The sequence below is a fragment of the Patiria miniata genome, unplaced genomic scaffold (assembly GCF_015706575.1).
Source record: "Patiria miniata isolate m_02_andy unplaced genomic scaffold, ASM1570657v1 HiC_scaffold_16, whole genome shotgun sequence".
Classification (NCBI taxonomy): Eukaryota; Metazoa; Echinodermata; class Asteroidea; order Valvatida; family Asterinidae; genus Patiria; species Patiria miniata.
Genome location: NW_024037054.1, coordinates 11,874,671 through 12,112,550, shown reverse-complemented (window position 1 = coordinate 12,112,550; position 237,880 = coordinate 11,874,671). Strand labels below are relative to the sequence as shown.

Below are 237,880 nucleotides of genomic sequence, written 5' to 3'. Positions count from 1 at the left end.
CACATGTACCTATGTCTGGGGCTCACTCCCAAAAGTTTTCAAGTCTGAAGCCATTAAACGATTTGTCAGCTTGTTGGCCTATTCATCCGCATCCAACAAGTTTATAGTTTGCAAAATCATACATGCGAAGGTACCTTTAGACCGCGACTCATGAGAGCCATGTTGGCTGGCGCTGACAGCCTTGCTATGGGACTTACTGCACAAAAACGAAACTGGGGGCATCATGTACCTAGTCTGGGGCTCACTCCAAAAGTTTCAAGTCTGAAGCCTTGCCGATTTGTCAGCTGTTGGCATATTCATCCGCCATCCAACAAGTGTATAGTTTGTCAAAATCCATCCATGTTAAGTTACCTTTAGACCGCCATCATGAGAGCCATGTTGGCTGGCGCCGACAGCCCTTTGTGGGACTTACTGCACCAAAACACGAAAAAACTGGGGGCATCATGCTACCTATGTCTGGGGCTCACTCCAAAAAGTTTCAAGTCTGAAGCCTTGCCGATTTGTCAGCTTGTTGGCCTATTCATCCGCCATCCAACAAGTCTATAGTTTGTCCAAAATCCATCCATGTTAAGGTACCTTTAGACCGCGACTCATGAGAGCCATGTTGGCTGGCGCCGACAGCCCTTTGCTATGGGACTTACTGCACAAAAACGAAACTGGGGGCATCATGTACCTATGTGTCTGGGGCTCACTCCAAAAGTTTCAAGTCTGAAGCCTTGCCGATTTGTCAGCTTGTTGGCCTATTTATCCGCCATCCAACAAGTATAGTTTGTCAAAATCCATCCATGTTAAGGTACCTTTAGACCGCGACTCATGAGAGCCATGTTGGCTGGCGCCGACAGCCCTTGCTATGGGACTTACTGCACAAAAACGAAACTGGGGGCATCATGTACCTATGTCTGGGGCTCACTCCAAAAGTTTCAAGTCTGAAGCCTTGCCGATTTGTCAGCTTGTTGGCCTATTCATCCGCCATCCAACAAGTTATAGTTTGTCAAAATCCATCCATGTTAAGGTACCTTTAGACCGCGACTCATGAGAGCCATGTTGGCTGGCGCCGACAGCCCTTGCTATTGGGACTTACTGCACAAAAACGAAACTGGGGGCATCATGTACCTATGTCTGGGGCTCACTCCAAAAGTTTCAAGTCTGAAGCCTTGCCGATTTGTCAGCTTGTTGGCCTATTCATCCGCCATCCAACAAGTTATAGTTTGTCAAAATCCATCCATGTTAAGGTACCTTTAGACCGCGACTCATGAGAGCCATGTTGGCTGCGCCGACAGCCCTTGCTATGGGACTTACTGCACAAAAACGAAACTGGGGGCTCATCATGTACCTATGTCTGGGGCTCACTCCAAAAGTTTCAAGTCTGAAGCCTTGCCGATTTGTCAGCTTGTTGGCCTATTCATCCGCCATCCAACAAGTTATAGTTTGTCAAAATCCATCCATGTTAAGGTACCTTAGACCGCGACTCATGAGAGCCATGTTGGCTGGCGCTGACAGCCCTTGCTATGGACTTACTGCACAAAAACGAAACTGGGGCATCATGTACCTATGTCTGGGGCTCACTCCAAAAGTTTCAAGTCTGAAGCCTTGCCGATTTGTCAGCTGTTGGCTATTCATCCGCCATCCAACAAGTTATAGTTTGTCAAAATCCATCCATGTTAAGGTACCTTTAGACCGCGACTCATGAGAGCCATGTTGGCTGGCGCTGACAGCCCTTGCTATGGGACTTACTGCACAAAAACGAAACTGGGGGCATCATGTACCTATGTCTGGGGCTCACTCCAAAAGTTTCAAGTCTGAAGCCTTGCCGATTTGTCAGCTTGTTGGCCTATTCATCCGCCATCCAACAAGTTATAGTTTGTCAAAATCCATCCATGTTAAGGTACCTTTAGACCGCGACTCATGAGAGCCATGTTGGCTGGCGCTGACAGCCCTTGCTATGGGACTTACTGCACAAAAACGAAACTGGGGGCATCATGTACCTATGTCTGGGGCTCACTAAAAGTTTCAAGTCTGAAGCCTTGCCGATTTGTCAGTTGTTGGCCTATTCATCCGCCATCCAACAAGTTATAGTTTGTCAAAATCCATCCATGTTAAGGTACCTTTAGACCGCGACTCATGAGCCATGTTGGCTGGCGCTGACAGCCCTTGCTATGGGACTTACTGCACAAAAACGAAACTGGGGGCATCATGTACCTATGTCTGGGGCTCACTCCAAAAGTTTCAAGTCTGAAGCCTTGCCGATTTGTCAGCTTGTTGGCCTATTCATCCGCCATCCAACAAGTTATAGTTTGTCAAAATCATCCATGTTAAGGTACCTTTAGACCGCGACTCATGAGAGCCATGTTGGCTGGCGCTGACAGCCCTTGCTATGGGACTTACTGCACAAAAACGAAACTGGGGGCATCATGTACCTATGTCTGGGGCTCACTCCAAAAGTTTCAAGTCTGAAGCCTTGCCGATTTGTCAGCTCTTGTTGGCATATTCATCCGCCATCCAACAAGTTATAGTTTGTCAAAATCCATCCATGTTAAGGTACCTTTAGACCGCGACTCATGAGAGCCATTGGCTGGCGCTGACAGCCCTTGCTATGGGACTTACTGCACAAAAAACGAAACTGGGGGCATCATGTACCTATGTCTGGGCTCACTCCAAAAGTTTCAAGTCTGAAGCCTTGCCGATTTGTCAGCTTGTTGGCCTATTCATCCGCCATCCAACAAGTTATAGTTTGTCAAAATCCATCCATGTTAAGGTACCTTTAGACCGCGACTCATGAGAGCCATGTTGGCTGGCGCTGACAGCCCTTGCTATGGGACTTACTGCACAAAAACGAAACTGGGGGCATCATGTACCTATGTCTGGGGCTCACTCCAAAAGTTTCAAGTCTGAAGCCTTGCCGATTTGTCAGCTTGTTGGCCTATTCATCCGCCATCCAACAAGTTATAGTTTGTCAAAATCCATCCATGTTAAGGTACCTTTAGACCGCGACTCATGAGAGCCATGTTGGCTGGCGCTGACAGCCCTTGCTATGGGACTTACTGCACAAAAACGAAACTGGGGGCATCATGTACCTATGTCTGGGGCTCACTCCAAAAGTTTCAAGTCTGAAGCCTTGCCGATTTGTCAGCTTGTTGGCCTATTCATCCGCCATCCAACAAGTTATAGTTTGTCAAAATCCATCCATGTTAAGGTACCTTTAGACCGCGACTCATGAGAGCCATGTTGGCTGGCGCTGACAGCCCTTGCTATGGGACTTACTGCACAAAAACGAAACTGGGGGCATCATGTACCTATGTCTGGGGCTCACTCCAAAAGTTTCAAGTCTGAAGCCTTGCCGATTTGTCAGCTTGTTGGCCTATTCATCCGCCATCCAACAAGTTATAGTTTGTCAAAATCCATCCATGTTAAGGTACCTTTAGACCGCGACTCATGAGAGCCATGTTGGCTGGCGCTGACAGCCCTTGCTATGGGACTTACTGCACAAAAACGAAACTGGGGGCATCATGTACCTATGTCTGGGGCTCACTCCAAAAGTTTCAAGTCTGAAGCCTTGCCGATTTGTCAGCTTGTTGGCCTATTCATCCGCCATCCAACAAGTTATAGTTTGTCAAAATCCATCCATGTTAAGGTACCTTTAGACCGCGACTCATGAGAGCCATGTTGGCTGGCGCTGACAGCCCTGCTATGGGACTTACTGCAAAAAAACGAAACTGGGGGCATCATGTACCTATGTCTGGGGCTCACTCCAAAAGTTTCAAGTCTGAAGCCTTGCCGATTTGTCAGCTTGTTGGCCTATTCATCCGCCATCCAACAAGTTATAGTTTGTCAAAATCCATCCATGTTAAGGTACCTTTAGACCGCGACTCATGAGAGCCATGTTGGCTGGCGCTGACAGCCCTTGCTATGGGACTTACTGCACAAAAACGAAACTGGGGGCATCATGTACCTATGTCTGGGGCTCACTCCAAAAGTTTCAAGTCTGAAGCCTTGCCGATTTGTCAGCTTGTTGGCCTATTCATCCGCCATCCAACAAGTTATAGTTTGTCAAAATCCATCCATGTTAAGGTACCTTTAGACCGCGACTCATGAGAGCCATGTTGGCTGGCGCTGACAGCCCTTGCTATGGGACTTACTGCACAAAAAACGAAACTGGGGGCATCATGTACCTATGTCTGGGCTCACTCCAAAAGTTTCAAGTCTGAAGCCTTGCCGATTTGTCAGCTTGTTGGCCTATTCATCCGCCATCCAACAAGTTATAGTTTGTCAAAATCCATCCATGTTAAGGTAACTTTAGACCGCGACTCATGAGAGCCATGTTGGCTGGCGCTGACAGCCCTTGCTATGGGACTTACTGCACAAAAACGAAACTGGGGGCATCATGTACCTATGTCTGGGGCTCACTCCAAAAGTTTCAAGTCTGAAGCCTTGCCGATTTGTCAGCTTGTTGGCCTATTCATCCGCCATCCAACAAGTTATAGTTTGTCAAAATCCATCCATGTTAAGGTACCTTTAGACCGCGACTCATGAGAGCCATGTTGGCTGGCGCTGACAGCCCTTGCTATGGGTACTGCACAAAAACGAAACTGGGGGCATCATGTACCTATGTCTGGGGCTCACTCCAAAAGTTTCAAGTCTGAAGCCTTGCCGATTTGTCAGCTTGTTGGCCTATTCATCCGCCATCCAACAAGTTATAGTTTGTCAAAATCCATCCATGTTAAGGTACCTTTAGACCGCGACTCATGAGAGCCATGTTGGCTGGCGCTGACAGCCTTGCTATGGGACTTACTGCACAAAAACGAAACTGGGGGCATCATGTACCTATGTCTGGGGCTCACTCCAAAAGTTTCAAGTCTGAAGCCTTGCCGATTTGTCAGCTTGTTGGCCTATTCATCCGCCATCCAACAAGTTATAGTTTGTCAAAATCCATCCATGTTAAGGTACCTTTAGACCGCGACTCATGAGAGCCATGTTGGCTGGCGCTGACAGCCCTTGCTATGGGACTTACTGCACAAAAACGAAACTGGGGGATCATGTACCTATGTCTGGGGCTCACTCCAAAAGTTTCAAGTCTGAAGCCTTGCCGATTTGTCAGCTTGTTGGCCTATTCATCCGCCATCCAACAAGTTATAGTTTGTCAAAATCCATCCATGTTAAGGTACCTTTAGACCGCGACTCATGAGAGCCATGTTGCTGGCGCTGACAGCCCTTGCTATGGGACTTACTGCACAAAAACGAAACTGGGGGCATCATGTACCTATGTCTGGGGCTCACTCCAAAAGTTTCAAGTCTGAAGCCTTGCCGATTTGTCAGCTTGTGGCCTATTCATCCGCCATCCAACAAGTTATAGTTTGTCAAAATCCATCCATGTTAAGGTACCTTTAGACCGCGACTCATGAGAGCCATGTTGGCTGGCGCTGACAGCCCTTGCTATGGGACTTACTGCACAAAAACGAAACTGGGGGCATCATGTACCTATGTCTGGGGCTCACTCCAAAAGTTTCAAGTCTGAAGCCTTGCCGATTTGTCAGCTTGTTGGCCTATTCATCCGCCATCCAACAAGTTATAGTTTGTCAAAATCCATCCATGTTAAGGTACCTTTAGACCGCGACTCATGAGAGCCATGTTGGCTGGCGCTGACAGCCCTTGCTATGGGACTTACTGCACAAAAACGAAACTGGGGGCATCATGTACCTATGTCTGGGGCTCACTCCAAAAGTTTCAAGTCTGAAGCCTTGCCGATTTGTCAGCTTGTTGGCCTATTCATCCGCCATCCAACAAGTTATAGTTTGTCAAAATCCATCCATGTTAAGGTACCTTTAGACCGCGACTCATGAGAGCCATGTTGGCTGGCGCTGACAGCCCTTGCTATGGGACTTACTGCACAAAAACGAAACTGGGGGCATCATGTACCTATGTCTGGGGCTCACTCCAAAAGTTTCAAGTCTGAAGCCTTGCCGATTTGTCAGCTTGTTGGCCTATTCATCCGCCATCCAACAAGTTATAGTTTGTCAAAATCCATCCATGTTAAGGTACCTTTAGACCGCGACTCATGAGAGCCATGTTGGCTGGCGCTGACAGCCCTTGCTATGGGACTTACTGCACAAAAACGAAACTGGGGGCATCATGTACCTATGTCTGGGGCTCACTCCAAAAGTTTCAAGTCTGAAGCCTTGCCGATTTGTCAGCTTGTTGGCCTATTCATCCGCCATCCAACAAGTTATAGTTTGTCAAAATCCATCCATGTTAAGGTACCTTTAGACCGCGACTCATGAGAGCCATGTTGGCTGGCGCTGACAGCCCTTGCTATGGGACTTACTGCACAAAAACGAAACTGGGGGCATCATGTACCTATGTCTGGGGCTCACTCCAAAAGTTTCAAGTCTGAAGCCTTGCCGATTTGTCAGCTTGTTGGCCTATTCATCCGCCATCCAACAAGTTATAGTTTGTCAAAATCCATCCATGTTAAGGTACCTTTAGACCGCGACTCATGAGAGCCATGTTGGCTGGCGCTGACAGCCCTTGCTATGGGACTTACTGCACAAAAACGAAACTGGGGGCATCATGTACCTATGTCTGGGGCTCACTCCAAAAGTTTCAAGTCTGAAGCCTTGCCGATTTGTCAGCTTGTTGGCCTATTCATCCGCCATCCAACAAGTTATAGTTTGTCAAAATCCATCCATGTTAAGGTACCTTTAGACCGCGACTCATGAGAGCCATGTTGGCTGGCGCTGACAGCCCTTGCTATGGGACTTACTGCACAAAAACGAAACTGGGGGCATCATGTACCTATGTCTGGGGCTCACTCCAAAGTTTCAAGTCTGAAGCCTTGCCGATTTGTCAGCTTGTTGGCCTATTCATCCGCCATCCAACAAGTTATAGTTTGTCAAAATCCATCCATGTTAAGGTACCTTTAGACCGCGACTCATGAGAGCCATGTTGGCTGGCGCTGACAGCCCTTGCTATGGACTTACTGCACAAAAACGAAACTGGGGGCATCATGTACCTATGTCTGGGGCTCACTCCAAAAGTTTCAAGTCTGAAGCCTTGCCGATTTGTCAGCTTGTTGGCCTATTCATCCGCCATCCAACAAGTTATAGTTTGTCAAAATCCATCCATGTTAAGGTACCTTTAGACCGCGACTCATGAGAGCCATGTTGGCTGGCGCTGACAGCCCTTGCTATGGGACTTACTGCACAAAAACGAAACTGGGGGCATCATGTACCTATGTCTGGGGCTCACTCCAAAAGTTTCAAGTCTGAAGCCTTGCCGATTTGTCAGCTTGTTGGCCTATTCATCCGCCATCCAACAAGTTATAGTTTGTCAAAATCCATCCATGTTAAGGTACCTTTAGACCGCGACTCATGAGAGCCATGTTGGCTGGCGCTGACAGCCCTTGCTATGGGACTTACTGCACAAAAACGAAACTGGGGGCATCATGTACCTATGTCTGGGGCTCACTCCAAAAGTTTCAAGTCTGAAGCCTTGCCGATTTGTCAGCTTGTTGGCCTATTCATCCGCCATCCAACAAGTTATAGTTTGTCAAAATCCATCCATGTTAAGGTACCTTTAGACCGCGACTCATGAGAGCCATGTTGGCTGGCGCTGACAGCCCTTGCTATGGGACTTACTGCACAAAAACGAAACTGGGGGCATCATGTACCTATGTCTGGGGCTCACTCCAAAAGTTTCAAGTCTGAAGCCTTGCCGATTTGTCAGCTTGTTGGCCTATTCATCCGCCATCCAACAAGTTATAGTTTGTCAAAATCCATCCATGTTAAGGTACCTTTAGACCGCGACTCATGAGAGCCATGTTGGCTGGCGCTGACAGCCCTTGCTATGGGACTTACTGCACAAAAACGAAACTGGGGGCATCATGTACCTATGTCTGGGGCTCACTCCAAAAGTTTCAAGTCTGAAGCCTTGCCGATTTGTCAGCTTGTTGGCCTATTCATCCGCCATCCAACAAGTTATAGTTTGTCAAAATCCATCCATGTTAAGGTACCTTTAGACCGCGACTCATGAGAGCCATGTTGGCTGGCGCTGACAGCCCTTGCTATGGGACTTACTGCACAAAAACGAAACTGGGGGCATCATGTACCTATGTCTGGGGCTCACTCCAAAAGTTTCAAGTCTGAAGCCTTGCCGATTTGTCAGCTTGTTGGCCTATTCATCCGCCATCCAACAAGTTATAGTTTGTCAAAATCCATCCATGTTAAGGTACCTTTAGACCGCGACTCATGAGAGCCATGTTGGCTGGCGCTGACAGCCCTTGCTATGGGACTTACTGCACAAAAACGAAACTGGGGGCATCATGTACCTATGTCTGGGGCTCACTCCAAAAGTTTCAAGTCTGAAGCCTTGCCGATTTGTCAGCTTGTTGGCCTATTCATCCGCCATCCAACAAGTTATAGTTTGTCAAAATCCATCCATGTTAAGGTACCTTTAGACCGCGACTCATGAGAGCCATGTTGGCTGGCGCTGACAGCCCTTGCTATGGGACTTACTGCACAAAAACGAAACTGGGGGCATCATGTACCTATGTCTGGGGCTCACTCCAAAAGTTTCAAGTCTGAAGCCTTGCCGATTTGTCAGCTTGTTGGCCTATTCATCCGCCATCCAACAAGTTATAGTTTGTCAAAATCCATCCATGTTAAGGTACCTTTAGACCGCGACTCATGAGAGCCATGTTGGCTGGCGCTGACAGCCCTTGCTATGGGACTTACTGCACAAAAACGAAACTGGGGGCATCATGTACCTATGTCTGGGGCTCACTCCAAAAGTTTCAAGTCTGAAGCCTTGCCGATTTGTCAGCTTGTTGGCCTATTCATCCGCCATCCAACAAGTTATAGTTTGTCAAAATCCATCCATGTTAAGGTACCTTTAGACCGCGACTCATGAGAGCCATGTTGGCTGGCGCTGACAGCCCTTGCTATGGGACTTACTGCACAAAAACGAAACTGGGGGCATCATGTACCTATGTCTGGGGCTCACTCCAAAAGTTTCAAGTCTGAAGCCTTGCCGATTTGTCAGCTTGTTGGCCTATTCATCCGCCATCCAACAAGTTATAGTTTGTCAAAATCCATCCATGTTAAGGTACCTTTAGACCGCGACTCATGAGAGCCATGTTGGCTGGCGCTGACAGCCCTTGCTATGGGACTTACTGCACAAAAACGAAACTGGGGGCATCATGTACCTATGTCTGGGGCTCACTCCAAAAGTTTCAAGTCTGAAGCCTTGCCGATTTGTCAGCTTGTTGGCCTATTCATCCGCCATCCAACAAGTTATAGTTTGTCAAAATCCATCCATGTTAAGGTACCTTTAGACCGCGACTCATGAGAGCCATGTTGGCTGGCGCTGACAGCCCTTGCTATGGGACTTACTGCACAAAAACGAAACTGGGGGCATCATGTACCTATGTCTGGGGCTCACTCCAAAAGTTTCAAGTCTGAAGCCTTGCCGATTTGTCAGCTTGTTGGCCTATTCATCCGCCATCCAACAAGTTATAGTTTGTCAAAATCCATCCATGTTAAGGTACCTTTAGACCGCGACTCATGAGAGCCATGTTGGCTGGCGCTGACAGCCCTTGCTATGGGACTTACTGCACAAAAACGAAACTGGGGGCATCATGTACCTATGTCTGGGGCTCACTCCAAAAGTTTCAAGTCTGAAGCCTTGCCGATTTGTCAGCTTGTTGGCCTATTCATCCGCCATCCAACAAGTTATAGTTTGTCAAAATCCATCCATGTTAAGGTACCTTTAGACCGCGACTCATGAGAGCCATGTTGGCTGGCGCTGACAGCCCTTGCTATGGGACTTACTGCACAAAAACGAAACTGGGGGCATCATGTACCTATGTCTGGGGCTCACTCCAAAAGTTTCAAGTCTGAAGCCTTGCCGATTTGTCAGCTTGTTGGCCTATTCATCCGCCATCCAACAAGTTATAGTTTGTCAAAATCCATCCATGTTAAGGTACCTTTAGACCGCGACTCATGAGAGCCATGTTGGCTGGCGCTGACAGCCCTTGCTATGGGACTTACTGCACAAAAACGAAACTGGGGGCATCATGTACCTATGTCTGGGGCTCACTCCAAAAGTTTCAAGTCTGAAGCCTTGCCGATTTGTCAGCTTGTTGGCCTATTCATCCGCCATCCAACAAGTTATAGTTTGTCAAAATCCATCCATGTTAAGGTACCTTTAGACCGCGACTCATGAGAGCCATGTTGGCTGGCGCTGACAGCCCTTGCTATGGGACTTACTGCACAAAAACGAAACTGGGGGCATCATGTACCTATGTCTGGGGCTCACTCCAAAAGTTTCAAGTCTGAAGCCTTGCCGATTTGTCAGCTTGTTGGCCTATTCATCCGCCATCCAACAAGTTATAGTTTGTCAAAATCCATCCATGTTAAGGTACCTTTAGACCGCGACTCATGAGAGCCATGTTGGCTGGCGCTGACAGCCCTTGCTATGGGACTTACTGCACAAAAACGAAACTGGGGGCATCATGTACCTATGTCTGGGGCTCACTCCAAAAGTTTCAAGTCTGAAGCCTTGCCGATTTGTCAGCTTGTTGGCCTATTCATCCGCCATCCAACAAGTTATAGTTTGTCAAAATCCATCCATGTTAAGGTACCTTTAGACCGCGACTAATGAGAGCCATGTTGGCTGGCGCTGACAGCCCTTGCTATGGGACTTACTGCACAAAAACGAAACTGGGGGCATCATGTACCTATGTCTGGGGCTCACTCCAAAAGTTTCAAGTCTGAAGCCTTGCCGATTTGTCAGCTTGTTGGCCTATTCATCCTCCATCCAACAAGTTATAGTTTGTCAAAATCCATCCATGTTAAGGTACCTTTAGACCGCGACTCATGAGAGCCATGTTGGCTGGCGCGACAGCCCTTGCTATGGGACTTACTGCACAAAAACGAAACTGGGGGCATCATGTACCTATGTCTGGGGCTCACTCCAAAAGTTTCAAGTCTGAAGCCTTGCCGATTTGTCAGCTTGTTGGCCTATTCATCCGCCATCCAACAAGTTATAGTTTGTCAAAATCCATCCATGTTAAGGTACCTTTAGACCGCGACTCATGAGAGCCATGTTGGCTGGCGCTGACAGCCCTTGCTATGGGACTTACTGCACAAAAACGAAACTGGGGGCATCATGTACCTATGTCTGGGGCTCACTCCAAAAGTTTCAAGTCTGAAGCCTTGCCGATTTGTCAGCTTGTTGGCCTATTCATCCGCCATCCAACAAGTTATAGTTTGTCAAAATCCATTTATGTTAAGGTACCTTTAGACCGCGACTCATGAGAGCCATGTTGGCTGGCGCTGACAGCCCTTGCTATGGGACTTACTGCACAAAAACGAAACTGGGGGCATCATGTACCTATGTCTGGGGCTCACTCCAAAAGTTTCAAGTCTGAAGCCTTGCCGATTTGTCAGCTTGTTGGCCTATTCATCCGCCATCCAACAAGTTATAGTTTGTCAAAATCCATCCATGTTAAGGTACCTTTAGACCGCGACTCATGAGAGCCATGTTGGCTGGCGCAGACAGCCCTTGCTATGGGACTTACTGCACAAAACGAAACTGGGGGCATCATGTACCTATGTCTGGGGCTCACTCCAAAAGTTTCAAGTCTGAAGCCTTGCCGATTTGTCAGCTTGTTGGCCTATTTATCCGCCATCCAACAAGTTATAGTTTGTCAAAATCCATTTATGTTAAGGTACCTTTAGACCGCGACTCATGAGAGCCATGTTGGCTGGCGCCGACAGCCCTTGCTTTGGGACTTACTGCACAAAAACGAAACTGGGGGCATCATGTACCTATGTCTGGGGCTCACTCCAAAAGTTTCAAGTCTGAAGCCTTGCCGATTTGTCAGCTTGTTGGCCTATTCATCCGCCATCCAACAAGTTATAGTTTGTCAAAATCCATCCATGTTAAGGTAACTTTAGACCGCGACTCATGAGAGCCATGTAGGCTGGCGCCGACAGCCCTTGCTATTGGACTTACTGCACAAAAACGAAACTGGGGGCATTATGTACCTATGTCTGGGGCTCACTCCAAAAGTTTCAAGTCTGAAGCCTTGCCGATTTGTCAGATTGTTTGCCTATTCATCTGCCATCCAACAAGTTATAGTTTGTCAAAATCCATCCATGTTAAGGTACCTTTAGACCGCGACTCATGAGAGCCATGTTGGCTGGCGCCGACAGCCCTTGCTATGGGACTTACTGCACAAAAACGAAACTGGGGGCATCATGTACCTATGTCTGGAACTCACTCCAAAAGTTTCAAGTCTGAAGCCTTGCCGATTTGTCAGCTTGTTGGCCTATTCATCCGCCATCCAACAAGTTATAGTTTGTCAAAATCCATCCATGTTAAGGTACCTTTAGACCGCGACTCATGAGAGCCATGTTGGTTGGCGCTGACAGCCCTTGCTATGGGACTTACTGCACAAAAACGAAACTGGGGGCATCATGTACCTATGTCTGGGGCTCACTCCAAAAGTTTCAAGTCTGAAGCCTTGCCGATTTGTCAGCTTGTTGGCCTATTCATCCTCCATCCAACAAGTTATAGTTTGTCAAAATCCATCCATGTTAAGGTACCTTTAGACCGCGACTCATGAGAGCCATGTTGGCTGGCGCCGACAGCCCTTGCTATGAGACTTACTGCACAAAAACGAAACTGGGGGCATCATGTACCTATGTCTGGGGCTCACTCCAAAAGTTTCAAGTCTGAAGCCTTGCCGATTTGTCAGCTTGTTGGCCTATTCATCCGCCATCCAACAAGTTATAGTTTGTCAAAATCCATCCATGTTAAGGTACCTTTAGACCGCGACTCATGAGAGCCATGTTGGCTGGCGCTGACAGCCCTTGCTATGGGACTTACTGCACAAAAACGAAACTGGGGGCATCATGTACCTATGTCTGGGGCTCACTCCAAAAGTTTCAAGTCTGCAGCCTTTCCGATTCGTCAGCTTGTTGGCCTATTCATCCGCCATCCAACAAGTTATAGTTTGTCAAAATCCATCCATGTTAAGGTACCTTTAGACCGCGACTCATGAGAGCCATGTTGGCTGGCGCTGACAGCCCTTGCTATGGGACTTACTGCACAAAAACGAAACTGGGGGCATCATGTACCTATGTCTGGGGCTCACTCCAAAAGTTTCAAGTCTGAAGCCTTGCCGATTTGTCAGCTTGTTGGCCTATTCATCCGCCATCCAACAAGTTATAGTTTGTCAAAATCCATCCATGTTAAGGTACCTTTAGACCGCGACTCATGAGAGCCATGTTGGCTGGCGCTGACAGCCCTTGCTATGGGACTTACTGCACAAAACGAAACTGGGGGTATCATGTACCTATGTCTGGGGCTCACTCCAAAAGTTTCAAGTCTGAAGCCTTGCCGATTTGTCAGCTTGTTGGCCTATTTATCTGCCATCCAACAAGTTATAGTTTGTCAAAATCCATTTATGTTAAGGTACCTTTAGACCGCGACTCATGAGAGCCATGTTGGCTGGCGCCGACAGCCCTTGCTTTGGGACTTACTGCACAAAAACGAAACTGGGGGCATCATGTACCTATGTCTGGGGCTCACTCCAAAAGTTTCAAGTCTGAAGCCTTGCCGATTTGTCAGCTTGTTGGCCTATTCATCCGCCATCCAACAAGTTATAGTTTGTCAAAATCCATCCATGTTAAGGTAACTTTAGACCGCGACTCATGAGAGCCATGTAGGCTGGCGCCGACAGCCCTTGCTATTGGACTTACTGCACAAAAACGAAACTGGGGGCATTATGTACATATGTCTGGGGCTCACTCCAAAAGTTTCAAGTCTGAAGCCTTGCCGATTTGTCAGATTGTTTGCCTATTCATCCGCCATCCAACAAGTTATAGTTTGTCAAAATCCATCTATGTTAAGGTACCTTTAGACCGCGACTCATGAGAGCCATGTTGGCTGGCGCCGACAGCCCTTGCTATGGGACTTACTGCACAAAAACGAAACTGGGGGCATCATGTACCTATGTCTGGGGCTCACTCCAAAAGTTTCAAGTCTGAAGCCTTGCCGATTTGTCAGCTTGTTGGCCTATTCATCTGCCATCCAACAAGTTATAGTTTGTCAAAATCCATCCATGTTAAGGTACCTTTAGACCGCGACTCATGAGAGCCATGTTGGCTGGCGCCGACAGCCCTTGCTATGGGACTTACTGCACAAAAACGAAACTGGGGGCATCATGTACCTATGTCTGGAACTCACTCCAAAAGTTTCAAGTCTGAAGCCTTGCCGATTTGTCAGCTTGTTGGCCTATTCATCCGCCATCCAACAAGTTATAGTTTGTCAAAATCCATCCATGTTAAGGTACCTTTAGACCGCGACTCATGAGAGCCATGTTGGCTGGCGCCGACAGCCCTTGCTATCGGACTTACTGCACAAAAACGAAACTGGGGGCATCATGTACCTATGTCTGGGGCTCACTCCAAAAGTTTCAAGTCTGAAGCCTTGCCGATTTGTCAGCTTGTTGGCCTATTCATCCGCCATCCAACAAGTTATAGTTTGTCAAAATCCATCCATGTTAAGGTACCTTTAGACCGCGACTCATGAGAGCCATGTTGGCTGGCGCCGACAGCCCTTGCTATGGGACTTACTGCACAAAAACGAAACTGGGGGCATCATGTACCTATGTCTGGGGCTCACTCCGAAAGTTTCAAGTCTGAAGCCTTGCCGATTTGTCAGCTTGTTGGCCTATTCATCCGCCATCCAACAAGTTATAGTTTGTCAAAATCCATCTATGTTAAGGTACCTTTAGACCGCGACTCATGAGAGCCATGTTGGCTGGCGCCGACAGCCCTTGCTATGGGACTTACTGCACAAAAACGAAACTGGGGGCATCATGTACCTATGTCTGGGGCTCACTCCGAAAGTTTCAAGTCTGAAGCCTTGCCGATTTGTCAGCTTGTTGGCCTATTCATCCGCCATCCAAGAGGTTATAGTTTGTCAAAATCCATCCATGTTAAGGTACCTTTAGACCGCGACTCATGAGAGCCATGTTGGCTGGCGCCGACAGCCCTTGCTATGGGACTAACTGCACAAAAACGAAACTGGGGGCATCATGTACCTATGTCTGGGGCTCACTCCCAAAGTTTCAAGTCTGAAGCCTTGCTGATTTGTCAGCTTGTTGGCCTATTCATCCGCCATCCAACAAGTTAGAGTTTGTCAAAATCCATTTATGTTAAGGTACCTTTAGACCGCGACTCATGAGAGCCATGTTGGCTGGCGCTGACAGCCCTTGCTATGGGACTTACTGCACAAAAACGAAACTGGGGGCATCATGTACCTATGTCTGGAGCTCACTCCAAAAGTTTCAAGTCTGAAGCCTTGCCGATTTGTCAGCTTGTTGGCCTATTCATCCGCCATCCAACAAGTTATAGTTTGTCAAAATCCATCCATGTTAAGGTACCTTTAGACCGCGACTCATCAGAGCCATGTTGGCTGGCGCCGACAGCCCTTGCTATGGGACTTACTGCACAAAAACGAAACTGGGGGCATCATGTACCTATGTCTGGGGCTCACTCCAAAAGTTTCAAGTCTGAAGCCTTGCCGATTTGTCAGCTTGTTGGCCTATTCATCCGCCATCCAACAAGTTATAGTTTGTCAAAATCCATCCATGTTACGTTACCTTTAGACCGCGACACATGAGAGCCATGTCGGCAGGCGCTGACAGCCCTCTCTATGGAACTTACTGCACAAAAACGAAACTGACGGCATCATGTACCTATGTCTGGGGCTATTCAAAAGTTTCAAGTCTGAAGCCTTGCCGATTTGTCAGCTTGTTGGCCTATTCATCCGCCATCCAACAAGTTATAGTTTGTCAAAATCCATCCATGTTAAGGTACCTTTAGACCGCGACACATGGGAGCCATGTGGGCTGGCGCTGACAGCCCTTGTTATGGGACTTACTGCACAAAAACGAAACTGGGGGCATCATGTACCTATGTCTGGGGCTCACTCCAAAAGTTTCAAGTCTGAAGCTTTGCCGATTTGTCAGCTTGTTGGCATATTCATCCGCCATCCAACAAATTATAGTTTGTCAAAATCCATCCATGTTAAGGTACCTTTAGACCGCGACACATGAGAGCCATGTGGGCTGGCGCTGACAGCCCTTGCTATGGGACTTACTGCACAAAAACGAAGCTGGGGGCATCATGTACCTATATCTAAGGCTCACTCCAAAAGTTTCAAGTCTGAAGCCTTGCCGATTTGTCAGCTTGTTGGCCTATTCATCCGCCATCCAACAAGTTATAATATGTCAAAATCCATCCATGTTAAGGTACCTTTAGACCGCGACACATCGGAGCCATATGGGCTGGCGCTGACAGCCCTTGCTATGGGACTTACTGCACAAAAACGAAACTGGGGGCATCATGTACCTATGTCTGGGGCTCACTCCAAAAGTTTCAAGTCTGAAGCCTTGCCGATTTGTCAGCTTGTTGGCCTATTCATCCGCCATCCAACAAGTTATAGTTTGTCAAAATCCATCCATGTTAAGGTACCTTTAGACCGCGACACATTAGAGCCATGTGGGCTGGCGCTGACAGCCCTTGCTATGGGACTTACTGCACAAAAAGGAAACTGGGGGCATCATGTACCTATGTCTGGGGCTCACTCCAAAAGTTTCAAGTCTGAAGCCTTGCCGATTTGTCAGCTTGTTGGCCTGTTCATCCGCCATCCAACAAGTTATAGTTTGTCAAAATCCATCCATGTTAAGGTACCTTTAGACCGCGACACATGAGAGCCATGTGGGCTGGCGCTGACAGCCCTTGTTATGGGACTTACTGCACAGAAACGAAACTGGGGCCATCATGTACCTATGTCTGGGGCTCACTCCAAAAGTTTCAAGACTGAAGCCTTGCCGATATGTCAGCTTGTAGGCCTATTCATTCGCTTTCAAACAAGCTATAGTTTGTCCAAATCATGTTTGTCCAAATCCTATAGTTTGTCCTTAATCATGTTAGATACCTTTAGACTGCGATACATGAGAGCCATATCGGCTGGCGCTGGCAGGCCTTTCTATGGGACTTACTGCACAAAAACGAAACTGGGGGCATCATGTACCTACATCTGACGCTCACTCCAAAAGTTTCAGGTCTGATGCCTTGCCGATTTGTCAGCTTGTTGGCCTATTCATTTGCTTTCCAACAGGTTATAGTTTGTCCAAATCCATTTATGTTAAGGTACCTTTAGACCGCGACACATGAGAGCCATGTCGGCTGGCGCTGACAGGCCTCGTCATGGGACTTACTGCACAAAAACGAAACGGGAGGCATCATGTACCTACATCTGACGCTCACTCCAAAAGTTTCAAGTCTGAAGCCTTGCCGATTTGTAAGCTTGTTGGCGTATTCATCCGCTATCCAACAAGCTATAGTTTGTTCAAATCCATCCATGTCAAGGTACCTGACCGCGATACATGAGAGCCATGTCGGCTGGCGCTGACAGGCCTCGCTATGGGACCTACTGCACAAAAACGAAACTGACCACTGCTGACTCCAAACTTATAAGAGAATGTAGCCACGCTAACTAGCTCCACATCCGTGTCAAAATAGTTGGATGATGAAGTTTTTGATGAAGAGGGCACTTAAAGTCGAGATATAGTAAGTCACGTCATAGCTGATTGAGCGCCAAAGTTAGGCAGTCAAATGGAAAACTGCAAAGAAATAAACTTGGCCAAAACATAATTGCGTCAACTCCAAACTTGTGGGAGAATGTAGCCACTCTTACTAGCTCCATATTCAAATTTCAAAATATTCTGAGATTTCTGAAGAAGGGCACTAAATGTCAAGATATAGCAAGTCATGTCATAGCTGATGGAGCGCCAACTCATAGGCAGTCAAAATGCAAAACCGCACAGAAATAACCTCAGCCAAAACATAGTTGCATATCCCTAATTTTCTTCAGTTATATTTGGTCAGCCAACTCCATACTTGTGGGAGAATGTAGCCACATTACCTAGCTCCACATCCATGTCAAAATATTTCGAGATTTCTGATGACAACGCCACTTCCATATTCATGTCATAGCTGGCAGACGGCCAACAGACTGATCGGCAGGCAAATGGCGAATACTGCTCAGAAATATAGTCGGCCGAAACATCGATACGTATCTCTAATTGTCTACAGGTATCTGCTGAATTCAAACGTGTTGTATAATGTGGTCACACTAGCAAGGTCCCTATCCATGTCAAAATATTCCAGAATTACTGATGGCAAGGGCACTAAAAAATGAGATATTGCTAGTCACATCTTAGCTGGCAGAGCACCAACTGATAGGCAGTCAAATGGAATATATTGTACATATATATCCTTGGACAAAACATGGATGCGCATGTCAAACTATCTTCAACTTTGTATTTGATCTGCGGACTTTAAATCTGTTGGGAACTGTAGCCACAATATCCAGCTCCCTATCCATGTCAAAAATCCGAGAAATTCTTTCTAAAAAGGGACTCATACTCGAGATTTAGCATAAGTAATATCATAGCTGTCCCAGGGTTCGCTGACAGGCAGTCAAATAGTGCACAGAATGTCTCAAACTAAACGCATATGGATATGTCAAATTATCTCAACAAAAGCAAATCATCCTATTGCCTTTATTGTCGTATGGCTTGGAATATACATTGAGGTAAGAGCCGTTATACAGGGTGAGTCAGAAAAAGCGGAACCCAAATCCCATAAAATATATTTCATATTTAAAAGAATATTTAGCACCGACAACAATAATGACTGAAAAGCCAATTTCATAAGCTACTTTTTTATTTAAAAAAAATATACAAATTGCTCAATCCGTTCAAAGAACATCACCATTTAAACACAATGACCCTAAAACCCATCTCATCCAAAAAAGCCATTCATTGTGTGTTTTGACTGTTGGAACAACAAAGAAAATGACACAGAATACATATATCAACAACTACTACCAACTGTAGCATATCTTTATTAACAAACCTGGCAAACAATTTAATTAATAAAATATACTTTTTTAAAGGACGGGCCTTCGAAGGGATTCTGTTGAATATGTCTTATCGTTTATACTGAGATTTAATCGCTGGTGATGTTTGAAGAAAGATGCGACGACGATTCTTGAAATCGCATTTGGGGGGGGGCGAGACAGGTTTAAGGGTTATTGTGTGTAAATGATGATAGTTTCTAAACGGATTGACTAATTTCAGTAATTTTTTTTCATCAAACAGTACCTTGTGAAATTGGCTTTCCAGTCATTATTATTTTGGGTGCTGCATATTTGTTTAAATATGAAATATAATGTTTTGGGGTTTGGTTCCGAATTTCTTTTACTCACCCTGTAACATTATTAAAAACAATAATTCAGTAACATAAGAAGTGCAAACACTTACCAGACTCAGCAGTGTTGAAGAATTCCTTGAGTAGCTGCGACGTTGAACCACATCAGCTTTATCAGCCTGCCATGCATAATAGCGTCCGAGGGTTACAGGAAAATTGATGAGCGGATGCCCGTGAAAACCCTATAGCTAGCAAAGGCAAAATGATCAAACGGTCTTTTTAAAAGGTGTTGTTTAAACAATTTTTAACAATGTTCATTGCTTCCTTATTCAAGGCCACTATCCTATATCACTTCTCCAATAAAGGGCCATACCGAAGGTTAACAGCTTGAGGCCATTTCTTTTTACAATTAGCATGTTGTTTACAAGGAAGAAAGTGAGCATTATCATGTCTAAAAAAACATCGGAAATTCGAAAGACGCCAGTATAAAAAATATAACAATTAACATGTTTAATTTGAGGATGGACGGTCGATATTAGCTCCAACAAGTTTTGGAAGTTGATAAAATAGTTCCTAAGGCGAAATTAAAGGGGCACTGCGTCCTGAAAACCACGAAATGTGCATGTTTCTGGTTCTGGTTGAGTCAGTAAATTTTACTCAGGAATATCACACTAACTTCTGACCTTATGTGTAGATGACCTTAGTAAATAGCCTTACATGTAATTGTCCATGTAGTGCTTGGATGCCCTATCCTTGAATGCAAGTAGTGTCCTAGAGTTGACGACGTTTGCTGGCAACTTCTTCCATCCTGTAATTGTTGAAGAAAGAGTTCCAGTAGGCTTCCTTGGTTGTTTTGTTGGTGCCCCCTGGTATTTCTTGTGTTTCAGTTGAGGTGATCTGCTCGTGAGATGTAAACCAGCTCATGATTGATTTTGTAGAGCACTGATAGCCTTTGTATCTTCCTTTGCTCTTCCATGTCTCCCCACTTGATGTGCTCCAGGATTCCAGTGACTGTTCCTTCTTCCTATACTGTAATTTTTTGTGCAGAATCTTGTTGCATATTTTTTTACTCTGTCTAGTGTTACGGTATATTACACTCAGTGTGTGTCCCACACAATCACTGCATACTCCAAAGATAGGGTATGCTATGGATTTCACTTCTTCTGGGCAGCTCCACATATTCCGCCTGATAACTCCGAGAAATTTCTGGGTTTTGGCTGCAGCAAGCTGTGTTCGATGTGAGTTGCTCCCCACAAAAGGTGTAGGATCTCTTTGGAGGATTCCGGTAAGCAAATGTGATAGTACAGCACTTCGATGGATTAAAGTTCATGAGCCATTCATTCTGCCATGATTCGAGCAACTTGAAATTGTTTTGTAGAGTTGAGGTGTCCTTGTCAGGTGATATTTGTTGATATACTAGGCTATCGTCAGCAAATAGTCTCACTTGTGAAGTCAACTTGCTCGGCAGGTAAAGTCAGCAGTATAGTGGTCCGAGCACTGCTCCTTGCGGAACTTTTGATGTGGCAGAAGTCCGAGAGCCCATTGAGGTTTAATTAGAATATCGTGCACAAAAGGTTTGATGGTGGCAGCGAGTAGGTGGGGTGTCCAACCGTCAAAACCGTCACTCTTAAGTGACACACCCCGTGCGTTTTGGAGAAGGCACCACCTAAAGACCCCCCCCCCCCCCAAAAAAAATGACTTTTAATTAGAATATTGCGCACAAGCACGGTTCCAAAGCGAAAAGATAGTTTTCGAATAATTTATCAATAACCAATAACTTAAGGATGAGAAATCCCGTGTGCATCCATGTTTAAGAATGGCCTAATTAGCACTAATTATTTACTGTTAATTAAACTTTTGAGCACAAGAGCGAAACCTTCACTATAAGCTGCTTGTGACTATAATGCAAGATCCACAACATTATAAGAATAGCTTTTCCCGTGCATTTTGTGCTTAAGAACGAGTTAAAGTTCAATAATTGGCCGCCTTCTAACATGTCTAAGGTGCTTTTTGTTTTATGTGTTTAAACATTGAGCACAATGATCATTCCAACACCAAACGGTAGTGTACGAGTCAGCGTTTGCAGAATGTCAAGTTAAGAATAAAAAAAAACTCGTGCAAAATCTGCGAACGGCTTTATTTACCGCTAAATAACGCAAAACCGTAAAGCCCGGTTCATACTTCACGCGAAAGCGAATGCGAAGCGAATTCGACGTCATAAAACATTCGCTGCAAAATTCGCCGAGTTGAAATATGTTCAACTTTTACGAACTCGCAGCGCGAATACTTGCCACGACGTCACAAGTCGCGTTCGCTTTCGCTTTCGCGCAGAGTATGAACCGGGCTTAACTCTTTTTTTGTGAAATGACGTAATAGCATTGAGGCATACGCAAAACAGCCCCCAAGAGTCGCGAAATACCATGACAGTAATTTTAAAAATAAACACGTACCGTACACATGTACTGTAAAATAACAGAGTGTTACACAGTTTTGGAATTACAACGCAATATTTGTGAATTATTCATTCTTCTTCAAAAACTTCTAAACCCCCAGAAACACTCCCACTTCCTGATCTCACGGTATTGTAGAGGTTCCGATTCATGCATAATTATGTATAGGCCTCATTAGTACTTTTTTGGTATCAATCATTTAATTCATAAACAAATAATTATGCATCATGTTTTCCCCTTCCTCCACTTAAAAGTACACATTCATAACAGTCCCATGGTCTATTTCGATCAAAATCAAAGAATGTCTTGAATCAAGAATCACTCTATAGGCCCTATATGAACCATTATACACATGAATGTATTGATCTGATAATATATGAAATATTGCAGTGGTTTTTTTTTACTTTCTTTTTTAAGAAACTGTGCGCCTTTGGTTGGAAAAGTTTAATACTCCATGGACAGCTGTAAAAAATGTGTTACTTTAATTAAACATGCGTATGACTTCCGTTAGTTGGGATCTATGTTTTCCGGATGAGTGGAAAAACATGCCCGTTTAGAACAGCGCTTCTTTGGTGTGTCCAATTCAATAGCAGTTTTTAAAGTGGAAATTCATCGATCCCGGCCATTTTGTATCAATTTTTTTTTATGCCGAAAGGGACTCGCATCAAACTGGGGAGAAAATCCAAATGGCCCTTAGGATCCCCGGCATACTAACGTGTTCGCCATATCATACATCCTAAACCTTTTGCTTGCTTTCAGGCCTTCTTCGTAATGTATCTCTCTTTAATAATTCAGGCTCCGCCATGAGTGAGTCTGCTTTACAGTCCATTCATGTATCAGGAAGGCTTTGATACATCGTCAAAAAATCTAAATACCATGAGAATTGACTAACTGGGCCATATTAACGCGGACATTTATTTCTTAATAACGTGATAGGTTGCATTATGGCGTAATTCGCAAACTCATGACTATCTCGAATATTTGGGCCGGCATAATATTAATGCATAATATCGTATATTACACTATGTTACATTGCAGTGGTTTTGCAATGCAGTACGTGGGTAGCGATGCTTTGGTGTGCATTGCGTAATACTTTTTAAGCCGTGCAGAAATCGGCAATTAACTTGCCGTTCTTAAGTGAATTTTGCACCGGATTTTTTATTCGTAAGTTGAAATTCTGCAAAAGCAGACTCATTCATGACTGTTTGGTGTTGGAATGATCGTTCTAATGAACTTAGACATAAAAAAAAAATTTAGGCGGTGTCCCCTCCCAGACGCACGGGTATGACACCTAAGAATTGCGGTTTTGAAGGTTGGACCGCCCCACCTACTCGCTGCTGCCATTAAACCTTTTGTGAGAGACCTCAATGGGCTCTCGGATTATATTGGTAAAATACGAACAAGGAAATATTTGAGAGGATTCCGACCAAGAGGATAACACAGAAACGGCCACTATTAAGAGCAGGAATTTGAAATCCCCTAACAGACACAAAATGCTTTGAATGTTGTAGTTCCAGGCCATTATAGCAAAAGGGATTTGATTTCGCATCAACGCTGTTTCTTTCAACGGCCTCATAATGTACAATCTCCGTAAAAGTGGGATGCAGAACAATGACTGAAATGTATAATGCCAACCTTTGGAAATTGCCCAATTATAGGCTTATTGGATTGAAAAAAAACTATTGCCTGTTGCAGCCGATTTTTTGTTTGTTTACGCCATTTGCCCCTTACTGTTTAAAAATATGGCCAACTCTCAGCAATGGCGAAATTCTTGAATTGTTTTATTTTCACTTGGGTGAGCAGCTCTATGGGTGAGCTGGCCAAATGCAGAAAAGAAAAGAAAGGGTGAAATTATCGGAATCGTTCTTTTGCCAGCGCAGCCCCCCACTTTTTAGCGTCATGACCCGCCCCTAAAAGGGTCAGACAAAATGGCATTAAATGGTTTTGAACTTGTTGAAGTACCGCCTAGGCTATATGTGTTGGGAGAGAGTGTACCCAAAAATGCATATAGAGTCCACCCCACTAGAGCACATAGGAAAGGGCGCGCAGTGACGGTTGTTGCAACTATAGGCTTAGTACTAGTACTTTTTTTCCCGGTCGTCAGAGAGCATTGCCATAAAAAAAATGTTGATATTTACCCAACTGCATGAAGACCATGATTTTGGAAATTTCGGAGTTGTGTAGTGAAGCTTGAGGAAACTGAAGATCGGAAGCCTGCGTCTCCATCTTGTCTCTGAACATTTCTGACATCTTCATGATTTCCTTCCGACGCGGATACAGCCAAAGGTGTTGTATTTACACCGAAGCGGCGGGTAAGAAATTTGAGAGCGCCTGCCACGTGCTTCTGTAAAAGATGTAAACGAGCCGACCGTCGCATCAGCAGGGCTGCACCACCATTCCTTGCAATTTGCATAAAATAATCATATGGCCATTGCAAATTGACATGAATTGGATATTTGTACATTCCACACGCACAAAGATGGAAATGTGGTCCACGTTGTAATGTTTTGTAAAAGTGGATACACACAACAAAACGTATGAACCGCGGCCCGCTGGTCCTATCAAAAGCGCCTTTGAAAACTTAAATAACTTGGGCGCCTCACGCGGATAGAGCGCCCCCAAGAGTCTACCGGCATTCAAGAGTTTTTTTGTAAGGACCAAATGGTGTTGTTATGACTAGTGCCCTCTACATTGGGAATCGGACGATACGAAGGAACACAACTTTTTGCTGCTGGGGACAGTCGCATCAAACTACGGGGGGGGGGGGGAAGGCACCAGCGGAGGTATAAATGTACGTAATTTTTTTGGGGGGGGCCGAAAATAATTCGAAATTTGTGAAGCTAAAGTTTACAATTTCATGAAATGACATCACAGCAACAGCGCCCTCAGTTGTCCAGAAAAGCTAAATGTTTTTGTTAAAGAAATGCACTTTTCAATAAATTTACCAAAACGGGACGTCAAATAGTTTTCATACATTTAATTAAGAGGAGTAGCAAGTTGCACACAATATGTTCTTTAAAAAAAATCACTTCATGAGCGTTTTAAAACAAAATGATTTCATTGGGCGTAAAATTCAAAAAAAAGGAGAGTAACCACATATTTGTCGAGCAATGTTGAGAAAGCACTACCAATATTTTTTTTAATGGTGCTGTTTTTCTGGACAGCTTATCTCTTTCACGAAACAGTTATGTAACAATTGGAAAACATTCAGCTAATGCGCATATAGTGTTATTCGTGTAAAAACAATATTTGGATTGAGCTAATTACCACAAAATTAAAGACTAATTAATTCAGCTTGCGAGAGCCGTAAAATTAATGCAACTGCCTTTTGTGGCAAGATTATTATTTTTTTGCATTTTAAAGACACATACCTCGTGCTTTAAAAAAAAACAGGTAAAGACTTCTTTTCTCCTAACAACTTTTCAATTTGTACGTTTTAAAAAACTGTTTCCGATGCGTTTTTAACACTCTGAAAAGAGTTCTCATAGTAGGCCTCACGGCTTTACACAAAGAGTGGTCACCTATGCACCGTAAATAATTTTGGTCAACACGGAGAAAGACCTGCCCAATCGGAGTCAATGGTTTGCTTAAAATCTATAGTACAATTATTGACCAAAGCCACGGACGATAACTTGAGATCTGTTGCATTTTGTAAATGTTTGTTTGAATGTATACAGTGTTGTTAAGTACAAAAAGGTTCGACCCCCCCCCCCCCACTAAAAAAAAAACAACTCTGGATCCGCGCCTGCATGTCAATGACAGTTAATTAAGCCCAATATAATGGCATTTAAGAATTCAATCCTTAATGTACATTCTTGTGTTCCACTTGACTTTGTTTTTCAATTTTGTATTTCCACTTTTAAAAGATGAGGTTTTTTTTCTTCCTATTTTGCGAATTACTATATTTTTTAGTGTTCACAATATTAAAGAAACGTTATTTGAAAGATGTATATTGTATAGGCCTATGGCGTTTCTTACGTCAATTGGAAATTGCGCCTTTAAAAATATTAGTCATACTGATCGGACGAAACTTAATTTTGATTATAGTCAACTATTAAATATTCATTAATTAATGACATAGATTTTTGTTTCGTTTTTAATACTACCGGAGACCTGCCGAGCAGATGTAAATATCAAACAAAGTAAAAAATTAAATAGAGGCTAAAAAAAATCTCAAAAAGTTATGTGCTGGCCAAGCATTCAGGGATCGGTCTGAGCCACAACAATGCCCCAGCCCATCCCTTAGGGCTCTTCCGGGTCTCGGCGTTCCCGGCCAATACACACTTCCTTCCCTGTCCATCCATGTAACCCGAGGGCCAAGAACCATGTTAAAGCAATCTTATAAGGACTGAATGCGTGCGTTGAAAAGCAAAAAGACACCGACGGGATTCGAACCCGGGCTCCCCGATACGTATACGACGAATCCAACCACTAGGCCCGGTTCGATCGGCTTCCTTAGAATTCTGCTTCAAAAACGATTTGTCTGAATAGGCGGAGAAACATTTGTCATTGTTGAGTGCATCTGTTTTATTTAGCTCCATGGACGAACAGAAGTTTATACTTCGGGCAGCAATGAGCCAACTGTTTTCATTTGTTATGTTTGGAAAAAATATATACGGCAGCTTCGTTAGTCGTAGTCTTATACGTGTGCTAAACCTACTTATCGTTACGCAACAATGAACACCGTGATTATGTAGGCTTTTTGGAAAAGGCATCATATGTTCGTTCATCAGGGTGGACCCTGAATTTTTGTGGGGGGATGTCCAGCCCCGTCAGATGTTCATATCCGATTGTTGTGGACAGGCGGACCGTGTCATTATTTAAATAATTATAATTTTTTTGCGTGTTTTTAATAGGGGGGGGGGGGGTTGACCCCGTCTGTACCCGCAATGGACTTTTTCTCTTTTCTCAACTCCTTCACAACTATTTCAACATTATAATGAGTGTCTTTAGAAAAGGAAATATTTTTTCGGCTCTGTTCCGTTCGCCATTTCCAACAGTTTTTCATTAACCTTTAATCAAACATTAATTTCCTGAAAAAATAATGTGAGCAGTACGTTCTCATCCTTTTAATTCTATATAAAAAAAAAATTAAAACGTAGGGCGCTGTTCATGATGTGCATCAAAGAACTTCGCTGGTACACCCCACCCCAGCCCTGCAAACAGGGCCTAGGGCGCTGGGCCGGGAAGGGCTGATGACCTTCACAGAATCTTGTGTGTGGTGTGGGGATGTCTTTCTGAGTGACTTATCAATGACCTATTAATAAAGAAATATTTTTTATAGCTGCAGCGTTTAAAAGAATACAGGGCAGTAAATTGGTGCAAAATTGGCTACGCCGGCCAAATCACGATTTGCATGCCCTCAAATTCTTCGTTATTTGAGCACATTGTGGGCCATGAACTTGAGGGTTTGTAAATAATAGGGGTGGAAGCCTTGCACAGGACTGTGAGATTGTAGTTCTGTGCAATTTGAATAAAATTTGGAACCTAAAAGCGCTTTATTTTGCAATGGAGTGTAGGCATCGTTTTTCAAAATGGCGCGGGCTTAAGGACTACTTCAAGAGGTGATCATCTTCGGATGGAAATTTCTCCTAAAAGTCATCGGTTGACCCCCAAAAATTGGTAAGAAAATTAAAGATGAAGAAATACGTTTTAAATTTGATGTGCGTCTTGAACGCTTTGGAGAGTTGAGAGTATTTTTCCTGAATTACGGAAGTGGGGGCATTTATCATTTATCACTGTGATATTGTGTTAAGAATCGTCGGATTTGAACAGCGCTCCCATTGAAAATATGGTACACAATGTCTACAGAAAACCTGCCTAACTATTTAAAAAAAAAAAAACACACACACACACTCGTTTTCTGAACGATAAGAAATGCAATTTGTATAGAATGAAAACTTCTCCCGTGATTGGTGAACAAAGTATCTACAACAAGTCTGTTTGAATACGGAAAGAAATCCTCAAACAATAAAAATAATATAACCAAAACAATGTAGTGTGTTAAGCGCGAAAGATGCAATTCTAAAAAAAAAATGTCAACTTTCATGGAATAAAAACAACACACCGTCATTTTCAAGACGATAACTCACGAAAAGCCGGTTGTATTAAATTAACACTTCTTTTAGTGATTGGTAATATTATATAAAACACGTCTGTTGAATATGGGGAGAAATTTTCGAACAATACAAATAATTTAACCGAAACAACGTAATGTGTTAAGCACGAAGAATTCAATCCTAATAAATGCCAACTTTCACGGACACACTCATTTTCTGGACGATAACTCACGAAATGCCCGTTGTTCTGTTTTGGTATAACTTCTCGTGAATGATAGTGACATAAAAGACAAGTCTGCTGACTTTGGATGGAAATCGTCAAGCAATAAAAACGATATAACCAAAACAATGTAGTGTTTTAAGCGCGAAACTACAAGCAAATTGAAAGTCAACTACAATTTTCTTTCAAAAGAGGGCGCTCTACAAAAATAGTGGTGACCGTATGAACACGGAGAAAACTTTAGCTAAAGTCAAAGTCTGCAGAACACCTGCCTAACTACTAACTAGTAACTATTCAACAAAAACTGTTGTATTGAATTGAAACTTCTCCTAGTGATTAGTCATATTACATTACACAAGTCTGTTGAATATGGAGAGAAATCATAAAACAATAAAAATAATATAACCAAAACAATATACTGTGTTAAGCGCGAAGAATTCAATACGGGCGATTCCCAATAGTGCGCCTCCAAGAGTTTGCAACGCGTTGGCCAATCACAATGCGCGAAATCAGTCGACCTTTTCCAAACGCGCATTGGGTCGACAGATTTTGCGCATTGTGATTGGCCAACGCGTTGCAAACTCTTGGAGGCGCACTATTGGGAATCGCCCGTATTCTAATAGGCCTAAATGTTAACTTTCATGGAACAAAACAAACACGCCCGTTTCCGGACGGAAACTTACGAAATACATGTTATATTGAATTAAAATGCCGTCTCGTGATTGGTAGTGATATTAAAAACAAATCTGTTGAATATGGAGAGAAGTCGTCAAACATCAAAAAGAATAACTAACTAAATTTTCTTTCAAAAGAGGGCGCTCTACACGTCACCACCGTAAAGAAGTCAACACGGAGAAAACGCACTAAACTCAAGAAATACGTTTTGTAATGAATTGAAATTTCGTCTATTGATTAAACATAATAAATGATACATGTCTCTTAAATATCGAGATAAATAATTTTATAATAAAAAAAAAATGCAATGTAATGTGTTGTAGGTGCGAAAAATGCAATTCTAATAATTTTCTACTTTCCTGGAACAACTTGAAACAGCACACTAATTTTCCGGATGATAATTCACGAAATACTGTGAATAAAACTTCTTCTTGAAACCGAGAGAACAATACAAATAATATAACCAAAACAATGTAGTGTGTAAGCGCGAACAATGCAATCCGAACGAAATAAACGTTCGAAACAGGGCGCGACAGGGGTGTATACCCAGCTTTCAGGAATCGGGGTTGGGTGGGGTGGGGGTTGGTTGCTTGAGTGAATAATATCCCCCAGAAAATTTTGAGAAATCTAAGATGCTTTCTCTTGCTTTCTTAGGCAATTTGAGAATGAATTTAGGAGCTTAAGCATTCGATTTATTATTGTTTGCCCCACTTTACTAATATAACATTATTGAGCCAAATATACGCCAACTAAACGTCGTTTTTTTGGGGGTTCGATGTCTCATTCAAAAAGTGAATCACTTTTATATTGCTAGGAACACAGAAATTAATGTGGAAATCAATTTGGCTTTTTTCGGGGGCGAAACTCGAAATCGCTTTAGTTTAATTTCTGGAACTGGTGATTTAGTTGTTTTACAATGGGTGAGAGTGCAAGCCATGCACGTCTTGCCGTGCATATGCGGATAGATTATCGAACATTGTTTAGATGAGGATAATGCAAATAATCGATTTGTGTTACTTTCGGTGCAAATACTCGGTTAAGCATAAAATCGATAATGTCATAAGAGAAGATGTTGGTCTTTGGTTGTTGTCTGAACCCTTCCCGTCTTCAATTGGACAGCATTAACAAACAAAAAAAGGTGACACTTTGCATCGATGCGTTTAGAATGATTGGCGGTACTTAAGATTGTCAGCTGACGGGGTTCCACTACCGAACAATATTTCAACAAAAATTAATGCAAACCTAAACTACCTCGATCAGTCTGGAATATTTTTTTCCCATAGATCAAGACAAATTTTCGTGTGACTTTTGTGGAATTCCCTTTCTAGTTAGTATGCTTCACGACAAGCACCCCCCCCCCCCAAATGCCCATGCAATTATATTAATAACGTTTTCTGTTCATTATTATAAATTATAATAACCATAACTTATTAGCGGTGTTCGCAAAATATTTTGTAAATTATAAACTACGATCTATTTCTACCTCATTTATTGAATTAAGTGTCACTCTATTTAAATATAAAAAAATAAACACTAAAACATTAAAATCGATCAATAAAAACACCTGCCTCAGGTCAATAAAAATAAACAAAGAATCGTCTATGCTAGTTTCTTTGTGGTTTGTTTGTTCTAGCCTGAACATATGTTCCAAATTGGTTTGGATCAATATTGATTATCGATCACAGTCATTGCGGTTTGATGGGAGTGGCACCCCCGGGCCCAAATAAAAACCTGTTGTTGACTTCCTCTTCGCAACTGTCTTGCCCGCCCGAAGCGAGAGGGCGCTATATTTCGCCATCTTGTTTTCCGCTAGTAGAGAAACTCGTAGCAAAATCACTCTGAACTGGCTGTCCCTGTGTCAAAGCTGTTGCCTTTTCTCCTGATTCTTTCGTTCTCTTCTTCTTTCTGACTGCTCCATGGACGGGTACGTAAGGTATTTATCGTCTTCCATTTTCCTCCTCGTTTCTTGTGATTGTGAATTAGTTCGGCGGTGTCTGTGATTCTGTGGTGCCGTGCATGTGTGTGAAAATGGATGACGCTTCCATAATATGAGTCATGGTGTTGTATGGCACAAGTTTGTGTTGTGATTACGAACTGAGTGTGGCTGCGCGCGTCCTTATTTATGCTGTGTGTACCATCTCCATGCCATTACAATGTACATGTAATTTCTCTAGTGTTGCAGCTGCTCCTTTTTACTCGGTTTGAGTAAATATTTTTAAGCAATTTTAAGCAGGCGTAACTTGCAACTAGGCCTAATTAATTTAGAAAGAATGTAGCACCTGGAATCATGCCACTTCTACTTTGTGTGCAAAGTTTATGGAGAGTCAAGTGCATTTTCAAAGTATTTTCTCACAAGATTGGAAATGTTTCTCACTGAGAAACATTTACAATTTTGTTAGAAAATACTTTGAAAATGCACTTGACTCTCAAGTCTCAGATTCATGTCTTTTCAACAATTTTGCAGTGACTGACCTTCATTGAGATAATAATATACGATGTATCTTTGAAAAACGTGGTGTCGGGATGCAACATTCTTTCCACTAATTTTGTAAGCGTGACAATTATCTTGATTTATATTGTACAAAATAAACACCAACACTGACCAAAACAAAAAGAAGCAACAAAAACAATTTAGTTGAACATGCCATGTGCACGAACTAACAAGTAGGGCCTAACATCCTAGGCCTGATGTTTGTTTTTAAAAAACAAAAAGACCTCATAAAGGCCTACATGTATAAATGTCAATAAAATAAGCTATATTATATTTAATTATACTGATCCTGATGCAAAGTTAAACCCTCTGAAATGCTGTCTGTGAATAAAACAAGATGGAATTGTCAGTTGAACAAAATTGAACTTTGAAAAGATTTTCAGAGATTTTAGAAACAGGTGTCGATGTTGTATTTAGACAATTGTATTAAGCCTTACCACGTTGAATCCATCAAAATCCATATCCCTGTTTTGGAGTATTTTGGCAGATTCAGGATACCTCCATATTGAAAACGGGGATTTTGATGGATTCACGATTGTAAGCCTAGCAGTACTGCAGGATTTTGATGGATTCAGGATGCTTCCACATACTGAGCAGCCACCAACACCAACATTTTTGTGCATGACGCAATAGGTGGATTTTGGTGGATTCAGGATACTTTCTAGTAAAGTGCTCAAGGGGTTGGGTTAAAGAATACATGTACAGTCGAGTGCAGGATGCAAGAAGAGCTAAGGGTTGTTAATGCTTAACTGTGCATACATTTAGGCCTAGGTTATACTTGAAAGCCTCCCCACTGCTCCAGGATTTCACTGGCTCTTCCTCAACGTATTGACAGTGATTGCTGAAGGATTTTGCAGGATTGAGGCAGTGGTCACAATATCAAGCACCACGTTCAAGAAATAACGGAGGATTTTGCAGGATTCAGGCTATGCCATTTTCACATGGAGGCAGTTTGAGGATATTGCAGGATTGAGGTTGCATCCTAGGAAAGAGGCCTAGGGAGTTAGGGTTAAGGATGTGACGTTTACACGTTTAAACAAGAAAAAAGGTCTTAATTTAATCCGTTTACACAGGGCCCACCCTTGAGTGAGTTTGCCCTGAGGTCCTGTCTGGAGGATCAAGATTCTAGTGGATATTTTGCATGTGAAAGAAGCAGGATTGTACAGCCAGCACTGTCAATTGATTTCAAGCTTGATGTCAAATTAAATGAAATAAACCCCCTTTCTAATAAATGTCGGCCTGCATCCTGTGTCTGTGGAGCTTCTGATGATGAGGATGTGCATGTATGATATCTTAGTGACTTAGACCTATGTTGTATAGCTCATTCTGTTTGGCCAATATGGGTGAAGCACATTGGTTAAAATACATGTAGACTAATTCATTTTCTGAGGAGGCACCAGGGTTGTGCGAGTCGCGCTTACGTAGTATGCACACGCTCTGGGCTCCTTCAACCAGTACTAGGGTTAGCGAAATGCGCCTGCGCCGCCCGCGCCTCGTCATTAGCCCTGACTTCCTAGGCATTTTTGCTAGGATGCAACCTCAGCCCTGCAAAATCCTGCAACTGCCTCCATGTAAAAATTCCATACAACCTCAATCTTCCAAAATCCTCTGTTATTTCTTGAATGTGGTTCTTGGAGGGGTGACCACTGCCTCAATCGTGCCAAACCCTCCAGCAATCACTGTCAATACGTTGAGGCAGTGCCAGTGACATCCTGGAGCAGTGGGGAGGATTTCAGGTATAACACAGGCCTAAATTTATGTATGGCTGAGTATAAACAACACAAGGTCTGGCCCAAGACCTTGATGCAGTACATCCTCCAAAATCAGCCATACACTTTTGCCATATAGCCTCAATCCTGCAAAATCCTAAATTTTGCAGAGAGGAGTTTGGAGGATTTGGGAAACTTACATGTACATGTACCATGGAGGAATAAGAACACATGTGTTCTTATTCCTCCATGCATGTACATGTAGGGTTAAGAATGCATACATGCCCGTGGACGTGATGTCACCTCAAAAAGGCTTCTTAGTTTGTTCGGCAAATTATTATGTGGTTCCTTGCCCAACTTTCATTTTGGTAAGGAATGTTTTGGTATTTTAATCAAAAAAATCCTTGCAAAAATTATAAATTTTATGTAAAAGACGTTTCAGAAATTTCTCCTCTGCACGAATCCATAACTATACTAACATTATTTGCGCCCTTACAAATCTCTCACAAACATGTCGCCAGAAATAAAACCCATTCAACGCTGTAACTTCTTTTGCTAGACCTGGTAAGAGTTTGACCTCAAAATGTGACCTTTTTGCATGATTGATCGATTGTGCAAAATACTCGTTATACATACATGTAAGCTTCTCTTGTGCAGATCGCCTTTGATCATTACAATGGAAAGGGTGCATTTTTTAAAAATTGTTAATTCTTTTTTTTTTATTTGAAAGCATCTCATTGAGTTCTAGTTCACAAAAGAAAGTGATGCATTAGTAACTGTTAACTGTTGTTTACTAAAAAAGAAATCCACACACAACATTTTTTCCTTTTTTAAATAAAAAAAACAAACACCCCACCTTGACACTGTCAGAATAGTGTGGGTTTCTTTTGGTTCTGTTAGATTATTTTCTCGTACAGCATGTACAGACTATATTCATATTTATTGCCATGCGCTGTTTCCTGCTTGCACCATTTGTGTTATTTACAATGGAAGGAAATCATTCCCTCGTACTTCCTCTTTCAGATAACTTGAAACTTGTGACTAAAACAAAATAACAAAGTTAGTGTTTTGTCTGGGGAGTAGGCCTACGTTGGACTTGGCTTGAAATTTTACATGTTTCAATCATCAATATGTGCCTTACATGTACGTATGCTGCACTTCTGTTTATTAATTGTTTGCTCTACCTTTGCAATCAGCAAACCCCCCCCCCCCAAAAAAAAAGTAGGTAGGCTTTTGGTTAAAAAAAATCAGGTAATTATTTTTAAAAACTAGGCTTGGGTACATCTGTGCCATTACATACATGTACCTACATGTATGCCACCTGTAGTTGTGCAACCAAGCATCACAATTTGCTGAACAGTTTCGTTTTTTCAAAATAAGGGCTACACATGTGTATCCATAGATGTATTTGTTTTGTGCTTTGCCTTATTTTATTTTTCTCGGTACTCTATCTCCTTAACCCTAACTTCCCCAATTCATCCAAGATCCTCTTTAATGGGAGATTGTGCACGTCCCCAGCCTTTGGAAATCAATGCACCGGAGTATTGTGCAGGATTGAGGGCATAACAGGATTTTGTCTTTGGAGGATAATAGAGGATCCAGTTTAGCAGGCTGCAACTGAAGCTAGATGAAATTGGAAGATTGTGATTCTGGCTGGTTTTGCAAAAAAGAGAGAAGATTTTGCAGGATTCAAACCAGGTTGTTAAGTTGCATCCCACATATTCTTGGGCAGGCATCCATCCATCACAAACCATTGTTTATGGAACAGTCTCTTTACTCCAGTTATTTAGGGCCTTGGCATTGCCAATCCACAATACAGGATAAGAATGGAGGATTTCAGTAAGTTTACCGGCTAATGGAGTCCGAATCTTTGAAATCTGATAATGTAATAACATGCCAGCAAACCCAGTGGAGGATTTAAAAAAATCCAGACAGAGGCCTCCAGTGACAAAAAAATAAATGATTTTGAAGGATTCAGGTGCTTAGAGGGTGAGAGTGTTTACCTCTTTGCCATTGGAGGATTTTGGAGGAATCGGGCTGCTTCTGGACAAGTTACTGGTAGGGAGTTAGGTTCATGTGTCCACAGGCATAAATTTGCTGAACAAGCTTCCAAGATTTGACATGAACTCTTTGATTTTTCGGGCTTGGGCCATAACACAGCCAGGCCACTCCCTGTAGGAAACAAAACCTTGTAGAAGACTTCATCCTTGGCCGGCCATCCAGCGCGTAGTTCGCGTTGGTTCATCAGCGAGAATATTACACTGCGCCATCTGCTTTATAAATTGCCAGATCCAGGTCCCCCCTGTTTTAATTTCCTGTGTTAAGTCCACCGTCAGTGTTCCGGGAGTGAGGAAGGGGGGGGGGGGCATGTAATTGATGTCTTGGTTTTTTGCCATTGCTCTTCCAGATGTCTTAAATCGTGTCGGTTCAGTTTTAGCGTATTTTTCTGTTGGGCTTGCCTGCCACTTTTCTTCAGTCTTACATGTACTTAAGATCATGCATACATACGTGTACACATTGAATCCGAAAGACTGTCACAATATTCTGTACCTGTATTCTAATAAATATTTTGTTTTATTGGTCGTTCCATAAATTTAGGAAACATTTTTTATTGTGTCGCTGTATTACATCTGATATAAGATTTTGTAATTTTAGGACACAAACAAATATGCCTTCTAAATGGATCATATGCCCAGCAAAGCCAAAAAAGTTTTTAAAAATTTGAAGTAAATTTTAGCGATACTTGCATGTCATACATTACACAGGTCAGGTATAACAGGGACACAGAAAAAGTCACTATTTTGAACCCCAAATTTATGGAATGAAAATATGCATTTATTATAATTTTAATAAGCGAGAATTTCCAAATACGAGAAATAACAACACAAGATCAGAAATTTCATTGCAATATTTTCCGAAGAAGGCTTGTCAGTTTGATTTTCTACTTTAAAAGACTAATTCTGGTAGCTACCGGTAATTGTTGTGACCCTTTATGGAATGACCCATAATTTATTTTAATAAGCGAGAATTTACAAATACGAGAAATAACAACACAAGATCAGAAATTTCATGGCAACATTTTCCGAAGAAGGCTTGTCAGTTTGATTTGCTACTTCAAAAAACTAATTCTGGTAGCTAATTGTTGTGACTGTTTATGGAATGACTTATGTACCGTATTTAATGTAATTTTGATAAGCGAGAATTTCCAACTGCGAGAAATATCAACGCAAGACCAGAAATTTCATGGCAATATTTTCCAAAGAAGGCTTGTCAGTTTGATTTTCTACTTCAAAAGACTAATTCTGGTAGCTTATTGTTGTGAGCATTTCATTTTCATGTAACACTTATTCCCACAAAAACAAACTCGGGGCACCACCAAAAAAGAGAGAGAGAGAGCTATTTCTGATGTGATTGCCTCATCCCTTAGTAATGTAAACCGCATGACCAGCATCATTTATTCCCCCAGGCAAGTTGAGATGATCCCCGATAGTTAATTTGGTTTTTTTTGTTTCGGCTATAACGACCATCTGTTACACAGCAAAATTAAATCTTGCACGCAGAAGGAGAAAAAAAAATATGACTGTCACTGATGTGTTTGCGCAGTTGTAGTCACGACCCCAAAGCTCGCAGTGAGTTACATATTAAAATTTACATTATTGAAAAGTGAACGGGGTTCTTGAAATTGTGACACATATTTGGTTACAGGTAGTAAGCGTTTCTGTATTGTGATTATTTTTAGTTTTGTGACTAAAAGTTATTTTTTCCCCATGTCTTCTGATCCTGTCATTGACACTACTTGCAGTCTATATGCAAAATGGTTTTTAAGCATAAAATCCACTCAGTTATGTTGATATAGTGAGGAGATACTTCAATTTCTGAAAAAAATCCTTCCGCATCTGACAAGCCGGCCCTTGACAAGCGCAGTGAAGACGCCGCGGCTTGTTAGAGTTTTCCATCAGCAAGATGATTCAAATCTCGGGAACATTGGCAGTACTACCCATGAACTCCTGAGCATATGCAAAATGGTTTTGTAAGCTTAAAATCCACTCAGTTATGTTGATGAAGTAGAGTGGAGTGCCGTGGCCTCGTGGTCTGGAGCATTGAATTCGTGGTCTGCGGGTAATTCTGCAGGTTGTGGGTTTGAGTCCAGCCTGGAATTATGGTGTGTGTGCCCATGGGCAAGGCACTTTGTCACTCATTGCTTGTCTCCACCCAGGAGTAAACGGGTACCTGTGAGGGCAGAGATGGTAATTGTGGTTGATTGTAGCTGCTTTGCACCGAAATGGCAGCATCAAGCTCCCGAGGGAGCTGAGATGGTATTTGGAACGTTTGATTGGCCCAATGAGCAGGGTAATAGTGATGTAGCGCCTTGAGCTACCACCAGTAATGGTGGATACGTGCACTTTACGCATTATTTGTTATAATGAACCTCTGTCCTCATCATGCGTACTAGCTCGTACCGGTATATTACGTACCCGAGGTATGCCAAGTTTTGTCCTGGGTAGCATTGCCGAAGTTCCCAAGAATACATTTGATTCATCTTTCTGAATAGCGATTTGTGCCACCGTGGTGGTATTACAATACTTGCCAAAGACCAGCTGTGTTACGGGAATAAAAATCCAAACTCAGTCTGTATCAAAATTCTATGAAAGCTAAAGAAAGATGCATTATAATATATTACCATAGTACGGTATATCTGTGTCTAAATCTATTAAAACAGTAGAATTTGGAAGGTTTATGCGTCCACGTACATTCATGAACAGACATCCCGATTTATACATAAACATTTCCATACACTTCATCTATAAAATCTTGTGTACATAACCATCTGCTCATCCACCATTATGTGCATGTATTTTAAATACCAATTCAAGGTCCCGCTATGCAACGAGTCCTGTGTGACACCAGACGTACAGGTACATGTACCCTCACCTGCACATTTTTAAAAGGTTTCTTGCTGTAATTTACATGCCTCATTAATTAATATTCCATCTAAAAGTTGCAGCTGAATTATTAAGGTTTCAGAAGGCGACTGTCCTTTAGTGACATTTACTGTACTGTACATGCACAGCACCATATCAGCATGTAAGGTTTCTTACTGTCATTAACGTGCATGGCAATTTTGTTTAACCCTAACCCCTTGGGCTCTTTTACTAGAAAGTATCCTGAATCCACCAAAATCCATCAATTTTGCCATGTGAATTTTTTTTTTTGTGGCCAGTGAGTCCATCAGAATCCACCAGTTAGCCGGGAGTAAATCTGTTGAGATCCTGAATCCATCAAAGTTCCCCAACTGCTCAATATGGAGGTCTCCTGAATCCATCAAAACCCTGCAGTTCCGCTAGGCTTACAATCCTGAATCCATCAAAATCCCCCAGTTTGTGCAATATGGAGGTATCCTGAATCCACCAAAATCCTCTGAAACAGGTGTGTGGGTTTTGTTGGATTCAGGTACGTTAGGGTTCATGTGCGTGAATATATACCTGTGAATTAAAAAGATATTTTTGTTTCTCTTCTGAATACAGGATAGCCGCAGAAATGAACGGGACCGGTACCAAGGTACGTAACAAGCCAATCAATATATTTTCCCCCAACACCACTCTTTTATTTTGTTTAATACACGCAGACTATCCACAAGGCTCCCTTGTGTTGCAGCTTTTTTCCCCATTGATCCTTTGCCACGTCATGTATTGTCAGAGCACCCAACAGGCTGATCTAGAGAACAATACACTTATTGACCGGCGGCTGTTGTTGGCATTGTCTAAGAGGATATCATCAGGTGATGCGAAACAAATCGGTAGACATGTTGTACTGCATTTTACACAGGCAACCTTGGTTGTGTAGGGATCGGTTTTTATGTTAGAGGAATTTTTTTTTTGAGGGCGGGGAAAATGTGGAGGCCAATTTTTTTGCTGCATATGTGTACCTACATGTAGAGAACAAGCGTTATTGTGATCCGAAAGCAGTTGTTTGTGTTTTTGTTTGTTTGTTTTTTCCCCACAGCAGACCAGAGAACCTGAAATGTTAATTTGTTGCGGTAAAATATTACTTGTTTGTCACGGGAGGGGAAAATGTGGAGGCCATTTTTTTTTGCTGCATATGTGTACCTAGACAACAAGTGTTATTGGGATCAGAAAGCAGTTGTTTGTATTTTGTTTGTTTTGTTTTTTCCCCACAGCAGACTAGAGAACCTAAAATTTTAATTTATTGCGGTAAAATATAACTTGTTTGTCACAGACATGGTTCAGTTTATGTTTCTGCTTACATGTACGTATGAGGTGCTACGCCAATGTTGTTATAAAACTAGGTATTGTGCAGTCGTGTCCTGTTGAAAGTGTTTTTCAATATTTCCATGGTAATAATTGATTAAAAAAAAAAACCAGAGTGCAAAAACAAGTGGTTACTCTCATGGTTTAACGAGATTGCAACATCTTGAGCGAGTTTGTGTAATTATCGAATTTGCTAAACTGTAATTATGAGTTTAAAACTTGCTGGCTCTCTACAGTACACAGATGTGTATATGATTATGAACTGCGGGAAATAGTATTCTTCACTGGTGCTCCAAACTCGGGTACCGGTCAGTTTGGCGGGTATTTTTTTGTTCTCTGTAAGACAGGCCACAAGGATTGCCATTTTTCATTAAGTACACGGCAACGTGCAGCAGCGGTATTAGATCTCGTCGCTTAGTAACCGGAGAACCTGAACTTGGTTCCAGTGAATTGGATTCCCGTGTCTGGGCCTGAGAGGTTTTGCCTTACCTCCGCGGGACGGACCTCTCATTGTTCAGGAGAAATCAAGTGAGAAGTCGGTGTATTTTGCAAGACACAAACACCCCTCTCAGGTTTTGGTAAACAGTTGTGCCCGATTTCGCAGGCACACAATAGGATCAAGCAATTTTGGTAACCCAAGAAAACTTCGCCGAAGTATACCCGAAGGCTTCTTATTAATGATAGTACTGGGACACCTCAATTTTGAGTTGTGCTGAGAATAATATACAAGTGAGTATTGGTAGTGTATGTGGGTATGTTCTCACAGAAATGAAAGGTTCAAATATGGAATTTGAGTATTTTTCACTATTGAACAAAAAATAGTTTACAAAAAAAAATGTATGTACCGGAATGTACATGTAGATTAGTACACGTACATGTACATGTACGCAAACTGCATGTAATAATTTTTGGTGAAGTTACAGTGTAGGCCCCCCTACTTATTGTATGTACGTACATGTATGTACACATCTATTGGTACTCCAGACATCTGGAATTTTTATTTAAAGAAAAATTGGCCTAAATCCAAATGTTGGCCTTCCCTGCACAATAGGCTTTGAATTCCTACAATGGGTGATCGAGGAGATTTTTTTTTTGTGGCAGGGATTTTCCCTACCAGCAACCAATGCTTATCAGTTGCAGCCCAGACTTGGTTGGGAAAAGAAACAACCCAATGCTTTGGAAAACTCCTGTGTGTATTGGCACACTGAAAGTTCAGTTCCAAATGTATTCACAGTCTGGTTTCTAGAAAATACGTGGGCGTACACGTACTGTTAATGCCTGTACTTTGGCTTGCGGAATGGCTGTAGCCTAATAAATGCAATATTTGCTAAGCCATAAAATTTCTGGTGATTGAAATTTGGCCTTATGGTTTGTACCTCCCGATGTCGTTAACGTTCCTCCATTATTGTATTTATACCCCTACCGTAGATGGCATAGCATGTAGTGCACTAGTAATGTGCTTGCACAACTTAGTAACCGCATTTTCAGGTACATGTACCGGTATGTAAAACCCCTGCACAACCAGGTCTTGAAATCATGCATCATTTCTCGCAATGTATACACCGAACAGAGGAATCGGGGTACGGTTGGGTGCTTCCAAAGTGGCCTCCTCTGGGCTGCTCTATTGTGTGGGTTCCTGCCTTGCTAAAAACCCAGTCAGTCCCTGTTTTAACGACAATCGCAGTGCCTGTGGAGCCTGTGTGTAAGTTTGGTCACCCGTACCGCGTTTGTTTGCTTTCCCCCTGGAGAGCCACTTGTTGCCTAAGTGTGTGTGTGTGCGTGCGTGTTCGTGCATGCATACACGGGCAGGTCCGGGAATGGCTTTTCAGCCATTGTTGGGTTTTATGTTCCCTGTTGCCATGCCATTGCATTGTCCGTCCCTGAAAAATGTAGGCTTGCTCTGTTTGCCTGACATGAATTCACATACATGTAGTGCCTTTTCATTCTGTTTTTACAATGAATATTATTTCTTTTCACGGTTGCATTCATTTCCCCCTGTTTTTATAAATGAATTGATACCAACAAATACATTACAGCCACAACATTGCCAGAGTTTCTCTCTGTTACAGTGTAACCCTAACCCCCTAAGGGTTCCTGGGGACTCCCCTGCTAAATCCAACAGAGTCCAACGGTACAATCCAACAGAATCTCACAGTGCCTAATTCTCAGTTGTCTGCTACATGCACGTGTAGATCCAACAGAATCCAACTTGGCGTCATTTATCAATACCCAACAGAATCCAACTCTGTACAATGTATGTGTACATTTGTACAAGGGGTTTACTGCTCAATCCAGCAGGCTCCAACTGGTTTACAATGTATGATATAGGAGGATCCTGTTGGATTCAGCAGGGTTAGGGTGCCCTTGATGCCAACGCTAATAAACAAAGTGAATCTGTTGTCACAAATGTTTTACTGTGAAAAACGAAATGAAATGAATTGGATTTGCGTTCAACTTTTTGCAAATTCGCTCTGCGAATACTATCTGTGACATCACTAGTACGCATTTTGTAATTCATTTTCACACTGAGTATGAACTGGCTTTATAGTCCCTCAAATTGGATAACATCTTGTTTTCTGTTTTTTTTTTCAACCATTTGTTAAAGTTTCGATGCAATTTAAATTTCCCTGTGAAAAGCTTTAGGCCATCATCCTAGGGGTTCGTCTTTGTCTTGTCATCAATACACGCTGGAAAATCAGGGCAGCTGCTGCATTCTAATGGGCCATAGTCAATAGCAGAGAGTGTATCATAATTGATTGTTGGCGAACAGGTTGTTTCGAGGATTCCTTTTTTTGTGTGTGTTTGGTAAAAGAGACAGTGAATGCAACCGAAGCAGATGTTGCATAGAAAACAAAAGTGGCGCAAAGTGCCACGTGTCTGTCTTGATCAGTTGTTTCAGACATTTTGTGTGTTTGTGTTTTTTTTCTCGTTTTGTTATAACATGATGCTGTCTGTTACTTTCATCATCATGCATGGTAGAATGTTCCAGGGCTCCAGTTTTTGTGTGTACTCGTACATTTGTATGTATACAATGAACATAGTGTGTAGTGTTCGAAAGGTAGGCCTACTGTGAGTACCATAGAGCTACATGTACATGTACATGTACGTAGTGGCAGTACAAATGGTGCATACATGTACCTTAGACCAAAAAAAAAAAGGTTCCGGTTTCTGGTCTGCGTGCGCGTCGCCGTAGCCATGCACGTCGGCAAAATTAAAAAGGTTTTTTTTCAATACATGTCTCAAAACCACCAAACTCACTGGTTTGACTGGAATCCTGCTGCTGCACAATTTTAACGTGTTTTTAGATGGGGTTACAATCGAGTATAAGCTTTATGTGGCCTCTCTGTGCTCCCGTACATTTTGCACTAAATTTAGTCGGGCACCATTTGCAGTCATCAGGCAAAATTTGAAGGAAAAAAGTAGGAAAACAAATTTAAAAGCCGCGTCGCCGCACCACTTTTGGGGCAAGCTCCATACCAAAAACTGGAGACTTCTTTTTTTTTGGCTTGACGTGTATGTTTTACCAGGCAGTTTGCATACTGTGTACATGTACAGTATGTAAAGCCTGTACTGGTCCCAGTTGCTGCCCATATGCAACAACTGGAAATAATTATTTCACAGCTCGCACAATGAAAAGAGTGAGGTCAACCACATATGTTTGCATTTGTGCCATCTCATAAAAAGATTCCCTGGGAACCTTGATAAACAACAGTCATACACGTATACACGTATTCGTTGGCAAAGGGCAAAACAAAATGCGTGTATAAAATTTATTAGGGCTTTCCATTTTTGACTAATTTAGTATTTGATTATTTTAAATTGCGTTTGACAAAATATTCAAATCGTGGAAACGTGATTATTAAGTTTTACAGGCACCATTTGTAGTTCTGCGTGCCACGTCAGTCAAAAGTATAACTGTCAAAAGGTTTAATTAATTTTGCTAAAAGGATTGGACCAATGATCTGACCAAAAAGTTACCATCAAACAAAAAGTGGCATTAAACAATAAAGCGCCACAACTTAACGATTGAAATAACATCACTTTGTGTGAATGCATAGCTTTTTCCCCTCTAATATTCAAATTGGCTAAACTCAAGCTCTTGGAATATTTTGTTGAGGATCGAATATTCAAATATTCAGTATATTTGGGACGACCCTAAACTTGTTGCAACACACATTCAATCTATGTTTGGTTGCAGTACTCGCAGCGTTGCAACAGCAGACTCGAACCAGCAAGGTCCCTGGTAAGGTCGATGGTCGAGTGGTAAGAGGTCTGCACCAGCAAGCCAGAGGTCATGGGTTCAAGTCCCACCCGAGTAAACTTAATGACTTTTTTTCTCGCAGGCCCTCGGACAACACTGAGTATGCAGTGTTTATTACAATACGTTGGTGAAGGGCAAAACCCATTATAGAAAACTTCAAATTTCTAAATTCTTGCGTTCCATTGTCATTGTAAATTTACGGTGTTTACTACAGTTTTTAAGGAAACAACATTTTAAAAAATGCAAATTCCATGCTGGTTTTGTAATGTACCGTTGCCACTTGTCAAAAGTATCCAAATTACGTTGGCTACAGCTTTCCCGACAATCACCCTGTTAGACAATACCCGCTTTAATTAAAACTGAAAATGACAGACCAATAGACATGATAGATGATTGCCGTCACAATGAGAATTAGCCACAGTGTCTCTAAGGTCTGACCTCAACCAAGAAGACTCGGTGTTGCAATATTATTAATGGCAGGAAGCAGCAGTTGTCGCTGCCAATCATTTAATTCATTTCACCTCATAACTGGTCATGAAAAAAACCCAAATTTGACTCGGAAGGTTCAAGGAAGTAAGGTTTTGTACGCTGCTATAAAAGCAGTCAAAATTGTTGGGGCTAATAATAATAATAAATGTGTATTTATAAAGTGCAAGTATCCTCCAGTATTGGTTGCTCAAGGCGCTACATCATTACCCTGCTCATTGGGCCAATGAAAACATTTCAAAGACAATCTCTGGGGAGTATACAGCTCGATGCTGCCATTTTGGTGCAAAGCAGCTAGAATCAACCACATTAGCCATCCCTGCCCTTACAGGTACCCATTCACTCCTGGGAGGGGAGAAGCAAAGAGTGACAAAGTGCCTTGCCCAAGGACACACGCACCATGACCCCAGGCTAGACTCGAACCCACAACCTGCAGAATTACCCGCAGAATTCAGTTCTACAGTCCACGAGGCCACGGCTGTGTCAATATTTTTAATGTTCAATCACCGAGTCCGAATAGCAATTTTCCGATTCGAAAATGTGAGCAGTTTCGCGAAGATAAAGAAAAATAGTTATGATGGAGTTATAAAATCTTGCAATACGTATCTTTAAATTCTTTCAAATATCAGCTACCGGTACAGGTACATGTAGCCAGCTGTCTCAGTATGTTGTACATACCTAGACAAAAAAAATATTGTGATACACACATGATGTTTTAAATACATTGTATTTAATCCAATTGGAGCAAGCAAATTTCAACTAGCACGTGCACATGCCCTTCCTGACCGATACGTGTAATTCCAAACCGATGCATTCAATTTTGGCTGGCGCATAAAAATCTTGATGGGCTCACTTCGATTATTTGAATATTCAATCAAATCCAAGTTAATAATCGACTGCTAAATTATTTTTAAAAATGCACTGCCCTGAAAATTATCAAAATTTGCTTGTAACATTCAACCAAAGAGTTTTGTTTTCGGTTGCTTACTGTCAATGTTTCACACACTTCCCGATAGTTGCAGATCACAAATGATATAAAATGCATGTGATTTCAAAGAGTGGCAATGTCACATACTGCATGGTTTAAAGGTAAACTAGATAACATGTACGGTAATTTGCAGCTATCCAAAAAGAACAGGTCTGACAAAATTATTGTTGAAAAGCTTACTTGGTTTAAAGATAGTAATGGCACTAAACTCCCTGTGAAATTGTTCTTTCTGGCATGCTATCATTTTGAAGAAAACAATAAAAGAAGGCCATTTTCAAAGATGCGTCAAGACCTGCATTTTTGGAAATTTCTGTTAGTAGTGGTTTGCAATTTGGTGAATCCATAAATGGGTGCGCAATGTTGACATGATGCACGTGCGCGCACGGTTGCTGTTATTCGTCAGTTCAGTGCGTTACATCGCGTAGGTGCAATCGGCTGAATAAGAACGTGTCCCGGATGCTGATTTCGGGTGCAATTCATAACATGACTCGGGCAACTTTTGAATTGAATTCGAGATCCTAGAATTTAGTGTTTTCTCAAGAATTACAGCATTCACACAGCTAAAACTTCACCAGGTTAGTTGTTAAACACCCATCTTAAGATTTTGAACCAAAAAAGTGCACAAACTGAATGACAGATGATCTACATGTACATGTACTCGATTTTTTTTTTTAAATGGATTCTCTCATTTATCGCATCTCTTTAAAAAAAATGCAGTGAAAATTGCACTTTTAAGAGAGAATTAGAAAACTTGAGTATATCAATATGTTACTACATGTATGTCAGCTAGTTGTGGATATTTGTAATTTGCCTTCAAAGTACAATGTACCGGTACATATGTGTGCAGCTGCAAGAACCATGACAACAGATCACGCTTGACCTAACTGATCCACAGCCATTCGCACCAAGTGACCGTCTTCCCAATACTTGCTGGTGCATATCAAGTTGCTATAGCAACACCTCAATTCAAAAGTGAAGAAATGATAGGCTGTGGTAGTAACTTAAGTATTATTGTCGAAAAGGAAGTAAAAATGAATTTGTCTTTTGTACTGTTTGTGATCCAGGATAAGGATTGTTGACATATGAACACTTATGGAGAATAGATTATTTTGGTTAGTTCCTCTTCCTCATGCAGTTATTCTTCCGTCATAAAACTGGATTCAATAATAATTTATTAAAGTATATTCAGAGTCCTATAAAAGACTTTGAATATGTACATGACACAAAAGTACCGTACATGTTCACTTTGTGAACAGTACAGTGTACATGTACATGTAATTACTCATTAAATATTCATTTTTTCATTTCATTTATTCATTCAATATCCATTTGTCATCTTTACCTGCAATTTAAGTCCGTCAAACTGAACTCGTTCTCGTAAAAATGTCAATCGCTGGTCACGACCTCGCTCAATGTAATTACCGCGGCCCCTGGGCTTATTTATAATTTGCTGCAATTTACAAACGTTTTTTTTAAAAGCCATTGTCTTCTGACAAGCGCTCACAAAGTCAGGCAAAACTGGCCTTGTTGCACAAACACATGACACACACACACGGACCTCCGTGTAATTGAAAATCAACAAGATCTCTTGTTGTACATGTGAAATGATTGTGTTCCATTGTTTGCCGTCCTCAGAGCTATTTCGGGAGACCTTGACTAAGAAAAATTAAAAACATATTTGTGATGCAATCAAGCTGATGAGTCGGTTGTCGACCCTGGTCAGTTTTTATTTACAGATTTGAAAAGAGCACATTCTCAGCATTACTGCTGCGACAACCGCATGCTAGTACCATCTTTAGTTCCAAAATTATGGAAGTCCGAACACCAACAGATGTGATGAAGTGGCCCCATTTTGACCTGAATCTCCAAATGAAAGTTCCCGACAAACGACTCATTTAGCTGGATTGCATCACATTTGTGATTTTCACAAATCATCTGGGATCCAATTTTGCCTTCAGTCGATACTCCTGAAGTCCCGGGTGGTACTGTAGATATTTGTACAATAAAGACGAAAGTAATGAGTTTTTTTTTAATTACATCGTTATCCAATGAAACTCATTTCATTGATCGAATCTACCTGGTTTTTGTTCCGTTGGTTTGCCCCACTTGGGTTTACTAAAGGAAGACGACTGTAGGCCTATTACTGCCTTTTGTTGGGTTGAGTTGACTGTAGCCTTCCACACAAAAGGGAAGTTGATTGCTATTACGCAGTCGCTGTTTGTTTTATCTTGGATGGCAGTCCCGCTAAGGTGTTGCTTGATTGGAAAGCTGTCATCGCTCATTGCTCATCCCAAATGAAAGCTCGGAGAAGTCTGAGGAATAAGCAAACAAAAGGAAAGAAGTTTAAAAATTATAGTTTAAGCTGGGGCCAAAGGTCGACAGCTTGGAACAATATTTAGACTCAGTAACTCAGTCAGTCAGTCAATCAGTCAGTGACTCGATCAGGCAGGGGATACTCGTAGGTTGGCCCATCGTGTCAAGCAAAAAGTAAAAGTATACCGGTACATTTGTACCATGTTCCGCAATCCTGTTTCTTTGTTCATGAGTTTGTTTCTGCATGCAGTGGGGGACGTTGAACGAAAGAGGACAATAGAGGACAATACATGTAGGTTCCCAATTCCAGAAGGTCCCCAGTTTACTTTCATGTATAAAACATATTTGGGAGGTCTTCCTAAAAGTTACAAAGTACAAACAAAAGAGGGACAATAGGGGGTCCCTGATTGCTGGCAAATACGTGTACACACTTGTGTGTACAGGTTCGTGCATTAAAATATCTGTATGTCTACAATGAGATTTGGGCACCTTCAAAGAAATCAGAGCAAAAATTGCGAGTCACTGTACGGGCAATGGAAAGGATATGATTGGGGTCACAAAGAGAGACAGAATAAGGAACGAAGATCTTAGAAGAAAGACAGGGGTGCAAGACATAATAGTTGAGATCAAAAAGAAAAAGTGGAGTTGGGCAGGACATGTCATGAGAAGAGACAACCACAGATGGACCCTGAAAGTAACGGATTGGACGCCATTATCATTGAAGAGGCGAAGAGGAAGACAGCCTAAGAGATGGCGAGATGAAATCTCTGATTTCATAGGGAAGAAATGGAAACAACTGGCAAGGGACCGAAAAGCATGGAAAGTTAGTGGAGAGGCCTTCATCCAGCAGTGGATTGAATTAGGCTAATGATGATGATGTCTACAATTCTCAGTAAAACATATATATAGGAAAGATAAAATCTCAACTTGTTTTAATATTTACTGGTGCAATGTACCGGTATGTTTAACATAATTTTTTTTTAAAAACTATCAACTTAAAAAGATGACATTTACAACATACAGGTCAGAATTTATGAGAGAAAAAAATGTAGGCCCCGAAATACACGACACTCACAGGTATTTTGTAATCGGGTTAAATATTAGTCGAACGTGTTCAACAATAGCGGTTGAAATTCCAAACCCGTCCAAACCCGTGCGGCAGCTGTGAGGGTAGGTTTGAAGGGGGGGGGGGGGAGATGGGGAAAAGTGGAAACAGATTGACATACTGGCACCCACTTCTGCTTGGTAAACAGCCTGTGGCCACTGTGTGGCCTGATTTTTAGCTTTTGCTAGTGTTTTTGCAAAATGTACCAGTACCTGTACTTTACACAAAATAATAATTTTTTGGAAAAAAGCTACAAATGTCAAAAGTGGTCTGAAGTTTTACGTAAAGAAGGTGTTTTTTTCTTAGACTGATTGTCTACTTTATTAATTGAGCATTGAATGGCAAGAATAATATTTTGAAATTTGAAAACATTATCAATGTCATGTTTGAAGGTATTGTAGGAAATTACTTGAAATATAAACAAAATATTGCTTTTCTTGTACATTTTTGCTTTGGAATTTGTGCTCATCAGTGTTTGCTTTCCCCCCTGTCTGCTTTTATTGGCCTTTTTTTCCCTTCTAAACCTGAAGACTGCGACTGAACACCTGTGCTGTATTTGCGTTCCTGTCAATGATCAAACTTTGCCCGGTCGGCCCCCCCCCCCGTCATTCAAACCGCCAGTCAAACCGCCCGATCCTTGTCCCCAAAAATTGTTGACTTTGATTATTTCGCTCCCACTCCTCTTATCGGCGTTTTTGTTGACATTTGTCTGACAAGACGTGTTCGTTATTGCTGCACGGGCATTCAGACATTGTCGTTCCAATAGCGTAATACTCGTGAATTATCACAGACTGGGTTACAAAAAGGTTATCGGGCACGGGCTGACGATAACTGGATTGTCGGGCAGACAATTTGCATTGCGCGGTAACGCAGTACCAGTATATATTTAATCTGTGCCGTCGCGAGGTGCTTATACGTGTACACTTGCCCTTTTGATCACCCAGGACTTTTTCTTTCTAATTACCGTACAGTGTACCGGTAGGTTTACAGTGTGTAATCTCACACATACATGTACCATTTGGTCTTTTTTTTTCTGTTGAAATGCTACACTTGTTACTTTGTTTATTGGTTTCAAATTAGCCGTGCCAGTTTTTATTTACTAATTTTTTTGAGCAAGGAATCTAGATAGTACAATATTTAACCTTTAACCCTTACCCTACTAGACCCTCCAACGCATGCCAATATGTGCCTCAAGAAAATCTCCTATGTTTTTTGCATGGCCCTCCAATATCTGCCATGTCATTTCAAGGGTAACTGGACAGGCACTCCAATACATGCCACAGAGAACAATGAGAGTCCTCTGATAACAAAGTGAGTGCCCCCAGCTGGTCAGTATCAGGCACCCTCCAGGGCCTCCAACTCCTGCCAATTGGAGCCTTCACTGTTAAGACCATCTATCTGCCAATAAACTGCAGCTGGAGGGCATTGGCATAACCAACTGACATGCAGTAAACTACCCTCAGAGAGTAAGGGTTAATGCGTGAAGTATAGTAGTTCCCTTCAAATATTTTTCCACGTTCCCACCAAATAGTTTTCCACCCCCCCCCCAAAAAAAGTTTTAAAATGTTAATGCCTTAAAACCTACAATTACATGCCTCCCATCTATTTGCTGCTCCTCGTTCACGTACCTGGTACCTTGTACATTGGCCCCTTCAATACCCCCCCCCCAACAAAAAAAATCTGTAAAAACCCCAGGGTAGGTCCCCAGGAGTTTTCTGCTCAATCTTACACACATCCAACATGCCAAGTTGCTGGGTATAACTGGAATATGACTGGACTGCTCAATCCAACAGAAATCAAACCATACGTGCCTTATATTTCTGTTGCCTGCTGAATCCAACAGAATGTAACACAATCCAACTGTCCATATTATTGGTTAGCTGCTGAATCTAACAGAGTCCAACTTGGTGTTATTTATCAGGACCCAACAGAATCCTACTATGAATGTTTTCAGTTGCCTGTTGAATCCAACAGAATCCAACTACCGGTACATGTACCCGGTATATGGTACATTTGTACTTGCTGAATCCAACAGATTTCAACAGGGAGTTTGTACTCAAGATCTTTTGCGCTGCTCAATCCAACAGGATCCAACGGAGTCACGGAGATTTATAGTTGGATCCTGTAGTATTGAGTAGGGTTGGGGTTAAAGGGAATGTACATCATTGGCTTTTGCTGTAAGTTTCAGAAATGAACTATTTGAGGGGTTAGTATAATAGATCAAATATTGTTACACTGACATGTTTGAAGTTTTGTGTTCCAAAATGCTGGAAAAATCAAGTAAAACAAAAATGTTCAAATAGTCTGGTTCCCTGACTCCACTGAAGATGAAATGGATATATTTATAGATGCCAGAAAATTGTAAGGTAAGGGAACCAGCGTAGCTGGCCTGCACCCGATCATGAACATGTTACCAATAGCAAACAAAATTTGGACTGAAAAAAAGGTAAATTCGGAGCAGTAGTTGAATAATAGTTAGGAATTTCCAACGGTGGTCGGCCGACCATCGTTGGAAATTTGTACAAAAATACCACTTTTCTCGAAAATGACTTCACACCAGGTGCCATAATTTTATAGGACGCTTAAGACTGTCATTTACCAACATCCTACCGGTAGTAAGGTATTTTGTAGAAATTTGGTAGTTCTGTTTTTCGATGTTTGCAAATGTTGTATATTCCCTTTAATGTTAGTTTTAGTAGGCCTATATCATGGATAATGCACACTAAAATTTGGTGTACATGTGTACGTGGTATTGTATGTTTTGGTTGTACCAGTACATGTACATGTACATGTATGTAGTTACAATTTCAATGAAGTTCTTCAACAGACAGGTGGCTGGTTGATTGTGAGTTTCAATGACCTTTGACTTCCCCAGTTCTGGCAAAGTTCAATTTCATGGAAGGTTCCATTGTTTGCTTAAGTTGGGTATTGTTACGCACTGTTTGCATTGAAGATATCATTCTTAAAATTGTGTTGGTTACATGTGGTTAATTGTCTGATCACATAATTTGACCAGTGTTATGAGACTACACATACATGTACAATGTACATGTATGTACATGTACATGTATACATGTACATGTAGGTTGTTGTCGATGTTGTAACTTGAGTAAACATTTCTCATTTTGATAACTATATTCTTCAACAGCATGTAATTGTAAAAGAGACTGGACTCTGGATTTTTCCCTATAAATTTTCTGAGCGTTAGGCCAAGGGGGAAAATGTGTTTATGGTATTAAAGGCCCTAGAATTATCCAGGTACATGTACAGTATGATGTACCGGTAGGTGGGTGGAAAAATAAGATTATTTTGTAAACTATTTTCCTACTGGTACATGTACATGTACCGTGTATACGGTACCTACCTGGAAAATGTTGAGGTTATTACTGTAAATAAACCATTTTTATTTCTTGGCCAGCCTAATGTGAACATTAGTGCATATGTCACAGTTTATCCTTCATAGGATGGAATTGTAAAAAAAATCAGGTAAAAAACAATATAATTTTTTTGAACTAATTTATTAAAGGAGATGCATGTTTAAATCATTTATTGTCTGCTATCAAATCTTTGTACAATCAGGATTATTCCCAAGTTTGCTAGCACAGCTGATATTCTTTCAATTCACACCAACAAAAAACTTGGCCTCCGTAATTCCGCAGGTGCCGTCTTCCTAACGATTTACTGTCCCATTTTCACTGACGTGCACTTAGCCAAAGTGCTGCTCCATGTTTCCAAACCCTCTTGCTTCCTTCCCCCCCCCCCCCCCCAGAAGAAATCGGAGGCCCCTGCCATTTCTTCTTGAATATGACCCGACATCCTTCCAAGAATTTTTCAGTTGCTCACTCAACTGACTGGAGACCACCCTAAAAAAGTGAGAACTCGGTCTGGCAAAATAAAAGGTCCTTCTAATGTTGCGCCACAATTCTTCTTTTTTTTTAAGGGGAATTTATTACCCACAAGCCTGCTTGGCCAAGGGGGAGTAGTAGGACGGGCGGAAATAGTAAACCGATTTCTCCAGGGAATTTGGAAATTTGATCATTGATATTCCCCTGTAGTCCATAAAGCTGTGTCATATTGGGGTCCCCTTACCCACAACAGTTGTGTGTATGTACATGTACATGTACATGTATACTGCTCAAGCTCCCCTGTAGTAAATATAATTTATATTTTACACCAAGCACCTGTGATATTTCCGGCCCACACATTGGGAGGGGGGGGGGGGGGGGGTGGGGATTTGGGTGGGGGGGGGGGGATGTTTTCAGATCGAATGTTTTTAAAGCTTGTCTCAAATCTTTTGGCTCAACCTTGAAGGTTTTACATTCGAAGACAAATATGTACAAAGTATGAGTTTCAGTCAAACAGATTTGGGAACAAGAAAATGGATGATTGTCTTGAATCATCATACATGTATCTTCCTGCAAGGTTAATATACCAGGATTAAGTCATCTCAATCACAAGTCCTCCAGTCCCAATACAAATCTAAGAGTACTGAAATGAGCTTTGACAAAGGCATTCCTTTGTTATTGTTCATCCACTGTTACTTGTGACTGGACTTGTGACTGGACTTGTGTTTCACTTGTGACTGGACTTGTGATTGGACTTGTGTTTCACTTGTGACTGGACTTGTGATGGACTCAACTTACATCCTTAAAGTTGCAAGACTGGCAGATGCGTTCCCGACACAAGAAGCAACGTTGACATGTAAAGCAAAAGTGCATTGTGGACACGGCTGTTAGTCATTTGTGCATAGTTTTAGAACAGGAAGTAACATTTCCTATAATAGAATTGACATACAGGAAATTGTGTTACTTTGTATAGCTTATTGTATTACTTTGTATTGTAGTTACTTGTGGTTTTGAGGTTTGTTTTGATTCAGTATTATTACATACAATGGGCGTGCACATGTACCGTACCCTGGGGTGAAATAAAACATATCATCTTTGAGTGATTCGGCTTGCTATTTCCCAGGTTTGCAGCAATGCTAATGTTGCTAGCAGCGTGACTTTGGATGTGATCCCTGGCTATATTGCATTTGCAGTGTATATGGCTTCTGACTAGCACCCCTTGAACAAAGATATTGACAACATGGGGAACCGCCAACATTTAAGGCTTCATACATGAAGTTCAGTTTGTAGAACGACGGAATTGTGAAATGGAGGTTCAAACCCCACCCCAGTTAATTTCTTCGTTATGCCCCATTGGTGAAGCGAAGCCGAAGGGGGATTCAGTTTCTGCCTTGTTCAACCTTAAATGATATGAAGCGTTGTTAAAAATCTCCTCCATGGCTCAGTACTAGTTACTCATGTATGCTGTTGGAACTTTGTCATCGACCGATTAATCAGTGTCTTGCATACTGGTGCATGTACAATAACTTTCTGAAGTTCAACATGTAGCAATATCTGATGGAATAATTCAAATGCCCGCTCTGTTCGATGTCGGCCAAACATACATGTACTCCAGACATTCAGAAACAAAAACAAAGAGGTTGTTCTCATAGGAACGCCCTGTTCTAAGTCGGTAAGAACCTGGAGAAACCATTTGCTAAATTCCACGGCCCTACTTCTTTAATGACTTCTGAAGCAATCAGGGATTCTTGTGATAACATCTCCAATTTGATGCGGCGGGTCGCTGCCTCCGCTAGCCATGTGCCAGGCGCGCTGACGCATCCTGCCCCACCGATTGAGCAGTCTGTCGTCGCTTTTTCATTTGCGGGGAATTAGCAAGTCCGTCAGCCGGAGCAATAAAAATAACATTGACAGGTATTTATCGTACGGTCGTGTATATGAGCAAACCTTGTCATCCATCAAAGGGGGGGGGGGGGGGGGGGATGGCGGAGGGTGGCAGAGAGGGTAGGGATTATGTCCTGTTGGAGTCACACAGTGGGAGGAAGAATCGCTTGAAGTCATTCAAGTCTGGTGTTTTGAGTTGCTGGGTTGGTTGATTCTTTCGGCCGGGATTGGTTGGGATGAAGTTGTTCTGAGGGGTTTCTTGCTGGCGTAGAGTCAGCTGGCAGGTTGGATGATTGGTTGAGTGGTAGCTTGCCTGTCTGCTCGCTTGCTTGCTAACTGCTCACTTGCTTTTTCGTGCACTTGCTCGCTTGCTCTCACACTCTCTCACTGTTTTCCTGCTTGTTTGCAGACCGCTTGCGTATTTGCATACATGTGTATTTCTCACCAGCTCACTCACTTGTTCACTTGTCTGCTCGCAAGCTTGCTTACATGTACTTGCTTCCTTGCTTGCTTGCTCGCTTGCTCGCTTACTCCCCCTCCACTTGCTCCCTTGCTCCAACTTTCTCTCACTTGTTTGCCTGCTTGCTTGAAGATTGCTTGCTTGGTACTTACTTTCTAACTACATGTACCGGTAGTTCGCCTGCTTGCTTGCACACTTGCTCGCTAATACATACCGTATTTGCTTGCTTGCTTACTCATGCACTTGGTCAGAATTGTTCTCTGTTTCTCCTCTGTAAATTCTCTCATTTCTTTCTCCGTTTCTTTCTTCTGTTACACAGCCATGTGCTGTCCTTAAAAATTACATACACGATGTAACACCGATGTAACACCGATAGTCTGTAGTATCCACTGGGAAATTCGGACCGGAGATTTGACAATCAGCCCCAGTCCTACGAGGCCTATCCAGAGACGGCTTGGCCCATAAATATAAACCATCCGCAGAGTGTAAAACTGAAGCATCAACATTCAACAGTGTCATATTTTATTCCCAAATGTGTTTTACGAGTTTCACAGAAGAGGCCGTCAAGATACTGTACGCCAAATCATCCGACCGTTGTCAGTGTTTACTGCACGAGTTTTTTTGTTTTCATCTTCCCGAGCGTTGACCTCTTATGGAGTTGGCCTTTCTGCCGAGAGGAGGATGTGAAACCTAAACCAGAGTCGGTTTTGGATATTCCGTCATAGAGGGCCCAGCAGGAAGTAATACCGGGCTTAGCATGGCGCCCCCGACCACAGGCTATAATTGTTGCACTGTCATAACACAAAACTGTTGATAGCATTTTGATTTCATTGGGTTTAAGGTTACGTGTACATGTACATGCCAGCTGCAGGGGTAGGGGGAAATTAAAATTTCAGAGGGATGCTTTGAGTTTTGAAGTAAAGGGAGATTATAAATTATTTTAAATTGTTGATCGAGTCTGGAACTGTGAAGCCGAAGGCTCAATATGAACACTACTATAAAAAAAATAATAATAGAGAGAGGATTTACACTGAAACAGAGAGAAAGAAGAAACAACACTAAATATTATACATAAACTTAAAGTATTGAAAGGTCATTGAAACTTCGTGTGCAAACTTTCGTAAGACCGGTGTTGATGTTGAGCACTTAAAGGTGGAATGGACCATTTGTCGTTTGTGCATTTTCCACCGTTTGAAGCAATAAAAGTGCTCAAAATCTAAACGCGGGTGCTTAACAACTAACCCGATGCAGTTTTATTAGCTCTGTGAATGCTGTATATTTTCTGGATCTGGATTTCAATTCAACAGTTGCCGAGTTGTATTTTGAATTGCGCCCTCTCGTGACACAATCCCGAAATCAGCATTCGGGACATGATTCTCATTCAGCCAATTTTACACGTAACGAATACACGTGGTTACTGTCAACTCTTGTACCCATTCACAGATTTGCCCAACTACAGAATGGAAATTTCCCAAAATGTGTCACTTGACACATCTTTGGACATGAGCTTAATTAATTTTTTGCTTCGAAATGACAGCTTGCCAGAAGGAATAATATCACAGGGAGTTTAGTGTCAGTAGTATCTTTAAACCAAGTAAGCTATTTTAACAATAACTTGGTCGGTTATTTTTTTGATAGCTCTGCACATGGTTCACTTTACCTTTAAATTCATAAATTTCATAGAAAAATTACTTGTGTTGTCGTTGCATGTGAATCACTGTAGCAACTGGCCTATAATTCTAAGCCAGGAATTAAGGGTCAGGGCAGGGAAGGGGGCACCAATGACTAAGATGATATGATTTGAATTACAGCAAGTCTTGGTCAAGGTCACTGTTACCGGTAACTGGTTCGGTATTCTTTCTATCTGCTCTGTCCTGTGCATTTTAAGTTTGGAAGAGTTCAGTTGGGGAGTAAAACAGCAGATACACATGTACAGAAACTATAAGTTGGGGGTAGGGGCGGGTTAGGAGGGGGGGGGGGAGATGGGGGGGGGGGGGCAATGACAACCAAATCTGCAATCTGCAATATTTCTTGTTTTAAAAAATGATGGAAATATGCTTTGTATAGCAGGGGAAGTGAAAGTGAACTTGACTGTCGTTGACTGTTTAAATAAGTTATTCTTGTGCAGGTTCTAAACCAGTGGAAATTTTTGTTTACTGAACAGTTCTTTCGCGTGCTCTAGCAGGTTTCAGATCAATTAAATCGTCTGTTTTTCTGAAGCGGTCTTCCGCACTCCTGCCGAAGGAACTCAAATATCCACAAATCATTCACATTTTTTCCACTTTCCTGCATCAACCCTCTCAGCCGAGCTGATTCTTCTTGATTGCCGCACGGTCCACGCCAAAAGGACAGGAGCTTCTTGCTCAGAGAGGGAGAGTTCATCATGTCCTTTGTCGAGTTCTTATCCCCGGCCCTTGACGTGCGAGGTAACTCCGTCCCGTCGTGAGTGTCACTTGTCTCTGCGTTAGCGCCCGCAGGCCAGTTCAGGCTGTCACCTAGCACTATAGTGAGATGTTTGTGGCTTGTGATCTTGGGACTGCACTCCCTCTGCTTGCTACTAGGAAATGTCATGGTTCAAATCCAGGATCGTTGAAGGCTGGGCAATTTGCAGTTAGGAAGTGTTGCAGGCTTTTGTTTCAGTGAAAAACACTTTGAATCCAACAGATCTTCTGCAAGTTATAATATTTCAGATTTGATATGGAGCAAGTTTAATACATGTTAACCCACGGTGTCTACATAATGTTTAAACTCCAACATTTGGGATCATTCTTGCGGCCTGCATGCACACATGTTTAACACACATGTAACCCTAACTTGATCGAGGGGAGTAACCCACTACAGCTGCAACAATTAAGAAAATTGGGTTGTCACATCTACATTGGCTTGCTTTCTCAACATTTTTCGTGTTATCACATTTTTTTGCATGGGCTACAACCAAACTGAATTTTAATCTGATGTGGACCGTTTCAGAGAAGGCCGGTTTATACTTCTCGACGCAAATTTCCGTAAGAAGAGAATTTGTCAGGGTACGTAATAGTGCTGGGGGAAATCAGAGATTACTAAATCCGCTTATCGAAATTTTGTTTTTCAAACCCAATGACGGTTATCTGATTTCACTGGAACAGAAGTTCCCATCCAGCTCACAGTCAGTCTTTCAAATAGTGAAATTCAAACCGAATGTTACAAAATTCTGATTCAATTCTCGCCACTTCAGGGTAACGGTGAATGTCACAATCAAACTTCAATTGTTGACATCTTGAAGTTTGTCTTCGCTATCGTGTGAAATATAAACTGGCATTAACGGAAGCCGTGTGTGTGGACATTTACCAGTGTGCAGTATCCCACCTGTAGCTGCTACCACTAGGCATTGGATTTTCAGCCTGCCGACCTTTTGACCTCCATAATGCTGGATTTGTCCGTAGCAAGGATTAGATGTACTGCTGCTCTTTAGTATCCATGGAAACCATTTTGAACAAAGAATTTGGACGGTCCACCAAATAAAAGAATATAAATTTTCATCCCAGTTACTATAATAATTTTGAAAGTACATGTACCCCTAAATGCCAAACACTTGTTAGATGGTTCTATAGGCCTATATTTTAACCATTAAACCCCTCCCTGTCTGGCTGAAAAATGCAGTTACACCATCACAGCCGTCAAAATCAAACAAGTGACTGTTTTCAACAGTTACATTTAAGAATTCCCCTGTGAATTTCATATTGCCATGCTTTGACTGGAGGTGATTGATATGCCAGCTGTACCTACCAGGTACCTCTTTTGTCTGTTGCTGAAATTTGACGAGTCACAGTGTTTACACGAACGTGATCCGACTGTTTTTTTTACCATCTGTATACAAATGCTTGGCAGGGGAAGTGGAAGACATTTTTTGACTGTCTGTGACTGAGCAAACGTTTTGAGGGTTAACTGAAGCCTGAGAGAAAGTAAAAACATGTCTACACGATGTGGGATTCTGAGTTTTTGTCTCGTGCGAAATGTTACAGTATTAATAATCACAGTAATAAAGTGAACGGTTCCAATGTTTACAGTGAATTTGTTAATGTTTTCAAATAAACTGCCTGGGTATGGCACAGTGCGCATAGGCGGGGATTTACTGCGCAGCAGTCGGCCAGGCTGGAATGCACGTAATAAGGGCCGATTTGTGTACAGTGTAACTGTCCCTGGGTGATATACAACGTGAAGTGTGGGTACGGTAATGAACGAGCTTAATTGCCCCAGCTGCTGGGGGGAGTTGACGCTACCGTGCGCCCAGCCCAACTGGCTGAGGCAAAAATGTTTTTGCTATGGTTTGGGGCCTTGGGCTTAATGGTAATTAGTAATGAGATCCTGCATGTGTATACTCACACTGCACATTTTGCATGGTGTACCAGGTCTGGATGTACAGTGCACTTTGGCTATATATTCAGGCAGCTTTTAGCTTTAAAATAAAAAGGATATTTTTCAGACTTTTTTTCTGAAATCAGACCTTTTGAATCTGACAATATAGAAAGAAATGCATCTTTCAGACTTTTCGTCCAATTTTCAGACCTTTTTTTAAAAGTTAACATTCTCATCCCTAAAAATGGTAGCTTTCAAAACGGTAACTTAAGGGGGGGGGAGGAAGTGTGCAGAGAGACAAAATGTGAAAGTCGTAAAATGAAATCGTAGTGCGTTTTCTCTTTTTTGTAACGGGAATTGAATTGTCAAAAGGCGTAGTGCGTTTTCTCTTTGCTGTAACGGGAATTGAATTGTTGAAAGAGCCCTGTTCAAAATAATGTTTGTGGTCACTTTGGGCCTTTTACAAAACTGAAAAGGAAGGGATTTTTTTGGGGGGCGGGGTTGTTTAAAAATTGAAAAATGTTCAAAATTTAAATTGAACATTTCCTTGTATATTGTTTAACACAATGTCATTCAAAATCAAATTTTAACAGATATCAAAAATACATCAATTGCGATTGATAATTCAAACCTTAAAAAAATGCCATCAAATAATTGACTGCGTAATTGTTTATAATCTGTTGAAATTGACATCGTAAAGTCAACAGCTAAATCCCCAAACAAAACAGTTTAATCGTTAAAAAAACCCTTTGATTTATGTAATACAAGCTGATTTACCCGATCATAGATCGGGTAGGGCGTAGTGTTGGGGATGAAAATGTGGGGAGTTAAATGTAAATGGGGGATTTAGTAGTTGAGTAGACATGCAGTTATAGAAAAGCAATTTCTGTGGTGCGATCTGAGGCAATTTCTGACTACTAAAACCAATATATACCGGTAGATAGTCATATCCATCCTGTTCTGGCGCTTGCGCTATTGGTTGTTGTCGAAATAAATACAAAACAAATCAATATACATGTACATGTATCTAGTGAAAATTTATTCTAGTGCCAGTCTGCTGTTATTGCATCGGGCTTTCATTAATTTTTTGTTATACATGTACATGAAATTCAGTAATAAGAATAATCCATATATTTTTTTCAGTGTGCGACTGTCGGGCTGTTACCAATATCTGGGCCTGTTCGGTAGCGCTCTCTAAATTGTTCTCTAGATTTTGGCATTCAATTTCCTTGGAGAGTGGAGGGAACCCTAGCTTTTTATGGCAGCTCATTGCTGTTGCATTTGGAAGACCTGTACTTTTTGACTTGTGCCATTTTTCGCATCGTGGATTATGTTAACGATAATGACTCACAGATTGCAACGGTGCCGTGGGGAGAGCGGCCGATCTGTCGCGTTCAGAAGCTCTGTTTTCCTGCAAAGTGTTAAGATCAGTCAAGCTTTGTGTCGGTTCCATTTCATCCATCGGAACAAAAAGGAATGACAATCGGGAATTGGGTCTCCACACTTTTCTCTCCGTCTGCCCCCCCCCCCCCCTATTTTCAGTTTATGTCCCAAGTGGCATTTTTTAGTTTTGCCCAGAAAAATAGATCTTGTTTTCATATTTGCTAATTTTCTAGTAATATAAAAGTGTTCCACTTTTGAATGAGGCATCAATCAGAGAAAATCAATCCAAATTTTGTTATGGAACGTTTATTTCATTTGCGACCTGTCAATTACTTTTGTGCGTAATGGACGCAACAACATCCGAAAGTAAAAGCATATTTTCAGAGGGTTTAAAACGTCCAAACCTAGATTGAACAAAATGTTGCACCAAGACAAATTAGGCAAACTTAACAATAATCATGAATGAAACGCTTACCGCTAATGACACACCTTTTGAATGAACAAAATTGGCTTAAAAGGGGGAAATGAAAAAGGCAAACAGTGAGCTTCACAAGAAATTAAAATAAACAAATAAAACCCAAACTCAAAAAAACACCACTTAATTTAAGAACCATAGCAAAATGCCATTAATACCATCACCAGCAGGTACCGGTACACGTTTCTCCCCAATGCTTTTAAGTAATTAAGGACATAATTTGTGTCATTGAAAGAAATTGTACCGTACAGGTACAATAAACCAAGAAATATTTTTAACCATCTGCAAGAGATTTTCTGGTTTGTTTGAAGTACATGTACAAGTAGCTGCTTCCTTCACTGTAGCCTTATCATTATCCATCCCTGAGGGACCCGCACAGCCCGCGACGTGCCCCCGCAAGTCGTGCCATACCCTGGACTTTTTTTTCCACGCGACTGATCCGGATCCAGACCGTCATTTATAGCCGGATTATAGACCCGCGATGTTGAGATTAATTAAATGAGGTGATACGAAAAGGCTTGTTCCACTTTAAAAAAAATAATAATATCAATTGCCTTTTGGAAAAATGTGTGAAAATATGTCACTGTATGTTTGTGGTTTCTCATCTTCCCGGATGTGATTGCAATGTATTAGTTTTGTTATCTCATGGGGAAAAAATGTAAGAAATAGGACAAGTATTGATTATGAAATAATGTACAGCAATAACTTGTGGCATTTCTCACATGTATCAAATATTGGTCAACTGGCACTCTACATGTATGTGGTAGTCAAAAAGAGTCAAATCTGTCAAAAAGTACAGATTTGAGTTGTTTTTTTGAAGACTTGCCAAAAAAATTAATTTCTATTTTATGCCAATGGGAGGGCACCGCAAATTTCCATATGAAACACAATCATTTGGAAGGTTGAATCAACAATCATTATGACTTGGTGTGATTTGCGTTGGCTACATGTATGTGGATGAATGACAACAATAAATAAGTAAATGGAAAGAACCCCTATTAAAAATATGGTATCAAATGGCTCTGTGCTTGAACAAACTGTTCCATGTCATTGTTGCTTTGATTTGCCATGATTATGCAAGGGCCTACGACATTCCGGGGATACTCTCTGGCACACAAATGTCACGCTTAATTAGAAGAGTGGAGATTGCTTTTTAATTGGGCCAAATTGGTAGCGGTACCTGACAGGTTTTTTTTAACAGAGCCGTCGATCTCCTACCGCACATGTGCATGTACATGTACAAATACATGTACCGGTACCTGTCTGTACAGTATAACTATAAGCAATGGATCGTCAAGTTTCCATCCGAAATGTGGATTAGATCTGTTTGGTTCATAAAACAGTGTCCCAGGTGTTTTGGGGGTCTCTTAATGAGTTATTTACAGATTCCGCTTGACGAATGAGGTTTGCACAGCGTGACGTTGACGATAAACTTGTCCAAGATGAAAAATTGCATAGGTATGATGGTACAATGTCAGACGGCATCTTCAGTGCCTTTCAACTGTGTCGGTATTTGTTTTATTTATCGGTGACAAGATGAATGGCATCATTATGACGGACCATGAACACACATGTACGTACCGGTACGTATTCATATTTGATGCTTTATACCAGTATCTGTGTGTATATTTACAAAGCATTACAAATACTGGTACATGTCTACTGGGCCGCGCTTTGGCGGCCCTTGAACATGTTTCTGACGTCACAGCCATGACGTGAAACTTGTTTCCAGTGCACCGCAAAAACGCCTGCCGACCAATTTTGTGTTTTTTTTGTGACATCACTTTGTAAACAAACATGGCGGTGAGCAGACCATGATGACCACCATGGGAAGACGAATGTTTTGGTCAATTTTACACGATTTACAAGCGAGAGTCGGGCAGTCACATTTCCAGTATTTTCCCTGGCAGAGTAATTAACTTTGCCCAACCGACTGTACAAGCATGTTGAAATACCTTTTGTGGTAACAAAGTAACGACGTCTGTTACAATTTTTCGCCATCTTGAAATGTAAGTGAACCGATCGCAAGTCTCGGTTCAACTTTGGTGTGAACAATGACGTCATTTCAGTGTAATCGAAGCGCCCAAACGGTCCCAAACCAGAAACATGGTTACGGTCACAGCGCCAAAACGCGGCCCAGGTATTTGGTGCGTTTTTCCTTTGTTCAGTTTGAAATCATTGCCATGACAATCGGGAGAGATTTGTTACTCTTGACATCCAAAAAATGTGTAGTAGAAAAATAAGGTCAATTTTAAAACTTTTTTTGGTTAGAAGGGGGGAGTTTGGGATGGTGATCATATACAGTACATGTACATGTATTTTTGGTTTAATGCAATTTTTATTTCCAAATAAATGTAATGTATCTTTTCTGTTTGTAATTCCAAATTTCATTTTCCAGATATATACGGAAAAAAAAAAAGTTCACGTTTGTATTCAAGTATACATGTATGTGTGTACGCTTTCCTCTGTAAAAAAGTAATTAAATTGCTTTTGCTGATACCCACGCCTTTTTCATTCCTTTTTTTTTTAAGAGCAAGCGGATAGAGTCTGAACTCCTGACAGGTCTGCTTACCCTCCTAATCTGCTTATCTACCCTTTTGCGTTTATCCTCTTACCGGTGGCACGTCCACGCCCGCAGCCTAAGTCTTGCCGTTTCTCTCTGATCTTTTCCCCCAGACACGGCAGTAGCTCTCACCCACCCCCCCCCCACCCCACCCCCACCACCGTATCTCTAGCCAAAAAAAAAAAAAAAAACGCTAATGAAAATTTTATTAGACATTCAAGGCCTGGCCGTTGGGCAGAGTTGCCAAGTGTCTGTTCCCGCAAACCCAACCGGCCAATAAAAGAACGCAGAGTTAATGGTTCCCTGTCTGGTTAACAAAGTTAATTACATTACCCAGGCCTCACGAGCAATCATAAAAATGGGGGAGAAAAAAATAAAATAGCAAGAATCATCAATTTATGATGGAGTTTCAACATCGTTACAGCCGACGCAGACTCGGCGAGAATTCAATTACGCGCGATTAGTTATTGCGATGAAACGTGCATGGCGATCCATTACACTTACTGTAGGTGCGGGTCTTGGACCGGTCTCTCTCAGTGTTCACCTGGACGAATGTTTGCTTTTCATTTCCATTAGCGGGGAAGAAAAATATTGTTCATCTTTTCGCTTTTACATACATGTAAGACATCTACATGTACATGTAATTGAAGGACAAATATTGCAGTGTTTTTAAACAATTATTAAAAAAAATTGCGTGTGTTAACAGAGTCAGCATTTCCGTATGAATTGTTTCACATCTTCAATTTTTTCTTTAATCAACCCTCCTAGGAAGGTTAACGAGCCATTCATAAATATACCTAAGAAAGTTTACCCATTTCTATTCCACGAAAGCCTGTCAAGTGGCCGGTTTTTACAGGTTGATAAAGACCGGCTGGCGGGTCTTTAAGCACTTTTCTAGTGAGACATGAAATTTGAACTCCTATGAAATCACGAGCCAGCACCATTTTATTGGTTGAATATTCACAATCCTCACATACCGGTAGGCATGGGCAATACTACCAGTCAGTCAGTATTTCATTCACACTTCACCGGCAAAGCTGCGTTCTACGCCACATCAATCACCTGTGCGCTAAGGAGTTGTTTACGACTACTTGCAAGAGGGCCACACAATTGCATAAAAGTAAAATTGTTGAACAAACTTTGTTGGAAATCTATAATTTTTGACTTGTTTTTACTTTTAGACTGAACATTTTTGATTTTTTTCTCACCAAAAATGTATGAATTTCAGTGATGGTCATTATATCAGCATCCAGACTCCAACTGGTCTTAAACATAATGTTTTACGTCACATCAATCACCTGTGCGCTAAGGAGTTGTTTACGACTACTTGCAAGAGGGCCACACAATTGCATAAAAGTAAAATTGTTGAACAAACTTTGTTGGAAATCTATAATTTTTGACTTGTTTTTACTTTGAAAAACTTGATTTTTTTTTTTACCAAAAATGTGTGAATTTCAGCGATGGTCATTATATCAGCATCCAGACTCCAACTGGTCTTAAACATAATGTTTAAAACTGGCCAAACACACTTTATTCCCTTATTGAAATACACATTTCTTTGAAAGTTACGTTCATTTAATCCTTTCATTCATCTCTACTTTTTCTATTTAGAAAAAAAAAAATTTACGTGTGGAAATCAGAAAATCTTTTTCAGATGTACACGTATGTATACTACTGAAAGTGAACATTCATCATCACTTGAGCATTTTGGGTATGGCGCACCATAAGGAGTTCATTACCAAGTGGGGAAAAATTCATCAATTTGCAATGAGCTGTTGGAGGCCCTCAGAGCTCACGCCAGGCAATATGATATACATTGGAGTAACGAAGCCTGGCTTAAGATCCTTATGAAATGTGTTCAGTGGAGCGTGTTATGGATGTCTGTGCACAACCTCTGAAGCCGTCCCTAGGGGCGTCATCCTACTTTAGGATCTCAGTGCTTGAAACTCATTGGTTAAAGGAGCACATGCTCTTCAGTTTAACAAATTCAACTTCTTTTCTCCTAACAAATTTTGACAGTGTGGAGTAGTTTATTTTCATGAAAAAAATTGCTCTAATCTCTTTTGGTGCCGGCAAATCTCTGGAAAAAAAGCATTTATTTTGGGTTGGTGTTGCCCACAACATATCCACCCTAGTCAGAGTAGACTGGTTTCCGGTCCCCACATTATTGATTCTAAACGGGGGCGGGAGCCAGTCTGCCCGGCGAGAACTGAATTACATGTTGTCGGACTGGAGATACATGTAGTTTGACATTTGTTAAGAAATAAGTCCACAGCTAAACATTGGACAATTTTTATGGTCGATGTCTGGTGAATAATTTGTGTATCGCTAGAAAATTGCAATTTAAAAACCAATCAATTTTTCAGAATGACAATCAAAAGTACAGCATGGAAAGTACATATCTTTAAAGGGCCACGTGCATTAAACCTACCGTAACTCCCGAGGCATTTTTGCTAGGATACAACCTCAATCCTGCAAAATCCTCCAACTGCCTCCATGTAAAAAATGCATACATGGCATACAGCCTCAATCCTCCAAAATCATCCATTATTTCTTGCATGGTCCTTGGAGGGGTGACCACTGCCTCAATCCTGCAAAAATCTCCAGCAATCACTGTCAATATGTTGGGCAGAGCATAGAGAAAAGACACATAGGGCAGAGCCAGTAACATCCTGGAGCAGTGTGGAAGAATATAATCTACACATGTATGCCTAAATTTATACACGGCTGAGCATAACACAAGTTCTGGCCCAAGACCTTGACACAGTGCATCCTCCGAAATCAGCCACACATTTTGCCATACAGCCTCAATCCTGCAAAATCCTCCATTTTGCAAAGAGGATTTGGGAGGACTTGGGAAGGATAGGGTTAAAATGCAAATCTAATTTTGGACCAAGACTGGTGAAATCCGAGAAGAGGATTGGGGGTTTGAATCCATCAAGTTCGGGCGAGGACCATTAGTCGACTAGTGACGTAACTTACGCCTGCGCACTAATGGCAACATGCGAACGCCTTTAGTCAATTCGCTGGTCAAAACGTCATCACGAAACTTCTTAAACCTGGCTCCCTGCTGTGTATAATGATGCGCGAGACTATTTGGTAACCAGCGATAATGCAACCGTGCCCTGTGAGCCGGTTCCAAATTGAGGGACTAGAGTACCGTAGTTCAACAATTCTGCGTTCCAGCGAAGTTAGTCAAATTATGGTAAGCCATAGTCCTGGCCTGAACTTGCTCCCAGCTGCTCGGGGTTGTGTTTGATGTCCTTCAGCAAGGCACTTAACCTCAATCCACCTCTCTCCACCCAAGAGCATTAACAGTTGATTTGGCAGTAGCTGTGATTATGAGGGAACCTACTAGTATACATCTCCATCCATGGGGAATAGAAATACCAGTTGTCTGAGTTCCTTCATGCCAAGGAAATCGCTAGCCCAATGAACCATGTATGCGCTAGTGGTAGTACTGCTGGTAAAGTCTGTCATGAGCCAATGTGGCCCATCAGGCCAACATTTACTGGTTCATGTACATATGTGTATCTCTGGTTTCAGTAGCATTAAACAACTGAGAATATTTCTACTCCCCCCTGGATGGAATGCTAGTCCATCACAGGTTACTCCCCAGCTAATGCCGGTACCCATTTGTACTCCTGGGTGAAGAGAGGCAAGTGGGGGTGAAGTGGCTTGCCCAAGGACACAACATATGACCAGCAACTGGATTCGAACCCCTGACCCTTTGGGCTAGTGGTAGACTTGACTTAGTTTGTACTGTGACACTATTCTACATAATTAGTAATGGGCCTGATTGGTGGATAATTTGTGCTAATTGCTCAATTTGCACAAATGCTCGATTGCAGGTCTGCGGAGATGCGTTTGCGGGACCGGTCAATTCCGTACAAAATCTGATCTCAGACTTCACTTTACTTCTCTTTTTTTTTTTTAACGATCTTCCAGAGCCATGAATAAGAAAGAAAAGGTGATTGTTTGACCAACAGTGCAGCGTGATCAACCAGTCACGCAAACGCATTTCTGCACGATCAAGTGATGTACACAGATGTACATGTACTGTACAAGAAAACTATGTTATGTTCAGTGTAGTACATGTACCGGTATTTACTACACGTGTATGTACATGTACCTGTTTGTTTGTTTTATTGCATGTTTGTTTATCTTATGAAATTAAAAACTCTCACAAATCATACAGTAGTAACTGCCTTGATTTCATCTCTTCAGCCTTTGAAAAACATGGACTCTTTACAAAGAAATCCTCATCTTAGTGCATTTTACGAAATACCAGGTTATGATTGAGAAGGGGGAAAAAAAAAATCAGAAATTGATGTTTGGATAAGTATGCCCTGGAGACCAAATCTGTCTTAAAAAGAGATGAGTGTATTTGTTTTATCTCCACCAAGGGATAACTTCCTTCCCAGTTTGTTTACCTCCAGAAGCGACTAAAATTGGGGGATAGTTTTTTAGCTGGCAGTTTCCGAAGATTGGATTTCTGTGGATGGGGGAGTGAGGTTTAAGAGATGGAAATCTCTCTGGCAGAAAATGCAAAACTTGTTTTCTCCGAAGAGAGCCTTTTCCGTCTTTGCAATTTTTGCCTGTGCGTGTCGAAAGAAAAGCCCCTCCAATTGACTTGAGATTTGGATGGATTTATAAAGCAGGATTAAATTTTATCTTTGATCTAAAAGAAAATTGAGGCAATACCCTCGTTCGCGTCTTCTTTTTTTTCCCTTCCCTGTTTGAAATGTTGAATTCTGCCGTTGTTCAAAACGATGGTGTGCTACTGCTAGGCCCACATTCTAAGGTTACATGTACATTCTGGGTTAGGTGCGTACTTTTTGGGGGGGGGGGGGGGTTGTCATTGCCCCCTCTCCCATCCCCTCCTGTAAGTGGAAAGGAAATAAAGAATGGGACAATTTATAAAGAAAAAGCGAAAATCACTTACAAATGAGAGATGCCTTTCTCTGACTTCACCCCCTCCCCACCCCGAGTGGTCTAGTCTAGATCCGCCATTTTCCTGTTTCAATTTCATAGAGATATTATATTACAAATGTACAGTGTATGTATGTGCTCAGCATGGATTATATTTGCCTTGAAAAAAAAAGGGTTACCAGCTAAAATGTCAAACAAATGTATACCATTTGTGACTGGTCCTCCGCTCAATTTTGTTAATTCACATACAGCTGTACATTTGATAAGCTGTATAGTTTTTTTATGAAACAGCTCTGTGGCACTGGGCGCTGGATCTTACCCAAAGTTTGGGGAGAACGTGCAGCTTCAGGTTTCCCCCAAGGTTTTCAAATACTGTAAAAAAAAAATCAAAATTGTGTGTAAACACACTCAAGGTCATTGAAGATTAAAAGTTGGGTACTTGATCTGAATTCTTGTACTTGGCAAGTCATTGTGATTGTCAAGATATCCTCGGGATCCACCTGTGTCACAAACGTGGGTTGGCTGAGGAGGGTAACACATGTATCGCAACTGTTCATGTGTGCACCAACTACATGTACCCTGACCTCACATCCATAGATATTCCAAGAAGCTGCCGTGTCCGCTTGCCAGCATCTCTCTTCTCCCGAGAGTCAAGGTCCCTGGAGATTTCTCAAATTAGTTTGCCATCGTGTGGGGAGGACTCGTGGAATTCCAACACTGTGTCTAGAGAATTTCTTGCACTTGCGCTGTGTAGGCCGGTGAAGCCGAAGCGTGTGACGTTGAACTCTGTCACCTTCATGTTTTTCACCCTCAGGGTTGGTGGTTAGGAAAATTGGGTCAATGCCCTCAGAGAGACCTGTGCATATGAACTGTACATATCTTCTGTATGTATCATCCGTATGTGAGTCGTAGAAAGTTGTAGCACGGGGAAGGGGAGAACTTGCAATTGACGAAATTGAAGAAAAAAAAGGTGCAACAAAGCTTGCGGGCATTCTAGCAATTTTTGAAAATCGATTTGAATTCTGACCAGGAGTCCTCACATTTCTGTTCCAGAATCAACTCCAAATTTGCCCTGTATTAATAAAACAAAAGGGAAAAACACCGCGATTCATTTCTGAACTGTAGCCATACCCCTTCCCCCTCCCCTTAAAAAGAACAACTGTTGTTGTATTACAAAAACACTGCATTCGAATTGACCAATCACAAACTTAGTCCAGATTTTGGAATAAAGTGACGATTTATAGTAAAGTCGATCTTGGCTGGCGCACGGGGTAGCATATAACTGGTACCGGTACATGTAAATCTGCATGCTTAGATATCAGACGTTGGACCGGAGTACCGGTAGGGCTCCATGGACAATGGATGGTACTCAGACTAACCCCCCCCCCCCCCCCAACCTAAAATACCAGACCAGCGTTCCATCGATTGAGCTTCATGTAGCCTCAATTCATTTTGGCTAGAACTCCGTACTAAAAAGAAGGACACCCTCTGTCTGGCCGTTATTGTCCAACAGAATCCTGCATTGTGCTTGTTATTCACCCCATTCCCTGCTTCGTTGCGCTGTTGTCAGACAGGGTGGGTACTTTTTGGCGGGAATCCAGCTAGCCGTATTGTTGCGAAAGCTATTGATCTGTTGGTACTGACAGACAATGCCACAGTGATGACACTACTGGTGGCGATGCATGCATTGACCCGGGCAGTGTCAGTCTGTTCTAGTTGAATTGCAAAGCCTAGACAGAATGGAGAATTCCAAAAAGTCGAAAAAGAAATCTATAAAGGCTTTGTGAAAGGACTGGAAAGTAACATAAGGACAGTGAACTTTCATGCATTGTCCTGTTTTTGTGTGGTACATGTACCGGTACATGTAACTGTTAGCAAAGCGTTATGAAATTCATCATGGACTTAAATGCAGGAAAATGCTTTTCGGGCTAAAGAGTTTATCCATGGATGCTTGGCTAGAATATTTTCCGGTGTGAATTCGAGTCGATAACCTGTGACATACCGATACTGTATCACTTCCAAACAATGGCCCAGAATTTTGCTAGACAATTTTTGAATTGTGGTTCTGAAAGTACAGTGTATATATTGCATACCCAGTGACAGTCGGCTTAATTTTGCCATGTAAACATGAATTCATCTTACATGCATGTACCTGATTAAGTTGTTGTAAAAGATCATGCAAGTTTTTAATTACCGGTACAGTTATTTCACAGGATCAAGGACTTTCAATTGTATTGTTTAAACTCATAACAAATTATTCAAGTGAAAAGTTCAGTTTGGCTTGTGTACATGTACGGTACTTCGGAGTATTACGGTACGGAGAATTCGCACAATACGTAAAAATACTATTATTAAATACGGGTACATGTAGCTACAAACTATGTCCATTGCTTTCAAATTGCTAAAAAAAATCTTTACATGACATGTCTCCAAAAATATAAATAAATAATTACATAAGAGTTTTATACCTCTGGTTCTTTTCAGAACCATTCTCTTAGTTGAGAAATTATTCGCACATGGTGTTTCCGCAAACCTTTCATTATTTAGTATCTCCACCATGCAAAGCCTAAAATCTTACTTAATTACATGTAAGCAAAAAAATAAATAACTTCAGGGATTCCAGTTTTCAGGCTATTAAAGCCTGAATTCAGGCTTTTTTATGTTTTGAAAAAAGAACAAAAAAATCAGGCATTCCATCCCTTCGCAGGCCAGAAAAATCATGCGGTAGCACGCACAGAGAAAAAAATGGCACATGCGATACTCCATGGCAATCCCCATGCTAGCTATGAATGTACATGTACCGTACCGTACTGTATGAATTGTACCGTTAAGTTCAATGTCTACAGAGTGTAGTATTGCAATGTGTTTACGATGTATTGCGATCGTTTTGTGCATGCGTGCCGTCTTTCGGATGTCAAATTTTTAGGCCCTGGAGCAAAAGCCCACTGGCATCCCTGGGTCTGTTTGCTTCTTGTCTTAATAACTGACCACTGAGAATGAAATATGTACTTGACACAATTTATGTATATTTTATAGAAACAAGCTGGGCAATTCCACGGTTACTCACGTTACATTTTCGTAACGTGAGTAACTGATTTTGTGCACCTTGTTTATCATACATAACACATTTTTCTGGATGTCATCTTTGGTGCTTAGGTAGGTCTAGGTCTACTCTATCTACCATGGGGATAACAGTTATTAAACCTTTCCAGTGAGGTCATTACAGCCCAAGGAAACTCAAAAGTACATCAAAAATGTAACATGAGTAACCGTGGAATTGCTCTGCTACATTTTTTACAACTACCGGTAGTGTTTCAATATGTACCTCTTCATGACCAAAGTTTAACAATTTTGGTGTTCTTCCTGTAAGAAATTAGAAGTAGTTGACAAAAAAAAGGCAAATGGTTCAGTGAAAGCGCTGTAGTAACAGACTGATCACTCAGTGATTCCTGACCTTGATGTTTGACCTTTGCAAAGTGTAACAGGTGAGGATGCAAACAGGCCGAGCTAGAGATCATGGAGGGCTGCCTGCTGAAACATCCACAGCCCTTCTGTGGTCTGTTTGCCTTGGGCATAGCTAATTGATCGTGAGGTCAATGTGGTGGGCCGGATCACCGTTTATTCCACCTGGCAAATCTGCGCCCGATCTGTAGAAGTTTCCGGAATCCTGTCCGGAGTTCTAGTATTAGTCATATGTCTCTCAGTTTTGTTTGAATTACGGGGACAGTATGTAAACACCATTTTGTCTGTGTGTGTGTGTGTGGGAGGGATGGATTTCATTTTGGTGTTGCATAAAAACTATAAAAATGCATGTAAATATGACATCATCAGAGTGTCTCTTCAGATTTCACGTACTAGTAAACCAATGCAACCACCAAGTTTTGTGTCCCTTGTGTTTTTAAATAATCACATTTTGATGACGTCACAGCACAATAGGGATAGATGTATTTTCGAATAATCATTAATAATAATAATCGTAAATTAATAATAATAATCGTATTTTCGAATGAAATTGTTCCGACGTCGACGTGATTGAATATTATAAATGTGTTGATCAAGTTAACGTACACCAGCTTGAACTGGCCGCCAGTCAGGGGTTTGCGTGCTCAGATGCGGCTATCAAAAGTTGACAGATATCTTATTATTAAAAGTAATGTACATGTATGTAAAGAAGAGGCAGTGACATGTAACTGATACTTGTCTGATTTTTGAAAGAAGAAATTTAATCCAATAGGCCTATTCCTCTTGAAAGCTGTGAAAAGTTGACTTTGACAAAATCTGGTGAAAATGACAAGCAATAGAAATGCAACTTAAATGCAATTAAAAGAACAGCGTTGATGTTTTTCATCCTTCCCTGAAGACTCGCATATTTAAAAAAAAAAAATTTGAATTGAAGAAATACAATTTGTTTGAATATATTTGGTGTATTTGGCACAGCGCTACAGCGCTACAGAACATTCGATTACTTTATGTACACAATACAATGTACATGTACCGGTACACATGTACCAGTACATGTATGGTATTTGTTGCATCTATCCACTAAATTGTAATTTTATCAAAAATAATTTATTCCTTATATTTAGGTGTACATACAAGGAAATCATATTCTTCAAAATCTGAAATCATACATTTGTACTCTTCATAAACTAAGTTCAACTGCTTCCTTTCCACCGCTTTGATAAAATTACTTGTAGCACCTAGAGGCTTACATACGCAGTGTACTGCTCCTTAACCCAAGAAATCCTGTACCATCTTTCTAGAGCCACCATGACCCCCCCCCCCCCCGGCCCCCGTAAGGAAGTCTCTATAATACACGCTGCAACCTGTTTGTCAATATTGCGCCATTATGTATTCCCCGATCAATAGTGCACTTCATTCCGCCCGTTTGTTGGGACGTCGTTCCGTATTTGCTCGAAATCAACGCATCAATAATTTAATAACCCGAGCCCCATTTTGCCTGTTTTTTTTCCCCCTCCCTTTCTCCCTTCTGTCATTAATATACCAACAGTATTGACACACGTGTCGGGCACACATTTGCTCACTTGTGGTGGGTCAGTTTCAGCACAAGAGTTAACAGCAATGATATTTATTTTTCTGTGAACTTTGCGAGTTGTTTGTGCACACAGAAATGAAGCTATTTTTTGCTGCTTAGAATTTCTTTGAGACATCATCTTTCAGGCCTAATACATGTATGTTCCATCTGAAAAAAATTCAAAATCTACCCTGCTTCTCGAAATTAAAATTTTGAATAAATCCTGACTTACACTGTACATTTTTCTTAGAAACCTTCCCCCTGTATCCTCCAAAATCCTCCACTGTGAAGGTCTGCAGGAAAGAAACCAATGCCAAATTCTTCATATGTTATGGTACTTTTCCAAATGAAGTTAAAGGCATATAGGATCATTTATACCAAAAGTAACCTACCAAATTATTATTAAAAACCTTACTTTGATTAAAGATCGTACTGGTACTAAACACCCGGTGAAATTACTCCGCCTGGCTTGCTGTTATTGAGAAGAAATCAAGTGATGTGCATATGTACATGTACAGTGTAGGTGATTTCCAACATTCAGTGAATTGACTGATTTTTTGAATAACCCTAACCCCCTAGTAATTCCTCAGGACTACCCTGCTAAATCCAACAGAGTCCAACCGGACTTTCCTGTTCAATCCACTGTGCCTTATTTTCAGTTGTCTGCTGAATCCAACGGAGTCCAACATGGCGTTATAATGCGGTTTAGTTGCCTGCTGAATCCAACATTTTGCATCAGAAATGTACACAAGGGATTTACTGCTCAATCCAACAGGTTCCAACGGGTATATGACATAGTTGGATCCTGTTGGATTCAGCAGGGTTAGGGTTTTTAAGATTGCTTTTGACAAAAACGTGTCACTTGATCAAGAGGTTGTGCATGGTTTTCACTGTTTTCTCTAACAGTACCGGTATAATATCCACTTAGCCTAATTACTTAAAAAGCCCCCAACGTGCACAGTACCTAAAAAAAAATGTTTACACTTTCATTGCACGCGACCGGGTCGTTGCTGCTGTTGGGATGTATCATTCTTCCTGTCTTGGAAAATCTTGGGAATTTACCAGCGGTCATCACGAGTTGGATTTTTAAGTTTGGTGAGTGTACACACTGAACAGTGTGAGTAGAGCAGGTGACCAGTCTAAGCAGTAAGCAGTGAGAGTTTTCCTTAGCAAATTTCCAAGGCAATCACGAAATTTGATCCAGTTGAAATGGTTACACTCAACGCGATGTTCATCAACACGACCCATTCACCACATATATCAAGTGACTCCCTCTCCCCCCCCCCCCCCCCACACTGCGGTCTGCAGTAACCATACGAGCCAGAAGATGGCGCCCCTTCCCCGCTACCTTAATGGATCCGCGGCGCTCGTAATTTAAGACAGAAGGGAGGGAGGAGGCAAATGCGCGGTGGTTGTACAAGTACGATCAATAATAGTCGTGCGTCTCGATTCCGACCCCGTTGTCGCTTGGCCGTCGAGACTTTTTGTGAGGGCGGAAGGAGTCGCATGTCTCCTGCAGCTATAGCAATTAAAGTGACACTACGCCGGGTGTGTGTGTGTTGGGGGGATATTGGCAAAGTCTATTTTTAGATGATTTTTCAGCTTTAAAGGGGCAGTGCTCGTTTATACCGTAATTATGTGACTTTATTGCTACATTGTAATGAAAATATTTGGGGGGAGCAGGGTTCAATTTTACTTTATCAAAAAAAATTGAATTATTATTTTTCAATATCTTTATGGTCCTGAATGATATGATGTTAATCATTTGATACACTGTAACATGTACATGTGTACCTTTAAATTTGTTTTAAATGCTACGATATATTTGGGTTTGTTTGTTTGTTTGGGGCAAATTTTTCCGCCAACACGGAATTTTTTGGTTCTATTTGCGTGACGATGAAATCAGAAAAATTTGGCTTTAAATGTTGTTATGAACTCTGTCTGCTGCCCTCACTTGACTCTGAAAATCAATTGGTCCAGATTTTTCCACATATTTTCCCTTTTATTTTGGGGGGGGGGGGGGGGGGGGGCTGGTGGAAGCAGGGGAATAAACCTCCTTTCTGCGCATCCTCTTTTGATTAGATTATATTCCTTCGCCCGCCGAACAGAAGACGACCAGAGGTGATGTTTGTTTGTCAGACGCAAAGAGAAAATCGGTCTCAGCTTTCGAGATTGGTTGCTGGGGCAGACTCCCGTTGCCATTAGGGCATCTGTGTGACACACTCTGCGCTGCCACCGTTCGGGTAAACGCACTTTAGAATGTGTAACCTTGCGACGATGGGTACGGCATACCGGCGTTTTCTATCCCTGCGCTTCGGTTCAATTTGTAATCTACCGCGGCGGACAGACAGACGTACACATACACTGTGTTATGGTGCTGCAGTATTGCCTACGGGTATATGATCAATTTGGGAGTAATTTTATGCCACTGCCAATTTGTCAGAGCCGGCAATAAAAAGTGGTGAGCCCTTCGTAGAAATGCAACGTTGGACGTGCCAGCAAATGTTTCTCTGTGTGTTCTGAGTTACTGTGTGTATTTTATGGCATTCAATTTAAAGGGGCATGTATGTAATTAATTTTTCTTAGGAACATATTCTGTGCAACTTTCTCCTTCTCTATATGACATCCCTTTTTGGTAATAATGTTATCGAAAAATGGACTTCTTTAAACTTTCAACATTAAACAAGTCAGTGTAATAATATTTTAAATGTTTTAATAATTGACAATTTACTTTCATTTGATAAATTTAGAAGGAAAGTCTCTTGCTGAAAAGTTGGATATGGATACGGCATGCATCATATTTTGAAACATGTCTTTGTACCGGTAATTACAGTAGGCATCAAAGTTTTAAAGTACATGTACATCCACGTATAAATTTGAGAAAAATTAATGTACACATGTCCATTTTGCAAGCAAGAAAAATCTCCCGATAAACCTCGTGTAAGTGCCCACTTAGTTTAGCATTCTCACCTATTTTGACTTGATGAGTACAAAAGAAAGTGTGTTTTTTTTTACAAATTAATGTGACAGTTTGAAAATACCATATGACATTGATGTACCTGAGAAGCAATACGAAAAAAGAAAATTGTACAAAAAAATAACGTGTACATTTTATGTCGCCATGTCACAACAAATACTGACTTCTCATTAGTACTCTGTTTTCTCAATATGGGCCCTCTTTTTGTCCCCGTGTATAAAATACCGGCTTTAATAATATCCCATCTCCTTTTAATTTCCTCCCTAATTGCTTCTTTTGTGCGACAAGCCTGGCTGCTTTCAATCATATTGAAATGCAATTTTGCAGGGTCTCAAGCTGGCATGCAGTGAGTTATTGATGACACTTCTCATAATTTGCTTCGAAAAATTAGGGTCCCCCCCCCCTTTTCACTGTTTTTTTTTAATGCTATTTCATGTGCACTTCCCTTTTGTTGATGGATGTCATCTTTTGTAACAAGTCTGAAAAATGAATGAATACATGGACCTCGATTTTTTTTTATTACAATTTCTTTGACTGCTTTTATACCAGTATTTAGCCTGAAAATTGCATTCTCGCTAGCCACGACAGTCTACTCACGGACGTCGTACAACAGTACCCTGGCAAATTGAGTCCATACTTTCTATTTTGACCTCATGAGATTAAAATTCATGAGCACAGCCAAATATGGGCCGACATAATTTCTGGCCAATCAAACTGCTCTTTACAAAAGCTGACATAACGGCAGTGCACTGTGCTGCCCTGAAAAGTGCTCTCCTATTGGCCAATGAAATTGACTGTTATTCCGGCCCTGAATATTCAGTGTGTAAAAAAAAGTCATAAAGTCAATGCAGAGAATCTGATTGGCTGATGAATGTCAGAATATAGGTTACTGAATATTCAGTGTGTAAAAAATGTCATGAGATTAATTATTCATGAGCACAGCCAAATATGGGCCGACATAATTTCTGGCCAATCAAACTGCTCTTTACAAAAGCTGACATAACGGCAAAATTGACTGTTATTCCGGCCCTGAATATTCAGTGTGTAAAAAAAAGTCATAAAGTCAGTGCAGAGAATCCGATTGGCTGATGAATGTCAATGAATGTCAAAATATGCTGAATATTCAGTGTGTTTTTAAAAAAAATGTCATTAGGTCAATTCAGAGAATCTGATTGGCTGATTAATGTCAAAATAGTAAGATTCAGACAAGTTTGCCAGCGACATTTTACATGGGTACTGGTAATTGTTTTTGTTACAAGCAAATTTTGGTCATGTATGTATGTTTAACATCAAAAGTACATTTATGTATCCATGTTTTTTATGCTGCTTTCCAAGTCCAGTCAATGCTACAATGTCAAAATGTCAAAAATCCAGTGAAAAAAACCACCCCAAAATGAGTTTTATGTCATGTGCCGTTTTTGTAATTTTTTTGTCCTTTGATTTAGGAGATTGGGATAACATTTTGTAAAAACAAAAAGAGGACTCTTTGAAACAAGCGTGGTCCTACCTTTTACGCAACAATTGGAGTTTTGATGGTTAGATAATCAGTCAGTCAAAAAAAATATCAATCAGAGCACTCTTGGACAATGTATTATAGAGGGCGCTATTTCAGTTTTACAGTCTCCCTGTGGTCTTTTTTAATTAAAGATGTTTTGTATGATGCGTTAAATGTGCTTGGCTCAAAAACGATTGATGTTCATACATGTACCGGTACATTGTACATGTAACTGAATTAAACTAATTAGAAAACTAAAAGTTAGCATTTTATGGGGATTTAATAGGTGTAGCAAAGGTGGATTAGTGAACAGTTTTTGAGGGGAAAATGCTTTTTAAATATTCTGAGTGTTTTATCATGAATAAAAACTACAAGGGCATGTACAATGCACGCACAGTATGTAAATGTGTACATGGGGTCTATTAAGTTACGGTTACATGTTCATGTACTTTTAATGAAATTGTTTCCAGAATTGTAACGGTGTTGAATGTTCATGAAACTGTGCTTGATATCTGTTTTCTAAGGACATTTGAGCACCTTGGGTAGTCCATAATGTGTTAAGCTGGCCGGCACTAATTGTGTCTGATATTTAGATTATTTCCCTTTGTACGTGATTGGCCTTGCGGCTCAGGCAGTGCTTTGTGGACAAGCCCCTGCTGTTGAAAGGCCGAGGGGAGAAAAAAAGGAAAAATATGAGCCCAGGCTGGGTGTTATGCAAAACCTGAGGAGATTAGAAAAGAGTTGAGAGTGGAGCTGAATGTGCACACTAGCAGTGAATGAGTTGACTGGGGATAGGCCTACAGTGCATGCAGGGCAAACATTGAAGTGACCCTGGGTGGATGTTAAGTCCATTCAGATGAATGGCATTTGGTTTGCTGCGACTGCAGGGTAAAACACACACACACTCCTCATCCGTGTTTGCCGGAGAGATTTCCCGGAGAGAGCTGCCAGGGTGAGGACGACTCGATGAATGGGAATAATACTTTCTCAAAAGAGGCTTGTATGTTCCTGTTACGCAACCGGGTTTGGGAGAGATTTGTTTTTGATCGAGAGTCGCATCGGCAGGGAGAGTTTGCTCATGTGCTCAACGAAAAACCTGGAGACTTAGTGCCCAGAGTTCCACTCCAGTGATTCCTTTATGAGATCGTGGTGGGGTTGACCCTCGACTGAATAGCGACGCGGTTTGGTGAGCAAACAGCGAGGCCGGTTTCAGCATCAAGCCACTCGCAGCCAGCCAGCTCAGCCTAGCCAGCCTAGCCAGCCTTGTGTGTATTCATTCCATTTCATTCATGGCTGGAGGTGCAGTATAGACGTGGTCTGGTAGAACTCTTTTCATCTTCCTCTTCTAGGCTTTCTCTTCTGGGTTGTTTTGTTATCTCTCTTTGGTCGCAACGGCTTCGCAGACAAGAACTACCGGTACTACTGTATATTCAGCAGTTGCATGTAAAGTCGCATGCACGCTCATTCACAACCAATTTGTTAGTGTGTGCATACATGCGTCGTGAGCTGTGACACAGCGAGTTCGGGATTCCCAACTCTCCCCTGGATTTTTTTGGTTCGTGTGCGTGCCAAGCGACCGAGAGACAATCCCCATCTTGGCATCGAGTGATCGTAGTAGCACACCCTCATCGCTGAACCCACCTGTCGTATTATTAAGTCTCTGCAACTGGGGGTGACTCCACGAAAAACGCTGCACCTATGTACTTCGTCGATCCGTACGCGGGTGGCGAGATGATTCTAGCACCCAGTGGGGCTCCATATGGGACTGTGCCAGTGATGGCGGTACCCCAGAGCCACCCCACGGCTAGTTATGTCTACAGCTCATCCACTAGGAAACGAGGCTTGGTAAGGAAAGACATGTGTACATTGTATGACTTTGTAAATTTAGCAGCATTACATGTGTTTAGTCAATAACCATGATAACACAACGTGCATGAAACCATACCGTACCGTATATAACCTTTCAAACCCACCAGCACTGTTTTCTTCATGTACACGTGTACCTGCATATATACAAAGTATTCATTTTTTTACCTTAGAATCAGGACATGTTTTAGATTTTTTTATAGTCTTTTTCCTGAATTTTTTATTTTAACCTATTACCACAAAATGTTACTTCTGTAAATATCGTGCACAAATACATTTATTTTCTCTGCCACATGGTTATTGCAATCTGAAGACTGCTGCTGTTTATAAAAATGTGTTTAGCGTAGAATTCTTAGCAGTTTGATTCTGGGTACCAGACCAATTCACATCCAAATTTATTTCAGTTTCCTTTTTTTTTATCTTCATTATTTTCTCCAATACTTGTAGGTCAGGTCTACTAGTAATTTATTTTTATTTAGTGATTTATTCTTTTTATTGCTTTGTTTATTATCAGACTCACTTTAAGTTATTCTTTGTGGGTAAACTAAAAAAAGAATCTGCTGTCCACAGAACATTACTTCTTCTGTGGTTTGGTTTCCGGATAACTCAACAGAGATCTTTTTGCATGAATGCTGCTCGCGTATTTGGACGGTTATTGGTTGTGCGTGGGCCTGCTGTAGATGTTACGGCCTACGCCTCTCTTTCCTTAAAGGGAAAATACAACATTTGCAAACATCAAAAAATAAAACTACCAAATCATTTTGAAATACCTTGCTGGACTGTTAGTGAATGACAGTGTAAAGCATCCTGTAAAATCATGGCACCTGGTATACTGTCATTTTCAAGAAAAGTGATATTTTTGTATCAATTTCCAACGCTGATCGGCCGATCAGCGTTGGAAAAAAACTGGCTTTTTTTTTCAAATACTGGCCCCAATTGACCATCGCACTTGTTTGCAATCGATTACAGACCTATGAACGGGTACGAGCCAGCTAGACTGGTTCCCTGACCTTACAATTCCCCAATGTATGTAAACTGCTCTGTTTCTTCTTATATGGAGTCAGGGAACCAGACTACAGGAAAATGATTGTTTTTCTTGGTTTTTATAGCATTTTCGAACCCAAAACCTCAAAAAAGTCAGTGTAATTATATTTGATATATATTTCCAACCCCCCAATTCCATCCATTTCTGAAAATTACAGTAAAAGCAAATGATGTATATTCCCTTTAAGTGACATTTAACTGACAATTTGGCCTTTGGTGTCTTGGAAACACTTCCTCTTTCGCTAAGTGGAAAACCACACTAATAAACAGAGGAAGGAATCAGTAATCTTATCAAATAAGCAGGGGGGCACATGTCAAGTATGTTTCTGAGGTGAGCTTTTGGAATTAGAAGTGAGTTGATTTACGATCGGTGCGGTAACATTTTCACGTTTGATAGTTTGCCAATATGTCATACATGTACCTGTACACATTTGTTTGGGTAAAATATTCCAAGTGGTTGAATTATGAGTATGCAGAAAACAGCTGGCACTGGTTTGGGAAGTTGTATAACATTTCCCCTTGTAGCTTTGCTATTTCTGAGCTTTAGGAGAATCAGAAAACCTTGGACACAATTATTGCCAGCTGTGTGAGCTGTCGGCCTGTATCCTGCCTGTATTGAGCAGGGTAGGATTGGAGATTTTGTGGTTGGCAGGTTCGTGAATTGAGGAAGAGAAAAGTTGGCTAACAGAGTGAGCGTTTATGCCCTGAGGATTGTAAATTGTTTTTTTTCAAAGCCTAAATCATATTCTGCTCATTGAAACAGAAATTGAATGATCGATACCGGTAGCTTTACATGTACCGGTCGGTACATGTACATTGTATAGCTTTTTGCCTTTAGAATAGCAATATGGCTGTTGTTTGTGTTCTATAGGTTGAGTTTGGGGTTTCAGGGGAAAACCAGTGACATACCGGTATGTGCACATTACAATTTGTTCAGCTAATTTTATCGATAATTTTGACAATGTACAAATGTACATGTTGTACACGTACATGTACATGTACATGTACGTACGTGTACATGTATAGCATCGTCTGTTTCAACTCGTTCAGAACTGTTGAGGACCAGTTTTTCCTAACCAAGTTTTTTGTTTTGTTTGGGTGTTTAGAATGGTTTTTGGTACAAAGTTTTGATTTATCCATGTGGTGTTGGATCAAGTTGATTTTTCAATGCAGTTTGAGATATGTACAATGTACTAGTCACTCTTAACCCTACACTGATTCCTTGATAACTGATCAGGTTACTTCATTTTCGCTGTGTTTTCATTCCCGCCCAGAACCCTGGCACCTTTGTTTTGGCTTTGAGAACTTCTGGGGTCAAACCTCCGAGCGCCAAACTAAAATAGAAACACTCCCTCCAAATGTAGCGTGTGTTTTGGGTTTCACATGTGTTATTTAGTTGGAGCCTGCAAAATTGCTAATAAACCTAATGTATAGGATTTCCCTGGCAAGATTACTATTTACAGAAAATGAGTATTCCGTGGCATGCCCCCCCCCCCCTTGTAACTTGAGCACCACTCTGCTCTGGACTTCATGACTTGTATCCAGGGCGATATAAGAGGGCTGGGCCGACAATTTCACCGGCGCCCATTGTGCTGGGAACCGGGTTAAGCTCGTATTAGGTTCACCTGGCGGAACATCAATGTTGTTCTAGCGGCCAACCCAGGTTTGGGTACGGAAATAAAAATATGCTTGTTTAGCACAATTGCTGTTTACCTGGAAGAGGTTGCCTGAAAACATGTTTACATAAGACACCTATAAACCCCTGAATATGGTAACTCCCTGCCCTTAAAAAAAAGCAATTCAATACACAATCAAAAGTTTATTATCTCAGTGATGGAAAATTCTGTCGGCCTTTTTAAACATGTACGAGATTAAAAAAGTTGGCATAGAAGACGCGAGTTAGTAAAATGGAATAAGTTATATTGTAAAAAAAAAATGGTTTCGAAATTGGCTCATAAAATGATATTACACAAGTGAAAAAAACATGTAAACTCAGTTTCAGTTTACGCTAAATCAAGTTTTGGGAATTCACTTCTAGTACAGTGAATAAGCCAAACTATTTAGCGCAGCTTCAATCCACAAAAACTAAGATCAGCCTCTACATTTAAAAGTACATACATTGTACATGTAAAACATTTCCTTTTTCTGTAATTTTCAGAAATGGATGGATTTGGGGTGTATTATTTTATAGCAAATATTGTTACACTGACCTGTTTAAAGTTTTGTGTTCATAGATGCTGGAAAACCAAGAAAAAAAAATGTTGTTCTTGTAGTCTGGTTCCCTGACCCTACTTCAGACGAAATGGAGCAATTTATAGATGTCAGGGAATTGTCAGGTCAGGGAACCAGACTAGCTTGCTTGCACCTGTTCATGGATGTGTAATCGATTACAAACATAACATGGACTAACTAAATTTGGTAAATTGGGGGCAGATTTGAAAAAAAAAACCATTTTTTTCCAACGATGGTTGGCCCATCATTGTTAGAAATTGATACAACACATCCACTTTTCTTGAAAATGAGAGCGCACTAGGTGCCATGATTTCACTGGATGCTTGAGACTATTACTCACTTAATAATTTCCTAAGTTTGTTTTTTGATGATTGCAAATGTTATACAATGTACAGTAAATTAATGTTTTAACTTTAAATCACAATAACATGTACAGTTGTACATATGATCATTATCTAGTCACTCGTTGGCCTTTAGAATTATAACAATTTCTAAAATGTATATTTTGAAGCGATAAAAAAAAAATGAATAAAAACATTTCTCAAATCTGACACTAGTCACAAAGGGCATGATTGCATAAAGGCACAATTTGGTACAATACACAAAGTCCCCACTGTCCTGGTTCACTGGTTCCCTGCGGCATAAAGAGGTTTTCACAGCGCTAGGATTGTTATCGATTTGCCATTCAGAGTTTTTTTTTCCCCCTTTCGCCAACCCCTATTGAGAGTCATTCGGCCCGATAATGATTCTGTTTTGGATTCACCTTGAACTTGTGTTGGCCACTTCGCTAGGTCTGTTGTTGTGCACGTGTGCAAGGCGACCGACAATGGCGAGGGATGGAAGTATCCGTGGAACAAAACATCGATAAAATGTCTGCACCGGATAATTTTTTTTTTTTAATATGACATTTATGAAAGGTTTGTGGGAAAAATCTATTGAATGCAGAGGTCAATGTTTCATGTACATGTTTGTGTGGACTTGTTCGCAGACAATGTACAATGTGTGATCACTTTCAAATGAACCTGCAATGACCTGTTTTTGAAACGTAATGTACAACATTTGCAGACATGGAAAAAAAAACTACCCTATTTTTATGAAATATCTTAGTTGCTTGTACAGTGAGTAGTCTCAAGCATCCTGTAAAATTGTGGCACCCAGTGTGCTGTCATTCAAGAAAAACAGAATTTTTGTATCGATTTCCAACGATGGTCGGCCGTCTGTCGTTGGAAAAAAATGATTTTTTCCCCCAAATACTGCCCCAATTTACAGTATTTAGGTACATGTCGTTTACAGTTTGTTTGCAATTGGTTGCACATCCCTGAACTGTTTGCAAGCCAGCTAGTCTGGTTTCCTGACCTGATAATTCCCAGACGTAAATAAATTGCTCTGTTTCGTCTGAAATAGCATCAGGGAACCAGTATGTACAAGAACAGCACTTTTTTCCTAGATTTTTTCCAGCATCTACATGTATGCACACAAAACTTACAGGTCAGTGTAACAATATTTGCTGTAAAATCCTAACCCCCAAATCCATCCATTTCTGAAAATTACAGCAAAAATATATGTATTACCTTTCAGCTTGTAATTTCAACATTGAGTGTCATTTTTATTTCTTCATAAATTTAAAATCAAAAGTGTTTACAAATAATTCTTTTCAGTCTTCTTTGATGTGAAGGGGCTGTGTTTTGTACAGACTAGTGCTTGCCACCATTATCTTCCTTTTGTTTGCTCTCAAGAGAGTTTTTTTTTTTTGGTGTGTGTTTGTTTGATGTAAAGCTTATAATTTGTTTGGATATTACGGCAGCGTTTTTGCATTTTAAAAGCCTTCAGCGCATGCATTAGCGGTAGGAATCCCAGGACGACAAAGGCAAATAGACCATACTAATGGCAGACCAAAGTGAAAGGCGGTTTATAGGGGAAGGGCTTTATTCACCCAGACGTGGCATTTTGTATGCTAAGTTTGATTGTTAAATAAAAAAATACATGTTGTGCTATATTGAGCTTTGAAGACAGTATACTTGTGGTAAATTCATGCTATAAAATATCGTTCCCACTGAGTTTTGGGCGAGTATCCGGAGTACTCGAGTACTCACGAGTAGTGTTTGCTACTCGACTACTCGTGGTTTTTCATTTACTGTACTCAAGAACTTGTGCTTGCGCGAGTAGTAGGTACTGCGAGTAGCAATTTTTCTTTCCCAAGTGATGACTTAGACGAAAGTTACCGCTTGGCAGTTTCTGCGCCAAACTTGTATTTTGTCTTATTACACCTGTACATGTACGTCCTCCGCAATAAAAGAATCACTACCTCCATCTGTTTTCTTGGAATTCCACTAGCACTCTCAACAAATAAATGTACATGTACAAGTAAAATGAGCCAAAAGTTTGCATAGTAAGGACATCTCAGTGCTAAAGAATGCGGTGTGCCTTCCACGCTTTTTATTCGTAGTAACTTCCTTCTTTGTAATGTTTATATGCCATTTTTTTGTTTTTATGGGGATTTAGTAAACTTCTCGCGAGTACTCGACTGCTCACGAGTAATTTCTCTGCGAGTACTCGAGTAGGAAAATCCACTACTTGCCTAGGCCTACCGTACTCCCACTTATGCAAATGCCTCTAAAGGTGTAAGCCTGCTGTTCCTGTCCTAAAAAGCATTATCCATCTTCACTTGTCTCCGCTAAAATCTGTTTCATGCCCAGCATTCTGTGCTATCAAAAGCACGCTATATGCACAGCAATTTGAAGGGATTTCAGCCTGAAGAATGGCAGCATAAGTGGGGGCATCATCCCTCAGTATTAAGGAAACCACAACAAAAGGATGGTAGTACAAACTGGAGCTGTTGCTCTGAAAACGTCTGTAGTCGATTGTTGTAATAGCTGGTTTGTGATGTCGGCTGGCTCAACAGTACAATGCAGGATGACACGTTTGCCTAAATATGACGCACTCAGTTTTTGTTGTACAAAATTTATGAACATGAGCTTTGTCTATGAATCAAACAGGGATGACCAACTGGAGCGTGTGATTGCATCAGAACTGGGATAAATTGTGTTGACATTTGTACATGCAAATTACCGTCATGAAAAGGCAACAGTGTTTGGTATGCATGCACATACGAATCTGTGCTGTGGCAAAAAACGTGGTTTAAATGTTTTGTACGTGCAGTTTATAGTGTGGAGTCTATAAAATAAAAATGTGCTCTTAATAAACTGTGCAGTTTTGAAATTTATCACGGCTGTGTTTTATTCCAAGTTTTTTTAATTCTATGTTTTGCTTTGCATCTTGATATTCCTTAATTGTGTATTTGGTTCCTTTTTTATTGCGAAGAGAATCACTGAGGCCATACACAGCTTAACTGAAAAGCTCAGTTAGTTTTTAAGAGCCTGTAAAGTCTGCAAATTTAAATTTGAATAGAAGACCGTGATGTCTGAGAAACCTTTTTAGAAAACAAAAAATTGTTTAGAAGAAGACCTTGGTGTCTTAGATACAGTTCCTACTACGTGTGTATTCAATCCCTTTTTTCCCCCTGAAATCCGTGCTTGAAAATCTCCGGATGTGAAGGTCTTCCCGAACCGAACATCACTCTGCCTCTAATCAGCGACTTGAGAGACGTTGCGGTGTGTTTCCCCCGGAGTTATCCAAATCAAATTAAAAATCCCTCGGAGTCTTTTCAACCGGTCGGGCCCGAGAGTGGTGGCTTAAATGTTTGCCCAGCTCTCCAGTCTGAGGTACGTCCCTACGGTAGCTATAGGGATCCGCAAATATATGGAGCGTTGCCATAACTCAAGGAGACCCTTTCAAAGGCAATTTGAAGAGGGGGATGGGATTTGTTTTCTTTCTTTTTTTTCTTGGGAGATTTTGGCGGGAAGAATGTAGGGATTTTACCAAAGGGATTTGGGTGAGGCTTGAGTTGAATACACTTGTGTATGTCCTTCATACTTGTATTTAGTCTTGATTGTGCGAGCAGGATTATACTAGGCCTGTGTGAACTGAAAGGGATTTGATTTATGCGCTGTCCTGTAACTGTAGCCTAGCTGATTGTAGTATTATAACAAATCCTTAAGTGTAGCATCTTTGTGAAAGATTGGGAGGAATAAGAAAACTTGTTTCTGTTTTTGAGAACGTTTGATTCAACCTTAACTGCCTTGGCATTTTTACAAGTGAGCTTCTTGAATCTTTCAAACTCCATGACTGATCCATATGTACAGTGAAATCTCGATAAGTCAAACCTCAGGGCAATGGGCTCAAATTTTGAGTTAATCAGAGTTTTGAGTTAAGCAGAGTTTTGAGTTAGCAAATGGATTTCCTTTGCAACAACAATTGACGGGAATAAGTTCTTACATGTACTTTGAGTTAGAACGGTTTTCGAGTTGGCAGGTTTCGATTTATCGAGATTTCACTGTACTCAAGGGTACACATGCCAGGTACCGGAACATATGTACCGGTATGTACCGGTGGCATGTACCGGTACTTGTCCTTTGTCATAATGTTTCACATAATGTATTGTATGTACATGTATTATGAATCTACATAAGGGCCTTTCACACGATCCAAAACCTCTTGTGGTGGACCCTGGTTCCAACGTGGAGATTTCAGGAATCCCTTTCACACTAGCAATAATCCAACACGGTTTCTACACGGGTCTAGCTCTCTCCATGGGTAAAATTCAACCCTGGCCAGGACCAGGTGGAGATGCTGTATACCCAGATAGAAATGTACTTCCGACTCATGAACAAAGTGGTAAAAGTGTTAACGGTATGCCTTACCGTACCGGTACCTGCCCGAGTGTGTTGGGACCCAGTTCTACTCACGACGTACTCATGTCGACTTCAACATGTGTAGGTGAAACAATAGACCATTATCATAGACCATTATCATGTTGCAGCCATTTGATTTGTTCACATTCAGATCAATGTAACCAAAGAGAGGCTGGAAGGAAAAATAGTCTGGTTCCTTTTTGCACAAAAACATTATCATTCAGTACTGTTATTAGATACAGGGAACATGACTACAATGGTGGAAGCATGATAAAGGTCTGTAGTGCGAAAAGGCCTAGTTTGATGTTAACTATAAAGTGTTGCATAATAGTGGTGTTGAATAAAAATCTTTTAAAAATAATCAGCATCAAGACAGTGAAACTATCAGCAGGGTGGCAAAACGTAAGTGTGGTGGCATAAAATTACCAGAACTACCTCCCAAAACCCTGGGAAGACACTGTAACACTGTGTGTTCAGTACAGTACCCGTATTTGTACATAATTGGTACAATATCCAAGCATAGACCAAGGAAAGCTATGCAGTATCACCGTAAAGAGCAAACTTGACTCCGGCTCGCCGGGCAGGCCATTTACACAATTGAATTACGTCCTGGTAGGCGTAATAGAACTCGTTGTCTCTATTGAATCAGCTGGCAGTATAACCAGAGCGCCACACTGCGCTGCATCTGTTGCCCCGGACGGCTGCCAGGTTCGGTTGTCGCAAAACAGTCCAAACGTGTGCCGTCGACGATTTCGTGACAAAACCTCATGTTTGACAAGTTGCCCAACATGCTTGCAAGTTGCAACCAACCTCTGTGGTTGTTGACATTACGGTCTAATGAAATCACTACATCTGCTCATCAGTTATGCGCAAATGACACAATGCAGGTAGTCATCATCGTCTATACACTGTACATGTCTTGTGTTACATTACGTACATCTTATCACAGCAATAAACCCCCAGAACCTTCGAAATCCTGTTTGCATTTTGGAGGATTTTGCAGGATTGAGGAGAGCTAAAGCTTAGCTACATGTATGGACAAACTAGTACATGTACATGTATGTATAATGAACACAGCCATACAAGTGTATATTTGTCTGCAATCGGGGACCCCCTATTGTCCCTCTTTTGTACTTAAAACTTTTTAGGAAGACCTCCCATATGTTTTGTACACAAATCCAAATTGGGGACATCTTGGGAATTCGGAACCCTATTGTCCTCTATTGTTTAATGCACCCCTATTGAATGCAGAAACAAACTCAAACATTCAACTATTGCATACATGTATGTCTGTGTGCATGTGTATGAACATCTTGTCCAATTTTTTATGTACAATTCTTTTGCTGAAATGAATGCTCACTTAAATTTATTTTGGAACCCACTTTGTTGGTTACATTTTTTTTTCACCATACCCGGTAGGCCAATGTTTTCACTTTGGAACAGTGCCTGCAACCGCTCAATAACAAGTTGTTATTAATTATCCCCATTCGTTGCTCACCATCTGATGCTGTATTGGCATTTGTTGTCGATTCCGTTGTTATAAATGTATCTGTTTTTCCCCATGAGCTTCTGCCCATTGCCCATTACACATCGACCCGATACATGTAGAGTGCGTACCTGGGCCCAATTTCATAGCACTGCTTAGCAGTAAGCAGAAAAGTTGTGCTTACTATAGCAGACAATCATGCTGCTGCTTAAGCACTATTTCATGCTAACAGTTGTGCACGTATGGAGATTTCTATTGTTACGTCACTGATTTAAGCAAATTTTTCTTCAGGGGTTAAGCGTGTTTTTGATGTGCTTACTGCTTAACGGTCCCTATGAAATAGATGATGGCTTGGTAAGCACAAAGTCGGCTGTTAAGCAGCGCTATGAAATTGGGCCCTGACTGACTGCTGGTACCATTAAAGTGTTCTCTTGGCTGGGGAGAGACAGCGGTGAAGTGGCTTGCCCAAGGACACAGCATAAGGCCAGCAGCTGGATTCAAACCCCTGACCCTCTGATAATCAGCCACGAATCCTAACCACTTGGCCACACTCCGCCTCAAAGTGGAATACAGTCTCTAAATCAATTTGGCCAATCATTTTTTTTTACATTGCTGAGTCCTCCAGTTGTTGCTTATCTTGTAGGTGTACATACATGTACAAGTATGGTGTATATAATTTACACAGTGTATAATATAATACATGTAGTTATAAATTTAAGAGACATTGTATTTAAAACCACTTGCCTATCGTGTAGTAAACAGTGCATACATGTACATGTACATGTGCAGCACATTGTACGTGTGGCTTTGTTACTATCATTTTGTCCCAAAAAAGTTAATGAGTAGACTCGAGATGTTTCTAAAACATGCCTGAATATTGTCTACTCTACTATAAACCGTGGTTAAAGAAGAAGTGGTTCTTAAAACTTTTTTTTTTGAGGGAAAAGGTGTTTTAAAGTTAACGATGAAAGTACATGTAAGCCCCCTATGTACAGTACATGTATTTTCCACCCAACTATCTGTCTGAATAACATCACTCATTGCACGATTTATAGAGGCTGCTTTTTTACTTTGCATGTTTTGTTTGTCTGAATCAATTACGAATGGTCAATTCTGTTCATCACTGTAAAATCTCCCTTGCCTTTTTTTTTTTTTACTATTACATTAAATACGTGTGTGCGTGTACATCTGTTTGTGTTTAATACTCACACACCCCTGCTGGTTGCACATTTTCGCTTCCCCCTCCCATAGGAAATCATGCTTTGGCTGGGACATTTCATTGCTTCTAGAGGGGTGCTTGTGTGGGAGAATGATAATACTTGTAACATCTTGTTAGAAATAATCATTTATTATGCCCTCTTTTTAATTTTTTTTTAAAAGAATGTTTGCATTATTACAGTACATGTAGTTTGATACACAGTTGGTTCTTACTTGTAGGTTGTATTTATATACTTTTTTTTCATTAGAATTGGTTATGGTACCCTGAATTCAAACTATTATCCAACTGTTTTCTTTTGCTTATAATATTCTTACATTTAAAATGGACCTTTCCCAAATGTTAACCAAATAGAGAGGAAAAGAAATACAAAAAACAAAAAAATAAATATAGCACCCAACAAAAATCATGCATCTACTCTGAATTTTTGGTCGACATTCTTTGAAATGTCAGTAATTTGTACTACATTTGTACTATTTTTGCGCATTTGTGGAGCCCTTTTGGATTGATTTAAATGTGCCGACAGTGATGATCAGTGCCATTTACATACCGGTCCAATGAATTGAGAGTCATGCAAGTGCTTTTAAAAAAAATTGTTAATTTACATAATTTATAACAAGAAAAACAGTTCAGCAAGAAAAAAGGTTTATGGCATTTTCTTTCTGGAAACATGAATGCACAGGTTTTTATATTGTACTTTTTGAAAGTAAGTATATTTATTATATGGTGTACATTTAATTAATACAGGCTTTTCCAAAATTATAACGGGAATGAGATTTTGTTTACCGATTAACATGTTGCCATGTTTCACCTGTGTTGCTTTGAACCCCCCAAAAAACCCGAATAAATTAATGTTTGGGAGAGGTCCATTTGCATGTCCGTTTTTAACCATCTTCTTATCACCATCTGTACTTCCCTTTTTTCTGACTTGCCGCATTTTTTTTTTCTCTCCACTTTTTGTTTCTTTTTTGATTTCTCTTCTCGGTTCCTTCTTCACCTTGGTCTGTACGTGCGTACGCTCGTTCGTTACACACTCGCTCGTTCATTCCTTCGTCCACCATCAGCGGGGCTCTGACGAGTTGTTCACAGCCAACGGCACAGCCACTAATCCCCTTGTCGCCTCCAACTTCGGCGGAGGCGATTCACCTATTAACGATGCCAAAAAGGTAATCTGGGATTTTCCTCTTTTTTCCACCCCACCCCGGCCCCTCCAACTCTTATAGACCCTGTCTGTATATTAGGGTCTCATTTGCTATGTAGACCCTCCCTGCCCCTCCCTCCCACCAACCCCTTTTTCGCCTTGCCAAAATTGCTCTACTTGTAAATGAAACTCATCCGATGTGACTGATATTTATAATTTTTGCTTGTTTCATGTTCCATGGCCGTATTATCCATAGTTGCTGTATTTATTACCACTGGCATGCAAAGATTTCATGTGTGTTCTCAACAACAACAAAAAACCCCACATTTTGTTCTGTTTGCCCATGTCATAATGATTTTTAATATCACATGCTAACAATTTTGTTGTTGTCGTCGTTTTTGTCAAGTTTTTGTTTTTCTTTCCACAGCACTCCTTCTAATGAGGTGTCCTTATGGGGGAACATATAACAAACTGCAGGCATTTCATTTATTGGCTCATAGAAATAATGTCAAACTTTCTTATTATCGAATTGCCTCTCCTAAATGTTTGAACCGTTCACCTCTGCTACATGGTGGGGGCATACTGTACGGTAATAAGCTAATTGAGAGCCTCTAGTGAAGTACAGTATTACTATTAGACTGTTTTCAACCCAATTTTCCGTATCTGAAATGTTTGTGTTAAGATCAAGAGTTAAAACTTCATTTGCCATTTGGCCGTTGTAGGCAGGTGACCACTCATTTACAGGTGGCCTCTGTGAGTTGGTGGCCATTTATTTAAATTGGCCACTATGAGCTGCTGGCCACTTATTTCAATTGGCCACTGGGATTTTGGCCGATAATTTGAATTGGCCATTGTGGGCTGGTGAGCACTAATTTCAGTTGGCCACTGTGGGATGGTGGTCATTAATTTCAGTTGGCGAATGTGGACTTGTGGCCTCTGAATTCAGTTGGCCACTGTGAGCTGGTGGCCACTTATTTCAATTAGCCACTGGGGGATGTTGGCCACTAATTTCAATTAGCCAATGTGGGCTGGTAGCCACTAATTTCAGTTGGCCAATGTGGGCTGGTGGCCACACATTTCAATTGACCAATGTGGGCTGGTGGCCACTAATTTCAGTTGACCAATGTGGACTGGTGGCCACCAAATTCAGTTGGCCAATGTGGGCTGGTGACCACTAACTTCAGTTGGCCAATGTGCACTTGTGGCCACTAAATTCCGTTGGCCAATGTGGACTGGTGACCACTAGTTTCGGTTGGCCATTATGGGCTGGTGGCCACTAAATCCAGTTGGCCATTATGGACTAGTGGCCACTAATTTACATGTACATCTTAAGTTGGCCACTGTGGGCTAATTTCAGATACAAAAGATATCAATGGTCAGAACACCTTTTTTTCTTGAACACAAAAGTTTCAAGAAATGTTCACGTAGTGCTCATGAAAGACTGTGGAAAGAATGAAGTATCCAGACGCCACTTCAGCGGTTGTGTACAAAGTCTATGGAGAGTCAAGAACATTTTCAAAGTATTTCCTGACAACATTGGAAATGTTTCTCAGTCCCAGATTCATGTCTTTCCAAAACATTTGCAAGGATTGACCTTCATTGAAATAAATAATATACATGTACATGTATGATGAAACAAAGTGGCGTCGGGATGCAACATCCTTTCCAAGACTTTTCCAAGTTTCCTTTAAAAGCTAGATGACCCCCAAGATGACCCCCAATGTACCGGTAAACCAGGAAACATTTTTAACATGATCCGGGTTGCACTGTTATGAATGGTCCTGAAGAAATAACTTTGGGGAAAATATCAGTTCTATCAATTTACGGAAAAAGGAAGAGACGTCCAACAAATGACAACACTCGCGTCGCCTTTGTCTTCCCGACGGACGTGTATCAATGTTGATTCTCACTCAGCAATTTCCTTAATGTTCGGCCAATATAAACATTGGCACATCGTCTGTTTTATAGATATCCCTTTTGTGGAACAACATTAACATTTTACATAAATAAAAATTAGGATAATACAGTTTTCCTTTCTCTCTCGACACTGTCAAAACATCTGCTATTTAAACCATTTTCCTGTAATAGAAACAAATAATATAAACATTTGAATGAATACAATTGAATAAATATTCCCCTTTTGTGTGAACAAGTCAGTTGCTAAAGCAGTACAAAAAAATCTTATTCAATTTTCCTTCATTTTCAACAAGTTATAACCATTTGCAAACACTGTTTTTCTCTTTTTTTTTAAATAAAGCAATTATAATATTTAATAAAACCTTATTCTCTTCAAATTTACTATTCCCTGGACCATTTATTACACGGTGCTTACAGGTTGACCTGCATACAAAACCCGTTTCATTTCCCTCAACTTATTTCCAGGTCTCCTAATAAAAAAAAATTACTTCTCTAATTAGTCGATGCATCATTGGACCTTTCCCTAACCATATTAGTACGGCAGATAGGTGATGGGATTGTGCCTTTGATGATGCAATCATGGCATTTGGCACACAGTCAGAGTATGTCATGAGAAAGATATTTGGCTATAGGGCCATCGCAGATTTGTCCTTTGAAAAAAATATAGGTAGAATAACAAGCAATGGCAGCCATTTTGAAAATTTAGAAAATTGCTTGTTAGGCCCAAAAAAAAATACCTCGGTCTCTAGTTAGCGCGCGCGTCGATTTTTATCATGCGCGTCAACCTTTTTTTCTTCTTCAAATTAACACGGAAGCTACAACAGCGCCCTCTATTGCCGCACCTCCTCAATTTTTTTTACCAAAGAGCAAAGAGCACCAAGGAATGGGAAATTGCACCACGGCAAATGATCGAGAGCACCAAGGCAAATTATGAAGGACACCAATGTACATGAGGACACCAAAAAAGCAAAATAGTACCCCACCTTGTCTGTACAATCAAAGCTTGAAGAAAAAAAAAAACAGAAAAAAAAAAAAAACAAAGCCGCGTCGCCGCGTCAATTCCGGAACTTTGGTCTGACCAGAGACCGAATATTTTTTTGGGGGGGCCTTATCCTACCTATATTTTTTTCAGAGAACAAATCTGCGATGGCCCTATAGCCAAATATCTTTCTTATACTCTGACTGTGTGCCAAATGCCATGCTTGTATCGTCAAAGGCACAATTCCCCCAAATATTTCCCCTATCTGCCCCACAATATGCTTTCCCTGGCCCTTCCCAGACCTACATGTCAATCCTAAACCATCTTCACCTTATGAACATGTACATGTACATGTATACACTACACGTGTATCAGTTCCTCGGATTTCAAATCTGGATTTCAAAGATGATCACAACCGTCACCCGAGTGTGAAGTTTTGACGCAGACTCGCTCCTTTGCCTCTTTGCACTCCAGTGCTTTTCCTCCCCTTAATCTACCACGCCCGAGCGCTCGGCTGTCTCTCCTAATGAGTATCTCTCCTTCAAGCTCAAGGCCCCTTGTTAGCTTTTTGCCGTCACTGAGCCCCTTTGACTTCAGAAGACATGGAAGTGGGGATTTTTTTTGCGGCAGTCTCCGTGTTCGCTACAGTGAATCTGGTCACGGTGGCTTGTTGTGTAAGGTGACTGCGAACCATGACAAAAACTTTGAATTATTGCGACGACTGAGAGAATGCGCGTGTACTGTATTGTCCAAGATTACAATTTGCATAAGTACATGTAGACTTTAGTGTGCTCACATGTACATGTACATGTATACAGCGTGGTGCAAAAAAGAAGGAAACCCACTTTTGACAGGAATTTTTAGCTACTTAACTTATTTGAACTGTTTTATTTGATAATTTTATGAAGTATAGCTCTTCAACCATACGTGGTGAAAAAATCTTTAAACAAAATCGCAAGAGTAGTGTTATTATTCTAATTTGAAAACAAGTCACCAAAATTACTGTTGTCCACATGCCACGTGTAAGTCTCGTGTAGTGTTTTTTGCCTTCAAATCAAGCTCCGGAGCTCAGTCAAGCGGTTAGAATAAAGCTGTCCGTTGACAAACAGGATTTGCACATGAACTTTTTAAACTACCATATCTCAGAGACAAAATATGCATTTGCAAGCATTTTTTCCGTCACTTATATGTATGTTTAAAAGATCAAATTTTAATGACTTTTTAAAAAAAAGTTGGTTTCCTTCTAATGCACCACCCTGTATAAGTGTTAAACCATATGCAGTAAATTTTATCCGGATCTTTTGAAACTGCACAGAAAATGATATGCGTAAGTTCCTTGACCTAAAAGTAGTAATAAATTGCCCACTAAAAAGAATTCATTTGAAACTAATTCATATTTCAAATATAGTTTGTGTGGTTGACAGATAATTACCGTACATATTTATTTAATGTTTTTGCTGGTAGGCTGAGAAATTCCCCCGCTCGCCCTACTTATCAAACGTTAGCTCTTATCCATGGATGAAATATGTACATGTACGATTCATGAATCCATTTAACAACAATGAAAGAATTGGACCAGGAACCAATGAGGAATAAAATACAGGATATATCCTCATTTTGAGCACGTGGGTACATACAATGTACACAACATTCGTAACACAACTTAGAAAAGTTCCATAGTGCAAGCGTTGAAGATTTAAAGCTAAAGCATAATTCAAACCTACATGTACATGTACATGTAGACCAATCTGGGCGCGCAGTCAATTCTATCACGAAGGCCCCCTTCAATGGCCAACACATTGTGCTAGCTATTGTTCAGATCATCCATCACGGGCATTGGTAGCATGCGCAAGGTTTCTCCATTGAAAGGGCCTTTCAGCAAAATTAAAGCTATGTATGCAAGAATCTGTTTTAAGGCTTTGCGGATCATTTTGAGATTAAAGTATCAGTAAAAAGTCAAGACAATGGGAACAATCTATCTTGGAAAATCTACCATCTTGAAAAAAAAAGGGGGGGGCCTCCTCCCTTATTCAGAAATCCCAGACAAGAATCTTTTTTTTTTCTTTGTGGTGTAATATAGAGATTTTTTGGAGTCCGTACTATTTTTGGAGTTGATACACTTTACTCAGTCTCAAAACATTGCAGAATGAATGGCTGCTGTCTCTGCAACGGTTGCAGCATGTACGCACCTGGCTCATCCAACCAAGAAATTATAAAAACACCCGCCGGGCTGATTACGAAGTCCACGTTATTGCCTGCATGGCCCACCGCTCACATTATTACTGCCGGCTCGGCTGGATGCCACCAACGAGCTTTTTTTTTCTTCTTTTTAATTGAAGTCGTCGGGAGTAATTTACAAAAAGAAAAATGAGAAATGGATATTCCAGGCATCCTTCTTTTTTTTGGACAGCAGATACTGAGAGAATAAGTAACGTATAGGTGAAGGATGCTGGGCTGTGCATTGCGTCAAGGTTTTTTGATGAGTTTATTATTAAAAATGATTGCAAAGAAATGAAAGATGGAGGGAGGGTAAATGAATTGACAGGGAGTTATTCCCAAGGGGTTGGTCGGAGATAACTAGCCAGGGATGAAGACAAACTAATCGGAGAAAGTGTAGCATACAGGGTGAGTAAAAAAAAAACGAAACCTACAAATGTAAATGTCAGGACCGTTGTTTTAGTGAAGTTCTGCATGTAGCACTTTCAAAATCTAAGATATGAAAGTCCAATTCATAAGCTTTCTTTTAGTACAAGTATCATTCAAATCACTTATGTACTTTTCAAGTTACGGAATTTTAAACACAACCACCGTTTTAAGGTTCTGTCCACGGATCACAAAAAAGTTCAGTGTTCTTTCAGCAAAACGAAAACAAATCACATAGGGAAGTGTATGAATTGTTTTCGTTTTGCTGAAAGAACGCACCCTTTTTTTTGATCCGTGGACAGAAATTTAAACGGTGATTTTGTTTAAAATTCCGTAACATGAAAAGTACATGAGTGATTTGAATAATTCTTGTACTAAAAGAAAGCTTATGAGTTGGGCTTTCATATTCTAGATTTTGAAAGTGCTACACGTGCAGAACTTCAATAAAACAATAGTCCCGACATTTGGGTTTCGTTTCTTTTTTACTCACCCTGTATATGCGATGGAACATTTACTTTAACTGTTTGAGAGTGTTGAATTTCTTCTCCCTTTTTGGGGGGCAGGGGTGAGTTGGGGATGGGGGTGGGGCAGGAAATACAAAAAGTAAGCTCAGTACTCAGTTCAACCTCACTTCATTACCATTGGGTGTTGACCATATTTCTAGGAGAAAAGACGAACAATCTCAAAATCTTGTTCTTTGAATGGGCAGATCTAGAGTTGTTCAGACGACACTAATAGACACATCACATTATTAAATAGTTCTTGAAATGCTAAAACTTTTTATTGAACTTCTAAGTAGGTACAAAGAAATGGCAATTGTGTAAAGAAAGCCACTTCGTCCACATGCAAGTCTATGAGATAATGGGCAACACAATAGCATTGCATGCACAAATGTAATGACTGCCATAAACTTACGTGTTTACTAACTACTTTTTGACCATTTTTATGTAAATGGCCAGTATTTCCTAGCTTGAGTTTTATTTTCAATGGCGTTTTCACCGTATACAACCAAGATCTTGTAGTTTAGGAATATCTTAAAACAATTTCAACATGTCTCCCCAATTTTGAGACATCTGCCTCTGAAAAAATGTCAACTCTTTTGGGACCACTCTGTACTGGCACTTGCATGCAATGTTTCGAGTCGTTTAATTTCAAACAATACGTTCTCCATGTATACATTTTCCAACTGTAATTTCAAAGCATGCTGACCAAAGCACCATGCTGAAATTCTTCCAGACATTTGCACTCCTCAAAGGCATTTTTTTTTTTCAGATCGCATTAGCAACCATTAGCAATGACGTGACATCATTATATTGTGCACTTATATCACAACGTGCACGAGGCGCGTGCATATCTTGACTGCTCATCTCACAATTTTTGATGCGCAAGATGCACATTGCTGATAGTGTGCACAGTGAAATAACCGCACAGAATAACGGTGCAATCAGCTAATTTTTTTTCCCGATCTGGATGTATCATCATGTTCATACAATCGCACCTTTTCTGATGGTTCCTCTCGCTGAGCACCTCAGGCTGGCCGGCAAATCTTTTTTTCCAAAACAACATCCGTTTCCCATCTTCTGATTGGTCCATTACATCTAATGCCTTGTTCTCCACAACACAAATCCAAGATTGGCTTTACGTCTTGAGAAAAGTGCCTTCCTCACTTCAGTTATTTAAAAGGTAAAAGGAGAAGAAGTGGAAAACGCTCACTGAGATTCGAACTCGGATCACCTGATTAGAAGTCAGGACAACTTCCAACCAGTCCACTAATCAGCTGCCAATCGTTGGTGATTTAAACACCATTATTCCTTGTTATATAACTTATTCTCTAAAGCCCTGGACATTATGAATACCCCGGTATGCATAACGCAGAGAGAACGCCCTCTTCTGATATTGTCCGATGTCGTTTGGGGAAAAGAAATTCGCAGGCTGCCCACACTGCAAAATTTGACTGCCAAAATTGGAACTTTAAAACTACTGAAGCAAACTTGACACAGCAGTTTGACCCCCACCCCAAAATATTGCATCAAAAAGTGCACCTGCTCTAGGCAAACTCCTCCTCTCCGCCGCAAGCAGACGCTTTGACCTTCCATTGTTGCCTTGATGATGCTGACTACCGCTGATTCATTGCTCTACCAATGACTAATTAATGTGATCACTCGTTCGTAAATGGTAAATGTCTAATTATACTTGCATCTTCATCCATCAAGCCATTAAGTTAATGGGTCGCTACTCCCCCGCGCACTTGCCCCCCCCCCCCCCCCCCCCCCCCCCCCCCCCCGCTCCCCTTCCAATAACCACCACAGAGCCTCTTCTTTCGACGAGGACCGCTTGAAATGTCAGAGAGACAAGGTATTAAGTACTTGCATAAGCAGTGTGACAATTGGGTTGCCATGGCGTGCAGCCATGGCAACAGTGAAACAATGCAGGCAGCTTCTTGTGTGGTACCCCAACTCATGCTTGTGTCAAATCAATGGGAAACTGGAGGTGACATGACCGAAACTGTTTAGAAGCTTCTTTGATATAACTTGGTTTAAGGTAAATAGGTTTAGTCAACCTCGTCCCCGGAGCTCAATTTATTTTTAACCTCGTTTCCAATAGGAAGCCCTGGATGGGGGACTTTCTTCCTGTATCCTGATTCGATACCGCAATTAGCAAGTAATGGATTTATATCGTAAAGTGCTTGGTGTTGTTATTTCCAACGTGCATTACGTGTTTTCACGTTCATTATAATTATTACATCCACCCCTTTCTTAAAAATTTTCCTTTCTTTTCCAATTTGCTCATATTAATATGAAATGTGATACTGCATATTGGCTGGATAAGATTGTAACCTTTTAGTTTTAACTTTGAAAAAAATTGTGTTTTCGTAACTCGCGCTGCGACAAATTGATTCTGTTTTTACCCCAGACACAACATACAAAAACGTAAAGCGCAGGCAGGCACCAGACTATTCTTAATTTGCAAACATATCCAAACATTTTGAATATATGATCCAATACCAGGGTGTGAGAGCGGGTAGTTGTGGGAGCATATTGCTTGACACCATGGGAATGAGGTTGAGGTTTAGTTAACCCACAGAGCTACATACCGTATGGTTAACTCTTTTTCTTAGTTTTTTCCCTAGTGTGACATGGTGTTGGGAAATGGAAGACCTTTATTTCTCAAAAGAAAATGTCAAAGAAATAACTAAAAATAATCGAATAAGCTTTCCTACATGATTCACTCTTTGTAAAATGACTGGAGTTGTGAAAAATCCACCATTTTGGAGAAAAAAAACACCCCAAAACCACCTGTACTTTAAAAAAAATTCCTACTTTTTTTTTAAAAGTTTGCGTGCAAGCTGCTTTAAAAGTTTATTGCACAATCCATCTGCACATATGGCAAACGTGTTGCCAACTGCACTCAGGAAATTTACATTTCAATAAAGAGAAGAAAAAAAACGTTCATAATGTATGAAACAGACTCTCCAATTGTCACGTTTGAACTCATGAAAGATTTACACTTGTACTGAAAAGAGTCTGGTGTTTTTGTTCTTTGTCGTCCTTTTTGTTATGGAAGGGGAAGCGGTTTGTCGCTTTTCTTTTTTCCTTTTTTTTTTGGAGGGAGGTAGAGTTTCAAATTTATCTGCAAGACAACCTCTTTGTTCAGACGAAAAATGCTTTCGCCGTGAGTGGATTAGGCCATTCATCATCCCCCATCAACTGTGTCCATTACAACCGTCAATAGCCTGCAATTGCACAAAGCAATCTTTTCTTTATTAATGATAAATTATCTGCCATCTCTCTTACCCCCCCCCCCCCCTTTCTACGGCCATGAAATTTTTAGTCCGCTGCCATCCTTTGCAGGCCTGGCGCAGTGCAACGAACCGTGACTTCACTGTAGCCACTCCATATGTCACAGTTTTTTAGCAATTGCACGCCGGGCAATAATATGCATATTATATTGTGTATGCATGCATAAATAATGCCATTGCTTTGGCAGCTGCATGTAGGACACAACTATCTCTTGTATTGTTACACACTTAAAACTGCATGTAGCTTATCTTTTTTTAAACCAAAAATTTTCTGAATTTGCAATTTTCTGAAATTTGTTATTTTTTTTTAAATAAATTTCTTTGTTACAAAGCAACGATCAAATTATCGTGAAATACTGGTTAGGGATGACAGTCTAAAGCATCCTGTAAATTCCTAAAGCATCCTGTAAATTCATGACTCCTGGTGTGCTGACATTTTCAAGAATACTTGTATTTTTTCAACGGTGGTTGGCCGACCAGCGTTGGAGAAAACTGGCTTTTTTTTCTCTAAAACTGCTCCTTATTGTTCATATTTAGTTACTCTGCATTGTCTTTGCAATTGATTTCACACCTGTGAAGTGGTACAAGCCTGCTAGACTGATTCAGTGACTTTACAGTTCCCCAAAGTCGATCAATTGCTCTGTTCATCTCAAGTGGGGTCAGGGAACCAGACTATGATTGGTTTTCTTGGTTTTTCCAGCATATACCCTGTACAAGCTCAAAACATGAAACAAGTCAGTTTTAACAATATTTGCTATAACATACTAATCCTTTAAATCCATTTATTTCTGAAAATTGCAGCAAGAGCAAATGTTGTACATTCCCTTAAAATCTACCAGTAATGATGTATCGCTTTGATCTAGGTAGGCCTACCGTATGTACAACTGTTTCTTTGCTGCTTTGGTTATTTAATTCAACACAACGACATCGTCTATAGGTTTTAAAGCTTTTTTGTGTGTGGAGAAAGCCCTATTTTTATCGAGGTATATTTCAATGGTAAATTGTTTATCTCGGTCACGTACAGGTTGAAATTTCCTCCGTGTGACGTGCCGAGGCCATCAGGGCCCAATTTCATGGCTCTGCTAGCCACAGAATTCCACGATCGCTGATCACCATTCTGTGCCAACAGCATTGGCAAAATATTTTGATGCTAACCCTGTAAGCATGCATATAGATAGTTATTGGATATACATGTACCATGGCGGTAGAAATCTCGCCAACTTGTGATATTGCTATAACCTCGCTAACCTGTGATATACATACACAATGTATGGTAACCCTAAACACAGAATTTTCTGGTGCAGAAAGCGGGGATTTCTTGGTAATGGTAAAGCGGAGCCGTGAAATTGGGCCCAGAACTGCTTAACACGTTGAGCAGAAACGGTTCACCGGCCAAAAAATTCTGCGTGGATTATACAGCTTTTAGCTGGTTCCCAACTAATTCTAGCTATTATCCCCCACCTTATGCTCAGCGCGGTATTTTCTGCATTCATGACAATTAATTCTGTGAAACCGGTTAATTTCCCGAACCTGGGTGATTCAGCCAGGGCTCCAATAACAACAGGTGTTATGGACATGGGACTAGCCTGTTGTTGCACCTTGTACTTAGATCAATTAATTTGTATGAACAGATCTGACAGCTTGGCAGTATGAGTATACATCTACACTGTACAAGGACAAATCTCTCCATATTAATCCGCCCTACTTGTAATACATGTACCGGTACATGTAAAGCCTTTCCTAACAAAAGTACATGTACATGAACATGAAGCTGAATGAAAGGATCACATGGTACATGTACACATTCACACAAGCGCGTTCACACCGTCGATCATGGACGTCCCTCTTTTGTTTGTACTCTTTAACTTTTTAGGAAGACTCCCATAGGTTTTGTACACGACCCCAATCGGCGACGTATTCTGGCAATCGTGGACAATATTGTTTTCTAAAATTGTTCTCTGGCATTTTTCGTCCAGTCGGTTTAAATATATGAACACGCCCATGTATACATGAACATCTACATGTACCCCCGGTACGTGAACGTTAAGTGCACTGTGCATCTATGATTGAAGAATCGAGTTAATTTGCGTGAAGTCAGGTCAAGTAAAGAAAATTGCCTCATTGGGTTACACGCTACATGTACATGTACCTGTACCTCCTGGAACTGTTTGTACAGTGCATGGTATACATGTAAATGTACATGTACATGTAGGGCTGTCCATTCTCGAATTATTTAGTATTCAATTTCTCGAAACTGCGTTTGACCGAATATTCGGATATTCGAAACTGCCAGCTGCAACTGCGTGCGGCGCTGGTCAAAAGCTGCAAGCAGACAGTGCCAGCTAAAAATTGCGTGCGGCGATTGATATGGGCAGCTGGAATGTTTTGCAGTAGGAACTTACATGTACATGTTTTAAATTTTATGGCTTTAAGTTTAACTTGCCAGCTGAAAGGATGGGAACAATGAATCGCCATCGACAAAAGTTCCCGTCAACAGAAACGTGGCACCTGACAATGAAGCGCCGCGACTTTACGATAATATATGTGTCACAGTCATGTGTGTACGCGCATAATTTTTTTCCCCTCAAATTTTCAAACCGACAAAAAAATGTACAAAATGTTTGGTTGATGATCAAATATTCAAGAATATGGTATATTCGGATCAGCCCTATATGTACCGTTATACGTAAATCTGTTACTGTTTTTTGGTGTTTATTTTTTTCAAATCAGTCAAATTTAGTTTTGTTCAGACATTTAATCTAATTTTGCAGTCACTGGTGCATGTATCAAACAAGTGGAAAAGATTGACACAAAGCACACTGCCGAGCAAAATGAAAAACCATAAAATATTCAGAAAAAAAGAATGAAACTAATCATCAATTTTGGGTATACATTTCAATAGGCAGTCTACCTTTTCAATTTATGCTACATGTGCACAGACCAGTTTTTTTGCACAAGTAATAATAGGATTCACCAGTGGGCCATGTACTTTCCAGTACTCAACACTAATCATCTATTGCCTTGCTTTTTTTTTTCCATCCCCAATAACCACCTGTTGCTGTTTTGCATATAAATATAAACTCAAGGCTGGAGCTCTTTTTGTAACATTCACACACTGCCTGCTAATAACGGCTCCAATTAAGTGCACATATGGAAATGCTTCGTGTACAGGGCGAGTCCAAAAAAAGCGGGACCCAAAAACAAAGAAATATATTTCCTATTAAAAAAAAATGTGTGGCACCAAAATTGATTATGACTTGGAAGCCCATTTATTAAACTGCTTTTAAGTGAGACAATTATTTCAATTGCTCTACACGTTAAACTGCTATCACTATTTAAACGAAGTAACCCGACAAACAGTTTCGTCCAAAAAAGCAATTTATTGTGTGTTCTGATAATTTGGAACAACAAAGAAAATGACACAGAATACTTGTTTTAACAACTGTAGTACACAATATCTAAACAACCCTGCTTTGGCTAACAATAGGATTTACAAATGTATGAAATCCACTTTTCTTAAAAGACGGGCCTTCAAAAGGACTTTGTTTAATACTTTTTAACTGGTAAACTGAGGTTTTATCGCTGTTGATGTTTGAAGATTGTAACAACAATTCTTGAAATTGCATTTTTGGACAAAACAGATTAGGGTCATTTCAAATGTTTAAAATGTGATATTTGTAATTTCAACGGATTAATTGAGCAATTGAAGTAATTTTGTCATCTAAAAGTAGTTTATTAAATCTGCTTACCAGTCATGATTATTTTTGGTGCTACTATATTTTTAAATATTAAATATATTTCTTTGGGTTTGGGTTCCGCGGTTTTTTTTTAACTCACCCTGCACATGTACTTGAAATTTTACGTGAATTTTTGTGGTTGATGCCCCCCCCCCACACCATTTAGGACTCCTTACAGAAAACAATCAGGCATTATTGCCACAGCATTACGGAATTATTACTTTGTCGTGAATTACGTGTATATTGCCTTCTTAAGAACAACCAATTAACAAACAAATTTGCACGGTCGGTTTGTTCCTAGATGAAGGAAGGACAATGGACGCTCATTATGAGACATTACTTACTCTGTACAGTGTAATTAGATGATGACAAATACTCTGTACAGTGCATTGTCATTTGCAAGGCCAGCCTTCAATTTTTGGCTTTTCCGCATTGTTGCGGAAAAGTCTTTCTTTTTGTTCTGATTTTTTTTCTTTCTTCTTCTTCTTCTTCTTCTTCTTCTTCTTCTTCTTCTTCTTCCTCTTCTTCTTTTTTTCCCAAAACCCCATAGACTTTGTACACGTTTATTCTACACGCCACTTTTGGCATTAATGTTTGTCATACATCATTCAAAGTTAGCATAAGCATAGCCCCTATAGCAAAGATGTGTCCCGAAGATTGACGTCATGGTGACGTCATCGACTAATTTATTATAGATTTTTGAATATTTAATTTTTCCCATAGACTTTGTACACAGAAATTAAAAAAATAATTGTCGATTTTCAAAGGGCATTTTTGACTCTTTGCCAGTAATTCATTAACACCAATCTTTGTCCAAGCAAAGACCCTAATTCAAAAAACAGTGTGGAATGATGACGTCATGATGACGTCATCCTGTGTTTATTTATAGGCAATTAAATTGTGACACTTTTAATATTTAAAAATGCATAAGAAATCAACCGTACGCGTCCGCAGCATTCTGTTGCCGGCAAGTGGTAGAGCAGGTTAAGGTCTTCATTTCATTCAGTGTGCGTGCAATAGCGTGACCCTTGCTTCCGGTCGAAAAAGGCCCAAACCGGAAGTGGCTTATTATTTGAAAGTGGTAATAGATATGAACTTGCTTTTAACAGTGTTAGTCTCTTGGCCGATAGAATTCTTCAAATCATCTACCGATGACGTCATGCAATCTTCGAGCGCCCTCTACCGACAGGTTGAAAATTAGCAAAAATGTATTTTCAATAGATGTCTGTGGCGAAGTTTGTCGGAATCGCCTAAATATTGGTGTATATAATAACCTTGACCCACTTAAGACGTGTGGGAAGTTTTAGGCAAATGACGTCATCAGACCAGAAGTTATAATAAAAAGACCCTTTTTCATTTGAAAATTCCTGAAAAATCAACCATGGCAGTTTTTATATTTGTTTTTACTTTAATTGTCGATTGAAGGGTAGGTCTAAAACATTTCAAAGTTTCGAGGCGATAAGCGAACTCGAACATACCCTGCGCACGCCTAAAACTTCACGTTGACAATACCTCTGCTTCAAAAGATGCACAGGACAGGACGTCCACAATGTACATGTACATGTACATGCACGTACGTTGTACATAGGCACATACATCGTATGTCAGTCAGCCTGCAGCGCACGTGTTGCTGAGGTCAAATCCTGTCCACAGTGACCGTTTTAGCCGATTTTCGGCTAACTTTGACAGATTTTCTGAACTTCGGCTGAGAATTACTATGAGAAGGAAAAAGAAATCGTATTTTTTTACGCCTGTCATTTGATTGACAATATTCCCAAGAGTTAGAATAGCAAGTAATATTTTATAAGAATGTTTCAGTTTAAAGGAAAATCACTAATTTAAAGGTGCAGTTTTTCTGCTGTGGGATTTTTAACCTATTAACGTTTTCAAGCCACCATTTTCATAACTTGGCGATCTGGAATCGTCATCAAAGTTACAGCCAAGAAAGACCCTCATACAAAAATTATGCCAAGACTAAGACATCATGATGACGTCATCATCAAATGATTTATTATGGATTCATGAATAATTAATTTTTCTCATAGACTTTGTACACAGCTTTCTCCACAAGTCTTTCCCTATACAACACTGATATATCTTACTGAGTAGTTCTGAACTTCGGCTGAGAATTACTATGAGAAGGAAAAAGAAATCGTATTTTTTTTCGCCTGTCATTTGATTGAAAATATTCCCAAGAGTCAGAATATCAAGTAATATTTGATAAAAAAGTTTCAGTTTAAAGGCAAATCACGTATTTAAAGGTGCAGTTTTTCTGCTGTTGGATTTTTAACCCATTGACTTTTATGTGTACACGTTTTCAAGCCACCATTTTTATAACTTGGCGATCTGGAATCGTCATCAAAGTTACAGCCAAGGAAGACCCTCATACAAAAATTATGCCTTCTGACGTCATCACCTAATTTTTTTATTGATTTTTGAAAATTTACGTACATATTGTGAAGTCTTATATCTACAGAAATGTAAGTCCGATTGGGTTGAAACTTGGTATGTGGCTATACCAGGATGTGTTATAGATTAAAAATGAGGTGACGTCATGATGTCGTCATCCTGAGATTTTATATGAATATTTATTTGTTTGGACCTTTTAGCCATATCTCCCGAACGCAACATGCAAAATGCAAAATTCTTTTGACAGATTTTATGTTCATGAATATTCAGGGCATATTATTGATTAAAAAAAATCATAATGCGGAAAAGCCCTATGTTCTGTTGCAAACAGACATTGAGCTCTAGTTTTCTTTCTTTCTAGGACCATTTCTTTATTGATGGCTGTACAATGTTTGTGTTGAGTTTTACACAAAAAAGACAAGCCTGTTATTTGTATTTGTACATATTGGATAGTGAAAAATCATTTTGATATACTGTAGTTGGTATTTTGATTGCAATGATTGGACCTTCAAAGTACTTCAAATATTTTTCAGTCTGGAATTTTGTTTTTGTTGGGGTTTGTTGTTGTTGTTTGTTTTGTTTTATGGTGCGTTCTTTTTAATCAAGGGTGCCAGTTTTTAGGCTATAGCCAGAATTCTTGCTTTTTCGTGTTTTGGGAAAAAAACTTTGGCATTCCATCCCTTCGCAGGCCAGAAAATTAATCTTTATATTGTGTGCAAGGAGAAAAAGGTTTTAATTCGGCTGCGTGTCTTCATTCAGCCAATAGGAAAATTTGTTGTGTCTCGTTCATGAGCCAATAAGAAAACCGTTTACATGTTAAGTATAAATGCATGTTTTGGCAATATGAGCTGCTTCACAGACATTGTGTTTTACATAACAAACACGATACACGTAAATTTATACATGAAATTAGTATTTGCCCCTTCCCTGGTATGATTTGGTCTTTAGAGTCATTTTTAAAAATTCTTTGGAAGTCTTTCACTTGAAACTATTCTATTTGAGAACTTCACACAGTTTGCAAAATATAAAAATATAGTACGTACTTGTACATGTATATTTATGGTGCTATCCAAAAATGTTGTCAATGTTTCTGCAAGCCTGTGGCTTTCGTTCATACTTGGCAGAAATATTGCACCGCAAAGGTTTTGCGACGTCACATTCACTCTGAATTTGCATTCAAGTGAGGTATGATTTGGCCCAGAGGTTTAGAAATCTCCTTCGTGGAGCGCTGTGGTCCAGTGGCTGTGGTGTTCAACTCGATGTGCCGTGGTAAGTGGGTTCAAACCCTGACGGGGAACATGGTGCTTGTGGTCTTGGGCAAGACACTTTACTACAATTGCCTCTCTCCACCCAGGTGTATAAATGGGTACCTGTGAAGGTAGAGACTAGAATGCGCTGATCTCGAACTGCTGCAAAAACTGGTCTCATGACCTAATGAACAGGGGTAATAATTGTAAAGTGCTTTGAGACCAGTGGTAAAGCGCTATAGCACATCATTATAATTATTATTACATCCTTTTGTCAGACTAAGTTTAATTTGCCATTGTTCGTCTCTCGTTGACCCGTTTCAGGTGAAGAGGGAGGCGGCGCCCCCATCTCGCGTGGTCCACATCCGCAACCTAGCTCCCGACGTGAACGAGGCCGAGGTGGTCAGCTTAGGCGCGCCGTTTGGCAACATCAGCAAAGTCCTGTGCATCAGAAACAAAGGCCAGGTACGTGGGGAGCAAGAGGGATATTTACAAGGGGCTGCAGAAATCTACTAAGCACGGACGATATCTGATTAAGCAAATATGGGTTTATATCAACCAAAATGTCACGTTTCAAATTTTCCATTGTTGGAAAATGCTAGCCTCGCCAGAATACATGTACATGTATGATTATTTTTAGCTGCGGGATAGCAGCTCAACAAATTCATCATATCTCTCAATTAGTCAGTTAGTTACATGTAGTAACAAATGTTGACATTGTCTACATGGCTCCCACATATTTTGACTGATTTCAACCAAACTTTGTTAAACGTATCAGAAGCCCAGCCCCAACATGTCACATGACCAAACTGGGGTCACTGGGGTCAAAAATCTGATTTTCCTTTACTCAAAACACTACTCCTTTCAGAAATTACATGGCACAATCACGTGACTCATGCATGAACACGAATTTGTTGGCCTGCAGCTTCCGAGATATTTCCGATTGAGCTTGTTATAGAATGCACCTAGTCAGTTTCCCTTTTTGGTTTATTTGAAACTTTCGTAATAAAAAGCCATGTCCTCTTTGAATGATCCCCGTTTGCTACCGGTATTTCCCAGGTTTGCAGCGTGGCAAATGTTGCTAGCATCTTGAGCTCGAGTGTGATCCCTGGCTACATGGCATATACGGGTGTATTGCTTCTGGCACCCCTGAACAAAAATATTGACAAAATGGGGAACCGCCATCGTAGGGTTGGGATAGCTCAGTTGGTAGAGCACCAGAATGGCAATCCAGAGGTCGCAGGTTCATACCTAGTCTATGGAATATCCCCTTGCATAGCAAGGGTCTATAACATGCGAGCAGATGTGGCGATTAATTATGCAAAACAAGACTACGTCTTGACCTTGAAATTCAGACCATTCTGCGGGCGCCTTCTATCGGGTCTTCGGTACCTGTTGTTGTACTAAAAAATCAATCAACAGCTTAGTCCACACTTCTTATCGAAATGACGTCACAATTTCTAAAGTCGACTCCGACTCGAGGCAGTGAGGATGATGTCCAGAGCAGTGCGGATGATATTCAGTATGATATGGGCCTCAATTACGCATGGCTGAACATAAACAATGCAGGACACGGCCAACAAATTCAAAACAATGCATCCTCCAAACTCAACTGACACTTTCTGCCATTTAGCCTTAATCCTCCAAAATCCAATTCTTGATTTTGGAGGATTGAGAAAGTTTAGGGTTAATTATTCTTCATTACTGTGATGTTGTTTTGTTCTTTTCTTTTCTTTTCAGGCCTTCATAGAGCTAGCGGACGTCAGCCAATCAACCAAGATGATTGCCTACTACAACCAGGTCCAGACAAACCTTCACGGCAAGCCGGTCTTTGTCCAGTTCTCTGACCACCAGGAACTGAAGACAGATAACTCCCCAGCACATCAGGTGGGTCAAAAGGGTCAGAGGTCAGCATCAAGGGTCAGAGGGTACACCATTTGGAGTACCCAACCTGGCTAGAAAACTTTAGAGGGGGCCACCTTTTAAAGAATAAGTACATGTAGGAATTCCGTCAGCCTAACGTCCTTTGATAAGTCATGTACGTGTTTCGCCGAACCCTTGACATGCACAAATGTAGGTCATCTCTGCTGCCCTTGTATGCCTCACTTACTAAAAAAAAATATAGCTTGGCTTACATTGTTTATGGAAAAAAATTAGGTTGAAATTCGGCGAAGAACAACACATCACCTCATGTAAATGTCCATGTATGTGAAACTTGTCGGCATTGAACATTGGATGATTGCCTTATTGAGCTTTTGTTTCCCAAGAGTTTGAGATACATCCATTGTGTTCGTACAGTTGACTAAGTTGGCAGAATTGCAAGTTGGCATTTGACATGGAAATGGACATGAATTGTGGGATACCTCCCATTGCACAATCCCCAAAACTCTTTCCCCATTCCCTTCCCTTGACCCTACCCCACCCCCATCCCAAACCAACCCAATCCTCCCAAAAATCAAAAAAACAAACAAACAAACAAACAAACAAACAAACATGAACAGACAGACCAACCAACAAACTAAAATTTAAAAACCTGGGTTACAGTGGATGCTGCACATGTCTGAGACACCTAAATGGATGTTGACCCTTCTTCCCCCCAAAAAACTCAGGAATTATAATTTTTGCATGGGCTCGCAAACAGGTTTTAAGTCTTAATGTCATTTTGGCAGCAACCGAGTGTGGTGCTTATTCCCCTCGGAAAAGACCGCACAGTGTAACGGTAAGGCCGTGTTTATCTTCCCTGAACGGTAGTGTCACTAGCTCATAATTGATTCACACCCCTTAGAAGGAAGATACGAGAGTGCAGAACGGAGTGGTCGTTGACGCGGCAAATGGCCAGGAGAATCATAGCTAAGTCTTCTTAAAGGCGGCGGCTGTAAATGTGCTTTCGAGCCCACTCCTTTGAAAAAGCTCCATTATTGGATAATATATTGGAAGAAAATTACATTATTTCAACAAATTGAAGAATAAATTGATTGTGCAACAAGATTAAGTGATTACAGGCATGTACAGTTATAAAAAAGGTTGGGGGCTATAGCCTTCCAAAAATTTTTCAAGACCAACTAGCCAACCGCTCCCCGCTGTGCAATATTTCCATCTGATAAATAGTTTTGTTACGGTAACCACTGCTGTAATAGTTTTAAACCAGCTCAGAGGTTGAGTGGTTAGACGTCTGGACTAGTAATCAGGAGGTTGTGGGTTCGAGTCCCACCCGAGTGAGCTTCCGATTTTTTTCTTGCGAGTCCTTGGACAACACTGTATTTATTTTTTATAAAATACGGTACACGTACATTGGTGAAGGGCAAATGCCAACATTGAATTTACATCTCCCCAACGCAAAGTCAATCTAATCAATCTAATCCAATTGCTTCCATATTTTGTTAGAAATCTCACAGACATTTAGTTTTCCCATCCAAACATATTGCTAAAAAGTACATTTTTTGTAATCTGTAATGCTTCAGCCTCACCCCTGCTTTCTGAAATGATATCTTTTTGTAATATCTAACCAAAAAAAAAAAAGCAGTTTCATTCAATACTTCATGCAAATGTTAATACCAAGTTAATTTGATGTCACAGAGCATTTGCGGCAAACTTCATAACATATCCCCTTTCTCAAATGAATACGCATGGACCTTAAAGCCGTGATGTATTACATGTAATATATCAGCCCCCGTAGCGGCTTTTTTTGTTTAACTCCCCGTGAGCAGCTACGTACCTGTCTCTAGGGGTTGATATTTGAGCTCCCCAAGTGGCTTTCCCCTGAAAGTTGCGATTGAATAACACTCAGCCCGCGAGTCTGGTCGATTTGTAAAAGATGCACTCATGCAAATACATCGAGGGGCTCAAAATTATTGGACCATTATGCTTTACGCTCTATATGTACATGTACGTGTATGCACCGGGTTATTCAATCGAATGATTTTTGCTCTTTTTGCGGTACTTACATGTCCATTTTGAGGTCATTTTTCAATGGGTTAAATGAAGTTGAATTAAGAAAAAAAACGTTGTTGGGAATTTTTTTGTTGAGTTTCTCAGAATCTAGTGAACTGGAAATCCAATTCAGGGCAGTTACTTTCTGTCTGTGAATTCTTTTTGTTCAACACAGCGGGTTCGGTATAAACTAGTGCCTAATCAAAGTTCATGGTCATCAGGAGTGCCTTCTTTTATAAACTCGTTCGGCTAGCCACGATAATTTTAGATGAATCGAACCGGAAAATTTACTTTCTTTTACGAACTTTCAGAGTATGCAAGACATGTTCACATTCATTGTGAACTCCCAAAGAGATTGACTTGAAAAGAAACTTTGACCTAATCCCCCTAAACTTTAAAGACCTACACTCCCCCCCCCCTCCCCCCATTCAAAATCAAACACTTTGAATTCCAAATGCGCTGGTTATTGGCCAAGTTGCATCGGTAATTTGAGCTGTTTTTGAAATGAAGGCTGGGAACTATACATGTAAATGTACAGTTCAGGTTAGTTTCCATTCTCGGAGAAGCAAGTTAATGTTCCAAATGAGATTCAGCATTGCCTTAAGGCTCTTGGGGCAGGCCCCAATGTCAAGTGTACCAAGTGGTGTGCTCTTATTACAGAGCTCTGCATGTGCTTGAATAATGTCAAGTGGGTTTAAGACGGCGTTAGCACTTGACGCACGACCACAACAGCAAATACACTTAAGATTTTGGATAGAGACAAAGTTGGGATCGATTTTCTTTTTTTCATGAATGGATGGCGTGAAAAATTGCCTCTATGGTAGCCATGGTGACCAGACAAAATGTCCGGGAAAATTAGAGTCAGTGTTTCGAAGAACTTGGGTAATATAAAGCACACTGACGACATGGATACGCAGATCTTTAGAATGCAGTAAGATTGTAAGGGAAAACTGCTTGAATTTTGTCAGTGAACTGAAATATATCGCCGTTCTTGATAGATTCCTGAACAATTTTGATTAATCTTAAAGGCATGTAGGGACATTTGCCACAATAAAATCCTTGCTCAAAGTGAAGATAGGACTTGGTACTAAATACCCTGTTCAATTATTCCAAAAAGTATCCACTGAGTTGAAATTTTAACAAGTTACATGTAGTTGTTATGCACCCTACTTACGATTTTGAGCAATTTTGTTGCTTCAAATGAAAAAAAAAATGTGCACAAAAATTAAATGATCCTACACTTGAGGAGATCAACTACTGATAAATCTATCTGATCTTGAGCTCTTTTCAGACATTTAACAAAAAAAGGTCAAATTTCCATCTGTCAGTCCATTTGCTGCCTTAGTAGTAGGGCAGATAGGGCAAATATTTGGAAGAATTGTGCCTTTACATGTATGTAATTGATACAAGCATGGCATTTGGCACACAGAGTATGTCTAAAGAAATACAGATGTAGTTGGCTATAGGGCCAGATTTGTCCTTACAAAAAAAACATGGTACAGTGTACAATAACAAGCAATTTTCAAAATTTTCAAAAAGGCAGCCTTATTTGCTTGTTATTCTACCTACATGTATATTTTTTCCAAAGGACAAATCTGCGATGGCCCTATAGCCAAATATCTTTCTCATGACATACTCTGACTGTGTGCCAAATGCCATGCTTGCATCATCAAAGGCACAATCCCATCACCTGTCTGCTGTACTATAGTTATTGGTCATGCATACACGTCACTATTTTCCACAAATGAAGAGTCATCAAGTCTCTTTTAAGTGCGGTCTTTAAAAAAAATGTACATGTACCAGTAGACCTTGAAGCAGGAAACTAGTGAAACCCTTTAAGCACCGTTTAAAATATTTATGCACGGAAGTGGATCTCTAATGGACTTCACTGATGGGTAGATGTGCCCTCCATCAATATATATCAGAAAGAGAAGAAGGGTCTGGGGGGGGGGGGAGGGGTGAAGAGTCTGAAAGTGATCCATCACATTGGTTAAGAAGACGGTCATTTGTTGCTGCAGCCCCTGGATTGCTGCATTTGTTCATTCTTCGGCTTCATAATTAGCGGTCCATGTACAGACTTGAGCCACTTTATTTTGGCTGTACGCCTATTGTGGGTGCAATTAAACACAAGTGATCTGAAAGATTTCATCCTGTAGTAAGCATAATTGATAGAAGCATCCAGAACTGGAATGCCCATACACTGTAGCAGCCACAAATCTACGCTTTATTCACGAACCAGCCATATTAAACTGAAAGCGAGGTAAAAATCTTCATTTTTGGAACTTGCATCTAGAAACAAAAGCAATGAAATAATGTTAATTACAAATTAATGCCAGTCTGCTCTGATAAATAATTTACAATTTGTGATGAAACATATCCTATAATGTTTAAAGCCACATTTAAAAATAATGTTGCACACCCCGGAGTGTTGACAAATGTGAGGTTTCGGTAAGAAATATCGTACAAATACTGTTGAAATGACTCTTGCGATATTTTGCCATTTTCAAAAATCGTAATTTTCGTAAAAAAATAATCCCGGCGCTTACTGGTATTATAAAACATCCCTGCCTTTGTAAATTACAAATGTACATACATTATACATACAAAGTACATTAGGTCTGGCAGTACTCAGAATGGGGTCGTGTAGCATCTAACAAAAGGTGTTGTCATTAAAGGGACAAGAAGTAGGCAAGGAATTATCATCTCACGCATTTATTAAGCGTGGTTGTATTGAAATGCTTGGTTAACAACATATTTTCCCCTTTAAAGGGAGGATACAACATTTGCAAACAACACAAAACGAAATGATAAAATTATCGCTAAATACCTTACTGGATTGTTAGGGAATGACAGTCTAAAGCATCCTGTAAAATCGTGGCTCCTGGTGTGCTGACATTTCAAGAAAAATGGTATTTTTCGAACGCTGGTCGGCCGACCAGCCGACCAGCGTTGGAGAAAACTGGCTTTTTTTTTCAAAAACTGCTCCTAATATTTCATAATTAGTTATTCCGCATTTTCTTTGCAATTGATCACACACCTATGAGGGGGTACAAGCCTGCCCGACTGATTCTCTGACCTTCCAATTACCAAAGTCAATAAATTGCTCCGTGTTAATTTTTAGGTGGGGTCAGGGAACCAGACTACAAAAATTAGATTGGTTTTCTTAGTTTTTCCAGCATCTACAATGTACAAGCCCAAAACGTGAAACAAGTCATTTTAACAATATTTGCTATAACATACTAATCCTCCAAATCCATTTATTTCTGAAAATTGCAGCAAAAGCAAATGTTGTACATTCCCTTTAACCTCGTCTCCACAAAAATAATCTTTAGAAGTTGTCAAAGCAGGAGAGTTTAAGACAGCTCATTGCCAGACAGTCCCTGAGCACATTAAGCATGTATGACGTGTCCCCCGCGAGAGTAGGTGTCGTGTTGACTTGGCGCGACTACCAGCCGTGAAAATGTAACGCTCGGGTGGTACATAAATAGGAGTGGTTGCTGGGACAACAGGGCAAAATTGTCACCCGAAGTCCCCACCAAACCCGGTACGAAATACCCTGCAGTCTTTGGTGCTGCTTTTTTAATCACATCGGTCCAACAGGGGGAAAGATTAAGACTCATATTGGGAGGGGCACGTGTGATTGTCCTACTGGGGGTGTGAGAACTCTTGATTTTACACAAATGTGGAGGGGGGATGTTCCAAAGCGAAATCTCACCTACACTATGTTTGTGTTTGCACATGAATGCATTCATGTCATTATGTGTGTGTACTATGTAAATTGCACTGTAATTACGGTGGATCCTGTGATACAATGTACATTGAACTTTGCTTGACAAGTTCATTACCCTTTCATGTATTGAATGCACACACAAAAATTATGACTTGTTAGGCCATTTTCACAAGTTGTGACTGTTATGAAAGTCATTTGTAAAGATTGGTTTATACAAAATGTATATGTACATTGTATGTACTGCAGCAAAGGGGAAGCGAATTTCACATCAGTAAACATTCACAGAGAGTTGAAACGTGTTCAACTGCATACATTGTACGTTGTGTGAATTTGCAATGCCATTCAATGTACTTTGTCATGTAGATCCCAAAAATGTACTTTCACGTTCACAATCATGTTGAAAATCAACTTTACTCCAACATGCACGTTACATTTATACACTCACATGTCCTGCCATATATTGGGTCCATTTTCCATCTTCAAGAATAGAAAATGTTGAGGTTTCATGGCTTTCAAGAAACGTACATGTATCTCATTATATTTTGGCATAGTTTTTTCGCTTTTTTATCCTTCTACTAACAATTGTGCTATAAACTGTGCAAGCAAAGCTGTCTCACTCAACAGAGTTTTGCCCTGATGAGGCCTTTTTACTCACACCATGCATAATTTGAGGATGCCCCCCCCCCCCAGTGCCCCTATACGCTACATGGTCTACACCCACTCGGGACTGTTGTTACCTATCACGTCCCCCTATATATATCTCAAAAAAATTCCTGAGATTCTGTGAATACAATGACAAACAGGAGGGAGGGGGGGGGGGTCCCCCTCCGTCGCAAATGTTGCTTCGTATGTTTGTCGAACTTTGGTCCTTGGATACCCCATGCGACAAGCCCACCAGAATACCCTCAGACTAATTATTCCTCCCGCAACCAGACCCTGTGGTCCCGACCCAGACAGACAGTCAAAACAACTTATCCTGGCCCCCAAACTGAACTGTACACAAATCGCGCACACAAAACCTCTTGAGAGGCGTAACACAATGGCCGGCTAGTACCATTGTTTGCGTTTTTCGGCAGTCGCGGACTTGTAAAGGGTAAGAAAAACACCTGTTTGAAAGGTGAAATTGGGTGCAGCTAGCAGTTCTTGCAGTGCACGGGGGGTTTGATTGATGGTCTTGGTCTCGGATTTACACGTACATGTACATGTACCGGGACATGTAGGGTTTCTTTGGACACAACGCAAATTGTAACCAGGGGCGTCGCTGTTGATTACCGTTGCGCTCAATGGGTCTACTGTTCCAAGGTTTTCGTGAACAAAACACCACAATTACAGGATTCTTGAAATGTACACTCTAGTTTTCGTACACAAGGTCTCTGTGTTGTTGAGTCAGTCAGGAATGTCTGTGCATGGTAGTCCAGCAAGTCCAGCATTACGGTTACTAGGAACTGGACCAAGTCCATCAAAATCCATCAATCACTGTGCGTCCGATACAAAACTGTGCATGACATAATGGAATCCACCACTGACGCACTGGTTGACATTCATGGACTTGCTGCACGCGGCTTTTATCACAATAGCAGTACAGGAAGCTAGGCAAAATCAATCGGATACCCCTAGCACTGCTTCAGGCCATTAGGCCCAAGTCCATCATACTCCATCAATATTTAGTCATGCCAGGCCTTCTGGACCAAGTCCCCCAAAATCCACCAAAATGGGGGGATGGATTTTGATGGAGTTGGGGTGGTTAGGGTTAACCTGCCAAACAGTTGATGTAAACCATCCTCACTAAATCGATTTTTTTTTGGGTTGCATGTTATTGTGATGATGTAATGTTTTGCATTAATCATGCTCTTTCCTTCCGTTCTTCTAAACTTGTAGTTGATTTTTCTGTTTCCTTCCTTTATCTTCATCTTGAAATTCTCTAACTTGATGGTAAAATCTTCCAAAAACATTCCAATACTTTTTCTTTTGGTCGGAGTACATGCAAGGGAAGTCTGGCTATTTTTTAATATTCGTTTCAATTATTATGGGGCCGTATATTGACCGTTTCGAAATAATGAAAGGCAAATTTCTTGCAGTTGTTGGCATTAATACTGGATTAAATATATTACGTTATTCATTTTAAGATGTTTTAGATACCCAGTCCTTTGTTTCTAAATGAACATGAAAATCTCATTTCATATTTAAAAAAAAAAGATTTTAAGTGGAAAGTGAACCATATAAAACTCAAGGGAAAGTACATGTAAGGGTACCATCAAACGTGAACAACATAAATTAAAAACTAAATTAAAAACTAAAGTATGCATCATGTTGCTTGTGAAAAAATCTGTGGTATCATTTGTAATGCTTTTGAGTGCTAACATCTCTTTTTTATTCCTTCCGTCTTGTTCCTATCCCCTCCTTTCGTCTTTCCCCATTCCTTGTCCTCGTTTCCATATTTTTTTTTCTCATTTACACAAATACCACTTCCTAATCATCGAAAACCTTCAAAATCCTGTTTGCAATTTTTTTGTTCTCATCAATGCCCAATTCTCGCTTAACTTCCGTTCATTTGATATAAACCCCTACACTACCCCATCTTAATTATCCCAAATCCTGCATTATTATTATTTAACTCTACATTTACCTTTCACTTCAACCATGCCATTCCCCCTTTCCACCGCCCCTCCCAAACTCTCACAAATACATAAACTCTGCCCCTATCTCACATTCTTCACAACTTCATAACATTTGTCCATTTTCCATTTCCCCAATAAAATTGTGTGTATAATGTTTTTACTTCATTCTTATCTGAATTTCACAAATTTGTGTGTATTGCACTAAACTTGGGTCATACTTTAAATTTTACAATTGAAAACCAATTTCTGATTCGTTACCTTTTAACACCTGCACCTTCAATCCCCAAACCCCGTCGCGTGGCATTGTTCCTGTAGGATACCGGTGTGGGAAGTTATAAGTCGCAATATCACGCCACGGTACTAGCTATTAACCATCCCACTTGTAGCGAAATATTATAAGTTATCCCGCGAGCACGAGTGGAACACGGAATAATGTAGTGCGTCTGTGTCCCACATACCACGAGGCCGCAGGCCGAGTGGTATGTGGGACACAGACGCACTACATTTTCCGTGTTCCACGAACGCGAGCGTGATAACGAATTTATCTTCAAGCAAACTTAACGCGAAGTAAAGTTGGACCATCGCTTTACACGAACCTTTCAGCGGTTAAGCGCATGCAGCTGGAATGTCGCTCGCATCTTGGAATGGTGCAATACGCAGGGAACGATATGGACCGTGCAATACAGCCTCATATCACACTGTTGTTGCCATGGATCGACCAATCAGGATCGAGGATACAAGTTTGCTTGAAGATAAAAAATAATATACGCACTGCATCTTTGGAACTTACGGTACATGTAATAATGGAAATTACAAAAAGAAAAGAGATTTCAACATACAATGCTTTGATTTACATGTCATTCAATAGGTTGCGTTGAAAACTCATTTAAGAAAACCTTTAGAGTCAATGCTTGTTGATGGTTTTAGTTTACTCTTCAATTACAGTTAAATTATTTGAATTAAAAATTGGGTCGGAGTTTTATAACTATTAGGGTTTTATGCATGTATTTACGTGTATTAAAGTAAACTTTGAAACTTTATCTTTGACTTTACTCCATCTGTGGCACTTAACAGTTTCTTAATATCTGAAATATTTTGTTTCTTTTCTTCTTTGTCTTCTTTCCCCTTTTTCCCTCTCTATTTCTGATGTATTTCCTTCAAAATGTTCCATCTCATCTGCCTAATGATGTGCCCCTTTCATCGTGTCTACAATACACATATTTGTCATGAATTACCATCCGCCATTCCATTCCATCGTCATTTTGTTTTCTTCTTGTCATGGACCCAATCCATTTGGTTTGCCTTCATTTCTTTTAATCTCAACATTTTCTATCTGATACTTCTGATGCTGTCATCTCATTGCATGTCTTCCATCCCATCAATGCCCCTCCCCCCTTCATGATCATGTCTTGTCTCCGTGTCTGACCCAACCCTCTTTGGGCGTCTTTGCATTGTTTTGATCCTCATAATTCTCACTCCTGCATCCATATCCCATCTTATTTTTGACTCCTCCTTCCCTGACACCAACCCCTTTTGACTTCTCTGTTTCAACCCAATTTTCCCCTTGACTCCTCCCCTCAAACCGCACCCTCTTTCTGACCCCACCCCTTTAACTCCACCCCCTTGTTGACTCCTTCTTGCTAATCCCACCTTCTCTTTGACTCTGTCATTTCAATCCAACCTTAACTCCCTTCTTACCCGCCCACTTCCTCTGCCCCTCTAACCCCACCCACTTTCCATCTCCTACCTCCTACCTTCTTGTGACGCCTTCCTTCAAACCACGCCGTCATCCAACCTGCTTATCAACCATGCCCACCTCCTCTGTACCGCCATTGTTTCCTTTAACCAAACTCTTGCACTTCTAATGGCATCCTCATTGCTCCGCCCACATTTGCTTCAACCCCCACCCCTTTCACTTTACCCAACCCATATTTTGTTTGCTTCCAATGCCACCTTCCACTCCCTAACAATGCCTTCTAACCTCATCCCTGTCATTTCACGCAACCACACCCTCCACTCTAAAACAAAACCCTTCATGCGCTCCCAAACCACACCCTCTACTCCCAAACCACACCCTCTACCGGTACTTCCAAACCACACCCTTCCATAACCACACCCTCCACTCCCAAACCATACCTTCCACTCCCAAACCACACCCTCCACTCCCAAACCACGCCTTCCACTCCCAAACCATACCTTCTTTTCCTCCAACCCCGCCCTCTCTTTTTTTCTCTGACTCCTCCCACTTTGTAGACGGTGGCGGTACAGGCTGCCCTGGCTGCTGTCAACGCTGTGCTAAACAGCCCCTCCTCTGCCGGGGGTCTTCTTTCTGATAGCGACTCCTCTCCTGGCTCTCTGGACAAGAACACTGTCTCTGTTGGTGTCACTTTGTATTTTTCTGTTTTTCAATTTTTTCATCTTTTATGTACAGTATTTTCATCTTTAATTTCTGAGTGTAACTATTGTGTGGCTTGGAATCTCACTATTCTGTCCAAAGCAACTTCAGATTTCAACTTTTTTGGGTTGTACATGTAAGTTGGTAAAGAACAAGATGACAAAGCAGTTCAAACAAACTTTTTGCATTAAAAAAAGAGTTCAGGTAGTGTTATTTGTTTTACATGTCATATTGTCGAATCTTAATATCAACAGCTACATGTAGATTCAAAACCCTCATTTTCCACTTTTATACTTTCTGCTGCTCTAGTATCTGCTGGTCCCCATTGGAAAAAAAATTATAATTAGTTTTGTCAATTCGTTGGGTGCACCACCAAGTGATGAATATGATACTTTTGCTGTGCCACAGTGTGACGGACCATCTATGGACTTTGTGCACATGATACATCACTTTGTGGTGCGGCAACTATCCACGATGCGTCACTTCGTGTGACGACCGATGATTTTTCATGTTTTTTAGTATATGAAGCTACCTTTCCATAAGTGCATTTTCTCAATCTGTTTTGGAGTTGATTCTGTTGTAAATACAAAGGGCGAAATACATGTAGTCATAAAAACTGCGAAGACAAAATTACCCTAGCACAATCACGTTTGAACTGTCACTTGCGAAGTGTCAAAACCTCTAATGCTCTCACAGTAAAAAATGTGACTGAGCTGATTGGGGTCACATACATGTATTGTATGTTAAACAGTTGGAAATTGGCTGATGTCCTACTGAAATTTCACCATGTGTATTTTGGACTTCATTCAGTTGACCTCAACAGGAAGCCATTAACCCTTACTCCCTACAGTCCTTAAGTAGAGAACCATGTCCACCAAAATCCAGCACTCACTGTGCTTCATATGACATAATGACATCCTCCACTGAAGTGCTGGTGGATTTTGATGGACTTAGTACACATGGCTTATATGACAACAGCAGTACTGTATGCGGGACAAAATCAATCAGATTTCCCCCCCCCCCTCCCACCGAAGTGCTTCAGGCCTCCCCAGCGCATTATACCCAAGTCCCAAGTCCATCATACTCCATCACAATTTAGTCAAACCAGGCCAGCAGGACCAAGTCCCCCAAAATCCACCAAAGTGGAGGGAATGGATTTTGATGGAGTTGGTAAGGTTAGGGTCAATGAGGTGGTACCATGCTGCACACTCGCTGTTCCTTTGACCAACAGGGTTGCAAGAGTGTGCTTGTTTATCAACTTTAAGAAGCATGTGAACTGTGAACATGGTGCCATTTCAATGGAGTCTGTGCACAAGTACCCCCTCAACATTTCAAAGGGGAGAGTTGGGGGAGACCACTGGGAGGGACATTCGAATGCATTGCAGATGGCGCCCGACGTAAAGACAGCTTGGGTGTGTTCAGAGTCACAATAAAATCAGTTGCGCATACTTGGCGGGCCATACACGTGCGTACCGGTACGCACACACACAAACGTGTGTTCACCGTAGATCATGAACGTCCTATTTTCCCTCTTTTGTTTGTACTCTAACTTTTAAGAAAGACTCCCATAGGTTTTGTACACGACCCTTTTTTTCGTCCACGGTTTGAAAAGATGAACACGTACGCTCATACCGGTGGGCGTGTTCATCTATTCAAACCGTGGACAAAAAATTCCAGAGAACAAAATAGAACAATATCGCCCACGATTCCCAGAATGCGTCCGCGATTGGGGTCGTGTACAAAACCTATGGGAGTCTTCCTAAAAATTTAGAGTACAAACAAAAGAGGGACAATAGGACGTCCACGATCGACGGTGTGAACACGTTTGGGTGCGCACACCCTGTGTGTCCCTCCCACTGGGGTTTGCGAAAGTGTCACAAAGCGCGTCATCTACTGTTGGTGCACGGAGCCCACAATGGCTTCTTATTGCATTTGCTGCATTAGTCCGCAGGTCTAGATTTGCAGTGTACACAAAACAGACTGACATGGCACTTAAGGAAAGGCAGCTTCACCGTTGCAGGCCAGCAGTGTTTCATATTTTATCTTAATCTTGAGCATCCCTTCTCCGTTGTGACCCACAGTGCGTAGCGGCCCAGGCGGCGTTGCAGGCCACCCATGCCCTCCTGCCCCAACACCAGCTCTCAAGCAGCCACCTGCATAAGGTAGCCGACAGCCCCGGTGGACCCCAGCACGTCCTGCGGGCCGTCATCGAGCACATGATCTACCCGGTCAACGTGGACACATTACACCAAATCTTCTCCAAGTACGGCACGGTGCTCAAGATCGTCACCTTCACCAAAAACAGTGAGTTGGCGCAAAAATTACTTGCCGAAAGTCTAGAAAATGTTTGTGCTGTTTGAAACTTGACGGAGTACTGGCCAACACCAATATACATGACATGAGATATTGGCTGGTGACATGGTTTTATTGAGCAATTCTCTTCTGAGCTAAGCACAAAAATATGTTAAGCATGGAAATTATTCGTTTAATCCCTGAGGAATAGTACATGTACCGGTAGCTCAAATTTCTTCTTTAAAATTGGTCAAATATCAGCCTTTCTGCTACCTGTACTCTATGTTATTTAGTAAGCTCTTCTCTCAATTTTCGACAAGTGTAGGCACACGCAAAACCAGATCAGTGGCCAGTTTCGGCTGGCACATGTTTAACTTGATTAGTGCATTTCAAACATATAGTATGTGATTATTCGATCATGTCTAAGTTGGAATAATCAAGTACTAAATTATTTGATATCGTATAATTACTAAATTATTTGATACATGTACGGTATGTTATAAATTTTACGAAATTATTTGATATTTTTGTGTACTGAAGTAAAAACATCAAAAAATAATATTGATTTCCATTGTGCAAGAGCTTGTATTACATGTAAAGTCTAGACTAATTCGAACTCTTCTTCAATTTTTTTCTTAATGCTTAGATGTTTTCCAGGCCCTTATTCAGTTCAGCAACAGCAGTGAAGCAACACAGGCCAAAAGTGTAAGTATTTGTCAAGAAATGGAATGTTCGTGGTTATTTTGGTCCTTGATTTCCAATCTGAATTGCCTTTCTATATTTGTCATTTTTGTCATAGATGTCATTTTGTCCAAATGAGAGGGAAATTGTCACCTACATGTAATTGTAATCTTTGATATGTCTACTTCACAGAGTTTAAAGAAATGGTGTTAATTTTTTTTTTTAAATCAAAGTGTTTTTGTAAGGAAAAAACAATTGGCATCTCGACAAAACTTGAAAATGTAACCCTAACTCCCTACTTACATGTAGTTTTACTAAGTAGAAGACCATGTCCATCAAAATCTCATCACTCACTCGGCTTCACGTAATGCTTCAGGACCAAATCTGTTGAAATCCACCACAGGCATGATTGGTGCTGGTGGATTTTGATGGACTTGGTAGACATGGCTTATCTGCCAAAATCCCCCAAAAATGGTGGGATGGATTTTGATGAAGTAGGTAGGGGTAGGGTTGAAGTATGTAATTGACATGTTGATAAATGTGAACTTTAAACAACCAAGAGAATGTCCAAGTGAAGTGCAACAGTATTGTAAGGAGAATTTTATTCTCTTTCCTAATACCTGCAAACCCTCATTTTGTCCTCTGCCCAGTTCTGCCAGACACCTCACATAGGTTTTTTTTTGCGATGTGGGTTGCCACATTTTGGGTACCAACATTTAAGAAAAATCCCTGGAAAAAATCCCATTTTAGTAAAGTTAAAAATCAAAAATTGTAGAAAGGTCATTTTTGAGCTGATGCAGTGTGTCAGCTTACAAAGTACATATGTACATTGTACATCAATAACCTCTGATTCACGTCTCTTTATAACCCCCAAATAACTTTGTTTCAGCGGCCCTCGTCTGCTCAAGAATAAGACCCATTGTTTGGAATAGTTGTCATCTTGCTCAATGCTTCTGTCATTGCTTGGGTGTCCGTGAGTTTTATCTTGATTAGGTAGCAAGTTTCTGTACCTAAGCACCTCTATGTAATTTGCCTCTGTTGTCACTACATCATCTGTAAACCAGAGAGAGAAAATAAGTAGGCCCTAATCAATGTTTTTTTGGTTTTTTTTCTTTAGGCCTTAGATGGACAGAATATCTACAATGCCTGTTGTACCCTGCACATTGAGTTCTCCAAGCTGCCTGCCTTGGTGGTCAAGTACAATAACGAAAAGAGCCGGGACTACACCCGAGATCTGCCAACAGGGGACAGTATCGGTGCCCAGGATGGGTTGGCAGGATTAGGGGGTAAGGCAGAAATCATGACCACCCTAACCCTAACCCTACCCAACCCCACCCAACCCCCACTCCACTCCACCCCACCCTACCCCACCAATCAACCCCAGCCAGCCCCCACCCCAACCCCCATACCTCAACCCCCTCCCAGTGTTGTAGTACTCGGTACTCAAAGTACTACTCATGTATTTTTTTTTAGAGCACTCGTACTCGAAATGACAAAGTACGCATACTCGAAATGACGGTACTCGTACTCGGGCAGCAAAGTACTCGTACTGGACATGTCAAAATTGTACTCGATCATCAAGGCACTCGTACTCAAATAGCAGTACTCCACAAAAAATTTCAAATGGTATAGCTTGACTTACCCCGGCCTTATTTTATTATCGATACTTTCAGTTGGAAATGGTTGATTGGCTTGCAGAGAAATCAAAATTTCCTGATTTTTCTCTGTGCACGACCAGACAAACACATTGAACAGCTAGCCGGAGTGGGTCTGTATATCGGTCTGACTTGGCCTGGGCCAATTACGCACAATGAACCATTTGCTGTGGCCGTATTCGGAAATAGAAGTACTAATACTCGTACTCAGAATACAGGTACTCGTACTCGGAGACCTGAACTTGTACTCGGAAGTACAAGTACTCATACTCCTACTCTGTAACCTAAGTATTCGGCAGTACTCGGTACTCAGAAAAAAGTACTCAACTACAACACTGCCTCTTCCTCACATCAGCCCCATTCCAACCCCCACCCTACCCCACCCCACCCCACCCCGAAAAATGTACTCGCTTGGCAAAAAATATCAGCTGCAATATCTCTATGCACTAGTTTCATTCTGCAGAAGAAAAAAAAACTGCACAAAATATTGAGTTGCTCTCATCCCCCACCAAAAAAAGTGGTACACATTACTTCAGACTGGCTGCCATTTCTGCTAAACGTAAATTCTGGGTGCTCAGCAATCCTTTTGTTCCTCTAGACCCATTCAGTCGTACCTTAAAAATGAGTGAGTTGCAAAAAAAGGGGGAAAAATAAGTCATTCATTCCTTGATGCCTAGGTTTTTACAAAACCCTTTGAACCAGTCCAAACCAGTCAATTGAACAGTCAGGTCACATGCATGTTTTTGCATGTTGAATGTGCCTTCTGATTTCTCGTTAACTTCCACTTCAGAAAAGTGCTACATTAATAATAATAGGTTTTCGGGTACAATGCATTTCTTCCAATTTTTCATTGTAAGGGAGTTATATGCAGCTTTCCAATCTGGAACTGCCTAATATTGTCACTTGTTGCAATTGTTCTCTTTATTGGTCCTGTTGTTTAGACATGCATTCTATAGTTACATTTTGCTATGGTGGTGTTTATTGAATTTTAAGAAGCTTGCTAACCATAAGCTGTACATGTGAGTTAAACTTGAATGATGCCTTTACAAACAAATCTTGTGACTGCGTTACTTGACTGTGGCTAGCAGTAGTGTACATCTAAGGAAGATAGATTCAGGCAAGCCGTAGTCGCAGCCTAAAAGTTTATTATACTCAACTACTCATATTTGAATTCCCCAGAATACTTCAATGCATTCTGTTGCTACATCAGGAATTGGCTTAAAGGGCTCATGACATAAATTTTACTTGAGAGCATTTTTTGTGTGTAACTTTCTACTCCTCTTAAATGTATGAAAACTATTTGACATTCCTTTTTGATTTATTTCATTGAAAAGTGCTCTCATTTAAACTTTTTTTTTTTTAAATGCCGTGCTTTTCCGGACAACTGAGAGCGCTGTTGCTGTGATGTCATTTCAGGACGACACTGTTCAGCTTGGGGGTTTTCTGATCAAATTGTGAACCCAAAACTTTGCTCATTGAAAACACCTGTGAGAAAAGTTTGCTCATTGGCTTACTGCCATGTATTTAAAACAACAAGGAATCGCCAAAGAAAAGACAATTTACAACCGCAAAATATCCAAAATTCTGGCAACTTTTGGCGCTGAAATAACTGTAACATTGAGGTGTCTGCCCGAAATGACATCACACTTTTGCTCATGAATACGAAAATTGGCATTAGCATAACAATGAAAAAAGGCACCAAAATACCCTTGAATAAAAATTGAACAATAAGGTTAAATGGGGCAGAAAGGTTCATTTTCAAGGATTGTATTGAAACATTTTACATTGCATTGGGCCCTTTTAATGCCTTATGTCAGCAACTTCTAAATCTGGAAAAGTCTGATGTCTGTGTGTCTGGTGTCCATTTCATTATCCAGAGACTAGAGACTTCATGCTCTGACTAAGAATTGACATGTTAAATTGTAACAAGTCATGGTACCAGATTTCATTCAAATTTAACTCACATAGTGCATGGGTGAGTCGCGAAAGGTGCCTTGCAGCTAGCATGCTTCATTTCATCATTTAGTTTATTTTATTCCTCACCCTAATATGTTTCACTTCATTCTCACCAGTTTTGTTTTATTATTTTTCATAAGAACTCACAATCCATTTTTGTCTGGCACTGGAAACTTTGGAATTCTTTTAAAAAAACTTTTTTTATCAACTTTCAGGTTTTGGTTCCAAATGTTTTCCTTCGTCATACTATTTTGTTTTATGATTTGTCCTCGGTATATTTCTAAAAAAATGCATGGAATTAATTCTAAACAATTTTTGAAAATTCAAAAAGTTGTTCTTTCCGTAGATTTCTGTCTGCCATGGTAAACTTATTTTCCATATGCCATTTTGCATGGAAAACATTAATTGATAAAAAATGAATTGTTTAAAATAACATTTGATGATTGTGCTGATAAATCTAGCTTTCAAAAAAGCCCATTTTACAAAACCCACCCAAATTAAATTTCTTCATAATTACCCCCTTTCCTCAAACTTCAGCCGTAAATTTAAGTTAAAAAAATCACTCCATACCAAAAAAATATGAAAATCTGAGCAGAATAACCCTTTTTTTTGGCACTCTGGTTCTTGTTTCCAATTGTTTTATTATTTTTTTCCTTATAAAATGCGGATGAATTTTTCTCTCTGGTTAACTTCTCGATTAACTCCAATGATAATCTTCGGGGTGGTTCGCGTATTTTTTTCTCCCTCCTAACTTAGGACATGGGATGATGCCTAATGCATTGACACAGATGGCCACGCTGGGCACGTCGCCGTTTAGTCCGACAGCGGCCACGCTAGCGGGCTTTCCAACGGCAGCAGGTATAAACGAAAGAAAGAACAAAAAAACAAGAAAAAACACCAAATTTTTCAGAAGCTGTATTTTCTCTCTCTCCTTCCTGGCTTTGTTCTCAAACTTTTCTCGGCTTCTGATTCTGTCCCTATCGTGGCGATTCTGGCAAAAAAACTTCAAATCTTGGATTTCTGGTTCTCTCCTCGGAATTTTGTTTTTCTTAGTGTCCTCACCCCTATCTCTAAGCTGTGGAATGACCCTCTGCTTTTCTTTATGTGTCCTTTAGACGGTACCACTGTACTTCACGGGGTTTCTCACTTTTTAAGTCGGCGGCGATGTTTTTTCTTTTTTTCTTTTTTATCATCCCCCTATTTTTTTTATTTTTGAGTCCAACAAGTATCGGTGAAATACAACAAACGTTAGACTTTTTGTATTTAAAACAAAAAGGTGTGAAATCTATATTTTAAACAATAATTTAAGTACATTGTATCAAATGATTTCATGAAATTCTGTGGGATATAGTTGATTGAAACCAAACTCAATTTGCCTTTTGTGGCATAAACAAATGCCATAAGAGTGTGGTCATATTTGATTAACACATCATGGCCTTTAGTAAATGCTGCATTGTTCCACTTACTACTTGCATGTTCCTATTAACAAACTGACAATATAAATATTGATAATTTTAAATAAAAAGAAATCAGTCAAAAAAATTGTTTGTGTTATAATGTTTACATCACCTGCTATATCATAGGTGTTAAACCACAAATCAATTTTGCTTTATGGTCCATGTGTTTGCGTTTTTGCTCACACCATTTTGTCACACCACACCATCTCGTGTGAACCAAAGATTGACTGGAGTGTCGCATCCACCATCTGTTACTGGCAAAGATGCTCACCGACTGCATTTAAAAAAAGGAAAAGTGTTGCGTTTTGACCATTTTCCTATAAAAACGTTTAGTCAGTGGAAATTAAAAACACAAGCTTTAATCCTCGAAATTTGAGTGACGCCAAACACCAAGTTTTACCCTGCACTCACTTAATGCCAAAAGCATAGTACATACGTGCAGGGCTTTCTAAGGACCTCTTCCTGAAAATTTGCAAACTTTGCTCAGGTAGGACTCGAACCCATGATCTCCTGCTCACAAGTACAGATGACTTTGCCTCCTAGCTATTGGGTTTCCATCATTTGAGATACACACATGTACAATCAAATTTGAATCTGGCAAGAAGTATTTCAAAAATCAAGTTTTAAAATTGTCGTTTTCAATTGAAAAAGAAGAAAAAAAAGGAAATTTCATAGGCATAGAAACATGAAAATTTATTGGTAATTCTAAAATTGGCTAGAGTGGGATGCGAACCTGCTGGCTGCAAAATATTACATTGTTGGTCTTCATTGTTGGTCTTCCAGTTCGTTGGAAGTGACGACCAATAAAAACCCTCTTTTCCCCCCCAGATTTTTGGGGAAATAGGTCACAGTTTGTTGAGATATGTAATTCTGAATAATACCCCCACAAAGCCAATGCACAGAGCACCACTCAATTATTTTGTTGCTTAATCAGCGATCCCTTTTCATGACCGCAGCACCTTTCACAATCCATTCACCTCACCATTCAAAAAAAAGTTCCCCCTAAAACTATAACTTTTTGACAAGCTTGACCCAAAAAGCAATTGGTGCTGATTGGTGGTTTTTTTTCGGAATAACTTCACTGCTTTCTTTTCACTATTGTATCAGACAATGTGCTTCGGGGAGTACGTCTCTTCTCTTGTTTTCTTCAGCTTCATCTCTGCCGCTTTGTGTATCTTCTTTTTTGGGGGTGGTGGTGGATCGAGGAGCTGTTTCAGTATTTAGACATGGAATACTCACCTGTTTTTGTTTGTTTAGAAAATGCATTCTGAAAACGTCGAAGAAAACTGCAGTGGGTGGGCGCTGAAGGTTCTGTCCACTCACAAGTCTATCACAAGTCTATCACAAGTCCTCCAGTCCCAATTCAAGTCACAAGTTATACAAATGAACCGTGACACAGGCAATCCTTTGTCATTGTTCATCCCCTGTTTATACTAAGTTATGACTGGACTTGTGAACGTACTTGTGACCGGACTGGGATTGACTTGTGATGGACCAGTAACGGACTTGTCGGCAGTAGTTTCTGGCTGAAGCGCACTTAGATCCACCTCGACTGATCCGCCTAGATCCAGAATTGCCAGTTTCATTTCAAAACCTTTACTCACATCATTGTTGCCATTCTATGTTTGATTTTGTTTTCTTTTTTTTCTTTTCTTTCTGTTGTGTTTTTAAGAATCTCACTCTTTGCTTTTTCCTTTTCTTAGAGTCTGGAATGTGAGCCTAGCATAAGGAATCTCCTTATTTATTAAAAGTGTGTCACCATGAATTTGAATTTACTCGATAAGTAACTATGGCAGGAACTGTGACTTAAGTCACTCACTCAGTTATTGTAGTGCCGGTGTCACCTTTGTTAATCAGTAGAGGTGGAAGTTTTCATTATTAAAGGGAAGATACAACATTTGCAAACATAAAAAAAAGAAATGATCGATTTATCACGAAAGACCATTCTGGATTGTTAGGGAATGACAGTCTAAAGCATCCTGTACAATCGTGGCTCCTGGTGTGCTGACATTTCCAAGAAAATTTGCATTTTTCCAACACTGGTCGGCTGACCAGTGTTGGAGAAAACTGGCTTTTTTTCAAAAACTGCTCCGCATTTTTCATATTTAGGTGTTCCGCATTTTCTTTGCTATTGATTACACACCTGTGAAGGGGTACAAGCCTGCCAGACTGATTCTCTGACCTTACAATTTCCAAAGTCTATAAATTGCTCCGTTTCATCTTAAGTGGGGTCAGGGAACCAGACTACAAGAACATGATTGGTTTTCTTGGTTTTTCCAGCATCTACAAGCCCAAAATGTGAAATAAGCCTAGTTTAAAAACATTTGCTACAACATACTAATCCTCTAAAATCCATTTATTTCTGAAAATTGCAGCAAAAGCAAATGTTGTACATTCCCTTTAATAATTGAATTCATATTTTGAAAAAAAACCCAGTAACTAAACACCATTATGTTTAACAATTGTCAAAGGACAAACCAAGACGTGTGAAGAAATTTACATGTAAAATTCAACAGGACAAGATTTATTTTCAGAGATTTCAGCAGGAATTGGTTCACTGATTCATCCTGAATTGTACTCTTTCCCCTCCCTCCATGGTCTCATTTCTCCATCAGTCCCAGGTCTTGGCAGTGCCTTCATCGGCGGCAACTTGCAGCACAACGCTGCGGCTGCGGCCTTCCGTTTCCAGAACACCCTCGCAATGCAAGGCTTACACGGCATGCACGGCATGCAGGGCATGCAAGGCATGCAGGGCATGCAGGGAATGCAGGGAATGCAGAACATGCAAGGAACGCCAGTACTCTTGGTCAGCAACCTCAACACGGAAGTAAGTTGATCGTCCTTCCCAAACCCAGTTGGCTGGCCTTCCCGACTCAGTTGATGGCCTTCTGCAGTGGGTCAGGCCAGACTGAGGCATACATGTACATGTACTCCTTTAATATAACTAAAGGGTCCCTAGAGAAGATTCTTGGACAGAAAATAAGTCACTTTCTGAAAATATGCGTCCAAACACTTTTTTAAATTAGAATTTGATGTCAATTGCCACTTCAAAATGCTTGAAAAGAAAGTTTCGTTTAAAAAAGAAAATAAAATATTTGAAATGCCAAAATAGAAAAAAGTTGTTGTGGAATAGTACGTATTTGATGGCAATATACTTTATTCACGAGTCGGCCATATTCAGTTGAAAGTGAGGTAAACTCATTTTTTGGAACTTGCGAGTAGAAATGAAAGCAATGAAATAAAATTTCATTATAAATTAATACCAATCTGCTCTGATGAATAATCTTAACTTTGAGATTAAATAAACCCTAATGTTTTAAGCTACAAAAAATGAAAGTGAGGCTTCGAATACACTCCAATCACCAAATAGTCTGGCACCATCCCATTCAACAGTTTACAATTTATAAAATAGATTCAGGGAACACAATTCTAAAATGGCTTCCTCTTGAATCAGGCCTACCGTATTCCACCATTACCATGTCTTTTTGCCTTTTTTCCTGAAGATGATCAGAGCATACTGATCGGAACGTCGAGTTTCACAACCAACCGGTTCTTTTCCGAACCACACCTCATCTTCTCAAAAGAGATTCTTCTATGTGGTGTTAACCGTAGACCCTCGCTAGTTTACACTACCGCCATGCCGAGTTTCAAATCTTAAGTTAATTACCATGTCCCTGTATTGGTTGATGTAGTTTTCAGATTTTTCAGAATATGTTGAAAAGCTTCACCAACTATTAAATACAGAACAATCATAATATAAAAAAAAAAGTCCCAGAATAAAACCAGACATTCTTCTTTGTACCGTAACCTGTTTTTTTTTTTTTTTGTAGAATTTTAAATTCCAGAGTCGGGTTTTCTTGTTTGATATTTTTTCCCATTCTCTTTTAGTTTCTTGATTTTTCCGGAGACTTTGAAGGCTTCCCTTGACAATAAGAATGCAAGGGTTTCGGGGGCCTTCTAGCTTGTAGTTGCATCTTTTGACTGGTCTTGTTTTTCAGCTACAGTATATTTTTAATTTTCTTTTTCAGATTGGTAGATTTTCATTCCTGTTTCAAATTTTTTTATTTTAATGATTTTCGAGGCTTCATTTACTTTTTTTAGTTTTTAATTCCAGTATAGTTTGCTTTGTTCGGTTGTTTTTTTCCCCACATTTTTAAGCCTTTCCCTTAAGAATATGGCCAAACTGCAATATAATTTGAAAAACCTGAAAAGAAACAAATTGGATTTGTGATTTTTGTGTTTGTTTGTTAGTTTGTTGAGCCAGAAATGTTTCTCATCTCCCAATTTAGGCGAGGCGTCATAAATAAATTAACCGTTCGAACGCGTGCGCACGCTAGGAACGGGGCCTTTTGTTACATCTACCTCCCGTTCGCACGCGTGCTCACGGCATCCCGTTCCGAACGCGTTCTTATACAACAAAAGGCCAGTCACGGTCTGTGCACACACGAAGAGCTCATCGGCACTAAAAGTATCCGACAAACTTTCTCGTCGCTACAGGCTAGCCCGTACAGTACAAGGGGGGACGTATAAAAATACGGGCACCTTGAACGGGGAAAGCAGTCCTTTGCAATATTTTTTTAACCCTTCCAATCTCCGCATTTTTAATATAACCTAGACCATACATATTTTTTCGCACCGCCCAGCGGCAGACAACGATATTTAAGGATAAAAAGGCATAAATCTTATCAAACTCCTCATACCTGCTCGTGCTGTCTAAACTCTGAAATGTTTTTTTTATTTAATGCTTGCTCCGATATCGGGTTTTCAAATTCCAAATCTGATTTAAATTCCAAACAAAAACGGATTTTTTTCTGTACAAGTATATACACATAGTTGTTCTTCGCATCTTTGTTGTGCTGCTCCCGTTCTCACACGCAAAGGAACGGTTGATTAACATAACAATACCCCCTCAGTGAAGCTTGCCCAAGCACGATCTACGGAACGCGTTCTAAAAGCCGTTCGGCACGGGAAGGAACGGGGGCCGTTCAGAACGGGAAGGAACGCGTGCGCACGCGTGCGAACGGTTAATTTATTTATGACGCCTCGCCTTAGCATTTTCGTGGAGTTTATTTATTTGCTAGCAACATTAGCAGTGCTTCAAACATGGGAAATAGCACAGTTATGGCCATCACTGAAAGAGGATGAAATTTTCAAATCAACCACAAAGGGAACCTGACTAAACTTTGTGCTTTATTTGAAAGAAAAAAAACCCCAGCAATTAACCCCTTAAGGACGGGTGTAATGGGGACATTCCTCCACACATAGAGCAAGTGGCCCGCATGACTGCACAGCCTTTGTGTGGTAGCGGGACTGCACAAAAGCAGCAGCTGTGGAACTACCCACTAGCCTTGTGCCACGGCATACCACAGCTGGCAACTGCATTCCAATGAGGATTAGCGGCCGCCGGCCATGACTGCTTCCCGTAGGCATGGGGTTAAAAAGAGTTTTATCCCATCCCACAGCCATTTTATTTAAACTGTCCAAATGAGAAACATTTCTGTTCTGACACAATGTTAATTTTTTTTGTATCCTTTTATCCTGAAGGATTCCTCATTATGAAAATTCCTTGTTACACAAAGTGTATACAGTGTCCTTTTGTATATTGATATTTAGGCGACACGACACATACCGTACCCTGCTAATGATAACCTGAGAAAAAATCAACTGTGATACAAATTTGTTGATTTGTTTTTCTCTCTTTCTCCATATCTCTCCTCTCTTCCGCCTCCTCTGTGTCATGTTGTCGCTGTAATCGCCCTCACAACCTCTGCCTTCTACACGTGTCGCATAGCTGGTCACACCTCAGGCTCTCTTTACCCTCTTTGGTATGCACTATTTTACGTTTTTGTCCCCGCCCCTTACCCTAAAACCCTGTTCCCACCCCTTTTTTTCCCAAACCCCCACCCTGTTTCCCTACCCCTAATTTCTTACACCCACCCCCTCTGATACCTTATTCCCACCAATCCTTACCCTTTGCCCTGCTGTGTTCCAGGCCACCCCGTTCAAATTCCTTCCTTCGCCCTTCCCTTGCCTGAATCCACCGGTTCGACCTCTCACCTTGACCCTTCAACCTTGACCCTCTCACCCTTGACCACTTTTCACCCATCCCTCTCCCTGACTCAAACCCGTTCCCCACTCTCCTACCCTCTCCATCTCTGCCCAAACCCCTCGCTCTTCCCTCTCCAATCGGATTCCCAGCTTATCCCACTTGAACCCCTACCCATCCCATCCCTACCCTACCCCATCCCTACCCTACCCCATCCCTACCCCACTCCTACCCCACTCCTATGCCACTCCTACCCCACCCCTACCCCACCCCTACCCTACACCTACCAATCCTGTACCCCACCCATACCCACACCCGAACCTGATTCCTTTCCTACTCCCCCTACCACCCAGGTCCATTTTTGTAACGTATGGACAGAATTGTCTTCAAAAGCTGTGTGACATTGTAAAAAAAAAATCAGACACACATTCCTGGGAGAAAAAAAATGAACAAAATGAAAAACGATTTTCATGAGGCAAATTGCTTCATTCATGTAATTTATGATGAACAATTTTGTAAACTTCCTCTACACAAATTTCTGCTGGTAAAGTTCTTCACTGCAGTCACATTTTTTTGAAGACAGTTCTACAAGAAACTGTTACAAAAATGGCCCCTCTCCCTCCCCGTTTTTTAAGTTGATTAACCCCTCCCCAACCATTGCTTAGCGTTTATTTTTAATGCCCCCAGCTTTTACTGAAATTAGCTTTGTCGAAGAATTTTCCACACATTGGCCAACTGGCCTAGTACCCAGTCACATCACAGTGTTCAATCCATGTTTGTCATATGGTACCAGACTGTTGGAAGCAAATATTTAGTGCATAACAGAATAATCATTGATTAGAAAAATAATGTCTGGTATACAAAAAAAATAAGACTGATTACAAGTACTTACATGTATTCAACATAGTAATTTCCCCTGTTTGACGACATTATAACCCATCAAAAAGATTTTGGAGAAACTTAAGGTGCAACTTCCAAATCTGTCATAGTCTGGTGCCATTGTGTTTTTCTCACCAATTTTGAACTGCAATTTTTCAAGGTTCTTTTTTAGTTATGAGCTTTCCCAAAATATTTTGATGAATTGGCAGTGTCTATAAAACTGAAGAATTCAAATTAAGGAACACTTGCTACTAAACTCGGTATACTAGTTGTTTTGTCGAAAGGAAAAGCAAGATGGGGGCATTGAAGATTTTATAGGCACCCCTTTCTGACGAAATGGACACTTCCGACATTATTAAAATCCAATCTTCGTGCACAATTGATGAAGATTGGCTCATCCAAAAATGGGGATGTTTTCTGCAACCTTCTATAATTTGGATTCTAAATTTGCTGAAATGGAATGAATTGGATCACTGTTGGGGAGAAAAAGTTGATTTTGATTTTGGAATGGTTTTTAGCAAGATAATTATTAAAACGTTTGTTCACCTTTTCACTGAATGCAGTTCAGGGGTTTTTTTTGGAAAAGTGAAAGGAAGTGTCCATTTAAATGAAGGGGTGTTCTGTAGATGAGTTTGGTTTGAAGTGGTTTGTTGTGTTTTGTAGTGAAAACCCTTTGAGGTGTGATTAATAATTAGCGTTGTCTTATTTTTGTTAATTTTTTTTTGGGGGGGGGGGGTTGTTGCGTGTGTTACCCTTTGGGGCAGCTTTTTCTCATTTTGCTCATTTATTTGACCACGAAAGGTCAGACTACATTTATACCGGTACTTTGCATGATTTCTCTCTTCACATTTTATATGGGGTTTCCTTTAAGTTCATGCATGTGCTTGCATTGTATTTTTTTCTTGTGGTGTTTTACGCGATGATTTCCAATTCCCATATTTGCAAAAAGACCATATTTCTAATCAAAATTTTAAAGATCTTAATATGGACTGCGTTTTGAAGAAACATCTCAATGCAAATATAAAAAAAAAAATGGGAATTTCGTTTAAATTTTTGCCAGTAAATCAAAATAGTAAACATGTTTCATTCATGAATTAAAAATTTGATTTTCCGATAATTGTCTTGAATTTTTAAAAAAATAAATAAATCAATGGACGTTTGCAAAAAATGCTTTCACGCCCCAAGCTGCCTCTGTTTCTTTGTTTTTTTGTTTTTTTCCTTTTTGTTCCGTTTCATTAATGGCTTTGGGTTTTTTCCAGTTTGGCGTGTTTTAGTTCTGCGAAGCAATTTTTTCAATTGGGCTTTGTTTTTAGTTTCGGTGTGAGGGTCTTTTAGATGGAAGTTCTGAAAAGTTTGCCTTCTGCTGTTTCTGTTAATATGAAGCATTAGAGTTTATTTATCTACACTTTGATTTATCTTGCTTTCAAATCTTTAAAAGTGAATGTTTAGTCTACCCCAAATAAATGTTTTAAGTTATTTTTCCAAAATCTCTGCAGTTTTTTTTTTTTTTGGTTATCTTTGAAGAAACTGTTTCTAAAATTCTTGTGGTTTCCCAAATTTCACTTTAAATTTCTGCTGTTGCTTTGCAGACACAAGACACGAACAGAAACTTTGAAAGCGAAGTCATTTGAAAGCGTCTTTTTTTATTTTATTTTTTTATTTTTTATTAATTGCTTTCAGAAATCTTTAGGTCAGAAAAACACTGATAGAAAAAAAAATTAGATAAACTAAAAACACAAATGGCATGGTTGCTGAACAGTGCAAACCCTTAACTCTGTAACTGACCTTCCCTAGCAACTGAGGAAAGTTTTGAAATCAAATAGGTATCTTTTTTTGGTCCCATGTGTTGAAATTGTCAATCATTGGTGGTAGAAGTGATCAATATGTAATGATTGGTCTTTGCTTTGGTTTTGCAGGGGTTTACGGTGATGTGAGGCGAGTCAAGATCCTCTATGAGAAGAGAGACAATGCTCTCATTCAAATGGCTGATCCCCATCAGTCCCAGACAGGTGCGTATAGTCTCTCTAAAAGATACTCCGCCCCCCCCCCCTTTCTTGTCAGCGCGATAACTTGAGAAATACTTAACATATGAACTTCAAATTTGGTTTGTGGATTGTTCTTGGTAATCCTAAGAAGCCTTTTGCATTTGGGGCCAAAAGGCCAAAGGTCAAGTTCACAGTGGCTAAAACAATAGAAATCTTGTCAGCGCGATAACTTGAGAAATAATTAACATATGAACTTCAAATTTGGTTTGTGGATTGTTCTTGGTAATCCTAAGAAGCCTTTTGCATTTGGGGCCAAAAGGCCAAAGGTCAAGTTCACAGTGGCTAAAACAATAGAAATCTTGTCAGCGTGATAACTTGAGAAATACTTTACATGTGAACTTCAAATTTGGTTTGTGGATTGCTCTTGGCAATCCTAAGAAGCCTATTGCATTTGGGGCCAAAAGGTCAAGGGTCAAGTTCACAGTGGCTAAAACAATAGAAATCTTGTCAGCGCGATAACTTGAGAAATATTTAACATATGAACTTCAAATTTGGTTTGTGGATTGTTCTTGGTAATCCTAAGAAGCCTATTGAATTTGGGGCCAAAAGGTCAATGGTCAAGTTCACAGTGGCTTAAACAATAGAAATCATGTATTTATTCTGAGATTATAGGGATTAGAGATTAATTCATATAAAACCTACAGAAGACACTAATGCTGTCAATGAATGTTCCATGTGACCAAGGTACATGTAAGTTGATGTTAAAAGAGTGGTGTTATGTCATGGGAACTGTCACGGTTGCGGGGCATTTGTGTTTGTAAACACACCTGACTTGTTTCCACTTGCCTTTATTTTGTACACTATCTCCAGTCGTTTGTATTGAATTTGTTTTTGTTTTGTCCTGTTTCTTTCCCTGTGACCTGCAGCCTTGGCCAATCTGAACGGTATCAAGTTGTACACCAAACAGTTGAGAGTGGCGCCCTCCAAGTACCGCGAGGTGGCCATGCCGAGAGAAGGCCAACCGGTGAGGATTTCCCCCACTCTTTTCCAGATTCCTCCAGCAATTAACATCAGAATTATTAACATCAGAATTACATTTGTATGTCAGTAAAATAAAAGAGTTGAGAGGTTTTGTAGATTTCGTTGATACATTTTGTATTGTCCTTTTGAGGAATTTAAATGGTTTGTTTGACCTTTTCTTGTGTTGAAGGATGCGGGCCTGACAAAAGACTACGGCAACTCACCACTGCACCGGTTCAAGAAGCCAGGCTCCAAGAATTTCCAGAACATATTCCCACCCTCAGCTACCCTTCATCTTTCCAACATTCCGTAAGTTTTTAATTTTATTTTTGCAAATCCTTCCTCAACCCCTTTCCTTTTTTCCCCCCAGTTTCTTTGAGAACAAGGTATTTCGTCAAATTTATGACAGCGTTTCTTTACAAATCCTTCGGAAACCCTTTTCCATTGTTTCAGTTATTTTGGGTGGTTTTTTTTAGAACAAGGCATATTGTCCAATACATTATTTCACCCAGATGCGAAGAATTGTACAGAAATATTAAATTAACTTCACAGGCTCAGAAGTTACTTTTGTTTTCAAACCCTTCAGTGATTATAATTGTTCTTTGAAAGAAACATCGACAAATTCAAATGAATTTATAGTTGTGTGGTAGTCAAGTACATTTCTGTGAGTACAATTACAAGTACTTTTCCATAGGTATGAGTACGAGTACAAAACTTTTTCCCCAACGCGGTATCTCTAGTACATGTACATGTATGGTAAATGTACATTTTCAAATATCAGCACTACACTGACTTTACTGAGACATGTGCTTTTCAGTTGATGGAGACAAATTTCATTGTTAACATTGATCTTTATGTTTACTAAATTTTGTAATTGCTCTGATTTGTTTTTATTTGTATTTTTTTATTTTGTCGACGCAGAGCCAGCGTAACAGAGGAGGAACTTAAAAGTGCCTTTAGTAATCACGGAACAGTTGTGTCTTTCAAGTTTTTCCCGTAAGTTTCTCTCATTTCCTTTGTGTCCTCTTTGGAACTATCTCACGAACTGACTGACTGACTGACTGACTCCCCGAAAACTGTCATTGGTGAGCATGGCACTGCTATTGTACATGATGGATCAGCAATGCCAGTGAATGGGCTAGATCTGGTTCATTGCATAGGCCACATGCATGAAAGGACTTCCTGTGAAAAGCCATTCTCAATCAATTGAATATAATTTTGCACGCTCTGGGACCGGCTTTGCCTTGTCTTGTTTTCCTGGATGTTTCCACGAAAGAGGTGTTTCGTATCCTAGTGCCGCGGTCCCACGATTACGGTGTTTGACTCGTGCGTCAGTTCGAACCCTGATGGGGAATGTTCATGTACGGTGCTTGTGTTCTTGGGCAAGACACTTTACTACGATTGCCTTTCTCCACCCAGGAGTATAAATGTGTACCTGTGAAGGTAGAGATCAGATTGCGCTGATCTCGAGCTGCCGTAGAAAAGTGGTTTCATAGTCTGAAGAACAGGCGTAGTTGTGAAGCGCTTCAATACTTTGGTACGAAGTGCTGTATAAACATCGCATTATTCTACCGAACCACTCTGTGTACAGGTTCATAAGATATGATAAATGAAAAATGGGATTTTAAGTTTTGAATATTTTTTTCTTAAAATCTTCTGCCAACAGGAAGGATCGGCGTATGGCTTTGATCCAAATGGGTTCGGTGGAAGAGGCTACACACGCGCTCATTGTAAGTCACTGGATTTCATTGTTGTTGTTTTTTTATTTGCTAAAGAATGCATAATAGAAAATGATGGAAAGGGAAAGTGAGGTCTCGTGTGAACTGTTTGTCTGACTTCCTCATTGAATGATTGAGTTTCAAAAGTTTTTTTATATATTTTTGACTGACCAGTATGAGCAGAGAAAAAGGTAAAAGAAGTTAAATTTTAGTTTCCAAGCTGCGTTACATTTTTAACATTAAAGTTGTTATGTTTTCGCTTTGCCTTAAAAAATTTGATGTGAAGTTATGATCTCCATTTTTTAATATAAATTTTTAAAAGGAAATTTTGTTTTTTTAGGACTTCATCTATTAATTTATTTTTTTGTTCAACAGGCGCAGCACAATCACCAGCTGAGCGAGTCCAATCACCTGAGGGTGTCTTTCTCCAAAACACAGATGTCATAGAAAAACACCCCTTTTTACTGAATGGAATATACTCCAAGTCAATGGTGCAAGTTTGGGATTGTTTCATTTTACTGCCTGGAATGGGGGATGATTCAAGACGATCTTTGAAAGTCAAGCGTTGCCACGTGATTCTCCCACCCCTGTCAAAAGAGTGAAGCATGCCCTAAACTGCATAATAGATATGTATGATAGTATTCATTTGGAGTATACCATGATCACGGTATAGGGGTTTTCTGTTGTCGAGGGACGGTAACAATTTCATCTTTCATCTTCTGGACTCTCTGCTGAAGGATCTTAATGTTGTAACCATGGATACACAGATTTTGTTTTTGTTTTGTATTTTGTGTTCCTTTACGGTCCAAGGACCAAAAAACAAGAACAGTTGTTCGGGAAAAATGTCATAAACTGGGGGATTTTACCTGATGAAGAGGGCCATTTTGTGCATGTTTTAATTAACTTTTATCATTCATATTGAAAAAAAATGAATATATCTGGATTTTGTTTTTCTCTAATTGGTAAGGGGAGAGGGTTTTGAGAAAAAAAATACTTTCATTTTGTGATTTTGATGTTATTTACAGGAAACTTGTAAGAAGAGATATTTTCCATTCGAAAAAAAAGAAAAAGAATTCACCAAGTTTCAATAGTGAAAATGTACTTGGAAGGTTTTTTTTAAGATACGGAACGAATTCATTCTTATCAAGAGGGATGTCATTAAACAAATCGCCACGAGGAAAAGGACCGTTTCCTGATCACAAAATGTCAGTATTTTTCTAAAATCCCCACGGCCATGGATGCGTTTGTGTTGATTTTCGTTTTCCAGTGTAAATCTTTAGAATAGATGCCACAGTGTTTGGAAAGTGTTCGCTACCTTTCATTGTGTCTTTTTGATTTTTTGATATTTTTTTTTGCTGTGGTGACAGGTATTTGGTTTTCCTCTATTTTGATGCATGTTTTGATTGTACTTTATTCCTTGAGTCGTAAAGAATGCAGTTATATAATAACTTTATCGGAAATCAATAGTTTTCATTGTCTTTTTTAATGAGATAACATTGTTTTTTTTACGTCTTAACGTGATATCAGTGGTTCATCATACTTTGATTATGTGTTGGTCTTTTTAAATAAATTCGGTGGTAGTCCAGTGGATATGAATTCTTTAATTAAAAAAAAATGACATTTCACTGTTATCGTTTAACAATTTTTGGGTCCAAAAATCCCCACAACCGAATTTCATAAACTGACAGATACTGTGACTTGTATTTTTTGGACATTCAACTGTCTTGATTCGCAAAGTAAACAAAAGTGGATGTTCACTGTTAAAAGTGGACACCTTTTTTTTATTTTAAAGAATGTGCATTTTTTGGCAATAATACGTAGATTTGTAATACTGATTAATATAATATTATTGTTACCATTGACAGGTTAGAGGTCATTTGTATATACTAACGTTGATAGAGCAAAGAGGTTTAATAATAATACATTTTGAGAAAGGGAAGAAAAAAACTAAGACAAAAACTGTTAAAATGATGAAATTTTAACCCAAAGTCCTGTTTGTATATCTGCACAAAGACAATCCATCCATTGATCGTGTCGTATATATTCCCAAATTATTTATACTTTTTAAATTCTTATTAATGTCCCAAAAACATTTTTTTCTGGGGAAAAAAATGAACAATTCAGTACCTTGACTTGTTACCGGGTTTGAGAGCAAAAAAATCAATGACATTATAAGTTTATAGTTTATGTCTTTCTTTAAATTTGTAACTTTTTGTTGAGTAATTTGCATTCCTTGATAAATTGCAGTTTATTTCAGTGATTTGGTTAACAATTATATCACCATCAGAATTTTTTTTGAGGTTTTGGAGGGGGGGGGGATAGCTTTCTTTGAGTGCAGTTTAATACCCTGAATCATTCTGTGTTAAAAACAGGGTGAAGCATATGAAACAAAGTGCCCCAAAATTGGGAAGTTTTTTGTTGTTGAATTTAAACAAAACAGCCCGAAATTTTACAATCTTTACCGAGACATTTAATTTAAGAAAATGTATTTTTAAAAATCCTTCATTGTCCGTTTAGGGGCCATGACAGCCGCAGGGTCATTCCATGTCACTTTTTGTTTTCAAGGGTTTTGAGGTTTTGGTTTGTTTTGCTTTTTAACTCTTCATCTTTCCTTTTTGTTGGAGAACAGTTTTGGGGTGTTTATTAAGAGAAAAAAAGAAACAAGAATTTTGGAGGCTTGAATATATATATTTTGGTACCAGTCAAGTAAAGTTTATTCCATATCTTGTAGATTGAACGAACAAAAAAAAAGTGTAAGATTTTTTTTTTTTTTCAAGAGTATATAACGCAGATATTGTAGATACTGAGTCTGTTGTCTGGAGACATAGTTGCATGATGTTTTTATTAATATTAGTTGTATATTAACTGCCTGAAATTGGAATGGTTTTCCATATTAACAAATGGAATAATTATTAAAACAAACCAAGTAATACAGCGACATGTTTTCCAACCGCCCAACGTCACGCAATATTTTCAGTATTAATTGAAAGTTGGTCAGCATCCTTCAACAATTTTTTTTATTGATAAATCTTGTATATAAAGCAAAAACAAAATAATTTTTAAAAATTGTGGAAGGAGAGAGGATCGCCTTTGCTTTCTTGTAAGGCAGGAAAAATATTGGACGGTTGGAAAATATGTTATATCAAGTATTCGTAACCTGGCCAAAACAAAAGGGACGACGGGCTTTAAAGGCGAGGTGAGAGGTCGTCACCATAGAAACCTGCATCTGGCTCATGTCATCAAACCTAAGGTTGACAATGGATCGCCAAGCAACCTCTCGACACAGTTGATATTGGACTTGACTTTTATGGAAATCATTCCACAAAGAAGGCTGAAAAAAAAAAAAAGATTAAAAAAAAAACAATAAAAAATGTGTGCCTTAAACACTGAATTTTTTTCTTTTTTTAAAAGAAACTTTTATTCACTCTTACTAGCACAGCCCTTTCTTACACTGTCTTAAACATCAACAGCCTTATGTGTCCTTGTCATTTGCCTCAACTTTCTAAACTGTTCTTGTCTCAAATCTGCCCTTTTTTTCCTCTCATTCTCATTGTGCGGGAATTCTGATGCATTTTCCCCTAGCCTCTTGTCGTACATCTTCTGTACTCGTGTGTTTTTTCCCTCCTTACTCTTTGCTCTATTACAAAATTTGGTCAAGCCCAGAAGCAGACCTGAAAAGTTATATTTGTGCTTCGTCAGATTTGTTCTTGGGTCTCTCACTCTACACCAGCAAATGCGCTTTTCTTTAGTTTGGCGTCCAGGAGAATGTAAACTCTGGTCAGTATTCAAAGAAACCTGATTGATGGCCTGTCAACCATACTAAACAGAAACCTCTTTCATACGATGTTCCCATCAAAACTTATCGTGGAGGTTCTTCTGCCAAACCATCAGTCTGCTTCTGGGCTTACCAGGGTATATTCTGTGACCTTTGACCTTTCATTTTCTAATTCTATGTATATCTCTAAATGTTTATCTCTATTATGTGTGCATCCGTTTTATTTCATTGCCCTCTTTTTTCCTCTTAGTTTCTTGGCCAGATTGGCTCCATTAATGCCCCTCAAGCTAATGGCAGTTTTCATCTTCAAACTTTTTCTCTTGCCACCTTCTATCTTTTGCGGAAAAAACTCAGCTTCTGAAGTTTTGCTATTTCACCAGCAAATAACTGGCACCTGCTTTCAACGATGGTTGTTTAAACTGAAATATTCAACTTTTTTTGTGAAATAGACAAATCAAAACTTGTTAACCCTCAAACAGGGTCACAAGTGAGGTCATGTTTCCTTTAGCATGACTAGGGAAATCATGGCTTTGACCAGTCAGGTGCCAGACTGTACATGTTAAAGGTGCTTCATTTTTAGCCTGGCAGACTTGTAAACAGGATTTTAATGGCCAATGTATTACAATGCTTCAACTGGCAATAGTTAGTTTTGTTTCTTACCTTCTGATGGGGGGGGGGGGGCACTACAAGGTGAAAATGGTATATTTTGTGGTTTGTTCTTGTATCATGTTTTCTTCATTCTGAATTTGCAAGCTTTGCATCTAAGTTGACGTTTAATGCCTTGTCGTTAGGTGATTAGCATTTACGTATTGTACATTTTAATCATACCAAATGACTACAGAAATTCGACATTCCCAAAAGTTGAGCCAAGTGGTGATTTTTGTTTAAGGGTGAAAAAGAGTAACAAGTTCTACTTTTTTGCAAGATTTTATTTTTCCTTTAGCATCCCGTATTTCTGCTTTGGTTTACTGTTCATCTACATATACGCTGTAGTCCGTATAACAAAAACATATGTCATTTATCTTTAATAATTATTCAAGAAATGTGTTGGTATTGTCACAAGTTTTGGGTTTTATTCGGAATTAAATTGCATTGATTCAAGTTCCCTCACCTGTCCTGTTTCAATTAACGTTGGACAAATGAATGCACAAATTATATTTGTTAATTGACCAATGTTATTTTTTCATCCCAATAAACAACTGTAAAGCCTTATAAATGCAATCTCATTCCAAATATAGGTCAAAACTTCTGACGAGACCCACTTATTCTTGTGCACACTCCTTTAAGGTTATTCATACTTGCATGCTTTTTGTAAAAAACACCTTTGAATCTTTCCTTAGTAAGCAAAACTTTATACCTGGCAATTTGTCATATTTCTCTGTGTTTCTACATATAGGCTGTTGATTATTACTATAAATGGATATATTCTCTGTATTATATACCATTCTTTATACTTTGTAGTGATTAGCGTGTAATATAAACCGGGTGTATAGCCGGAGTCTTGTTTTTCCTATTAACTTCAAAACTGATACGCCGGGATTATTTGACATTGGTTGAGGGGCTGTCAGTTACTGTGCTGGAGAAATTATTTGCAGTGGAATTTACTGTAATCACTTTCAAATTTTGGTGGTGAGATTTACGCTCCAATTTTTGGCCTTTTTGTTTTTAGACGAGGGTCAGTCTTTATTCACTTTCAACCAAGTTGCATTCACCAGCTTTTCAGTTCAAAACAGCGAAAGTTGGTACCATTGATTTCAAAGCGAATGACTAGTACATAATGTTGGAATGATAACAGACAATATTTTGCTAAAAAGCAGGCACGACCTGGATAACCGAAAGAAAAAAAAGTTAATGCAAATAATTTCTCCTGCCAATGTGTTTTTATAGTGGACGGGACAGTTTGTTCCAGAGATGGCCTGCCCTGTCCTCTAGCACAGTTTTTGGTTTTCATTGATTTCTATCTTTATTATTCTTCAGTAACAAAAGACTGTATTATACTACAGCATATCTTTCATTCCTTTTTTTAAATACTGTTTGACAACTGCTTATTTGTGTCTTCTAAGATCACCCCTTCTTTCTTTGAGAGACGAGCAATATCTCGTTCTCTTTAACAGGTAGGGGTGAACTTTTTACGTACGTGTGTACATTTTAGGGAAGGGCGTTTCTTCTCTCAATAGCTCTCCTAGAAAACAACTTGATATTGTCAGGAACGGGAACAAAGATGTAACTCCTGGGTTCAACCTGTGAATAGTGACCAATACTGCTTGTACCAAGGGTCTACATTCAACGCATGCGGTGTATGCACAGTTTGAAACTTTCAAGCTGCTTATACTGACCACTTCTTTTGTTTCTTCATGGGAATTCATCATCATTCATTGTTATTTTTTTCATGGGGCCGACAGCTTAGAAGTTGTGTGCTTGAGGGAGGAGGAGGGGGGGGGAACTGTTACAAATATCCAGCTTTGCCATACAATGGACCAGCACACATTTTTATTAAGGAAAATTGATTGTACTTGTACAAAATTTTACAACACCAAAATGATTTTGTAGCTTTGTACTTGTGAAAATTTTTCTACGGTCTGGCTTACAAAAAAAAGAAAGTATTTACAGGTTTAATAACAATATTTATTGTCAAATAATATTGTCCTACAAGCATGCTCTTGTGGGCAAGAAAACATGTAACGTTTTGTTGGATTTTGTATGAGCTTTTGACTGAATGGGTTGACACTGTTTGGAGTGACTTGGATTGGACAGAGTAAACAGAAAAACAAATGTTCACATGTATGTAACATATTGAAGACAAGCAGATAAAAGAAAATAAAAAAAGTTTGGTTTTGTAACAAAAACAATTGTTCCATTTGTTTGATTTGTACGTTTTGCAGGGACTGCAGTTTTATTAAGTAAAGAAATTCAATTCACTCTTTTTACACTCCACCACTGGGCATGCAGAGCCTCGGTCTGGCAACTTTACACACTAAAAATAGCCGGTTCAGTGATCTGAACCCCGACACGGGAATCACTGAATGGGCTATATTTATTGTGTAAAGTTGCCAGATCGAGGCTCAGTGTGCTCATGGCGGAAGTGTGAAAAGAGCGAATGGGGAAGATTAGTGTATACCCATACCCTCAGTGATGTAACCAAGGGGGCCATTCAGGGGATGGGCCCCTGCTTGTGTACCCCTCTATAAATTGGACCCCAGGTATGCTACCACCCCCCCCCCCCCCAAAAAAATTAATCAAACCCATTGTCTGCCTTGCTTTCAATACATAAAGGAATGTAAAGTTCACCCCAGACCGAAGACCTTGATAGTCTATGGTATAGCCGCTTGCACACACATGTCTATGATATTCACGAAGGTTCAGCAATTATGCAAAACAAGACTGCATCTGGACCTCAAGATTCTGACCATTCAGAGGGTGCAGCGCCCTCTGTCGGGTCTTCGGTAACCTGTTGTATCAAAAAAAACATGGCAGCGAATTCAATTTGCTGCCATCAACAGCTGAAGCCAACTTTCTGCTCGAAATGACATCCCAATTTCTAATTTTGACTCTGATTTGGCTGGCCGGTGGGGTCGCATAAAATTTGCATGCTCTGATATATCAGACATTGGTAGTGAGGCTTGCACACGTGAACCTCTGATCCTTAATTAAATTAGATTAACAGCTTGATGGGGAAATAGTAACACCTATAAAATGAACAAAAAACAGGCAAAGGCATTGCATCAAGCACAACTTTTATAACATCATAACGACATTCAGAACAATAGCAAACAGTGAGACACAACAAATGTTTCTTGTGAATTTATATAAAAAGTGAAAACAAAAAATATATACATGCAAATTATTCTCTTCAAATGTAAAGAATGTTGACCGTTTGGATTTCAGATGCAAATTCTGAAGTTTGCTTCATATAGGCATAAACTTGGACAAAAGTCCCAAGTCAAAATTTTTTCAAAACTCTTTTCAGACCTAGTGAATTTAACAAGTATCATTGAAAACTAAATTAAACTTAGTTTTAAGTATACAGTTTTGCTACTTGTATTTTGAAATTTGTTGGGATTGATGTAACTTGTTCGATAAACATCCACACTGCGTGCAACCCTCAGGTATTATTGCAATAAAAATGTTAATGTTAAATTACTTTTATTTTAAATTAAAATATATATACACAATGCATTTTTGAAACATCAGGTTTTGTACTGGTATTAAACTAACACTTACATGTAGTGGTGCTTCATTTAATTTGAACATATCAAATTGAACAACAAATTGCTCCAAACCCAAATATGGTCCTCATGAGACCATTTAACTTTTCTTTTTTTTTTTAAGGAGCAAAAATAATGACAAATTCGCATTTCAAAAATCTGATATCTTGACGTTCTGATTGCAACTGCAAGATGGTAGACCAGCTTAAATGTAAGCATCCTCTTTTGACTTTGTCAATAAAACTTTATTGGCCTAGTTGTACCATGGAGGAATTTTATTCCTCCATGGTTGTACAAGGACTTCAGTGAGGCAGTTACAGCTTTTTTTTCATACCACAAGTCCACAACACATTTATGCAAAATGCAGAAACACCAGAGTACTGATTCTGAGAAATTAATAAACATGCAGACATAGGCATGATAGGCAGATGATATGTCGTGTTATGATTTAAACACTTGTAAGAGTGCATCACTCTGCTGACTGAATAAGACTGGGTCTTCGTCTTAAGTGTCTCATCCCTTCATCGTCTGATCGTGATTATCTGCCACTACCGGGAACTAGGCCTATGTGAGAAGTCAATCTTCATCCACAAAATTCAGCAGGCAGCCTTGCACAAAATCTTTGCAGTTCTGAATGTACTCGTCAGGGTGAGCAAGGAGGAGGCGGCAGTGGGGCGCGGTCTCCCAGCACACTTGCTGAACCTCCACGTACTTCTTTCTGCGCGCCTCCACCACATCATCCACCTTTCTCCAATTGCAGACAGGGTCTTCTTTGGAGTAGAGAAACAGTTGTGGGTAGCGGGACGGGTCCGATTTCATGTCAGACATGAAGGACCGAAGCTCTTGGGGTATGTTCCCCGACCAACTCACCGGTACGAAGAAACTCAAGAGGGTCCCCAGGAGGAGCAGTAGTGTGTAGACGATACGCATGAAGAATCCACTTGTCTTGTCTTGTCTGTTGCGCACTTTGATATGCGTCAACAGGTCGGTGTCACAAGGTGCGCTATCGAAGACGCACCCGCCCACTTTTATCGAAGCCAGTTCTCCTCCTTCGTATGCCGGGTTGTGCAGATACTGCGTGATATACCTGTAGAGAAAGCAGCCACCGTTGCTGAAAACGTGGAAGAACACCACGTTTTCCTCCAGCCCCAAGTCAAACACAAGTTCCAGGACTTTCCTTGCGACGACTTTCAACTTCGCGGGGCTTGGCGTGAGAATGAGTTCGCGCGGCACCGTGTAGCGGACTGTGGTGAAACCGATCGAGTGGTAGATGGCACTGTACTTGCTGAGATGCCGGTCTTCGCAGCCCAACCAACCGAGTAAAATAACTACTGGTTCTTTGCGATCCGATAGAGCTGGGTTGTCGCTGTTTCCGTCCCCGCTTTCCGTGGAAATTGCGGTTGGGAAAGTGACATGATACTCCAAGTCTGGCACATCAAGGTCCGCCATTTTTGCCGGTAACGTAAAAATGTAGTCGCGCAAATGCACAAAGTGCTTAGACTTTAGAATTCATCCAAGAAAATTTCCCATAGCGTAATACCAACCTCGCAGTATTTTAATGGATGATTTCGGAGCCGTGGGTATACAAGGCATCAAGCCGGCTCCATTTCAAAATAGGGGTAAATATGAAAACACAAAATTGATAAATTTCGTATTAAGAGCGATTTAGTTTTGCTTTTATGCATGTATGTTTCTGTAATCATCCATATTTTCAAACTTTTTTGCCATTTGACAAGGAGTAATGAGGAATGATATTTTACAGAACAATTCATGCACAATTTGCCACCCCTATCACTATTAGAACTTAAACTAGCCACGCATATTGACCTACCGGAAGCAGAACCGTTTGCTAGCAACATATCAACATCCGTGTGATTTTCTGCGTAGATTTGGATTCCATTTTTCGAAAACCCACGTTATGCCTGTGTTTTCCTCAGTAATTGATGTAGATTTCAACGTACTCATGTAGTCGTATCGACGGTAACCATATCTTCCTTTGTGTTGTTCTATTTTGCGGCATTTTGATCGGTAAGTGTGGCATTTTTTAGCCCTGCTCAAAAAAGTTTTGGCCCGCGCTGCGCCGCTGTTGCTGTGCGCACTGTCATATGGCTGTGCCGGGTGTCGGACGCTTCGCCCCATTTCCACGTCGCCCCATGTCACTTCGCCCCTAACCACTTCGCCCCATCCCCGCATCGCCCCATCCCCGCATCGCCCCATCCCCGCATCGCCCCATCCCCGCATCGCCCCATCCCCGCATCGCCCCATCCCCGCTTCGCCCCATCCCCGCTTCGCCCCATCCCCGCTTCGCCCCATCCCCGCTTCGCCCCATCCCCACTTCGCCCCATGTAGATTGGTTCCTCCAAGAGTGAAATTAGGATGTCACTCAAAGGTATTGTCGTTCTCAGATATTGGAGACGGGTTGGTATAGCCGGGTTGGGAACAAAGTTGGATCTTTTACTTCAAGCTATTTTCTCGGTAGGGGAGAGTGATAGCTTGAGAGGTTGGCTATGAATTGTTCATTTGGTGGGCTAATTCTTTCCGTTGGTTAGCAATTAGTGAATCTGTTGGAATTGTTTTTAAGCCAATAAAATAGATGAGATTTTTTTTCTTTTTTTTACATGTAACAGCTGGGGCGAAGTGGGGATGGGGCGAAGTGGGGATGGGGCGAAGTGGGAATGGGGCGATGTGGGGATGGGGCGATGTGGGGATGGGGCGATGTGGGCATGGGGCGATGTGGGCATGGGGCGATGTGGGCATGGGGCGATGTGGGCATGGGGTGAAGTGGTTAGGGGCGAAGTGACATGGGGCGACGTGGAAATGGGGCGAAGTGTCCGACATTCGGCTGTGCCTGTGGAATGTGGCATGTGTGTGTGCGGCAAGCACAACCCAACTACATAGCACTGCATAGCGTGTTCATTGATTGGTGTTAGAAAATTCAGCACATTCACAGATGTTTTTATTCCTCCATGGTTTCACTAAGACTAATTAGAAAGTAGAAAGAGCACAAGTAATCGATGCAGTTTGCGATTCTTGACGTTAATTGTTATATTTAGGCAGTGTATATTTTGCCGGAGACGGCAAACCTTTAGTAAACGTTAGTTTGCCGGATATGCACTGAACATGCGCAGTTACTGTTTTTTTGTACTTAAACATTTTCCGGTGACAAGTTTTAGTCTGGCTCCATGCCAAAATTATCGTTGTTACCTCGTATTCACAAGAAGGGATTCAGACCATTTTATAATTTCGGACTTTATTTCCCTTTTAAAAAAAATCCTCCAGAGCCACAAATCTGAAAAAGAAAATGTAATACTCTGCAAAAAATGTTTGAGACATGTTAAAATAATAAAAGAAGAATATTCTTATTTATTTGGGGATGAGAAAAAAAACGCAGTGGCTATTGTTACGGCAGCCGTAACGCATTTCCCATTTTCTATCGTTACGGTAGACTGCAACCTGGCAACTTTTATAAAAAAACATGACAAGAAAATATAAAATTAGAAGGAAAAAAGTGAATTTGAACTTTAGAAATTCGGACTTTATTTCCCTTTTAAAAAAAATCCTCCAAAGCCTCAGGTTAGAAAAGGAAAAAAATTCGAGTGCAAAACTGAGATTCGAACCCGCAACCTCGCGGTGCAAAATCCTACCCTCTATCGGCTGAGCTGGCGCACTGCTCAATAAGACGTGGGGAAACAAATAATTATATACCCGCGTGCGTATCAAAAAAATATCGTAGAGGGCGCTAAACAACGAGTGCCGTAACGACAGCCACTTCGGGAAAAAAAAACTTTAAAATGTGGTGCGGTTGGAATCGAACGCGAGTCATCCCGCCTTCTAAAGCCTTTGCTTAACCATTACACCGAATGTGCTACACAACTTTTGGTGGGAATTTAATACATGTTATAATTCAGCCCTATTTTAAAGAGTACAGCGCCCTCTGTTGATATGGATTGCCGCCGGCAAACCTTTAGTAATCGTTAGTTTGCCGTCATTACCTCCGGCAAAATATCCACTATCTTATATTTACGCCAAACTTGGTTATTCAACCTTATTATTACTAATATCAGGCATAACTTAGCATATTTCATCGTAATGTCTCTTGATCACAATTGACCTATCACAGTAGAATCGCGGTAGAATCGTGAAATATTGTCCAATTACAGGATATACAAATGGATGTGGAACGCGCAACACCTGAGACAAACAAGCCTTTTAGCGTACAAAAATTCCCATAGGGTTGTCTGAGGGGCGTGGCCAACTCGCCAACGGCGATAGGACAATTTTGTCATTTGTCTCTGCAGATTTTCCCAGTGGGCCAAAGCTCAGACAGCTGTAAGGAGACGTAAGAGTAAGACTTATAATGACTTGATCACAACTGTGTCATTGTCTTTGTAGGTTTCACCATGGTTTCACAATGGCTAAAACTCAGGCAGCCATAAACAAGACTTATGACGACTTGATGATCTTTGTCATTGTCTTTACAGATTTTCACAATGGCCAAAGCTCAGACAGCAATCAGCAGTGTCATGGCCATGCTCCAGGAATGGGACAAAGGTTCCACCTCGGTTCGTCTCAGGATCCTGAATGACTTCATACACACCAGCAAGAACAAGACTGGGCCCGAGCTGGAAGCAGATTTCGCCCAGGCAGCCAGCTTATTCCTGGCTCGGCTTACTGCTTGGATAAGACTGACGTATCCTTGGCTTTGGCTAAAACAGTTTAATTTTTTTTTTAAAAATTGGCATTGAGTTTTGAGTTTAATATTTTGTGAATAACTTACACAGGTATGGCTTTACCCAGCACCCAATCGCCCTCTGTTTTTAGTTAATTTGGGGTTACTATTATAACCAGTTCGCGTCGGAAGATGTGATAACATTCACTGGCTGTTTTTATACACAGGCACGGCTGATGGGTTAAGATACCAAGATTGCCTCGACTCACATCCAGGTGACTGTCACAGTGACGTCTTAACAATCCCTCATGCCTTTTGTACAGGCACACAAAGCCCATGAAATCTGTGGAGACAGACTGTGTGTTGAATTTGAATTGGCCGTTTTACACATCCTATTGTTCGACAATTTATGCTCCAGTGCACACCCGGAGTATTGAAATAAATGAGGTTTAGGCGAGAAATACCGGTACATGTTTTGTACAAATACTGTTGAAATGACACTTGCAAATCAGTATTTGTGGCGTTTTGCTGTATATCAGAAGTTAGCTGGGAAATTTTGCCTTCTGCGATAATCAAAATTTTCAGCAATAATAATTCTGGCATGAAGTGGTTAAGGGCGCTTCGTTTTTTTGGAAGCGGCACATTGGTTTGATCATACTTTGAAAAAACACAGAGCTTTTTTTTTCTTTCTCCAAAATCTTAGTTGAGGGGGAAGACAAAGGGGGCCTGTGACCTGTCAGTCACTTCCCCCCCCCCCCCAATATGAACAAAATACATACATTTCAATATTTCCTTAACCGCGTCGTTGTTTAGCTACATGGTGGGAACATGTCTCAGCCAGCAGCTACAAGCACTGACGATATTTCTCTCTGCTTCAAGCGGGTGAGTTTGGCCATACTGCCCTCCTTTTTCCCTCGGCTTCGCCTCGGGAGAACAGAATGTCCATGGATCACCTCGGGAGGCTAGTTTTACTACACCACTCGAAGAATTCCATATTTGTATACTATTCTCTTGCAAGTCATAGCTCGATGGATCTCACAGCAAATCATTTGTTCAGATGATTACTTACATGTATTCTTTAATTCAAAGAATTATTCATAGAATGTTACTTTAAAAGCTTTAAGTTTCAACACTTTAAAAGAAGTGTAACAACCCAAATTGAAAAAAAGTTCACAATTCCAAAACCCTTGGTTTCATAATCGTAATACAAACAATTCATTGACAGGCACAAGTTTTTGGCAGAGTTCCTCGAGGTGGGCGGGGTTCTGACTGTCTTGGAGATACTAGGCTTGAAGCAAGCCAAGGAAGAGGATAAGACGCAGGCCTTGTATCTGCTCATGTGCATCGCTAATGCTGGGCGCAAGTACAAGGAACTCATCTGTGAGAGTTACGGTATGTACATGTAAAAGCACACGTGGGCAAAGTTTTTTTCGGCTGCGAATACTGAAAACAGCTTGAGTAAATACTCGGATGCAGAGTCTGAAACTGCTCAGTGTAACATTGTCGTTATGACCTTTGACATGGGGTCATGAGGTCAGCACGAATAAATAACATAGTATGCCACTATAGGGGAGGCAGTATGGATACAGAACATAAAAACCAATACAATTTTTAGAAGCTTTGCATGATATGAAGTCCAGTTCGGCACCTATGTGCTCCGTGCGCCAACAAAAAGAGCGCTTTTTTACCCCTTTTTGAGAGTCTCGTGAATGTGATACACCGCGTGTGCGTACTGTACTGTACTAGTTCGCGCTCGCGAAGTATGCATGAATAATATCCTGAATGTGCCAAAGTTCAGTCACAGCATCTTCGCGTGAGCATCAGGTTTCGTCGACGCGCGAATGCGTTCAAATGTTTCTTTTGATCGTTGCTCAGACTAATCCCCGCCCCCCATAACTATGGATACATTCAAAGTCCACAATGGATGGACTGGAAGCCTTACATTTCTGGCCGTTGAAGGGGTACTTGCGCACGGAGCCCATATGAAAGTTTTCATTTTGACAACTTTGACTTGCTTTCAAAATTGTATTCGTATGTTCATCATTTCGAGCTCACAGCACAAGCACATAAATTTTGCCCTTGCCGTGTTTGCACAAAATCTTTACTTACGGGATGTACGCACCTGTGCAAGTCAAAAGTCCTAGCAAACCCTAGAAATACGCTTTCCTGTAAGCATCCATAGTCAGTTGGGATTCTAAACTTAAATAAGCAGAGACGTGAAATATTCCACAGAAACGTGACGTCATGCAGGGTCGTCTCGCATAACGTCTTGTCCAAACTCTTTCCACCACATTTGGCATACAAGTTGAATAGTCGAAATACGACAACACCACAAAATTGGTGTCAAAAAAGGCATGGGCCAGTACTAGAGCTTCTTGGCAGACTGCAGACACCACTCTAGTTGTGACAAATACCGTTATTTTGCATTTCCAAACCGACCACAAGATGCTTGAAAGACATACCTTGTACAGGATGAGTAAAAATACAAAAGCTAAACCCAAATGTCGGGACCGTTTTAAAGTTCTGTCCACGGATCACAAAAAAAGTGTGCATTTTTTCAGCAAAACGAAACCAATTTACAGACATCCCTATGTGATTTGTTTTCGTTTTGCTGAAAGAACACTTATTTTCTTGTGATCCGTGGACAGAACTTTAAAACGGTGGTTGTTTTTAAAATTCCGTTACTTTAAAAGTACATGAACGATTTGAATGATTCTTTTACTAAAAGAAAGCTTATGAATTGGGCTTCCATATCCTAGATTTTGAAAGTGCTACATGGAGAACTTCACTAAAACAATGGTCCCGACATTTGAGTTTCGCTTTTTTTGACTCACCCTGTATATTGCATACACAGTAATAATTGTTTGGACACATTTCCCTTGGCAACACATGACCTGGACAGGGTATGCCATAGCCACTTCTACAGCGTATTGAGCCCCTAGTATTTGAATTTGATCTTCCATTTCCTGATCTTTCAATCCAGGTATCCGAGCCGTGGCTGAGTGCTTGGCCCGGTCCAAGTCAGAAGAAACCCAAGAGTGTGCCCGTCACACGCTACAGACTCTGGCCCAGGGCAACCCCAAGTTTGAGAGCCAGGTCTACAAGGGACTGATAGCCCTGTTGCCATCCAGCTCACCCAAAGCTCAGCAGATGGCCGCCCAGACGTTACGCATTGTACAGGTCAGTTGGTTTAGTTGAGCCCTTTTCTTTTGGAATGCATTACTTGGCTCAACCAAATTTGCATTTCTGTAGCAGAAAATGGAGCGGCATTTAGCCAGAGGATCTCAACTCGGGGGGGGGGGGGGGGGTTACAAGTATATAAATCTGAATTTTCAGACAAAGTAGAGATTTCAACCCTCCCCCCCCCTACTTTTAGGATCAGATGTTCACGTGTGCAGAGCCACACTTCAAACATCTGATATTGAACATGCAAATTTTATGCGACCCCGCTAAACAGCCAATCGGAGTCGACTTTAGAAATTGTGAGGTCATTTCGAGCAGAAATTTTGGCCTCAGCTGTTGATTGGTCAATTGGCCGCCATGTTTTTGTTACATACAACAATTGGTTATCAGGACCCGACAGAAGGTGCCCCATGAATGGTCAGAATCTGGAGGTCAAGACGTGGTGGTGTTTTGCATAATGAATGGCCGAATCTGTGCAAATATCATAGACGCTTGTGTGCAGGCGACTATTTCATAGACTACCCTCCCCCAGGTACATGAAGATACCGCCCCAGCATCTGTGCTTACTTAGTTGATACTTAACCAAAACCTCTCTGCAGTTTGGTCATTTATTAACGGAAGATCTTATTTTGTCCACAGAAAATTGTACGTCAGGCGAATCCAAACATAGTTGAGCCATTGGTGGAACTGCTGAAGTCTTATCATCTTGAGGTTCAGTTTGAAGGTAAGCTTACCTCAAATCCTGACACCTCACTCTCAAATTACCACTTCTGTGTTTCGATATTTCACAGTAAAGACTTCCAGTAAAGGATTCAGGGCTTTCTTTGGTTGGCAAAGCCCAATATCAAAATTTCTTAGCATCGTTTACTCAGTCCTCTGAGAGCTTGTTAGAAATTTTTTTTACAAGCCTGCTCAGGTTGGACTCGAACCCACGACCTTGTTAAAGGTCGTGCATCATTTACAAAAACCTGGAATAGTCCTTGCCGATTTATGACAGAAAAGTAGCTCAAAGTGAAGAGAGGACTGGTATCAAATACCCTGTGGAATTATTCCGCCTGAATTGGTATGGTTTGGAAGATAACAAACTTTGAAGGTGGTTTCAAAATAGATTCCCTGGTGGCACACTTTTTTTACGCAAAGTAACACTGGAATCCAGTTACAAGACCACCAAAATTGTGCAGATCACCATTTTCTCTGTTTTCTCAGAATATATAGTATTCACTGACTGAACAAGTCAACAGGTTAGCGCCCCTCTTAAAATCTTGAGGGCTTTTGATGTGTCTAACAACAACAAAAAGGCGCAAAAAGTCAATAATCCCATGTATCTGTACCTTTAAGTCCTTTCTTTGCATTATTAAGACTTTATTAATGAATTGTCCCCGTTTCTCCTGTCTTGGTTTCTAGCAATCGAACTGATCAAAGACCTGATGTCCTATGATGTTCAGGAGCAGTTGCTCGTTAGCCTTGTCGCAGCCTTGGTTCCGGTGAAGGACAAACACATGAAGAGACCAGAGATCTTAGATGGTAAGGGATAGGGGCGTATGTGTACCGGAAGTGTGGGAACCGAATGTCCAAAAATCAAGACAGACGGTTACTTGAGTATCTGATCGAATTGGTAGAAGTAACAGTTTACACTGCTGCAATAGCCTATTTTGTTTCATCATCATAATATCATCATTATCGACTCAGCGTGGCTTGAGTCAAGCACGTTGACGAGCTTAGTTCTGTCTGTCATTAGATTGGCCAGTTCCTCTCTTGTCTTTACACCAGTGTCCTCTATCACTGACTGGATCATGGTTTTAACCAGACGTCCGTGATTTTGTCTTCCATGAGTAGGTTCCTATAAAATGACTTTACTGGCTGGTAATTCAAGGTGAGGGTAGCAATGTCCTGCGACTTTGGTTGGTGTCCAATAAACAGACATTTCCTTTGTTCCTTGTGATATTAAGAATGTCTTGGTGACAAAGTTCCTTTTAATTGGCTTTATTTTGGGAAATGAGCGTGTTGTGACAACGCAAGTTTGTTTTTTGTTTCTTGGTATTTTTTTTTAGACGAACATGAGTTCTGTGTTAGTCACAGAAGTGTACATGTTTCTATAATTAAGAAATTTTGAATTTTACAATCCTTAATTTTTAGATAGCAGTTTAATAAATTGCTAAATCAGAAAATTTGCCTCAATAAACGTGATATTTGTACTGTTTCGTACTCCTAAAATGCATTAATAGAGTGCCCTCATTCCCTTAGAAATATGTCCCAAAGCTTGTCTTGACTACAATTCTGACTATTACCTCTTTCTTATGTTGTCAATGTTATCCTTCTGCTTTTTACCCCTCAGCCGAGAGGCTCGAGGGGTATTGTCATCGCCTAGGGCGTCCGTCCGTCCGGCTGTCTGTATGTTCTGACCAGACCACCCTTGTGGGGTGATGTTCCTTTCAGAACACATCACCCCACTTTTTACACAATGGAAAAACATCACCCCAGAAGGGAATCTTTAGAAAAAGGGATAATGGGAACACAATGCTATCACCCCACAAGTCCGTCTGGCTAGAATGTGTGTCTGTCAGTGTGTCCGTCCGTTCTGACCATACCACCCTTGTGGGGTGATGTTCCTTTCAGGACACATCACCCCACTTTTTTCACAATAGAAAAACATCACCCCAGAAGGGAATCTTTAGAAAAAGGGATAATGGGAACACAATGCTATCACCCCACAATTCCGTCTGGCTGGAACGTCCGTCCGGGCAGCTCAGTTTCCGGATGATAACTTGAGTTAGAAATGTTGTTTGGGGTTGTAACTTCGGTAGGGGGTTACCCTTGGGAGTAGGCAAGTTGGGATTGGTTTTGAGGTCAAAGGTCAAGGTCACCGTGGTGAGTTTAAGGTAAATGGTTTCCGGATGATAACTTGAGTTAGAAATGAGATTTTGGTGTCTAACTTTGGTAGAGGGTTGCCCTTGGGAGTAGGCAAGTTGGGATTGGTTTTGGGGTCAAAAGGTCAAAGGTCAAGGTCACCGTGGTGAGTTAAAGGTAAAAGGTTTCCAGTTGTTAACTTGAGTTAGAAATGAGATTTTGGTGTCTAACTTTGGTAGAGGGTTGCCCTTGGGAGTAGGCAAGTTGGGATTGGTTTTGGGGTCAAAAGGTCAAAGGTCAAGGTCACCATGGTGAGTTAAAGGTAAATGGTTTCAGGATGATAACTTGAGTTAGAAATGAGATTTTGATGTCTAACTTTGGTAGGGGGTTGCCCTTGGGAGTAGGCAAGTTGGGATTGGTATTGGGATCAAAAGGTCAAAGGTCAAGGTCACCGTTGTGAGTTTAATGTAAATGGTTTCCGGATGATAACTTGAGTTAGAAATGAGATTTTGATGTCTAACTTTGGTTGGGGGTTGCCCTTGGGAGTAAGCAAGTTGGGATTGGTTTTGAGGTCAAAAGGTCAAAGGTCAAGGTCTCCGTGGTCAGTTAAATGTAAATGGTTTCCGGATGATAACTTGAGTAAGAAATGAGATTTTGGTGTCTAACTTTGGTAGGGGTTGCCCTTGGGAGTAGGCAAGTTGGGATTGGTTTTAGGGTCAAAAGGTCAAAGGTCAAGGTCACTGTGGTGAGTTAAATGTAAATGGTTTCCGGATGATAACTTGAGTAAGAAATGAGATTTTGGTGTCTGACTTAGGTAGGGGGTTGCCCTTGGGTACAGGCAAGTTGGGATTGGTTTTGGGGTTCAAAGGTCAAGGTCACTGTGGTGAGTTAAATGTCAATGGTTCCAAATGATAACTTGAGTTAGAAATGAAATTTTGGTGTCTAACTTCGGTAGGGGGCTTCCCATTGGTACAGGCATGTTGAGACTGGTTCTGGGGTCAAAGGCCAAAGATCAAGGTCACCATGTTGAGTTAAAGGTTAATGGTTTCCGGATGATAACTTGACTCTGGCTGAGGGTTTCAACAGCAACGCTGTTATTTTTATAAATTTCGAATGAAGACATTTTTATTTATATTGTATGTATATATGCAATTCCATCATCAGATCCGAACATCCCTGAGCTGAAGCGCCCCCTACCGGTGTACGTCCAGCAGGCCGCGGCTGCAAAAGTCATCGGCATTCTGGTCCGCGAAATGCGAGACATTGCCGAGAAGCTCATCCAGAAGCGATGCGTGCATAATCTGATGGTCGCCATGGGCAACGAGGACCATGCCGATAGCCAACGGCAAGCCAGTATCACGCTAGAAGTAAGGAGATTTTAACAATAGTGGCCCAGTGGTTCACAAGAGCTACTTTTTTTTTTTTTAAATGACCTTTTTTTTTAATCTTGCAATGAAAATCAATGGAAAGACAACATTTGTACACCACATTATAATCATAAGGTAGTGAGATGTCAGACCAACAAAAATATTTTCACACTAGAGCCTCTCAATCCGGGTTGAACTCAGCCCTGGGCGGGCCCAGTGCCGCCCTGGGTTGAGTTCTTGATTTTTCAACCCACATTCAACCCTGCATCGTTTCATACAAACCGAGCTTATATCTCTTGGTTACTACTGTTTTGAACCCTGTCAAGAGTTTCAACCCGGGGTTGAATTCCCCGTTGAAAATCTCAACCCTGGTCTGGAGCAGGGTTGAGTTCAACCCGGGGTGAAATCAGTCTCAGGGTTGACGCTGGGTTGGCCCAGAGTTGAACATTTTCAAGTGTGAAACGGGGCATGTTTTCAACCCTGCATCAACCTCGCGTTCAACCCTGCATCGTTTCATACAAACCGAGCTTATATCTCTTGGTTACTACTGTTTTGAACCCTGTCAAGAGTTTCAACCCGGGGTTGAATTCCCCGTTGAAAATCTCAACCCGGTCTGGAGCAGGGTTGAGTTCAACCCGGGGTGAAATCAGTCTCAGGGTTGACGCTGGGTTGGCCCAGAGTTGAACATTTTCAAGTGTGAAACGGGGCATGTTTTCAACCCTGCATCAACCTCGCGTCAACCCCAAGATTTGTCTAGTGTGAAAAGGCCTTAAGTTATGTTCACATATCAAAAAAGAAAGTAGATTAGTCATTTGTTTTCCCAAATTGGCTTGTTCAATCTGATACAGCAGTTGATACAGCTATCAAGGACGTTGGAACTTTGTGTTGGAAAAAATAAAATAAGACATAGGTTTTGCCATTACCTGACATAAATTTAGTACTCCATAATGTGCAGAGGCAGGGTTCGCCCTTAACTTTTTTTTTTCACTAGTCAACCAGACTAGTGAAACAGACACTTATTCAGTCAGCGGGCCTTTTCACTAGTCCGCAATAAACTTTTTAAATTTTTGCACCAGAATGTCATAAACAACAATGTTATTTACAATTATTTTGACTCGCCAGGCAGACTACTTAGGGAATGGTTTTGACTAGTCCGCCGCTGTTTTTACTCGCATTTGGCGAGCGGACTACCGCTAAGGTTAAACCATGTGTCCAGAGGAAAATTCTTGCTTGTCTAATACATTTTTTTGTTTCTTAATGATTTTTTTATTTTGTATTATTATAGTATTTGGCCAGCACTTTTCCGATTGTTGATGAGAATATCAGGGAGGCCATGGGTGACATACTCTATCAGCTGTGCATGGTAAGATGAAACCAGACGCCTAACACTGCACTGGCTTTGTACTGTGCCTTCAATCCAGGGGCGTATTCAAATCCCTGTTCGAGAATGAGAATGGGGTTTCGAGTGGCGAGAACCAACACGCGATCGGTGTTCGTGCACAGGATTTCCATTCGTCAAGAACAAAATGGCAGACTTGGGCCCCTACCACAACTTGCGTTAATCTTAGTGCATACAATTGAAAGCACTCATTCAATTCAGGAGCAGTATATACTATTAAATGACAAAAAAATTAAATTGTGCGTGATCATAGAGTGGGCTTGTCTTTGCCAATTTTTTTTTTTAATTTCCGGGATTTAATTAATTTGCATTCGGCATTTTAATACATCGACTGCCATCTTGAACTTTCGCCCAGCTGGACTCCATACGCACTTAGGCGTTCGTAATCGGCAACCGAGAACACTTGGTGGGTCACTCGAGAACAGGGTTTCGAATACGCCTCAGTTTTGTAGTCAACGTTCTTGTGATTGATCGCAAGTCCTGACAAGTGCACTTCAAAGTCATAGATTGCCTTGTGATGTTGTTGACTGGCTAGCTTCTTTGCAACGCAATGAACCTTGCTCAATAAGCCGTTTGCGAGTTAAATTTGAATAAAATCTGGAACGCTGACTTAATCCAATGCTTTGCAAGTTTTAGCTTTGCATTCTCCCGATCAAAGAGACTGTTGCTATATTACGTGATTCAGGGCAAGCCTTATGCTAGCAACCTCCAGCTCCGGCATGGTCTGGTGTCTTTGTGTCATTCTCACCCATTGTGATTAATGTATTGGTGCTGAGCGTCTCTTACGTAACTATGCAAGAGCTTGCCCCGAATCATGTGATAAGCAATGGTGTCTTTGGTCTGGAGAATTCAAAATTAAAATGTTCCAAGCATTCTGAGCAAGTCAGTGTTCCAGTTGTTTTTCAGATTAAATCCCAAAGGGTACAGGTCACTCGCAAATGGCTTATTGTACCCAACTTCGTTGTCACGTTTTCAATTTTGTTTTGTTTGTTTGTTGGTGCAGTCCAACCCGGAGATGCTGTACATGAACATGAATGCTGTCCAGGCAGATGTTCTCCGCTCCAATAAGGTCAACATCCCAGGAAGTAAGTTGAGACAAAGACATTTAATCATTAAACCTGCCAATTTCTTCTTCTCTTTTTCATGCACACCATTAAAAATAAGAAAAACACTGAATGTCTTAATACATCAAGAATGTTTTTTTTTCAGTATTTTGTGTGATTTGCATGTTTGAAGGTTTTGACTTTTAAAGTCTTCTGCTGTAATGTCAACATTGTACATGTATCACATTTGTTCTTCCCCTTTGTTTTAATTGAATTTACAGTTGTGGAGGGAATGGAATGACACCGCTTCAGTCTTGCTACGCTTTGTCAAAATGTCAACACCAGCAAGCATAAGTACTTCTTTTTCCCCATTGTAAATTTGTGTAAATAACAACTTTCATAGTGGCTTATGTACATACTTTTGTAACTTATATTTTCAATTTTAAACGCCGGCATTTATTCTACCACATTCCACGTAGAACTGCATCCCAGTAATTTATTTTTTTGTAAACGCCAGCCATTAATGCACCAAATTGGAACAACAAAATATAAAAAATGTGCATCAACACGATGGATAATACTAGTAATGTGTATTTATTGAAAAATTTGGTACACATTTCTGCTTTAAGAAGACCACCGTACCCTAGGACAAAGTTCTAGTTCTAACTTTAGTTAGGCTATTTTTGTGGCCTTTTTTTCTCTCTATACAGTATCCAGTTTAAATGAAGTTTTGTAAAACTCTTGTTCTGATATGTGGTTGGTCCTGTGAAAAAAAAATGTGATATTTTACGTGTAGTAACTTTCACACAGTTATGAACATAATTGTATTCATTAAAAGGTTTGAAATTTACAAATATTTGTCTTTTGTAACTTGACAGTGGCTTCCCTCCAATATACTTCTTTTGGGGAGGGGTGCTTTTTTTTTGGGGGGGGGGATTTGTTGGTACTATTTTGGGTCATATTTGATTGGTCAAAATTTCACTTTTCTTGGAAATAACAGCACACCAGGTGCCATGATGGCACAGGATGCTAATTGAGACTCTCATTGACTTACAGTAAAGGTATTTCACGTTATTTTGGTAGTTTTGTTTTGTGATGTTTGCAAATGTTGTTTACTGTTCCTCATAAATATTCCTCAGGCAACGAGGGCATTTCATTGGTCCATTCCAGCAACCCAACCGTATGAAAGTTTTCACTATCACCCCGCGTCTTCGTACGCGCGCGTGACGCGCAAAAACCAGGGAGGTACTATCACACACCTGGGTCGCAGTATTTGTTCCAGTACTGTGTTATCTCTTTACCATGGACGCATGTGCTTTACATGCGTACCATGGAGAACACCAGTGAGGACAGTTGCATGTGCCAGTCTATTACGGCATACATCAAAATGGCGACCGGTGGTGTTCGCTTTGCGATTTTAACCGAGGAGGAAGTGGGTGAAATTTTGCACAATAAAAATAAATGCAGTGTTTTGCATGAATGTTAAAGTTATTAAATGACACAAAATTCACTTTCTACGGTCTCCTTAAATTAAAATAATGTTTCACTTTATCCAAATACTGCACGATTAAACATGATGGAATGGACGAATGAAATACCGCAGCTGCCTAACGAATATTTGAGGTAGAGTAAAACAAATACAACATGTATTTTGCGGGGAAATAGTGAAAACAAATCACCCCTCGGTGTTGGATGCTTGGGACTATCCCCCTCGGCTTCGCCTCAGGAGATGGTCCCAATCATCCAACACCTCGGGGTCATTAGTTTTCACCATTTCCCGACAAACTATGTGTATTTGTATAATATTACCTTTAAGTTCCTCATTTTTGACCCTATCTCTCCTTGACACATCCCAATCATTACCCTCCCCATTGCTCTTTCGATATAGCTCATGTAAAAAATAACTCCAACTTTGTGGTGCCGAACATGATGCAATAGTTGTGTGATCACACAATTGCCTTTTTTTTGTTACAAAGTGCAGGGAAAAAATACAATGTAAAATTGATAAGAGTGCTGTTGAACATTCCCTGGGTTTTTAACAATAGAACTTCACCTGATGATAAGGGAGATAGAACTCTCCAATTTAGGATCGGATATCAAAACATCAAATTGGAAACTGATATGGTCGAATGTTTGATAGTCCAACAATTTGGGACTCTCAAAACTAGAGTTGAATGTTTTGCAAACCAAGAAAATAGACTCGCACACGAAAGAACCAGTCCAACACTTCTCGAGTACTGCAAGAGCAGAGTATGTCATTAAACTAAAATGCTGGTACTTCATTCCTGTTACTAGACAGTTTCTACACAAGTGATGCTACCAGACGACTGAAGTCTCTGTCTTTTGACAAATGTGGACGTGTATACAAGTCTAGTCTTTAGTTTCAAATTTGAATCACTCGATTTAATACTTCCCTGCTGCAAAATTTTGATGAAAAACTCCTTTCAAGCTGGAATTGAAACCGCAACTTTTGTCTTGTATTACTGAGGACCTCATATTTGTCTTTTGGAAAACTTGTAAAATTTTACTCTTTTTAACAACGAGTTACTAAATTCCTCCAAAACAGTTTCGCATGTTTTTCTACACTCGGGGTTTCAGTCTTAATTTTGCAATATGTTATCAGCTACAAACTTAAAAAACGCTTACAGAAAATACTGCCATCATTATTATAATTTTCTCGAAGCTTAGCACTTATCGTAAGAAATTTTGTTTGGTATTTATCAACTAAAGTAATGTGTGCTACAAAGCTCTTTCCCAGCTGAGGTCTGTCATCTTCCGTTTGTGTTACAGATATTTTCATAGTCAATCTTCACTCGTCTTCCCAGTTTGGTTCATCCAATTCAGTGTTTTATAGATAAACTCGGCTTCTCATCCATATACTGTTTCTATACCTAGTTGAACAAATGCATATTCCACCTTTTTCCCACTGCTGCATTTCTTTGTAATTCCTTGCCTGGTGCTTGTTTCCCTCCAACCTATGATCTGTCCTGTTTCAAGAGGATTGTTAATCCCTACCTTCAGTTTTCCTGAGTACTTGGGCCTACTCTTCTTTCTTTATCTCTTGTATATAAGCCCTGTACCTTGAGTAGGTTTTTTTAGCATTAAGGGCAAATACTGCATAAAAAGCGCCGATGTTAAAACTTGAGGTGCAAGCCACACCGTTTCTACTCGGTTTGAAACAAAGGAAAACTTTGAACCATACTTCTAAGCAATATTTGAACCATTAAGTTTGTCTATATTTGGATACAAGTGCAACCGACACGCCACACACGAGGTACAATAGCTGTGAGTTAGCCTAATTGTAGACGTGACTTTTTGGTACGTGTATCTCAATCGTAATCAAAACGTGCACGTGTTAATCTTGTGTCCTCGTTAGTCGTTACTGTGGCAAAAAAAATGTTCCCAAACGGACCTTCTTTTCAGGGCCGCGGTAAACATGAATTGACCGTGATGAGTTCGTGACTTCGCAAATTAATAACTAATTGCCGAACTAGAAACACTTCATCCATAGCTGATAAGAGTATGAAATTTGAGGGTCTGTGATAAGATACGAACTTGTGACTCAGTTTAAACAGTTTACTATTCAAGTGTTTTGATCAAGAACTGTTACCGGCTCACACTGGTTGCGAAATGAGTTGCATCTTGTAAGAAGAACAATCAATTCTTTGTGGACTTTTTGTGAGGTATAGCTCGCACCATAAATTTCTAGTCTCCACGAAAAATGCCTGAACCAAAGCACTCCAGTCATCGAGGTGTCTTTTTGTTTTCATTTCATGGAAATTTCATTAGATTAACTTTTCTCTATGTCCCCGGCCAAAGAGCGGAGAATATTTTCTCCCATACCAGGGATTTACTAACGACGTTGACATTTCCTAACTGGCCCAGACTTGAATTTTGTCCCATTAATTTTGGCTAGATTTAAATTATGTGAGCAAACTGAAGTTGGTTTCAAACGCACAAAGCTTGAAAGACGTCGACATTGCACATGATATATTTTTGGCCGTGTCCAGGTTACAAAACAAAGCGTTGCCTTACGTGCATGCTACTTTTCTCTTGAGTAGCTTTAACACCTTTTCCCCCAGTTTAATCTTAGGCTCGAACGACCTGGGGAAAAATGAATTGCAAATAACAATTACAAAGCCCTCTGTCCGATAGACGCCTTGCATGGTAGGCCCTCACTGAGGGCAGTGCTTGTCATTTAAATTCGGTTTAAATGAAAGGACAATATAGACCGCTTGCAGACGCGTTCGATAATTGACGCGTGAAGGTGCGCGACGCCATGTTGTGGGACAAAATGTGCATGGATAGATATGCGCTTGACCCACAACATGGCGTCGCGCGTCGATTATCGAACGCGTCTGCAAGCGGTCTATTGTCTACTCATGCTTTTTACAGAGCAACAATTAAGAGCTGTCTTCAGTATGACGTCAGATGCAAAGAGGACTATTGGAATAAAACCTCGCTGGAATACGATTAAGCACTGATGTCTTAACGAGCTAGTATACTGAATTTCAATACCATCTGCCAGATCGGACGAGAGCGAAATCAACACATCTTGTCCTCTTTGTATACTGAAACAGATGGAGAAAATATTACACTGTCGAACAAGCCGATTACATAACCCCTCAAGTTCTCAGAGTTCACCTGCATTTTTTTTTTGGGGGGGGGTTCTATTGTTACCCTAAGCCGAAATTCTGGGCGATTTGCATACAATGGGAAATGAGGACATACACCGGTGGTTTCAAACGATTCCCAGGGTACCTAAAAGTCCGGCTTCGCTGGAACACGTATTCTTGGAACGAAGTGCAGAACATTGGATTTGGCAGAAGTTTGACGTTCAGATTATGGAGGACATTCGGTTTACCATACCAAAGAATGCCCTCCTATTGAGTGTCCATGACATTTGGGCGTCTCTGTATATTATGCTGTTTTCCATGAACAACACCCTTGTAAGTTCCGGGTCAATATTGACTTTTTTTAGATGACAATGTCATGTGTCAAAATGACAATTTTCCGTGTCGAGTCAAATGGGCCAAAACTGTTACTCGGATCGAGAAGCTAGTTTACGTTGGCCTGAAATAGTGTCCGGTCAAATCTGATTCCGACCCTGGACTATAATCAAGGGCAATAATGAGAAAATATTGTGGTTACCCCCCCCCCCCCCTTTAACAAGATATTCGAGGTTCGAAAACACGAAACCTCCGTCTTATGTCACTTACATAGGTTAGGCCTATTATGTAATAGCCTGAAAACCTTCATAGAAACGCGCACGCTAAGGGCCGTATCATAGGTCCGACGCCTCATGAGTCCGAAATTTCGGACTTATAAGGCGTCAGACTTACGAGGCATAAATTCCGCCTCATAGGTCCGACGCCTCATAAGTCCGACAATGGACAAACGCTGTTTCGGACTTATGAGGCGTCGGAGCTATGAGGCGTCGGACTTATGCTACGTGGCGGAATATATAAATGTTATGCCTCAAGTCCGACGACTAAAGTCCGAAATTTGACCTATGAGGCATCGGACTTATAAGCGGACCCCACGCTAAGGATGCTCTCTTGCCCATGAGGTCTTGTTTCTGTCGTATATTTATCAGCGATTCCGTGCGAATGCGTGGTAGAATTAGGTGCCAACCTGCATATCCAAAAAGCGAATGAATTGGGTTTTTTGGTAGGCCAGTCTCGTTTTGGTTTCGGTAATATGGCGATGCCGTTCACCAACCGAGGAATTGTGGGTTTGGTGAGAAGTTTCTAAATCTGGAATAGAAATATCTTTATATCTGGTTGAGTTACAATGGAGGTATGATGTTACTAGCTTAGAAAAGTACTTGAAGATGCGTGAAGTACACAGAAACTGAGAAAAAGCCGTGTATGAGTTTCCCACCGCAGTCCACGTGGCGCTGAAGGTCAAGTGTTGTTTTGGTCTCTCGCTAGGGTCCTGTCCAGGGTCCAGGGTCCGGGATTGTTGTTCATGAGCATGCCAGAGAATATGGCAGCGTTCCAGAAAACTCAGGTTTGTCAAGTGTACTGCAACTAAAGTGATCTCTAAAAAGGGGTGATTTGGTTCTGAGAATGGTGTGATGATCGTAGCATGCAAGTCGAAACATCGAGTTAACATTTCTCAGAATCTCCTTTAATTTAATTCTAGACTGCTCCTTGATAGCTCGAGTTGATACGGCCTTGCGCCGTACGTTAGCGTAAGCCATTTTTGTTAAAAACAAATATTTTGCCAACCAAGGCTGCCAAATTGTGGAAGGTCCAACACTACAAAAATGAAAAATACACAAATGTAGTTTACAAAAGTATTATTCGATTGTTGCAAATACAAAATTATCAACAAACGCTACAAAATAATTCCTAAATATATGCCCTTTTCTTATGTAATGAGATGCTTTGAGGGCTTTTTTTTTTTTTTTAATATGTTGCCAACCACGGCTTTAAATTTATGCGCTTGCGGCAGCCCATACAAAATTTATCTCAATGTTTACAAACGCGCGAATTTGTGACGATCAAGTGTTCCGGGTATACAGGTACTTTACTTAATTGGGCACACAAGAGAATAACGATGATTGTTAAAGGGGAAAACAATTGACCAATCAGTATAATGTATTATTAATTAACTTCACTTCGATAAAAAAAAAGGCAATCTTTCGCAAGACGAACTCGGCTAATATTAATAATAAGGCGTTAAAAATAGCTTGACGATATCCTTTAATATTTTATTTAGTCTGTGGTTCATTAAAGGAAGATACACAGCATGTGCATTTACTATGTATACACGGACATGGACTGCATTCGTAATTCAACGTTGAGGCCTATATGTTTGGGGGGTTGCTTTTAAGTGACCTTGCCCTGTTCGCAAATTTTATGGCGATAGGAACATTTCAAGTTGACGTTCGTAATGGTTCGTATAACCACAATTGGCCACAGTCCAGGGAAACCCACAAGGATTTCCCCCTGCGGCCTTGGTGAGGTAAACACAAGAGGTTTGATAAATAGCGTCAGCTGATTGGGGGTTGGAGGGCTTTATAAAAGGTCAACAGCTTCTGTTTAAAGATGTCCCCCCCCCCCCGGGTATTGTCAGAGAGGGTAAATTGTACGATTGTTGACAAAAACTTTCACTTATTTTATAACTTATTCTTTGGTTGGATTGTATTCAAATTGCGAGTGAAATTTCTGACAATTTGGTTCTCGATATTGTATGTTAATTTTGTTGTTGATTGTAAGCGGAGCGCGGAACGCGGATACGGGTAGCTGGATCGCACGGCCGTGCGTTCCAGTTCGAAGAAAGAATAACTTGTACTTTTCTTTTGTTGACAGTCACGTCACCTGCAACGGTGCCGATTGTCAGAACTGTGCTAGCTTGTTATTGCGAAATTCTAAGAAGTGATTAATTGTTGGATTATAGTTTTTCAAGGTCGTGACTGTCGGTTGCGTTGGACCTGGGGCAGGACGGTGCAGCGGCTCGCGAGCAAGGGCAATATTTTAAAGGCTGTAGCCTAGAAATTACCTGCTCGGAGAAACACCTACCGTTTTATTCAAAGTGGAGACGGGGCCCAAAAAACCTCTGGAAATCATTCCAGTATATAGAAATGGTATCGATCCAAGGAAGTGACAATCATAAAAGTGGGACCGTGCACTGGACTCGCCTTTTTACCGTAGGCCTATACTACCGTGCGTGAGCATAAACGGAATCAGTCATGAGACCGCCAAAATAATGTGCATGTTTTCTCTATTATCTTAAAACTGTATAGTAGCCATTGAGCTACAGCTTCCACAGATGCGTTAAAAACATAACATTTTTCACTTTAAAAGGAAATTAAAATGCACAAAGGGAAATTAACCTATGTACCTTCAAGGCCCGAATTACTGATCTGGGTTCTCGATAAAACCCATGTTGGCTAAAAGGGATGCTGAAGAAAGATTTATATAAGTGAACTTGAAAAACAGATGATGATTGATATATGCTGATGATGGTGAAATTGTATTAACGTAAGTTGTGGTGGTGCATGATGTGAATGATTTGTGATATTTTATATGAATCGTGATAATTGACGAAAACTTTGCGCTACCCCTTAACTGTACTTTTAAAAACTTTTAAGTTTCTAAAAGTAGGCTACAGTTAGGCCTAAGGGGTTGTGCAAAATTTTCGTCAATTATCACGATTCAAATAATGAACAACTTTTTTTTCCTGGTGTTTTTAAGGTCTGGCAAGAGCAAGCTTCTACATGTCCCTTGGTAGTTAGTCGGTCGGTCTGTCTGTCTGTCTGTCGTGGTGTCTATCCGTCCGCGAAAATTGACACAAAGTATGGTGTTCCATATGCGCCATCGGTCGCATTAAATTTTCGGCGTCACATTTTCAAGCCCTGGCAGGGATCGTTTAGATCGATTGAATTTGTTCTAGGTCTGGAGGGGATAATTTTGATCGGTTTCATGCAAGACTGTCATGCAAGACTTCATGCAACACGGCCAGAGCTATTGTGCACTCGCACTTATTTTTATCGCTAAAAGTGCTGACTCGCGCGAACTTCCAGATACCGATATCTAAATGTGTGAAAGGCCGCTCAGAGAGTGTAAATTGCAATTTTTGTTATCATCTCCATTTATCTTCGACAAATATTACTATACAGATTTGCCATTCAGAGTCACCATTGCAATATTGACTTTAATGCCGTATACACGTGATACAACAGGTGGAGAGGTGTGAGTTGTCCAGCACTTTTAAATACACACCACAAAGAGAGAAGTTCTAGTTAAAACAACACTTTACATTTTGTTTTCTATACTCGGTGATATATTATTTTGCTTGTCGTGCTCGTCATTCGACGCCAAATCGCTGTTGGCTCTTCTAGTTCGTTTGGGGATTGTGTTGGAAAATCTGCCTGAGCTCACCTGCTTTTCCCCAAGTGATGGACCGGGAGAGGGTGCCCAAAAAGGAGGCAAAGGGCCCCAAGCGGTGGGATGAAGTGCCCTTCCCCCTCAGGGAGTCAGGCCTATGTTAATACGCCACTGTGTAACCCCACCCCCCCCCCACGATTTCGAGTAATTCTCCAGACTCTCGATGACCTGTGCCAGTGGCGTACCTAAAACCCCGACCCTCGAGCGAGGCCAGTGCGATCCCTGGCTCAACTTTAAATTATGTAGAACTAGAAGTGAAACAAAAGTTTCTGAATGAAACCGTAGGATGTATATAATGGTGCCTCTTCAGAAAACGAGAACGGCTACCCGGCCTGATATTCCTTCATCTATGAATATTGGGACCTCTCGATCTCCAGGCTTCACATCACATCACTGTATACCAGGTGAAATCGAAGCAGAAGCTTAAACGATGCCATTGCTATTTCTTGGAGAGGTTGAGATAAGATGTATTTTTGCTTCATTGCCCTACGTTTTGACCATCGATCGCTTGGGGGAAGGCAATTAAGGGGATCCACACAGCCACCTAAACCACCCAAGCCCCCCCCCCTTCCCGATACAAGCCCCTGCGAAACTACCACCTTTCAAAATTCTTACGCAATCGTGAATTTGCTGATTTTTTTCCGCCAACAAATCAGTTTTATATTTGCATTGCGTCATTACTTCCATAAGCCTTCAGCACCTGCCAGTTTTTGAGGAATCGTTCAAATTCAAAGATCCCATCCAGTGTTGAATCGCAAACATTAATCAAGAGAAACTGGCTTTTCTTTTAGCTGTCAAATGGAAAATTTGCATACAATAGCGGCTTGGTGTTTTTTGCCCCCTAAAAACGTGACTGATATTTTCAGCTGGTTCAATCTATAACTCTGTTATTAGCCAAACTTCGCGAGAGGTTGTTTACTAAACTTTGATCCGTGCTCACTCAAAAGATATGATCATAAAATTATATGGGGTGATTATTATTGCGAGTGGACAGGCAAACGCGCAGGCGCTTTGGAGTTGTTTACCTGTATAAAAGCCTTCACGCGCGCGACCCCGATTTTTTTATTCGTCAATAATATTGTTTAGACTCGGCAGCCAATCGCTGACCATGTTTCGAGGCTGATTTGCATACAGTGGTGGCCTGGTCTATTGTTGGGGCGAGTATATAAGTTTGGTACTTACAAAGTTTTCGGCATACCAAATCTGCCTCTGAATTGCTACTTATCTGATTCTTTCCCAAGTTTTGCTTTTCTTTGACGCAATCATGAGGCAACTGTTGTTGCTGTTGGTTGGAGTCGCCTTTGCGCGTAAGTATACTGTATTAATTTAGAAGCGAATATCAGCAATTTTGTATCCTTAAATTTTTAATGTATACGTTTGTAGTAGCATAAAAAGTAACAAATAATTAAGAATGATAGGTATTTACAGATGAACACTCTTCTTTGAACACTCTTCTTTTCAGAAGCTTTTACTGTTCTGTATAGTGTGTGCTCTTTAATATCTAATTTTATTTAAGACAAAATTTCAGCTTGGTTGCAACAGCAGACTCTTTCACAAATGCAACCAAGCTGAAATGTTGTCCTAAATAAAATTAAAGTATATGTTTGTATCGCTTAGATACATACATGATCAAACATTTTGTGCTTTCATTGTTAATGAATTTAAATAGCAAAGAACAGGCTGAGCTATACCTGCAACGATGTTGGAGTTTTATAATTAGCACCCCATTTCTTCCACTAAAAATGTTTGTGAATTTGCCAGCCCATAGCAACCATTATTTTATAATATTTGATCTTCTGGATTATGGCACGTATGCTGCGAATCTGAAGGGGAACAAAAAGATTTCATATAGGTGAAAAGATATTATCCTAGAAGTGTCAGTCTTCGAAAAAAAAAATAATAATTACGAAACTCACAACGAATGAAAAATTGACGTTTGAAATTATGGTTTTCAATGTTTTAATAGACTAGAAGATTTAAGATTAGATATCCTAAACAAATATTAATCTAATGTGCAGCAACACATTATGTGGTTGCCAATTATACTTTATGTAACGGTATTTTATGCAATATTTCAGCCGTGCAAGTAGGCCTACTTACGCCACGAAACTTTTTTCTTCAAATAAAGAAGACTACACAGAAAACACTTCATTTGCATACAAAGGGTTTCGCAAACTTCTTTTCGTAGTTCATGAAGGGGTGCGTTGCAAAACTAAAACCAAATATCGGACAGTCACCCTAATTATCAATTATTTATCTTTAAACTTCGGCCCCCTCTGTCGTACCATGTCGTCCTTGAAATGCTTGATATTTGTTCTCGAAACTCTTGTATTTACCGAAGATTGTGGTGACTTGGGACGACCCCGATCAAAGCAAACAAATACTGTCATTAAGAGCGCTCGGCAAAAAGTAGTCTTATGATCAGATATTCACGTGTGTGCGCACAGAGCCACGGTCGAACGTCTGATCCTAACCTGCACAATATACGTGCCAGCCAATCGGAGTCGACTTTTGAAACACTGACGTCATTTCGATCAGAAATGTGGACTAAGCTGTTGATTGGTCAATTTGGATGCCATGCTTTTGTAAAAAAAAATAAAAAAATAAAAAAATAAAAAAAGGGTTACGAAAGACCCGAAAAAGAAGGTGCCCGCTGAATGGTCAGAATCTCGAGGTCAAGACGCAGTCTTGTTTTGCATAATTAATCGCCGAATCTGCTCGCATATCATAGACCCTTGCTGTGCAAGATGATATTCCATATACAAAGCTGATCAAAGAGGCAAATATTTTCCCGTTACCTAAAGTCTCAATTAAAAGGGGCGGGGCTTCCTCTCCGAGTAACTGACATGGTAGGCCGTTGCCATTATTTTTTTCCAATTTGAGGTTACCTCCTGCCCTGTAGGCATATTTGTAGTTTTCCCTGAAATTTATCAAATATATCGCAGTTAGCTCTTGCCGAGCAAGGATTATTTCATTGTGTTAAAGTGTCTTGCCTAAGAACACAAGCCGTCATGCACCTGGCTAGCGACAAGCTTGCCGGTTGGACTATTGTATTATACTTGATAAGCATTCGTGGAAACAACTTAATCCAAGATGAAAACAATCGTTTGGTAACAGGTTTGCAAAGTCTCTGTAAACAGAAAGAATAATCCCAAACAAATACAAATATGAGGGCTGGGCTATGTCTGGGGGCGGCTATTTGAAGACCGACCGACGCGATTCGTATAATGATCAGGTAATATTATTTGACTTTTGAATTAACTTTTCTCCTTTTTATGTTTTTTTTCTTCAACTCAGATGCCGCTGTTCCTACCCAGGAAGGTAAGTGATGTTTACATTATTCACTTGACAAAACAATCTTTATAATGGGGAAGCTTTGAATTGGGGCCAAGGTCTTGTTAATATAATGCCCCATGAGGGCGCTATGCACGTCTTATGGATAGTCGGATGCTTATGCTATTCCCAGATGATAAATATACGATGGCTATACTGGGAACCAAACACGTCGAAACAAGTCGTCTGCTTCCGAATTCTGGACAGACACATACACACATCAGTCTTGCAAAGCTCAAAATTGGGCCAAACTTTCTCACCGTCTGGGTCGATGAAAAGAAAGGAAACAAAGGTTGGATCTTCAGTATTTCTCCTGGTACGTTTGACGTGTTCTTCGATATGATGCACTCCGTGGACTAACGTTAAACTCCGTGCCAAATCACTAATTTTTCTCTTCAGTGACCTATCACTAGAATCAGCCATCAGAGTATTTAACTGAGAAAACACTAAGAAATTTTCAGACCAGTCTCATAGGGTTTGTGCACAGGGTGACAAGTGATGGCCAGATATGGAAATCATTCCGCTTTATGTGTTTGGAATCATCGGGTAGTTCGCTAAGAATACATGTTGAATATCATTATCAGCTAGGCTTAATTGTGTGGGAAGAGAGCACAGAGTTTTGATTTACATGTATGAACGAAACTTACTACACCGCCATGTTGAACTGAATGAACCTGGGTTAAAGTTACATTTAGCTTGTATATAGTTGGAGGCCTTCTACTTTTACTAATGTTTAATTACATTGTTGGCAAACATTAGGACTTGTATAAACTACAAACTTTTCATATCATTTTCTATGAATTTTCACTATTGTTGTGTTATTTTTATTATTTTCTTAGGGTACTTTGCGGCAGGGCGTGAGTACTTGTACCGGTATGAAGGTCAGGTACTCAGCGGGATCCCGGGGGTCAGTAAAGAAGTGGCAGGCATCAAGATTGTTGCCGACACGCGCATCCAGATGAGGGATGACAACAAATGTCTACTGGAGGTAAAGTACTTTAAGTTGTATTTTTTTCATGGATGGTTTTCTACCATTCGCTCTTTTTCATGGGAACCCCCACCATTCACTCCCACCCCAACCACCTACCCTAAAAAAAACCCAAAAAACAGAAAAAAAGGAAAGAATTTTGCAACCTGACGCTGCTTTTTTCATCATATATCATCTCAATGAAGGTCAGCAGTTGCAAAAATGATGATAAGATATGAATCTGGGACTGAGAAACATTTCCAATTTTGTTAAGATATACTTAAAATTTTCTTTACTCGCCATAGACTTTGTACACAACTGCTGAAGTAGCGTCAGGTTGCAACATTCTTTCCAGAAAAAACTAAAAACATTAAGCAGAAGACACTAAAACAAACAACATACCCCCCAAACCCCACACAAACAAACAAACACGCCAACAAAAACTAAAAAAAAAAAAAAAATCCTGCCCCCCCTAAAAAAAAAACATGGCACCCAAAATCCAACATACACAAACAAAAATTATAAAAACAAAAATGTGAAAAACAAATGCTCTTGAATACCAAAAGCTTGCCAATGTTTCAATATGTTACTGTGAAAAGGTCATGGTTTGAAATTCTCTGATGAAGGAAAAATACCATTTCCCATTTCATATCTTTCATCAATTATTTACAGAAAAAAACACAGTACTATGTGTATGTTTAAGGTTGGTCCAAAAAATAAAGATTTGTAAGATTGTAAGATATGCCCCTTCCCTGAACTAAACCAACGCCTCTTCTATCCTGTGCAGAATTTTGTGCTGTTTTTCAATCAATCAACATCCAACCATTATTTTTGACCATTCCTGCAGTTGGAGGAAGTGGAATTGTCCAAGCTTCAGACAGAGACAGAGAACCCGGCCAAGCAGCAGAGCCAGGACAAGCTCCAGCGTCTGCAGCCTGAGATTGAACATCCCATCCTGCACCAGCTGGTCAAAACCATTGAGTTCAGATACGTGGATGGAAAGGTGGGTCCAATCAACACAGTCCAGGGCTCCAGGCCCGTTCCCTGATCCGAGTCTCGGGGGTTCGTCAATCCCCAAAAGTCGAACTTTTTATATGCGAGCGCAGAGCCTTACGGCGTGGGGTCCTGGGCCCACTTAAGAACCCAGGAAAATGTTTGGATTCTAGGTGTTCTGTGGTGCAATCTGAGGCATTTCTTGGCCACTTTCACCTGACTTTTTGAGCAAAAGTTGATCACTTTGTTAAATTTCTGAGCGTATTTCGTCACCGAGCGGGGGCCCCCGAATCCCCCAGCGTACAGGCCTGACAGTTGGTATATAGTGAACTGAACGGGATAGCTTGGTACTGCATACTGTAAGAATTGCTACTAAATAGTAGAAAATGTCATATACATGTGCATTGATTGCAAGGTGGGTAGATTGAAGCTCCAAGCCGAAGAGTCGAACCAGTGGAATGGGCAAAATGTCACGACTGTGCTTATGACAAGCAAGTAATCACTGCTAACAGTTTCAAAAAGTTCTATAGAGGAACAAAAAAGAAGATTTTTCACAGAAAATCAAAGCGAAGACTTAAACTTGGCTTGTGTGCATGCAAATAGTCTGTAAACAGCTAGCACAGAATTTCTGCCTTAACATTGTACATTTCTGTGCTAATTTGTTGCTGTATTGCAAATAAAAGAATCTGGAAAAGTCCACAAAAGTAAGTTTCTTCTTCTGAAAAAAAAAAACCCACCCTACTAAGCCCTTAGGCAGGTGTTGTTCAGAACAGAACTAATAAGACTTCTGGCCAGACATTTATGTTGTTAAAGGTTTTGTTAATACAGTCTGTTCATTTTGTTGGTCTCAAGATTTGGGGGTAATATTCAGGCCCATAAATATTTTAACTCTAACACACAAGAATTATATGCAATCTAAGTTTTGTTTCTCACATTCTGGCGTCTGAAGGAACCAGTCTTGGCCTCTATCTATAAAGGTTTTTATTTTTGTATTTTCAAATCTCTAAATTTGATTGTGAAGTTTTAAAAGAATAAGTGACTTTTGTTTTAAAAACTAATAATGACATTTGTGTTATACAAAATGTTAGGTCTCCCACATTGTGACATCTCAAGATGAGCCGGTGTGGTCGGCTAACGTCAAGAAGGCAATCTTGGAACTGATGCTGGTCAACATCCGCGGCACTGATGACTTGAATGAGCCAGACTCACAAAGCACACAGCCTGTAAGTAGCTTCCGATTATTGATCGGTTTGTTAGATCATTGATTGATAAACTGAATTTAATTGATTGATAGCCATTGTTGATTGTCAAATTGGGTGAATTGGTAATCGATCAAACCGTTATCATAGAGCACTTAGCCTGTGAAAAGCTGCCTAGACTTATTTTTATAGACTGATTGATAGATCGATTTGTTTATCAATCAGCATTCGAATCAATTGATTAATCTGATCAATAGATTGATTTGATCAAGAGATTGACTGATGGATTGATTGAGAGATTGATCAATCTGTTGACTGAATAATTGATAAATGGTTCCAAAGACTGATAGATTGATTGATAGATTATTTGGTTTGTCAATCAGCAAGCGAATCAATTGATCAATTTGATCAATAGACTGATAGATTGATCCAGAGATTGAGTGATGGATCGATTGAGAGATTGATCAATCTGTTGACTGATCAATTGATAAATTGATCCAAAGGCTGATAGATTGATTGATCGATTGATTGGTTTGTCAATCAGCATTCGATGAATCAATTAATAAATTGATCAATAGACTGATAGATTGATCAAAGAGATTGACTGATAGATCGATTGACAGATTGATCAATCTATGGACTAATCAATTGATAAATTGATCCAAAGACTGACATATTGGTTGATCGATTGATTGGTTTGTCAATCAGCATTCGATGAATCACTTGATAAATTGAATCAATAGGCCGATTGGTTGATAGATCAATTTGGCAATAAATTTATCAATATATTGTTTGATGAATTGATCACTGACATTTTGAAGGAACAAAGTGTTCAATTTATATAGCACATTAAGTTTGTCTAATAATTTGAAAATTGTTTTTTTTTCTTTCTTTTATTTTCATTACAGAGCAACATTATTCGCCAGAAGGAACACTACCGTGTGATGGAGGTGAGTTGAAACCAAACAAGGGTGCATGATTGACTAAATATTGGACAAAAATGTGCAAAATATTGAATTTGAAGTTGAAACGGGGTTGCTTGAAGGCAAACGCTTTAACTCCAGTTCCAGAAGTCTGCATAACAATTGCCTAATTATTTTGCATGTTTGGTTTTCAGAGAGGCATCGCTGGTAACTGCGAGTCGGTTTACAACGTCAAGGTTTCTAAGCCCGTGTCCAACATCATCGACAAACAAGTGCAGCGTAAGTCACCAAGCAGCATCCAGACTGCAACCGGTCTTAAACATAGGCCACGTTCGGGCAAGGACCGTTAGTCGACTAGTGGTTGATTTGTGACGTACCTTACGCCTGCGCACTGATAGCAACGTGCGAACGTCTCTAGTCAAACGCTGGTCAAAATGCCATCGCAAAACTTTTGGATTCTGGCTCCCAGCTGTACGTTATGAATGTGCGGGGCTATTGGTTATCAGGGATGCAACCAGCCCCAGTAGGTTGGTTCCAAATAGTCGACTAGCGTAGTCAACCACTGTCGACTAGACAGAGTTCGAGCTAACTTTAGTCAAACTATGGTCAACCAATGGTCAACAATAGTTCTTGTGCGAACTTGCCCTTAGTGTTTAATATCGACCAAGCACATATTTGTTCCTATTCATAAATACCTTTTCGGTCAAAAAATCAAAACTTTTCGGTCCAAAAGTCAAAACAAGTCAAAAATTATAAATTTTCAATGATTTTGATCAACAAAACACCCCTCTAGCTATACAATGGTAAGGCCCTCTGGTAAACAACTCCTTATATGGAGCGCGTACTGCGTGATGTGGCGCGCAATGCAGATGTACCGGTGTAGTGTGAATTTAGGACAATGAAATACTGACTCACTGGTAGTATTGCGTATACCTACGTGAGGATTGTGAACGTTCAATCGATAAAACGGTGCTGGCACTGGATTTCATAGGAGTCAAAATTTCATGTGACACTGGAAAAGTTGCCAGCCATGTCTTTATCAACCATTTAAAACCGGCCACATGACGGGCTCTCGACCAATAGGAATGGGTAAACTGTCTTAGGTATTTATGAATTGTATTTAAACTGAGGAGCAAAAGCCCCATCTCTGGCCATTATCCCTATTTTACTGGTGATTGAAATTTGTGAGTGTCAGTTTGCACTCATGTAATTAAACACATTTAATTTGCAAGTCTGATTTTCTGACTTATTCCACTTAAAAGGAAGATACAACATTTGCAAACATCACAAAACGAAATGATCAAATTATCATGAAATACCTTACTGGATTGTAAGGGACTGATAAAGCATCCTGTGAAATCGTGGCTCCTGGTGTGCTATCATTCTCAAGAAAAATTGTATTTTTCCAACGCTGGTCGGCCGACCAGCGTTGGAAAAAAACTGGCTTTTTTCAAAACCTGCTTCTAATTTTTCATAATTAGTTATTCATTGTTTTCTTTGCAATTGATTGCACACCTTAGAAGGGGTACAAGCCTGCTAGACTGATTCTCTGACTTTACAATTCCCAAAAGTCTATAAATTGCTCCGTTTCATCTTAGGTGGGGTCGGGGAACCAGACTACAAGAACAGGATTGGTTTTCTTGGTTTTTCCAACATCTACAAGCCCAAAACGTGAAACAAGCCATTTTAACAATATTGCTATAACATACTAATCCTCCAAACCCATTTATTTCTGAAAATTGCAGCAAAAGCAAATGTTGTACATTCCCTTTAACCTTTTTAAAAAACTATTCAATTCTTGTGTAAACAGCCCAGCGCTTTGTCCTGAACATCACCAAGACCCGTGACCTTATGGAGTGCCAACAGCGCACCCAGCGCTCCAAGCTGTCCATCCTGTCTGGCAAGAAGTGCCAGCGGTGCCAGAAGGAGCAACAGCAGGAGGATACCCAGCGACCTCTGACAAATGAACCGATCCCAGAGCCCTTCAGCCAGCCCACTGAGAAGAAGGAGGATCTGATGAAATGCCTCAGCCAGGTACGGGGCTTATTATTATGAAGTTCTAGCCTAAGTAAGATTTGAGACTTTGCATGGTGGAGATACTAATAAATGAAAGGTTTGCGGAAACACCAGCTTGCTTGGTGTGCCCACTGAAGTGGAACAGTAGGGTTGCAGTCTCAGTAAAGGAAGGACCTAGGCTAGCTAGGTCTAGGCTCCCAGCTACTTGGCATCCACTAGGATGCAACTTCACACTTCATCGATTTCGCTTTTACTACTTAGGTGTTTACTTTCTTAGAGTTAAGGCACTCTCCTGAAGACGGTCAGAGCATACTGACCGGAACGTCAAGTTTATACCTCTGCTTCTTTTCAGAACCATTCTCTTAGTTGAGAAATTATTCGCACATGCATGTTTCCGCAAACCTTTCATTTATAAGTTCTAGCCTAGTTATAGCCCACCCTCTCAGGCTGGCAAATTCAACAAAGTCATCCCATCAGTCAAAATCAATCAAGTGACTAGTTTTTTTTAACAGTTGAGTACTCCCTACCTAGATAAAGTAGGATTGGCTGGCTGTGACTGTTTAGGTAACTTGATTTAGCTATGCTTTGAATGTAGGAGATCGATAAGCCCGCTGTACCTACCAGTTACTTGCTTTTGTTTGTTGGTGGAATGGGACCAGTCACAGTGCCTTCAAGAAATATGATCTGGCTGTTAATGATTAGTCTAATTGGTATGGAGGGGGGGGGGGGGGGAAGTGGATTGAATTTTTGACTGTCTGTGACTGATCAAACAGTAGGAGGGCTAGCTAGAAAACTTACTTTTGTTTGGGTTTTGTAATGTACTTGAAATTGACAACAACACGAGTTGTTTATGTTTTTAGTCAAATAACCCAAAATAGCCCTCTTTGTTGACAGCCGTTTCTCAGACAATTCTGAATGTGCTCTTGTAGGTGCGTTACAGCATCAGTCTGAAGGACCACACCAAGTTTGTGATCGACGCCGTGGTGGCCGAGGGCAAACACATCTTCCAGCCGTTTGGACAGAAGGGTGGACGGGCAGTCACATTCGTCAAGTATGCTAAAGATTAAAGCCATAGTTTGCAGTTACCCAGAAAAATACCATCCAATTTCATGACAGAAACTTTGCTTAAAGTGACGATAGGACTGGTATCAAATACTCTGTGAAATTATTCTGCCTGAAATGGTATCATTTTAAAGGGAAAAAAAACTAAGTAACATTGAAGGTGGTTTTAAACTAGGGTGCCTGCGGCTTCACTTTTTTATGCCCCGCGGCGAAGCCGAAGGGGCATACTGTTTCCGCCTTGTCCTTCTGTGGGTGGGTGGGTGGGTGGGTGTGTGGGTGGGTGTGTGAGCTTGTCTTACATACGCAGTGTGGACTTCCGAACAAAAGACGTCCACATAATGTAGGTAGCACCGACGTTGTGTGGACTTGCCCACGTCCACACAGTGTTTCCCCATTTCTGGAAAACAGGTTTAGAGGCATTTTTGGGTTAGGTTTATCTGTAGCAGAATGAAGAGAAACACTAAAGGGAATCATTGAAAAAAAATTGGGTTGTAAGAGTTTTCACAGTTTGAGAAAAATGAGTTTTTCCACTGGTGTTCCTTAACTACACGAAAAGAAAGGAAAGTCCACACTACGTATGTGAAACAAGTCTGGGTGTGTGGGTGTGTGTGTCCGGACAAATCTTGTCAGCGCGATAACTTGAGAAATACTTAACATATGAACTTCAAATTTGGTTTGTGGATTGTCCTTGGTAATCCTAAGAAGCCTTTTGCATTTGGGGCCGAAAGGTCAAGGGTCAAGGTCACAGTGGCTGAAACAATAGAAATTTTGTCAGCGCGATAACTTGAGATATACTTTACATATGAACTTCAAATTTGGTTTGTGGATTGTCCTTGGCAATCCTAAGGAGCCTATCGCATTGGGGGTCGAAAGGTCAAGGGTCAAGGTCACAGTGGCTAAAACAATAGAAATCTTGTATTTATTCTGAGATCATAGGGATTAGGGATTAATTCATATAAAACCTACAGTAGACACTAATGCTGTCAATGAACGTTCCATTTGACCAAGGTACATGTAAGTTGATGTTAGAGTGGTGTTATGTCATGGAAACAGTCACGGTTGCGGGGCATTTGTGTTTGTAAACACACCTGACTTGTTTTAACATGTATTATAAACGGAATTCGGTTACAAAAAAAATGTACATGCACATGTTTTCTCTGTTTTCTAAAAATAGCATCATCCACTGAGCCAGCGAATTGTTAGGCCCCTGACTGAAGATGTGGAGCAGTTTTGTTGCTCCGCATGAACAAAAACAAATACACAAAAAGCAACTGATCGTACATATCTTCTAAGAGCTGAGACTGAGTCCATATTACTTGGTTCTGTGAGAGCATTCCCAGTGATTCTCCTCACAGCTTAGTTGGTATTACCTCTTAATTTTGATCAGTTATTTAGATTTTCAGAGAAAAAAAGTCGTAAAAGGTTTGAGTGTTTATTAATTGATTTAATAAAGAATGCTGACATTTGAGTCATTGTTCATTGTTAAAGTTGTGTTTTTTAGAGCTGAAATCTCACTGAGAGCTCGTGACCTATTTAACATTCATTGTCCCAATGAGTGATAATTTCAAACCCTACTTAAAGATTACAACAACCCAACTTTTTCTTGTTTAATCAAAAAGCATTGAGAGTCTTTGCTTATTCCTAGTATTAAGGACTCAAATGTTGCATCTCAGGATGCAACTAAACATTGTTCAGATTGTGACGAGTATCCCTTTTCTAAACTCATTTCTTTACAGCCAAACCTTCATCCTGAAGAACACGCGCGAGACACCCCCGGACCAACTCATCCCCGATGTGACGAACCCCAAGCAACAGCCCGAGGACCTCGGCTTTGTCTTCCAGGATTGGACCAAGCACCAGCACGACGCTGAGGAGGACCGTGAGCTGACGGCGGAGGACGGACCCCACATGAGCCAGATCCGCCATAAGGTATGTTTTTTTTCCCCTCAAAAGTCAAATCAATGTCAAAAGTTGCAGGATAAAAAGCAATAGATCCTCTCACATTCTCAACATCCTTGAGAGTTTTTGAAGGTTATTTGTAAGGAGGTTATGCCAATGACAGCTTTGTCACTTTTCCTTTATGGGTCTTGTTCCTGGATTGAAGTCAACATACAGTACTTCACAGTGTTTCAAGGATTTTTGAAAATCCTGAAACGTTATTTGCAGAAGTTCCTCTGGAGGTAGTTAGGGTTAAAACCCAACAATTTCAAGTATCAAAGTCCAGCATCACTCTTTGGGGGGAAATTCTTATAAATACGAAATTTCAAAGGCAAATTTAAGAGTATGATGGCGTTTCCCTTCAACTTAATGCTTGAAAACCCATCTACAACAACAAAGATACATTTTATAATTTATAAGGAATTGTATCAGGAGATGTTCTGAGAGAGTTTGCGATATCCAGGCAGATTTCTAACAATTGCTCACCATTTAAACCGGGGATGATAGCTACAAGGACCAGGTAGAAACTGACGCTGAATGACACAAATCTGGCCATAAAAATATTTCCAAAAACTCCAACAATGATATTGAAAAATGAAACAACCCCTACCCCCCCCCCAACAAAAACATAACATATCAACCAGTCTTTCCCAATCATATGTACAAAACATTGTTATGTGGTTTCAGGTGAAGCTGTTCCTTCAGACGATCTACGACAGTATCCATGACGACCGCATCACCGAGGACGCCCCCAAGCGTTTCATCCTCTTGGTCAAGACGCTGAACAAGTTCAGCCCCCTGGAGCTCACCCACATCTATGACAGACTCGGCAAGAAGTTTGCCAGCGACACGGAGGATGTCAAGGAAAAGAAGTAGGCCATTCCTTGAGATACTTCTTATGTATTACTGTCCATTGCAGCCCTTTCCTCTTATAAGATTTTCTCATGTTGGCTCCTTGCGTGATCGATTAAGGGGCGCTGTACTGATCAATCATCAAGTTTTCAGGTTCAAAATTGGTTGCCTCTACTATGTCCAATGCACATGCGTAAACCATGTATGTTAATAGTGTGGACATTCCTTGCGTCACTGTGAATTTCTAATTTTGTTTGGCAGGCAAATTCTGCTGGATGCGCTCATCCAGGTGGAGAACGACAAGTCCGTGGAGATTCTGATCGACCAGATTGGCAAGAGGAATCTCATCAAAGAGGAAGCCAGTCAGATCCTGAGCACCATCGCCTTGATCAATGAGCCCACGGAAGACATGCTGGATAATATCCTGGTAAGTCATCTCAAATCAACTGTTAATCATTTAAAGTCTGGGGCCAAACTTTAAGCACTGCTCAGGGTGATTTGGCTTGCCCAAGGACACAGTAAATGGACAGCAGCTGGATTTGAACCCTGACCCTCTGATCATGTGTCACGAACCCTAAAGCCGGCCTCAGGTCGACCTTGCGACGACACAGATCAGTCGGCGACTGACTTTTCAGGATCATAGCTGTGCCTGAGCTACGGAACATTTCAGTTGCCAATTTTTTGCGACCTGAGTATAACTGCGACGATGTTAAGACGATCGGAATGGCACTAAAAAAAATCAGGGGAATGCGCGCTGATAATGGCTCGAGCCGAACCGGCCAAACACATATTTACTCCCCCCGAATAAGTAAAGAAGTCACATGACTGTCTATGCCGTGGAATCGTGGTGGATAGTCGCGTAGAGGGTGACATGAGCATGGTTGCCATTATTTTACGTCGGGATATAAATGCCACTTTTTCAAGAGAATCACACGATTTCTCAGTTTTGTGACTTGAGCATTATTTTTCTGCTTGATACCGACGGTTCCGTCGTGGCGCAAGCAAATCGTGGGTCGACCTGAGGTCGGTTTAACTACTAGGCCACTCTCTCCCTATATTCCATTGAATACAGAGCCACCCCCCCCCTCCATATTCCATTTTCAATCTTGGTCTCTGTGTGTGTCTCTCTCAGCGTCTGTGCAAGGGCCCCGTCCTCAACGGCATTAATGCTGACAAGCAAGTCAGGAAGACCTGCTGGCTGAGCTTTGGCTCCCTGGTCCACAAGGCTTGCAAGATCAACCAGGTCTGCTCCGAAGTCAAGAAGCAGGAATATTCACTGGTAAGAGCTGGTTCTTCTACCGGAAACATGAATATTCAAAGTTATGTAAATTTTCTTGAATTAACGAAGTACTTTCATTGCTTTTTGAACAATTGTCTCGTTATTAATTTTTACCTTCCAGTATTTTATTTTCGTCAGAATAACTGTTTTTTTCCTTCTATTTTAGGTGTCTGTTATTTTTTTATTTTTTTTTGATGAATCATTCCAAAGTGCAAAATATTTGTATTGCAAGAAAAATAGCAATTTGACAACTCTAGTTTTCGGGTTGAAACTAAAAATAAAAGAGCAACAAAACAGTTCACATTCAAGGAGCTTCTTATTGCTGAGCCTTCAGTTAGGGAACTAGTGATAGGGGAACTTTAGACAGAAACTGGCAGAAATTGAGAAGAAATGAATTTTGATGCATCACAGATGATTAGTTTAACTTGCTTATGAAGAAAGAAAACTTATATATGATACTTCTTTTAAAAAAAATTGTTTATAGGATCAGAGTACAAACTGAAAATGGAAGATAGTTTGATTCCCGGAACTGATCTGAATTAAACCTTTTTTGTATTTCATCAACAGAACCTGCTGGCTGGTATCGACCCGTCACGCACCCCAGAGGACCAGCGCATGTGCCTCAAGGCCATCGGCAACGCTGGCCTGATCCTGAAGCATTCGACAGACGCCGAGACCGACTCCATCGACAGGATCGCTGAGATCATCAAGTCAAAGACCGTGGATGTTGATCTGCGCGTGCAGGGCATCTACTCGCTACGCCGCCTGGCCAAGAATGAGCCACAGAGGGTGAGTAGAGTTACCACCCTCTTCCTTCATTTGCATAACTCCTCCCCCTCCACCCATAAGCCCTCCACATTTGCATAACTCCTCCTTCCGGGTTGGGTGTTTGTATTCAGGAAATCAGTGGGCTTTCACTCTAATTCGCGTTATTAAGGTTTGGAACCAAACTACACCGTGGGTTGCATTCCTCTATTTTGTTTCATGCACATTTAAATCTTGAAAAACATCTTTCAACAATGAACAAGTTTTCTTTATTCGATTGTCTCAATGTAAACTGCTTCATTTGTAATCAGTGCAGAGGGAAGTAATGAGTCATTCATGGACTTTCTTAAATTTGTTGCATATTGTACTGTGTCTACAAAAATTGGAGTAATTTTTGAATTTGCGCACATTGTGGCATCGTTTCTTTCAAATTTTTTGTTACAAACTCAAAAGTTTGGACCATTTCACTGTAATGGTGTCACTTTGGTTTGAGTCATCTATCTACCAGTTTTAGTCTGAGTTTAGGTGCTTGTTCTTTACCCTATGTTCCCTCTTTAATTATTGCAACATCTTCCATTTGGAGAACACTTTTTGTTCCGAGTTCATTTCTTTGTTCTAAGCTCTTTTACTGTAATGGTCCCACTTAGTTTGGGATCATGTCTTGCATTCTGAAAATATTCTTAGTTCCGATTAAAGTTCTTGGTTCTTCTCATGTTCTCATTTGAATACTGGTCAAATACCGCATTTAGATGAGAGTATTCTTATGTCTTAGTTCCTTCTTATAATAAGGATCCCTCATGCATGAGATCTGCTTCCCATTTTGAGAGCATTCTTAGTTCTAAGCTTCATCCCTGCCTTGTCATCTCAATGCCCCAGGTTGTGCCCCTCTTGATGCCCTTCGTCAAGAACATGGAGGAGGACCCCCAGGTCCGCGTCGCCGCCTACGTCATCATCATGGACGCGGAGCCCAAGGCTGACGTGGTCCTGTCCATCGTGAATGACCTCAAGCAAGACAAGTCCAAGCAAGTGGCCAGCTTTGTCTACAGTCACCTGGAGGGGTTGGTCTCCAACTACCAATACTGCAAGAAGAACCTGTAAGTTATTTCATTTTATTTTAAGGTGTTGTTCAATTATTCTTGTTCCTTAGTTGATTACTCGTTGTGTGTTATCTACTTTAGGGATCTTTTCAGTATGTACTGCTACTTTCAGGAATGTAGAAGAAAGTTTTTATATGAATGAAGTTGCAAAATTGTTTGGGCCATTTCCTAAACCATGGCGTTGTTGCAGCAGTGGTTTCATATACGTGTCTCCGGAAACCATTAATGGTCACAACTTTGGCCTCATGTATCGAGTCTAATGTGTTTTATGGAGAACGTGGTTTAATACAGTGCAAGATTCCCAAACTTAGGAGACTGAAATCTGTTTAACCTGTCCGGTTTGTTAGTAAAAACGTCGCACACGCGCGCACCACTGATTACAAGCGCCCATTCGCTAAACACTCGAGTTGCATTAACTTCCGGTTTCATTCGTGCTATGCTACACCGTGTGAAGTACGCATGGTTACGTTGAGATGACGTCACACTAACGAACCGGAAAGCACAGGTGCCATAATGTATTACATTGTATTTATTAAGTAAGATTTGATAAAATTGTTTTTATTCCCCGATTAATCCCTAAAGTCATGTAGAACTGGGGCAGTTTTGGGTGGTACAGAGAGTATCAGGCAGGGCAGTTTTGGTTGCTACAGTGACTATTGCGCCAAGCTGAATGTGAAAATAAAGCTGAGGTTTCAAAAAATGAGCTGGATTAAGAAGAGACACACGTGTAGTTCATTTTAATATCTTACAAGTTGATTCAGGACTGGATGAGTTGTGATGGACTTGCAACGACTTAATCAATCATAGGTATAATGTTCAGAATCAAGCTTAGGAGGGTTAAATTACATTTCCAAATTAAAAAACAAACCTCGTCGGAATGCCTGAAATAGCCACAATAAACAGTAAATAACCTGGATGATTTTGCCTCCGTGTAGGACCAAGGTTGCCAGGAAGGCACTACTGACGCTGAAGCCCATCGTCCAAGGAGCACTGTACTCCAAGAGATTCATGTGGTCGCCTACCTCCTGTAAGTCAGCGGAATGAATTTGTTTGCACATGTACTCCCTGACCCCTCAAACGGTTACAAAGAGAAAAGTGGGAGGGGCCATTGGGATGGACAATCTTGATGGCATCGTAGTCATGCCTGATGCTTAGACACTTATGGGTTTGTTCACATGGGTTTTTTGGGTTTGTTCATATTTGAGTGTCACTGCCTAGTGGTTAAGAGCCTGGACATGCTCTGTTGTTTCAGAGGCAACAGTAGCGTGGGTTTGAGCCTGGGTCTGGACACTTGTGTCCTTAAGCAAGGCACTTAACCATTATTGCTTCATCCTTCAGACGGGACCTAAAGCCAAGAACCCAGTAACACTTATCGCTAAGAGAAGGGGTTTGCCCCGGTGTTTCTGACCTCCTGTTAAAACTCCCACGCGGAGTTAGGAGAAGAACCAACCAACCAAGAACATTCACAATACTCATGTGTACTTTGCGCCATAAGCGCTTGAACCGTTGTGCACATGTAGTTCACGTGTCCATCCAACTAGAACTCTTGTGAGTGGTAATGAAGCGCCAACTACTAGTACTGTTCATGCACAGAATCTATTGAGAACGTGTATGCAGACTGGCATATGAACAGGGTTGTAAATGCATTTATATTTGAGGCTAACCATGTTGGAGAGTGCATCCGTAGCCTGGTGGTGAAGCGACAAACTCTAAAGGAGAGGCATGGTTTTGAGATCTGCTTCTTTTTAGAACCGCTTGTCTTTGAGTGGTTGTCACTTTACATGCTGGATCAAGCAGCGTATCCCAAGTTAACAGGGTTGAGATGAAATCATTTTTGGCTTATTTCAAAACAAAACAAAATTCTAAAGCATATTATCAGATATGACATTTCTGTCCCATTACAAGTTGTTTTCTGCAACTTCATGATAAGTTGAAGTAAGCTGAAAAATTGGGAAGGGCTGATATGGAGAGATACTTTGAAAATTCATACCCCAAATTCATTGTATATACGTCTTGATACTCCATAAAACCATACAGTGTAGGGTGGTTTTGGGAGTGAAAGATGGGACGTTTTGTAGCAGTACAATGACCAGTGGTTTTAACTGGTCATTACAGTACTAGTGTTTCTTAAAATCAGATCTACTTGAAGTTGCAGCAGTGGTATAACTGGGTCCAATTTGTGGGGGTGGGGAGGGGCGGGGAGAGAGAGGCACTTGGGTCACCTTATATTCTGGAGCTCAGTTTTGGCTTCTTGAAATTCAGTGGGGGGGGGGGGGGGGGGGGGGAATTGGTTGTGCCCCTCATGTCCCCCTTAGTTATGCCTTTGAGTTTTGAGAAAATTCATTTCATTTGCACTCTCCGTTGTTTTTGTTGTTGTAATTCTCCAGGGCAACAGAAGATAAGTCTCAGCACGGAGGCTTCCCTGATCGGCACCCCTGCATCCCCGTTCCCTGTCAGTGGCTCCGTCAAGCTGGGCGCCACCATCCTGGACCACAGCCTCAACATCGTGGAGGCCGGCTTCCACGCCAAGAACCTGCGAGATATCGCTGAGAAGATCCTGGGCATTGCCCGGCCCGTCCGCAAGACCAAGGAGTTCATGAAGAAGCTGAACGCCCCCCTGCCCGACGGCCGGGAGAAGTCCCCGGCCCAGAGAGACCTTGACGCTCTGGATGGACAGGTTGGGTCTGGTTTTGTTATCACTGTTGAAATCGAGACCACTAATTCTTGATCAATTATATAAATTTTCAGAGCAGAAAATGACAAGCTTTGATTGTGTATTATTTTGATGAAGGAATATTGGTACATGTATTAGAGTCAAAATTCATTGTTAGGAAAACGTGTGGTTTTTTTTTTGCCAAATTCTCACTCAGAACCTCACAAGAGGGAAGACCTTTTCGAGAAGTTTTAGAGATCCATTGGCCCCACATGAATGATATTTTTCAAATTCTGTGTTGATATTGAAATAACCCAATGGATTTTATGTTAAGTTCAAAACTATAAGAAGTCTTCACTCATGCAAATAAATCATATGTTCCATTGAGCGAGTGTTGGTTATGGACTTCCATTTTAAGAACCTTATTTTATTGTTCTGAAATGTTACTTTTCCTTTCCATCTCACCTTCTTTAATCCAAAAATCCCATACACACAATTTTTTTTCTAGGCTGCACTTTTGTCACTTCCGAAACTTCCGAAGCTTGTATCTTGTTCAAATTTAACATGAACGAAAACTGTACGTCATTCGCAAAGCATGACGCTATCATGAAGTCATCAAGTGTCATTTTGCGGAGTCCTATATCTGGACATTATCAACATCATTATCTGAAAATGTAAAGCCATGACAGTTCTGTGTTCTACCTTTGATAGACACAAACCTCCAGTTAGTGTAGTTGTTGTTCTAATAAGCATAAAACCAAGTATTTCCCAAAAGTGCCCAAGCAGAGGAGAGGGAAAGGCCTTTAGTGCTATCCTTCCTGCAACCTTAAAGCTATAGTCCATCATTTGTAATTAGTGCATTTTGTTCGTTTGAAGCAACAAAAGTGCTCAAAATCTAATGAAAGATACTGAACAACTTACTTGATGAAGTTTCAACTCAGCTTCAGCTTCATATTCCGAGAAAAACAGCATTCTAGGATCTCAATTTAAAATCAAAAGTTGCTAAATCATGTTTCGAATTGTTTTGAATTGCAGCTTTACGCGATGTTGCGCACTGATCCAACGAATTATAGCAACCGAGGGCGCCTGTGCGTCGTTCCAATGCTTGGCGCGCTGCGCCGAATAACAAAACGAACAACTAATTTAAATTTTCCTACGGTGTTTCGTAAGAAGCACCGTTGGAAATGCCTTCTTTCGTTGATTTCTTCCAAATGAGAGCTTGCCAGAAAGGATAATTTCACAGGGAGTTTAGTCCCCTTACTATCTTTCAACCAGTATGTTTTTTAACAATAATTACGCCGGTTACTTTTTTGGATAGCTGCAAATGATGGACTCGGGCTTTAAGAAAAAGAAAAATGGATGTAGTAATCAATCATGATTTCAATTCATGTTGTTCTTTCACCCCTGTACGTGAACAGCTGCGAACGACTGTGATCGACTCCGACACCAATGCTCTGAAGGCCTCAGGCTACTTGAAGTTCTTCGGCAACGAGCTGCGAACCGTCACCGTGGACAAGCCCACTATCTGGTCCTACCTGGAAGGCAGTGAGTTATCTAAGAAATCTGGTGTAGTGTGTGAAATTTGGACTCTGTAAACATAGGGAATCAGTGGTTATGTTGCGCATGCCTCAGTGAAGATAATTAGGAGGTTGGAGGCCATATCGTTGTGTCAGTGCAACAAGGTTGTAACTCGATTCTGCAACAAAGTCATATCTCGTGCGATACGCTCCGTTCAACAAGGTCGTATCTCGGGTATCGCGACATCCATTGATTCTGTGTGTACATCCGGGTTGTTTTAAGCGAGATACAACCTTTTGACATTAAAAACTCGCGTTTCACGTATATTACGTTACACGCCGTTTTAGGACCTTACGACCTTGTTGCACAGACACGACGATAAAAGGTATGAGACCGGATTTCACAGGTGTCCAAATTTCATATGACACCAAAAACAGCAAATATGCATTTGATATTGGGTTTTGTCCTTCACCAACATGTTGTTATAAACAGTGGGTACTCAGAGCTGTCTGAGGGATTGAGAGAAAAATTCACAAACTTACTCAGGTGGGACTCGAACCCCTGACATTTTCTTGCATGCCCTGGGACAACACTGAGTTTACCGTGTTAATATCAATACGTCTTGCAGACATTGTTATACTTACAAGCTTCTAAAGACTATTCGTAGCTCAAGCCTTCATTAAAAATGCATCCTTACTGGCCAAATTTGACAGAAACACTTTAAAATTGTATGTTGCCCTTGTAAATTTGATAATTATTGTATGCTCAGTGCTTTTCAGAAGCCTGTAAAGAAAATAAAATAAATTTGAACATGCATACCCTGCGTAGTTCATGTGTAATAAACCACATCAGTTAATGACTAAAGGCAAATCTCACAACCTGCCCAGGTGAAAATTCCAGTTAAAACCAGCTGGTTCAACTTGTTTCAACTAGACCAGTGGAACTGGAAATTGGTGACTGGTTTGAACTGGTTTTGAACCGGTATAAAACTGGTTTTGAACTGGTATAACTGGTTTTTGAACTGGTGTTACTGATTTTGAACTAGTTATACCAGTTAAACCAGTTCAGAATCAGTCACCAGGTTCCAGTTGAACTGGTTTCAACTGAGATTGTCACCTAGTTACACCACTTAAACCAGTTCCAGATCAGTCACCAGTTTCCAGTTGAACTGGTTTCAAGTGAGATTGTCACCTGGGTGAAAGAAAGTTTTTGAACTGTGTGAGTCATCACTCATTGGAACCTTTGCTGGAACATCCTCCCTTGACATTTTGGGATACTAAGTCAAAACTGCAGCCTCTTCTACCGAACCTTAATAAAGTCTACAGGGGCTTGAGTCTTGTATTCTAACCCCAAATCTTTCCTGACCAGCATCCGAGAAAATGGTCGACATTGAGGACAAGATGCGCTCAGGCGAGAACCCCTACTCCTACCGCAAGCTCTTCAGCCTGGGCCGGGGCGTGCACGAGATCCCGACAGAGATCGGCCTGCCACTGCAGCTCTGGGTGGACTCTGCAGCCATGGTGGCGCTGGACGTCAGCGGCAGGGCTGTCCTGACGCCCAGACTGACTGACGTTCTGAGTGACAAGGCCGTCAAGCTGGAGACGGTGGACGTGACTGGAACCGTCAAGCCAAGGTAAGGATGGAAGACGGTAATAGGAGTGATTCGTGTGTGACCATCGTTTAGCTCCATTTAGTAAGGAGAAATCCCTAAAATGAAATACAAATGATTAATATACCATTTTTAGCATGAATTAAAAGAAAAAGACAAGGTAAATCTAGTAAAGCTTGTCCCAGATGCAAAAAAATTATATTCAGTGGATTCAGAATGGCTGTTAATGCATCTGGTGTACGCAATGGGCCAGATTTAGTCTACATGTATTACAAGGTAATCCTATACGATAACACTGCCCGGCACCCTTCAAAAGCCAATAACCAGGCTAATTCACAAGTGACAGTCATTCAGTCATTCGGTTAGGTACAAAGAAGACTATAGGCTGGCCCCTTTTGGGACCGGCAAAAACTGACAAATTCTTAAAATCGTTCCTTACCCCCAGGGCCGCTGTTTCCATCATGGCCAAGATGAAAATCTCCTTGGACAATGTCATGTCTGGTCTGTACCTGAACGGCGCCATGAACACATCAGCCGTCCTCACCGGCAAGCTTAATGTCGACGTGGCCAAGAAGCTGTACGAGACTCGCTTTGACACGCCCTCCACTGAGCACCAGGCCGTCTCGCTGCGCAGCCGACCCTACACCTTCACTTACATCGAAAAGCCAGAGCAGGAGACGGTGAGTACTGAACCTAAAAAAGGTTTATACCTGGCATTCCAGAGGTGTGCTGAGCTGAAATGTGTTCAGAGTGACTTGAGTCAACCTAAATGAAGTTAGTTTCGGACAGGCAAACTTTATGTACCAATTCTCCAATTACTGGTGCTGTTTCAAACGACTGCAATAGTTGGTCTTTAACTTGTTTCAGATGTCGTGCTTAGTTCTTAGCTTTTTAGTTTGGTGCAAATCCCTATTCTACTAATTTACAAATTTTGCATTTCCAGCAAAACCAGCCCCAAAATTGTCAACATAAGGCCAAAAAAAAAAAAGTCGGTCTCTGGTCAGCGCGCGCGTCGATTTTAATCATGCGCGTCGATCTTTTTTTTTTCCAAAATGTGCCGCGGTAGCTCCAACAGCGCCCTCTATTGCCGCACCTGCTCAATTAATTTTTTACCAAAGAGCACCAAGGAATGGAAAATTGCACCAAGGGAAATGATCGAGAGCACCAAGGCAAATTATGGAGGACACCAATGTACATGAGGACACCAAAAAAACAAAATAGTACCCCACCTTGTCTGTACAATCCAAGCTTGAAGAAAAAAAAAAAAGCAAAAAAAAAAAAGAAAAAAAGCTGCGTCCCCGCGTCAATTCCGGAACTTTGGTCTGACCAGAGACCGAATATTTTTTTTTTTTGGCCTAACCGTTGAGCGTCTGTCCGAACGTGTGTGAAGATTTCTTTTTTGTTTCGTCCACAGATTGGGACCCCTGAAGTTGTCCGAGAGTCCCAAGAGAACAACCGGTATACCTTCAATAAGAGACTGATCAAGGGCAAGCTGATGAGCCCTAGGCCGGTCACGGTAAGAGGAACAAACATTGTCCAACTGATTCTGTTCTAATCACCTGTGGAGCGCCCTGGCCTCATGGTCTAGCTGGAGCATTGAATTTGTGGTCTGCGGGTAATTCTGCAGGTTGTGGGTTCGAGTCCAGCCTGCGTGCGTGTGCCCTTGGGCAAGGCACTTTGTCACTCATTGCTTGTCCCCACCCAGGAGTAAATGGGTACCTATGAGGACAGAGGTGGTCATTGTGGTTGATTCTAGCTGCTTTGTGCCGAAATGGCGAGCTGTATGCTCCCCAGGGAGCTGAGATTGTCTTTGGAATGTTGCATTGGCCCAATGAGCAGGGTAATGATGATGTAGCGCCTTGAGCACCAATAGTGGTAGATACGTGTGCTTTAGAAATACCCATTATTCTTATTATTTCCCTTATTTCTGTCTGTCTGTTTTGTGGATAATTTCGTGACTAAGCAGTAATTTTTTTTGTTAAGTTGTGAAGAGTCTCTTTCACAGTCAAGAACAAGTGCTCAAGTCAAGTCACCGGCTATTCCCAATGAACTGTTATAATGGCATGCTTTGTCATTGCTTGTACCATATTACATGCACCTGTGATGAACTTGTAATTTGACTTTTGATGGACTTGACTAAAAAAAAAAAAAACGTTCCAGCACTCAATTTTTCACAAAAAAAATCATCTGGGAGTGTAAAACAATGTAGTACAGGTGTCAGTGGCTTATTAAAGACAACAAAACATCTGTTGTTGTTTTTTAATAGAGCACCTGGAATATTGGCAAGGAATCTCTCGGCGTTGAGATGGAGTTGAAGACGCGTCGCGTGCCGCGCTCCTGCAGCTTCACCAACGGCCCGACCCATCTGATCTTCAACGGCCCCGTGGATGTCAACGTGACCGTCAGGCCCGGGCAGAATGCCCCCAGGAACGTCGTCGCTTACATGAAGCTGGAGAACGAGTTCAAGACGCAGCAGCAGTACCAAGAATTCAAGGTAATAAGAACCCTTCTCCCTCTTGTAACATCCACCACCTCCCCACCCCCACCTCCCCCAAACAGAGATAGGCACGGGAAATAGTTGTGGTAGTCGTCTTTACCCTTTGTGCAGCCGAGCCCCGAAACAATTCTCCACATTTTTCAAATATGGGCATACTTTTTTTTTCAATGGGCCAATTAGGCCAAGCTTCCATGTAATCCTCACCCCTACTACACACCACAAGCCTGTAGACTCCCATTGGCCAGACTCTAGCCACTCCGGAGTAAGGAGTGTTGAAAGACAGAAGCCAAGATGGCACCTAATGCCTTTGTGCAGTAATGGGAGATCTTAGTGGCCAACCCTTAAGTGCCGCCGATCCCTTTGTGTCAACCCCTCGTGCCGCCCAGAGCTCAGACAGGTTGTAAACAATCCCTGGACATGTGAATGACCTATATCTTGTGCATGTACAGGCTTGCCAGGTTTAGTGACCTATAAACACATGTGGTGATAAAATTCTCTGTGTGGCCATTCCGCGTAAAGTTTTTGGTCTTGATCCACGAAGGGTTATGACATCCATCCTAGCCATTTTATGCATTTCTTATTAATGGTACTGAAACAAAGCGTTTCCAGAGATGCCAACCATTACTCTTTTGGAGTAATTATTAGGATTTTGAGGCATGTTACTACTCTTAAAAATTCCAGCTGTCCTATACGCCAACATTGTAGTTACTCTGAAAAGTACTGTGGTTACTCTTAAACTTGTTGTCCTATGTATTAAGCATTACTCTTTGCAGGAAGAATCATTATTTTTTTGTAGTCTGTAAAGTTGGCATCTCCGAGTTTCTAAAACAATTCACAGGTATTTGAGCTCAAAAGCCTGAAAAAAACTTAAAGAAGAATAAAACAAATGTGACCTGTAATGTCAAAAGCAGACGCTTCTGGGCAGAGGTTGAAAATTAGATAGGGCCAAAAAAAGCTGTGGGGGTGATTTTTATTGATTTTCAAATTGTTGCATATTTGTAATCCTGAACATGTCTAAAATATATTATAAAAGTTTGAAACCCTAATTTGAACTCTACATACACTATTTTTGATGATTTTGATAAGGCCAAAAAAAAGAATAGTTCTGCTTCCGATTACATGCCTTTCAAAAATAGGGTCGGTCGGTCGAAATTTTTTTTTTTTTGGCCAATTGTTTTTATGCAGATTGAATGGGGTATTCAATTATATGCGAAGTTTTAGCCTGAACTATTTCCATTGCACTACGAAAGCTATACACAAAATGGCCACAAAAAGTGAATAAAACCTACCTTAATTATTGTCAATAAATTTACGTTCGATAATTCGTAAAAAAAATTGTGGAAAATTCAGGTCGTTCGCACCATATGCACAACGCTAGTCAAGAAGGGGAGCTGGCCAAAACTCCGAAGTGTGTGATGCACTGTACATGTACATGTGCCCGCGGCCAACGGGTCGAACATTTCGGGAAACACGCTGCATTGTATCACACCAAATACGAGTAGTGCGATCTCAAAATGAACTCTTGAGCACGGAAAATACATACACAGACAAGCTATATCAAATCTGTGAATTAACTTGCAAAAATGCTCTTTCTCCATCGGTGTTTTTTGGCATTTTTACGATGTCTTTCTTGGCATTTTTACGATGTCGAATCCAACCAGTTGACAGAGCACGTGCCTGCGCCTGCATAGCCATGCTAGCGCTATCGATCGCATAGCCGTGCACAGACTAGTTACCGCATTTTCATCATTGGCCCCTGCGCGGTGCGGCGGGAACCAGTCGTCGCCGCATTGCGCTTTATATTACGCACGTGATTATAGACATCGAATTGCGAAGTAGTTGAATCGCGAAACGAATTTGTACAAATAACGGAAGTTTCTTTTGAAAAAATAGCGAATGTAAGTAAGAAAACAATTAATACAAGCATTTTTTGATGCAAAAGGGTTGTTGAGAGGTATTTTGTGAAGACAGACAAGACATAAGGTTTTTATTTTTATTTTTTCAATCTTTTTTGTTTGTTTTGTTTTTGGAATTGCCGATAACATTTTTAGGGTCGTAGCCTAAAAATAGGGTCGGTCGGGTAACCGGAAGCAGAACTATTCTTTTTTTTGGCTTAAGGTATATCAGTTAAAGAAATAACTGTTTTGTGACGTTCGTGGCCATTTTCTCTGTTTTCTACTTTTCGACACAATGAACTTCAAAATAGCATAACTCTGCCCAGGAATGACAGTTTTCAAAAATTAAACCACCTATTAAAAGGAAAAAGAACATACATGTATGTTAACAATATGTAAAAATATCATTTTCGGCCTTATGCCCAGAAAAGTCTGATTTTGATAGAACAGGTCACAGATGGTCAGCTTTAGTCATGGAAGGAAAACTTTGGAAGATAGTTAATAGGGAAAACCATAGAAAGGCTAGGAACTAAAGTCCTAGCACACATATTGGCCTGGGTAAATGATTCCAACCTGTGTTACAAAAGTGTCATTGGAGGAAGACCTTTACTCATTGATTTTCCACTATTGCAAACCCTCAAGTCAGAGGTCGCGTCTTAAACGAGTTTTCAGAGCTATGGGCTCCATGCGCACAAGTACCCCCTCAACGGTGTGAAAGAGAGAGTTGGGAGAGACCACTGGGGGAGACATACGAACGCAACTACGCTATGGCTTTGTGCACGTTCAAAATAAAAAGTCATAAAAAAAAATTGAAAAGTTGAACAAAAAATTGACTGGAGTGGGGGCTTGAACCTTCGACCTCCGGATAACCGTTCCGGTGCTCTTACCAACTGAGCTGTCCAGCCCTATGTTAGTGGTTCCCCAATTAGTCAATATCTTTAATAATTGTAATTGTTGAAGACCTGGATAATAACTCCATACAAGCAATTAAGACGTGCCCATTTTAAAAAACAAAAAAAAAACAACTTATTTTTGAATTTGTTTCGCAGGAGAAGTTCTTACTGAAGCAGCACTTCATGACCGAGTCCAGCTCCGAGGAATCGGACGAGCACGATCACGTTAACGGCAAAGACGTGCCCATCCCCATGTACCAGAAGCCGCAGACATCGTTCCGCACCGTGGGCATGGAGTTCCTGAAGCGCTTCGAGGACTGGAAGTACGACAGTGCCAAGTGGCCGTTCACCAGGGAGGAGGTCGAGGATAGGTCACATGACCATACCGAGGAGGTTATCCCAGACAGCACTAAGAGCGTGGAGCTGTACCACATTTACTTCAACGTAAGTCATGCTGTTTCTTCTTGAAAAATGTCAACAATTTTATGTACAAAAGTTCGTTCGAAAATGGTATAACTAAATCTGCAGTCTTCAATTGTACAAGCAGAAAGCAATGAAAAGATTGATTCTGTTTTAAAAAGTTGAAAAATATATGTAAGTTATATAAAATGTTAAGTTTCTGGATCTTTGTATTTATTTCAGAACAACAGCATTCCTTCAATTTGCTTGAGATTTTTCTTACATTTGCCGAAATGTTTGTCCAAAAAGGAATTAGTCATATCTTTTTATATTAGGTTTTTCCCTTCGCCGGTGTATTTTAATAACACTGTACACTCAGTATTGTCTTATGAAAAATTGCGAAAACAAATTTGCAAGCTTACTAAGGTGGGACTCAAACCCACAATCTCTTGCTTACTACTGCAAACATCTTACCATTTGACCACCGAGCTTGTCAGGGTCAGCCAATAAGTGAAAAGATTCAAACTCCATCCTTATTTGACTTGTTAATGTCTTTGGAGATCAGTCCCAATGACAGCCAGCCACTAAGTGAGGAGATTTCAACCGCCGTCTTTATTTTACAATGAATATTTATGGCTATGCAGATCAGCACCCGTGGCAGCCAATAAGGGATGAGATTTTAAACTCTGTCTTAATTTGACAATGAATATTCATGTGTATGTAGATCAGCACCAATAAAAGGAGAGATTTCAAAATCCATTATTATTTGCGTTGAATATTCATGTTATGCAGGTTACCACCAATGGCACCCAGCCAATCCGTGAGCTAGTTAGCCGGATCAGTCTGGATCAGCAGGATGAGTTCTACAAGGCAGTGCGCTTTGATGTCATGACCGCCAAGAAGATCTTCCGTCCTGATCCGGTCCACCAGGATCAGCTCCGTGAGGAGACAGAGGACATCCAGGTAATTATTTGAAAATTATTTGGTTCATAAATGAACTTGGTAATCTGGGAAAATCTATCAGTGCCTTTGCTGTTGTGTTCCAACAGTCATGTGCATTCCCTCCCTCTCACGTAAAAATGGTACATAGATGCATTTCGTTCACGCAAACATTGGCGCGAATGTTAGGCCAAGTAATAAAAAAATACTTTCTCATCCGAGCTATTTGTAAAAAAAAGAAGAAGGAGGCCCTTGTCTCCCAAGAAGGTGGATTTTCCAGGATGGCGGATGGATTCTTCAATTTTCTCGACTCTTTTGCTGATACTTTTGTGCCCAAACGAGCCCAGATTTTGAATTTGCATACATAGCTACAATTGTGCCGGAGCAAAGAAAAAAACAAAATACATTGGTAAAAAACAGGTGCGATGTGAAATTTGGCGATTAACCCTAACTCCCTAGGGGGTGTGCAAAATCGTATTAAAATTGGAGGATTCGGGACTGTTAGGGCTATAAAAAATAGTAGGCAGGCAGGAAAAAGGAAGCAGGCGGAGACCACAAATGGGTTTATTTTTTGTACTTGGCCTTAGCTAGGCCTCTGCGAATGTGCCAACCCCAAGTGGTACGATAATGTCAAGAACTACAATGGTGGGCGGGGTCAGGGGGGGGAGGGAATGTAAAGATGATTTGTGATGGTTGAATTTTTTGTTTTTGTGGACAGACACTCTGCATCCAAGGCGAGCTTGAACACCCAGCTTACGCTGTCACCCTCCCAGAGTCTCAGAAGCTGGAGCCCATCCAGGGCCTGCCCGACGTTCCCCTGGACCCCAAGGTCCTCTTCAAGTTCAACAGCCAGTGGGGCAAGAGCTGCCTGGACGACCAGAAGATGCAGATCAAGGTCAGAGAACAGGCATATTTCCTTCCCTTGACATTAAATTTGGGCTTAGTTTTCATCTGGGCAATTCCACGGTTACTCACGTTACATTTTTGATGTACTTTTGAGTTTCCTTGGGCTGTAATTACCTTACTGAAAAGGTTTAATAACTGTTATCGCTATGATAGATAGAGTAGACCTAGACCTACCTAAGCACCAAAGGTGACATCCAGAAAAATGTGTTATGTATGATGAACAAGACGCACAAAATCGGTTACTCACGTTACATTTTCGGACATGCATAAAAAAGCAAACATGCTTTGATCAAAAAGTGTCCTCATACAGGCAACCTGTGGAAATTTCTTTTAAATGGATAAAAGACCAAGGTCTAGGTCTACTATATCTACTATGGGGATAACAGTTATTAAACCTTTTCAGTAAGGTAATTACAGCCCAAGGAAACTCAAAAGTACATCAAAACTGTAACGTGTGTAACGTGGATTTGCCCACCCGTATTGGGTTCAGGTTGACTGAAGTGGAAATTGCACTCTAACCTTTCAAACACTTTGTGTTCCCTCAACCCAGCTAGCCAGATATGAGTCTGGCTAGAGTACTTGGTAGTAGATTTCTATCTGCAAAATGAGAATTGATAATGATGAAGCATTTACTGGACTTTTTTTATTCATCAGATCAAATTTTTTAATTTGATGGACTTGTTTTGTTGAAAAAAAATATTTTTCAGTTATACTAATTTTGAAACTTGCTTGTCAAGTTTTTTTCCCCAAAACCCAAGTAATTACTATCTGAAAACTGAGCTGACAACTTACTTTGGCACACCTTTTGTTTAATTCAGATGTCTTAGTATTTGGCAGGTTAACCCTTAGTTACAGATCCTTGGCATGTTTTGCTGAGAATTTTAGTGAATCGTCTAGTATGTACCAATTTTGCAAGAACCCATTGTATAGGGCATCAAACGTTGTGTAAAAGTAGTTGGGCAAAACGTTTGTAAGGGCTAGTTCCTACGTCATACAATGCAAAGGAAATCGCATGACAACAACAAATTTATGTTCAGTAAGACTTGAGTGAAAAATATATCCATTGACAACATGTTTGTGATTGACATTCACCATTAGCCAAATGAATTTACTTCAAACCAAAATTGTGCGTGAAGTAGGGACCTTTAATGCTGTAGGACCATGTTGGTCATGGGGATTTTCTTTTTCTTGAAAGAAAAATGTCCAATAGAGAGTCTGATGTTTTTGTGTCATTCGGTTCACCAGGCTCGTGTCCAGAGATCCGAGAAGCAGCAGAGAGAGCTTTTGGAGGAGACTCCAGACAAGATTGAATGCCTGAAGAACATCCGGGAGACCAACAAGTGCTCCCAGGCTTGTAAGGCCCTGCGTAAGGAACGGGAAGAGCTGCGGGCCATCCACGCTGAGCTGACACACAACGAGGTATGTGGGGATGAAGGGCAGGGAACAAAAATGTACAGCATTGCAGAGTGATGTTAAACAAGTCATTATAAGTTATTGCATGTAGGCCATATTTTTAAGTGAATGAAGGTGTCAATTAGGGGGGGGGCGCCTGGGGGTACAATCAGACACCACTGTCGGGGGGTGGGTGTACGAACGGACACCTTTGTGGAGCGAGGGGGTTGGGGGTACAAACTGACACCACTGTTGGGGGGTGGGTGTACAAACAGACACCGTTGGAGGGGGGGGATGGGGGTAAAAACAGACACCTTAGGAGGTGGGAGCACAAACAGACACCGTTGTTGGGGAGGGTGGGGTGGGGGTACAATCAGACACCTTTGTTGGGGAGGGTTGGGTCGGAGTACAAACAGGCACCTTGGTGGGGGGAGGGGGGATGGGGATGGGCGTACAAACATACACCGTTGGGGGGATACAAACAGACACCATCGTTGGTAATGAAGGTACAAACGGACACAATCGTGAGGGTACAAACATAAATACAAATTTATGGACGTATCAAGTTAGTTCAAATGTTGCTGTAATGCAAAAAAAAAAAAAAATTATTATAATCTTTAGTAAATTTAGATTGAAGGATATGTATGTGATGTTTCTACTATCTGACATGTAGCCACAACAATTGTGTTACATAAAGGGCATATTAAAAGTCTTCAGATCTCTTTTAAAACTTGTTAATATACTAAAATCTGGCTCTTCTCTCAACCAGTGGGGGTAAAAACATTGCTCTTAAAAAGAATAGAAGAAGTGGCATAAAGGAAAATTAAAAGTATATCACTATTAGTGTTAATCGAGTCAATTACAAAGGCCCTCACAAGGCCATCACAATGCCATTGCAAGTCATCCAGGCCCAACTCAAGTAACTAGCCATATAAAGTAACTGTGACACAGGCATGTCTTTGGTATGGTTCATCCCCTGTTGTACTTGTGACTGGACTTGTGAACTGAATTGTGACCGGACCTGGACTCAACTGTAAGACTGTTTCACAATATTTACAATATTTTGATTTAAAAAAATATTTCACAGATGGTCAAGAAGCCGTACAAGGCCTTCTTCTACCAGGGACTGGAGATGGTCAAGAATCTGATTTGGGGAAGGGTTACGACCGAGCAGGCTGAAGTCCACAACCCAGACAAGACGGTAAGGCTAAACCCAAGACAAAGATGGCTAAGTCGTACCTCTCCTAAATTTGAGAGCTGTCATTGCCGTCTACTGAACCTGTGACCAAAAAAACCAAAAACAAATGGAAAGAAATACAGGATTAAGCACCTGTCATTTCTGCTAATTTATCTCAAAAGTTTATGCCATTATAATATGAATATTTATTTGATATTCGCAACCTGTTGAGGCAGGCTTTGACATATATTTACAAATCATTTTCTTTAAGACACAAGTAACTCTTCAAATTTGTCTCAGTATTTTTTTTGGTAAATTTACTTTCAAAAATGTGTCCGAAAGGTGTCTGCTTCTTTTTGATGATAGAGTACATGTAAATGGGTAATTTTTTTTAATACGTTACGAGATTTAATAGTATATAATCTATGATCATTCGAAACATACAGACCCAAACATGAGATTTAGATCCGCCTTCATTTTATGTGTGTGTTTAATTGGCAAAATCAGTTCTTTTGTTTTATCATATAACCTATGATAATTCGAACCATACAGACCAGAACATGAGATTTAGATCTGTTTAAAATTTTGTGTGTGTTAAATAGGCAAAATCAGTGATTTTAAAATCTTCTGCTTGCAGGTTCCATTTACCGGCGAACTGGAGAATCTATGAACTGGAGAATCTATGATGATTCAAACCACACAAAAGCAAAATATGAGTTTTTGTAAAACCACTATCATTTTGGGGGTAAAATTGCCCAAATCAGTGATTTTAAAAATTGTTTTGATAACAGGCTCTGCTGACCGGTGAACTGGAGAAGACCAACAAGAAGATGAACATCTCCATCAAGCACGTCCGGGGCAACGTCAAGTTTGAGCGGGTCTGGATTCCTCAGATCATCCAGGACTTGAAGGTCCTCCAGCCGTACAAGCTCCAGCGGCACATGGTCATGAGTTACAGCGAGGATATGCTCAGTGGACGCAACATCCGTGAGTAAAAAAACCAAAAACACCTCTCGAGTTATAAGAGCTGTGATGTAGTCACAAACAATATTCATTGCACGGCACTTCGGCTCAAAACCTTGTTTTTGTTTTGCTCTTGCCGACAGACCACTGCAAGTCTCTGAGGAACGACTCCATCATCACCTTTGACAAGATGATCTTCAACTACGAGCAGAGCAAGTGCGATCACATCCTGGCCAAGGACTGCTCCAGCAAGGAACGCTTTGTCGTCCTGTCCAGGAAACTGACCCAGACCGGCACCAAGAAGGTTGGTCCATGAAGATCCAGGGATTTAGGATCAGTGCTGTCGAGGAGGTTGCTTGTGATGGATCACCACCACATCACAAGTCTTAATCACTAGTCAATTCGCCAGTCTAATCACAAGTTATTGGAAAGGAATTATTGATATTATATATATGATACCTGTCTTAAATCTGTTGTAGATTTTATCGGCTACCAAAACTCAACACAATGTTATTCAAATCTTTTCTTTTATAATTTTTTGAAGCAGTTCAGATTGCTTGCATAGAAAGAGTAGTTATTGCAAGGTGTGTGACAAAAGTTGATTTCCTTAGCTTACTTGTGAAGCTAGATTAAGATAAACCCTTGACTGATTATTTCGTCGCGTCAGTGCAACAAGGTCGTAACTCTATTGTGCAACAAAGTCGTATCTCGCGCAAATACGCTCCGTGCAACAAGGTCGTTGTCCATTGACTTTGTGTATACATCCGGGTTATTTGAAGTGAGATACGACATTTTGACATTCTGAAACTCGCGTTTCATGTACGGCCCATTTTAGGAGATACGACCTTGTTGCACCGAAACGACGATTTGTCTCAAAGAGCATTAGCAAAACTGATAACTATTTTGACCGTATCTACTCTCTCTCTTTCAACCCTCCTTCCCATTCCAGATCATCACCGTCTACATTGACAACACCAAGATCCAGTTTGTGCCCAACTCGCTGAACGAGGACATCACCACCCTGGTCAACGAATCCAATGTAAACCTGGAGGTGCTGCAGAAGCTCATCGTTGAGGACGGCGTGATCAAGAAGGTGGCCATCGACTCGCCCACCGTCCACATCATGGATCTGGAGAAGCAGGAGGAGGAGTCCCTCTGGCCGGAACCCTTCAGGACGAGCAGGGAGAGGAAGCAACAGGTAAGAAATGAACAATGGCATTAACATCTGAGGCCATCCCTGAGAGGTCTATATTTTCTAAATGAGAGATGCTTGGAATTGTATGCAGGCAAAGGAGCAAGAAAGGATGAACTGTTAAATATACTTCTGGAGGCCATATCTGAAGGGAGCATATGGGAAGTGCTGGGCATAATGTTGCGGAAAGGAGAGGTTAATTAAGGATTAACAGTGAAAATAATTCTTTGAGGCCATCCCTGAGAGGTCCATATTCTCTACATGGGAAATGCCGGGGATAGCGTTGAGGAAAAGGAGCAGATGAGGGTTAACAGTGAAAGCAACTTTTGGGGTTATCCCTGAGGGGTCCATATTTCATAAACAGGACAAATTGGGAAAATGTTTCGGAGAAGCAGCTTAAGATGAATCGTCAATTAAATTTTTTAGGCTGTCCCTGAAATATCCATTCTCCTTGAACTTTACAATGTGTTGGGTGGAATTTTAAGGAAATACACACCTCACAACATGTTTTATTTGTTGTTTTTCAGTGCCATTTATAACTGCTTGAACGTTTTAACAACATTCAGATATTGATGTTAAATGTCTGATTCAAGTTTATGTGACTCTTTTTGGTCTGACTCAACTTATTTTGATTTGTTTAAAGAAGAAAAAAGAACTTCATTAACCGTCAATAAGAATCGTCATCTTAGTCTATAATTCAAGGGTTCTCTTCAATGGATTTTAGGCATTCTCTAAGTTCTGTACCTTCATTCGCACTTTTTCTGACATAGCTCATTTTTGCTTCTCCACTATTATTAGTCTTGGGACATGCCAGAGAGCGCTAGCTCTGAGGAGGTCGAGATGGGAAGCGAGGAGCTGCAATACTGGGAAGACTTCAAGGACCACGTCAAGGCAGACATTGCCATGGCACCTCAGCAGCTCTCTGCCAAGCCCAAGACCATTGCCAAGATCATCCGCAAGAAGCTGGGAGACTCCATCATGCTCTTTGCCCCCGAACAAGAGCTGAAGGTCTTCTTCGACGGCCACAACGTCAAGGTTGAGGTGAGTTCTGAGAGAGGGTTGGTTAGTAGTCAGTTTGGCTTGCTAATGGTTTTTAGCTTCCTGATCATGGCTGTCTGAGTAGTAATAAGCTTGCTTGTTACTGACTCCTTTCGTTGTGGTCTAGGCCAAGTCAGACGCTCTTTGACCCAAGAGTTGATAAATTGAGGTGAGTCCAGGGAGAGAAGGGTTAGTGCTCAGTTTGGCCTGTTGATGGGTTTTGTCTTTATTGTTTGGCTTGTTATGGGCTTGTTTGTTGATTGCTCCTTCCCTTTTGGTCTTGGCCAAGTCAATTATGATGGTTGGGTGGATGTCACTTGTTCATGTTTGGACATCATTGCTGTCTTGGTCTTGCCTGTTCAGGTAATTATTAGCTTGCTTTTTGTTGGCCACTTGGTGCATTCTTGTGGTTGTTTTGGTGCAGTGGATGTTAGGTAACCACCTTTACGGATGGCCAGTGCTGTCCTAGTCCTGGAAGCCTTGCCGCAAGTTTGATGGAAGCCTTGCCGCTAGCTTGATGGAAACAGGCACCAGAAGTCTCTCGCTTTAGTCACGCTTGCTTTAATTAGTAACTTTCAGACTTTCTTCCCTTTGTGTTGCTTATTATAAATCAAAACATGGGAGTTAAACATCTGATAACACTTGTTGATTTACACAGCTGCCTCTGAAGTACAAGGGCCTGCATTGCGGTCTGTGCGGTGATTTCAACGGTGAGGTCTCTGATGAGCTGGTCGGTCCAAACAGGGAGCTGTACAAGAACCCTCATCGCTTCGGACGTAGCTTCCAGCACACCACTGAGCAATGCGCTAAAGGTATATTCAATATTACAGGAGGTTTTGTGGTTGCTCTCATCAAATTATACAACTCATGCACCAATTGCTAGTGTTGCGAATATTTTCATAATACCTATAATTATAATCCTGTCAATCAAAAGGTCGATCACATTCACAAACTGAATATCCTCAACATAACCCAGAGTCGTTGTATCGAGTAAATTGCCAATCACTAGTCAAATCACAAGTCATATCACTGATGACTTCTGGTGTTATGACCTCAATTCTTGAACGCCTGAAGGTCTTGAATATTTATACCAAAAGTCTTTATACTTAACACACTAGACGCTTGATCTGGAATTTAAAAAAAAAGGTTATAGTGTACTAATGCAGTGTTTGTTGGGCTGCGTACCTTTTTGCAGAGGACCAGTGTGCTCCGTCAATGGAATTCGCTTATGACACCGAGATCAGCCTGCCAGGCAACAAGAACCAGTTTGCCTGCATCACCAAGACCCCTCTGCCCCGCTGCCTGTTGACATGCAGGCCCTCCCAGGAGGAACCTGTAGACGTGGAGCTAGTCTGCATCGAGCACGAGGGCACCACGGATCCATTCGCCACCAGTAGCCGCGACGTCCTCATCAAGAAGTACGGAGCCAAGACGGCCGACTACAAGACAACCTTGCCGATGGCTACTAGGTGCGTCCGCCAGAATTAGACCCATGCGACAAAGATTCTTTCGTGGTCCTTGAGTATATAAACCGGTAACACATGATGGCTTAGCATCTTAAACAATAGAATCTCATCACCAGCTTTTCAGCATGCATGCATAGATCCATGATTTTTAAAAGCATTTCTTTATATAACTCTGCCTTTGTCTGTGTGAAATTTTGTGTAGTATTTCTGATTTGTATTTATCTGTGTGTATCCAGTATGGCAGAAGTGCACTTTTTGGGGCACTACTAGACCTGGTTAAAATATTGCACTTGTCATTGGTTAAGTGGGTAAAGATTTGCTTGTACATTTGATTTGTTGCTGTAAGGAAAGTAAAAATGCTTTAGCTTTTAATTAATAAATGAATAAAAAAACAAAAAATACCTGTAGATTTGTGGGTTTTAAAACCTAGTGAAGTAGATTAATTTTACTAGATTTTTTTTATGGAGCAAAAATATGGTCAGTATTAAAATTCAATTTGATCAATTTCTTCAATTGTTGTCAAAAGCATTTTAACCATTCATTTGGTGTTGATGCAGGTGTGCATTTTAGAAGAAAATATTACACAAATTAACAAAAATTATCACCATCTGCAGTCTGGCTATAATTGATCAATATTGAATTCCTGTGTGAAATATATCATGTGTAATATTAATTTTTTATGTATTCATTGATTTTTATGTATTCATTTATTGTGTTCCTGGAATTGTCTGCGTTTCCTTTCCCTTTTTGCTGATAAAGTGAATAAATTTGATAACCGGATTACTTCAGCATAAAAAAGAACATGTGTTAATTTTTTTTTGGGGGGGGGTGTTTGAAAATGGAGCAGGGACAGATAGGCAGATATACTACTGGACCTGTTCCATTTGGGGAGGGGGAGGGCAACTTGGGGAGGGGTAGAGGCCAATTTGTAATCACACAACCTTCCTAGCATTTGAAAGATGTTTGCAAAAGGTTGTTCAATGCTCTACCCAACAAAACGCAGACACTCTGAAATCTTAAATCCCGGTACAGTGCTCATAGAACGGTACAGTGCTCATAGAACGTGCAAGTTTCGCCAATCCACTTTTTTTCTGAACGTCTTGGTACCAAAACACGCCGACTCCTGCGTCTGAATTTACCCGGTTGTTACCTGCGTGATCGATTGAACGGAAGTTGAGGTCAACATTTCTATTTTTATAATGGTAATCAATTCGCAATATTTTCAATAAGTTGTAAATTGTAATGCTTTCTTTTTCTTCGAAATACCCATTTCTTTCCCTTGATTGGATGGGCCCAGTCAGGACACGAAATAAATGGAAAACATTGGCTGTTACACACGTTGTAGATCTTATACATGGTGCCCGGATGTGCTGTATTCTTGTAAAATCTCGCAGGTTTTTGAGGTGAACTTACCCACATAACTGACGGCCACCCTGAAAATTATACCGTCTGAAAACACTCGCCAATGTTCTACTGAACTAATGTCCTAATAACGAAAATGATGAACCATGAAATCAAAATGCAGTTTGCATTTTTCAACTGCAGAACATTTAATTAAAAACTGAATTGCTAAAAGGAAGAATGCAGGGTAGTCTTGTAATGCTAACAACGGATAAACCAATCATGAAATGGACAAGTTGGCCATGTGACCAATTTGAGCCAATAGGAATGTTTGAACCGTTATTTCTCTGCTCCATTTGGAAGATGTGTAGGGAATTAGTTTGCTTTCTCAAAACTGTTTGAGTTCGCATGGCATTGAGGATACTTACAACCCCACTGAAGTAGAGAACTCAAACAGTTCCCAAAATTGCAACAAGCATTTGCGTATTCGCTGACAATAAGCATGAGAGCAATGCAAGTGGCACAAACACAGGTTGAGCATAATGTTAAGTTGTTTAGATCTACAATGTACAGAGCCACAGCCGTGTAAAGCTTGAATGTACATCTGTGAATCGGTGCTTCCCCGTTTTATAACAATAAATGAATAATTTCTTTATATAAATCGAAAATTAATTTGAACCATTTTACAAGACAAAACCTCTTCGTTATTGCCTACCGTAACAGACCAATACATCAGGCCCTGCCCACTTGCCACTCCAATGCCCCACAGCATTTTCCAGCCGCGCACATTATACTTAGTGCACGCACGGATCCTCTACACAAGGACAAAAGGACTTCCCCAAATTTCTGGTTAGAGGCATGATATTGCACTTGGGCATCGTGTGTGCGCATGCACGAGATTTGGTGCACGACTGCAGTCGTTCAGGGGTCAAATTTCTGTCAGGATGCCAGCTGTCAGCGATCATGGCACGGCCGCATTGTTCTATGCGTTGTTCTTTGCACGGACGCAGCATATTACGCATGTAGACAAACCATTTCGTACATTTGTACACAAGCTCAGATGAGTCATTTATCCTTGTGTAGAGGATCTGTGGTGCATGCATGCATGTTGGACTTTTCTATTCACGAGGCTTTTGTCCAACATGTCTGATCAATCACAGCTCAGTCAAAACAAAAATTTCTTCAACTTTCTCTCCCATGTATTGGTATACAGACTAGTAAAAAAAAACTAGTGACTAGTCAAATTCCATCAACATACAAAGGAGGTAACTGGTACTGTAGGTGTACATCTGGCGTATCAATCACCTCCAGTCAAAGCATAAACAAGGCAATTCTGAACTGTTAAAAACAGTCACTTGATTGATTTTGACTGCTGTGATGGCGTAGCTGAATTTGCCAGCCAGAGAGGGAGGGTTCATGGCTGTGAGTGGCACAGTCAAAACATTACAGGGTGAAGCACAATGGATCGGTCTATTATGAAATCAACTTCCCTTCCCTCCACGCTGGGCTTGTGAATATTCATGTCGGCCTGGCAGCAGGTCCCTGGATCTCCGAGTAGAGCGCCCCCAGGGAAGTCTTGAACTGCTCCAGCTCCATCTCCAGCGTGGAGATGCGGTCCAAGGTGGCGAAGAGTTCTTGTAACTTCTCCTGGATGGCTTTGCCGTTTCCCTCGTACATCTGGAACATTGCCTGCTCGAGGCTTTCATAAGAACTGGATGCCTGGGTTTTTTTTGTAAATGAAAACAAGTGGTATACTAGTTTAGCAAGCTTGAACAATAATAGGGAGCAATTCATAACACTTTTTGTGTTTGATGGAATTTTGCAGCTGGGAGATGCAAATTTTATTATGTGTTTTTCTTTGTTTTTCTCTTGCTTTTTAGTGGCTTGTTTAACCTCACTTTTTATACTAGGAATTTCCAGTAATTGTAAGCCATTTCCAATATGAAATATAAAACTTTTTTTTTATTTGTGAGTTTCATATAATCTGTCACTCAGAACAAAACATGTTGATTTTGTTCTAACCAGATATAAGACTAGTCTTTAAAAGAAACAACACATTTATAATTTAAATAACACAAGATTATAACAACTTAAAATTAATTTAAAACAACCTTATGACAAAGATATCTTGAGGACTAAAATGTCATGCCCTCTCAAAGGTCTATAAAACTATTTGTAATTGCTAAAAAAAATAAAAAAAAAAAAAACTATTTGTAATTGCTAATTGTACAAAAAGTTTCTAAGGACCAAAAGTAATCAAGTCGTCAAGTCCATTGTAAATTTATCAAATCACAATTGAGCTGGGCAAAAGCAACAGTAGATGCACCCTGAAAAAGGAAAACTTCAAAGCTATGATATCTCTTGAGGGCTTGTTAAGATGTGCGAGTTGCGCTCAGGCACTACGCATGCACTCTGGGCTCCTTTGACCAATAGTGTTACCAAAATGTGGGAGCGCCTTTTCTTTAAGAAGGTGTGCATTAGCGTGGCATCACCTCAAAAGTGGTTTCTTATTTTTGTTTCGACGGATGACACCATTATCCTCCTCGGAGGGTTAAACTTACTTGTAGCTCCATCGCTTTCTTGAAGTCAGCCAGCAGAGTCGTGTCCCTTTTTCTCTTGGCATTGATGTCGTTGATCAGTTGCTGGGTGCGCTGGTTCAAGATTTCCCTGTTGACGGAATTTGACATTGGGGGCATCTGCTGCGTCTGAGGCATCTGCTGTGCTGAGGCCTGCAGCATGGAGGTCTGTGGGAACTCCTGAGTGGGGTTGGTGAAGCTGAGCGGGATGTCACTGCAAGCTGACTCAGATGGAATGCTGCATGAAGTTAAGGAAGAAGAAATTGTTGGTTTTTTTTTACTAGGTCTAAAGTTTTATAGATAAAGTTAACGTTGAATGTAGTTCAATTGAAAAATTGAATTAACAGGAATATACATCATTTGCTTTTGCTGTAATTTTCAGAAATGGATGGAATTGGGGGGTTGGAAATATATAGCAAATATAGTTACACTGACTTTTTTGAGGTTTTGGGTCCGAAAATGCTATAAAAACCAAGAAAAACAATCATTTTCCTGTAGTCTGGTTCCCTGACTCCATTTAAGAAGAAACAGAGCAGTTTACATACATTGGGGAATTGTAAGGTCAGGGAACCAGTCTAGCTGGCTTGTACCCGTTCATGTGTGTAATCGATTGCAAACAAGTGTGATGGTCAACTGGGGCCAGTATTTGAAAAATAGCCAGTTTTTTTCCAACGCTGGTCGGCGGATCAGCATTGGAAATTGATACAAAGATACCACTTTTCTTGAAAATGACAGTGTACCAGGTGCCATGATTTTACAGGATGCTTTACACTGTCATTCACTAACAGTCCAGCAAGGTATTTCAAAATGATTTGGTAGTTTTATTTTTTGATGTTTGCAAATATTGTATTTTCCCTTTAAAGTTTATATAGGGAACCGGTCCCTAATTATTTCGACTCTTGTGCAGGCACTTCCTCTGCACATCCACATGTATGATGAATGTGTGCACAAGATAATCAATTTGCAGAGTGAACGTCTGGCTCGATGGGGAAAGTGCTGGACTGTGGTTCCAGTCACCCAAGTGCGAGATCAGTGCCTACCATTTTAGGCCCCCCCAAAAAAATATTCGGTCTCTGGTCAGACCAAAGATCCAGAATTGACGTTTTTTTTTTTTTTTTGCTTTTTTTTTTTTTCTTCAAGCTTGGATTGTACAGACAAGGTGGGGTACTATTTTGCTTTTTTGGTGTCCTCATGTACATTGGTGTCCTCCATAATTTGCCTTGGTGCTTTCGATCATTTGCCTTGGTGCAATTTCCCATTCCTTGGTGCTCTTTGGTAAAAAAAATTGAGGGGGTGCGGAAATAGAGGGCGCTGTTGGAGCTACCGCAGAACATTTTGGGGAAAAAAAGATCGACGCGGATGATTAAAATCGACGCGCGCGCTGACCAGAGACCGACTTATTTTTTTTTTTGGCCTTACATGTAATTTTTTTTTTTCTATTTGATTTTCCCAAAAGTGCAACAACTATTCTTCTTCATCCGTGGTTGTAAATCAAACCCTACATTTAATTGTCAAATACATGTATTTCAACTTTTTTTCTAATTGGCGGCTCTAGAGGATTTTTAGTTAAGTCTGAAATTGCATTAGGTCTGATTCCTGTCCCGGTACAAGAGGTATTTTCAACCAGGGGAGAATCCGACCACGTGCTATTATTTATTAAGCACAAACTTTGGGTCTGACTAGGGTTGATTATATGGTGCACACAAAGTGGGTGCGTGGTCATTTAATAATTAGATCTCGCACTCTAACTTACATTAGGCAATGCTGGTTTTCAAATATGTGGTCGAATACTCCCCCATAGGCCCTACTGCCAAAATGACAATTTGTGTTTGTCGTTTGTTTGGTCATGATGAGGCTACCTTTGCTCAAGAAAGTCAGCTCTGTCCGGATCAAACTCTGCCTGGCCCTGGCCTTCACCAGACACTGGCTGGGCATGCTGGGTCTGTTGCTTTGGAAGACTTAGGCTGTCCATTTCTGCTGCTGCTGAATATTCTTGCAATGTTTCCATGTTCTATGAAAAAGCAGTTCAAACTAAAGGGAATTAAAATGATTGGTAACTAGAGACTAGGCTATAGCTAGTGTTACTGTAGTGTTAGTATTAAAATACTCGTTAGAGTAGAGTGCCAAACACTCAGTTTTGTTGACAGTGTCAGTCACTAACTTCATCAATCATGAACTTAGACTCATTTGTGTTGTGAATAAAGTAAGTGAAAAGTTAACTAGGCCTAAATTAAATAGGACTAGCTAGGCCTTATCACTATCATCAGTATCACATCAGCATGATCAGTTACTGGCATTGGATTTGCCATAGGCATAGACCAGGTTGGACGACGTCTTCATTGCATTATGACTAGCATTGCCCTTGGTCACGTAACCGCGTAAGGCCTACTTTCTCTTTCTTGACCGCCCAACTTTTACCCAAGTTAACTAGCCTATTCCTACGTTCATCAACTTTTATATCGCAAAACTTAAAAGCTGTAAAACTGTTGAAAAAAAAATGCACATTGATTGTTACCTTGTTGTTACAGCTTCAGCATCAGAGCAGACGAAAATAGGCCTTCGCTCTAGGTACACAACTACTGGGGGCGCTGTTTTAAAACTTTTGACCAATAGTTTTTCATTGTACATATCCCGAACAGAGTATATTTAAATTGCGATTTCGTGTTGTTAGATAAGAAGATAAGAATACCTTGTTTGGGACTCAACAGTCTGCCACCGTTAAACTACCCCGATTGGAAAACAAAGATGGCTGCCATCGTGAAGTCTCCGAATGATACACGTGAATATCGGTAAGTCTATTTTATCCCGTAGAGTAAATCGTAAAGGTAAAACTATCCGATTTTTCATGTTAATAGAAAGTTCAAACTTTAAGATGTTAAAAAATGTCCAAATTGTTCAAAATGTTCCCCGCTTGAAGAAGGTCAAACGATTCAATTGGTGCCCAATTTCCGGACACGTGTGTACACTATGTAGGTATGTGTCTGTCTCATTTTAGCCACACAATGGCAATGCCATATGTCCCGTTTCTAGTGGAGCAGAAAATCAATTTAAGATTGGAATTATTTTGTCACTTATAATCATAATTACACAATCCCGTCTAGATCAACTCAACTGCTTAATATAATAATAATAGGCCTATTAAACTAAAGCAAAATAATGTTATTAAATTGATTGGAAAAAATGTTGCAACCAACATGTAAGTGACGCCACTTCCGCGATTGATTGTGTATGAAGTCTATGGAGAGTCAAGAATACTTTCTAAATTTCCTAACAACATTGGAAATGTTTCTCATCCCAGATTCATATCTTATCATTTTTGCAATGCAATGACTGACATTCATTGAGCATGTTCATGATGTTGAGATGATATATGAAGAAAAAAGGGGCGTCAGGTTGAAACATTTTTCCCAATTCATTACCTACAGAGGTCTAGTTATCTTGTAATTTCGGGTTGAATATTCTGACAAGTTTCTGCTGCCATTGTTCATGAAAGCATCATGCTGCAATTGTGCCCTCACTAGCTTACACCAAATTTTGGCAAAGTGCATCAGCGCGGTACGGCTGTTGCCTGTCATTCAGTATTGGTCAAAAGTGCATGTATGCGGCCTACTTAGAAAATGTTCTTGACCCTTCACAGACTTTGTACACAACCACTGAAGTGGTGTCTGGATACCACATGCTTTCCTTTATCGAAAATAAAGAGGGGCTCATAACTACACGATTGCCATTAGGCCTACTTGAATCTTCCACTTTCTAAAACAAAAATCTCCCCAAAAAGCTGCCTTGGTTTAATGGTTGATCCATAACTCTTTAACATTTGGGAACAATAGTTTTAAGGACCTCAGAACTAAAATTGTTTTGACAAATCAGAGTTTTTACTCTCCACATCTGTATTTAAACATCGCAAATGCTTCACACACTACTTGATGGAAACCATTGCTGATCGTTGTATGCAGGCCCCGTTATTTCGGATCAGTTTGATTTTCTACAGAGCATGTACATAGAGAGGGCGGAGATATTTTTAATTTTTCCAGTAAAAATGTTTAGCCAATATATATTCTTCTGCATGTTGGAATAACTTATTATAATCTGTTTCAAAGTGATTGTTGTATATTGAATTAAAGGTTATAAATTGTTTAAGCAGTCATGTTTTTGAAACTTTTTTAGGGTGGTTACATTGTCCAATGGGTTGACTGCCCTCCTGATCTCTGATTTGGCTAAACGGGGGCAAGGAGATGAACAAAATGGCGCAGCCGAAACAAACAGTGAATGCAAGGCTTCTGACGACGAACAGTGTGAAAATGATGAGATTGCAATGGAGGAAATGGACGTTGGGTCCACCCCCGGGGACCGTACCATTGGATCATCAGAGGCCCCCGATGTGAACTCAGATGCATTGGAGGATGGGTCCTTTCCATTGTCCGATGGGGGAGCAGAGGATGAAGAGGACGAGGAGATGATGGAAGAGGAGGAAGATTGTGAAGATGATGCTGAAGCTGATGAAGACGTTGAAGCGAGATCAGTGCGGAAGTCACAGTCCAAACAACCAAAGCTGGTAAAGGCAGAACTTTCATGATGTCATAATCATTGTGTTGTAAGGCCATGAAAAAACAAAAATTCTCATTCAGGCTTTTTGAAAAAAGGAAGGAGAAGGTCCCCTTTTCTCCCAAGATGGATTCTTCAATTTTCTTGACTTTTTTTGCTGGTACCATTGTGTCCAAAGAAGCCATCACCCTTTCTATCAGAATTGTACTTACAAACAAAGCTATTTTTTTTGCTGAAAAAAAAAACCCCAAACTATATTGCAACTATACGATTAACAAAAAGAAAGGAGGCTCAGGCAGGCAAGAAAAAGGAGTGGGCGGGGACGAGAAACTGGTTTAGTTTTTTTTTTATTACTTGGTGTTACATCAAATTGGGTAGCAGTGCAGTGAGTGAAAAATAACATGCCTGTATACCTTTAGTGTGCAGGCATGGGGTGAATGTCACTCAAAATGTGAGGTCACAAAAGTAGATCTGGATAATGTAGACTTAGCCCCTAAGAGCAGAAAAACATTGAGAGCAGCTCAGCTTAACTAATTTAGCTAAAACAACTCTCCATTTATTTTCAAGAAGGCTCCATGACATGTCACCAGATAAGTTTAAGGGCTTGCTTCAATTGTAAAAGGACACATTTCTTCAGCCCTTTTTTCACCACGCAAAGGTACAGTTCGGGGAGTCACAAATTATTAGAGTAGTAGAGTAATATACAGAATACAACGTCACATTCACTCAACTTACATTTGTATTTTTACAAACAGGGGTTTGCGTACCCAGAAAAAAAGTAGTAATATTAGCATTGAATGACGTTCAGAGTACCTCAAGAGGCTTCCGGAGAAAAAAAGTTAACATCAATTAATTCAAACTTTTTTCTTATGTTGTACAGACACAAAAGGCATTTTTGTTTTTTAAATCACAGGACTAATTCAATATATTTGTATTCTCTTATCTGCCATCGTACATTGACCCATGATGTTAATGTGTAGGCAGCGGCAGCTCTTAGCATTGGTATCGGCAGCTTCTGTGAGCCAGATGATATACCAGGACTGGCACACTTCCTAGAACATAGTGAGTCATTCCAATCACTAGTCATCATCCTTTTGTAAAAAAGTATTAGCTTAAAGGTAGTATGCAACACTTGCTTTTGCTTTAATTTTCAGAAATAGATGGATTTGGGAGTAAGTATTCTGTAGCAAATAATACCTGTTTAAAGTTTGTGTTCATAGATGATGGAAAAACCAAGAAACAACAATTCTTGTAGTCTGGTTCCTTGACCCCACTTTAGACGAAACAGAGCGATTTATAGACATCAGAGAATTGTCAGGTTAGGGAGCTAGACTAGCTGGCTTGCACCCGTTCACGAATGTGCAATTGCAAACATAATGTGGACTAACTAATTTGGTAAATTGGGGGCAGTACTTGAAAAAAGTCAGGTTTTTTTCCAATGATGGTCGGCTGATCATCACTAGAAATTGATACAAAAAATTTCACTTTTCTTGAAAATGGCACACCAGATGCCATAATTTCACAGGATGCTTGAGACTATTTACTTACACTCAAGTTAGGTATTTCATAATAATTTGTTTTTGGATATTTGCAAATATTAAATAACTTGATCCTTCAAATTCTAAGGGGGGGGGGGATTTGCATGAGAAATACTTCCCAAATTTGAAACATTGCACTATGTATTCTGCTCAAGTGCAGTGTGTTCCATTCATCCAAAGCCCCGTTAAAACAAACTTAGACTCAACTGTTTTGTAAACAAAACAAAAAAACTGATAATGAATTGTTAAAAATGATGGGTATATCAAATCGTGTTTCATTGACAACCAACATTATTTCATGATTTGAAGACTACCCTTGCTGTTCATAGTCTTGATGCCTGAAAGATGACATGGATTGTTGTGACTTTACGTAGACCTACCTGATATTTGATCTGGAACTTATGGTGATTTTTATTTAACTTTTTTAATGTATTAATTTTTCCCTGTTTTTGTAGTGGTCTTCATGGGAAGTGAGAAATACCCAGATGAGAATTCTTTTGACGCCTTCATCAGGACGCACGGGGGTTCAGACAACGCCTCAACAGACTGCGAACGGGTAACTCTTTGCTTCTCAAGCAACACAGAATTAAATCAATGAATGCAAAATCTGTTAATTAATGATTTATATTCCTGCTCCTTGCCACTTTGGGGAGTGATGTGGCCTTGTGGTGTGGAGCATTGAACCCATGGTCTGAAGGTAATTCTGCAGGTTGTGGGTTCGAGTCCAGCCTGCGGCTATGGTGCGTGTGCCCTTGGGCAAGGCTTTTTGTCACTCATTGCTTCTCCCCACCCAGGAGTAAATGGGTACCTGTGAGGGCAGAGATGGTTATTGAGAGATGGTTATTGTGATTGATTTTTGCTGCTTTGCCCCGAAATGGCAGAATCAAGCTGAATACTCCCAAGGCCTATGGATTGTTTTTTTTAAAGTGGCTCTCACATACTCCTCAATTTTTTGTCTTTCTGATCCAGACAACCTTCATCTTTGAGGTTCACCAACAGAGCTTCCGCGAGGGGCTGATGCGCTTTGCCCAATTCTTCACGGCACCTCTCCTAAAAGCCAGCAGCACGGACAGGGAGCTGGAGGCAGTAGACAGCGGTAAGCCAAAGCAAGTCAGAAACTGTATGCAAATATGTTTCAAGTTGGGGGAGAAGGGGAAGGGGAAGGGGGGGGGGGGGCAAGTGGGAAGGCGGGGGGGGGGGGGGGGGGGGGGGGCAAGTGGGAAGGCGGGGGGGGGGGTAAGTGGGAAGGGGGGGCAAGGTTGGGAAGTGTTGCATTCAGAACTTGTATCCCATTTTTTGAGTGTGTGTTTCTCTATTAAGGTAAACTCTTATGTACACTTTTCATTTTTGGTAAAAGAGTCTTTGGTATTTGGATGACCCTTGTTTCAGTTATAAAATATTATATTAACTTTGAACCCTGTGCCTATTTCCTAGGATGCATCCTCAATAATTCAGTTTTCAAAATCCTCCAACTGTTCCCATGTTAAAATTGAATACTTTCTTTATCTTCAAAAATCATCCGTTATTTCTTGAATTTGTTCAGTGGAGGGCTGACCAGTGCCTCCATCCTTCAAAATTCTCCAAAACACTTTGACATGTAGAATGTTCAAGCAGTGCAGATGGTATTCAGTATAATGTAGGCCTACATTTATATGCAATGGGCACTTAACAGGCATACAGCCCTAATCCTCCAAAATCTGCCAAAAAGCACCTGGCTGATTTAGGAGGATTGAAGAGGGTTAGGGTCAATCAAATAAACCACAAGGAGTAAGGTTCATTCTTAATCATTGACAACTTGGAGATCCGCCGACATAGGGCTGGAAAGCTCAGTTGGTAGAGCATCGGTATGTTATCCCAGAGGTCGCAGATTCAAATCCCGCTCCAGTCAATTTCTTTTTCTTTGTTTTTTTTACCTGGACAGAATTCCAGATGAGTTTACCGAGCGACTACCATCGCAAGCAGCAGCTGGTTGGGGCTATGTGCAGAGAGGGTCACCCTATGGGCAAGTTTATGTGGGGTAAGCCACATTATACAGCAAATCACCTGTCTAATATAGCAAATATTCAGTTTGAGACTGCCAAGTGTGCATTGTAGAGAGTACATGTATGTACAACTTTGGAGAATTTGAGTGATGCACCATGAAGAACGATTCTGAGAAAAAAATTGGATACCTTAATGTCAGAGCATTGTGACAGAAGCGTCAACTAACACCTATTGGTCGTCTCAGAATCACCTCTCTATACTAGACAGGCACTTTACATGATGTTTCCGCAAACTGTGTTAAGTTGTGTACAATAAGTTAGACAGCAGCCAATTTCATGAAACGTTGTGCTACTCCGTTTGCTTTTGCGTAACAAATTCTGAGTAGTTCATGGAATTACGCTGTTCCTGGGGCGCTGACTTATTCAACAAATAATTGTACATCTTACGCACTTGTTTTGGGGATGTAACTTGCAAGTTCTTCTTCAAGAAGTCAAATCTCATCGTACCTGGGGGGACAGATCTTTCTCTGTTGCAGCACCACATCTCTGGAATCAACTACCTCTTCATATCAAAACCTCCACTTCTATTCACTTATTCAAAACATCTCTCAAAACACACCTCATGTCGAAAGATCCGTTTTTTTCGTAATTAAACTGATTTTGTTTTGTTTCGTTTTCATTGTAATAGCGCCCTGAGCACCTTGGTGGATATGTGCGCTTTATAAAACTTCGTTATTATTATTATTATTAAGTTCCCTTTGGTTAAAAGCATGCTGTGCCGATTTTTTATTTTTTATATTTTTCTTTTACACATTAAGATTTATAATTGGATATTTTTATCAACAGGTAATTCCACCACCCTTAAGACACAACCGTCTGCCAGAAATATCGATGTCCAGCAACGCTTAATCGAGTTCAGAAAGCGAGTATACTCAGCCCAGTATATGACTGTAGCTGTGCAGTCTAGAGGTATGTGTTGTAATAGGCTAGTTTTTGTAGCAATATTAGCAACTTCCAATTCTCTGAACTAGCTATACACTGAAATGTGTGGCCTCCTGGTCTGGAGCATTGAATTCGTGCTCTGCGGGTAAAGCTGTAGGTTGTGGGTTCGAGTCCAGCCTGCGGCTATGGTGCATGTGCCCTTGGGCAAAGCACTTTGTCACTCATTGCTTCTCTCCAACCAGGAGTAAATTGGGTACCTGTGCGGGCAGAGATGGTTATTGTGATTGATTTTACCTGCTTTGCCTCAAAATGGCAGCATGGAGCTGTATATACTCCCCAGGCAGCTGAGATGGTTTTTGGAATGTTTGATTGGCCCAATGAGCAGGGTAATAATGATGTAGCGCCTTCAGCATCAATACTGGTTGATGTGTGTGCTATAAGAATACACATTATTTTGCACATTGTTATAATGTTTGAGCAGCGCTAAAAAAAAGTCTTGTCAGCAAAAATACTGTAGTGAATATATTATAGACATGGTTCTTACAGGCATGGAACATTTCCTCGGATCAGCTGATTTACTTGTTTTAACTTCACAATTACACTATTAAAAATAAAAAACAATGCATAATCTTGTAAAGCTGGCAGTTGTATGTCTCGATCTTTAAGCTTTTCTGGTTTGTCTGTTTGTCTAGTTCTTTATTTGTTTGTCAGTAAATTGTTTTCTTTTTTCTTTTGGCTAAGAGGTGTACATTTGTCTTGTCATCAACTTGTCTCTCAGCTCATAAGGCAACTTCATTAACCCTTACCCTACTAGACCCTCCAACGCATGCCAATATGTGCCTCAAGAAAATCTCCTATGTTTTTTGCATGGCCCTCCAATATCTGCCATGTCATTTCAAGGGTAACTGGACAGGCACTCCAATACATGCCACAGAGAACAATGAGAGTCCTCTGATAACAAAGTGAGTGCCCCCAGCTGGTCAGTATCAGGCACCCTCCAGGGCCTCCAACTCCTGCCAATTGGAGCCTTCACTGTTAAGACAAACTATCTGCCAATAAACTGCAGCTGGAGGGCATTGGCATAACCAACTGACATGCAGTAAACTACCCTCAGAGAGTAAGGGTTAAACTTGGTCTAAGTATCCCCTACAAAGTGGCTCAATTTCTGTAACTTTGTCAAGATTATCTGCTGCAGCCTATTGGTGAATTCCATTAATTTGACTTTCCTTTTACTGCTTTGTGTACCCCTCTCTCTTCTTTTTACAGAGACACTAGACACCTTAGAAGAATGGGTCCGGGAATCTTTTTCAGACATTCCAAATAAGTAAGTTTTGTCAAGGTTTATACTCCAGAATTCTTACCCTTCCCAGTTACTGTGTCTTAAAGCGTAACATCCGTAACGGTCGTTGACAGCCCTTATATCTCATTAATTAATTCAGCTAACATTACATGAACCATGTCATGTTGTACATTAAGGCCTAAGCTAGAGTTGTACCAAATATATAAAAACAATTTCTTTCACTTCAAGTAGTTTACTTTGTTGTTTCAAATTGGTTTTAGGCTCTGAATGTAACATCCCGTAATGATGGAACTGTCCAGGATTGAAAGTGTTGAAACTAAAGGGTCATTCTATAAATTTGGGGTCCAACTTTGTTTGTTGTCTCTGTTACATCTCACATCAGATTTTGCAAATTCAGAACACATTCTTTAATGCCTTTTACCTCCAAGCGGAATTATGTAATATAAAGTACCTGCTTAACAAATAAAAAATAGTTTGAAGTCAATTTCAGTGATATTTCCATGTCAAATTACACACAGGTCAGGTGTAACAGAGACACCAAAAAGTCACACTTTTGAACCCCAAATTTATAGAATGACCCTAAAGCTCTCCACCGGAGACCCTTTTTCCCCCCTCTCTAAATCTACTATTTGAACTTCATCCTGATTTTTTTTCACAGTGGACAGAAGCGGCCATCTTCTGAATGTTGCGGTGAACCATTTTCACAGGAGAAGTTGCACAAATTGTACAAAGGTAAAACAAATGTATTCATACTTTTTTTCTGACGTAACACAAAACACTTTTGGGTTTCGTTAAAAATTCTGCCTTTCTATGTCCAAGCAGTTGATTTCCCCCAAAAAATACAGTATTGGTTTCCTTCTTTTGAAACTACGCATTTCTGGAATTTGATAAGTATATCTAATCATTCAAGGAAATAAATATTCCTTATGCTTTTCCTTTTTTTTCCTTCTCATTCTTAGTTGTTCCTGTGCAGAAAGCCCACATTCTGGATATCACATGGTCATTGCCCAATCAGCGGCAACATTATCGGTCAGTATCTCATGCATATTCATGAACAAGTTCATGTGGACTAAGACCATGCTAAGCAAACTTAAAAACAATGATCCCACCCAAACATCGTTGCTTAGCATATTATGTAAACTTTAAATAAACCTTGAACAAAAAGCTGGTGTAAAGAAAGAAAATAAGTCATGTTGGAAACGAAAACCGAAAGCATCATATTGAGATAAGAAACCCCATTTTCTAGTCAGCACAGGCAGGTGATGCCAGGTCACTGAGGTTGAATTGTGAGGTTCCATAAGTAAAAGTAAAAGCGAAGGTACAGTCTGTCACAAGCAAATATGGCCCATCTGGCCAGCATTTCCGTGGCACGAAACAATTAAAGATATTTCTATTCCCCAGGATTGGATGCCAGTCCAGCGCAGGTTACTCCCCAGCTAATGCCGGTACCCATTTATACTCCTGGGTGGAGAGAGGCAAGTGGGGATGAAGTGGCTTACCCAAGGACACAACATATGACCAGCAGCTGGATTTGAACCCCTGACCCTCTGATAATGAGTTATGAACTCTAACCACTTTGCCACGCTACCCATTAGGTGTTGCAAAGCCCCATCTTAATAAGCCAGTTTGGTATTCCAACTGCGCATGTGCACATCAATATTTGACGATTAATCTTTTGGGATAAACGTTTCATCGTATGCGTGCTAAAGCACAGCGGGGTACCAGCAAAATTGAAGAGATTGTCGTGTTCTGAAGTAACAATTTGCAAAAAAAAGTTTGGGCAGCGAAGTGTTGTTAGGTGTCTTTTGTGTCCAAACTTTTGTGCGAACAAAAGTTTCCATCTCTTTTCGATTGCACGAAAATTACACAGAATGCAGATTCGGTTACCATGGCCCCCATAGCCTGGTGTGCATTTATCTGCCGCGTTTATCCCGAAAAAACATTGTTGAATGTTGTGCACCAGACTATTTTGGAATACTTGGAAGTGGCTTATTCATGGATGCGGTTTTGTTGCCTACATTGATGGCTTATCTTCTAATTGAAGATGTAAACCACTGAACTACCTGTCGTGGCTGATCGGACATGAAGGACATGGAAGCATCCTAGCTCTGTTGAAAAAGAGGTGAGTTAAGTCCAAAACAACCCTCATTTTTCTAAATTTCAGCAGCCCTAGTCCCCTTCCCCCATTACTTAACCCCCCCCCCCCCTCCCTAAAGCTCAACACCAGGGACTCTCTCACAGATCATCTTCAGACTAGCTTGTAATTGACTTGATAGTGCGACAGATAGGTGATGGGATTGTGCCTTTGATGATACAAGTATGGAGTTTGGCACACAGTCAGAGTATGTCAGGAGAAAGATATTTGGCTATAGGGCCATCGCATTTGTCCTTTGAAAAAAATATAGGTAGAATAACAAGCAATGGCAGCCATTTTGAAAAATTGGAAAATTGCTTGCGAAGCCCGGTTCATACTTAACGTGAATGCGAATGCGAAGCGAATTTGACGTCATGAAACATTCGCTGCGAAATTCGCCTGAGTTGAAATATGTTCAACTTTTACGAATATGCAGTGCGAATACTTGCCATGACATCACAAATTCGTGTTCACTTTTGCCTTCGCGCTGAGTATGAACCGGGCTTTATTCTACCTATATTTTTTCAAAGGACAAATCTGCGATGTGCCAAATACCATGCTTGTATCATCAAAGGCACAATTGCCCGAAATATTTCCCCTATCTGCCCCACTATGACAGTGGATGACTTGTGATTGACTTGTGATGGCTTGTAAGCAGTTGTGATGGGCTCAACCACCTTACTACTTATTTTTACCACTGAGTGCACACTTATGAACAGATTCTGTAAGGTTTACAGAATGCAGTCTGTAACATGTTCTGTTGTCGCTCATGCAGGGCCCTTGCACTGAGTCTCTTCAGTGGTAACTCAGACACCGGTTTTGAGCACAACGACACCCATGCCATGTATGCGATATCCATCACCTTGACTGACCAAGGCTTCAACCAAGTGAAGGAGGTCAGTCCTTGAAAAGTTTCCTTTTTTATTTCAACTTCATTTGGGGAACTTTGTAGTCTACATGTGAGGAAGGCTAATTCCTTGATTGTAATGGCACCTACTTCCTTGATTGTAATGGCACCTACTGATCTCTAATTACTGACTTTAAAAATTTGTCAGTATCACACACAGAAACCACTAGGATGCCATCTTTGTGGTCCAAAATCAGTGTGCTGTTCTGTTTGCTCCAATCTGTACATATGTAGAGATCAATGACTGTATAGACAAATCTGATGGCAGCCATTTTCTGCGGTGGCGCAGGGTCGCGCGAGTCGCGCTCAGGTAGTACGCACGCACTCCAGGCTCCTTCGACCAATAGGAATACCAAAATGCGTGTGCCCCTCGTCTCTAAGAACACATGCAGCATGCGCTTGAGCATGACACCACCGCAGTAAAAGCTTCTAATTCTGGTAGCCAGATTCCAGTGTAGGCTAAATGAACAGGGGCTATTTTGGGGGCAAAAAGTGACTCATGGTGGCTTCATAGCTCTGTGCACAGTGGTAAACAATGCCCTTTCATGGTAAAAACCAATCACTGGTGTCTTGTGTTCAGCCTCTTTGAAATGTTTTGCATCTAATTTTGTTCCATAGCTGAAGTGTACAAGTTGGAAATTGGCAGTCTTCAGAGTTCATACATACTCTTCATATGCACTCTTCAGAACTCCTTGGAAGACTTTTTTTAATAGAGACTACTAAAAGCCTGCACCACCTTTTACTTGTACTCAGTAATGGTTGATTGTTTTTAATCTTGAAACAGGTGTTGGCCATTGTTTTCCAGTACATCAAAATGCTGCAGACAATAGGACCACAAGAGAGGTAAACACAAAGAAAAGACAATGATTCAAGCCATTATTGTAGAAAATAATAAACTGATTCCAACCTTTAGCTATGTTGTCACCTAAGCTTTGAAGAAATGTTTTGGTTAAACTCAAAAACACTTGTAATAACTATACATTACCTGTATTGCATTGTAATTACTCATTGATGAATCATAAGACCACATTGCACCGGGTCGGTTTGAAGTGGTAATTTAGAGTAAGAGGTACTTTGGGTCGTTTAGCAACTATTAAATTCATTATATTTCAATTTTACCAATGTTCATCGTGAGTATATGCATAGGTTATTGAAATCAATGCCAGTTTACATTTTCATAGCAAGTATAACTTTCCAATTTATTTAACTTTATAATTTTCCTGGGAAATACAAAGAGATATGCTGAGCATCTCAATAACTTCACAAACCTCTGTATTAAATTTCGAAGACTCTGTTGGCCAAGAAGTTTGCTTTATATGATTCTGTGTGTTTTCTTTCAGAATATTTCAAGAAATCAAAACGATTGACGATAATGACTTCAGATTCAAGGAGGAGGTATTGAGTGTTTTATTTAAAGAGGTTGTGGAATGCTCGAAGACATTTCCGTCATTTTTCGGGTATATGTAGCCTAGGGTGTGATGAAATAAAAACGACTATTGTTTCTGTCATGAAATGAATACAAAAGGTACTTTTGAGAGCTGTTTTTCAGGTCCTGTTTCGACCCGAACGTGCAATTTGTGTAAAAGTCGTCGTTGGGGGCAGCAAACAAAACATAGTAAATCGTGACGTAATAAACAGGACTGGTTTATACTACGCTGCATCGGGAGTCCTGTAAAAAGGCAGATTTTGGGTTTCAGTCAACCTTGTCTGGTTGGGATGTTGTGTCCATGGGCAAGACACTTTGTCAGGAATCGCTTCTCTCCAAAGAGTTTCATGGGTGTACAAGCATTACATTCGCTGTGTGGACTTCCGAAAAAAAGATGTCCACATAAACCAGGCAGCGGCGACGTTGTGTGGACTTGCCCACGTCCACACAAGGTTTCCCCATCTCTAGAAAACAAGTTTAGAGACATTTTGGGGTTAGGTTTGGGTGGCAAAATGAAGAGAAACACTAAAGGGAATCAAAGGAAAAAAAATTGGGTTGAAAGAGTTTTCACAGTGGGAGTGAATGAGTTATCACGGGGTTTTCTTAACTACACGAAAACAAAGGAATGTTCAAACTAGGTATGTAACATGGGTGTGTGTGTGAAGGCAGAGATGGTTATTGTGTTCGTAAAAGACATTGCCTTCAAAATGGCATTGAGCTGTATAGTCTCAAGGGAGCTGGATGGTCTAAGGAATGCCTTTGGGCTGAGGAACAGGTTTAACGTAAAACACTTTGATCCTTATTAAAAGATATCAATTGCCATGTGTGTTGTAATCAGTCTTGCCTTCTCCTGCTTTTTCCTTTTCATTTTTGCCTGTGGCCTGTGACCTTTGACCCAGACCGAACCCATTGAGTATGTGGAGATGGTGGCAGAAAGCATGCAGCTGTACCCTACGGAAGAATACCTCACAGGACCCTTGCTGCAGACGGAGTACAACCCACAGGTAAGTTGAGCTAGTTGTCTTTCTGAAAAAATTATAAAGACTTGGAAAGTGTCCCCCCTCAACCTGAAAGAGAGAAGGACCATTTGAGTGCCATCTTGCCTGTAGCTTGCTCGGGATTAATGTATGATTGATGTCATACGACTGGCCCTCATCTATAAAGAAGCACCCCTTCCTTAAAAAAAAGGAAAAGAACAAGCTCAATCAGAAATATCTTGGAAGCTGCGGGCCAACAAATTCGTGTTCATGCATGAGTCAAGTGATTGTGCCATGTAATTTGTGGAAGGAGTAGTGTTTTGAGTAAAAACAAAATCAGGTTTCTGACCCCAGTGACCCCATATGACATTTGACCCCAGTGATCCCATGATGACATTTGACCCCAGTTTGGTCATGTGACATGTTGAGGCTGGGCTACTGATACTTTTGATAAAGTTGGTTTGAAATTGGTCAAAATATGTAGGAGCAATAGACAATATAAATGTTTGTTAGTTTAAAAGTAAGTAACTAACTAACAGAGAGAGATGATGATTTGTTGAGCTGCAATTCCGCAGCTAAAAAAGGACTAACCACATTCAAATAAATTCTAACAGTGTTTGATGCTGAATTAGCTGTATCAGTGAAACTCGTGTCTACGTTTTGTTCATTACTATGGAAATTTCTTTTTGCAGGTAAACCTAAATATGCCCTGAAATGTCATGAAAATACGTCAATGGGAAAACTGAAATAAAGGGCCGTGGGTGGTTTGTCAAGTCCAAACCCATTTCAGTCACAAGTCAAAGCACAAATTCTCACAAGTCAAATCAAAAAGTCATCTCACAAGGGGACGAAAAATGATGGAGGAATGCTTTTGTCACAGTTTTATGAAAATAACCTACCACTTAATTGGCAAGACCTCTGAGGCATTGCCTTCTCAATAAAGGATCCAATTTGCCATTTTCCCCGCCTTGTAGGCCATTGCCCTGTGCACCGACCACCTGCAAGTCCACAATGCTAATTTCATGCTGCTGTCCAAGCACTTTGAAGGCCAGTGCGACAGGAAGGAGCTGTGGTACCAGACCGATTACAGGGTGGAAGATGTGCCTGAGGAATGGAAAAACCTTATTCAGAGTGAGTAACAGACTATGATAAAGAAATAGTTATGCTGTAAAAAAATGTCTTTTAGAGAAAAAATATCATCAATATCATTTTGAGACCATTTCAAGATCCATAATTTGAAATCTGAATTGGAACAAACAAACTATTAAATGTTTTAAAAATTAAAGATTGAGAGTCTTTGGTCATTTACATGTACATTGGACTTGAATCCACAAAAGGAGCATAGAGTCGAATTTGCCATTTTGCAGTACAGTGGGGCAAATCCAACATTTGAAGGGAGGGTCAAATTTTTTGTTTCCAGGTAAACCTTACTCTGTAAGTCCTGCACCCGATTTCATCAAACTCTTCGTAACTTCCGATTCATCGCAGCGCTGCGACGCGTCGTAACCCTAAAATGCCTCGCAGCTGCGACGCGTCCTACGATCCATTTCACAAAACACGTCGTAAGTGCGACGCGTCGTAGGTGTATTCATAGCACAACTCGGTGACTGTTTCAGGTATTAAGTCGGCGTACAGTAAATAGTCGTCTGATATTCAACAAAGAGTCGTCGGATCTCAGCTTGAAATTTGTTAAAACGTAAAACAAAATGGCGGTCGTGCGATGCAATTTTGAAGGAAAACAAGCTCTCAGTGGACTGTATAGCTACTTTGAAATTTCAACTGCAATATTCCAGTCTAATTCAAAATTATTCAATGAATTTTCTATTTACAACTTTACATACATTGCCTCGGTATTATAATCTCGTTTATGTAATGTTTATGGCATTAAACTGGCTAAGAAAGGGACTCTTCTTATTTTGCTATGACCACTAGACACATCGCAACTTTCGTGAAATGGATGATACGACGCGTTGTGAGTTGCAACGTGTTACACGTCGTAACTCGAGTTGCGAAGCGTCGCAGCGCTTCGTGAAATCTGGTGCTGGTCTACATTTTCTCGTTTTTTGTTCTATCAAACATCTTTAAAACCTACTTTCTTCCTGTTTTACTAGTTGTCTTTGTTCATTCACTCTAATACAACAGTGGGATGTTTAAATGCCATTTTCTCAAAACTTACTTCAGTCAAGTAAATGGTCTACATATGTGTTACTGATCTCAGTACCCCCAAATGTTGTATACCATTAGAAAACTCTTGTTCTGCAGAATCTAGAAACAGAACTATCTCAATTCTTAGAAAGTCTTTACTTTATGTTCATTTTGTGGTGATATGAGCATTTGAGATCATTGAAAAGACTGATGAAATCTTCTCTTTTTCAGATTTGGAATTGAATCCTGAGCTTCACCTTCCAGAACCAAATAAATTCATAGGTAAGTACGAAGAAAACAAAATAACAATAAGGTTGTGGATTTTATTTAGGTACATGTAGATTACACAATGGTAAGTATAAGTGAGATGTACTTGAAACCAGAAAGAAATTTCTTTGTTATTCTTCATGTCCTGTTATTTGTGACCTTACTTGAGATTCGTTTGTGATTTGACTTGTGATGGACTTTTAATTTGTCAAGTTATATGTATAGAAATAACATGGATATTTTCATAATCAATTTTCAGCCACAAACTTTGACCTCAAGTCTCCAGATGTGCCAGACAGTGAGTACCCAGTCTGCATCTTGGATTGTGAGCAGAGCAAGCTGTGGTACAAACGAGACACCAAGTTTAACTCGCCACGAGGTAAAATGCGCAGTGCCGACAGTTGACGCTATTGACTAATGATTGACAAGTGATTCACTAAGAACTCTTTTAGTAACACTCCTTTTTTTCCCAGGCGCATTAACAGAGATGAAACTTTTCCAATTTTCATCGGAATTCTGTCTTTTTCAAATTTTCATAAGATTGGATTGTTGCGTTGGGGTCATTTATATCAAATTTAGGTTTGCCCTTTTTCAAATTTATTTCTAAAATTCTGCATAAATGCATAAATGATAACATTCACTGGCAGTTGTTGGAAGAATAAGACGATAATGTCCGTTTTTTCCCACTTACAATAGTGGAATTTGGTTGAATGAATGGTCATGAATAACAACAAGTTAGGGCACTTGTCTTCAGGACTTTTTCCTCGACCTTCTCAAGTTAGAAGTGAACTTCTTTGTGGACGAGTCTGTTACTCTCACCGTAATTCAGGCTTTTTATTTTTATGAAAACACTGAACATGTTTCTCGTCGTAAAATTTCGTTTGGATCTAAAATAGAACAGAGGCGGTGTCTGGAAATTGGGCACGAAGTGTATCGCACATACCTACATGTGTAATACTTACATGTACATGTGCGGCGCGGCCCAGATTTCGGACACAGAATTTTGTTCAGCCTATTTTCCGATTTTTTTTCTCCAATAGGCCAGTTTTATCCGTGGCAGTAAACCCCCCTAAAACACGTTTGTTATAGATTTTGAGGTGCTCCCATATCCACTGAGCATACATTAGCAATGGATCTCCATTAGGTTAGTAATGGTTACATTTTTACTGTCTTGGACAGAAAGATTACAACAGACTCTCCCTTTTTTGCTTTTCTGCATAGTTGTCGAAAAGAGTGTTTTTTCCCTTCTGATTTCACTCTTCTTTTCCTTGTTCTTCTACAGCAAATGCCAAAGTCTTTGTACACATTTTTCTTCAAAGCATTTTTACATTGAAAAGTATCGTAGCAAAGTAAGACTTGGCATAGACAAAGACCCTGTACCATAGTTGTGTCTTAAAAATTAACATAATCATGATGTCATCACATGTCATGTGATGTCAGCTTAATATGTTGTGAGTACAATGTACATACCATATTGTACGAAGACATTGTGGTTAAAAATAAACCTAAAAAGCAGAAAAGCCCTATTTTCTGTTCATAAACGGACATAGACATCTGTTTTTGAATTTTTTTTCCTCTCCATCAGGTTACCTGATCTTCCACCTGATTACTCCCCTCGTCTATGCATCCCCGGGGAATCTCGTTCTCTTTGATTTCCTGGCCTCCATCTTGGAACACAACCTGTCAGAGATTGGCTACGAGGCCGACGCCGCCCAGCTGGAGTACAGCTTCAAGACCGAAGAGACGGGACTGGTTATGAAGATGTACGGCTTCAATCACAAGCTGCCGGTGAGTGTTTGTCTGTCCCTCTGTCTGTCTGTTTGTCAGTGTTAAAAAGCAACTCCACAAGATTATCAAGACATTTAACCAAATTGATTGAACAGGGACATTGACAAACTGGGGAAATTGCCAACATATAGCTCTAGATAGCTCAGTTGAGAGACTTTGCACATTTCGCCATTTACTTATTTTTCCGAATAAAATCAAATGATATTCAGCATGTTATAACTCGAAATTTTGAAATGATATTACTGAGCCGTATTTTCTGCTTCACAGCTTCACGCCATCGAATTAACTGGTTTCCAAATACAACATGGTTTGAGGGTGGATAGTAAATATTAGCTCCCCAAGGTATTGGAAATTGACAGACTAGTTCCCTAGGCGAAGCCGAGGGGACTAGTCTGTCAGCTTCCAATACCGAGGGGAACCAATACTGACTATTCACCCCCAACTAAACCATGTTTTATTTGTTTTACTATACCTCATACATATTCGCAAAAACGTCATGAAAAACATTTTCTCGGCAAAATGTTGTGCCCCATCTTTTCATTTAGCTGCTGCATGCTGCATGGGCGATGATCGTGTGTGTGTACTACCCATGTGCGCTAGTTCCATGATTGCTTCCTAACAGTGCATGCGTAGTAGACTAGTGCACCGGTAACCAGTACAATAGGCTACCATGCATGCGCATGTAACCTGTGTGTGAAACCTTGCGTTCGCGCTTAGTAAACAGCAAATTTAGCGGCTGACAGGTGATGGTGAATGGACCAGTGAGAACTTGGCTTTTAATCATGAATATGTTTATGGTATAGTAATAATTGTTAGTAACACATTAATTCCCCTATCCAGTACACTTATTGATTACATCTGTATTGCGTTCTGTCACCAGCTCTTGTTTGACACCATACTGGACTACATAGCCAACTTCTCAGTAACACAGGAACTGTTTGATGCTGTCAAGGAATCCATGATCAAATCCTACTACAATCACGTCATCAAGCCAGGAAAACTCAACAAGTGAGTCAGATCAGAGTTCTGTTTTGAAAACCAAAATGACCCTTTAGTACCCATTAGTCCCTGTATACCACCCAAAAGCGCCCTGCCTGTTACAGGCCAATCTGGGCATGCTATCAATTCTATCATGAAGGCCCCCTTCAATGGAGCAAGCATTGTGCTAGCTATTGTTCAGATAATCCGAAATGGGGCAGTAACTTTTACCAATAGTTTGCACAATTGTGTGTACAGTGATCACATCATGCCCGGAGTTGTCTATACAATGTAATACAAGTGATGATGGGTTATATTAAATTAAATTTAGTGGCCCTTTGTAAAAGCAACTCTGATGGTGTGATTTTTTTGTTGGTTTTTAAGGGAAATGTTTTAGAACACATTCCACAGTGTGAGCTGATGGTTCATGTTACTGCTGCTATTTCAAAACACTGTTCACAGTGATGGCACATCTCACCACTGAACTTTGCAAACTTAACAATTTATTGTAATAATAATAATAATAATAAATATAATAACAGGTTCTTATATAGCGCTTTTAACTAAGATCAAAGCGCTTTACATTATTATTACCCCTGATCGTAGGGCCAATTAAACATTCCAAATACCATCTCAGCTCCCTGGGGAGTAAACAACAGTAAGAGCTGATCTTTGTCCGTATTTTTTATGAATCCCTTTTGACATATGAATCCCTGAGGTTTAATACCGTAGCGTTTAATGCCAATTATTTCATGGATTTTTCATTTTCTCCAATCTCACCTGATCTCTAACTTTGATCTGTGTAAATTTCTCACCAATCATTCTCACAGATTTCTTGTAGCAAGAAGATCCTCCCCCCCAAAGATATTTTGTGAGGCTGTGAACTACAAATATGAATTAATTATTAGAACCAAAGAAAGTCTCAGGCTGTTATTTTGTTCTTCTGTTGTTGTTTTTCAGCGATGTGAGGTTATCCATCCTGCAGCAAGTCAAGTGGACGCCGGTGGACAAGCGCTCGGTGGTCAACGCAGTGACTAGAGAGCAAGTCTTAGAGTTTGCCGTCCGCTTCAAGGAGTTGCTGTTTATTGAAGGACTGGTGCAGGGAAACTTCACAGCTAAGGTGAAGATGACCAAGGAACATTTGAATGTGTTCCGTCAAAAACAGTCTCTTCTGTGCAGCTGGGCAGAAGTTTTTTTATATATACATTGGAACATCCTTATAACGAACATCGCGGGATCCACAGAAATTGTTCGGTATAGGGATTTTAAGCCGATATTTACCAGCTTGTGGTTTTTTCACACATTAGTGGCGCCCTCTTTTGACCATTGTTATAGTGTAGTTGCATTCACAAACTTTTCAATTCCATAAGCAGATCTTCACCCTGTACACCCTGGTAGTTACTGAAAAACAATTTTGAACACCTTATGTAATTACACAGGTTTTGAGCTCACACAGGTGGCTTTCCCTTCTATTCCTTGGGGAAGTAGTAGTCATTTGTCGCTCTTCTGTTGACATTTTTCAAAAAGAATGTTTGGTATGTTTTGTACACAAAAATTAAGAGCCAAGGATGATGTTCGGTGTAGCCGAATGTTTGGTTTAGCGGTGTTCGGTATAGCGGCTTTCCACTGTATAACTACAGATCTTCCCTTTGATGGTGACAATTAATTTAAGTTTTGGAAGCAAACTTTCTTTGGCCCATCAGGCTGGCATTTATCTCCGACCTTTTTTTGCATAAAATGAGTGAGAATATTTCAAGTTGCACCCCAGATAATGCCAGTACCGCTGTATACTGTTTGGTAGAGAGAGGCACATGGAGATGAAGTGGCTTGCCAAGGACACAACATATGGCCAGCAGCAGGAGTCGAACCCCAGACCCACTGATCATGAGTCATGAACACTAACCACTAGGCCACACTCCCCTCAACCATTTATAGTGTACATGTAATACCATCTGTAGTTTGTCAGGCATTTGAATTTTGAATTTTAAGGGTTTTTTTTTTTGGGGGGGGGGAGTTACACTGAACCTTTCATTAAAAGCGATGTTTCCTCTCTTCCCACAGGAAGCTCTTGGCTTCACCGAGTCCCTCAGCACCAAACTGGGCTGCACCCCCCTGCCCAAAGTGCAGATGCCCAAGACCAGGGTCGTCCAGCTGCCCTCAGGGGGTCAGGTGTGCAAGTCAAAGGTTACAACGAGAAGGATGCCAACTCGGTGGTGACCAACTACTACCAGGCTGGTCCGGGACGATCAGACGACTCAGTGTCATCGATGTACTTATCGTAAGAATCTCAGTGAAATCTTGTTGATTTTAAGCACAGAAATTTGCTAGGCATAAATAATTATTCGCTTAGCAACAACAGGGAACCAGCAAATATGTCATGCAATGTACATTGCTTTTGACTGGTTCTCAGTTGATGTTTGCTTAATTACTCAAAATTTGATAATTAGTATTTTTTTTCCCACTCGGCAGCTTTGAAGTCAAGTCCTGTTCTTATGTCAATCAATCTGTCAGTCCATTTTAGTGGCGGTCTGTTTAACTAGTAAAATGTTCATCCTTCACCAATCATTTCGACCAGAGAGACACATCTTATATTCCTTTTTGTCCTGAAGGGGTTGGGGGGGGGGGGGGGGACTTTAGAAACTAAGTGGGGGGGTGGGGGGGGGGGGACGTCATATGAAAGTGCATTCAGTATGATGTACATGTATATAGAAGTAAAGTGTTAACCGTCGTATACCTGTATGAAAGTTCTCTGGGTCGTCCAATTTTGGGTTATCTTATAAATTGGGGTCCACTTTAAATTTTGTCCTGTCCCTTTTACATCTGACATTCTTGATTTTATAATCCTGATGCACTCCTTAATCCAACCCCTTCAATGATTCAGTAGGAACAGTCCTTACTCTTGCGAAATTCAACACCATACTGTTGGACTCTGATTATGGTGGTATGCCTGACCCCATGTAAAGCATAATCAGTTTAATAGTGCAGTACTCACTCCAACAGACTCCAACAAAACATGCACTTAGATTTTGAATGGTTGGGTTGTTAAGGTTAATGCAGTCGTCCTCGGAGAGCGAATATGAATAGCACACTATCTACCCAATAAATTGTAACAAAAAATTATTTGAAGTCATTCTTAGTGATTCTTGCATGGCAAATTAGATCGCTCGGAGGTACATTGGGACTGGAAAAATAAGACACTTTGGTACCTAAATTTATATAATGACCCTTTTATAAAAGGCGTGTCTACAAATTGGGAATATTTGGATTTTGTTCGTATGCGAACACTGCCTTGTCTAGACTTTCCTTGCCTTCCAACCCTGGTGAACCCTGTTTGAATGTACTACTCCTCATTTCCATTTGATTTTACAGACGATGATGGAGGAACCCTGTTTTGATATTTTGAGAACTCAGGAACAACTAGGGTAAGTTTGAGCATTTTACAGCTCTTTAAAGTTTGGAAAATGACTGTAAAAACCGTCAACTTGCTTTTATATAGTGAACAATTGTGTGAGTTAAAAAGTGTATGTTCTTGTAAGCCAAGTCTTCAGAACTGTGTTTGTTATAGAGCGAAGTTACTTTTTTTTGTCTTGTACAGGTACAGTGTGTATCCAACCTGTCGCAACAGTTTCGGCATCCTTGGGTTCTCTGTAACCGTGGCAACTCAAGCTACTAAATTCAGGTCAGCTTTGAGTTTCCAGTTCTAAAATGTGCCCAGGGAACCATTAACTCTACTTGTGATTTTTGTTTTGTCCTGCAAGATTTTAAACAAACCCTGGAATAATGAATACATTTCTTACAATACCACCTTAAAGCTTATAAATTGGGCTTTCACATCTAAGATTTTAAAAGTGCTATATGCAGAACTTCTTTAAAAAATAGAGGTTGCTTTTTGGGTTTCCTTTTTCTTTTGATCGCCCTGTATCCGCTCCATTCACAAGTACCCCCTCACCGGCAAAGGAAGTACAGTTGGGGGTGCGGGCCACTGCGTGTACATAGAACAAATCCCCTGGTGTACGCGCGTCACACACAAGGAACGGTGCGCGTCAACCTGCGAAATGTACCGCCCATGGGACGTCGTTGCTAGGTAAAAGGGCGCCCTCTTTTGGTAGCGCATAGAGCTCATACACCCACGGCATTATAATCTCAGAACCCCCCCCCCCCCC

General features: G+C 40.6%; 6 protein-coding genes across 12 annotated transcripts; 4 read left to right on the top strand and 2 right to left on the bottom strand.

Moving 5' to 3' along the window:
• The first annotated feature begins 78,939 nt into the window (after positions 1-78,939).
• On the top strand, positions 78,940-147,146 carry LOC119723024 (polypyrimidine tract-binding protein 1-like). Of its 5 annotated transcripts, XM_038193499.1 has the most exons (18): positions 78,940-79,541; positions 91,356-91,457; positions 108,488-108,628; positions 109,904-110,050; positions 118,757-118,798; positions 120,695-120,817; positions 122,918-123,140; positions 123,775-123,833; positions 124,927-125,095; positions 128,177-128,278; positions 131,493-131,704; positions 134,669-134,702; positions 137,719-137,811; positions 138,714-138,811; positions 138,998-139,116; positions 139,729-139,803; positions 140,474-140,537; positions 140,901-147,146. In XM_038193499.1, exons 1-18 carry the CDS (start codon positions 79,395-79,397, stop codon positions 140,970-140,972), a joined length of 2,022 nt encoding a protein of 673 aa, XP_038049427.1. In that variant the 5' UTR covers positions 78,940-79,394; the 3' UTR covers positions 140,973-147,146. The 5 variants fall into 5 exon arrangements, with proteins under 5 accessions (XP_038049427.1, XP_038049428.1, XP_038049430.1 ...); XM_038193500.1 differs by lacking the exon at positions 118,757-118,798 and having other exon boundaries at positions 78,941-79,541; XM_038193502.1 differs by lacking the exon at positions 120,695-120,817 and having other exon boundaries at positions 78,941-79,541.
• Positions 147,147-148,013: 867 nt separating this feature from the next.
• On the bottom strand, positions 148,014-150,071 carry LOC119723023 (transmembrane protein 53-like). Its single transcript, XM_038193498.1, has one exon. It carries the CDS (start codon positions 149,952-149,954, stop codon positions 149,082-149,084), a length of 873 nt encoding a protein of 290 aa, XP_038049426.1. The 5' UTR covers positions 149,955-150,071; the 3' UTR covers positions 148,014-149,081.
• Positions 150,072-150,315: 244 nt separating this feature from the next.
• Positions 150,316-164,095, top strand: LOC119723022 (armadillo-like helical domain containing protein 1). The gene is made up of 11 exons (XM_038193497.1): positions 150,316-150,533; positions 152,987-153,195; positions 153,988-154,056; positions 154,400-154,566; positions 156,158-156,354; positions 156,997-157,081; positions 157,762-157,881; positions 160,369-160,571; positions 161,857-161,934; positions 162,974-163,055; positions 163,295-164,095. The coding sequence occupies exons 2-11, from the start codon at positions 152,996-152,998 to the stop codon at positions 163,312-163,314; spliced, it is 1,221 nt and encodes a 406-aa protein (XP_038049425.1). The 5' UTR covers positions 150,316-150,533; positions 152,987-152,995; the 3' UTR covers positions 163,315-164,095.
• A 9,003-nt stretch (positions 164,096-173,098) lies between these two features.
• Positions 173,099-209,669, top strand: LOC119723021. The gene is made up of 33 exons (XM_038193496.1): positions 173,099-173,217; positions 175,208-175,231; positions 176,083-176,231; positions 177,058-177,213; positions 178,292-178,426; positions 179,311-179,352; positions 179,520-179,604; positions 181,136-181,359; positions 182,271-182,392; positions 184,140-184,332; positions 185,029-185,213; positions 185,455-185,620; positions 186,326-186,472; positions 187,040-187,261; positions 188,114-188,331; positions 189,270-189,361; positions 190,722-191,011; positions 192,406-192,532; positions 193,874-194,138; positions 194,560-194,794; positions 195,529-195,630; positions 196,381-196,608; positions 199,556-199,843; positions 200,591-200,761; positions 201,456-201,632; positions 202,889-203,062; positions 204,123-204,236; positions 205,004-205,199; positions 205,319-205,479; positions 206,125-206,373; positions 207,166-207,408; positions 208,064-208,217; positions 208,601-209,669. The coding sequence occupies exons 1-33, from the start codon at positions 173,175-173,177 to the stop codon at positions 208,891-208,893; spliced, it is 5,670 nt and encodes a 1,889-aa protein (XP_038049424.1). The 5' UTR covers positions 173,099-173,174; the 3' UTR covers positions 208,894-209,669.
• Positions 209,670-211,190: 1,521 nt separating this feature from the next.
• LOC119723019 lies at positions 211,191-215,536 on the bottom strand. 3 transcript variants are annotated; one of them, XM_038193495.1, is made up of 4 exons: positions 215,478-215,536; positions 214,648-214,799; positions 212,774-213,026; positions 211,191-211,931 (listed from the first exon to the last, which is right to left on the bottom strand). In XM_038193495.1, exons 2-4 carry the CDS (start codon positions 214,794-214,796, stop codon positions 211,731-211,733), a joined length of 603 nt encoding a protein of 200 aa, XP_038049423.1. In that variant the 5' UTR covers positions 214,797-214,799; positions 215,478-215,536; the 3' UTR covers positions 211,191-211,730. The 3 variants fall into 3 exon arrangements, with proteins under 3 accessions (XP_038049423.1, XP_038049422.1, XP_038049421.1); XM_038193494.1 differs by lacking the exon at positions 215,478-215,536 and adding an exon at positions 215,304-215,341 and having other exon boundaries at positions 214,648-214,819; XM_038193493.1 differs by lacking the exon at positions 215,478-215,536 and adding an exon at positions 215,304-215,341.
• LOC119723243 (nardilysin-like) lies at positions 215,471-237,421 on the top strand. The gene is given in 26 exon segments (XM_038193808.1): positions 215,471-215,577; positions 216,956-217,343; positions 218,314-218,395; positions 219,327-219,427; positions 219,841-219,967; positions 220,793-220,888; positions 221,700-221,822; positions 223,062-223,119; positions 223,754-223,827; positions 224,055-224,124; positions 225,140-225,217; positions 226,005-226,125; positions 226,921-226,979; positions 227,477-227,531; positions 228,462-228,566; positions 229,514-229,670; positions 230,916-230,966; positions 231,211-231,330; positions 232,537-232,739; positions 233,620-233,747; positions 234,678-234,837; positions 235,779-235,893; positions 235,896-235,958; positions 235,961-235,995; positions 237,087-237,139; positions 237,313-237,421. Coding segments are annotated over 26 exon segments (2,775 nt in total). The 5' UTR covers positions 215,471-215,533.
• The last annotated feature ends 459 nt before the right edge of the window (positions 237,422-237,880 follow it).

Excerpts from the sequence above, each read along its gene's own strand:
- LOC119723022 (XM_038193497.1), top strand. The coding sequence starts at position 152,996 with ATGGCCAAAGCTCAGACAGCAATCAGCAGTGTCATGGCCATGCTCCAG. Across the intron at positions 154,057-154,399 it reads TTTCTCTCTGCTTCAAGCGG|GCACAAGTTTTTGGCAGAGT; the intron begins GTGAGTTTGGCC and ends ATTCATTGACAG. Across the intron at positions 157,082-157,761 it reads TCTTGAGGTTCAGTTTGAAG|CAATCGAACTGATCAAAGAC; the intron begins GTAAGCTTACCT and ends CTTGGTTTCTAG.
- LOC119723024 (XM_038193499.1), top strand. The coding sequence starts at position 79,395 with ATGTACTTCGTCGATCCGTACGCGGGTGGCGAGATGATTCTAGCACCC. Across the intron at positions 118,799-120,694 it reads AGTCGCAATATCACGCCACG|ACGGTGGCGGTACAGGCTGC; the intron begins GTACTAGCTATT and ends CCCACTTTGTAG. Across the intron at positions 134,703-137,718 it reads GGCTCTCTTTACCCTCTTTG|GGGTTTACGGTGATGTGAGG; the intron begins GTATGCACTATT and ends TTGGTTTTGCAG.
- LOC119723021 (XM_038193496.1), top strand. The coding sequence starts at position 173,175 with ATGAGGCAACTGTTGTTGCTGTTGGTTGGAGTCGCCTTTGCGC. Across the intron at positions 185,621-186,325 it reads ACATGCTGGATAATATCCTG|CGTCTGTGCAAGGGCCCCGT; the intron begins GTAAGTCATCTC and ends TGTCTCTCTCAG. Across the intron at positions 208,218-208,600 it reads CACTGAGCAATGCGCTAAAG|AGGACCAGTGTGCTCCGTCA; the intron begins GTATATTCAATA and ends ACCTTTTTGCAG.
- LOC119723023 (XM_038193498.1), bottom strand. The coding sequence starts at position 149,954 with ATGGCGGACCTTGATGTGCCAGACTTGGAGTATCATGTCACTTTCCCA.
- LOC119723019 (XM_038193495.1), bottom strand. The coding sequence starts at position 214,796 with ATGGAAACATTGCAAGAATATTCAGCAGCAGCAGAAATGGACAGCCTA. Across the intron at positions 213,027-214,647 it reads GCTGACTTTCTTGAGCAAAG|CATTCCATCTGAGTCAGCTT; the intron begins GTAGCCTCATCA and ends AACTTCATGCAG. Across the intron at positions 211,932-212,773 it reads AGAAAGCGATGGAGCTACAA|GCATCCAGTTCTTATGAAAG; the intron begins GTAAGTTTAACC and ends AAAAAAACCCAG.